This window comes from Grampus griseus, assembly GCF_964374135.1.
Source record: "Grampus griseus genome assembly, chromosome: 4".
Taxonomy (NCBI): domain Eukaryota; kingdom Metazoa; phylum Chordata; class Mammalia; order Artiodactyla; family Delphinidae; genus Grampus; species Grampus griseus.
This window is the reverse complement of record NC_138997.1, coordinates 106502808-106791165: the sequence shown is the minus strand read 5'-3', so window position 1 is coordinate 106791165 and position 288358 is coordinate 106502808. Positions and strand designations below refer to the sequence as shown.

Genomic DNA, 288358 nt, shown 5'->3' with positions numbered 1-288358 from the left:
GGGTCAACACATCCCTCTTACACTTTGAAATTCTCCTGCCTCTTCTTCCATTGCCACATTGCTCTGACCCACTCTTCTGCTGCCTCCTTCACTCCTAAGGATCTGTGTGAATACATTGGGCCCACCCACCTGGGCCACCCAACATCATCTCCGTGTTTTAAAATCCTTACTTCATTTCAGTGTTCCTTTTGCCAGGTAACAACATATTTATAGGTTCCAGGGAGTAGGGTGTGGACATCTTTGGGGCCATTACTCCACCTACCACGGTGTTCCTAGAGACAGGAAAAGGAAGCTACTGCTTAAAGTGTGGGCTCAGGAGCTGAGTGTCACTTCCATCCTATGCTACTGGTCAAGCAGTCACAGATCCCCTATTTAAGGGGAGGGGGACATGGCCTTGCCCCATCCTAAAGGAGGAGTACCAAAAAATTTGGAGGTCGTGTTTTAAAATTGCCATAGTCTAGCAGCCACTGTGGAGAGCAGTAGGGAGTTTCCTTAAAAAACTAAAAATAGAGTTGCCATATGATCCAGCAATCCCACTCCTGGGCATATATCCTGAGAAAACTTGAATTCTAAAAGGTACATGCACCCCAGTGCTCATAGCATCACTATTCACAACAGCCAAGTCATGGAAGCAACCTAAATGTCCATCAACAGACGAATGGATAAAGAAGATGTGTATAAATACAATGGAATACTGCTCAGCCATAAAAAAGAATGAGATAATGCCGTTTGCAGCAACATGGATGGACCTAGAGATTATCATACTAAGTGAAGTAAGTCAGAAAAAGACAAATATCAATGTCATATGATATCACTTATGTGTGGATCTAAAATATGATACAAATGAACTTATTTACAAAACAAAAACAGACAGACATAGAAAACAAATATACGGTTACCAAAGGGGAATGGGGATGGCGGAGGAATAAATTAGGAGTTTGGGATTAACAGGTACACACTACTCTATGTAAAATAGATAAACAACAAAGCCTACCGTATAGCACAAGGAGCTATATTCAATATCTTGTATAAACCCTAAGGAAAAGAATATGAAAAAGAATTATATATATATATGAGATTCACTTTGCTGTACAATAGAAACTAACATTGTAAATCAACTATACTTCAATAAAAAAAAAGAAAAGTGAAAATTGCCACAGTCTAATCTCTGTTCATAAATTCTCTAGATTCCTTCCACATGCAAAAGTCATTTATCTTCCAGGAATCACTGAAGTTTCATCCCATTACAGCATCAGGTTCAGGCTCGAGCTCCCGGATCTCATCATCTAAATCAATAAAAGGTGCCTCATCAGACAAAAAGCATAAAATACCTAAGAATAAACCTACCTAAGGAGACAAAAGACCTGTATGCAGAAAATTATAGGACACTGATGAAAGAAATTAAATATGATACAAATAGATGGAGAGATATACCATGTTCTTGGATTGGAAGAATCAACATTGTGAAAATGACTCTACTACCCAAAGCAATCTACAGATTCAATGCAATCCCTATCAAACTACCACTGGCATTTTTCACAGAACTAGAACAAAAAATTCACAATTTGTATGGAAACACAAAAGACCCCGAATAGCCAAAGCAATCTTGAGAACGAAAATCGGAGCTGGAGGAATCAGGCTCCCTGACTTCAGACTATACTACAAAGCTGCAGTAATCAAGACAGTATGGTACTGGCACAAAAACAGAAAGATAGATCAATGGAACAGGATAGAAAGCCCAGAGATAAACCCACGCACATATGGTCACCTTATCTTTGATAAAGGAGGCAGGAATGTACAGTGGAGAAAAGACAGCCTCTTCAATAAGTGGTGCTGGGAAAACTGGACAGGTACATTTAAAAGTATGAGATTAGATCACTCCCTAACACCATACACAAAAGTAAGCTCAAAATGGATTAAAGACCTAAATGTAAGGCCAGAAACTATCAAACTCTTAGAGGAAAACATAGGCAGAACACTCTATGACATAAATCACAGCAAGATCCTTTTTGACCCACCTCCTAGAGAAATGGAAATAAAAACAAAAATAAACAAATGGGACCTAACGAAACTTCACGGCTTTTGCACAGCAAAGGAAACCATAAACAAGATAAAAAGACAACCCTCAGAATGGGAGAAAATATTTGCAAATGAAGGAACTGACAAAGGATTAATCTCGAAAATTTATAAGCAGCTCATGCAGCTCAATAACAAAAAAACAACCCAATCCAAAAATGGGCAGAAGACCTAAATAGACATTTCTCCAAAGAAGATATACAGACTGCCAACAAACATGAAAGAATGCTCAACATCACTAATCATTAGAGAAATGCAAATCAAAACTACAATGAGGGCTTCCCTGGTGGCGCAGTGGTTGAGAGTCCGCCTGCTGATGCAGGGGGCATGGGTTCGTGCCCCGGTCTGGGAGGATCCCACATGCCGCGGAGCGGCTGGGCCCGTGAGCCATGGCCGCTGAACCTGCGCGTCCGGAGCCTGTGCTCCGCAATGGGAGAGGCCACAGCAGTGAGAGGCCCGCGTACCACAAAAAAAAAAAAAAAAAAGTGTACAGGTGGTGGGATAGGGAGGGTGGGAGGGAGACGCAAGAGGGAGGAGATATGGGGATATATGTACATGTATAGCTGATTCACTTTGTTATTAAGCAGAAACTAACACACCATTGTAAAGCAGTTACACTCCAATTAAGATGTTAAAAAAAAAACCCACAAAAGCAACTGTACAGTTGGTGCCTCCTCCGGGAACCTCTCACCCTTCTTGGCAGACTCAGGGCTTGCCCAACCCTCCCGCCCTAGGGCTCCTGGAAGGCAGGGCTGAGTCTCATGTTTGATACTCTATAGCTTCTCAGCGAGTTAAATAGTTATCCATTGAGTGTGTCTCCACCAGAATGTCAGCTCCGTGAGGGCAGTCTTTCATAACTGAATTCCTGGCACCTAGAACAGAGCCTGAAATGATTCAGTGTAGTATAAATGAGTGTTGACCACATAAATGAATGAACAAAGTGAATGATGGCAAGTCCTCAGGTTGACTCCCTCCCAGCCCAGGGCTCCCTCACAGCCAGGACCTTCTGGCAATCAGAACCAGCTAAGTAATTTGCTGGATCCACTGCAAAAATGAAAATGTGGGTCCCCCTGTTCAAAAATTAAGGATTTCAGAACGGCAACAGCAGGATGTTAAACCAAGGGGGAAAGGGTGTCTCCTGAATGCTGGGCCCTATGCTACTGCACAAGGGGCTCGCTGTGAGCCCTGCCTGCCCTTTCCTGGGCTCCATCCCCCGGCAGCTCCCTCCCAGCTTCCCGCTCCAGCCCTGATCTCAGCCACGCCAGCCCTTAAGACCTCCTGAGAGGGGCACTCTGGCGGACCAGGTCAGCTTGGGGGGCCTGGGGGAGCAGAGGGAGATGCTCCGGTTCCCCCGGCTCCAGGGAGGATTCTTGCCAGCCCCCAGCCCCAGCTCAGCTCAGTCTAGAAGTAGCTCCCCATTCCCTTGGAGGAGGGAGAGAGATGTTCTCTTTTCTTGGAAGGTGGCTTCTGTCTTGTCCGCATCTGGGCATCTCCTGGCAGACACCCAGGTACACCAGACGGACAGACAAACATAGACACAAACGAAAAGGACACCCTCTCCCCCTATTCATAGATCTAGGGACAGGGGCTGCCACCCCCTCCCATCCTCCCCGACCCAACCAGACACACCCAAAGACTGACCTCCAGAGAGACACAGCAACACGCAACAGAGAAAACAGACCGTAGAAATACGCAGAGACGAGGACAGGCAGACACTCATGCACACGGACGCGTTCGTCCGGGCTCACCTAGACCTCCGTGGTCCGCTACGGAGACGCTCCGGGGCACCAGAGGAGCGCACTCACCCGCGGGGCCCTAGACGCGCCGCTCCGCCGCGGCCACGCCTCCGCGCCCACACCCTCGGGCCGGCTCAGGGCGACACCTTGCCCGCCATCCCACCTCTGGGAGCCGGTGGGAGGCACCTGTCATCCGTCATCGGCTCAGGGGACAGAGCTGAGGATAGCGGGCGGGTCCGGGCGCGCGGGTCGGGGAGCGGGAGGACGCGCGGCCATCGGGGCAGGGTTGGCCCCAGGCCGAGGCACCAGGGGCGGGGAGCGGCCCGCGTGGGTCCAGAGTGGGCGGAAGTGTTGCCCCGGACATTGAGGAGGGAGAGAAGGTGGGCGGTGCGAATTGGGGAGCGCGAAGAAGCCGGGGTCAGCCCGGGTCGGCGAGGGGCGGGGGGGGGGGGTAGGTGGTAAGTGGATCGGGTGGGTACCTTGACCGAGGGTAGGGGGCAGAAGGCGGGAGATCAGGCGTCCGAGGGTGATCAGGACAGCGGGCTGTTTGGCAGAGGGCGTCGGGGCTAGGGCAGAAGACAGGGGCAGCGGGTGGGGCCCGGGTCGCAGCCGCCCCCGGGACTAGACTCAGTGCGGGTCCCTCAATGATGCCCGAGGGCCAGGGGGCGCCTGCCTCTCCCCAGGCGTTTCGGAGCAGCCCGGACAGGGGCTCGTCGGGACACGCAGCCTGCCCGCCGCCCCAGCTCCCGGCCCCGGGGCCCCCGGAGTCCCCGGAGTCCCCGGCCCCTCGTCGGGGCGCCATCCGCGCCAGCTTCCCGCAGAAGCTGGCGGAGGCGCTGAGCAGCCAGTATGGGCTGAACGTGTTCGTGGCGGGGCTGCTGTTCCTGCTGGCCTGGGCCGTGCACGCCTCGGGCGTGGGCAAGAGCGACCTGCTGTGCTTCCTCACGGCGCTCATGCTGCTGCAGCTGCTCTGGATGCTGTGGTACGTGGGCCGCAGCTCCGCGCACCGCCGCCTCAAGGACACGCACGCCGGCGCGCGCTGGCTCCGCGGTGAGTCCCCGAAGCAGCGAGCCGGCCGGCGGGTGAGTGCCCAGCGAACCCAGCCTGCTCGCCCGCTAGCCGCAGCCCGACAGCAGCTCTGTGCCCTTTCCTCCTCTGACTTCTCTCCTTTAGTCTTTTTCTGCCTCCATCTTCCTGCACATCTTTTCTGCCCGCCTCCGCCCACCTTCCCTTCTCTCTCTTTCTTAAGGCTGGATTATTGCCATAGTCTCCTCTCTCCGCCTTCAGGCTCTTGCCTTACATGCCATCGTTGGAACTACGGTTACACAAACCTATTCACATCTTTCCTTGTTTAAAGCCCTGCCATGGTTCCACGGACCCCATGATGGAGGCCACACGCCTTATCCTGGCATTCAAGGCCCGCTAAGATCTGAGCTCAGATGCCTCTTTAGTTTAATCCTCTCCTTGGCCTGCATTCTGTGCTCCAGTCTCAAAGACTTTTAGTTCCCATCACAATATTTCATGCTTATCTGCCTTTGCATATTCTGTTCCCTCTTCCTGGAATGCCTCCCACCTGCCTTGCTTTAGGAGATAGGGCTCAGGCCCCACCCCGTGCTCCCCAGTGATGCTTTTCAGACCCCCTCTCTCACCCTTTGGGGTTCTGACTGCACTCCTTCACCCCTCACTGCGCCCTGGGAAGGCACTGTGCTTCTTGTTGACACTTCTGTCCCCTCCACCACACTGGGGGAACTCTAAGATGCTCATCTCTTCGTCCTAGAGCCAACTCAGGGCCTGGCATAGAGTGGGTGCTAAGAAAATGCGGTTGAGATGAATGATGTAATCAATGAGTGGATAAATGTTCAGGCAGCGGGGCATAGAAGCACTTGCTAGGTACCCACAACACATTGATTGAAACGTTGTCAAGACAGGAACCCTTCTCTCCTCAAGGACCTTGCACTGTTGGAAGGGAGATAGACATGATGCAGGTCAAAGGGAAGAGGTGGTGGGGAGTCTGTGGAGAAAGCGGGTGCCTGAGAAATCTTCCTGGGAGGGGCCGGGTACATTTCACTCTGTGTGGTCCAGACACATCACACGTCTCTGCTTGAATTCTCATGCTCGATCTGAATTTAAATCTCAGAGTGTGGCTGTCATTTTCCTTGCATGCTCTTGGGCACGTTATTTAGTCTTCCCACTCCCCTAGTTTCAGCATGTGTAGAATGGGAATCACACGTGTAGACCAGTGACTGCTGGGTACAGGGTGGGCGCCCAGCACACAGTCACTCTCCCTCCCACCCACACTCCCTTCAAAGGTCTGCCCCAAGGACACCTTCTCTACACACCTGGCAGGAATTACTCCTCACTCCCATGGGCTGCCACAGCTCTCTCCGTGTAGAGATCTTTGGCACTTGTCAATTTCTGCCTTGTCTTATGACTAGTGGATATAAGCCTTGTCATCTGGATGAGATTTTAGGTTTCTTAGGCTCAGGGACTGCTCATCTTGCCTTTGGAAAAACTGCACACAACTGCAGCGTGGCCCAGATTCCTGCTCTGAAAGTAGTTGTTTCAGGGAGGTTCGTGGTTTTGTGACCCTATAAATGGCAGTGAATCCAGTGTCACAGCAAACAAGCAAACAAGAATAAAATGTTATTTTGAGGTTGTTGACTTAAACGGGCTAAAAAAATATTGCATACAGAGGCTTTTGACCTATGCTTTCCTGTAGTGGCAGGATCCTTCCTTGGTCTTTCCCTCACTTCCTTCCTACTCCATCCTTCTTTTCTTCTTTCTTCTCTTCTTCCCTTCTTCTTCTCTCCTCATCCATCCCTTCCTTTCTGTGTTACTCCTCCCTGTTCCATCCTCCCCCTCCTCCCTCCTTTCCTTTCTCTCGCCCTCCCTCCCTCTCTCCCTCCTTCCTCTTTTTCTCTCTCCTGCCCTCCCCTCATCCTTCCTTCCTCTCTCCCTCTCTCCTTTCTCCCTTCCTTCCTCTCTCCCTCCCCCACCCTGTTCTTCCTCACTCTTCCCTCCTCTCTCTCTCCCTCTTTCCAGGAAGACTCTAAGCCCTGGGACCCCAGTCAATGGGTGAACGGTCGTGCCATTTCCCAAGACTGGGAAGACAGGAGGAGGAGTAAGGGTGGGGATGCAGAACCAGGATTCCTCTTGTGGACGTGTTACAGCTGAGATGTCCATTAGACACCAGGTAGAGCTGGAGCAAATGAGGCAGTGTAGGGGAGCACATAGTAGGTGTTCAGTAAAGGGGGTGGCTGTTTAGACACTCAGCAAGTTACCCCATAATAACATAACTATTCAAGTGAGCTATGTGGATGACGGAAGTGGTGCTGACCCTGGAAGTCTTGGCTTGATGTCTCGGCTCTGTTACCTTCGCCTTTCTGAGTCCCGGTTTCCTCATCAGTAAAATAAGAATACTGGCCACCTCTCAGGGAGGAGCTGGGAGAGGTCGAGTGAAAGCTGTGTGCAAAGCACTGTCTATCCCTGTGAATGAGCTGCAGTTTATCAAAGAAGCAAGAGCCTAATTATCCCCAAAGTACCCCAGGAGGCCATAATGCCAAGGGAAGTACCTTCAGCCCCAGCAGGGACTGAGGATTTCCTTGGAATCCTAGCTGGAAAAACAGGTTTGACTTAGCTATGCCCTGGCTTCTGTGATGGTCTTAGAAGTCTGGGGCTCTGAGAAAGAGCCACCCTGTGGAATTCTGGGCACTGAGGTTTTCCAGAGAAAGTTTTTGGGTCTTGGTACGGGCTGTGAGGCATTTCTTTGAGCAGGAAAACATTCTGTCCCACCTACTGGGTGTGAGAAAGTGAAGACTTTCTTTGGAACAAAATATATAGACTAATTTTTAAAAATGAGTGGAAATGGTGGATTATTCATCCAGATCCTCTGTTTGCTAAGTAAAGAGATTGATTTCTTCTGGAGGAAGTGGCAGCAGCTGGGATATCTCATGCCAGTCCCGTGTGTCCAGTGACGTGAAAACCTAATGAATAGCCATTTCTTCCTGTTAATTACCAGGGTCCTGCTTCTGTTCTGTTTCTGGTCTCTTAAAAGACCGCAGTGGTGAAGGTAGTCCTTTTCCTTGTTTCTGGCCTGTCTCAAGCCCAGAGAAGTGTTATTAACACAAAATCATGGCAATGACGACAGTATGACTAATAGCCACAGTTATTGAGTGCGTTTGGAATGCTGGTACATTAGAAGCATTGTCCCAGTTGTTTGTCACAGTGAGGCTTTCTTTGTGCGTGTGAATAATCACTCCCAAATCTACTTTCATGAGATCAGATTTTTACAAAGTGCTTTTTACTTAAAATGAGGCACGTCCACGTATACGACACATTCCATCTCTGTCCAGTGCACCATCCTTGGAAAAGGGCTGCTCAGAGCACTGTGTTCCTTATCCCTAAGGGGCTGCAAGTAAAGGGGCAGACGTGAGTTGCTTTTGTAAGATCTGCCCAGGACAGGTGGCTGTACAGGCTGTAGAGATAAAGATTGGGACACAGTGATGGGTTTTAGAAACAGGCGGTCCAATGTGTGAGAAAGTGAAGGTTGCTAAAAGAAATGGTTCCAAGTGCACGTGTGAAGAGAGGTGGGCTGCCATGCAGAAGAGTGGCGGAGAGCAGAAAAGGAGGGAGAGGGGAAGGAGGAAGGCTGCAGGACACGAGGATGCAACCGCCCCTGCACCCAGGGGAGCCCACAGCCTAGGAGTGCCGCCAGGACTCACAGAAACCACTGGAGGATGACTGACAGGATTGCAAAACCTGGTGTGCAGTCCTGTGGCAGCGTCTGGTGTGGCCAAGGAGGGAGTGGTCAGGGTGGGCCACCGTGGTATTCCAGCCCACCCTGCTGACTTCGGGGCAGATGCAGCAAGTTCATGAACATGGGTCTGGGCTTCACCTTGTTTCCCTCCTCAGAATGCACGCTCATCTCAGTTTGATCACCTTACTCCTCTGCAGACACGGCCTCTCCAGATACTCCTCATTTCCTTGGGCTTCTGTCCCTGCTCTGGGTGTAGTGAGCCCATGTCAGTGTGCCTAGCAATTCTCCTCCTTTCCTTAAAACAATAGTTTTCTTGAGATGTAGTCCACATCGTCTACAGTTCACCCATTTAAGGTGCACAAGCCGATGGTTTGTAGGATATTCGCAGAGATGTGCAACCATCACCACAGTCAATTTTTAGAACATTTTCTCATCTCAAAAAGAAACACTGTGGGGCTTCCCTGGTGGCGCAGTGGTTGAGGGTCCGCCTGCCGATGCAGGGCACACGGGTTCGTGCCCCGGTCCGGGAGGATCCCACATGCGGCGGGGCGGCTGGGCCCGTGAGCCATGGCCGCTGAGCCTGCGCGTCCGGAGCCTGTGCTCCACAACGGGAGAGGCCACAGCAGTGAGAGGCCTGCGTACCGCAAAAACAAAACAAAACAAAACAAAAGAAACACTGTGCTCTTTAGCTATCACCCCCCAGACCATCCCCAGGAATAGACAACCGTGGATCTACTTTATGTCTCTAAGCTCGCCTGGTCTGGACATTTTTATAAATGGAATCACATAATATGTCATCTTGGCGACTGGCTTCATTCACTGAGCGTAACGTTTTCAGTCTCCCAGCGGTTCTTGGGGTGGGTGTTATCACCCTCATTTTCTAGACCAGGAAGCTGAAAGGGCATCAGGAGGAGGGTTGAGCCCCTGTCACCAGAAATATTCGGAGAGAGTGAGAAAGAGAAGAGAGATAAGTTCCTGGCTTCGGGACAGAGGGTGTGATATTAGCAGGTGACAGAGAAGGCAAAACCTTTAACTTCCATTTGGTTTCTGTCCTCTTCATCGAGCAGAGGGGCCTTTGGAACTTGCAGGGAACAACAGAGAAGGTGGCCAAGCACACTGCATGGGGATAACTTTTGTGACGTCGGGGCAGAAACTTTGGTCTGGTTTTGTTCAGCAGTCTGGACCGAGCTCCCATTCTGTGCCAGGCGCTGGCTGAGCCCTGGGGACAGCAGGATGCTTAGGTTTGGCCCTGCGTGGAGGGCTGCAGGAGGGGGCAAAGACGGTGCAGACAATGAGGGGCAGCAGAGCACGATGGCTAAGAGCTCCCCACCAAACCCCACTCCAACCCATGTAGCCTCACTTTTCTGCCCCGGTTTCCTCATCTGTAAAATGCGGAGGATGATACCCCCCAACCATCACATAGGGTTGTATGAGAATCAGTGAGTTTGTACATATAAAATGCTTAGAGAAACCTGTGGCATTTAGTAAGAGAAATACATTATTATTATTCACTAAATGATTCAGTGTTATGATGTGCAGGGGATGGGTGGATCGGCAGAAGGGTAGCCTGGGGCAAGGGGTTTGGGGGTTTAGGGAGAGGTCCCAGAGGAGGACCTTCTGCTTTTGCTGGAGTCTGGAAGTGAGTCCAGAGATGTCAGCAAGATCTGAGTTAGCTGGAACCCTATCTGCAGGCTTCAGATCTTGGATTTGTCCAGTGGATAGTGGGGAGCCATTGAAGGTTTTGAACAAAGGGAATGATGTGATCATACTTGTATTTCAGAATGATCACTCCATCTGCAGGGTGGGATCTGGTTTTCAGAGGAGTAAAACAGGAGGCTGAGAGGTCAGTTAGGAATTAAGTGGACTTAGGGAGAATATGTAGGGTCTCAGGAAGCTACCCTGAATTTTAAAAATTATAAAAGAATACACAGAATATAGAGAACTGAGCATAACAGCAACACCCCAGCAAAATTCTGGAGCAGGTCAAGATGCAGGGAGTTTTGAGCAATTCCCTCAGGAAAGGGAGCCGTGATCCAGCCTGGGGTCACCGTGAGAGAGTCTTGCCTAGCTGCATGCATTATCGTGCATGTTTGGGGTTTTGGGATGGGATTTCTGCTCTAGTAGAAAATGTAAACCTGATGTCAGGATTTCAGCCTCATGATGTAGCTGCCCAAAAAGCCGATGCTGGTCGGGCATTGATTGGAAAGGAGGTCAGGCTGCACATGGAGTGTCACGTCCCCCTTTGAGCATCACATGGGTGCCTGCAGGAGGGCGGCCCCAGGAGGAACGAAAGGATGTCCAGTCCAGGAGAGAGAGGATGTGGAGATGTGGGGTGGAAAATACTGCAGGCCCACCCCCTTCAGCTCCAGGTCAGCAAACGAGAGTCACTTCTTCAGGGAAGCCTTTCCCGATGCCTTCAGACCAGGTGTGGCTTCCGGGTTGTATGTTCTCATAACACCCTGTGTTCTTCCTAGCACTTCTCAAGCAGGAGATTGTGTCATTCAGTTTGTTTGTTGATCTGACCAGATGGTGAGCTCTTGAAGGCAAAGACCTTGTCTGAATGTAATTACCATTATAACCTGAGCTCCTGGCACTGTGCCTAACATGTAACAAGTTGATATTTACTGAATCATCAAATGGGTGACTGCATGGATGAATGGATGAAGGAATGAGTGAACCATGGCAGAATCTCCAGGGAAGGGGATGGCAGTTCTGGGAGGCTGACTGCAGTGCACTGTGGGGAAGAGCATTGTAATCTAAGCACCAGCTGGTGAGGGAAGGGTGAGCCTCCCAGCCCTGGGCATGTCCAGGTGGAGACCAGATGGCCGCTGGTCATGATGCACTGGGAAGCATCCTTGCATGAGATGGGAGATGTAAACTAACTTTGTGGAACCTTCCACCTCTAAGAGCTTATGGTTCAAGATTCTAGACTCCTAGAAGGGATCTGGGAGCCTAACACAGAGGAGGAGTCTCCCCTCTGCCAACACTAGACATTTTAGGATTATTCTCAAGGAATGTGGCTGGGGAACTTTCTAACTGGTTCTAATTCATTAAGTGTTTCTTTGTGGTTGAGTGATGATGATGATGATAACATCCCGTTTATAGAATTTTCTATTGGTGGGGCACTGTTCTAGGTGCTTTTCATGTTATGACTCATTTAATCTCCTCTACATCCCTAGGAGATAGTCAATCTTATTATCCACATTTTACAGATGAGGAAACTGAGGCACAGAGAAGTTAAGTAATTGCTCAAGGTCATCAACTACAATAAGTGGTAGAAAAAGGATTTGAAGCCAGGCAGTCAGTACCTACCTCTATACTCTGTGTACTGTGTTTTTATAGCATAATTGATTTTTATCAATATGCAAGGTGGTATTATAAAACCAAGTTTATCAATTGTGTGATTCAGTTCTTCTGTTTCTGTGTCATATCTTGTGTCTACTAGATCTGTCTAGTTCTGAAATCTTCTACTCTTTTTTTTTAAAGTAGCAGTTAAATATACAAAACAAAAATGATTTTATATGGGCTAGTTGATTATTGTATCTTCCTCATACATTATGGTTTTTCATGTGTAGTGATAAGGGTGGAAGGATTCTTTATCCTGTTTATTACAGTGAACCCTAAATCCCAAGTGGTCTGATATTAATATTGCTGTTCCCTCTTTCCATTCGTTTGCATTGCTACTTCCTCTTTGCCCACCCCTCTATTTTCCACTATTATCACTCAGTTAAAAGTGTGTTTCGTAAAAAGAACATATAGCTAGGTTTTGTTCTTAATTCAATATTCCCATCCCTTAATTAATGCGAGACTTAGATCATTCTAATTGTAATGACTTATATCCCAGACTTTATTATTTCTATTTTTCTTTATGTTGATTATAATGATTTATTTTACATTTTGTTGCCTCATGTGCCTTTTCCACGTTTGCTTTTTGGAGCACTTTGAACATTTTATTGTGTTTTTCTATTCCATTAATGGCTAGATTCCCTTTTCTCATTCTCATAACCAGATACATATTACTCCATTCTTACCTGAAAACAAAATACGCAACATTTCCCCCAGCAAGACACATTGCTTCCCACTCCAAGATCCTCCCACCCACTCTCTATTCCAGTGAGACAAGACCTTTAGAGTATACATTTGTTTCCCTCTTTTCCCCTAGTACCCATCTTTTTACCATGAGAACTTTGAAAGGTTTTTCATCTCTGCTCCCTACTCAGTCATCCCCAATTTTATTCTGTATCACAAGTCTTTATATAGCATGTAAATGACACATTTCCAGACAGTTTATCTTCATCCATTCAGATTTAACCTCTCTTATCTTGCTTTCTTTTCTATTAATCTGTTTATCTACTGGACTATTCACCCATTCACTCATTCATCCATCCATCATCCATCCATCATCCTTCCATCCATCATCCTTCCATCCATCATCCATCCATCTATCCATCCATCCATCATACATTCATTTACACCCTCCCTCCCTTCCTTCTCTCCTTCCTTCCCTTATATGTCCATCTACCTCTTCATTCTGTTGCAAAGTTTGTTGCTCACTATCGTTGCCTCTCCTCTTCGTCTTCTCTCATTGAGAGGACTCTCTCCTAATTCACTGGTTGTTTGGTTAAAGCCCTTTTTCAGGTGAGTTATGTGGATGATATTTTTCTCCCTGTCCTTTTTTGTCTGTTCAGCTGTCACCTTCTCAGAGAATCCTTTTCTGAACACCACCGTCAACCTCAGTCCTCTTCCCTGCTTTACTTTCCTTCATGCACTTAGCACTTCCTGACATTTCTTCTATGTTTATTATTTATTTGTTTATTTTTCTGCTTCCCCACTCCATGTTAAACTCATCAAGGACAGGTACTTTATTTTACTGGTATTTTAATATCCCAAGTACCTGGATCATAGTTGAACAACAAATAGTTGTCAAACAATTATATTTGGCATACCTTCAAATATCTTTCTGTCTTTTGCCCTGACAAGTGGGTACCATCTTGGCTGGGAATAGGGTTCTTGAGATGCAGTCCTTTCCTTGCAGTGGACTCTAGCTACTCTTCCACTGGCTTCTGGTTTCCCACGATGCAGATGAGAAGTCTGGTGCCAGCTCATCGCTCTATGTTTTGTGTACTCCACAATTTATGCAACACTATATGTGTGTATTTTTGTTTCTCCAGCAATCTTACTTGTTGACCTTTGAGCCCCTGGCAAAATGCCTCATGCACAGTATGAGTCCCTAAAATATTTGCTGTACAAATAAATGGATGGAAGGATGGATGAAGGAAGGAAGGGCTTTAAGAGCGTGAGAAGGCACGTGATGTGTTTGTTACAACTCTTGAAATGTCAGTGGCAAAGATCAGTGTTTCTCAAGGTGGGGTCCCAGATCACCAGCATCACCCCACCTGTGAACTTGTTAGAGATGCAAATTTGGGGGCCCCACCCCAGATCTATTGAATCAGAAACTCTGGGGGTGCGGCCCAGCACTCTGTGGTTTAACAAGCCCTCCAGGTGATTCTGTTGCAGTTTGTGAGCCACTGCTGTGGACCAATCTCATTTTATAGATGGGAAAACCGAGGCCGGGAGCATGGAAGTGACCTGTCTGAACTCCCGTGTTCCATTGGTGGCACAGCCAGGTTCCCAGAGTTACAGCCTGTGCCCTTGCCACCCAACCAGGCTGCCTCACCTCATCTTGCTATTTCTCTTTGTAATCAAAACGAACCATGCATTTATCAAACCATTTCAAAGCCCTGGGATTGATTCTCCACTCTTACGAAGTTTCTGATTTCACTGGGGCATTTCCAGGATTTAAGAAAATGTGACTTAGAGTTGTTTCTATAATGCTTTGAGCAATGGAAAGGAGCCAGGCGATTGCATTACTCTTCACTGGAGGCTTCTTAGGCCAGAGCTGTAATATTATAGCTCCCTGTTATGGCTCATGCCCTTCTCTCTTCTCTTGCCATAATTCATGTCAAACACGATCCAGTTTCCTCTGTTCGTGGGAGAGAATGTATGAATGGTGGTTAATGTTGGCCCAGAAGGGGGATTAGGGACTGTAACATCGATCAAGTCCCCACCATCATTATGGTTTTCTTGCTATTTTTTTTCATTTGGTTACGAGTTTCTTTTTAATGTATTTTGCATATTCCTTCCCAGTCTTATTCATATGCATATTTCTTGTTTGTTTAATTTGTTGTCAATTATGCTGGATGTACCATCAGAGAACTTGCCTTTCTTCACTTCACTAGCACAGCCCTTTTCATGCCACTGCTCTAGACCCCTCCCTATCATTTTGAAAAAATAAACTTTCTATTCTACAGACGAATTGCAAAGATAGTACAGAAAGTTCCTGTATACCTTATGCCCCTTACTTTTATTATTTAGAGCAGGAATTTAGGATCAGAGAACTGAGATTTTTGAGCAGAACAGTAACACTCTTAGATGGATCATTTTGGGGGGAAAACTTCTAGAGGACTTGTGTTGTTTTGGCCAAACTTTGTTGAATGTACGTCCCTTATCAGACCCTGGAATATGCATGAGGTCGGTCCAGTGATTAAACAAGACATAATATTGTCTTCTACTTTCAGCTTGTGAGGCCAATAGTAGAATTTGCTTTATATATATTTAAAACTTTTAAAATTGTGATAAAATAGACATAACGTACAATTTACCAACTTAATCATTTAAGTGTACAGTTCAGTGGTGTTAAGTACATTCATATTGTGAATTCATTACAATTGTAATGTCCAACACTCTTTCATCTTGTAAAACTAAAAGTCTGTATCAGTAAATAACTCCCCATTTCCCCCTCACCCCAGCCCCTGGTAGCCACCATGTTGCTTTTTCCCCCTATGAATTGAGCTATTCTAAGGCATCTTCTAGGAGCACAGTCATGCAGCATCTGTCCTTCTGTGACTGGCTTGTTTCACTTGGCATAATGTCCTCAAGGTTCATCCACGGTGTAGCAGGGGTCGGAATGCCTTTCCTTTTTAAAACGGAATCATATTCCATTGCACAGATATGCCACACTTTTTTTTAAAAAAAACAGGGCAATTAAAAAATAAATTTATTTATTTATTAAATATTTATTTATTTATTTTTGGCTGCATTGGGTCTTCGTTGCTGCGCGTGGGCTTTCTCTAGTTGCGGCGAGCAGGGGCTACCCTTTGTTGCAGTGCGCGGGCTTCTCATTGCGGTGGCTTCTGTTGTTGCAGAGCATGGGCTCTAGGTGTGCGGGCTTCAGTAGTTGTGGCACAAGGGCTCAGTAGTTGTGGCTCACGAAATTTGTTGCTCCGCGGCATGTGGGATCTTCCCTGACCAGGGCTTGAACCTCGTCCCCTGCGTTGGCAGGCGGATTCTCAACCACTGCACCACCAGGGAAGTCGCTGCCATGCTTTATCTGTTCATCCATTGATGGACACTTGGGTTGCTTTCACCTTTAGGCTATTGTGAATAATGCTGCCATGAACATGGGTGTACATGCTTTTGTACCTGCTTTTGATCCTCTTGGGTATATTGCTGGACCATGTGGAGTTACTGTTTTTAAATTTTTGAGAAACTGCCGTGCTGTTTTCCATAGCGGCTACACCATTTTACATTCCATCAACAGTGTATAAGGGTTCCAATTTCTCCACATCTTTGCCAGCACTTGTTATTATTTTACTTCTCTCCCCACGCCTTCTCTCCCTCCCTCCCTCTCTCCCTCCCTTCCTTCCTTCCTTTCCTGCCTCCCCTCGCTCCCCTCCTCCTCTCCTTCCCCCCTCCCCCCACCCTTTTTCTTTCTCTTTTTTGGGTAGCAGCCATGCTAATGCACGTGAAGCGGTATTTCTTTTCTTTTTTTTTGGCCATGGCACACAGCATGTGGGATCTTAGTTCCCTGACCAGGGATCGAGCTGCACCCCCTGCAGTGGAAGCATGGAGTCTTAACCACTGGACCACTGGGGAAGTCCCTGAGGTGGTATTTCATAGTGATTTTCATTTCCCTAATGATTAGTGATGTTGAGCATCTTTTCATGTATTAATTATCCATTTACATATGTTCTTTGGAGAAATGTCTGTTCAAATGCTTTGTTTATTTTTTATTTTTTTTATTAATGGTTAAATTGTAGTTCTGTATAGAGTCTGGACCCTCACACCTTATCAGATATACGATTTGTGAACATTTTCTCCATTCTGTGGGTTGATAGTGTCCTCTGATGCATAATTTCTTTTCATCTTGATGTAGCCCAAGTTACCTATTTCTTACTTTTGTGGCTTGTGCTTTTGGTGTCATATCCAATAAGTCACTGCCAAATCCAACATTATAAAGATTTCCCCCTATGTTTTCGTCTAAGATTTTTATAGATTTAGGTTTTACATTTAAGTCTTTGATTCATTTTGAGGTAATTTTTGATATACTGTAAGGTAAGCATCCAGCTTCATTCTTCTGCATGTGGATACCCAGTTTCCTAGCACTAGTTGTTGAAACAAATGTACTTTCCCCATTGAATTGTCTTGGCACTCTTGTCAAAAATCATTTGACCATTTATGTGAAGGTTTAATATAATTTATTTTGAAATGATATTAGTGCATATTAACACTTATATGTGTGTATTTCTACCCTTCCCCCTCCCCCAATTTAGGTAGTATCACGTTGTTTGCAGTCATTACCGTCATCCTGGGATGCCTTAAAATTGGGTACTTCGTTGGATTTTCTGAATGTTTATCAGCCACAGAAGGAGTTTTCCCTGTTACCCATGCGGTACATACTCTGTTGCAGGTAAACCACACGACACTTGTTGCTTGTTCCTTGTTGCCTGGATTCCTGTTAAGTGTATCCCAGGGTATATAAAACAGTCCTTCAGCTGCCTGCACTGTAAAGTGGGACTGTGTCCTCTTGGCCATTTTTGTGGGAATCTTAAGTGGCAGAACTTACACTGATGAAGAATCAGGAAACTCGGCCAAGTCAGAGTCCACCAGAAAAGGCTGTGGGGAATTTTAATGAACAGTTTTATTGAGATATAATTCACATACTCTACAATTCACTGATTTAAAGTGTACATGGTTTAGTATATTCATAGGGTTGTGCTACCATTACCACAGTCCATTTTAGAGCATTTTCATCACCACCAAAAGAAACTTTGTGCCATTACAGTCCCTCCTCTGAGTCACTGAGACCTTTTCTTTGTTCATTTGTTGTTTGCTTACTTGTGGATTAAATTCTTTAGAAATGAATGAGAGGTTCATTCTCAGCCTTGGTCAACTTGGTGTGGGTAAGAAATAAGGATTTGATATATAATTTAAACCTATAGCTTAGAATCAGAAAAATCTCATGTTTGAAAAAAACCTTAGATGGATCTCCAGTGTAGCTTCCATCCTTGGCAGAAATCCCTGGAAATGGCTATCAGAGTTGAGATAACAGTAAAAGTAATAAGTAGTATGTCTATAGGACTTTTGCAAAGTACTTTTCATTTTCACTTCGTGTAATGCTTTCAACAACTCCACGAGAACAACTGTCGGATTGTCACACTAAGGAAGGAGAGGGGACAAATGACTTGCCCTAAGTCACAGCCAAGACGCCATGATTCTTTTTTTTTAATTGAAGTATGGTTGATTTACAACGTTGTGTTAATTTCTGCTGTACCACAAAGTGATTCAGTTATACATATATATATATATATATACATTCTTTATATATATATATATACTCACATTCTTTTACAGACACATTGAATACATTCTTTATATATATATACACACACATAATCTTATGCATATATATATATATTACATTGTCCATGGTTCTTCTCCACAGAAGTCACCCAGAAAGACCATGAACTTGGTCCAGGCATACTGTTATTGCTCAAAATATTTCTGCATTCCCGATTTAGGAACATCCTTCAGGACCAATTTCTCACCTGCGAATGCCAAGGATGCCATTTTTAATCGCAGTCTTTTATAAGAAAGTGGTCTCCGCTCTGCACCCAGGTGACTGCCAGTCAGCTCTTGGTGACCTTACGGTGTTTCTTGAGATCAACACACTCTCACAAGTGAAGCTCTGTGAGAGACGAGACTGACAGCAGTTTGCCTCTGCGGGAGGAACAGGGTGGCAACATCAGTGGAACAGGGTGGCAGCTTCCAGAGAGACTTGTTTGAACGGGTCGCCTTGCGTTTTGAGAGTTGTTGAAGGCTGAATTGTGTGCCCTGCATTCAGATGTTGAAGTCCTAACCTCCAGGACCTCACAATGTGACTGTGTGCAGATAGGGTCTTGACGGCGGTAATTAAGGCTAAATAAGGTCATGAGGGTGGTCCCTAATCCAATAGGACTGGCATCTTTATGAGAAGAGGAGGGAAGGACCCAGACACACAGTGTGAGGATGCTGAAGGGAGGTGGCCATCTGCAGGGCAAGGAGAGGGGCCTCAGGAGGAACCAACCTGCCAATACCTTGATCTCGGACTTACGGCTTCTAGAACTATGGGAAAATTAATTTTGGTTGTTTTAAGCCATCCAGTCTGTGGTACTTTGTTCTGGAAATGCCGGTAAAGGAATATTTATTCCAGGGGCGTCCAATCCTATGATGAAAGTCTTATAGTGATGCCAGTGACAACATGGAAAGCCTTAGGGGACCAGAAAGAACTTCCTTCCTCCCTCCCTTCCCCCTTCCCTCCTTCCTCCCCCACCTTCCTCCCTCCTTCCACTCTACTCTCTCTCTCTCTCCCTCCCTCCCTTCCACAGGGGGCAAAACCCTGTGTTCAGTACTGTGAGTCCAGGGTTGAAAAGCTGTGGTCTGTGCCCTGTGGAGGTGTCAGAGCGGGAGACAATCACCAAAACAGACTCTGTCCGCACTGTCAATGCTTTGACATAATCGCCCAGAGCGGGTGCCAGGGAGGGCCTCTCACTGGCTTTGGGGTACGGGGTGGTTGTCAAGGAGAGAGGGGTGTGGTGTGTCAGACACCATTACAAAGGACATGTGGAGCTGTGAAGTCTCTCCACCAGATGGGGGGAAGATGTGTGGCCCGTGGGGGGTGGTGAGCAGGGGTGACGGGCCCGGACTGGAGCCATGGTTTAATGCAGGGCTTATAAGCATGGACTCTGGTCAGACTACCTGGCTTTGGCTCACACCAGCAGTGTGACCTCGGGCAAATATGTTAACCTCTCTAGGCCTCATGGGTCTCATCTGTAAAAATGCCTCCTTCACGGGGTCGTTGTGAGGATTAAGGTGCTGTGTGTAGAGCACTTTGCAGTGAGCGCTTGGTCAAGGCTGACAGCCACTTAGCAGCTTCGACTTTACCTTGAGGGCAATGGGGAGCCATTGAAGGTTCTGGGCAGAGGAAGGACCTGGACAGAAGTGAGTTTTCAAAAACTGTTACTTCGTGGGTTGGGGATCTCTTTCTTCCTTATTTAAGGCATTTGGTCAGTAGGTCAATTAATCAATCTTCCTATACCTATTGGACACTTACTACGTGCATTTGTGACATTAGATGATGGGAGAATACAAAACATTACTTTCTAAAACATACTATTTATTTTTAAATTGTGGTAGAGTACACATACCATAACATTTGTCACCTTAGCCATTTTTATGTGTATGGTTCAGCAGTGTTAAGTATATTCACATTGCTGTGCAACCAATCAGCAGAACTCTTTCATCTTGCAAAGGAAGTTCTGTCCTCTTTAAACGCTAACTCCTGATTCCCACTACCCTTAGCCCCTGGCAACTGCCATTCAACTTTCCATGTCTATGGATTTGACTACTTTCTGTCTCTTTGAATCAGACAAGTGGAATCCTACAGGATCTGTCCTTCTGTGACTGGCTTACTTCACTTAGCATAATGTCCTCAAGGTTCATCCGTGTCGTAATGTGTCAGAATTTTCTTCCTTGTTAAGGCTGAATACTATTCCGTTGTGTGGATGGACCACGTGTTGTGTGGACACTTGGGTTACTTCCATCTTTTGACCATTGTGAATAATGCTGCTGTGGATATGGGTGTACAAATATCTTTTTGAGACCCTGCTTTCAGTTCTTTTGGATTTGTACCCAGAAGTGGGATTGCTGGGTTGTATGGTAATTAAAAAAATATTTATTTAAAAAATATAGTATAGGGCTTCCCTAGTGGCGCAGTGGTTGAGAGTCCGCCTGCCGATGCAGGGGACACGGGTTCGTGCCCCGGTCCGGGAAGATCCCACATGCTGCGGAGCGGCTGGGCCCGTGAGCCACGGCCGCTGAGCCTGCGCGTCTGGAGCCTGTGCTCTGCAACGGGAGAGGCCACAACAGTGAGAGGCCCGCGTACCGCAAAAAAAAAAAAAAAAAAAAAAAGAAGTATAACATTACTGAAAAAATTGAAAAAGAGACTAAAAATGTGTCTGTAAGCCCATTAACTGAAATATTTGTTGCTGTTTTTATGTGTTCCCTCCATTCTTTGTACTCAGGTGTACATTCTTGGCAAAGTTCTACATGTAAGGTGCAGAATTTACTGTTTTGAGTGTTTCACTTAAAAAATCATAAACATTTTTTGTGTTGCTATGTAGTCTTTATCAAGGCATCAGTTAAGTGGTCCTCTAACTTAGAATTCATAGATAAAAGCTAATTTACTTCAGTGTTTCCCTATTGTTGGGTTGAATGTCCTCTTTACCAGGAGTCACTACTATCTGTTTTTTAAATTGTTAGGTGTTTCGAGAATCAGGCCTGAAAGTGTTTTCCAGAGCAGGATAGTAAATCTTAGGTGAAACGATGTGGAAGAGAGAGTATGTGTAAGTGTAATTTCTTGTGTGTTGTTTGATTTTCTTTTTTATGACACTCAATTGAAAATGAAGGCTAAATGAGACAAATTTATAAAGTGCCCAGCTGTGTTTGGCACGTAGTAGGTGCTCAACATGTGTTTATGTCTAAATAAGGCCCCACATGCTTCTAGAGCTCAGAAAGTGCCTGGGACAGAGGAGGGGCTCATTCAATGTCCACAAGTGAATGAGTTGAGAGCAGAGAGATTTTCCTGAAAAGGTACCTGCTCCAGGCACTGTTCTAAGTAGTTGACATGGATTATCCTATTTCACTGCTCACAACACCCTCCAAGGTAGGTTCCACTATCATACCCATTTCATAGATGGGAAAACAAACCTGCCCAAGGCCGAGAGAGCCAGGATTTGCACACGGGTCCGATACGGCCCCCATCCTGAGTTGCTTCTAGTGACTGCGTGGCCAGGGGCCTGGGCAGCGTATATAACAGAGTGAAATAAAAGACCAGCTTGAACTAATTCTGTTCCTCATTTAAAGCACTCAGAATCTGGTTTCCGGCCACTGACGTAGTAACAGTTCAGTGAATATTTCTCGAATGAAGCCTGATAAGGATGACATAAACACGTGAACAGGGGTTATGGTAGGCAGGCTGCCACTCCCCAAGCCCCACCCCACGGCAGACTCGTCACTATTTCCTCCTAAACCTGGAGGCCTCATCTGATTCTCACGGCAGTGCCCCTGCAACGCTGTTCCCCCCAACACCCCCGGGAATGGCACTGCCACCTGAGATGAGGATAGTGACTTGCCATTTTGGGGCGGGGGAGGTCACTGCACTGACTTTCCCAAAATTTTTCACACCTTTCCCTTAGGTTTTATAGCTTCTCAAGGGTGCAAATACAGTGATGGCTTTCCCATTGATGTATCTTTCTTTTCTTCCTTTATTTCCGTTTAGGTGTACTTTCTTTGGGGGCACGCAAAGGATATCATCCAATCTTTCAAAACACTGGAAAGGTAAAAATCATGGGTAATTGCTTACGTGTTGAATTTAATGTTCATTTGAAACAAACAAAACTCATCACTGCCATCTTGATTGGGGTTTTTTGGGGGTGGGGTTCGAACTGACTTTATTATTCTGTAAATGTGAATTTTACAAAGCGCTTTATAATGAGCGATCACATCTTCTTGTTTGTTTGTAACGGATTTCACCTCCTGAAACGGCTCTGAGCCCACTGCAAGCCCTCGGTTTCCTGGTCACTGGTGGACGTTGTGTCTTCTGAGTTATGATACGGTGTCGGCCGTGGCGAAAAAGCAACAGTCTGGACTCTGCCAACTAGCTTGCTTGGGTTTTAAATGAGACCGAATCTCCTCTCCATCCTGACAAGCAAAGCCTTCATTTGTGGCCTGGGAAGGGGACCCTCTGCTTTGCCCTCTCTGGGACAGCTCTGGAAGTAGGGTGTTGTGGGTTGGATTTCACTTCTGTTGTCTTAGAAACTTCCCCTTTATTTAGCTTCAGTTTTTCTCATCTGTAAAATGGAGATAATAGCATAGCCAACCTCTGGGGACTGGATGAAATAACTGATGTAAAGCTTGTTCCTGGCATAGAACAAGGACTCAGTAAGTGTTGGCTCTATTATTATCTCTGATCACCTCTCCCTCGAGATGATTGTGAAGATCAAGGCAGAGAATCTACAGGATAAGAGGGTGAATTACCTAAACGCATGGTATGATTATCATGTAAGAAAGCCTCTGTGCACACATACAGGGGAATCAAGGGATCACTATTTGGTTTCTAGAAAGATCCCTCATCATATAAACTGTCAGTGAGGAACAGAAAAGTCCCCCAGTACCTTTTGAAATGAAATCTGCTATTTAAGAGAGTGACTTATGAAAGACCACTGGTTGGAACTATTTTAACAGACTATTGAATTAGAAATAACTTTCACCAACCTCATTACGCAAAAAGGATCAGCTTCGACAAGGAGTGAGGCATCTATTGAGCTCCTACTGTGTGCAGAGCCTGCTGCCAGGCACTGGTGGTGATATGCAGAGGTAATGGGCTGAGATATCCAGGCATCTGAGCATCATTCCAGGAATGTGCAGCCTGTGCTCTCCCCTGTGCAGCCCCAAGCAGTGGCCTTGGCAGTGATCTTTAACTCCCATCTTAACACAAGAAGCCATGCCTCCTGGCAGAAGGCGCCACTGCTCTGCTTCCAGGGGAGGAGAATGGACAAATGGGGTCCAATGGATAAGTCAGGGACAAATGAAGTCCAGGCCCCGATGACCCAGCAAAGGCAGCTTTAATTGTGCTTTAGGGCAGGACAAAGACTTCCACATCCATCCTCACATTTAATCCAGGCTCTGCCAGGGTAACTATGGTAACTATTCTTCTCTGCATTAAATGGATGTGGCAGGTTAGGGGACTTAGCTGGGTCTCCAGAGTGCAAGTGGCCAGCTGGGGATTCCCATCCAGTTTCTCCCATTTTATGTGCTGGACCAGGTCACCTGGTCCTCCTTCCATCAGTGAGCCTGGGCTCCACTCGCAGCTTGAGGAGAACACTTGCTGATTTTGTTCTGGGGCATGGGTTTCATTTCATCTATTCCATAGACATTCTTTAAAAAAATGTCACTTTTTTTTTTTTCCTGATAAAACTTGTAAGGGTACAGTGTAATTAAAAATCATCATAATGCCACTGTTATGGACTGAATGTTTGTGTCCCCCCCCAAATGCATATGTTGAAGCCCTAACCCCCAATGTGATGGTATTAGGTGGTGCCTTTGGGAAGTAGTTAGGTCATTAGGTCCCACTAATTCCCCATGATGGAATTAGTGTTCTTATAGAAGAGGAAGAGACACCAGATCTCCCCCCTCCTCGACCCCTGCACAAAGCGCACCTAGAGGAAAGGCCACGTGAAGACACAGTGACAGGCAGCCATGTGCAAGCCAAGAAGAGAGGCATCACCAGAGACCAACTCTGCTGGCACCTTGCTCTTGGACTTTGAGCCTCTAGAACTGTGAGAAATAAATATCTGTTGCTTTGTTATAGCAACCACAGCTAAGACAGCCGCTACCCAGAGGTCACTACTATTCACACTTTGGTCTGTTTTCTTCCAGTCTTTTTTCAGTGAATAGATATATACATTTTTTTCTTTTTTCCTTTTTACAATTGTGGTCCTGGTGAGGCTCTCTTCCTGACTTTCAGGTGCTGCCTTCTTGCCGTGTCCTCACATGGCCTTTTCTCTGGGCAGGGAGAGAGAGACCTCTCTGGTGTCTCTTCCTCTTCTTATAAGGACACAAGTCCTATTGGATCAGGGCCCCACCCTTATGACCTCATTTAACCTTAATTACCTCCTTATACCCCATCTCCAAGTACAGTCACATTGGGGGTTAGGGCTTCAACATATACACTTTGAGGGGCCACAATCCAGTCCATAACACATCTTGTTGGACATCGAATTTTTCTGAAAGTTTTTGTTGTTATTATAAATAGTACTGTGATGAACATCTTTGGCTAAAAATATTTTTGAACATCTCTGATTCTTTTCTTTTTTTAAATTATTTTATTGCAGTATAGTTGATTTACAATGTTGTGTTAATTTCTGCTGTCTAGGAAAGTGATTCAGTTGTGTATATTCCTTTTCCATTACAATTTATTGCAGGATATTGAACGTAGTTCCCTATGCTATACAGTAGGACCTTGTTGTTTATCCTCTGGTTATTTTCTTGAGTTAAATTCCTAGAAGTAGGATTGTGGGGATAAAGGGTGAGATGTTTTCAACAAATGTATATTGGGTAGTTTGACCTACTGGGAACTCCTGGCTGAATGAAATGGGCTTTCCCATTCATAAAGCATTTTCTTTTACATGTGTTACTTATGAGAACCTCTCACAGTAGCCCTGTCAGGGACAGTAGGTATGATCATGATCCCACTTTGAGATGAGGAAACTGAGAAATGAAGTAAATGTCCAAGGTCAGGCAGCTCCCCTGTGCATAGCTGGGCAGGATCTGAATGCTGACTTTAAATCTACTGCTATTTCCATGGCATTGCAGTGGCTGCAGTGGCCAGCAGGGTTTGCTGGGTGAAATCTTTCTCTTTGATTAGTTGACATCACAGTATATTAGATATATTGGGATTAACAAAATATCATTAAAATTATTTTCACCTGTTCCTTTTTACTATTCTTTAAATGTGGCTACTAAGAAATTAAAAATTACATATGTGGCTCACATCAGTGCCTTGCATTACCTTTTGGGGGATAACGCTGTTCTAGGCCATGTACGCAGACATTTCCCAGCAGGATTTTTCATCTGAAAAAGTCCCTATAGGACTGGGGCCTAGTCCTGCCTTGGCCTTGCTTGTTGAGCAATTGGAGACAAGTCTCCTTCTGTCTCTGGGCATCTTTCCTAAACTGGATAGTGAGTGGTTTGAACCAGATATGCTTATAACTTGATTTAGCCTGTTTTTTTTTTTTTTTTTTAAATAGGGCAAAGTGTTAACCATTTTTGAGTTACTACCTTTCAGTTTTTTTTTTTTAATTTATTTTTCTCGTTGCACTGGGTCTTTGTTGTTGCGTGCAGGCTTTCTCTAGTTGTGGTGAGTGGGGTCTACTCTTCGTTGTGGTGCATGGGCTTCTCATCACGGTGGCTTCTCTTGTTGCGGAGCATGGGCTCTAGGCGCGTGGGCTTCAGTAGTTGTGGCACGCGGACTCAGTAGTTGTGGCTTGTGGGCTCTAGAGCGCAGGTTCAGCAGTTGTGGCTCATGGGCCTAGCCGCTCCGCGGCATGTGGGATCTTCCTTGACCAGGGCTCGCACCCGTGTCCCCTGCATTGGCAGGCGAATTCTTAACCACTGCGCCACCAGGGAAATCCCACCTTTCGGTTTTAGATTTAGATGTCTCTAGAAAAATTGGGAGGTTTGATAATCCAAAATGTGCATGACAACAAAGAGCTAGAGCCAAGGTGGGATTGTTCCCTCCAGATGGGGGTGTGTATGGCTGCTCAGTTAGCTACAGTCCCCAGCACTCCCTAATGTTATCCCAGGCCTGCTTTAGTCATTGACATTTCTTGCCATGCCCTGGAGTTTTCAAAACTTCCCTCTCCTGGACTTACCCTTTTTTCTGATCTTTCGAGCCAATATTCCACTATCCATGCTTTTAGTACATACAAGGACTTTTCTCCTGGTGTGAGAATTCCTCTTACTGGTTTGAGTCCTTTTCTTTTCTCAAGAGTGAAGTTTTGAGGAGCAGCAGTTCTGCAAAAAGACCTGGAAACATAAATTGAGATTAGAGAATGGCTCACAGAACCCTTCTTTATTGTGGTCTGGGGTTATTGGATCCAAGTGTGAGAAAGGCAGCTTGGCATGAGGAAACGCCTGCCTTTAGTTGGTAAGACAATTTCCAGATCAAATCAACAGGAGGCTGCCAGCTCGCAGGGAGCGTTTGTGGCAGAACAGCCAGCAGCTGTGGGCGGCATTAGTATTACCTGCTCAGGTTCAGTGGACCTGGGATGAGACAACGCCATTTGGACCAGGAAAGAGGAGAAGAAAGGGGAGCTGTGTGCATTATAAGTAAAAGAAAAGCCAGCCAGCCGGAGGCAAACAGCATTGTCTGCATTTGTCAAAGGCTCTACACAATGCCTCCCAGATGTCCCGGGGAAGGCTGGCCACAATCTATAGCAACTGGGCAAGCATGAGGGGCAAGCAGATGGGCAAACAGCTGACTCAGACACCCCCAGGCGGCTGTTTCCTTCCCCACTTGTGCCTCGACACTGGGAAGTTGCCAAAGGAAGCTGGAGTTCAAATGAGGAAAGACTTTGCTTGCGGTTGCTCGTGGGAACCCCAGGGGGTCATCTGGGGTTAAAACTCAGAGGAGAGGCAAGGTCAGGGTTGAGGACCCAACTGTACCATTCTTCCTGTAGGGAGATTATGGACAAGGGTGCTCTTGGTTACATGGGGAGGGGGCTCACATCCTCTGGGCCTCTGCCCTCCAACTGAGAAGTGATCAGTTACACACAGGTTTCAAGGAATTCCTCTCTCAAATCACCTGTACTTGCTGCACGTGCTCCATGCAAGGCCCATTGTTAAGCACCCTGGAAGCTACCAAAGTGAATACATCTTAAACTGGCAGCCATGGGGAATCTTTGGAGGTTTTGAAACAGACAGTGGCTCCATTGGCACCATATTGCCCCAGATCCCTCCTCTGTTCTCCAGAGTCCAGAGTCCACCCTCCATATCATTTCTTTTCTTCTTCTTTAGGAGGCACTGTGGTCAGAGGCAAGGACAGAACTCTGAGGTCAGACTAGAACAGCCTTGTCGCTTCCTAACTTTCAAACCCCAAATGCAGCTACGTATTCTATTTGTAAATAATATGGCCTAATTCCCGAACCTATCCGAGACTCCAGCAGCTCAACAGTGTCATCACAGAGCAGGATCTTTCTGTGTTTCCACTCTGCCACCCTCACTGGATGAGGGTTTCATCCCATGCTTGTTGCTTCATGGTCACAAGATAGCTGCCAAAACTCCAGCCTTCATGTCTGTATTGAAGCCTGGGAAAATGGGGGAGAAGAAGAAGAAGTAGGCTTTTCTCATTCTGATCTCTTCCATCAAGAAAGCAAAAGCTTTTCAGTAGTGCCCAGTAGACCTCGTCTCACATCCTACTGGCCACAGTGGCCATGCTTAACTTCAAGGGAGGCCAGATGGTGAGCTTCTGATTGGTTTTGGTGTCTTTAGAAGTAAGTGGTAAGACAGAGGGCGTGGATAATGATCATTGGGTCGGCAACCCAACAGTAAAGGCGTACCCAGTTCTCCAGATTTCCAAAGTAGCCCTTTCATCTTTCCTTCATTGTTCTATTCCCTTTTGGAAGAAAGGGTTTGGGGTATGGTGGGGTAGGTTGCCCGTTTTTAGTAAATTTCCATCCCTGTATCCCTGCTTCCAAGACCCAGATTTTTATTTGTTTTGTTTTGTCCCGTAGACAATGAGTTGAGTACTGGCAGGTTCAAGATTAAGGCAGGATGCCAAGGCTGTGGTTTTGGAAGGTCCCATGGAACTGCCAGACAGGGGACCCTCAGGCCCAGAGCCTGAGCTGCCAGATGAAATCACAATCACTGCTAAGAAGGAAGCTTGTGTGTGTGCCCGTGTCCATGTGTGCAATGTCTCCATCTCACCTCACGGGGCTAGGAGCTTCCCAGGGCTGCTCAGGAAGTGGGTCCTTGTGTTTTTCAGGTTTGGGGTGATCCACTCAGTGTTCACCAACCTGCTTCTTTGGGCGAACAGCATCCTGAATGAGTCAAAGCACCAACTTAACGAGCACAAGGAACGGCTCATCACCCTGGGCTTCGGGAACATAACAATAGGTGAGTGGTAAGAGTTGCCCAGCTGCCATCTTGGAACAGCTTGGAAACCTGCAGAGACCAGAATGTCCATAGATGGAGGTATGGGTTTCAAAGACCTGCAGGGTCCACCCAATTCAACATCGGCCAGACAATCCTCTGTTGTTGAAAATCTTTCAAAACCTCCTAAGTCTCTCATCCTGCTTCCATAAGTAGGGTGTGCTGAGCATAATTAAAGGTTTCTTCAGTGACTCAGGGACTTGTCAGATCCAGGGTCATCATTTTGATCACCATTTCTCATGGTCCAGTTTGGTATGGAAATGAATGTCTTTGTTTACAGCCTTGGAAGACTGGTGGTTGTTTCTGTTTGTGTTTTTAATTAAACCTCTATTACCAGTTCTTTCTACTAAAAGTATAGCTTTAAAAAATCCATAGAAGTCTAATGGTATGTTGTGGTTAATTGGTTTTCGTTCATTTGAAGTTTTTATTTAACTCAGTTTATAATTTTGGCCCATCTTTATTCCCCCCTTGTTCCTATTGGAGTGCCTGTCTCATGACTCTTCATTTTCTTCCAAAATTCTTTAGCATTTGTGACCTGTTGCTTCTATATTAGAGCACTGGGGTTGAGAAGAATATGGGGTAGAGGAAGGTGCAATGTACAGGGGACTGATGTCTCAGGTTTGGGTCTTGTTCCCATCACCTTCTAGCTGTGTGACCTTTGGAAAACATTCAACCACTCCGAGCCTCCCTTTTCTCTTTTATGAAGTGAAGGGACTTGAACCATGTACTTTCCATGAGTCCTTCCAGCTTTAATGTAATGCACATCTATCCTCTCTGCACAAACCCAGGTCAGTCCCAGAGAGCAACTTTAAACCCGTTTCCTCACCAGTGCGGTGGGAATGACAAAATTAGGGGGACACACTACATTTCTTCACCACCCCTCACAAGCAGCCCGCTCTTGGGAAGGCCATTCTCTTTGGGACCCGTCTCCTCACTGGTATCAATAACAGTAACAGCAGTGACAACAATATCAAAAAGTTTTGTTAAGCATTTTCTGAGTGGCTGGCACATTAAACTCTTGTCCCAACACTCTGAGGTAGGCAACAGTGACCTCATTATATGGGTGAAGCCATTGAGCCAGAGAGAAGTTAAGTGACTAACCCAAGATCACACAGCAGATGGACGATTGAGCTGGGATTTGAATTCCAGCAATCTGGCTCCAGAGACCTTGGTGAAGATGGGATTAGATTAATTTATAAAAAAGGACTCTGTCAGCTCTAACATTCTGTTAATCTGAACCTTTTCTCCTGAGTATTTCCCTTGTCTTTTGCATTGTATTGTATTGTGTTACAAGTGTTGGGGAAACTCCTTTTTAATTGAAAATTGCAGTATTCTGCAAAAGTGAGGGTAATTAATGCTAAGCTTTTTTGTCTGATTTTATAAGTAGTATCATATAAATTAAAACATATCATAAATTAAAACAATGACAAAACGTAAAGAAAAAATCCACAATAGCACCTATACAGAAGTGCACTTAAATGCTGTTAACATCTGGTTATTTTTTGGTCTTCGTGCTATGTATTTTTTTATAGTTGAGATCATACTGTACATATTCAATCATTTTTTTCTACAACATACAATAAGAAATAGATTTTACATTGCAACCCAAATGAACACATACCTGTATGTGTGTACACATGAAATCACAATCTTACTATATCAGAGACACTCAAATTTCTATTGTATTTGATTCCATTCATTCAATCCTGTTTTATTCCATTGCAATTCCATTAAAAAATATATTGGTTGCTACCCTCTACATTGATTTCACAACTGAGTTCTGTGTTGTGGTATGCATTTAAAAATACTGGATATACAATTTGTTCTTACTTTTTTCCCATTGTTATTGTAACAATTATTTTCTTGTATCATTAAAACACAATTATAATTTTTAATGGCTGCCTACTATTCTATTGTAAGGGTGTATCAAAATTCATTTAACACTTTCTAAATTGTTACACATTGAGGTGTTTCTCTTTCTTTCTCAAAAACTCACAACAAAATTTTACCTAATGCTTTGACTATATTTTTGACTTGTCCTTTAGAATAGATTGGAATTATAGGCCAGAGACTTTATATCATCTTTAAGGCTTTTGTTGCATATTTCATTAATTACTTACAGCTTTCCCCCTCCTTGTTATGAAATGGTCCTTTATACCATTGCCAAGTGTCTTTCAGAAGGTGGGGCCTGTCTCGTGCCACACTTGCTGGCTTCGGATATTCTCAAGAGGAAAATTTTTGCTGCTAAGGGGCATTTTCCCTCACAAAGTTGTTTTTAAAAAGTAATTTAAAAATCACACAGGTCAATCATATTCATATAGAAAGTTTAGAACATACAGCGAAGCAAAATCTAGAGGGAAACTTACATAAGGTCGTATGTCAATTATATCTCAATAGAAGTTTCTTTTGCTGAAAAAAAAAAAATTCACCTGCCATTTTCCCGCCCAGAGATAACCATTGTTAACATTTTAGTTTATGTCCTTCCAATTTTTTTCTATGTCTGTCTACCTCCCTATCTCTCTGTCTCTGTATGTATACATCACCAAGATATCTATAATTGATAAAAACGGAGCCGTACTCCAGCCTCTTTCGCAGCTGCTTTTGTTCAACAGTGTCTTCTGAACGTCTTTATATGCTGATGAGTAAATTTCTAAAATACCATTTGCAATGGCTGGACAATATTCTGGTGTATGGATAAGATCTAATTCGTGTAATTAGTACTCTTTGGGGAGTGTTCATGGCTGTCAATTTAGCCATGATATGAAACGTGACAAAAAGCCATGAAATAAAACTTTTAATTCAATGGCAAACCCAAGCATGAATCCACAGTGAGAGTATTTGTTTGTGGTTTTCTGCTTCGCCACTGAATGTTCTAATTGTCCTTCCCTGTGGTCTGTCTCCCCGCTAGTTTTAGATGACCACACGCCTCCATGTAACTGCACACCCCCGACCCTCTGCTCTGCCATCTCCCACGGGATCTACTACCTCTACCCTTTCAACATAGAATATCAGATACTGGCCTCCACGATGCTCTACGTCCTGTGGAAAAACATCGGGCGCAAAGTTGACAGTCATCAGCGTCAGAAGATGCAGTTCAGGTCTCACGGGGTCATGCTGGGCTCGGTACTGGGCCTGACCGCACTGGCTGCCACCATTGGGGTCGTGGTGGTGTATCTGATTTGGATCGGGCGTTCCAAAACCGGGAGCGAGTCAGCACTCATCATGTTCTACCTGTATGCCATCATCTTGCTCGTACTCATGGGGGCGGCAGGGCTGGCTGGGATCCGGATTTATAGGCTAGATGAGCAATCACTAGACGAGTCCAAAAATCCGGCCCGCAAACTGGACGCAGACCTGTTGGTGGGCACTGCCTCCGGCTCCTGGCTCATCTCCTGGGGCTCCATCCTGGCCATCCTCTGTGCCGAGTCCTGCCCCCTGTACACCTGGTACAACCTGCCCTACTCCATCCTGGTGGTTGTTGAGAAGTACATCCAGAACCTCTTCATCATTGAGTCCATTCACCGAGAGCCGGAGAAGCTCTCCAAGGACATCAGAACCCTGCAGGTGGTCACAGTCTGCAATGGCAATGCCACATCCCTCCCTTCTTCTTGCTTCGAGAGCAGACCTGCAGCCGGGGACATGGCTCCCCAGGACAGCGAGATGCCACATGCGGCCAATGGAAATATGTGTCTGAGAGAAGTTGGTAGCAAAGAGGAAGAGGAGAAGAGCTGGGAAGGGGCCCTGGGCCCAGCCTGCCACGCCCATTTCCTGCAGGGCAATGCCCAGAGAAGAGTCTTAAGGAATATTGCAGCCTTTTTGTTCCTCTGCAATATTTCGGTAATCTGCAAGTTATTTCTTTATTTAAAAATACTGATTAATCTATTTTCCTTGCCGTTTTCAAATAAGGAATAAAGGCAGCTTTTAATCAAAATAATTTAAACGTAAGGTTAAAATATTAGACTGGAACATAGGCTTATATTCTACAAATTTGCTGATTGAGTATCTGTATGCCATGGACTGGGGTGGGAACTAAGAATTAAAGGTGAGAAGACGTAATCTCTTTCCTCAAAAAGATCACAGTATTAGTGGGAGAGGGAGACAAGGAAAAAATATAATAGAGTGAATATGGCAAATGCTGGGACAGGGCTATCTGCAAGGTGGAATGGGAGCATGGAGTCAAAGAGGGACTTCAATAAGTAGGGGATGCTTGAGGTGAGACAGAGACTCAATTAGGAGTGATTTTGGCTGCAAATAACAGATAGCTTGATCAGCAGTATCTTCAGTCTTAAAGACAAGAATTCTGGAAGTTGGCTATTCAGGGTTGGCTTGGCCGCTGAACCCTATCATCAAGGATCCAGACACTGTTCACCTTTCTACTGAATGTGGTTGGCACATGGTCATAGGATGGCTGCAGCAGCACCAGGCATCACATCTGGGTTCAAGACAGGAAGACAGAGGGAAGGATTGGTGCCAGGCAATGTCTACAGTTGATGTGACCACCGCTAACTGCAAGGGAGGAGGGGGAAGTGGATGGTTTGCTTTCTAGCCTCTATAATGGACGGTAACAAGGTAGAAAAAGATGTACAATCAGCCACTCAATATTGTCTGCCTCAGCCTCAAGGAACAGTTGGAAGTTTACCAACTGTTGGAAGTTTACCAAGGCAAGAAAAAGAAAGGCTTGGGGCAGAGGGCACGTGTTGTGCAAAGACACAGAGGCAAAGGACACCATGGCCTATTTGAGTAGCACGAGCAGCTTGTCATGAATTCCATACACGTGAAGCAGGGCGGAAAGCAGGATGGAGGGTCTGGTTAGACGGGTCTGGCTTGAGCAGAGCTTCATAAGCCTGGCTGAGTCTGGTCTTCACGCTGAGGGCAGTAGAGGACCCTCTCAGATTTGTGTTTTAGAATGATCTTCTAGCAGCAACGTGCAGGAAGGATGGAGGGAGGTAAGATCAAAGTCAGGGAAACCGGAACACAAGCCCCACACAGCTGCCCAGATAGGAAATGATGGAAACTTGAACCAGGGCAGTGCTGGTGGGGATGGTGAGAAGGAAAAGGAATACAAAGCATTGTGTGTTGTTGGGATTTGTTCTAGAGGTACATAGAAGGGTGGCAGGTCTGGGTAAAAAGGAGGGAGAAGCAGCCTTTGGTGCACACAGGCATCGGCAGTGACTGTGGCTGGTGGAATGGTGACGATGCCCCAGCCCACGGGGCCCGCCCATCATCGCAGCCAACTCTCTGCTACCAGCCTCCGTATCATCAGGGCTGCTCTGTTTCCCCAGAAGCTTACTGATTTTTAGCTTCCTCTCCCTAATATCAGTTGGTGCATGTCCAGGGACTGCAACTTTTGATATTACCCTAAGGCCACAAAATTGGGGGTTCCATCTGAAGCTGAAAGGGCCATGTGTCTGCCAACCGAATCTGATTCTTGCTTTGGGTCACCTGGACCTTGGTCCCCCTCCAGGTTGGCAGACAGTTATGAGGAGTTGTGAAGGGAGAAGGGGTCCCAGAAGAGTGTGGCTCCAGGTGCGCCCTCTTCTTTCATCTTATAGACATTTATGGGGCACCTGCTCTGTGTCAGGAACTATGTGGGTACAGCAGTGAACAAAGGACTTAAAACAGGAAAACAAGAGAGAGAGATATTAATAACTACAATGGGGCTGCATTTTATATAAGGCTTACATTCCGGAGAGGGGTGTGTCAGCTTAGATTCTTATAAAGTCAGAGTTGGTTCTAGAAAGCCCCTAAAGCGTATTTTATTTTATGCACCCCAAAGTATGAAGATCTCTCTTTTCAGTGAGTTCAGAAAGACCACTTTCCCTGTGTTGGTTTTTGCTTGATCACCAGGTTGTATACTTGGCTTGCTTTTTTGGACCAGCCTGACCGAGAATAGCACTGCTATACTAGAATCGAGTGGCAACTGATGGGCTCTTGGGACCCGAAGGCCAGGTCCAGGGCTCTGGACCAGGAGAAGGACACGTTTTATCTCTTCATCTCTGTGCTCTGCCCCTCATGGCCCCAGGCACTGCCTCCGTTCCCTGGGGAGTGAGCCAGAGGACGGAAGTCATTGCAGGCTGATGTCTTAGGATGACCTGAGCCAACTCCACGGGCAGCACTGTGAAACCCTGCACTTCATCCCATGTTGTGCCAAAGGCATCTGGCAGAGGCAGGAACTGTTTCTGTCCGGGACCAGGAGCTGGCGCAGAGGCAGTGGCTGGAGGTGCTGGTGTGCACGACCACGTGGGGCAATTGGCAGCTGTGGGGTGGACAGTAAAGGGTGGTGGGTGTGATGATGGAAGACTTTGGGTGCTGTGGGAACACTGGGGTTCAGGGGAGGCCTCCTCTTGGTGGAGCGGGGCAGTCTGGGCGAAGCAGCAGGTACGGGGAAGGCACGGATGCAGAGCAAGGTAGGGCTTTCTGGATGCGCTCAAGAACTGGAAGGAAACCCATGTGGCTAGAACTCGGAGAGCAAGAAGAGAGAGGCGTGGCCTGGTAAGCCATGGCCACAAGCCAGGACTTAATCCTAAATGCAACAGAAAACCATCTAAGGGTTTTATGCTCTGAGTGACAAGATCTGATTCGTGTTTTTATTCTTTTAAATTAAATTAAATTTTAATGGTGGTAACGAACACATAACCTAAAATTTACCATTTTAACCATTTTCCAGTGTACGATTCTGTAGCATTTAGTGCATTCACACGATTGTGCTACCATCACCGCCACCCACCTCTAAAACTTTTTCACTTTGCAAAACTGAAATTTTGTACTCATGAAACAACTCTCCATTCCCTCCACCCCCATCCCCTGGCAACCACCGTTCTACTCTCTTTCTCTATGAGTTTGACTCTGGGTATCTCATATAAGTGGAATCATACGGGATTTATCTCACGTGGTGCAAGGACCTTCAGGTTCATCCATATTGTAGGCTGCGGAGGGAGAGGGATGCCAAGAGCGGCTCCCAGGTTCTGCCTTGAGTTCCTGACACATGGTGATGCTACTTATGGAGATTGGGGTCTCTGGAGGGGGAGCAGGCTTGGGAGGGGCTCAGGGGAAGGAAGCACGTGAGTTTAGTACTGGACACATTCAGTGGTAAGGACATCCAAGTGGACATAACCAACAGGCAGATATTTTGGTTTTCTATTGCTGTGTAACCAGTGACCCCAAATGCATGACAAAAACAACCACCATTTTACTATGTCTCAGGAACTTGTGGGTTAGGAATTCTGGCAGGGCTTGGCTGGACAATTCTGTTCCTAATGAAACTGACTGAAGCTACTGGATGGGCTGCGTGGGTTGGAAAGTCCACGATCTGGTGCCTTGGGTTGGGGAGGCTGAAAGGCTGGACTCAGTGGGGACTCTGGCTGCAATGTATTCATGGGGACTCTCCAGCACGGCGGTCTCAGGGGAGGTGGACTTCTTAGGTGATGGCTTAGGACCCAGAGCCAGGCTTCCAAAGGACTGGAAGTGCCAGTCTCTTAAGGTCTGGGCGTGGACATTGCACGGCACCATTTCTGCCATATTTTATGGGTCCAGCAGTGATAGCGTCCACCCAGATTCAAGGGAAGGGGGCATAGGTTGCCTTTCAAGGGGATGAGTAGCAAGAATTATAGCCAACTTCACAGCAGATGGAAAGATCTGGATTTCAGGAAAGAAGTCCATAAACTCTTCTTCTTTTATTCTCATTTTCTTTCTTTTTTTTTTTCTTTTTAACATATTTAATGGAGTATAATTTGCTTTACAATGTTGTGTTAGTTTCTGCTGCATAACAAAGTGAATCAGCTATACATATACATATATCCCCGTATCTCCTCACTCTTGTGTCTCCCTCCCACCATCCCTATCCCACCCCTCTAGGCGGTCACAAAGCACCGAGCTGATCTCCCTGTGCTATGCAGCTACTTCCCACTAGCTATCTGTTTTACATTTGGTAGTATATATATGCCAATGCTACTCTTTCACTTCATCCCAGCTTACCCTTTCACCTCCCCGTGTCCTCAAGTCCATTCTCTATGTCTGTGTCTTTATTCCTGTCCTGCCCTTAGGTTCATCAGAGCCATTTCTTTTTTTTTTTAGATTCCATACATATGTGTTAGCATATGATATTTGTTTTTCTCTTTCTGACTTACTTCACTCTGTATGACGGACTCTAGGTCCATCCACCTCACTACAAATAACTCAATTTCGTTTCTTTTTATGGCTGAGTAATATTCCATTGTATACATGTGCCACATCTTCTTTATCCATTCATCTGTCGATGGACACTTAGGTTGCTTCCATGTCCTGGCTATTGTAAATAGAGCTGCAATGAACATTGTGGTACATGACTCTTTTTGAATTATGGTATTCTCAGGGTGTATGCCCAGTAGTGGGATTGCTGTGTCATAAGGTAGTTCTATTTTTAGTTTTTTAAGGAACCTCCATACTGTTCTCCATAGTGGCTGTATCAACATTCCCACCAACAGTGCAAGAGGGTTCTGTTTTCTCCACACCCTCTCCAGCATTTATTGTTTGTAGATTTTTTGATGATGGGCATCCTGACTGGTGTGAGGTGATACCTCACTGTGGTTTTGATTTGCATTTCTCTAATGATTAGTGATGTTGAGCATCCTTTCATGTGTTTGTTGGCAATCTGTATATCTTCTTTGGAGAAATGTCTGTTTAGGTCTTCCACCCATTTTTGTATTGGGTTGTTTGTTTTTTTGATATTGAGCTGCATGAGCTGCTTGTATATTTTGGAGATTAATCCTTTGTCAGTTGCTTCATTTGCAACTATTTTCTCCCATTCTGAGGGTTGTCTTTTTGTCTTGTTTATGGTTTCCTTTGCTGTGCAAAAGCTTTTAAGTTTCATTAGGTCCCATTTGTTTATTTTTGTTTTTATTTCCATTTCTCTAGGAGGTGGGTCAGAAAGAATCTTGCTGTGATTTATGTCATAGAGTGTTCTGCCTATATTTTCCTCTAAGAGTTTTATAGTGTCTGGCCTTACATTTAGGTCTTTAATCCATTTTGAGTTTATTTTTGTGTGTGGTGTTAGGTAGTGTTCTAATTTCATTCTTTTACATGTAGCTGTCCAGTTATCCCAGCACCACTTATTGAAGAGACTGTCTTTTCTCTATTGTATATTCTTGCCTCCTTTGTCAGAGATAAGGTGACCATATTTGTGTGGGTTTATCTCTGAGCTTTCTATCCTGTTCCATTGATCTATATTTCTGTTTTTGTGCCAGTACCATACTGTCTTGATTACTGTAGGTTTGTAGTATAGTCTGAAGTCAGGGAGCCTGATTCCTCCGGCTCCGTTTTTCTTTCTCAGGATTGCTTTGGCTATTCGGGGTCTTTTGTATTTCCATACAAACTTTAAAATTTTTTATTCTAGTTCTGTGAAAAATGCCATTGGTAGCTTGATAGGGATTGCACTGAATCTGTAGATTGCTTTGGGTAGTATAGTCATTTCCACAATGTTGATTCTTTCAATCCAAGAACATGGTATATCTCTCCATCTGGTTGTATCACCTTTAATTGCTTTCATCAGTGTCTTACCTACATACAGGTCTTTTGTCTCCTTAGGTAGGTTTATTCCTAGGTATTTTATTATTTTTGTTGCAATGGTAAATGGGAGGGTTTCCTTAATTTATCTTTCAGATTTTTCATCATTAGTGTATAGGAATGCAAGAGATTTCTGTGCATTAATTTTGTATCCTGCTACTTTACCAAATTCATTGATTAGCTCTAGTAGTTTTCTGGTAGCATCTTTAGGATTCTCTATGTATAGTATCATGTCATCTGCAAACAGTGACAGCTTTACTTCTTCTTTTCCAATTTGGATTCCTTTTATTTCTTTTACTTCTCTGATTACTGTGGCTAAAACTTTCAAAACTATGTTGAATAATAGTGGTGAGAGTGGGCATCCTTGTCTTGTTCCTGATTTTAGAGGAAATGGTTTCAGTTTTTCACCATTGAGAACGATGTTGGCTGTGGGTTTGTCATATATGGCCTTCATTATGTTGAGGTAAGTTCCCTCTATGCCTACTTTCTGGAGAGTTTTTTTTTTTTTTTTTTTTTTTTTGTGGTACGCGGGCTTCTCACTGACGCGGCCCCTCCCGTTGCAGAGCACAGGCTCCGGACACGCAGGCCCAGCAGCCATGGCTCATGGGCACAGCCACTCCACGGCATGTGGGATCCTCCCAGCCCAGGGCACGAACCCGTGTCCCCTGCATTGGCAGGCGGACTCTCAACCACTGTGCCACCAGGGTGGAGAGTTTTTTTCATAAATGGGTGTTGAATTTTCTTGAAAGCTTTTTCTGCATCTATTGAGATGATCATATGGTTTTTAGCCTTCAGTTTGTTAATATAGTGTATCACATTGATTTGTGTGTATTGAAGAATCCTTGCATTCCTGGGATAAACCCCACTTGATCATGGTCTATGATCTTTTTAATGTGTTGTTGGTTTCTGTTTGCTAGTATTTTGTTGAGGATTTTTTCATGTATGTTCATCGGTGATAATGGCTTTCTTTTTTGTAGTTTTCTTTTTTTGTGATATCATTGTCTGGTTTTGGTATCAGCGTGATGGTGGCCTCATAGAATGAGTTTGGGAGTGTTCCTCCCTCTGCTATACTTTGGAAGAGTTTGAGAAGGATAGGAGTTAGCTCTTCTCTAAATGTTTGATAGAATTCACCTGTGAAGCCATCTGGTTCAGGGCTTTGGTTTGTTGGAAGATTTTTAATCACAGTTTCAATTTCAGTGCTTATGATTGGTCTGTTCATATTTTCTATTTCTTCCTGGTTTAGTCTTGGAAGTTTGCACTTTTCTAAGAATTTGTCCATTTCTTCCAGGTTGTCCATTTTATTGGCATATAGTTGCTTGTAGTTGTCTCTCATGATCCTTTGTATTTCTGCAGTATCAGTTGTTACTTCTCCTTTTTCATTTCTAATTCTGCTGATTTGAGTCCTCTCCCTTTTTTTTCCTTGATGATTATGGCTAATGGTTTATCAATTTTGTTTATCTTCAAAGACCCAGCTTTTAATTTTATTGATCTTTGCTATTATTTCCTTCATTTCTTTTTCATTTATTTCCGAGCTGATCTTTATGATTTCTTTCCTTCTGCTAACTTTGGGGTTTTCTTTGTCCTTCTTTCTCTAATTGTTTTAGGTGTAAGGTTAGGTTGTTTATTTGAGATTTTTCTTGTTTCTTGAGGTAGGATTGTATTGCTATAAACTTCCCTCTTAGAACTGCCTTTGCTGCATCCCATAGGTTTTGGTCATCGTGTTTTCATTGTCATTTGTTTCTAGGTATTTTTTGATTTCCTCTTTGATTTCTTCAGTGATCTCTTGGTTATTTAGGAGTGTAATGGTTAGCCTTCATGTGTTTGTTTTTTTTACAGTTTTTTTTTTCCTGTATTTGATATCTAGTCTCATACGTTGTGGTTGGAAAAGGTACTTGATACAATTTCAGTTTTCTTAAATTTATACCAAGGCTTGATTTGTGACCCAAGATATGATCTATCCTGGAGAATGTTCCATGAGCACTTGAGAAGAATGTGTATTCTGTTGTTTTTGGATGAAATGTCCTATAAATATCAATTAAGTCTGTCTGGTCTAATATGTCTTTTAAAGCTTGTGTTTCCTTATTTATTTTCATTTTGGATGATCTGTCCATTGGTGAAAGTGGGGTGTTAAAGTCCCCTACTATGATTGTGTTACTGTCGATTTCCCCGTTTATGGCTGTTAGCATTTGCCTTATGTATTGAGGTGCACCTATGTTGAGTGCAAAAATATTTACAATTGTTATGTCTTCTTCTTGGATTGATCCCTTGATCATTATGTAGTGTCCTTCTTTGTCTCTTGTAATAGTCTTTATTTTAAGGTCTATTTTGTCTGATATGAGTATAGCTACTCCAGCTTTCTTTTGATTTCCATTTGCATGGAATATCTTTTTCCATCCCCTCACTTTCAGTCTGTACGTGTCCCTAGGTCTGAAGTGGGTCTCTTGTAGACAGCATATATACAGGTCTTGTTTTTGTATCCATTCAGCCAGTGTATGTCTTTTGGTCGGAGCATTTAATCCATTTACATTTAAGGTAATTATTGATATGTATGTTCCTATTACCATTTTCCTAATTGTTTTGGGTTTGTTATTGTAGGTCTTTTCCTTCTCTTGTGTTTCCTGCCTAGAGAAGTTCCTTTAGAATTTGTGATAAAGCTGGTTTGGTGGTGCTGAATTCTCTTAACTTTTGCTTGTCTGTAAAAGTTTTAATTTCTCCATCAAATCTGAATGAGATCCTTGCTGGGTAGAGTAATCTTGGTTGTAGGTTGTTCCCTTTCATCACTTTAAATATGTCCTGCCACTCTCTTCTGGCTTGCAGAGTTTCTGCTTAAAGATCAGCTGTTAACCTTATTGGGTTTCCCTCTTATGTTATTTGTCACTTTCCCCTTGCTGCTTTTAATATTTTTTCTTTGAAGTTAATTTTTGATAGTTTGATTAATATGTGTCTTGGCATGTTTCTCCTTGGATTTATCCGGTATGGGACTCTCTGTGCTTCCTGGACTTGATTGACTATTTCCTTTCCCATATTAGGGAAATTTTCAACTCTAATCTCTTCAAATATTTTCTCAGTCCCTTTCTTTTTTCTCTTCTTCTTCTGGGACCCCTATAATTCGAATGTTGGTGCGTTTAATGTTGTCCCAGAGGTCTCTGAGACTGTCCTCAGTTCTTTTCATTCTTTTTTCTTTTTTCTGCTCTGCAGTAGTTATTTCCACTATTTTATCTTCCAGGCCACTTATCCATTCTTCTGCCTCCGTTATTCTGCTGTTGATTCCTTCTAGAGTATTTTTAATTTCATTTATTGTGTTGTTCATCATAGTTTGTTTGCTCTTTAGTGCTTCTAGGTCCTTGTTAAACATTTCTTGTATTTTCTCCATTCTAGTTCCGAGATTTTGGATCATCTTTACTATCATTATTCTGAATTCTTTTTCAGATAGACTGCCTATTTCCTCTTCATTTGTTAGGTCTGTTGGGTTTTTACCTTGCTCCTTCATCTGCTGCCTATTTCTCTGTTTTCTCATTTTGTTTAACTTACTGTGCTTGGAGTCTCCTTTTCGCAGGCCTCAGGTTCTTAGTTCCCATTATTTTTGGTGTCTCCCCCCAGTGGGTGAGGTTGGTTCAGTGGCTGTGTAGGCTTCCTGGTGGGGGGGACTGGTGCCTGTGTTCTGGTGGGTGGGACTGTATCTTGTCCTTCTGGTGGGGAGGGCCATGTCCAGTGCTGTGTTTTGGAGTGTCTTTGAACTTAATATGATTTTAGGCAGCCTCTCTGCTAATGGGTGGGGCTGTGTTCCTGTCTTCCTAGTTGTTTGGCATGGGGTGTCCAGCACTGGAATTTGCTGGCCGTTGGGTGGAGCTGGGTCTTAGTGTTGAGATGGAGATCTCTGGGAGAGCTCTTGCCAATTGATATTACGTGGGGCTGGGAGGTTTCTGGTGGTCCAATGTGCTGGACTAGGTCCTCCCACCTCAGAGGCTCAGGCCTGACACCTGGCCTGAGCACCAAGACCCTGCCAGTCACATGGCTCAGAAGAAAAGGAAGAGAGAAAAAAAACAAAAACAAACAAAAAATGAACAGACAGAACCCTCGGACAAATGGTAAACGCAAACCTGTACAGACAAAATCACACGAAGAAGCATACACACTCACAAAAAGAGAAAAAGGAAAAAATATATATATATTAAAAAAAAAGAAGAGAGCAACCAAACCAATATATTAAAAAAAAAAGGAAGAGAGCAACCAAACCAATAAACAAATCCACCAATGATAATAAGTACTAAATACTAAACTAAGATAAACGTAAAACCAGAAACAAATTAGATGTAGAAAGCAAACTCCAAGTCTACAGTTGCTCCCAAAATCCACTGCCTCAATTTTGGGAACACTCGTTGTCTATTCAGGTATTCTTCAGATGCAGGGTTTATCAAGTTGATTGTGGGGATTTAATTTGCTGCTCTGGGGCTGCATGGAGAAATTTTCCTTTCTCTTCTTTATTAGCACAGCTCCTGGGGTTCAGCTTTGGTTTAGGCCCTGCCTCTGTGTGTAGGCTGCCCTCAGGAGTCTGTTACCCACCCAGACAGGGGGAGGCAGGGGTACGGTAGTCATAATTGGGATGTGGGGCGAACCTGAGGCAGCAGAGACTGGTGTGATGTTACAATAGCCTGAGCTGTGCCATGCGTTCTCCCGGGGAACTTGTCCCTGGATCATGGGACCCTGGCAGTGGCGGGCTGCACAGGCTCCCAGGGTGGGTGGGTAGTGACCTGGGCTTACACACAGGATTCTTGGTGGCAGTAGCAGCAGCGTTAGTGGTTCATGCCTGTCTCTGGTGTCTGAGCTGTTAGCCGCGGATTGCGCCTGTATCTGGAGCTCATTTAGGTGGTGCTCTGCCCCATGTGTGCAGACAGGGGAGGAATCCCCTCTCCTTGTGCACCCTGAAACAATGGTCTCTTGCCTCTCCGGCAGGTCCAGACTTTTTCCTGGACTCTCTTCCAGCTAGCTCTGGCGCACTAGCCCCTTCAGGCTGTGTTCACGCCGCCAACCCCAGTCCTTTCCCTGGGGTCTGACCTTCGAAGCCCGAGCCTCAGCTCCCAGCCCCCGCCCGCCCCGGCGGGTGAGCAGACAAGCCTGTCGGGCTGGTGAGTGCTGGTCAGCACCGATCCTCTGTGCGGGAATCTCTCCACTCTGCCCTCTGCACCCCTGTTGCTGCGCTCTCCTCATGGCTCCGAAGCTCCCCACTCCGCTTCCCGCAGTCTCCGCCCGCGAAGGGGCTTCCTAGTGTGTGGAAACCTTTCCTCCTTCACAGCTCCCTCCCAGAGGGGCAGATCCCACCCCTATTCTTTTGTCTCTGTTTTTTCTTTTGCCCTACCAGGTACGTGGGGAGTTTCTTGCCTTTGGGGAAGTCTGAGGTCTTCTGTCAGCATTCAGTAGTTGTTCTGTAGGAGTTGTTCCACATGCAGCTGTGTTTTTGATGTATTTATGGGGAGGAAGTTGATCTCCATGTCTTACTCTTCTGCCATCTTGAAGGTCTCTTCCTTTTCTTCTAATTTTCCCTGTCTTCTTGATAATATATCCTCTGTGTGCCCACTGAGGGCCAGCAGTGCTGTGAGTGATGAGGGTGCAACATGCCCCAGAGCTCTGGTCTTCCTCCTATGGGGCCTATAAACCAGACGGCAGGACTAGCAACAAAAAATCAAACAGCAGAAATGCCTATAGTGCTGCGTGCCCTGCAGGGAAGTAAGAAAAGATGGGCATGAGGTGGTGATTGGGTGGCCATGGTAGATCACATGGCCAAGTTGGTGGGAAGGGCTTTCTCAGGCGGTGGGATTAGAGACCAGAGCTGGATGGCAGAAGGAGCCATGGGTGCTCCAGGCAGAGGAACCAGCCTGTGCAAAACCCTGGGTGGGAGGAGCTTTTCTCCTTTGAGAAGAGGAGGAAGGTCATGTGACTGGGGTGGGTGGGGGGGGACAATCTGGGGAGCTGGGCTTGGGGGTGGTAAGGGGCCATCTAACAGAGAGCTCTGCCATCCCATGTAGCAGGTAGATTTTATTTTAGATGTGCTGTGAAGCCCTTGGGTGTTTAACCAGGAAAGGGACACCATCTTACATAAATAGTTAATCTGGCGATGAGTGGTGAATAGACTGTAGGCTGAGAGCTTAAGCAGGGGCCACTGCAATGGTCCAGGTGAGAGATGGGGGTGGTGGCCTGGCAGGTGGAGTGGAGAGAAACGGGTGGATTGAGAATTGATGGATTGGGTGGCAGGCGGATTGTTATGAGAATGAGTGAGAAGGTGAAGATGATGCCTGAAAATTTGATTGAGCCTCTGGGAGGAAGATGTTGCTGAGGAGACGGGGAGAAATGGGAATGTAATGTTGAGTTTGAGATGCATTTTAGACAACCAAGTAGCCGGTGGGATATAAGAGCCTGCAATTCTCAAGGGTGGACCAGGATGGTGATTTAGATTGGGAAGTCGTAGGCCCATAGCTGGTATTTACAACCAGGACTGGGTGAGATCATCAGGGGTCATGGGTCTAGGGTAGAGAAGAGGACCCAGGAATGAATGAGCCCTGGGACCAGCCAACGTTAAGAGACTGAGCAAAGGAGGAGGAACCAGCTAAGGAGGGCGGGAAGAACCAGCTGGCGTGGGAGGATGATGCTTAAGGACCCAGAACACAGAGAACACAGTGGGCTAGAGATATAAGCCCACGAGTGTTCTATATGGAGATGTTAATGAAAGCCACGTGTATCAGATACCCATTGCTGCGTAAGAAATGAGCCCTAAACTCGGCAACTTAAAAAAACAGACATTTCTTATTTCACAGCTTCTCTGGGTCAGGAATCTGAGTGTGACTTGGCTGGGTGGCTCTGCTCAGGGTCCCTTACAGGCTGTGGTCAAAGTGCCCAGTGGGGCTGCAGTCATTTCATGGCTGGATTTTGGAGGGGAAGGGGGTCTGTTTCTAAACTCACTTATGTGGCTGTTGGAAGGATTCAGTTCCCAGTGGGCTGTTGGGCTGAGGGTTTGAGTTCCTTGCTGGCTGCGGGCCTGAGATCCCCCTCAGTTCCTGGCCATGGGGCCTCTCCATAGGCTGGCTCACATGGCAGCCAGCTTCCTCTCTTGCAAGAGGGGGTGAGCAAGATGGACTCCAGAGTCCTTTTGTAACCTAATCTCAGAAGTGACATCCCATGACTTGTGTCATATTCTGTTGGTTAGAAGAGAGTCACTAGATTCAGTCCAACTCAAGGGGACAGGGCTCCACAAGATTCCCAGGAGGTGGGACCATTGGGGGTCACCCGAGAGGCTGCCTGCCACAGTGTAGGGGTAGAGAAAGTTGTAGAAATGTCATTGTGAGAGGGAAGCAGGTCTAGGAGCCCAACAATTTAGGGGGAGGTAGAGGAGGAGGAACTGGGACAGGGAGGCTGAGAAGGGGGAACCAGTGTGTAGGTTCCATGAGCACCAAAAATAATAGGTTATTACTTTATGTTTTGCAGACTTAGTTGCCATTTTATTCTCACCTGAGCCCTCTGAGACAGGTGTTAGTATTCCCATCTTATAGGTGAGGAAACTGTGGCTTGGAGATGTTAAATTATAGTCTGTAAGTGGCAGGAACCCAGGGCTGGTTCCACGGCATGTGCTTCTCCTCCCGATCAGGGGGATGTGGGCAGGGCCTGGGCTGCCTCTCTAAGCCAAGAACAAGGCAGAAAAAGGACCACAGAACTCACCAGCCCAGACTCACGTGGCTGGGACCCCCGAGCACCAATGGTGAAATGTAAAGACGGGTGTGGGAAACAGGGAGCACCACTGTAGGAAAACACTGGGGGCTATGGGAACACACAGGGAGTTCCTGCCTGACTGGTTAGATCAAGGAGGACTTCCTGGAAGGGGAGGTGTCTCAGGACTTGGAAGAAGGTAGGACTTAGCAGAAGGAAGACAGGGAGTCCCTGATAGAGGAAGAGGCAGGAGCAAAACCCTGAAGGCTGGGGAAAGGCACATTTGGGGGCTGTGCACAGCCCGGGAGGGCCAGAGTGAAGGGCGTGACGAGAGATGTGGAGACGTGGATGTGTTCCCGATCACTGAGGGAATTTGGACTGTCTCCTGAAGGCATTTGGAGCCCTGGTGAGTGGTCAGCAGAGGAGGGACAAGGTCAGATGTGTGCTTTATAAAGATCACTCTGAAGCCACGTGATGTGCTGGAGCGGGAGTAGGAGGGGGGAATCGAAGGCACCCACCGTAGTCGGGGGGATCATGGGAGGCATTGCAGCAGTCTGGGGAAGAGGAGACGGAGGACCAGACCAAGGTGAGGGCTGTGGGGATGGAGAGAACCAGGTAGGTGTGAAGAGCATTCATGCAGGATCGGGGCTCAGTGGACTGGCTCAGTGGACTCCATAGAGATTGGAAACACGCAGGGGCTGCTTACCCCTGTGACAGGTGTGACTCGGTCTCCCTGAGTCCAAGTCAGCACCTGGGTTTGTGGGGGGCCCCCGGGCGGCTGCTAGGACTACCTCCTCTTCTCTTGCAGCTCTGGATCCCTCCCGCCTTCGGCTGCCGCCCCGAGTATGACAACGGATTGGAGGAAATTGTCTTTGGCTTTGAACCCTGGATAATAGTGGTCAACCTGGCCATGCCTTTTTCTATTTTCTACCGAATGCACGCAGCTGCCTCCCTCTTTGAGGTCTATTGTAAGATATAATCTGTATCCACATCAAAGACTGAGGAGAGAGCTAACAAGAGAATTCAGTGGAGCCACCTGGGAAAGGCGAGGTCGGGCAAATATTGCCTTACAAATGTGAGAAGGGCTGCCTTTTGTCTGCGATAATTGTTTTTCCCATGAGCTGGAATTGCCCATCACCCTGGATGAGTGTAAACCAGTTAGATCAAAATCTGAGATGGCTGAAGTCTGCCCTTGGTTAGTTAATTCTAATTGAACCTAAATTATTTGATCTCCTTCGAAATGAGATCCTCTGTTTTAGAATAATGTGATTTCAGGTTGGAAAAAAATATATCCAGTTTGTTTTTCATTAAAATATTTTCTGTTATCATGTTACTATATACAACCTTTTCCTGACCATCTGCATAGTCTAATCACCTTTAAATTTTATCTTTCCCAGAGCTGATGAATGTAGCTAAAATCACATTGAGTTTATATTGTACTTTCTGAATACGTTTCATTTTTTGAACAAAGTTATTTTTATCGTCTGGATGGAAATTTGTGTATAGATCAATATAAAGACATATTTCTCACCTGAAATTTTGATATATTTTCATTTGTAAAGTTTTTTTTAATACATTAGTATCTTTCACTATAAATATATGTATGCTTATTTTAGAAAATTAGGACATTTCAGAAGAGTAGAGAGAAAAATCCCCTAAGATGCCATTGTTCAATCGACAGTCATGTTTTTCTTCCAGTTTAATTGAGATGTAATTGACATATAGCACTGTATAAGTTTAAGGTGTACATTAATGATTTGGCTTACATCATGAAATGATTATCACAATAAGCTTCGTGAACACTCATCATCTCATATAGATGCAAAATTAAAGATAAGGATCTTGACAGTCCGTTTTTAAACATCTTGATGTGTTTCTTTTAACTGTGTTGGACTCACAGGATTCTTTTCATTGTTGTTTTGTTATACCTGCCAGAGATGATGAGACATATTCAATTTTGTATGCAGTTTCCCCTCAACAGTATGGCACAAACCTTCCCACCCGCATTGTTATAAACTCTTTGTAAATATAATTTTCATACTATATTCTATTCTATTGAGTACCGTAATTAACTTAGTTTCCTATTGTTGGTTTTAGAGTGTTTATAACTTTTTGTTTTTATTAGTGACTCTGCAAAAATCCACCATATATGTAAAACATTTTCTATATTTAGAATTCCTTCTTAAGATATATCCTTAAGGGCTTCCCTGGTGGCGCAGTGGTTGAGAGTCCGCCTGCTGATGCCGGGGACGCGGAAGATCCCACGTGCCGCAGAGCTGCTGGGCCCGTGAGCCATGGCCGCTGAGCCTGCGCGTCCGGAGCCTGTGCTCCTCAAAGGGAGAGGCCACAACCGTGAGAGGCCCGCGTACCGCAAAGAAAAAAAAAAAAAAGATATATCCTTAAAATCAGGATGCCATATCCAAAGGTTATAAATAGTTTAAAGCCTCTGAAGGAATATTGACATTTGGGATGGCTTTGTATATGCTTTTTCTTAATTCTTTTAAAATCATAATAAAATTAGTTAACTTACTGTAAGTACTAATGTGAACATCTTTTCATCTGAGTGTATATATATATATATTTTTCTTTTTTTTTTTTTGACAACACAGAGGGACATAAGAAACACCAAAATTTTTAAATAACTGAAATACTTTATATTCATTTTTGGAAAAAGTAGGAAATGGGCAGATAGACTAAAAGCAAAGTAAAACATTATCTATCATGCTTTCCATCTAGGGCAGTGGTTCTCAACCGTGGGTGATCTCGTCTTCCAGGGGACTTTCGACAATGTCTGGAGATATTTTTGTTACCGCTAGGGGGCGTTACTGGCATCTAATGGGTAGAGGCCAGGGAAGCTGTTAAACATCCTCCAGTACACAGGACGGGACTGTTTCCACCACAAAAAATTATTCTGATCCAAATGTTAACAGTGCCTAGGTTGAGAAATTACCATCTAGAGGTTACTGCTGTTAATTTTTGGTACCTATTAGTACACACACAGACACACACACACTCACACAGGCCCAAACGGGATTGCTTTTATATATATCGTATTTGCATGTAACTTGCTTTTGAAATCTTAATACACCAGCAAGCTTTGTAACTATTTTAGGGTCCCCCGGCATCAATTCTCACACTTCTGAATGCATTAGAATCATTTAGGGAGCCTGTTAGGATTCCTGCCTTCCCAGCTAGAAGGTCTACAGCGGGGTCCTGGATGCTTAAATAAGCATCTCAGGTGATGCCAACTCCCTTCCAGAAGCATCTCAGGAGTCCACGCACCTCAAGTTAAGACTCCTGAAGGACATTCCTCGACATTGTGTTCTCTTCTGCAATGTGACTTTGCACGGCTTCAAAGTACATTCCCTGGAGGGAGGTACCATTCCTCATGTAGTGAAACCCTGATGTTGGACATTTAGAGACATTTAAGTGGTTTGCTTCTTTGTTTGTTTGCTATTATAAATGACACCATGGCAAGCATCTTCTGCTGAGTTTTTGTGCACATTGGTAAACGACACTGTGTGAGATTACTACACGTGAATGCCAATTTCTCCAAAAGATCCCATTTAGGTCATTATTAATTTCCCCCTGTTCTAAGCACATCAGTACAGCCCTAGGGCCTCAGCCTGTGGGTTTTAGGCCCTGCCAAAGAGATATAGGGAATCACAGTAATGCTGGGAACAACTGGTCCAGGTGTGGTGGTTTTGGGGTGGGCATGGGGCACCATCAGAGCTCAGAAAAGTCAGCATAGCCTTGCTGGGCTCAGGGCTTTTGAGGAGGGATCTTAAAGATGTCCCTGAACAAGAAGAGCCCACAGCCTCAGGGGTGGCTATTCCAGCCAGGCAGCTTCTACCCACAAGTAGTTAAGCATCCCGACTCACCAGTTGAGGCACCAAGGAAAATTTATTACCTTAATGCAATTCACAGAAAAGGAACCAGAGTGTGCAATTAACAAGTGTCCAGATCTCAGGGCTAGAATAAGAGCAATGCAAATTAAAATAACAATGAGATATTATTTCCCATTCATCAGATTGGCAAGGGTTGGTTGGCAAGATGTGAAAGAAAGGGAATTCACATACACGGGTGGTAGGAGAGTATATTGATAAAGCCACGTGGAAGAACAATTGGCAATATTGACTAGGGCTACAGGTGCATATTCCTTAAGACCTAGCAATACCACTTGGTGTGTGTGTGCCCCAGAGGTACCCTCACTCACACGTGTTCGTCACACATAGGAGATGTGTTCAGAAATGTCTACAGCAATAGTGCTTGTCATTGGGAAAAACTGAAAACAGCCTAAATGTCCATCAGTTAGGAGTATGAATAGGTAAATTATGGACTAGTCCTACAATGGAATATTTTTTCACAGGAGTGAAAAAAATGAATGGGCCAGAAAAACATGTATCAACCTGGGTAATCCCTCAAGGCAATGCTGAATTAAGAATGAAGTAGCATGAAGGTATAATTAGTATGATACCCTTAATATAATGTTTCAAAACAGACAAAACAATTCCTGGTATTTAGGGGATACATCCGTACACAGTAAAATTATAAACACACATGAAGATAGGATGCATCCCAAGTTCAGTGTGGTGGTTACCTGTGGGCTGGGAGGGAGGTCTGCAGTGGAGACAAACGGCTGAGTGCATGCAGTGCCTGAAATGTTTGATGTCTTAGACAAAGTGATCGGTATAAAAGTATTCATTATAGTTTCGTCTGTGCTTTTTGATATGCACAAGATATTTCATAATAAAAACATTTGAAAGAAAGAGAAAAGAAAGTCAACCTAAGGAAGATGAACTCAGAGTCATCAGAGAAGGTGAACTTGCAATATTCATCCACCATTGCTGGGAAGAGGGTGTCAAGGCTACTGCTGTGTGGTCTCCTGGGCAGGTAGATCCCAGGGGTGGAGTAACTCAATGCCATTAGCTGTAAACATCACCCGACTCGCTCCCCAGGGATGATTCCCTGCTCGTCAGGAAACCCGACATGGATTTGTTTTCCCATGTGGTTCTCTACTGTGGGAACCGATGCCCTTGGCGCTCAAGTTACCAGGATAATCTCTTTCTCATCTGTTCCCACCTGTGGCAACCTGATCAGGGAAGAGCCTATGCATTTGGTAGCTTGAGCTCATTCATCCCTGACCCTGGTCAAGGCAGGATTTGAACTCATGAGTTTTGGGTACCATGGCTCTTGGTGAGGCTGAATGGAAGGGCAAAAACTTTGGAGCTGGACACCCAGGGTCACAACTAGCCCCATGGAACCTGGGTGTGCCTTAGAAAAGATTTCCCTTCCACAAGACCTTTTATGAACTGCTGGACTAAACTGCACCAGCATCTGCCTACTCGTCCTTGCCTGGAAGTCAAATTAGCCTCCTTTGTCTCCCCACAGGGAACATGAAGCCCAGTTGGAGTAATTACTACTCTTGCCTGCTCACTGCATAACCCTTCAAATTCACCAAGCTCCTCATGTCTGTCTCTGTCTATGAAGTCTCAGCTCCCAGCTGACCTCACTGGATAAGCATTACTACTCTATTAGAATGGGGGGTAGGACTTCCCTGGCAATCCAGTGATTAAGAATCTGTGCTTCCACTGCAGGGGACATGGGGTTCGATCCCCGGTCGTGGAACTAAGATCCCGCATGCTACGCGGTGCGGCCAAAAAAAATGCAGGGAACCTTTGACCATGCCTACATCACGAGGAAGTTGTAGCATTTGGACCACTGAGCCTTTTAAAAACCCATTGCCTTTCCTCTCTATTAGACATATCGTCTTAAAAAGAAAGCCAATTCGGTAAAAATATCATTCAAACAGTTGCTTGAGGATGTGTGTACAGGTCAATGCATCCACGGACAGAACATCTCCCTTTTCTCCCAGCTGTAAATTGCTACACTTAGCTTCACAGGGTGAAGAGTGAGCGGAAGCTGCTGCAAACAGCTGGTTCTTCCCTGGGATTACAAGCGTTGCTATGGAAGAGGTGACCAGCAGGGGGCGCTGGTGCCTTTCCTTCTGAGCCCACTTCACTTGCACTTTCAGGCCAAAGTGAGGGGAGGTGTTGTGGTAGCAGCCTAAGGGTAAAAATGCCCCGATTGTACTCTATCCATAGCTCTGGGTTCCTGCGATGTGTCAGAGATGGCTGTCACCATCCCAGCGGAGGGCTGGGAAAATTCTGAGTTCTCACAGGGAAGTTGAGAACTAGTTAGTTTCAACAAGGATGCTCCTTCCACGTTCCCTCACCACCTCCCACTTCCTGGGGGAGGTTTGGAGGAACAGGGTGTATGCAGGGTGTTATGAGGCTGGGGTGCAACTTGGTCAGGGCAGCTGGCGGGAGGGCACTCTGTGGGGTCTGATGGGGAATGACCGAGACATTAGCTTGTCCTAAAAGCAGAGCCGAGGGGACCGTGGTGAGGAGACAGGAGAATGATGAGTGTAGTGTTTTAATGCTCAAAAGGGATGGTAGTTCTGGTGTGGTGTTTCAGCTGCATTAATAACATAGGAAACACCACAGTGATGACGGTATGTTAATTGTCTAAAAAAAGTAAATCAAATCAAGTCACCTGCTAAAAACCCTTCAACGGCTTCCCGTTGCTTTTAGAAGAATGTACAAACTCCTAACCGTGGTCTGTTGGGATCTTCAGGAGCTGGCCTCTGCAGCTCCATCTTCTTCTCAAGCCAGGCCCTCCCTCTGCCTCCCCCTCCCCCAGCCACCCCCGCCTGCCTGCACTGCTCCAGCCACAGCCGTCTCCCAGGGCACGTCCTTGAATATTCCAAGCTCTTCTGCTCCTCAGGACTTTTGCAGTGCTTCCCACCCCTCCTTGATCATCTGTCTAAACAGACCCTCTGTTGTGCTTCACCTCGGTGCCCTTTACGGTTACTTGCATAGTTAGTTACTTGTTTTTTTGTGCTTTTCTCTTGGGAGGGTGGGGCTTTGCCTCTTTCTCTCCCAGGGCCTCACCACGTGGGTTGCATGACCACATGTGCTGCTCTCTCGACCCCAGACTATCGCAGGGCGTGGGGAGACCCCGGGAAGGCTTGTGATTGGCCTGTTTCAGACCTGGCAGAACTTCTCTGCCCGATTCTAGTCCACATCTGCGGACCCTCGTTCGCCTTTAAGGCACAAGAGGGCGCTTTAAGCCTGGTGCTTAATAAAGGGTCCAGACAAGACCGTGCATTAGGATGTGCTCACCTCTCCCTGCTCTGCATCAGGAGCTAAGCAGGGGCACCCAGTTCTACGGAGGCCTGTAGGTGGGGTCTGTTCTCCTCCGTAGGGAGGAACCAGCGGCCAATCGCTTCTTCCCGCCGGGACAGGAAGTGATCCGACCGTCTCCCCGACAGACTGACAGCAGCAAGGGCTGCCTACATGTCTTGGCAGATGTTTCTAGAACACCCGTCTTGGGTGATTGGTCTAAACCAAGCATAGTGACAACCTCCTCCCCTTCGCTGGGCATCGGTATGGCCGGTATGGAGGTGGGCATGTGAATAGCTCTAGACCAGTTGGGGGTAACCTATGCCTGCGAGCTAAGAATGGTTTTTACATTTTTGAAAGTTTTTTTTTTTTTTTTTTTGCGGTACGCGGGCCTCTCACTGTTGTGGCCTCTCCCGTTGCGGGGCACAGGCTCCGGACGCGCAGTCTCAGCGGCCATGGCTCACGGGCCCAGCCGCTCCGCGGCATGTGGAATCTTCCCGTACCGGGGCCCCGTATCCCCTGCATTGGCAGGCGGATTCTCAACCACTGCGCCACCAGGGAAACCCTGGCAGCAAGTTATTATTATGGCTACACGGACAATTTCAGGTCTCTGCCTCCAGGGATGCTGCCGAGTGTGGACCAGATGTCTCTCTTTGCACACAAGCGCTGCTCTGAGAATTCTCAGATTGCTGGTCCTCAACATGGCCCAGAGAGCCCGTAGGAGGAAAGACAATGCCCCCTAAAGATGTCCACACGTCCTAATCCCTGGAACCTGTGAATAGGTCACCTTAGAAGGCAAAAGGGACTTTGCAGATGTGATTAAGTCAAGGATATTAAGGTGGGAGATTCTCGTGGAATATCAGGGCAGGCCCTCAATGTAATCACAAATGTCCTTATAAAAGGAAGATTTGACTATGGAAGAGGAGGAGGCAATGTGATCACAGAGGCAGAGATTGAACTGATGTGGCCACAAGCCAAGGAGTGCCAGCAGCCACCAGAAGCTGGAAGAGGCAGGGATGGGATTCTCCTTCAGGCCTCTGTTGATGGCTCTGCCAACGCCTTCATTTCAGTCCAGTAAGACTCATTTTGATCTTTTGATGTCCAGAACGGTAAGATAATAAATTTATGTTTTAAGCCACAAAGTTTGTGGCAGTTTGTTATAGCATGCATAGGAAATGCTTTTTCCCTTTGCACCGGAAAAAGCTGGATGGTCCAGGGCACTACCGAGCCGTCTGTGTCTTGGTTTCGCTGCCTGCAGATGGAGTGGGTGAGCAGCATGAATCGGGTCTTGGCTTCAATGACACACCTCCTCTGGGTTGGTTCTATTTCTCTGGGCTCCCTTCTCAGAACTGTTTGCAGGCTCATGGCCCTCTTCTTGGCCATTTGGTGTTGGAATTTCTGCGGGGCTATACTGGGTCCTCTTGGCTTCTCACTGCTCTTCTTGGTGGTCTAGTTCATGGCCAAGGGCTTGCCTACTGTACAGATACTGTTGGCTCTGAAATTCACATTTTCAGCCTGACCTCTCAACTGCAGGCTGGTTATTTCTAGCAGCATACTTGGATGTCTCAAAGGTATTTTATACTGAATGTGTCCAACACCAAACGCAAGATATCCCACTCCTCTGACTACTTCTCCCTTCATATTTTCCATCCCCATGGATTGTTCCAGCCTCTGTCTGTTATTCAAGTCAGACATACAAGGGCTGTCTTTACACCACCGTTATGCCTCATTTCCAATCAATCGTTATGCCTCATTTCCAATCAGTGACAGGCCACACCTGTCACTTCTACCCCCAAATACCTTGGTTGCATCCACTTCTCCCCCCTTCCAACCCCACCACCTACTCCAAGCCACCATCATCTCCATCTTGGTCTTCTGAAGTAGCTTCCTCACTCCTTTCTCCAGTGCATCCCTTGCCTCTACCAGTCTGTCCTTCATGCTATGGCTGGAGTGGTGTTTGAGAAAGGCCAAGATGCTCCTGTCCCTCCCCCGCCCAACATCCTCCGGTGGCCTCCCCTCACTGCTGAGACAGAGAAATTTACCTTGGCCCCGGGTCCCGCATGGTCTTTCTTGACCACCTCTCCAGCCTGATCTCATATCACGTTCCTTGTGCTTCACTTTTCCTCTGTGCTCCATCACACTGCCTAGCTTCTTTAGTTTTTTGAATGTGTTATGTTCCCCCCTGCCCCAGGACCTTTGCACTTGCCGCTTCCTCTTCCTTTCAGTTAGTTAATTCCTACTCATCTTTCAGATCTCCATCCAAACAATGGTTTCTCAGGGAAGTCTTCACTCATCCCTAGACCAGGTCTGGTGTCCCTATGAACTTTTGCAACACCATTTAGCTTTCCTTCACTGTGTCTATTGTACCTTTTAATCATACAATTATGTGTCCGATTGTTTGAATAGTGGTCCTTTTTTTTAAAACCACTTAACTGTAAGCCTCAAGAGGGAGAGACAGTGTCTGTTTTTTTTTCCTGAGGACTGTGTCCTCAGTCCAGGAGAGGAGGAGCTCTATAATCATTGTCAAATGAAAAAATAAATGAATGAGTGCTTAAAGATCTTTTAAGACAAAAATGGGGAACTGGAAGATAGTTTCAATACTGTGGAAAACTCAGTAAGAAAACATGTATTTGTTTGATATTTGGCTAGGACAGTTAAAAAGTTATTTATTTATTTGCTGTGGAAAAACTCAGATAAACTTTGTGAGGTCACCTTTTCCTGGTACCACTTCCTAACTGAACTGTGAAGGGGCTTCCACACTCCAGATGGAGGGCTGTGATGGGGGAATTACAGACTGTGAGCTCCAGGGATGGGGACTGAGTCTTCATCTCTTTAATTCATCTCTAATGTTCAGTACAATGCCGACCGAGCAGGTATTTAGCAAATATAAATGATGACACACACTGCTAATTGCTTTCCGAGAACAATTCCTTTGCTTGCTAAGAAAACCCTGACTTTGGTTGGGGACTCAAAGTGCCCGGTCTCAGGTGATGACTCACGGTCTGTTGAAGCCTAGCACGGGCAGTTTTTTCCCTTTTCCCTGATACTGGAAACATTTTGCAGTCTGCCTTGTAGCTAGGGGTGGCCACGTGGTTCCCTTCTGGCTAAGGAGACATAAGGTCCTTCTAAGAAGATTTTCTTCACTGGTGACAGGTGAGAGACACATCAAGAAAAGTCCTGCTGACATAGTCTCCCCCCATTTTTCTCCTGGAGTTTGAACTTGGTCATGATGGTTAAAGCTGTAACAGCCATCCTGTGACCATGAGCCTCCAAGGGCACAAAGCCACAGTCTTGAGAAGGTGGAGCATTTGGATAAAAAGATTCTGGGTCCTCAGTTGTATCACTGAGCTTTTGCACCAGCCTTTGCTGGCTCCCTCTGAATTTCCTGTTATGTATGTCTTGAGTGCATAAACCACGAATAGTCAGGCTTTCCGTTATGCACAGCTGATAGCACCCTTAATCAATATATTTATTTAAAATTTCTTTTTAAAACAATTAATTAATTAAAAATTTAATTGAAGTATAGTTGATTTACAGTGTTTCAGATATACAGCAAAATGTTTCAGTTATACATACATACATACATATATATATTTTTTCGGATTCGTTTCCATTATAGGTTATTATAAAATATCGAATACAGTTCCTTGTGCTATACAGTAGGTCCTTGTTGTTTATCTATTTTATATATAGTAGTGTGTATCTGTTAAACCCCAATTCCCAATTTATCCCTCCCCCACCCCCTTTCCCCTTTGGTAATAAGTTTGTTTTCTATGTGGGTTTATTTCTGTTTTGTAAATAAGTTCATTTGTATCATTTTTTTTAGATTCCACATATAAGTGATATCATATGATATTTGTCTTTCTCTGTCTGATTTACTTCACTTAGTATGATAATCTCTAGGTCCCTCCATGTTGCTACAAATGGCATAATTTCATTCTTTTTTATGGCTGAGTAATATTCCATTGTGGATATGTACCACATCTGCTTTATCCATTCATCTGTTGATGGATGTTTAGGTTGCTTCCGTAAAATTTTTTTTATTTTGAAATCATTTCAAGCTTACAGAAGAGTAGTAAGACAAAGAACTTTCATTAACCCTTTACCCAGATGCACCAGTTGTTCTTGACCATGTCTCTACTGCATATATGGCCTGATCTGATGTGATCTGTTATAGATCCTCTCCTGGAGCATGTGAAGTTTAGTTTAGGCATCTGGCTCCTTTTCCCTTAACCATTTCAGCAGGTATTCTTTAAGAACAAGGGAGGTCCAATGATCAAATTCAGGAAATTTAAGGTTGCTGCCATACAACTGTCTTAATTGTCAATAATTGTTGATTGTCAATGGTCTACTTGTCAATGATTGTCTAATGTAGTGTCCACATGAACATTTTGCCAACTGTCGCAATAACATCTTTTAAAGGGTCTCCCCTGATCCCTGGCATGCTTCCACGGTCTTCTTTAATCTGGAACCGTCCCTTGGCCCTTCTTTGTCTGTTGTGACATTGATACTTCTGAAGAGTTCAGGTCAGTTGTTCAAGGTCCGCAGTGTGGGTTTGTCTGATGTTTCCTCGGGGAGCAGGGATGCTACATAAAGATGCTGTGTCCTTGGTGCCTCACATCGAGGGCCACTTGGTGTCTGTTTGTCCCACTCCTGGGGGTGTTAACTTTGTTCACCTCATTAAGGTTTCTCAACAGTGAAGTTACCATTTTTTCTCTTTGTAATTAATAAATAATATGAGTGGAGGTGCTTTGAGACAATGCAAATATCCTGTTCCTCTCCAAACTTTTACTTAGTGATGATTCTTGTCTAAATCAATTATTACTATTATGGTTATAATATATGATTTTATTTTCTTCTTTTTTAAATTTTTTATTGAAGTATAGTTGATTTACAATATTGTGTTAATTTCTGCTGTACAGTAAAGTGACTCAGTTATACACATATATACATTCTTTTTCATATTCTTTTCCATTATGGTTTATCCCAGGAGATTGAATTTGGTTTCCTGTGCTATAGAGCAGGATCTTGTTTATCCATTCTACGTGTAATAGTTTGCATCTACTAACCTCAAACTCCCAGTGCATCCCTCCCTCCCCTCCACTCCCCCTTGGCAACCACAAGTCTGTTCTCTATGTCTGTGAGCCTAATTCTGTTTCGTAGATAAGTTCATTTGTGCCATATTTTAGATTCCACATATAAGTGATATCATATGATATTTGTCTTTCTCTGTCTGACTTACTTCACTTAGTATGATAATCTGTTGCATCCATGTTGCTGCAAATGACATTATTTTATTCTTTTTTATGGCTGAGTAGTATTCCATTGTATATATATGTACCATATCTTCTTTATCCATTCAAAAGATGTGATTTTCTAATTCTCTTATTCCTTTGATGTTTATTTATTTTATTTTTTCTTAGCCAATGGCTTGTTTCCTAAAAAATTTTCTTTCCTTTCTTTATTTTTTAACATCTTTATTAGAGTATAATTGCTTCACAATGGTATATTAGTTTCTACTTTATAACAAAGTGAATCAGCTATACATATACCTACATCCCCATATCTCCTCCCTCTTGTGTCTCCCTCCCACCCTCCCTATCCCTCCCCTCTAGGTGGTCACAAAGCACCGAGCTGATCACCCTGTGCTATGTGGCTGCTTCCCACTAGCTATTTTACATTTAGTAGTTTAGTAGTGTATATATGTCCATGCCACTCTCTCACTTTGTCCCAGCTTACCCATCCCCCTCCCTGTGTCCTCAAGTCCATTCTCTATGTCTGTGTCTATTTTCCTATCCTGCCCCTAGGTTCTTCAGAACCATTTTTTTTTTTAGATTCCATATATATGTGTTAGCATACAGTATTTGTTTTTCTCTTTCTGACTTCACTCTGTATGACAGACTCTATGTCCATCCACCTCACTACAAATAACTCAGTTTCGTTTTTTTTATGGCTAATATTCCATTGTATATACGTGCCACATCTTCTTTATCCATTCATCTGTCGATAGACACTTAGGTTACTTCCATGTCCTGGCTATTGTAAATAGAGCTGCAATGAACGTTGTGGTACATGACTCTTTTTGAATTATGGTTTTCTTGGAGTATGTACCCAGTAGTGGGATTGCTGGATCATGTGGTAGTTCTATTTTTAGTTTTTAAAGGAACCTCCATACTGTTCTCCACTTTTCATGTTTATTAATTGTCATTCTACTGTAAGGAAGCCTCCTTTCCCTTCCCTCCCTCCCTCCCTCCCTTCCTTCTTTCCTTCCTTCCTTCCTTCCTTCCATCCTTCCTTCGTTCCTTCCTTCTTCCCTCTCTCCCCCTCTTCTTCCTTCCCTCCTTTTTATTCTTATCACTATGGATTCATGGATTTTCATTTTATTCAATAGGTTATAATCCATTATTATTATCAATTCTGATGCTCACATTGTCCCAGGTTTAGCAAGTGGGAGCCCCTTCAACTTGGTTGCTGTGCCCTTTTCACATGTCTCCATCATTCTTTGAGCACTCTCTTGTTTTCTGGCACCACAAGATGTCCCAGGCTTGTGTGGTACCTTCTCTGCCCAGCTCTGGCATCAGCCGTTTCTCTGAGACACTCTGAGTCCTTTTGGTGAAGGCTGGTATTTATAAACCAAGATCTGGGTACCCTGTGGGTACTGAGCAACATTTAGTCTGAAGCCATGAGAAATGGAGCAACACTTACTCATCTGTGTATTAGTCATGCTAACTAGCGTGACCTGGAGAAAGAAGCATATGTGTCACTCATGGAGAGTCTGATGCAGATTAGTGGATCCTGGGAGATTCCATCTTTGCAGCCCTGACGTCCCTGCACGAGGTCATTGCTGAAGAGAAGGCCGAGGAGTCATGCCCGTTCCTAAGATACTTCCAGGAAGGAAGTCTGCATCACTTTTGCTCGCGCTGCCATTTGCCAGAAGTCCAAGGGAGTCTGGGCAGCACAGGGAACACACAGTTAGTTGGTGCGCCCTTACCCCTTCCAACCACAGTATGTTCATTCATGCAACAAATGTCAACTCGGTTCCTCGTAGCCAAGCTGACTCCAAGAGGCTGAGATGACTTCACCTCAGGTGGTTTACAGCAGGGGGAGAAAGGTAAGTAAACAGTAAGTGAACAGACCATCACGTGACAGTGGGCTTGCGCACTGTAGCAGGGGTAGGTGCTGTGCGCTGCGCCGACACTGAATGGTTACCTCCCTGGAGACTTGAGGAAGACCCATCTGGGTGGTCCATTGGCACTGGGTTTGAAACGTGAATGGGAGTTCGCTCCCACTCAGAAAAGGGTGGGGACATCTCAGGCAGAGGAGAGAGCCAGGGCAAGGGCAGAAGACCTGAAAGAACTAGGCATGCCGGGAGAAGAGGGAACAATTTGAGGTGGGTAGAAGGTGGGGTCTACTGGGAAAGGCTTGGGAGGCAAGGGATGAGGCTGATAACCAGGTGGGAAGGGCTGTGCTAAGAAGTTTGGAATTAACAGATTAACTTTTGCTAGTTGGGTGAATAATTAATAGTGTGGGTCACAGGGTATCGTGGGATGTGTTTAAGCTGATGAAAGACACCTCATCTGTGTTTTAGGAGGATCATCTTGACGGTAGAGCACCGGATGGAGGGGAGAGAAGACATCAAGACACACGGACCTGTTGGGAGGCTCTGGCAACCATGTAGGCATGAAGCAATGAGGACCTGAACTGGGGGTAGCAGAGGGGACAGATAGAAGGGGTTGGCTGTTGGAGCCATTTGAGAACAATGAAACCATAGTGGTTTCCTTTATTGCAGACGGTGTGGTTGATATTATTTGCTCACAATTGTTCCTGGCCTCCTCACATTGCCGTGGCTTCCCTGTGGACAGGGCGTCGTTCTTGCTCGTCCACTGACCTGCTTTGGTCCTGGGTGCATGAGTCGAGTTAACATATGCACCATCCAACCAGAAGCTCCAAGTATGTGCATGGCTGGGGCAACCCTCTTGGCTCCCACCCTGCATCCCGAGAAGGCAAGCCCCAGGGGTATCAGTGGCCTGGGAATGAGGGAGTGGAGGAGCAAACTGAACCTGACCCACAGTTCGGGGCAAAGCTTCCCCAGCTGACCACAGACCATTAGCGACAAATAAAAGTTCGTTATTTTAAGCCACTGAGATCCTGGGGCTGTTTGTTACACAGCATTATGGTAACAAAACCTGACTAATATAAGGAATTACCATTTCCTAAGTACAGCATGTTGTTTATTGGTAATATCTCTGCACAGTAGGTATTAGTGTTACCATTTTAAAGATGAGGAAACTGAGGCTCAGAGAAGTTAAGTAACTTGCTCAAGGTCCCACAGCTAGTAAGTCAGAGAAGAGGGATTTGAACATGGGACTGTCTGACTTGCAAACCCCTCTTCCATCCTCTATCTACGTGAATATACTAACTTCTGGGATAGCTATTTTTTCCTGCCAGAAATGGCTGCTTTCAGCTTCCTGTGTTTCTGAGTTGGGAGAGGGGTGGGGGCCTGGGGACCAGCCTTTGGGTTTGAAGAGGCCTCCAGGTCACCATCAGTGGATGTGTGCTTGAGGGGGCTTCTCCAGCCTCAGGGATGGAGGCTGATGTTTCATCTCTACCTTTCTGCCTGGGCTCCGCTGAGCCAAGCTGAGTACATTGACAGCCTGGATGTATCCTATAGCCAAGGAACTAAGCCTGTCTCGGTGTAAAACAGAGTTGACTCTTTTGATATCATCAACGGTGGCGGTGGGCGGCAGCGGCAGCAGCAGCAGCAAAATCCTGGCTGTTGGCCCACTGATTTAGCCATTTGTCTCAGCAAGCGAATCCAATTTAAAATATATCTTCAGAAAAAGAAGGATCAATGAGTTTAAATAGAGGACTATTTGCTAACCAGATTAGGAAAACCCCCTTTGTGCTAAAATGTTCTAAGTAAATCCTCTTAGTACAATTTTGCAGGAGCCAAAAGTGTGAGAGGATCACTTACTTCCTGTCATCCTCTGAGGGCAGGGCTCTAGCTGGGATAAAATAAGAGAAGGAATTTATTAGCTCCTTAGTTGGCTAGAGTCTGTGCAGACGTGGCTGGGTTCGGAGGCTGACCCAAGAGACTCCTTGGTTTTCGGTTGTTAACCAGCTCTTTTGAAGAATGTGGGAAAGAGCTTGGGTGAGAGAGGGCAGCCACTGCTTACACAAAACCATCATCCCTACCAGGCAGACTGCTCCCTGTGAAGATGGAAGACACAAGGGCTGTAGCACCCTGGCAGCATATTAATTTACTTTGCTTGCCCAAGGTCTTATGGATAGAGAGAAAACTCTCAGTTTCCAAAAATGATGAGAAACCTGATATTTTGGATAACAGAGGAAAGTGTTGGGAGTTCTGAAATCTGTCCTTTCACACACGAAGCTTCATGCCTCTGAGCCTTTGCACATGCTGTTCCCTCTGCAAGGAATGCCCTTCCGATCCCAGAATGCTGGTGGACTCCGTTCAACACTCCAGCTTGAGTGTCCTCTCTTCTGTGCTGCCCTTCCCCGTGCTGCCCACCCAAATGGGCAGTTCATTCCCCTGTTCTCAGGTCACCACTGAACTTGTTTATTCCCTGCTCTGGGCAGGGCTTTTTCAGTCGTAGGTGACAACTGAAACTCAACTCAGATACGTGTTAGCAAAAGGCTTTTGTAACTGCAAAGAGCAGGGTAGAGGCTCAAAGGTGTCATTCTCTCTCACGCACTCTCTCTCTTTTCTCTTCCTTTTCCCCTTCCCCTCCTTCTTCCTCCTCCACCACCTCCTCCTTCTTCAGGAATGTAAGCCCCAGGAGGACAGGAATGTATATTTGATTCTTCTTCTTCTTCTTTTTTTTTTTTTTCGGTACGCGGGCCTCTCACTGTTGTGGCCTCTCCCATTGCGGAGCACAGGCTCCGGAGGCGCAGGCTCAGCGGCCATGGCTCACGGGCCTAGCAGCTCCGCGGCACGTGGGATCTTCCTGGACAGGGGCACGAACCCGTGTTCCCAGCATCGGCAGGTGGCCTCTCAACCACTGCGCCACCAGGGAAGCCCTTGATTCTTCTTGTATCCCCCAGCTTAGGGCAGAGCCTGGGACGTAGTAACGTTTGAGCCTGGCTCAAACATCAATTTTGTGTTAATTAGAAAAAGATGCCCCTTTCTCAATATAGTTTACTGCCTTTTGCTGGAAGTTTTAAATAATCACTATACAAACCTACCCTGGCTATGACGTGTATACCCCAAACAGCCTCCCCTCCATCTCCCACATAGTAGGTCCTTAATAAATGCTTGCTGGATGAATGAATGGATGAAATTCAGGGAGTCAGAACTATCTAAAAAACCAATGCAAAACAGTGTGGTGAGCTTGTGTGTACCTTTGCTGATTGAATTGTCCATTAGTGTCAGAGTGTTGGGCACAGAGCCCCCCCTTTTATTATTCCTCCATCAATGAAGATTTGTCAAGCACCCACTCATTGTGTTGGTTTGGGGAATTCAGACACAAATAAGATGCAGTTTGTTGATTTAAGAAGTTCAGAGGCTAGAGGGTCAGATAGCCATGTAAATGAATGGTGACAATATAGTGTCACGATTGCTGCCTTATGAGCCAACCCAGGGCTCCACTGGAGCTCAGGATACTGACTCAGTCCAGAAGAGCCAGGAAGGCTTCCTGGAGGGGTGCAGTTTAAGTCAGATCTAGAAGGAGGGAAAAGTACTAACACTGGTAAGTGCTGCATACAGCATATAAAGCCATGATCCGTGTGTTTCAGTCTCCAAGCAGTGTTATGTTCAAGAAGATAATTTCTTAACTCAAACTTTTCTTGCATTTCTTAAGTTCTGGGAAGGCAGCAGGTAATACTTGTCTAAAATTCCCTGTCCCTTCCTACCCACTTTCCTACAGACCCCAGTTCCCTCACCTCATTCACATCAAACTTCCCTGGGAAACCCCACCTTGAGCTTTCAATCCCTCTTCCCACTTTTCTCCTTCTGCTCTTTATTATGAAGACAAACATAATCTCTTCCTCTGGGACCATTCCTTCTTCCTCCAGCCTCTCAGGTCCAATAATGCATCCACTTTCTGACTCTCTTTCACAAAACTCAGGGCAGAAATATCCTTGGAGAGCAGCCCAGGGTAAGGAACTGCCCCGGTACAGCCAGAGGAAAAAGGGAGGCTCAGAGTCACTCATACAGGAATGATTTTGGTATTATCACATTTATCTTTTAAACTACTATGATCAACCCATTTTGAAGATGAGAAAACTGAGGCTCAGAGAGATCAAATAACTTGCCCAAGATCCCACAGCTAGTAAATACCTGCTCCTGCCTGCCATGCTTTCCTTCTCTTATCTTCTCTTTTGCCTTCTTAACTGTGATTTCAACCCAAAGAGAGATTTCCCCAGGGAAGGCTTCTCTAGACATTTTGTCTTGGTCAAACCAACCTATTGTACACTTTCATAAGGCTGTGTACTTTTCCTTCATAGCACTTGTCACAGTTGTAATCGTACATTTTCTGGGTGATTCTTGGATTAAAGCCTCTCTCCAACACTAGACTATAACCTTGTGGAGAGAAAGGGCAATATATATATATTTATATACCCTTGTATTCCCAGCAAACAAAACAGCATCTGGGACATAATAGGTGCTCAATAAATATTTGCTGAATAAGTGAATAAGTAGCTGAAATTCAAACCCCTGTCTCTAAAACCCAAGTTCTTTGCTAACATCATGTGTTGGTGTTCCCCAGGAGGACAAAGTGGGAGGGAGGTCATTTCAGGGTGAAGAATTACCATATGACTCATTAGGGAAATTACAATTTGTGTGTGTGTGTGTGTGTGTGTGTGTGTGTGTGTGTGTTGATAGTGGTTTGAATCCAGGCTGCATATAGAGGAGCAGCAGTAGAAGCTGGGGCACTGAGCAAGGGCACAATGATTAAAAGACTTAAAAGACCTCGCTTACCTCAGGATCAAGGATCACAGGGAGCTACTGAGAGTTTTTCATCTGGGGAGAGGCATGATCATAGTTAGATTTGAGAAAGTTCACTCTGCCTGCCACTGAGTGGAGGGTGGACAGAACCTGGAGGCTAGGGTAGCGTCACTATAAAACAGCTTGGAGAAGGAAAAGTCCTGGACAGGGACATCAGTGGAGAGAGGGGTGGTCCAGCTCCTAGGAGATGGGGAGAGACAGGTGTGTGACTCCCCTGTTTTAGGCATAGACACCTGGACAGGTGGTCTTGTCATCTCTGGCAGCATAAAGCACTGAAGGGGGAGATGGTTTGCGGTGGGAGAGGCTGTGTAGGGCTGAGCAGGCTGGGTCTGAGAAGTTGCTTCACTTGCAGCTGTTGGACCAGGGTACAGGGGGGGCTCAGGGCGAATGGGGCAGGTGGGTCAGAGTGCAGTGAGAGACTAGGGAGGAGTTGAGAGTCCAGCCCCCATTTCTAGACCCCAACACAGGGTGGGTGTATAGGTCAGCGGGTCTCAGATAAGCCTGAGCAGCGTGCTGCCGCCTCCTCCATTTCTCGCCAGCTGCCTTCCACTGAGCTTAACACCGCAGAGAGACCCGGGGACTCACAAGCGCAGCTGTCAGCTGGGAGGGAGGTAAGATCCAGGAACACTGCCCTCCCTCTCCAGTGTCTCCCCACCGTTCTTTTTTAAGAATTTGGGCTTTGGGCCACCTATTCAAGCCTCAGATTCCTCATCTGTTAAGCATGAGATAGGAATCCATCCCTGTAAAAAGAAAGACTGAATGCACCCTGCAGGGAGAAGGCACCTGGCTGGGGCTCTTCCTCACCTGCTGGGTTCATCCAAAATTATTCCCCAAAGGAAAAGCCATGTAAGGATTGGGGGTGGGGAATAGGCTTTCCCAAGAGGTCAGGTTAAGTCCCAATCTTAGGATGGATGTTCCGGGGAAGGCTGGGAGAAGATGTTCCCAGGAGACACCACTTCCTGGCTTCACTGAACCCTTACACCACCCGATGGAGAAGGAAGGAATCGTTTACCCCATTTTGTGGACGAGGAAACCAAGGCCCAAGGAAGTTAAGGAGGACTCTTAAGGTCACACAGCCAGTCCGGAGTGGGACTTAGGTCTATGAGAAATCCAAGGCCATCCTCTTGACCCTACAAACGCCCTTTCCCAGTCTAGAAGCCAGTGATTCTCCCCATTCCTACTCCACCGCCCTGCTCCCCAAAAGTGCCCAGGGCACCAGGGCTGGGCCAGGCACCTCTTCGGCTTCCCGGGGCGCGGGTCTGGGTCTTCAGAGGGCCGGGGTCTGGTACTAGAACGCCTCTCAAACCTGCGGGTTTGCCCCCAAACTCCGGCGGACGCAGCTTGAAGAGTGAGGGCGCCAAGGCATAGGTGGGGCGGGTACGCAGGAGATTGGGGAGTGCGGTGGCGGGGGGCGGGTGCGGGAGTGCGGGCCCCGGGAGCACCGAGGAACGGAGGAGGCCGCGCAGCAGCGCTAGCCCGGCGCCGGCCGCTCCTGGCCCCCGCCCCCTCGGTGGTGGCTCGCTCTTCGCTTATCCGGCTCCGAAGCAGACCCAGCCGCCGTCGCCGGCTGGCGCACTGCCGGCTCCCGGGAACAGCCCCTCCGGCACCGGCCGCTTCCCGGCACTGGAGCGGCGCAACGCGGCCACAGACCCGGTGGAGGTCGAGGAGGCAAGAGGGGTGCCGGCGCGCCCCAGGGCCCCGGCGCAGCGCACGGTGAGCGCCCCCCGAGACTCGGGGATCCCTTAGCCGCGGGTCCCGGGGTACCACCCCCCGGGTACCCGATGGGGCCGCCCGGTGAACGCAGGGCAGAAGTTGGGACCGCGCGCAGCCAGCCTGTGCCACCGAACTCGATATGCTGCCGCCTGGGCGAAACGGCACCGCCTACCGGGCGCGGTCCCGGCAGCAGCAGCTGGCGCAGGGGGGCGCCGTGGGGGCCTCGGAGGGGGCGACGCTGCTGGGGCCAGCGCAAGTGGTCACGGCCTGCCTCCTGACCCTGTTCATCGTCTGGACCCTGCTGGGCAATGTGCTGGTGTGCGCGTCCATCGTGCGCAGTCGCCACCTGCGCGCCAGGATGACCTACGTCTTCATTGTGTCTCTGGCTGTGTCTGACCTCTTCGTGGCGCTGCTGGTCATGCCCTGGAAGGCGGTCGCCGAGGTGGCCGGTTACTGGCCTTTTGGGGCCTTCTGCGACATCTGGGTGGCCTTCGACATCACGTGCTCCACCGCCTCCATCCTGAACCTGTGCATCATCAGCGTGGACCGCTACTGGGCCATCTCCAGGCCCTTCTGCTACAAGTGCAAGATGACGCAGCGTGTGGCCTTGGTCATGGTCGGCCTGGCGTGGACCTTGTCCATCCTCATCTCCTTCATCCCAGTCCAGCTCCACTGGCACAGGGACAAGATGGGCTCCTGGGGTGGGGTGGACCCACCATCTAACCTGGTCAACGGGACGCCATGGGAGGAAGCCGGGGAGCCAGACTTGAGGGCGGAAAACTGTGACTCCAGCCTGAACCGAGCTTACGCAGTCTCCTCCTCACTCATCAGCTTCTACATCCCGGTGGCCATCATGATCGTGACCTACACGCGCATCTACCGCATCGCCCAGGTGCAAATCCGCAGGATTACCTCCCTGGAGAGGGCCGCGGAGCACGCGCAGAGCTGCCGGAGCCGTGAGGCCTGTGCGCCCGACACCGGCCTGCGGGCATCTATCAAGAAGGAGACCAAGGTCCTCAAGACCCTATCGGTGATCATGGGGGTCTTCGTGTGCTGCTGGCTGCCGTTCTTCATCCTTAACTGCATGGTCCCTTTCTGCAGCGGACACCCCGAGGGCTTCCCCTGCGTCAGCGAGACCACCTTCGAAGTCTTCATCTGGTTTGGCTGGGCCAACTCCTCCCTCAACCCCATCATCTACGCCTTCAACGCTGACTTCCGGAAGGTGTTTGCCCAGCTGCTGGGGTGCAGCCACCTCTGCTCCCGCACTCAGGTGGAGACAGTGAACATCAGCAATGAGCTCATCTCCTGCAACCAGGACACCGCCTTCCACAAGGAGATCGCAGCTGCCTACATCCATACAATCCCCAACGCGGTGACCCCGGGTGACGCGGAGGTGGACAAAGGAGGAAGAGGAGAGCCCTTTCAGTCGCACGTCCCAGATCTCTCAGACGTCCCCAGATGGTGACCCTGCTGCCCAGCCTGTCTGGGAGCTGGACTGTGAGGGGGAGATTTCATTAGGCAAAATAACGCCTTTCACCCCAAATGGATTCCATTTAACTGCCTAAGAACTGCTCTTTGTGGATCTATATAACCGCGTAGACATTAGCCAGCATGCAGAATACACACTGGACACACACAGACATCTCCACTGCTGCTCAGTTTATCATGCCTTCTGTGTCGGTGTAGTAGTCCATGTGCTTAGAAACCTCGCCAGACTGATTTGTTGAGGAAAGATTCGGCAGAAGCAGTTGGAAAAAACTCAGTCAAATATACCCTAGCCTAGCAGAGATGGGTCAACGGTTCTGTTAGAGAAGATAAGATGGTGATTGATTCTAAAAAAAAAAAAAAGTGGTATTTTTCTTTAAAAAATATACTCTCCCCTCCCCTTTTAAATGAATAGATTGTCCAGTGACTTATTTGTGTTTGGGCTGATTTTTAAGCAATAAGGTTCAATGTGTGTAGCGCTGATGGAAGTGTGTGTGGCTTTCCTGTATCTTGCTTCCTGTGGCCTGTGTTTCTGCAGTTTCTCCTTGCTGTGTGTCTTTGCTACCGCTGAGGAATTCTTCCTGATTTGTTCTGGTGTCGAAGAGACACAAATTATGTATTCTATGGGGTGATTATCGTTGCTTTGCCAGATTGGTTTTCAGGATGGCTCCTAGAGAAGCCATGAGAGCATCCTTAAAAGCAGGAAAGATTTTGGCTGGGTCTGGAAGCACCCATTTATTTTCTTTACAGTCAGTTTGGCCTTAAAGGTACACACAGGGGCAAGAGAACTTGAAGAGTTTCTGATATCTCCGAATTTTAAAAAATTAGATACACACATCTTGAGTCTGTGCTGAAAGCTGGCTTCATGCCACAACATCAAATATGGACTTCTCAAGCCTGGAATTCCATTTTTTTTTCTCATTTGGAATCTTCTTTTTCTAATTACATAACATAAAACAATTCTCCTGGTTCCTAGAGAGATGCTATCAGTTCATTGAAAAGATCATATAGAATAATCACCTGGTCCTTCTCAACCTCATATCTATAATGTTTTAAAGCTACATGGCTTTTGATCTACCGTGTTTTCTGAAGGGCTTTGAAATGTGTGAGTTGATATGCTTTCAAAAAACAAAACCAGTTTTTAAATAGGCATTTTCATTTGTAGACAATAGGAAGTGAGGGAATGCATTTTAACTAAAATGTAGGAACCAGAGATGATATTTGAATGAACTTGAAATTGGAAAATCGACGAAAAAGCCCAATGAATTCCAGTCTTTTTGTTTTTCTTCTGTGCAGTCTGCGCAGCAAAGGGGAGCATTTAGTTCCAGAGCCACTCCAGACCAGAGCATATTATTACCATTAGATCTAAACGTGAGCGTTGCTAATGGAAGCAAATGAAATGTGAACATGTAATTTCGTACAGGTCCCTACTTTGAAGCAGGCTTCTCAAGGATGGTTCAATCAGTTTTGGTCTCTTTAGGGAGAATTTTATTGTCAGTCTCCTGAACAACCAGGTCTTACTCACTGCAAAATGTGCAGTGCCTGTTACGTAATGCTTAATAAACAGCTGCTGAATGCATAACTGACTTTCTGGTATGGTGAGATTGAAAGCGAATCCTATTTGATACATTAGTTTTCATATATGATTTAGTCAGATTGATATGGGAATCTGAAGTCTAGTGTTCCATTTTTACCTCTTGTGAGCTGATTGCTAAGTGGACCATTAGGGAAACATCAGGGGCAGTGAAAAGCGCCCTACTCTGAGATTCAGGAGATAGCTGTGTGACCTCGAATGAGTCAACTCACCTCTCTGGGTCTCAGTTTCTGTCTGCCTCTGTAAATTGAAAGACTTATACTAGAGCACAGTTTTCCAAATCGTGTTTCATGATGCAAATATTAGTGGATAGGGTCTAGGGTGAAATAAATTCAGCAAACCGAGGTACAATATCTGTTTTCTACAGGGCTTTTTAGAACTTTTCCTGTGTATCGTGACTCCCCAAGCAGGAGAGAATTCTGCATTGTTCTCCAATGTCTTTGACCTTGTGAATACCTGTTTGGTACAATTCCTTATTACTCTCTCTTTGGAGATCACAGTTTCAGGGAACATAGTTTCAGAAACTCTAATTGATTTGAAAAATCTCTAAAATGCAACTCTTCTATTCTAAAAGACAGGTTGTTACAAGAAAAGTTTTTTGGTGGCAAACGTTCTCGGCCCCAGTTCAAATAATTTCTGTGTCAGGAAACATGGGTTATGTGAGGATTTGGGGAATGCCTTCTGCACAATAGCACTCATCATTCATTACAATTATTTATACCTACTACGTGCTAGGCACTCTTCTAGGAATATAGTTGCCAATTAATTACTCTGAGGTCTGGGAACTTATATTTCAGTGGGAGAGAGACAGCAAACCAACACTATGATACTGTACTGTACTGCAGTGTATCATGCTGTCCAGACTCTGAAATGTCATGTCACTCAGTGATACTGATGTGACGCAAAATAAAACAGAGTGAGTGGAGTGATGTGGCTGCCATTTGATTTAGGGAAGTCAAGCAAGAGGCATGAAGAAGAGAGACGCAGATGGAGAAGGAAGGCTCAGGGCGACACCAGTGTCCAGGGGGAGGAGTGCTCTGGGCAGAGGGAGTGGCCAGTGCAGAGGCCTGGACACGGGACTGTGTGGGGGCACGCTGGGAGAGAGAAGGGTGGCCGGTGTGGGTGCAGGGCTGTGGAGGGTTAATGCTAACAGCAAAGGCAGGCACTGTAGAGACTCATTCTGTGCCCGGGCTGTGCATGTACGGATTCATTTAATCCTTGCAACCCTGCAAGGCAGGCACTTTTGTTACCCCCATTTTACAGATGGGGGAGTGAAGGCATTGGGAAGCTAAGTAACTAGCCCTGGGTCACATAGCTCGTGAGTGGCCAAGCTGGACTTGAACCAGAGAGTCTGCCCATTGCGTCTTCCTTATCTGCCCTGAGGTGGTGAGAGGGGCTGCTGAGGCAGGCATGGCACTCAGCAAACGCACTGATGCCTGTATCAGAATACTCCTCGTTCATCTGTTCATTAGCTGGTTAACTGATGCATTCCTATATGCTTGGGTAAGCTGATGTTCATTGTGTCCCTGCCCTGGTGCTCCTTTGTGTTTGGAGGGGAGGCAGCAGTGAAAAAAGGAGCCCATATTTTGGCCAGGTACTTTCCTAATCCCTATTTGATCCTTACATTAACCGCACGTACTACTATTTTTCCATTTTACGGATGAGAACACTGAGGCACAGAGAGGTTAAGTTGGTTTTCCAAGGTTAGATGACTGGTAAGTGGTGGAACCAGGGTTTTTACCTAGGCCTGTGGTTCTCAATGGAGACAATTTTCTCTCCCAGGGGACATTTGGCCGTGTCTGGAGACATTTTTTGGTTGCCACAATTGCGTGTGAGGTGCTCCCGCTGAGGCAGGAGATAGATGGGCCCCAGGCTGAGCAGCTGGAGTCGGTCCCCTGTGGACAGATACTCCAAGATGAAGATAATAGCTGGAGCAAGAGGTGCTGAGCCCTGCCCAGATAAGAGATAAAGAGACCACAGATTTCTCATTCTCGAGGCCAAGGAGACCCTCAGGGTTACACATGCACAGAAAGGCTCCTCGGGGGCCAAAATGTGGGGGTGTCATCCCATAGTAGGTGATGTCAACTTAACCATAGGCCTCTTCGCTAGAATCCATCTTGGCTAAGAGATGCGCGTGCACATGGGGAGGACCCTGAGTTATACCAAATACGGACTCAGAGCCAGGCAAAGCAAGATGACCAGGCAGAGGAAACCTGGAAGAAATGCCCCACAGAAGTGATTCAAACTACCACAAGGGGGAGACACTGAGCCTGACTGTGTGTCTACGCACGTGTATCCTTTTTCCTCCTAATAAACACTTTACTTGTTTCACTGCTTTCTGTCTCTTTGTGGAAATTCATTTCTACAGAGCCGACAGGCCGGGGCCTTGTCACTGGCCACTGGTCTAGTGGCTAGCATTCAGCGTTCTTGCTGCCGCAGCCTGACTTCAATTTCTGGCCGGGAACTGAAATCATGTTTCAAGCCACTGCAGGCTGAGGCCACCTGAGATCACTGCCATCTAACGGCTGAGGCCAGGGATGCCGCTAAACTTCCTACTGTGCGCAGGACAGCCTCCCACCACAAAGAATTATTTGGCCCTGAGAGGCCCTAACTCCACATCCCAGCTGCCTGTCGCCAAGCCACACTACCTAGGCTTTGAAGCGCCACAGCCTTGAGTTCAGCTTTTAGCTTCCCCTTTCTTAATTGTCTGAATTTGAGCACCTCTCCTAGCTTCAGTTTCTTTGCCTGAGAAATGGGTAACTTAACCCCAACGTTCTGGGTGAGGATTAAATGAGTTCGCGTAACACTGAGATTATTTTCGTGTCGTTCTTTTTCCTTTCCTTTTCTCCTTTTTTTTTTTTTTTTCGGTACGTGGGCCTCTCACTGTTGTGGCCTCTCCCGTTGCGGAGCACAGGCTCCGGACGCGCATGCTCAGTGGCCATGGCTCACGGGCCCAGCCGCTCCGTGGCATGTGGGATCCTCCCGGACCGGGGCACGAATCCGTGTCCCCTGCATCGGCAGGCGGACTCTCAACCACTGCGCCACCAGGGAAGCCCCCTTTTCTCCTTTTTAAAAGAACTCTGCAGTTTGATAAATTTTAAGAAGACTTTGAGGTTCCTAGCTTAGGTAGAACTACATCGTCCTGAAAGCCAACAGCGACGAGAGCTGAGACTCCTCTGGTCTTGTTCCCACAAGGCTTGGTCTCCTTCTCAGCCTAGACCAGTGCTGGGCACGAAGTAGGTGTTCAATAAATGTCGATGTCTCTCCCGACCTCGGTCTCCTACACACACACACACACACACACACACACACACTCACACACACACACACACACACATGTCAGGCTCAGGTGATGCCACTGAGTAACTAGGTGTTTACACAGCGAGTCCAGGGGTGGTGTTTTCTGTCGGGGGTGGTGGCAGTTCTCACACTTAGGACTGATCAAGGGCCTGCAGGGCTGAAAGCCCCACAAGAAGTGTTTTCATCATGCAACACACTTGAATGCTCTTTGTAACTAGCAAAGTGCCTTCAGAGGTTTACCTTGACAATACCCCTGTGAGGTCCTTCCAGCCTGCCCATTAAAAAGATGAGGCAGTTGAACTGGGGAGGGGTCCAGAGACTCACCCACGATCACCTAGCCAGAGGGACCCACGTGGAATTTGAAGGTGGCCTTAATTCCTGTGCTCTCTCCACCCACTGCACGGAAGGAGCATGTGACAACAGGCGAGCAGTGAGCACTTCCTTAAACTTTGCACCTCACTCTCCTTACCCTATTCCTGTCTCTGGGTAATGGCAGGAATGCTCTGTCCCCCACTTTGGGGAAGTTTCATGGCCTGGTTGGTGAGACAGGACATGGCAACCTATGGAATAGCAGGGGCACCTCGGGCATTGCCCTCTCTAGGGGGTCTCCCACATGGTCTGTCTAGCATGACGAACAATGCCAAAACTTGGCAGTTTGAAGCAATGATAATTTATTTCTGGTCATTTTGGTTGGGTGGTTCTTCTGCTATTTTTTCTTGGACTCACTCATACAGCCACATTCAGCTGGAGGGTCACCGGATCTGGGCTTAGCTGGAACAGTGGATACAGCTGGGCCTCTCCCTTTATATGGCCTTTCATCCTCAAGGAGGCTAGATTGGGCTTCCACACACGATGATATTAGCACTCTAAGAGGGAGAGAGCTGGAGCAAAAGTGCTCATCAAGCTTCTGCTCATATCACATTTTCTGATGTCTCAGTGGCCAAAGAAAGTTGCGTGGCCAAGTCCAGACTCAAAGCAGTAGGGGATTACACAAGGGGATTACATAACCATGCACACCAGGAAGCATGATTCATCGGAGCTGTTAATGCTACAATCTACCACAGATCAGTATGTGTCAGGCAGTCAGAGCAGAAGGGATGAATATACATGTATGGTACACAGAGGGAGGGATGCATGTCAGAGTCATGCTCCCAGCCATGTCTCCTGGAGACAAGGGGCTGGGGCCACATTTCTGAGATCCTGTAGTGCAGTGACAGGAGAACTAAACTTGGCTGGGCTTGGAGCTGGAAGAACAGGGTTTGGATGAAATGAAATGAATCCATTAAAATTTACTTCACAAGTTACCACCAGCATTATAAGCAATAATGTGAAAGTATTTTGCAAACTTGTAAAGAAGAGAAATTAGTATTCTTAGGCAGAAAACCCAGGTCAGCACCACAGACAGCTCCAAGACTACAGAGAAGCTGCAGTAACTACACAACATGAATATAAATTCATGCTCCTTTAACCCGGAGGCACCTGTGCCCTAGAGAAACACCTTGCTGAGTGTCTAAATGATTAGATTTGCTTCATGTATTCTCATTTGCCTTGGGCTATTTCCTGTCATGACCCGTATGAATTGAGTTTAGGTTTAGTCCTGAGGAAGAGAAACCCCAAATAAGAGTAGCTTAAACAAGAAAGAAGTTTTGACTCTCACCAGCAAAGGTTATTGCTAGACAGTTCAGGGCTGTTATAGCAGCTCTGCTCCATGAAGTCCAGACCTGGGATTCTTACTGCTCACTGCCCTTTATCCTTCGGGTGTGACCTTCAACATCATGGTCTAGGTGGGTGGCCGGTGCTCCTGTCACTACATTTACACTCTTTCATTTGCTCCTCCCTCCAATAAACACAACTTTTCTGGGGCCTACTATGTAACAGAAATAGAAGGGTTACATGTGCTACATTAAAAATTAGGAATCTTGAAATTCTGAGAAGAGGAAGAGAGAAGTTCTTCAAAACATCTGTGAGGGGCTTCCCTGGTGGCGCAGTGGTTGAGAGTCCGCCTGCCGATGCAGGGGACACGGGTTCGTGCCCCGGTCTGGGAAGATCCCACATGCCGCGGAGCGGCTGGGTCCGTGAGCCATGGCCGCTGAGCCTGCGCGTCTGGAGACTGTGCTCCACAATGGGAGAGGCCACAACAGTGAGAGGCCTGCGTACCGCAAAAAACAAAAACAAAAACAAAAAACATCTGCGAGGAGAAGTAGCCAAGACATGTAATCTAACTAATGGCCAGTCTGGGTTAGGGATGGTGTTTGAACCATGTAAAATAAGTCCAATAATATTTACTTCAAGAAGAAAGATGAATATAAATCCTTTATCATATTTTCTCCTTAGATCCCAATGAATTGTCTTGTGCTCTGCTTACCCATATCTCACTGTGGAGACAGCTGCTCTGGGCTAACTGTATTAGTTTCCTCTTGCTGCTGTAACAAATCACTGCAAACTTAGTGCCCTAGCACAACACATATTTATTCTCTTATCGTTCTGGAGGTCAGAAATGATAAAATCAGTATGTTGGCAAGGCTGAACTCCTTTTGGAGTCTGTAGGGGTGAATCATTTTTCTTTCCTTTTCTAGCGTCTAGAGGTACCTGCATTCCTTGGCTCAGGAGTCCTTCCTCCATCTCCAAGGCCACCAGTGTAGCATCTTCAAATCTCTCTCCCCTCCCCTCTCTTTCTATGTCTTTCTCTATCTCTCTTTCTCCACTCTCTGCTTCCACCATCACATCTCCTTCTCTGACTCTGACCCTCCTGCCTCCCTCTTATATGGACCATTGTGATCACATTGGATTTGCCTAATTCCCCCATCTCAAGCTCTGTAACTTATTCACATCAGCAAAGTCTCTTTTGCCATGCAAGGTAACATATTCACAGGTTCTGGGGATTAGGCCCTGGGTATCTCTGGGGGCTATTTTTCTGTCTACTACACTACCCATTCATTCATTTATTCGTTCAACCAATATTTATTGTGCACCTGCTATGTGCCAGATGCTATGCTATCTGGCTACAGTGTACAGTCAAACAGACATGGCCCCCTCTCTCTTGGAGCAGTTCTTCATTTTTCTAGATAAGCGCCAGTTGATAATGCCCAGAGCAGGTGAACATATGCAATAACATAAGAGGAATGTTTCATGTGTTTAAAACAGACACAGACACATTCACTCACTTACATAATCCCTTCAAGTACACGCACCCTTGTGACTATAAATGTTTAGGATGGAACGCCCACCCTGTGACCTGTTTCTAAATGAGTGAACCTTCATTATAAGGAAAACATCCCTAATGCTCTGTGCAAACACCTCTACCTCAGTCTCACTGGAAAATAAAAACTGGGGAGATATTTTTCCACTGAGTCCTGTGCTTCTTGATAATTTCAGCTTCCTAATCTCTCAAGGGCCCATAGGTGACTAGCCAGTGCTGGGAGAGCAGAGTCAATTCCTGCTGAGGGAACCCAAGCCTGGCCAATCACTGACTTTGTCTCACCTTCCTTGCTTGCTGGTGATTGGCTGGTGGATTGACCAATGAATACCTGGCTAGGAATTTTTTTGCAGGGCAGCCTTCCAGGGCTGAATTACTTATAAAGTTTCCCAAACTGCCTGTCCATTTGGAGTTGAGAATTATAGATCCACTTGCCACCTCATTGTCAGAGGCCCAGAACCTTGAGTTCCCTTTCCTGTCTTCACGCCAAAGATGGAAGCTGTATCTTGAATGACTCCAGCTGTACTGAGAAGTTATCCTCTGTAAGACTTTCATCTCCATCTGGCCTTGTGTATGGGCCAGCCACTATCTTAAACAGGAACTTCTCTGCCCTTTTTACTCACTCTTCCCCCAAGTGAGGAGAACTGGTTTTCTTGGGGAAATGGAGAATCTGGCATTCACTGGTTCAACTTTTCTTTTTTTTTTAAATTAATTAATTAATTTTTGGCTGCATTGGGTCTTCATTGCTGACGTGGGCTTTCTCTAGTTGCAGCAAGCAGGGGCTACTCTTTGTTACCATGCATGGGCTTCTCATTGTGGTGGCTTTTCTTGTTGCGGAGCACAGGATCTAGGTGCGTGGACTTCAGTAGTTGTGGCAGGCAGGCTCAGTAGTTGTGGCTCACGGGCTCTAGAGCGCAGGCTTCAGTAGTTGTGGTGCAAGGGCTTAGTTGTTCTGCAGCATGTGGGATCTTCCAGGGCCAGGACTTGAACATGTGTCAGGCAGGCAGGCAGATTCTTAACCACTGAGCCAACAGGGAAGTCTGGTTCAACTTTTCTGATTGGATTAAATATATGAGTTTAAAGCTGTGAGGATTGCCAAAGGAAAATTGCACCAGATGGAGTTAAGCAGGCAAGGAAAACATTATTCAAGACTATCGCAATAGTGGTTAAGACTATTGAATAGGGGAGAGAGATTGAGCTCAACTTAAATAAAATGGGGGCAGCTAGGGATTTATAGCCAATGGGCAGGGTGAGGGAGTCAGTGGATGGAAATTACTAAGATGGACTTGGTTAGATAACAAGAGCAGGGAAAAGAGGAGCTTGATTGGATATGAAAGATGGGGGAAGAGGACCCTGATTAGATATCAAAGGTTGGGGTATTCTCATTAAACTGGCTTAGCAGGATTCTTGCCAAAACTGGGATCTGCAGGCCAAGGACAAGGTCTAGTCAAGAAGAGTGCTCAGAGGAGACTGACTAAAGTTTGGTCAAGGAGGGGATCTTTATCAGTGTCACTGTTTTCTCTGTATCAGGAATTGACTTGCCACACGACCTACACACTCTCTGTCCCTCCATGCAGGAATGCCCTGGCCCCATGAGTAGGTGGGAGAGAGAATGTGTCAGTGTGTGGGGGGTGGGGGGTGATGAGAAGCTTGGGCTTGGTGCACACGTTCAGCTCACGAGCTCAATATTAGGAAACATGCTTTAGATGTTTTCTTTGATCACCATTCTAGAGAGGCTGCTCCTGTTTATAGTTCCCACCAGTGATGTAGGGGAGTTCCAAATGCCCCACATACTTGCCATTACTTGGCATTGCTCATTCTTTCACTCTTTTCCCCCTCGTTGTTCAGATTGAGTAATTTCTATTGATCTGTTTTCAAGTTCACTGATCTTTTCCCCTGTCATCTCCATTCTGCTACTAATGCTCTAAAGTTAATTTTACATTCCAGTTATTGCGTTTTTCAGTTCTATATTTTCAATTTTTAGAAATAGTTTTAATTTCTTTTATGAGAACTATCTTTCCATTGATTTCAAGAGTGTTTTCCCTTATTTCACAGAGCAGGACTATAATAGTTACTTTAAAGGAGCCATAAAATTGGGGTCATTTTACCTAGAGGGATGGGATAGGGAGGGTAGGAGGGAGACACAAGAGGGAGGGGATATGGGGATATATGTATGCATATAGCTGATTCACTTTGTTATACAGCAGAAATTAACACACCATTGTAAAGCAATTATACTCCAATAAAGATGTAAAACAAAAATCGGGGTCATTTGGGGTTGGCATCTGTTGATTGTTATTTCCCTTGAGTGTTGCTGAGGTTTTCCTAGCTCTTCATATGTCAAGTGATTTTAAATTATATCTTGGGCATTTTGAATATTATACTATGAAGCTCTGTGTCCTATTAAAGCTTTCTGGACAATTTTTTAAAAGCAGGCAATCAACCTAGTTACGTTCAGACCGCAAGTCCTGACCCACATTCTGTGGACAGTATTTCCATTTTCAGTTTAATTTTCAAAGCTTTTGCAGTGCTATCTGGGTCTGCCCTGTGTGTGTACCACCCAGGGGCTGGTCTGGGCCCATGTGGTGGTCTAACTTGTAGTTCACTTCTCAAAGTTTTTTCTACATTGCTTCTGGTCAGTTCTCTGATGTGGTGCTCAGGGGTGAGCCCAGGACTTCATACCTAGATTCAGAGCATCCCTTTCTTCAGCTGGCTCCTCACTGTGATTTACCCAATAATCTCCAGTTTCCAGTTGTCACTTCTGGTATTTTGGCTAGAAATGCAAGGATATAGCCTCCCCATTGTGTTAAGCTTCACAAATAGGTTTGCACCTGGGGCAAAACATTGATAGAAAAAAAAATAAAGAAAACATAACTGGCATTCCTCCACAATCTTCAGACCACAAAGGGCCATTTTGCCTGTTCCTGTTATCAGAGAGAAGATTACTTTTCTTAGATTTTTGGTGTCTATGTGGCTACCAGTGCTGCCACAATCCTAGGAGTTCAGCTTCACGGCTGATGTCTCAGGGCCAAAAAAAAAGGGAGAGATTTTTACACTTTTAAAGGTGACTCTTTCACACCTACTGTATTCTTTTCCCCACGTGGCCAGTTACCACTTCTGTCCCTCTGGCCAGATAGGGAGGATTTCTCTTAGAGCTTTTTCTGCCAGTGCTTATTGGGCAGTTCTGGGAATTGTCTGTTCAGGAGTATAGAGATATGGGAGGAAAAAATGCAAAATTCTCGCTGCCATATTGGTTGTTCTTCAAGTTTTGATTTCCCTTGTCGATTTGCCTGCTATAATTTATTTTGAGAGTTCTTGTATACTTGTATTACATATTATATCCAGGGCTTTTAGCTATAATCAGTGAAAGGGGTGGAATGTGCTTATTTCACCTTAACCAGAGCCAGAAGCTGGATGAGTTACTTTTCTTTCAGTGAACTTGAAAAGAAAAAATGTCAACCTCCATGGCTTGGAGATGAAAGAATAGATAAAATAGTAAGACCAGGACCTAATCTCTAAGACCTCAGCAAGAATTAGGACAGGAGGTCTGTTAATTTGAGTAGATTACTTTAGGGACCATGAATGGATACAGGGTGCTGTAAATGGTTAGTACCTTTCAGCAAAGCACTAGAGCCTGTATCCCCGGGCTCATGGAAATGCTCATCTCTCTGACTCACCATTCCCCATTATCTTTCAGTATCTAAAAAACAACTCTGCACATGAAGAGTTCACTGCCGTGGATAGTAGAATACAAGCAAAAGGCCTGAAAATTGAGATGATGCATTTGATTTAATATAAAATGGAAAAAACAGAAGATAGATAAGAGTTGTAAATTGTGCTTTATGTATTCTGTGATTATAACAAGATAAATAATAGACCAGAAAAGGACAGAGACATATAAAAATTAAAATGACAGTATTGGGAAGCATGAAACATGAGATTTTGGGTGTCTTATTGTTTTCTTTTTCAAAAAATTTCTTAATGTTGTTCTACTAACTTTTCAACTGTAAAATGTAAAAATGATTCCTGGTCTGTTGCCTGGTAGTCTTCTTTCTCTTTCCACTTCTATCATTATTTTGCGAAGCCTTTCTGATTCTCATCTCTCACTCCAACCCCAGATAAGGTGGTCCTGTTGCATGTTCCCATATCACTGTGTCCCTCCTCCCCCAAGTGCTGATGACACTTTCCTGTTAACACTTCTATGATTTTCCATCTCCTGTGGAGACATGAGCTAATGCAGGCAAAGGCAGTGTGTTTTCTTGCTCACTGACGTATCCTCAGTGCCTGGTATATGGCAGGTACGTAATACACACGGAGTGACTAAATACTCAAGTCTAAAAATGAAAGAGAACACCCAAAAGCTAATATTTCTTTTTAAACCAAATTTGGCTTTTTTTGGGTTTCAGCCACTTTTTGTACCCACATGTCATTTTCTCTCCATATTGACAAACACTGTCCAGAATTTCCGGCCGAACCAAAGCTAGATGGTATGGTGCATTGAGTTAGCAATCAACCAAAGGAGAGGCCCAGTGATGAAAGAATATTCTGTAGGAAAGGAAAATCAGAACTCAAGTTTTGGCTAAGGCCTATTTTGTCAAGGATGATCAGAAATACGGAAGGGATTATGGCTGAACGGATTCCAATGGTGTTGCTAGGTCCAGGGCTTTTTCCCCTCTGGCCAAACTCTTTCTACTGTGACATACTAAATTCAAGTACTTTGCATTTGTTTCACTCTGGAGGCAAGTATAGGGAAGCACCCAAACCATAAGGCATACACTATAATGTTAGGTTGCAAGTGTTTCCACCCAAACAATGCTAGCTAGCATAGAAGGGTTGGAAGAGCCCTTAAGTATACTGCCAACATCTACTCCTAACAACTTCCTCCCAAATTGACACTTAGATTTCCTCAACTGTCAAAGCAAGTAATCAACTGAAGTTTGCTTGTGACTTTGAGTAATGGTGAACTCACTACCTGTGACAGTTAATTTTGTGTGTCAAAAATTATTGGTCTTGGGGTGCCCAGATATTTGTTTAAACATCGTTTCTGTGAGGGTGTTTCTGGATGAGATTAGCATGTGAATCTGTAGACTGTGATGAAGATTGCCCTCCTCAATGTGGGTGGGCATCATCCAGTCTGTTGAAGGCTTGAATAGAACAAAAGGGCAAAAGAGGGGAGGATTCATTCAACCTGATTGATTGAACTGGGGCATAGGTCTTCTTCTGCCCTCAGACTGGAACTTATGTCATCGATATTCCTGGCTCTCAGTTCTTTGGACTCTGACTGGAATTACACCACTAGCTTTCCTAGGTCTCTAGCTTGCAGATAGCAGACTGTGGGACTTCTCAGCCTCTATAATCATGTGAGGCAATTCCTCTTAATAAATCTCTATATTTATGCTATTGGTTCTCTTCTTCCAGGGAACCCTGATGAATATAGGTTTTGGTACCGGGAGAGAAGTTCTCAATAAACAGAATTTTAAGGATGAGTTGTTTGAATTGGTTCTGGGGTTTCTGGAATTGGCCCTTGGATCTGATTAGATTTAAAGATGCTAATGACTCTATCTCCAGTAGTAAAGAGAGCACTGGTTGTCCATGCATGATCTGGCAATAGAGATATGTCAGATATTTCCATTGGATTCTCCTCATCAACCACTTACAACAAGCAACGAGTGGGGTGACTGTATATGATTCTTTTGAACATGTTTTGAAAATGATTATAATGAGGTAGGCTGGCATGAAAGAAAAGGATGAGTTTAGGGATTTGAATTCCCAGCTCAAGCACTATATAAATGACCTGAAAGCTTCTATGTGTGCCCTGAAGGAGACCCTTATCTCCTGTAGCTGCAGGACTGAGATTGCTGAAAACCAAACACGAAATCTCATCCTGTGGCCAGCTGGATTATAATGCACATTGAACTCCCAGCCTCACAGGGTGTCTACTGTTAAAGTGAGGGCATTGACTCTGATCCTGTAAGTTGGGATGAGGACAGGTGGGAAGATCTTGATGAAGCTAGGGACATCAAGCCCCTAAATTCTGATGAGTCTCCTGTGCCAGTGGAAGAGGTCACCCTATCCCCAGCAGAAGTGACCTTCCCACCTCCAGTAGAAGCAGCCTCCCCATCCCCAATGGGTAGTGTCTTCTGCACCCACAGTGGTATTGGCCTTTGCATTTCTGTCCAAGGGGGTTAACCTTGCATTGCCTGGGAAACTGTAATGGCCTCTCACCACCCCTCTTTCTTCTAGACTCAAGTCCCAGCAGGCCCCTAAAGGTGAGGTACAAGTGTGGCCCATGGAGGTGTGCCACACTCCTAAAGAACAGCTTGAGTTTTCTAATTCAACAGACATAAATATGGGGACCATGTGTCGGAATGGATGTCAAAGGTGTGGGATAATGGTAGGAGGACCATAAAGTTGGATCAGGCTGAACTTACTGATATGGACCCAGCAGAGATCTGCAATTAATGTTGTAGCTAAGGGAGTTAGAAAGAGCTCCAACGGTTAGTTTGGTTGGTTGGCTGAAATACGGGTACGAAAAAGGTGGCCCACAGTGGGCAAATTAGAAATGCTGGACCTTCCTTTGTTCAGTGTAGGGATTCAAGGTTTTAGGGAGATTGGCAAGTTAGAGTGGATTTGTCATTTAAGACCTCTTCACCCATACTGGGAGGGTCCAGAAAACATACAGTTGACCAATACTTTGAAAAATATAGTATTCTTGAAGAGCTCAATGATTATTCTCTATAGACAAGACCTTACAATGGGAACTGCAGTCAATGAATTGGAAACCTAAATGCAATGGGAGTAATTGGATCCCAGGGTGACCATGGCCAAGTACTGGTACTTAGTTGCCAAAGTCAAGGTGGGCTGGGTTACCATAATTGGCAGTAGAATCAAAGCCGCAGTCAGAATAGTCTGACTAGCATAGACCTTATAGCATTGGCTAGTTGACCATGGTGTTCCTGGAAGTGAAATAGATAGAAAGCCTAGTAAATTCTTACTTGATCTGTGTTAGCAGAAAAGTTCTAGACCAAGTGAACAAAAGTCTAAAAACAGAGACACATCCTCTCATTCTATTCTCAGAATTCCTTGAATGAAGGGGACGCTGGTTCCCCTTGAAGAAAGATCCTGGTACAATACCAAAAACTTATCCTGTTCATCTTTCTCCCAGCCTATCCTTCAGTGACCTACAAGTTTACCAAGGTAATTGTAAATTAGGAAAGAGAATAATAAGCCTTTGGGGACTACTGGATGGGCTCTGCCCTGATATTAAGTCGAGGAGACCCAAAACATCACTCTGGTCCACCAGTCAGGGTAGGAGCTTATGGAGGCCAGGTGATCAATGGAGTTTTAGCTCAGGTCCATCTCACAGCTGGGTCCGGTGGGTCTCCCTACGATTATCTTCCTACTTCTCAGCACAAAATTGGGATAGATATACATCAGCAGATCCCCACATTGATTCCATGACCTGTGGAATGAAGACTATTATGGTGCAAAGAGGAAACCATTAGAACTGCCTCTACCTAGGAAAACAGTGAACCAAAAGCGATACCAAATTCCTGGAGGGACTGCAGAGATTACTGTCCCCAAGAAGGACTTGAAAAATGCAGGGGTGGTGATTCCCACCACACCCCTATTCAACTTCCTTATTCTGTCTGTGCAGAAGACAGATGGAGCTTGGAGAATAACAGTGGATTATTATAAGCTTAATCAGGCGGTGACTCCAGTTGCAGCTGCTGTACTAGATGTGGGTTCATTGCTTGAGCGATGAACACATCCACTGGTACCTGGTATGCAGCTATTGATCTGGAAAATGCTTTTTTGTTGACACCTGTTAGTTAGGACCATCGGAAGCAGTTTGCTTTCAGCTGGCAAGGCCATCAATACAACTTCATTATACTTCCTCAGGGGTTTATCATTTCTCCAGCCCTTTGTCACAACTTAGTTCACAGGGACCTTGGTTGTCTTTTCCTTCCACAAGATATCACACTGGTCCATTACATGGATGACATTGTGCTTATTGGACCCAGTGAGCAAGAAGTAGCAAGGACTCTAGACTTGTTGGTAAGGCATTTGCATGTCAGGGGGTGGGAAATAAATCTGAGAAAAATTCAGGTGCCTTTTGCCTCAGTAAAACTTCTAGGAGTCCAGTGGTGTGGGGCATGTCAAATGTTGCTTCTAAAGTGAAGGATAAGTTGTTACATCTGGTTCCTCCTACAACCAAAAAAGAGGCACAATGCCTAGTGTGCCTCTTGGGATTTTGGAGACAACATATTCTACATTTGGGTGTATTACTCTGGCCCACCTACTGAAAAGCTGCTAGTTTTGAATGGGGCCCAAGATAAGGCTCTGCACCAGCTCCAGGCTGCTGTGCTCTGCTACTTGGGCCACCAGATCCAATGATACTTGAAGTCTCAATGGCAGAGAAGGATGCTATTTGGAGTCTTTGGCAGCCCCTATAAGTGAATCCCAGCATAGGACCTTAGGAATTTGGTGTAGAACCTTGCCATCCTCTGTGGATAACTTGTCTCCTTTTGTGAAACAGCTCTTGGTCTGCTACTGGCCTTAGTAGAAACTGAACACTAGACCATGGGCTACCAAGTTACAACTTGACCTGAGTTGCCAATCATGAACTGGGTGTTATCTGACCCACTAAGCCATAAGTTCTATTATCCAGTGGAAATGGTGTATATGCGATCAGGCCTGAGCAGGCCCTGAAGACACAAGTTACATGAAGAAGTAGCCCAGATGCCCACGGTCCCCACTCTGACTGCGCTGCCTCCTCTCTCCCAGTCTGCACCAGTGGCCCCACGAGGAGTTCCCTACAGTCAGTTGACAGAGGAAGAGAAGAGTCTTCTCTTCCTGGTTTACAGACGGTTCTGCGTGATATGCAGGCAACACCCCAAAGTGGACAGCTGCAGCACGACAACCCCTCTCTAGGATATCGCTGAAGGACAGTGGTGAAGTGAAACCCTACTGCTGGGCAGAATTTGGGCAGTGCACTTGGTTGTTCACTTTACTTGGAAAGAGAAATGGCCAGTCATGTTCTTATGTAGCAATTCATGGGCTGTCGTCAATGGTCTAGCTGCGTGGCCAGGGATTTGGAAGGAACGTGATTGGAAGATCAGTGACAAGCAAATTTGGGGAAGAGGTATGTGGATAGACCTCTCTGAATGGGCAAAAAGTGTGAAGATATTTGTATCCCATGTGAATGATCTTCAAAGGGTGATCTCATCAGAGGAAACCTTTAATAATCAAATGGATAGAATGGCCCATTTGGTGGATTCCGGTCAGTCTCTCTCCCCAGCCACCCTCGTCATCTCCCAGTGGGCTCATCAACAAAGAGGCCATGGTGGCAGGAGCCGAGGTACACACGGGCTCAGCCACATGGACATCCACTAACCAAGGCTGGCCTGGCTACGGCCAAGGCTGAGTGCCCCACCAGGCAGCAGCAAAGACTGACAGAGTCCCCAGTACGGCACCATTCCCCTAGGTGATCAGCCAGCTACCTGGGGTGGGTTGATTACATTGTACCACTTTCATCGTGGAAGGGGCAGTGTTTTGTCCTTACTGGAATAGAAAATTACTCTGGACACAGATTTGTTTACTCTGCACATGGTGTTTCTTATACACCCATGGAATTATGGAATCTTTTTCCACCATGATGATATCCATATAGAATTACTTCTGATCAAGGAACTCACTTCACAGCGAAAGAAGTACAGCAATGGGCTCATGCTCGTGGAATTCACTGGTCCTACCATGTTCTTACCATCCTGAAGCAGCTGGCTCCATAGGCTGCTGGAATGGACTTTTGAAGACTTAACAGTGCCAGCTAGGTGGCAATACCTTGCAGAACTGGGGCAAAGTTCCCTATAAGGCTGTGTAAGCTCTGAATCAGTGTCCAGTATGGTGCTGTTTCTCCCATAGCACAGATTCACGGGTCCAGGAATTAAGGGGTGGAAATGAGAGTGGTATCATTCACTATTACCCCTAGTGACCCCCTAGCAAATTGTTTGTTTCCTGTTCCTGCAGTCTTATGCTCTGCTGGCTTAGGAGTCTGAGTTCCAGGAGGAGGAATCCTTCCACCAGGATGTACAATAATGATTCCACTGAGACTGTCACCCAGTCACTTTGGGCTCCTCGTGCCTCTGAATCAACAAGCAAACAGTAAAAGGGACATACTGAGCTGTCTCGTGTGATTGATCCAGACCACCAAGGGGAAATTGGATGACTGTTCCACAGTGGAGGTAAGGGAGAGCGTCTGGAAACAGGAGATCCCTTAGGGCATCATTAGTATTACCAAGCCCTGTGATTAAGGGTCATGAAAAACTATAACAACCCAATTGTCACTGGATTAATAATGGCCCAGATCCTTCAGGAAAGAAGGTTTGGGTCACCCTACCAGATAAAGAACCAGGACCAGCTGAGGTGTTTGCTGAAGGCCAAGGGAATACAAAAAGTGGAAGGAGGTAGTGATAATACCAACTATGACCATATGACCAGTTACAGAATGAAGATTGTAATTATCACGAGTATTTCCTCACTTTATGAACAGGTTTATATTTCTCTCTATAGATCTAACAATATCTTCGTTTTCTTTCTTTTATTTCCTCACCATGTAACATAAGATGTATTGACTTTATATCACAGTCCTTAAGTATTGTTAATTTTACCTCATAGCATTTCAGTTATGAAGAATCAAGGAGAAGAGCAAACATCACTCAAGGCCTTTACCTCCTCTTCTGGAGAAGGGGTTAGTGAACTTTTGGTTGAATATAGGATAGTTCTATCATGTTAGGCAGATTTATGACCTCGTTATGGTCTTTGTTTGGAGTCTGATTTAAAGAGATGCATATAGGTGCCAAGTTGACAAGCGGTGGACTTGTGATGTTTAATTTTGTGTGTCAACTTGACAGGATCATGGCGTGCCCAGATATTTGGTTAAACATTATTTCTGGGTGTGTCTGCAAGGGTAATTTGGATGGAATTAGTATTTGAATTGGTAGACTGAGTAAAGCAGATTGCCCTTCCCAATGTGGGTGGGAATCCAATCTACTGAGGGCCTGAATAGAGCTAAAAGGTGGAGAAAGGGAGGATTTGCTCCCACCCCGATGGCTGAGCTAGGACACTGATCTCCAGCCCTTGGGCTGGAACTTACACCATCAGCACTTCTCTTCTCAGGCCTTCAGACCTGGAGTAGAACTCACACCACTGGTTACCCTGGTTCTCAGGCCTTTGGCTTTCTTGGGTCTCTAGCTTGCATGTGGCAGATTGTGGGACTTCTCAACCTCTGTAATTGTGTGAACCAGTTCCTCATAATAAATTACATATATACATATATATATATATATATATATATTTTCCTGTTCTTCCAAATAACCCTGACTAATACATCGTCTTTCAGGTAAAGCTCTTCTAAGATTGGCAAACATAAAGCATGTGTGATACTCTCACTCTATACCTGTGGCAGACATCACTAATCAATCACAGTGTTCCTTTCCTCCAAGCTTAGGTTTAACTTCAGAATCATTCTTAACATTGTTTTTTTCAACTGAACAGTGTTAAATTTGCAGTCCCTGCCTCAGCTTCTGGGAAGTTACTTCTTATGTCTGCGTCTCTAGGTCTTCTACATATTGATCCCCTTTATGCCCTCTGTGAGCACATCTGATACTCAGAGGTGAAGATATTTCTGGAGCCCCACGGGACAGTCTTGGAGAGACGGGACCTGGAGGGTGGTGGGTTGGTATCAGCCTCTCCTGAGTCTGAGATCCACAAGGTACAGCTAAAGATTGGAAACAGGCATTTATTAGGAGGTATGAAAACCTTCATCCAGGATCAAAGCCAAGGGTCCTTGGATGCTTCAGGATCCAGGCTGAGGGTGGCTCAAGGCTATTTCTGGCAGAGCTGGGACTGGAAACTCAGTCTGGATTTCTAGTCCATCGAGTTCTCTGTCGGACTACATTGTTATTCTTTGAGAAACCATTCAAGTGCTATTTCCCCAATTTCATTTTGAAACCATGGGGCAAGTCATGAAGAAGGCAGGCCATGGATGTCTAGAGAAGAACGCTGGGTCCACTGAAACATAGGGTGATTCTTTCCAGCTGCCAGAAGAGTTTGGGGAATTCAGCTGTGAATAAACCCCAAATGGCTGCGATGTTAGGTTAGCAAAGGTTTATTTTTAAATACTTAGTAAGGTTGAACTTGCAGGGGGACTCTTCCGTTTCCAAAAATGGTGAGATCATCCATTCAGACAATCCTCTTTTTGACACAATTCTCCAGTGTGGAGGAGGAGTCTGGTTCAGGCCTTCCATTTGTTTATCATCAGGTTCAGCTGTCAATTTTCTTCTCTGGTGGGTAGGCCTTGTTCCCTTTGGCAAATGCCTGGCTGATTTCTGCATGGGTTTTGTTTTTGGTCTCAGGCAGGACAAAATACAAATAGAGAGCACCTGCGAGGCAGATTGCGGCAAAGACCAGGAAACAGTAGGTGTCCAGACTTTTCTGTGGGAAGGCAGAGACAAAAAACATCAGAAAAGACAATTGCTAAATTGGCTGTGATTTTTTTTTTTTTTTTTTTTTTTTTTTTTGCGGTACGCGGGCCTGTCACCGCCGCGGCCTCTCCCGCCGCGGAGCACAGGCTCCAGACGCGCAGGCTCAGCGGCCATGGCTCACGGGCCCAGCCGCTCCGTGGCACGTGGGATCCCCCAGGACTGGGGCACGAACCCGCGTCCCCTGCACCGGCAGGCGGACTCTCAACCACTGCGCCACCAGGGAAGCCCTGATTTTTTTAAAATAGTTTCCCATTCATGTATCAATGTTCCTGGATAAAACACTGCAGGTGTGAGGCTGGCTCTATGGGTAAATGTGCCTTATAAATGTCTACATGAGACGTTCTCACATGAGACACAAATGAATCAGCTTCAAACCCTGGTAAAGATGAGGAAATGGCAGTCTTTATTTATTTATTTTGAAAACAAGGCATATAAAAATTACTCATCATGAAAGCAAAATGTGATACTTGCTGAATCTTATCCTAAGTTCATATTTACCATTAACCACATTCTTCCTCCCTCCAATATACACATGAGAAAAGTGCAATGTCAAAAGGGAAGTGAAATTCCCCAGTTCATAAAAAAATTCCAGAGCATAGGCTAGGCCTATTTTTTCTAATTATTTTTTCTAATATGCAAAAGATTTAACTCACTGCTGCTCTGAGACATATGGCTTCTTACAAATAAGAGAGACTAGAAAAAAAGAGAAATGTTGAATGCAATCACTTTATGTATCCTGATTATAGCACTGGAATGACCCTGCCCACTGCACTAGACCTTGAGCTTGCAGGGGGACTCAGTCACCTCTGTAGCTCCTGTTCCTATCCAGTGCCTGGCTCATAGTAGTTGATCAATAAATGTTTGTTAAATAAAAGGCTTTCTAGGTTCCAGCTGTCAGGGCTGTGCCTTTTTCATTTAACAAACGTCTACTGATTCAAAGATAAGGTGACACTGTCTTTGAATGATACTTCACAGCAAGCGATATCTTGATTTTAGTCAATTACATGCTATTCTTTGATTTGACAAACATTTAATTTTGGAATATGACATAGTGTTGAAGAACTTGATCTCTGGATCACATCCTAGATGCACCATGTACTGAACCTGAGGCTCTTTGTGCCTCAGTTTCCACCGTTGTAAAATGAGGATAATAATGGTAGTTATAGGTTGTTGTGAGAATTAAATGAGGCATTGCCCTGTGGAGGCCATAGAGCGGTCCTGGATGGAGTAAAGAGTCCACACCTGGGAGCACTTGGCTGGGCGTGCATGTGCCTTCCCACTTGTCCACAGAGATTCCATGAGTGGAACAGAGAAGGGAGGGGGTGGGCTCTATAGTCAGTTGGGTAGAATTCAAATCCTGGCTCCATCATTTACATGATGTGTCAACACTTAAGATGTGTCATTTAGGATAGAACTTCAATGCACTGATTGAAGTTTCCTCATTTCTAACATGGTGATCTATACCACATATTCTTTTAAAGATGAAATGAGATATATTCAATATGGCTTTCAACATCCTCACGTGTATGCTGAATGTGCATCTTGACTTACCAAGTCCCAACGGAGCCTTTAAACCTGTTCCTGCTCTGGTCTTCCTGGCCTCGGTTGATGGCCCCTCCATCCTGTCATTTGCTTAAGCCAACCAAACACTTATCTTTATCTCTCACACCCACATCTGATACATCAGGAAATCATGTCAGCTCTACCTTGACATATATTCTGAATCCGAGCACTTGTTACCACTTCTCCTGTTACCATTTTGGTGCAAGCTATCATCATCTCTGCGTTGGATTGTTAGTACAGCTTCCCAACAGATTCCCCTGCTTCTCCTGTGTCCCAGCTTAAGATTATTCTCAAGAGAGAAGCCACAGTGATTCTGTTGAGCAAAGGACAGAGCGTGTCACTCCTCTGCTCCAAATGCACCATGACATCCCAAGGCAGGTGAGCAAAGCCCAAGTCCCTACCATGGCCTCTAAGCCCAGTACCCACACGGCCCCCTTACTTCTCTGCCCTCCCTGTCCCACTCTCTTTCTCTGCTCCCACAACACTGCCTTTCTGACACTCCTCCAATATGCTCAGGATCTTTGCACATGCTCTTCCCTTTTCCTGGAATAATCTTCTCCTACATGTCTGCACATCCTGCTTTCCCACTCCCCTTCATCTCGGCTTTCTTTCTCAGAGAAGTTCTCTCTGGCCTCTGTTTCTAAGGGCTCCCCCAGCTCTCCACTTACTCTGCTTCATTGTTCTTTAAACCATCCACCGCTACCCAGCAGGATCGTCTCTTGTTTATTAACCCTCTCCCCGACCAGGTGGTAAGCTGCCCGAGGACAGGAGTTGTTATTTTTCTTGTATTTCCAGAACCTGGGAGACTCCTTGACACATAGTAGGAGATTCACAAATGTTCACTGAATACGTAAATGTGCTGAGGCTCAGAGAGCTCCCCTGCTTACCCCGGGCCACACGTGGCGCTGCCTGGGACCCCTCTGTCACCTGCAGAGCTGACACCGGCGGAGCAGCCACCTGCTTCACTTCCTTTCCCAAGAGACCCAATGTGCGGCAACAGGATTTTTCTCACCACTTCACAGAATTGAGCCAAGAACCGTGCGGTACTGCAGGCATCCTGGGAAAGGACACTGCCCACCTCAGGACCCTCAGGGGCCAAGTTATTGGAATATATATCGTGCCAGCAGTCATGTGGCAACCTGGCAATCAACTGCAAGCTGTGATTGCACTTAATCTGGGAAGAGAAATGCACTTATTAAGCACCTCCTGGGTACCAGCAATATTATAGACATTATCTCATCCGATTCCCATAGCCCACACTATGATGATACAGCCACTTTCCTTTTTACAAGAGATGAAATTGAGGATTAGAGAGCTTCTGAAACATGTCCAAAGCCACGTAGGGATCGATGAGAGTCAGGACTTACACCGAAGTGGGCCCGGCTGGGAGCTTACACTGTCTCCATTGTTTACCAGGACTCCCTATCTGGGGGGTGTGTGCGTGTGCGTGGGCAGATAAATGTTACTGGGATCCTTCAGTTTTCCCCAATAGCAGTTGCAAAGCAGATCTTCCTAACCTCTTACAGGTGAGAAAGTGAAGATCAGAAAGGGCAAGTGATTTGCCTGCAGTTACCCAGCTGGTAAGGGCCGTGTCTGGCATTTGAACCCAGGTTGGCCTGATATGGAGGCCATTGTATCACTTCCATACCTGCCTCTCTTGGGCAAATTCATTCACTGCAGTTCATCTGGCAAAGTGCCTGGCACAGAGGATATACATGTCACTTTTTCCCTGTCTCCTCTCTTACTTCAAAACAGCTCAGAAATTCTCTTTCTGCCCAACTGCTCCTGAGAAGTTACTCAACCCCTCCGAAGTATGGTTGATATGGGAGGGTAAGTCCAGTGTCCCCCGAGCGAGATTTTAGGCAGCACATCTGTTGCAGGAAGGACCTTACCTAAGAAGCAATAGACCTTGACTCCAGATTTGACTCTGTCAAACACTCAACTCATCATGGCACCCTGGGAAGCACCCACGACTGGTGTGGGCCTTGTTTTCCCCATTAGTAAAATGGACAAAATCATATTAGAGGTTTTCTGTAAAACACTCACATTCATAAAGCTTAGTTCATAAATTAAAAAAAATAAATCTGGCAACTTTAAAATTAAGAGCATCTGTTCATCAAAAGGTACCATACATAGATGGTTCTTTGGGACACTAGTCCACCACCTTCTTGATCTGCTGGCTTTCCGAATAAAGTCACAATTTCTTGCCCTAACAAAACAAACAAACAAAATAGGGTACCATACAAAGAGTACAAGAGGCACAAATGGAAGTATTGTGATACATAGCAAACAAAGAATTTGTACCCCAAATTTAAAACAACAACTCTTATGAATCAATAAGAAAAAGATGACCTAACAGAGAAAATGGCAGAATGTATGAATGAGCGTTTCACAAAAGAGGAACTACAAATGGCAAATAAGCTTGTGAAAAGGTGCTCATTCTCCTTTAGTAATTTGGGATAATAGGAATTAGAGCCATAATTTTATACCATTTCACACTATCGGATTGGCAAAAACGTGAAAAACCTGACAATGACAGTACCAAGTGTTGATGAGCAACACGCGTTTTCATACCTATGGATAGAGTTGAGACTGTAAATAGCCACGACCACTTTGGAGCATCCCTGGGCCTGACCGAGTCAAGGCGAGCTGTGCGTGTCCTATGACCCAGCAATGACACTCAGCGTGGATCTGTTCTGGAGTGGTGCTGTTTGAATTTAAATTAATTAAAAGTTCAGTTCTTCGGTTGCACTAGCCACGTGCAAGTGTTCAACAGTCGCATGGCTGGTGGCTCCCGCTTTGCATAGCAGACGGCCAACGTTCCCGTCAGCACGGAAGCTCCTGTGCATTGTAGTAGCACTACGTACGTAGTAGCACTACGAAGTGGTTTTTTTTTTTTTTTTTTTTTTTTTTTGAGGTACGTGGGCCTCTCACTGTTGTGGCCTCTCCTGTTGTGGAGCACAGGCTCCGGACGCGCAGGCTCAGCGGCCATGGCTCACAGGCCTAGCTGCTCCGCGGCATGTGGGATCTTCCTGGACCGGGGCACGAACCCGCGTCCCCTGCATCAGCAGGCGGACTCTCAACCACTGCGCCACCAGGGAAGCCCGGTTTTTTTTTTTTTTTAATTTATTTTTTTGAAGTATAGTATAGATTTACAATGTTGTATAACAGCACTATTTCTAGAGCAAGGAAATGGGAGACGACACCAATGCTCATGGAAAAGGGAAGGAATAAATAAATTGGGTACATTCGTACAAAAGATTCTACGGAGTAGTAAAAAACAACGGCCTGTAGCCGGGCATATGACACAGATGGTGCTCAACAGTATATGTTGAGTAAAAGAACAAGGCACAGAAAATACCTTCAGGATGATATTCTTTGTATAAATATAAAAACCAGGAAAAGCAAAACACTAGATTGTTAAGGGACACATTCATACAGGGGTCAAATCCTAAAGAAAACCTAGAGAATAATTAGCACAAAATCCCTGCTAAGGGATTAGGGAGAGGCACCCAGGGCATTGCAATAGCTTAAGTTGGCTAACTACATTGATTTTCCCTACTACTTCTAAATATAATGCATTCTATAATTACAATAATAACAATTTTTCTCTTTGTATATATGAAAGAAAAATATTGCCTGTCATATCAGTAAACAAAAGATGTTGCGACCATCAAGCCATCACATGACAGCCACTCTGAAGGTGAGCCCTGAGGGAACTCAGGATAGAAACAGAATGCCCGCCATCAAAGCATCAGACATTGTAGCCCTCCCCAACTTTGCATGCTGAAGAAACTCAGGATGAGAAAACACAGGATGCTGGCCCCAGATAGCTGAGGTGCATATCAAAGGAATGATTTCAGTAAGCCCAGACTCTTGCATCATCTCATACATAGAAAAGCGCTAAATTTCCTAATTTGAGATAATCTGGTTTTTTTTAATTAACAGCAATCTTCTGATGTTCCGACTACCTGGTCTTGGTTGCAAAAACCCCTATATATCCTGGGTCCCCCCATTGCCTCTTCAGAGCAGTCTGTCAGAGCTATGTGAGATGCTGTGTCCCGGGCTTAAGTCCTCAGTTTTGTCCACCGAATAAAACATAACTCTCAACTTTCAGGTTGTGCCTTTTTTTCAGTCGATATGTATATGATGCAGTTCATACTCTTTTGCATATAATGTGTTTCATAACATAATTAAAATATACATATATAAATATACATTTAATAGTGTAAATGAAAGAGCCTAAACCCAAGCAGTAATTCACTCATGGTGAACAGGTATCAAAAGGAAACTTACCAAAAGAAAGCTCTAAAGCTGGAGTCAGATGTAAGCACTTTCGTTAAAGAAAAAAAAAAAAAAATCCTCCAGGATGCAGGGCTCACCTTCCCAGGTGGTTCAGCTGAGGACCAGTCTGGAAGTAGAGGCAGGACCCTGAGGACCTGAGGATCCCCTGGGAGCCTCAGAGGAAATAGAAGTAGTAGAAACAGGAGAACTTCATCAGTTGTAGGTGTCTGGCCCTCTCACCTGGGTAAACTTCCTTCTCCAACTTATGAAAGTGTTATAAGCTATAGTTACATCCTTTCTCTGAATACACCCATTGGGTTATTACAAATGATCATGAAAGTGTTCCATATTCTTTACTATGGAGAAACAAATTTTCTTTTGAGAATGCTCTATACCACCAAATTATGCTAAAAATATTAGGCAATTGTGGCAAAGTGCAACTTTTAGGAAAAGATCCTTGAGAATAAAGAGAAATCTCAGCTTTCTTCTACTCCAGTTTATCAGAACGATGTGAAAACACAGCCGCTCTTTAGAGCTGCCAGCTTCCCTGAACAAGGAAAGTAGATGCGAAGTACAGTGCTGGGAACAAAGTCATGAGCTCTGACAAATTAGTCCTGGATTCCTTTGCATATCAGCCTTGTTGGGTGTGGACAGGGGGAGAGGCATGGGCACTGCCTAGAAATCTAGTCACCAAAAGCCATGAGCTCTAGAGGTAACAAAATGATAACCTGGTGTAATTCTGGGTTCAGTTTAGAAGTAGCCATCAAACAGATAATCAAAAGCAAAACGCATTCTGAGTTAGAATGAATAATTCCTGCAATAGCAGCTCCATCCCCCAGAACTGACCAGAAGGACTCTTTCTGACTTAGAAGCCTTCTCTTCATCTTTCACACTGGGTCCAAGCATGTCCACAAACCTCTACAGGGCATGTCCCACTCTTTGCGAGTTGGCGGCATCCCAATTGCTGTCTCCCTGGGGACAGAGGCACATGTCACCCCTCTCTGGGTCCCAAGAACTCATCATAGTGTCTTGTGTGGACTCTTTTCCTAAGTAAGTTAATCACAGGGTGTTTAGAACAGTGCCGAGCATCCAGTATGATGTGAATGTTGGCTTTCCTCCCTCTCTGTGGGGCTCTGCACAATGTAGAGGGGGATGTTTGAGGCTGGACCACACAGGCTAGAACTCTGAAAGTCATTCGTCACACCTCCTGTCCTCTCAGCAGATCCTCCCAAAAGTCCTGGTGTGTTTCCTTCCTTCAGTAGCCTCCAATCTAGCCTCCCCTTGGCATCTCCAGGCTGGAAGTCTAGCCCAGGGGTTGGCAAACATTTCCTATAAAGGGCCATCCAGTCTGTCAGGACGTCTCAACTCTGCTTTTGTCGGAAGGCGACCAGAGACAATGAAACACACCTGAATGTGCTTGGCTGCATTCCAATAAAACTTTATTTACAAAAACCCCCTGTGCTTCCTTCACATTGGTTCTTGGTCACTCCTGCCTCCCATCATGATTCCTGCTGACTCTGGGCCTCTGTGCTTGCTGTTCCCTCTCCCCCCAACTTTTCATCTCCTCGCCTGGTGCCCAAGCCCAGCTTGGGTTGTAAATTCCATGATGGCAGAATCCATGTCCCCTGCTCTCTGTTGTACCCTCAGCCTAAGACAGTGCCTGGCTCACTGTAAGCATTTTCTTAATATAAATACGTCCAATGAGGGGATAAATGAATGAAATGGGAGGACTCTTATGGAGATGCACGAAGGTGCAAAACGTGGTCCAAGTTAGATTTTCACGATGAGACAAAAACAGAATTCTTCTGCTGAGTTTCCACTCCCGCCTGTGGAGCTGGAACATTGGTTCGTTGGTGATTCAAACGAGCTCGCGGATGAGTCAGGGCCCAGACCACCACTTAAGAACTGATGGGAAGCCAGGCGCCTTACACTTGTACCAATTCTGCAAAGAGCTTTGAAAGGCCGGGCTGTTCTACTTTAAGAGCAGAGTGGACCTGAAACATTAGGATGCTTCTGGGGGAAGTTAGAATGGGGCAGGGATCTTAGGGATGACTTACGGCTCTGGCATGCGTTGTGGCTTCCACGTCATTGTCACGTGTACCATTAAGGTCTTGTTGGTGCTGCCCAGGAGCCTTTGAGTAGACACAGCCCTGGCATTTCAGCTCACTGGAAGCCACATTAACTACCCTGCCGACGCTTCCCACTCGCAGCCTCCCGGTCCCGGGCAAGCCTGCTTCTCTTCCACTGCTCTCAGAACTGGCACTGCCATCCTCCCGCCTGCCCGAGACGGATGTCCGAAATCACCTTTGACTATTTCCTCCCTCTCTGCCTGTTTTTGTTACTAAGTCCTGATGACGTTACCCTGAAACATCTTTTTCCTTTCTTAAAAAACATACAACTTTCTATCAAGAAAGAATTTACATACGGTAACTTACCCAGATCTTAATTGTACATATAGGTCAATGCATTTGGAGAAAAGTATACCCCTGTGTAACCAACACCTTTATTAAGATGTGGAACATTCCCACCTCCCCAGAAAGTTCCTTGTGCCATTTTCTAGTCCATTCCCCCCGCCCCACTCCCCCACAGAGTTAACCACTGTTCTGGTTTCTATCACCTTAGCAACCATTTTTTCTGCCCCTGACCTCAATCTAGTTCCCAGCAGACAGCTAAAGAAGTCTTTTAAAAGTACAAAATGAATCGTGTCTTAAAATCATGCAGTGGCTTCCCAGAGTCCTTCGGATAAACCCCAAATCCCTATCATACCTTCAGCGCCTCGAGGGATTTGGCAGGCATCCTTGGATGCCTGCTCTGTACCTGCTCAGGGCTTCGGCCAGCATCTTCCGTCTCTCTGCCAGGCATCGCCTCCCTCCCCCACTCCGCACACACACTTCCTCAATCTCAGCTTGAAAGGTCCCTGCACTGGTCAGCCCACTTAAGCCCCCCACCTTACTTCCTCCCGTGAAACTACACCCGCTCCGTGAGAGTCGTGTCGGTTCTTCCCGAAATGTTAGGCGGTTTGCGCCCTCCTGTTCAGTGCCCGCCTGCAGGGCGCAGCACGATGCTGACGCCCACAGGCACTGAGCGCATGAAAGACGCTCTCTCCTCAGAGGATCCCCTGGCCCATCCAGAGAGGCCGCGGGCGGTTTTGCTTGCCGTTAGAGCCCACCATCTCAGATTGGCATCAGCTTTCCCCCTCACTTTGCACAGGCATTTGGGATATTTTTCAAGTTGAAAAGAATCGTTTTCTTGCTTCCAGATTTTGTTGAACTCGAAAGGAATTTTAGAACTCCAGTGGAATCAAGCAGGCATACATTTGCATGCCATTTTCTCCCAACCAGAAAATATTGATGCTAACGGCAGAAGCCCAGTTATCTGGAGGCTTTTACAACCAACGACCCAAGGGACCCAGTGATGCTGTCCACAGCAAAGGCGAAGGCAGAGGAGAAGAACTCCGCTTCTCAGAGGAGAAGGCAGCCTGTGGCTGAGGGCAGAGAAACAGAGAGTGATAGTAATCTCCCCAGGGGTCAAGGCAGCCCAGCCCAGCCCATCAAGAACATTTTGCAGGAAGGGGGCAGGATGGGTGGGAGAGAAGGAGGAAGGAGGGGGAGAAGGCAAGCTTTGAGAGGCCACTTGTCCTGATGGCTCAGCCAGTAAGGGGTGGTGCAAGTTTCCAGCGTTTACCATGATTGCTTTTTCTGTCCTGTCTCCTCTTTCCAGGTGACCCTAAGATCGCACGGCAGGAAACAGCCTTCCCAGTACTAATAGTGATCATGACAGCAACCGATCCTGAGTGTCTGTGGGTAGACCCTGCACTGAAGTCTTGACTGTGTCTCTCATTCTTTGGGGAGCCCTGCTGCAAAAGTGGGGCAATTCTCTTGTTTTATAGAAATGAAAATTATGGCTAAGAGGGCAACCAAAGGTGGGCAAAGTTTGACCAGCCTTCCCTTCACCTAATTGCTGAGCTGCAAAGCCAGGGTTCAAGGTCAGGCTGTCTGACCCCAAAGTCTGTGCAGTTTCTTCTTGTGTCTCATTTTTACCTGGAGAGTGGCCAAGATGTCAGAGTAGAAAGACCCTGAGCTCACCTCCTCCGAGAAGCACACCAAAGTCACAATTATCTGCAGGGCAACCGTCCATGAAAAAGACTCCTGAGCCCAACTTTCCTCCTCAAGAAGTGGGCTCCCTAGCTCCCTAGTCCCTCATCAGGGAAGGACACAAACTTTCTGGCTCTTCCCCTTTGGGACACAAGGCAGAGTGCATTTCCCCTTAAGTAAGGTGTGGTCGTGTGATTTTCAATCACGGAAAGTTGCACAGAACACACGTCACTGCCATGCTAAGGTCTTACCTGGCAGGTGTGAGACCTGCCACATTCCCTCCACCTGGCATGGGGGCAGTTATTTCAGAGAGAAGGGTCCTGCCAGCCAACATCCCTGAGTCGGGAAGCTGTGGGGCAGAATCTCTAGTCTCCCCTGCAGTGAACATTACCACTATCCCAGGTGGTTTAACACCACTGAGGCTTGGGGGCTGTTTCTTCCTGCAGCAAACCCCAGCCCATCCTGACTGATACATGGGGCTGATAAGACTTTCCATGCAGTGGCGTGACTGCACATGTGACCTGGTACATAGTAAATGCCCAGTTGTGGTCACTGTCCTCTCCTCTACCCTTTCCTTGCCATGTAAGCCAGCTGCGTATGTTGAGCTAGCATGCACTGAGCATGAATCTGGGCCAGACTCACTGGACTAAGAAAATATCTCAAGATAAATGCAGTACCGCATTTCTACTTGGGAGACACTGTGGATGGGCTACGATTTGCCAAATAACAACGTGAAATAAAAGTCACAGAAATCCAATTTCAGCTGGAGACCTCTCTGAGCGGTTTGTGTGGTATGTGTGTGTGTGTGTGTGTGTGTGACTGTGTGCTTAAAGATAAATTAACTACTCAACCCCAGGTCAAATGGGCTTTTAAAAGAGTCATCTGCTTATAACCAAAGGTTTTTTCTCCCGTGTTGTACCGATGAGGGTGAGAGAAGGGGTTCAAACCTGGCTCTGTCATTTCTCTGAGCATCTCTCTGAGGCTCCTGGTCTGTAAAGGGAGAAATACAGACCCTACCTCCCAACACTGACAGGGCTGAATAGCACCTGGCACTCAGCAAGCGCTCAGTAAACACTAGCATTAGTGGCATGTCAGTGCTGTTAACTCCCAAACTGCAGCAGGAAAGTGAGATGCCCTTTTTTGGTCTGGGGGTCCAGAGGTCTTTCATGCCCCCCCAAAATCGCTCAGAAGATGTGGCCTACTTCCAGGACACATAAAGCTTAGTTGTGGGTTGTGTGAAGGCTCTAGAATATCTCACTTAACTTGTAAGGGTGGTGGGGAGATGTGCGTTGGCAAGGAAGCGATTTAAAGTGAATTTTCCCCACAATAATGAATATTGTACTGACCCCCTGGCTCTGCTGGCTTTGAACCAAAGCGGAAAAAGCCATTTAAGGTTTGAAGTCAATTGAAAAGACAACTTGTGTTCTGGGCCCAGCCGTGCGAAGGCGCCCTGAGGATGGAGTAAATGAACGAGGAGCCGTCTCTAATTCTCTGGTCCATGGCCTCCCCGTGGCACTTACGTTTCAGAGATGCAACGGCTGTAGCTGAGTCAGGATGCTTTAAAGGTTGCAAAGTGCGTCAGCCCCTAACTCTGAGGCTGAGACAGAGTGGCACATGGAGAATGTTGACGAGGAAGAGGGGGCAGGGCAGAGCCACCGGGTTGGACAGTGACTCAGGACCGGGGGCTGACCCCATCTACTCCCTGAGCCTCAGTTTCTCTGCAGGATGGAGAGGATGAGAAACCGCAGCTCAGGGCTGCATGAGGGTGACGTGAATTCATAATTCACGTGCAGGGGGGCTGGTGCAGAGTAACTGCGCTACAGTCGGGGATGCAGGAGTACCCATCACGTGGCCTGCAGCTGGACCACTGACCTTCACTCAGCCCAGCCTGCAGCAGAGGCTCTGGAATGTGCTGGGCTTGGCACTAGTTAATGAAAAGAGGAGGGTTGAATTAGGCCCTGAAAATGGATGGTGGGTTCCTTCTCAGAGGTTTCTGATGGATTCTCACCTTCACCAGTGGTGTCACCTGCTCTCTGGGCAGCAGGGAACCCTGGTGGGAATTAGGGCAGAGAAGCTTGACCCTCCCTCCTGGAATGTAGCTGGGCCCCTTGCTCTGTGCGGAACACTTGTAAAGTCCTCGTCTTTGTGTTCCTGGCCCTGGAGAACTCTCAGATGTTATTTCTTGCCTCTCCTGTCTTTTTTGTTCCTTCTGTTCCAGTCACACTGGCCCCTTTGCTGTTCCTTACACGGTTCAAGCATGGCCCTGCTTCAGGGCCTTTGTACTTGCTGTTTCTCTGCTTGGACATCTCCATTCCCAGGCTGCTCTCTCACTTCACTCAGGTCTCTGCTCTGAGGTCACCTCCTTTGAGAGGCCATCCCTGATTGCCCCACCTAAAATAGCATGTCCACCTCTGTTGTTGCTTCCCGTTTCAGCTCCAAGACCATGGAACACAGGCTTTAGTTCCCCTCTATCCTCATTGCCTGAAACAGTGCTGGGCACAAGGTAGGGACTCAGTAAATATGTGTGGAATGGATGAGTGAGTGAATGAATAGATTCTTTATGCAAAAAGAACTTGTATCTGTTTCCTGAGTTATCATTCTCCTGTCAAGGGTGGTAACCCTTGGGATAATGACCCCATTAGCTGTGGTGATGCTGGCGACAATGAGGATGCTACGTGCATGGCATGGTGGCAGCGTGCCCTGGAGATAGGACACGGACCTTGTCTCACACCAGGACGAGTGCACTGTAAAAATGCAGGTTTGAGATTCTCCCCGAGGTTTCCCTGCAGACCCTCAGCGACGGGAAGCCCGCTTCTTTTGAGACGGCCCTTTTAGGAGCAGCTCCCGGACCACGCAGAAGGGAGAGAAAGGATTAAGGATTTAGGCCAAACTACATTTTTGCCATCCTTGGGCCAATAGAGTTTCCACTTGAGAGAGGCTCAGCGTCTGTGTTATGAGTCATCCATCACTCGGAGGGGATCTCACGAGCAAGAGCCCCCTTGTTGGTCATACCTGAATGAACGGGAAGAGGAGTCCGACGGCAAAGTTGGAGAGCCAATTGACGGTTCCCGCCACGGTGTAGGCAGCTGGCCGCTGCGACTGCTGGAAGAACTCGCCGGTCAGGATGAAGGGGATGCCGCCTGCAACCAGAGCCAGGGCGCAGATTAATCTCCCTGGGAAGGTCAGGCCGCCAGCACCCATCTCCATGTGGCAGGGGACCGCCACCCGGTAAGAGCCGGCTCTACCTGGGAGAGTGATGCCTTTGGGAGTGGGTGCTGGAGTTACAGCCTGTAACCCCTAAAGGTAACATAAACCATTCCTCTGAGCTGGCCCACCCAAATGAGAGACGATTCGTCCTCTTGGCTTTCCAAATGGCCTCTGAATCAAGCTGTGCTCCTCCAGACTGAGTACGATGGTATCAACATGATGTACCAGGCGACTGACACTGAATATATTGTGCTAGGAATGCTTATAATTTATCTTCAGAACAACTGAGTCAGCCAGGTATTGACTACCATATTCCCTGGATGAGAAAACGGAAGCGCAGAGAGGTTACTTGACTTAGCCAAGGTCACTCAGCTCCTGAGTAGCAGAGCCGAGATTCAGGTTTGGGACTCGACCTCCAAATCTCAAGGTTTTTCTGCTAATCGTTGCTTGAGAGGAGTCCTTACCTCCTCTCGATTGGATGCCTGGTGGGCCCCAGTCCCTGAGTCGCCCCAGCAGTGGAGCAATAGCAGAAACATCATTGTCACTGGGGCAGGACAATGCTTTATTTTGAGAGACTGTCCTGCGTGACTGCAGAATGTTTCTCACCCCTTGCCTCCAGAAGCCGGGAGTGCCCCTCGTCACCATGGCAACCCAAACTACTTGGTCACATTTCCCAGTGCCCTCTGGGCACCACACCTGGCTGAGATTCTCTGAGTCTGCACCCTCAGACTGTGACCCTGAGTGGGCCCTGTGACCACGTGCAGGACCTGGGGTTCAGGATGACACCCCCATTCCCCGCCGTCCTCAACAGGAGTCTCCACTCGAATCAGACCTACACCTTGGAGGTCCACAGAAAAGACAGGATGGGTAGTAGAAGAGGAAACCCTGAGGGCCTTTGCCCATCTCAGTTTGGGAACCACCAGGCTCATTCCATCAAGATTCGGTGATTATTGGCTGTGCTGGGGCTGGCCCCACAGTCTTGGAGGAGAGCGGCAATGCCCCTGCCCTGCTGAGACTCCCTCATCTGGTGAGAGAGACAAGGTGACTTGTTTCTTGCAAAGGAAGTGAAGGAGCAATAGATAATCGCAGCATGTGGTAAGCACTGGAGGAAATGCTCAGGGCAGTGGAGGGGGTGGGGATCTAGGTTAACAGTTGTGGGGAGGGCCCTCCGGGCAGGTGACGGTGGAGATGTGGCTTGAAGGAAGAGATGCAGCTTGTGAAGATTTGGGGAAGATCATGCCCGTGGAGGGATGGGAGGGCTGACACCCTTAGGGGTGAAAAGGACTGGGTCAAGGTCCAGAACACAGGCCAGTCTGTCTGGACACCTGAGGGAGGGTAGAGAGGCATGGAATGAGGTGGCAATGGTGAGCAGGGCCAATTAAGCAGCCTCTGGAGATCAAGGAGAGGGGTTGCCATTGAAGAAAACCAATGAGGGGGTTGAAGTAGGGGTTGATGTGATCAGTTTGCATTTTGTAGAGATCACTGCTGCTTGACCGGAGGATGCAGGGCTGGGTGCAGGAGGAGGTGATGGTTGTCTAGAGCGTTCAGATGGTGGCGGTGGGGATGGAAGGAAGGGGCCGAATTTGGGAATTCTCCATCCCATGAACGCAAAGCTTTTAGAGAGAGCGCTGCATACAACTGCAGCACTCAACATCAAGTTCAACCCAAGGTCACAGAGAGGACCACCTCAAGTTTGTGTCTCTCCAGAGTTTTCACAACAATCACCCAGCATGCTGCCAGCAAGCCTTGGACTCCACACCTCAAAAATGACTCAGAATGGACCACCCCCGACCCCTCGCTAGACTGTGAGGCCTCCAGGGCAGGCAGCATCTCCATTTGCCTGACAGAGAGTAGACAGGCGATTGGTATTTACTTACTTGAATTTAATGCTCAACATTTAATTTTGAAAAGCTTTGATATGCAGTTTATTACAAAAGGGGGAGTCTCTTTATCTTAAAGGTATCTATCAAAATGTGCAGGAACAATGATTGCACGTTGAAATGCGCTAAAACCAACCTTAGGTCTGTAGAGCATGTGATATTGCGTTGTTGGAAAGCGTATGTGTCACACACCCAGTTGGTCCTGCAGATAACACTGCCATGAGCCTTGCTGCATATCCCAGGGGGCAGTTCACAGCTATTCTGAAGCCTGAAGAGGATTGAGGGCTGGTGTTTCACCTTCCCTGACTTTCCTAGGTGTGTTTTGGAAGCATCTGTGGATAACTCAGTTAACATTGGTGCACCAGCTTCCAACGGAGCAGAACATTGACGAACCTGCCTCCCTGTACTTTCTTTGTGGCTTCAGGGCTGAGGCCATGACTTGTTTATTGGTTATGGCCCTCCTCCCAGCACAGCACCTAGGACACACATACCAGGTGCTCTGTAAAGGTTTTCAGGATCAGTGGAGGAATGATTAAGATACCCTGGGGTTCACAGGACATCTACATCAGGTCTCTGTTTCCTTCATCAGGCCTTCAGACCACCCCCAGAGAACAATTATAAGCAACCATGAGGATCCTACACAGCTCACTGTGCTGATGGGTTTTCATTTCCATTATTTCCTTTGAACCTCACAACCAAAGAAGGTGGTGAGGCATAGTGGGCTTGGGCTCTGTCGTCAGAACAGGGTGAAGTCCTGGCTCCACCAGATCCCTCTAGAATTCAGGTCTCTCACATGTGAAGTATGATAGCAGGGACTTACTGCTGAGGGTACTTGTGAGGATTAAATGAACAATGGTGTGCAAGTACAATCGTGTGCAAGTCTGCCCCATGAGAGGTACTCAATAAGTGTTACCTACTTAATAATTGTTAGCTACTATAATAGTTTAAAACTCCTCTGAATTATTTCCCCCCTTTTTATGAGTTAGCTGAAGCTCAGAGAAGGGGAGTGACAAGCCCAAAGTCTCTTAACAAGGAGTGATGGTGGTAATGATGATGGTGATGGTAATGATGATGATGATGGTGGTGGTGATGATGGCGGTGATGGTGATGATGGGGTGGTGATGATGATAATGATGATGCTAGTGATAATGATGGTGATGATGGTAATGATGATGATGATGATGATGATGGCAATGATGATGATGGGGATGGTCTTGGTGATGATGCTAGTGACGATGGTGATAATGATAATGATGCTGATAGAAATGAAGATGATGGTGGTAATGATGATAATAGAGATAATGGTGCTGCTGCAGCTGCTGAATGATGGTGGTGGTAACTATGTGACAGGCATTGGGAAAAGCATTTGACATACATTATTTCATTTAATTATCACTGCTATGTGGTAGTTACTACTATCATTTGTTTCCCATTTAACATATAAAGTAACCTAGGCCTAAGAAAGTTAAGTAATTTCCTCAAATTACATCACTAGTGGGACTCAAACTCAAGGCTGGGTGACTTCCAAATTTGAGTCTTAATTACTCCATTGTGAAGGAAGCAAGTGTAAGACACTAACAATCTTTAAAATATGTGAAAGGAACTTAGCAGTCTTCATGGTTTTATTTGAATGCTCTTCCAAGTCCTGGAATTCACTTGTTTCTCTTGTGCCTAAAGGCATGGGTGGCCTGATTTCCTGAGTCTCTCATGGTCTGATTCTTTGAATTCAAGGTAAAATGAGAAGGAATGGGGTTTGATATGGAAACAGAACAGGTTTCTTGCAGGTCCTCTATCTTTGTTTTGCTTTTCAAAATGAAAATAATTTTATCATTTTTTTCTGATTATCATGAGTAATATTTGCTCCTTTTAAACAATTAAGGAAAGCATGCAATATAGAAAGGCATAAAAAGAAAACAAAAGTCATCCCTAAACCTTCCACCCAGGATTGATCCCCATTTGTATTTCGGTACTTGGCAAATTGAATGTTGCTATTAAAAAGCCTAGAGCGAGTCTGATATTTCTGCTTTAGTGATTGGCTTTTTCTGCTTGAAGCCCCGAAGGCATCTTTCCTTATCCTTGAAGTTTATTAACTTAACTATGGTGGGTCTTGTGTTGATCTTCCCATAACCATCTTTCTTAGAACATGGTGTGTCCCTTTGACTACAGATTCACTCTTTATTCATTTCTTAGGTTATACTTTTGAAAACTTCTGTTCTACATGTTGGATTCTTTATTCTGAGACAATTGTTATCCTCATGTTGGATCAACTTTGTCTCTCTTCTGCACCTACAGTCTCTCAAATGACTTTATTCTCTTGTTTTCTGCATACATTCCTCACGCCCTGGGCAATCTCTTCCCTCTTTCTCTTCTCCCTTCTTCCTTCTTCCATGTGCCATGTTGGTGCTTGCCCTGTGCTCCTGTTCTCCTTTCCTCCTTTTGTCTTCTGGGTTGTCTTGTCTTTCAAGCCACAGTTTGAGGTGTGAGTACGATCTTCCACTAACTTCTATAAAAGGTGGGAATGGGGTTGTAGGCGGAAGGTGGTGAGGGCTGCCGGAAGCCCCTTCTGGGAGGTCTGGGCTCTGCTTTTTCTTTCCTCTGAGATTTTGTGACCTGACCTACAGAACCCATTCCACAGGGTCAGGGGGATTTTCTACTTCTGTGGGCTTCCACTGGTCTTCTCAAATTAGGACAAAGTCTTGGAAATTGAGAAGCCCCAGGGCCTTTGAGGTTTGCTGTGGGGGAAGTCATCTTTTTATCTTTCCCCAGGATTGCTGACTCACTTCCTTACTCTATTTCCCTCACAGATTAGGATGTTAGTGTGAGAGTTCTTAACCGTTTTTGAATCCCCTTCTCTGGTTAGTGATGTTTCTAAGGAGTGGAGACCGAATTCTAGCCCCACACTAGAATTACCCTTAATTGGTGCAAATTTTCAAAGTCTATGGTATAATTTTATTGTTTGGTTGATGGCCAGTTTTTTTCGGTGTAAAGATTTGTTTGGTTGTTATTACTGTTGTTTTTCAAAACAAAATTTTTTTTTCTGCTCATTTCATTAGATATTTGGGGGAGGGAGATCCTATAACCAGGCTATACATGACCATATTTACCTGAAATCTCTTTATGATTAGGTTTTTAAAACCAAGGTATTGGTGTTCCTTTTGGTAGGTGTGTAGATGCTGCTTATCTTAAAATTATATGCTTCAAAATAAAAGGGCAGTTGAAGACAATACTTTTGTGTAAAGGATTGTGACAAGGGGACGCCTTGTTTAAAATGATCTGTTTGGGGGCCTTTTATTTTGTGGACATTATTATATGAGAAAAGATTTTACATGCCTGATCTCATTGACTCTTTCTTCATGACCAAACTATGAGTTATGAATTATTATTACAGATTAGGAAACTAAGACTCTAGAAGATGAAGGGCCTTACCTAAGTTACTAGTCCCACTTGTAAGTGTTAGAGTTGGATCTTTTGACTGCAAACCCTGCTTTCTTTTGACTGCAACTTTCAGCTAAAAAGGATAGAAAGATGACAATGAATTTGTACTGTTGTTTCCCCGTATGCCTGGATACAGGATGGAAACAAGACATATTACAGCACTCAATACCTATTGCCTAATCATACAATACAACTTAAACGCTGAAGATAAGCCCCAATGATGACATCTCTTGGTCAACATATCTTGTTATCTTATTTGGCAATTATTTGTTATTTTATTTGGCTATCTTATTCTGGATTCCCCCAGAAGCAAACCCTGACAGTAGTTTATGTGTGAGTTGATCCTAGGAAATACTAGTAAAAGTGTGGGTAACTGAAGGAAGTGAATAAAAGATATGTCATCAACAAGTTACCACTGTGGGCAACCAGAGCTTACTCCGATTGGAGACCCTTGGGAAACTGTGGAAAACACATCTCAGAGCTGTCCCATCTGAGAGGCAAGGGAGCTGGGTATGGATCCACCAAGCCTGTCAGTCATCGACTGAGGGCTGCTCTTCAGGCAGCGCTTTTGGCGGCCATAAGATTGGGCTAAGTAACGTCTGTAGGCCCTCAGGGTAAAGGTGCATGTGGTGGTAGCTGCAGGTCCTATTGGGATGCCCTGAAAGGGTTCGGGTTAGGGTTAGAGGGGATTTGAGGAGGGACACCAATCATCTTTGCTACTGACATCTATTCTCCAGGCATTAGACTTCACGATGGCCACTGCAATATGTATGTCTGAGTAGTTAAGTGTTTCTATCTTAGACATCTTAGTATTTGCTTCAGGAATGGGAGTAGAACACCATGATTAAGAGCATGGGTGGGATGTAACACTGTGGTTAAGAGCATGGGGTAGGGTATCACACTATGGTTAAGAGCATGGAGTAGGGTATCACACTGTGGTTAGAGCATGGGTGGGGGGTCACACTATGGTTAAGCTCATGGATGGTGGTACCACACTATGGTTAAGAGCGTGGGGTAGGGTATCACACTGTGGTTACAGCATGGGGTGGGATGTAACACTATGGTTAGAGCATGGTTGGGGATATCACACTAAGGTTAAGAGCATGGGGTGGGGTATCACACTATGGTTAAGAGCATGGGGTGGGATGTAACACTATGGTTAGAGCATGGGGTGGAGTATCACACTATGGTTAGAGCATGGAGCAGGGTGTGGCACAAAGCTCCTGTCTCCGGCTCACTGTTGTAACAACCAAGCTGTACTGGATAACTGCGCCCCCTGGTGTCCACAACGAGCAGCCATCTGACACCAGGTCTATTCTCACAACTGTTCTTTCTCCTCTGGAGACAAACCTGATTGAAATTCCCACATTTCTACCTACTGGCTATGTGACCATGGGAAAGGACATCTATGGCTCTCAGTTTTTGCATCTATGAAATGAAGATAACACTGCTTCCTACCTCTTAGTATTGTTTTGAGGATCAAATGCAGCCTGCTTAGCAATGCGTGTATGTCACGTTCCAGCAAACACAGCCCTTGTTATTTATGCCCGCGGCAAGCTTCCCTGCACATTTTCTTTAGCTCCCTTTCTCTTCCTCTGCTGTTTTCTAGCTCTTGCCATGTACCTGAGAAAAATCTCAATTTGTATAGAAAAGAAATAAAGGGCAACTGTCCAAACTTTCCTATAATTCATATTTATTAAAATTCTTCAATGGAACCACTATCATCAATTTCAAAAGCCCTTTAAAATGCCTAGAAATCCCTTTAAAAATCTCTATATGTGTGTCCATAAGTCACATAAGCCTTTACATACATTTTCCCCTTAAGTACCAGCTTTGAAAAAGTGGCTTACTAAATTTTTTTAAATCAAATATAATCAGTTTGAAAATTCTTTATGGTTAGTTTGCTGTGTTTCTTTCCCTAGACTTAATCTTGTTTGTCCCTTCACTCACTCATTTTCACCCAACATTTATGTACCAAGTCCTGTGCTGAGCATTTTCAGAATCTACTAGCCCACATTCTAATCCTCACTGGACAGATGAGGAAATCAAGGCACCGAGTAGCAGAGTGGCTTGCCCAAGGTGGAACAAGCTATAAATGATAGGCGTTGTCCCCAAACCAAGAGCTTCTGGTTGGGGGAAAAGACTCTCTCCCCTGCCCTTTCCCCAGGAGACATAAAGGCAGGATTTCCAAACAGGTTTGTTTTATGATGGCAGGCGGGAGCTTCTCAGCAATCAGTGAGCACAGCCTGCAGCCTTGGGGGGAGCTGGCACCGGAACCCAGCCGGTGCAGGAAGCTGAGCAGTGCCCAAAGGGGCTACCCGCTCTGGAAGCTCCTTACCTCGGAGGATGCCTGTTCAGCCCAACAGGAGAGGCAAGGCTGTCCCCTTTTCTCTGGGGAGCTCGGATGCCCACCTCCTTGGAGCCCTTCCAGAGGTTCGTCCCATCCTGACTCTCAGTGGGCACCTCTGGCTCCACAGACCACATGTGGGAGGCTGTGGTCCTTCTCTAAGCCTCAGTTTCCCCACCTATAACCTGAGCACTGGATGAGCTATTTGAAAACTTAGTAAAGCCTGTCTACTCAGCACATGTAAATTATGACCATGCTGAGGCGCCCAGGCTAGTGGCTAAGAGCACTGGCTTTGGAGTCAGATAAACTCTCCACTTACAGTCTGTGTGACCACAGCAAGTCATATGGCTCTCAATTTTCTCATCTATAAAATGATGATAGAGCTGCAGTTCCTACCTCTTAGCATGGTTTGGGGATTAAATGAGACAGTGCTTAGCAATGTGTCCAACATGTAGCAAAGGCTCAATCATAACAACTGCTACCATCTTCTCATCATTCATTCACTTAATACATGTTCTTTGTGTATCAACTATGAGCCAGATGCTGGGACATCCATGGTGAGCAAGAAGCAGACTCAACTTCCGCTTTCAATGAGCCTCCAGCATCTGGGGATCCACTAAGTCAAGAAGGCCATGGGCTTCCCTGGTGGCGCATTGGTTGAGACTTCGCCTGCCGATGCAGGGGACGCGGGTTCGTGCCCCGGTCCGGGAGGATCCCACATGCCGTGGAGCGGCTGGGCCCGTGAGCCATGGACGCTGAGCCTGCGTGTCCGGAGCCTGTGCTCCACAACGGGAGAGGCCACAACAGTGAGAGGCCCGCGTACCGCAAAAAAAAAAAAAAAAAGAAGGCCAAACCCATCACAAGATTAACGTTCTCCTGGACCACACCTCTTCAGAGCAATTTTAACGATAAAAATAGTTCATGCATTGAGTACTTCCTATGTGTTAGACTCTGGAAAAGCTTCCCCTTTGTGGAGTTTTAAATTATTTCAGAAAGGGGGTGATAAACTCCATAGGGATACAGCATCAGACATTGCCAGTCATAGACAAGGAGGAATTACAAGTCAGCAGGAGTCCTTGGCCTGAACTGAAAGAGCAAAGACAGTTTGCTCCTTTTGTATCCAGAGATGCTGCAAAATCAGACACCACATGTCCAGCCCCATCCCCATCTTCCAGGTGTGGAGACTGAGGCCAGATTGATGAAGTGAGATTCCCTATGTCTCAGGGTTTCCAAGGTAGTCTGTCTGCTCTAGTCACTGTCCTTGGGAATCTGTAGCTCCTGCCTATGCTGACTATTCCCACTGCTGGGAATGTCCCCAGCTCTGGACATACTTCAGGGCACAAGGGATGTGGGCAATTTACTTATCATGGGCTTGGGCTCCCAGAAGGTGATAATATATTTGTGATGGCATCTTTCTCGCCTTCCTCCCAGCCTAATCCCAGCCCAAGCAGCTAAGTAGCAGAGGTCCTGACCCCAGCCGGTGGTCTCACCCGCATGGAGCATGTCTCCTAAGGAAAGGGAAGGGAGGTTCCTCCAGGAGGGGAATTGAGACTTGGCGTGAATTTAATTAGACAGAAGGAGGAGGTGCCGTCACCACCACCTAGTCCTTCCACGGATGGTGTCACTATCTTTTAATTGCTTTATTCTCTGCTTGTTTGTTGCGTTCTTTGAGGGCAGGTATCTTGTTTCTTTTGCTCACCATTGCCTTCCCCATAGCAACTGTGTTCCTTAATAGACATTTACGCTCAATAGATGATTGTGGAATGGATGAATGAACAGGAAAGGATGACAGACAGTTAAGCCTTTTAAGTGTGAGGTGGAAATTCACTCTGTGGCTGGTGGATGGAGGGCTAGCTGGGCCCCGGGGGCCAGCATGGGGCAGAGCACGGGGGTGGGTCTAGAGGGTGCTGTTTGGTGGGAACCCAGCTTGGACAGGGGAGATAGGACAGCAGAGGCATCGTCTGGAGGGTCCGCTTGGGTGGATCCTGGAGTCTAGGTTGCTACGCTAGGGGGTTTGGAGTTTGCAGGTGGGAGATGCGGTGGCCAGCTGAAAGGCTTTAGCAGGAGAGAGCCACGATGAGATTTGTGATGGGAAAGCAGTCCTGGATGCAGAGTGGAGCCTGTGTCTGTGGAGGGAGAGTGTGGAGGCGGACAGAGGTGCTGGTTAGGACACGATCATTGGGAACTTGAGAAAAAAGTTGGAAAAATGTTTGCGTAAAAGTATTTTGTGCCCTTCAGCATCATTAACAACCATCTTCTGATTCTAACCTGAATTTGCATAAGATCCATCATGAGACTTAGACTCTTTTCGGAACTGCGCTCCACTGAAACACAAAGTGAGTCCCCTCTTGACCACCAATTAGTATGTTTTGATGAAGACTGTAGTCTAGTGGTATTTCTTTAATCTGGACTTTTAAGTCAAATTCTTAGGTCTGAAAGTCTCTGTACTGGAGTTTCTGGGGGAGGGGATGTTTTCGAAGCAGCTCAGGAGCAAATGGGCCACATAAGGCCAAACGGACTCTGCTAATTCTAATTAAAATGAGGAGCTGCCCCACTCTAATGAGTGCAGGTAGGAAAACACATTCAAATCTATCAGGACGTGTTCTGTTTGGTAGGTTCAGCACACTCAGAGGATGTGACAAAGCTTGATCAAGAGTTTACATTTCAATAAAGCCAGAGGTCAGAGGTCTCAGGAGTCAGTTCTCAGGGGCACAATTTAACGTCCTTCCTTATTTGGATGAGCACTAGAGGGGCTGTCGAAACAGACAAGCGAGGGCGACGGGAGAAGGAAGGGTCTTTAGGACGGATGCTGAGTTATAAGGCAGCCTGGAATAGAGTCAAGGACCCTGGGGACAGAGCCTGGCGCCTGCAAGTCCAGGCAGTCACACCCTCAGCCTGGGTCTCGGCAGAGTGGACCTGTATATGCGTTCAGTGAACACAAATGACTGAGTTCCTGCTCTGAGTTGAGGCTGTGCCGGGCACTGGGGATACAGCTCTGGTGGAGTCGTGGTCCCTGGGCTAGAGGGCATCTCAGACCCTGTGGGCTCATGGTGCTGTCTGGCTCAAGATCCCAGAATGCTGAAGCAGATGTGGCTGGTGACCCCCCTTTGTTCCAGGTGCCCCCTCCCACCTCAGTGCAGCTGGCCCCTCACCCACCTCCCGGCCACATCCCAGGCACAAGACTTTGTCTGGCTTTCCATCACCAGAGGGCTGGGGAGCTGACACCAGTTTTTCCCCAGACTGCCTGCAGGGAGATGCTATAAATACTTCGCAGGGAATGACTCTGAGATGTGTATTTCCTACAGCTTTTCAGACTTTCCCAGCACGATTCTGCTCTGGTTGCCCGTGGCAGTAATTTACTGCACAATGCACCTCCCTTCTGCTGCCTTCCTTTCCCCACCTCAGGTGCCCATTTCCAGGTGTTTCCTGGGATCATCTCCTAAATAAACGGGTTCCTTGAGTCCTTGTCTTAGTCTCTTTCTGGGGAAACCCATCCTGGTTTTTCAAAATCATGTGTTGTCCAAGACTGAAGCCGACACCAATTTGCCCTTTTCTAAACAAAAATTCATTTATAGTCTAGACTCCTGGGGCATCTGGGGTGACCAGCTTGTCCCAGCTTTACATACAGAACATCCTGTATCTCAGAAACCCTGGAGTGGTTGGTCACCCCAGTGGTATCTCAACCTATTTCCTGATCGCTTAGCAGCGTTTATTGTGTTTATGAGATGCGGGGAAAGAGAAAATTCAAGTTGTAAATATTTTTGGACAGGCCGAATTGATCTACATAAGGAAGAACTGAGAAGAATGAGAAGAGACAATGGAAAGGGTTTCAAATGTGAGCCTAGAGCGGGCAGGAGCTGGGCTTCGTGGCAACTCAATACATGAGCGATGCTGAGACCAAGAAAGGTGGAGAATGAAGTTTTCAACAAATCCTGCCGCCTGCTGAGAATGGTGCCCTAGTGCCTGGCTGTAGTAGAATTTAAATTGTTGCTTGTTTTTGGCTCTCAGTCTGATGTTTCTGTAAATGTGAGTCTGGCATATGGCGGGTGGGCCTTTTTGGTTCATCAGGAGTTTTCCTTTGCTTCTTCTTTGTTCATCCTCCCAGGAGTCCTTGAGGGTGGCTGTGTCATACCCAACTGACTGATGGGTGAAGAGACTGTATGATGTGTTTTCAGAGACACAGGGGCTGCTCTTGATAATGACGTCAGGATATCCGGGGCAAGCTGAGACTGGCCCAGGCAAACTACTGATGAGGGAATCGGGCCCAAGGTAAAAATTCTCAGCTGAGGTCCCACAGCTGGTAAGGCAGTGGCAGAAGTGAGATTCTAACCCAGGTCTACTGGACCTTCCATGGAATCCTCTCAGTCAAGGTGAACAGCTTAAATAATAATACCTACCCTGTGTTGCCCACCCACGGTGTGGCTGCCTGTGCAGTCATAGTAATTAATTCTAATTGCCTAAGACTCTTACTAGGTCAGCAGTATTATCCCCAACTTACAGATGAGGAAACTGAGGCATGAAAAGGGGAGGTGACTTGCCCAAGGTCATTTACCTAATACGTGGCAGAGGTAGGATTTGACACGTGGTCTTCCTGACACACCAGCTATGAGGCTGAGTCGGGGAGCACAGAGAAGGGAGCCCACGTTCAGATGATTAAAACAGGAGACCCGGGGATGCTGCGATAGATCCCGTGAGGCCAAGTTGAAGTGCTCCGGGTGCGTGTGACCTAGGAAGGCCTTGGGGTTTTTCCTGATTTTCCTTGGGAGTTTCCCTCAGTGGAGAGGTGAGCTTATTCTTTTTTTCTAGGTGTCTTCCTCAAATCTTCGCAGCCCACAGCTCCTACGGCTGCAGCAGATGTTAAGGCTGAGAAAAAAGCTATCCCTGGAAGTCGGGGAGCGCTGCCTTTGCAGGTAGCCGCCCCAGCTGCGTTTTCATCCTGGGTTGGCTGTGACATGCCAGCCTCAGCACAGCTGAACCATTTCCAGATCAAAAGCCTAAACCCAATAGGGGTCTGCTCAGCCCTGGCTCCTGGGGGAGCAGAAACCTTCCTGCTGGGCGGGACCACAGCTGATCAGTTGGCTTGAATCCACAGCCTGGGTTCTCCTGCCGGTGAAGCTGCTGCCTTGTTGGAAAGGGCAAAGCCAGTAAGACAGCAGCCAAGGAGGACAACCTGCAGTGCCCGAACGCACCTGGCCTGCATCTGGTGGTTCCTTGTGGGGATCCCCTTCCCCTTCCTTTTCCCAACTGTCTGCCTGAAAACTCTTTCTCACCTTTTAAAATTCACCGCTGGCACCTTCCTCTGTGTGCCCAGAGACCCCTGCACACTGGGGGACACCACCTGTCGCCCCCATGGACCCATGAGGGATGAAGGGACAGGCCTGGCCTAGACGGGGGCGAGGAGGGGGTGTTGGGGGAAGGTGGGGACAATGGATGAATCAGTGCCCTTCTCAGCCAGCGCTGGACTCCAGGTCAGACTCCAGCTCCTTTCTATGGAGTCCCATCAACACTGTTCCTTGTATACCTCAAGTGATGGGGAGCTCACTCCTTGTGAAAGTAAGAGTCCAGCTGTTCGATAGAGCCCAGATCTGAGTCTTGATCACCTCTCAGGCCCCAGCTTTGGCATTACATCTTCCTCAGGAGGTCCTCCCTGAGGCTGGCATGTGCAAAGACCATGTCTCTGTGTCACTCACTGGTGCATCTCGGTACCTGGATCAGCACCTTGGGAGCGTCCCTCTCGAGCACGGAATTACATGCAGGGCCTGTGCACCGGCTGTTCCCTCTACCTGGACTGCTTGTTTCCAGATACCCGTACGGCGGCCTCCCTCCCGTCTCTCAGATCTTTGCTCTGTTATCACCTCCCCAGGGAGGACTTCTGTGCCCCGTCCCCATCTCAGCACTCCCTCCACCATTCTCCTTCCTCTCATCACTATCTTATATTTTTATATGATATTTATGTTTTTTAAATTTAATTTATTTATATTTTTATGTTTTCACTATAACCCTCCTCCAACAGAACGTCAACTCCTTGAGGGCAGATATATTGTCTGTTTTGCTCCATGCTCTGCCCTAATTTCTAGAACAGTGTTAGGCTCAGGGTATGAGAGCTCAGTAAACATTGGTAAATGGATGAATGAATGAATGAAACTGGCTGTTTCTCTACTAGGTGAGTCTTACTCATCTTTGCATCCCCTGGGCCTAGGGTAGAGGCAGACACACAGTAGGTAATTAATAATGATTTGCTGAATGAAGGATTGAAATATAGCCACATCTCTTGCATTCTGAGGCTGGATCAAATTCCTCCTCTGCTTCCAACTTCCAATAGCTTCCCATTGCATTAAAAATAAAATCCTAACTCCTTACCAAAGAGTTATGAGCTGCTCCATCACCTGGTCCTTGCTATTCTTCCAACTTCACCTCTAACTTCACCTCTTTCCCTTCCTAACAACACTCTAGCCTTCCTTGAACCTTTCAAGCAAGCTTCTGCCACAGGACCTTTGCACGTCCTTTCCCTAGATCCTCACAGGGCTGATTCCTTCTTAGCATCCAAGTCTTGCCTTCAAGCTCACAGAGGCCCTTCCTGTCTGCCCTCACTAAAGCAGCCCTTCTCTTACTCTATTTATTCCTTCTTAGTTCATGTCACTCATTATAAAGTATTCATTAGTTTACTGGTCAGGGTTCTATAAATATGCATTTGTTGGGGGGGGCAGCTTGGGGTCTGAACACTCCCCCTCCCCTCCCTCCTCTCCAAGACGGAAGGTCCAAGAGCAAGGACCACGTCCCTGTGTCATTCACTGGTGTGTCTTGGGTGCTGGGTCACCATAAGGAGTGCTTGATAAATACTTTTAAATTAACAAATGCACTTTCCTACCAACCCTACTCATCCCACTCCCCCTATTGTTCGTGACAGCCGAGCCCACGGAATTTGCACTTCCCAGGTTATGTTTTCAGTTTTTTAGGTTATACTTATTTACAACCTAATTTATAATTATTTATAATTAATTTATAATTATGTATAATTATTTTAGGCTAGAATTATTTGATTGTCTATCTTAATTAGACGATGAACTCCACAGAGACGGAAAATATCTCCGTTTCTGCATCCTCAGTATGGAACACAGTATCCGGTACATCGTATGTGTTCAAAATATTTTGTTGAATGAATTAATTGGGAACATAACTGAGAACAGATAAAAGAACAAAAAATGTACTGTAAGCCACCAACATAGGTTTCAGAAAATCCATGCACTAAAGCGCATGCATGAGTTTCCTTATAAAGAAAGCCCCTGCAGGCCCTTTTTTTTTTTTTTTTTTTTTTTTTTTGCGGTACGCGGGCCTCTCACTGTTGTGACCTCTCCCGCTGCGGAGCACAGGCTCCGGACGCACAGACTCAGCGATCATGGCTCACGGGCCCAGCCGTTCCGCGGCATGTGGGATCTTCCCGGACCGGGGCATGAACCCGTGTCCCCTGCATCGGCAGGCGGACTCTCAACCACTGCGCCACCAGGGAAGCCCTGTGAGTTGGAATTTTATTAGGCACTTAGCAGAGATTTCTTTTACACTCAGACCATAGCTTTCTTGTATGCATTATCCTCATATTACATATACATATCCTCATATTACAAACAGGACCGAATCAGAGAGCTGAGCTAACCTGACCAAGGTCACACAGCTGGTAAGTGGGGTCCCGGCCTTCAGGCCCAAGGCTGGAAGAGGATGAAGCCCATAGTTTTCCGACTACATGAAGCTGCCCGTGGGAAACATAATATAGAGGAAATGCCATTTCATGTTCCTGTTGTTTTCTCCCCCTCATGCAAACTTGGAGCATAAAGGATGCTGTGATAGGGGGAATGATATCCCCCCAAAGAAGCCCACATCCTAATCCCCGGAACCTGTGAAAATGGTACCTTAAATGGCCAAGGGACTTTGCAGATGGAATTAAGAATCTTGAGATGGGGAAATTATCCTGCCTGGTCAAGGTGAGCTCAATGTCCTTAAAATAAGAGTCCTTAAAAGAGGGAGGCAAGAGGGTCAAAGTCAGAAAAAGAGATGTTATGAGAAGAAGCAGAGGTTTGAAGATGGAGGAAGAGACTGTGAGGAAAGGGATGCAGGCGGCCTTGAGAGGCTGGAAAAGGCAAGAAATAAATTCTCCCCCAGAGCTTCCAGAAGGAAAGGTGCTCTGCAGACTCATTTTAGACTTTGGGGCTCAGACTTGTAAGATAATAAACTAGTGTTGTTTTCATTCACTGAGATTGTGATAATTTATTACAACAACAGCAATAGGAAACAAATGCAGACTCTAAAAGATACTCTATTCATGCAGACACTGGTGCCTTAGAAAGATCTCGACTTAAAGCCAAGAGACGGTTTGAAGACCCACTGCTCCTGCCTGTTCTGAGTATGTGGGCATCAGCATTTGAGTCGTCCCTTGCTGTTTCAGGGTTCCTTCCATTAATACTGAGTCAAACACCTCCAGGTGTAATATCTTAACATAAGAAAACAATTGCCAGGAGATTTTAAGCTTTTTCCTATTTCAGTGCAAACACTTTGAGATGCAACCATGGCATGTGGAACCCTAAGGATCTTCTTGATTGAAATCAGTTTAGTGAGGAGGCAGCTAGTGCTTATTGAGCATTGACTGTGTGCCAGGCCCGGTTCAGACATGGTAGGTGGTACGTCTCACTGAAATCTCCTAGCTCACCGTCTCGTGTGCATTTCAGAGGCAGGGAGCACAGTGTGGTGAAGAGTGTGGGTTAGGAAGCTGAACTGCCCTGATTTGAAACCTGGCTTGCCTGTTACTGGCTACAAGCCCTGGGTGAGCCCCTTGTCTCTCTCTGTGCCTCAGAGTCTTCATCTGTAAAATGGTTAATAATCACATAGGCTTTTGGTGAGAATCGGAGGTGGGTAAATGAGGAAGGGAACGGGTGGGGTGCGAGCGGGAGGTTGAGACTGAGAGAGAGAAAGAGAGAGTGAGAGAGAGAGAGTGAGAGAGGCTTGCCCCAAATGACACAGCAAGTAAGAGATGGAGCTAAGTGGATTTGAATCTTGAGCCAGCGCTTATTCCAAAACACCCAGTTATGGCGGTGGTTCTCAACCAGGGGTGATTCTGCCCAGGGGACATTTTTGCGCCACTTTCAATTATCACAATGGAAAAGAGATGCTACTGGCCGTTGTAAGTAGACGTCAGGGACCCTGCTCAACATCGTACAGTGCACAGGATCACCCCCAGAACACAGGATCATCTGGCCCCAAATACCAGTAGTGCTGAGATTGAGAAACCTGCCTAGAATTTTCTCCAGCAAGTCACATAATGGCCTTAAGTTACCATGTGTTTATCACCTGGGGCGGGGTGGGGGGGGGGCTTGTGAAGGAACCAAATTTCTATCAAACCATTTATCATCTTTCTAGAACTCAATTTATAATTTGTGTTGTTACAGAATGTATTGAAATCTGCCTTCATAAAGGGAGGGAGGCAAGGAAGGAAATTACAGCTCACCAAGCACCTTCTGTGTGCCCGGCCCTGTGCGCATTACTAAGCTATCCTTCTTGCAGAGCAAGGTGAAGGTTACTTGTTTTATTTTGCAAATGAGGAAACGCAGTTTAGGGAAGCTAAGTGACTTTCCAAGGATGTCACAGTAGTCAAAGGGGTGATCTGACCTCAAGCCCGTGCGTGACTCTCCCTTTGTGCCATGTGCCCAGGGTGAGTTTCCTACGCTTTTCTGGACAGAAGAGAGAAGAATATGTGGGAGCTGTTTCCATGCTTGATGGTGTTTGAAGATCTGCCACCCCTGGATTGATGAGACAGCCCAAGGTCCCTGCAGTAGTGCTGGTTTGCAGAGATCTGGTTCCAGGGCCCATGATTGGCCATCTTAGCAAACAGAGCATTTCAAAGCTTATGGCTCCCGGATGAAAGGATGCAATGCAGACAAATGAGGCATGGCCATTGCCTCACCTGGGGCCCCTCTGCCTCCAGCTAGGGATTCAGGAGGGGGTGAGGGGGAATTGTGGTACAAAGGAACAGAGCTAGACCTTGTTCTGACACTAACTGTGGTATATGGGGCCAATTACTGCCTCTCTGAGCCCCAGATTTTTTATCTGGAAGATGGGGACATTGACCCAATAGGGTGATGAGTGTGAAAGTGGCCGGTAACCTCTAAAACCTTAATTATTATTATTGGTGCTGTGTTACTACAACAACCACTACTGTTGCTACTCTTATTAGTGAAAGACTCACCTCAGAGTGGCTCTCTGAGGATGCCTGGGACACCTCCTTCAATCTGTTATCCACACAGCAGCCGAATTGAGCATTGGAAGTAGAAATCGAATCGTCAACCCTCTGAGTAGACCCTACGATAGTTCCCCACTGACTGCGCTGGGAATCCAACAGCTAAACTAACCCCCACTGTGGGCCAGGCTCCTTCCTACTCCTGACTTCATGTCTCTCACCTCTACCCTGTTTGTTCACGCCAGGCACACACGCCTCCTTGCTCTTTCTAGAACTGCACTGTCTGACATGGTAGCCCCTAGCCTCATGCAGTTATAGAGCCCTTGAAACGTAGCCAGTCTGAACTGAGATGTGCTGTAAGTGTACAATACACACTGACAACTTCAAAGACTTACTGTGAAAAGAAAGAAATTGAAAATACCCCATCAACGCGTTTTATATAGTGATTACATGCTGGAATGATAATGCTTTGAGTATATGGAGCCGAACACGATATATTAATAAGAGTAACTTTACTTGTTTCCTTTTTACTCTTTCAGCGTGGCTACTAGAAAATTTCAAATTGCATAGGTGGCTTGAATTGTATGTCTTTGGGCAGCACTGTTCTAGAACATGCCAGGCGGGCTCTTGCCTCAGTTATTGCCTCTGCCTGGGGGAGTTTCCCTTTAGGTGTCTGCAAGGCTCAATTACTAACTTTGAGGAGATCTCTGTTCATACTTGACCTGCTCAGAGAGGCCTTTCCTGATGACCTTAGTTAAACTGCACCCCCTTACTGTCTGTCACCCTTTATTCACTTATATTGCTCCCCCCTCCCCATGGGACTTAGGATTACCAGAAAAACAGCAGACAGTGTGTGAATGTGTTGGGCTGCCTTTCCATTTTAGCTGTTATTTTCGATACTTCAGAGAAGTGATCACTATCATGTAATTGTATTTCATTTGGAAACATACAAATTAAAACAAGGTTAATGCCAATCCTCTTGACCCCCACGAGAGTTTGGTCATTAAAACTGTGAGAGAGGAAATGAAGGTGGATGTGGTATTTCTTTCATGACCTGTTTCCACTCCCCATCCCAGCCTGCAGTCTCCGCATCCACCTGGGTTTCTGATGTGAGCAGAGGCAAAGGAAGGAGAAGCCCTCTTTCTTTCTCAATTAACTCTTGAGTTTCTTATTAAAGGAGATAACGTGGGCAATGTAGTTAGCACTGTGCCTGGCCTATAATAGGTGCTCAGTAAATGGTATTGGTGATGATGACGATGATGTTGTTGATGATGGTGGTGGTAATGGTGATGATGATGGCAGTGGTGGTCATAGTGGTGATGGTGATGGTGGTGGTGGCGGTCATGGTGATGATGACGGTGTTGGGAAAGGTGGTCCCTTGCATGGAACCTTTCAACCTCCACTAGGCTGCACAGAGTGAGCCTTGGGCTTGGAACGCTTCCTTACCAAGAGACAAAGAGTCCACACAGCGTGTGCATGACTGTAAAAACCTCCCAACTAGTGTCCCAGCTCCTACCTTGACCTCCTACAGGCTGTTTTAACACAGCAGTCAAATGACCCTTTTAAAATGGAGCTCAGACACTGTTTCTCTTCGATCCCCAATCCCCAGAGGGTTGTCATCTCCCCCAAAGAAAAAGCCCGAGGCCCTTAGAATGGCCTATGGAGCTGTCCATGATCTGCTGTTTCCTCGCCCTCCATCCTCAACCCTTCAATCCCAGCTCCTGCCATTCTTCATTCACTTATTCCTCTGGCCTCATTGGCCTACTTGCTGTTCCTCAAACAGATCAAACATACTCCTACCCCAGGGCCTTTGCACTGGCTGTTCCATCTGCTCAGTGTGCTCTTCCTCCAGCTCTCTGGATGTCTCTTTCCCTCATGGTTTCACATTTTTGCTCAGCTATCACCTTACCACCAGGGCCTTCCCTGACAACACTGTATCAAGTTGCAGTACCTTCCCATAGATGTTTCCTGGCCACCTCTCCTGCTCGAATTTTCTCCATAGTGCTTATTCCAGTCCAATATACTTTATAAGTGAATTTTCACGTTGTTTTATATTGTTTACCAATACAGCATACAACGTCTCACTATAATAAACATTCCATGGTGACAGGTGTTTTGTCTCTTCACTACTGTATCCCCAGCACCTACAGAAATGCCTGGAACATGGCTACCATCAGTAATTATCCACTTAATAAATGGATGGATTTAATCCTTACAGCGGCCCAGTGAGGTGGATACTACTGTTATCTCTAGTTTTCAGATGAGGCCCAGAGAGGTTAAGCAACTTGCCCCAAGCCACACCATTAGTAAGAGGAAGAATTAGTACCTGAACCATGGATGTTTCTTGTTCTAGGACCTTCATTTTAAATTACTGTTATGGGCTGAATTGTGTCCCCTCCAAAATTCATGTATCGAAATCCTAACCTCCAATACCTCAGAATGTGACTGCATTTGGAAATGGGGCCTTTAAGATTAAATGAGGTCATGTGGGTGAGTCCTAACCCAATCTTATAAGAAGAGATTAAGGCACAGACACACACAGAAGAAAGGCCACGTGAGGTCACAGTGAGAAGAGGGCCCTCCACAAGCCAATGAGAGAGGCCACAGAAGAAACCAACTCTGTTGACACCTTGATCTTGGACTTCCTACTTCTAGAATTGTGAGACAACACATTTCTGTTGTTTATGCTGCCTGGTTTGTAGGACTTTGTCATGGCGGCCCAAGCAAAACTAATACACTCATTATAGAAGTTGAGTATACGAGGCAGAGTCTGATCTGGTCCTGCCTACCTCTTAGCCCCTCTGCCAATACTCATGCTCCCCCATGATGCCACCAGCCACCTGGACTACTTACCATTTTCCAAATATATCCCACTTTCTTATGCATTTTAGTCTTAGGAAATGCTATTACTACCTGGAATGTCCCTAACCAGCACCCTGCCCTCACAAAGATGTCTATGTCCTAATCCCCAGAACCTGTGAATGTTACCTGTAGGACAGAAGAGATGTTGCAGGTGTGATTAAGTTAGGATCTTGAGATGGGGAGATTATTCTGAATTACCCTACCCAATCCAGATGGGCCCAATGGAATTGCAGGGTCCTTATAAAAGAGACGCAGGAGTTCAGAGAGTTCAGAGAGGAGAGAAGGTTCTACCCTGTTGGCTTTGAAGATTGAGGAAGGGGCCACAAGCCAAGGCATGTGGGCGGCCTCTAAGTGGGAAAAGACCAGAAAACATATGCCCCCAGAGCAGAAGGAACCAGCCCAGCAGATACGTTGACTCTGTCCCAGTGAAAGTGGTTTCAGATTTCTGGGCCCCAGAACCATGGAGAATAAAGGTATGTTACTCTAAGCCACCAGGTTAGTGGTGGTTGTGAATGGCAGCCACAGGACACTGACACAGCCCCTGCCCCACCCCACCTTGCCCCCAAGAACTACTTCCTATTAACTCAAGATCCAGACACTGCATGTGTTCCTTTTTATGCCTCCCTGACCCTCTTTAACGGAGGTGACCACTCCTTGCCTTGTAACCACATTGTCTCTGCTTAACATTTACGTTACGTGGGTAACAGGAGGTTAACACAGAAGCTTCATTTGGACTCAGAACCAAGACCAAACAGAGGTGGAAATTCCATAGGCAGCTGCCAGGTCACTGCCTGTGCAAGGAAGGCCAACAAGCGTTGGGTCACAGCTGTTGAGCCCCTTCACCCACTGTGAGGTTAGAAATGGGTGAGACAGAAGAGAAGGAGGGTGGAGCTGCGTGGCGGTGGGAGGGGGGCGCTGTTGCAGAGCAGTGAACCGAGGAGTGGGGAGAGGTCTTCCATGTATATACCCCATCTCCTAATCCCCGGAGTGTGTGAATACTACTTTATCCGGCAAAAAGGATGATTAAGTTAAGGGTCTGGAGACGAGGCACTTATCCTGGATTATCGCCGTGGGTTCTAAATGCAATCACACGTATCTTTTGTAAGAGAAAGGTGGAAGGATTTGGGGGCAGACACAGAGAAGGAGGCAACATGAAGATGGGGCAGAGATTGGAGTGATGTGGCTAAAAGTCAAGGAATGCTGGCAGCCACCAGGAGCTAGGAGAGAGGCGTGGACAGATTCTCCCCTGAGCCTTTAGAGGAGCTCAGCTCTCCTGACACCTTGGTTCTGGACATCTGGCCTCCAGACTGTGACTTTCTGTTGTTAAAGCCATCAGTTTGTGGCACTTTGGTACAGCAGCCATGGGACACTAATAACCCGGACAGAGAATCATGCTCTCACCATCTTAGCGGCTGCAAGGAACAACTAAGTGACAGGTTCCCTTGCCCGGTCCCAGGATTGCTCCATCCCAGCCAGGAGGAAGATGGTTGCTGGGGGAACCACAGGGAAGCCTAGAAGCCTGGCGAGTGTCACTGACTTCAGGGCTGCAGAACCAGAGTTTTCAAAACTTTCCACACTTTGGTTGCAAATCCAGGCTTCTGCCCTAAACCTTGGAAGGCTCAAATTCACTCTCAAAACAGCGTTTGCTTGTGATTGCTTCTGAGTAACCATCCTTTCCAGGAAGGACTTGGCAGACAGTCATACAGAGCACTGTCATAATTCCAAATTAACACTGCAGGAGATAAGCTCACTAATTAACTCTGCCTTAGGCTGTGGGAAAGAGATAAAGAAGAAAACTAAGTGTTTGGAAAAACAGGAGAGAGTATGGCAGGAAAGGTGACGCCAGAGTCAGGTAGACGTGGGTTCAAATCCTGCACCGCCTATGCCCACATGATGTGGACAGTGTGGGCTCCAGGAGCCCAGGTATGTCTGTCAGGAATAGGGTGTTTCCTTGGCAGGATGCTCTGAGGATCAGGTGAATGTGGTACCTAGCTCTGAACAGGTGCTCCCCTTAAGGAAGATGATACTAATTTTAAAAGTTCCCCTTGGTCTTCTTGAATAAGCAGAATGCCCACTGTAAGCTTGGCGAGCAGCTTACCAGCCATCTGTTTGGTATTAATGATGATGGGAATGATGATGGTTAGATGATGGAAATCTGTCATTTCCAAAGCCCATTGGCCCAACATCAACAGCTCTCTGGGGATAAGGAAATGTTTTCCTGCCAACCTCTTGGCTAGTTTCCTAGGGCTGCTTTAACAAATAACCACAAACTTGGTGACTAAAACCAGCAGGTATTTATTTCTTCTCTTCTGGAGGCTAGAAGTCTGAAATCGAGGTGTTGGCAGGGTTGGTTTTCTCTGGAGGCTGCAAGGGAGGAAGCGTCCATGCCTTTCTCTTAACTTCTGGTGTGGCTGACACGCCTTGGTGCTCCTTGGCCTGTGGCCACATCACTCCAATCTCTGTTTCCATCTTCACATCACCCTCTGTGTCTCTCTGTGTTCTCTCCTTGTCTTATAAGGCCACTCGTCATTGGATTTAAGGCCCACCCTGAGTCCAGGATGATTTTATCTTGAGATCCTTAACTAATTACATCTGCAAAGACCTTATTTCTAAACAAGGACACATTCTGAGGTTCCGAATGGACATGAATCTTCGGGGGGGTCAATATTCGCTGAACTACCGTAGAAAAGAGCAGAAACATTGCCACCCGCTGACGGCAGGAGCATCTGCACGTATGACCTATAAGAGTCATAACCTCCTGGAGGCCCAGCCTCCTCATGGTCAAAATGGGAATAAGATGCTCTGCCCCATAGGGCTGGTGTGAGAGCTGGGTGAGATCACTTGAGTGAAATACTCAGCACAGAAGCTAAAATGCTGGCTAAATACTTGATTGTTCACACTGTCATCATGGTCATATGACTTTTCCCATTGCCCAGGGGGTCTGTGCAGGAGAAGTGGGGCAAGTGGTCAGTATGGCCAGCCACCTGGGTGTAGGTCTTTGGGCAGCCCTGGAGTTGGTCACTAAGCCTGAAAGCTTCCACAAGCAGGGAAGTGGTTTGGGCTGGACTGGCTACTCAGGAATCTTCCAGAAAATGTGTTAAAATGCCAATCCTGTTGCCTACCCAGCGGCCTGGACAGCGGATGGGGAGGAACATTTGACCTTAGCAGGGGGTTCTGAAACACAGCCACCCAGCTGGAGAGCCCCTAATCTGGCTCAGCCCCACATTTCATTGATGGGGAAACTGAGACCCGAACAAGGACTTGCCGAAATCGATGCAGATTTTTTTTTTTTTTTTTTTGCGGTACGCGGGCCTCTCACTCTTGCGGCCTCTCCCGTTGCGGAGCACAGGCTCCGGACGCGCAGGCTCAGCAGCCATGGCTCACGGGCCCAGCCGCTCCGCGGCACGTGGGATCTTCCCGGACCGGGGCACGAACCCGTGTCCCCTGCATCGGCAGGCGGACTCTCAACCACTGTGCCACCAGGGAAGCCCCTCGATGCAGATTTTGACAAAGTTGTAGTGAGATCCCAAGAGCATCCACAGAGCATCTTTCTTGAGTCCCACAGCTTCCCTGGGGCTTCCCTGGGGCTCTGGGGCAGTGGAGTGCGGTATCTCCTTGTCCTGGCCAGAAATTAGGCTTGGAGAAGTGACTGATGAAGGGCACATGGTCGGCTCAAGGTCAAGTCACCAAAAGACAATGATGTAAAAATCCATTCGTGAATAAGAATACGTGAAAAAGAGAAACCTCATCTACCGATGTGCAGGTATCCCTTGCTCTCTGTACCTTTGCTACCCAAACTCTTGTTTTCCAAACACAGGAATCAAATAAATTAAGATAAATGTGTTGACACATCTCTTGCTATCCAAATCCTGTTACTTGTTGTGTGTATGAGTCTTTGGAATAAAATGGATTTGAAGAGGGAGGAAGATATATATTCTTACTGTGGATACAAATATATTTTATGCTGCTCAACTGTGCCTTCTCTTGCCCAGTAGCCTTCAGCTACAACAACAGGGAACTAAAAAAAAAGGGGGCTTCCCTGGTGGCGCAGTGGTTGAGAGTCCGCCTGCCGATGCAGGGGACACGGGTTCGTGCCCCGGTCCGGGAAGATCCCACATGCCGTGGAGCAGCTGGGCCTGTGAGCCATGGCCGCTGAGCCTGTGCGTCCGGAGCCTGTGCTCCGCAACAGGAGAGGCCACAACAGTGAGAGGCCCGCGTACCACAAAAAAAATTAAAAAGGGAAAATTTTTCTAAATTCACTTATGCAGCCTAATGAAGAACAACACAGAAATCGATGAAAGGTGTTAAAATTGTTGCGTCCATACAAAATTCCCTACATTCTTGAGAGATAGTTTAAAAAATATGATAAAGTCATTAAAAAAAGATAAATTCAGCAAATTGTTTTTCTCTATGATATGGCTTTCAGCAATTTAACCATTCAGTGAGTTGACTTGTGATGAATTAACTTTCAGTAAATTGCTTCCTACATGGCCAGTAATAGGTGGAGGGGTGGACGCTCATGTCATATGCTGAGACCTTAAAAATAATTAGGGTCTTTGACATTTCCCTGTAGCCTGCCATCACCACTGCAATTTGTCTTTTCAAATTATCCCAGTGGACTGTGTCATACATTTCCAGCGGGGACCCTGACGTCTGACTGTTGCTTAAGTAAGCTCCCCAAAGGCAGGGACTGTGTGTGTGTGTGTGTGTGTGTGTGTGTGTGTGTGTGTGTGTGTGTGTGTGTGTGGTTCACCACTGTATCTCCAGGATTTGAAGGATGGCTTTTCCACAGTTTGCACTCAATAATTACTCATAAAATGGGTAAATGAATGAATGACTTATATTTCTTCCTAAAATGAGAGTCCATAATTGCCATCCCTTTCCTATTCTATGGTTACAACTTCTGGGGAGATTGCAGAATGGCCCCAGTACTTTGTAGACTGTCCCAGGAGAGGTAAAGGCTTTTTCTCCACCCGTTGGTTCTGGGATGGCTTTGTGACTTATTTTGGCCAAGAGAATGCAGCAGAAGTGAGGTCAAGCCTTGGGAGGTTTTGGACCTTGGGAGGTTTTGCACGTTTCTTCTCTTGCAATTTTGCTACCATCATGTAAAATGCTGGACTATCCTCTTGGATGGTGACAGATATCAAGTGACCCCTCTTGATTACAAACAGTGGTTGAGGCCACCTCAGACTAACTGGAATCCAGCCAATCTGCCAGCCAAAGGCAGACATGCATGGATATCAGCAAAGCCTGGGCCAGTGTAGCAAACTATCATGGCAACCCATAGACTTGGGTGCAACAATAGATGGTTATTGTTTAATGCACTAGGTTTTGGGGTTATTTGTTACACAGTGATAGCTCACTGATACAAATTCTTTAATGACCCCTAAATTCATTTCTACTAAGCCTCTCCCATCTTCCATATTTTACTTCCAATTAGTCCCCACACTATAGACTTTTTAAACACCAGTCTGATAATGTCACAGTTTAGCCTGAAGGTCTTCAGTGGTTGCCTACTGCAGGGAGGACAAAATATAGTATTTCAGCCTGCGAAGGCCGTGACAGTCTGACATTGCTTTCCTTGTGTCTGGACCTTCCCTGCAGCACCCCCACTCCGTTCGACTCTCTCCTCCTGGACACTCTGTGTCCTTTGAGTCCATCAGCACACCCTGCTCTCTGAACTTCTGTCCTCTGCCCAGAAGTTCTTCCTTTTCTTTTCAGCCAGCCAACTGCAGGGCCACTGCTAGCCCAAATGACACTGTTGTAAACCAGAAAATGTGGCCCTTCCTCAAAAAAAAAAAAGAGTTTCGCAAATTAGTATGTTTCTGTATGACCTGAAAAATCACACACTGTGGCCCAGCTCGCCTTAGTCGGGGAAGCTCTCCAGACACCTGGCAGGCAACAACTCTGTCTGGTGCCCGTGCATGTCACATTGTCTGCTCACCCCACCCAGGAGGCCAGGACCCACCCATGCTCCCCCCCCACCCCCTTCCCTGAAGTTGGAAATCTAGGCCAGATTTGGAATCGGGCAAGGGATAGGAGTCAGGCCTCTGAGAGTGAGTAAGAAAGGAGCCTCGGGGGACATCTGCAGAGAGGGGTACACACACGTGTGTATATGTATGTATATGTGTGAACCAGTGTGTGGGCATGCTTTCCCGAGTATGTGTATGACTGTGTTTGCCTGTGGGCTGATGTCAGAGACAGCATATGTTCTCTGTCTAACATGGGGATGATGCATCTTTAGGCATGGCACTGTGGGGAGTGCACACTCTGAAAACCCATGCTTGATAACTCTGCTCCCTTCAGCTCAACATTCAGGAAGCAGTTTAACTTTCCTCCCGCCAGGTAACCTGACCCCCCACTTGTCCAGGTAACTATCTCCACATGCTTACACAGTGCCCGGGTCCTATGTTATCTTGGTAGTCTACTGTAGAGCTTAAGAACTCAGGCTCTGCAGTCACACTAACCTGAACTGGAATCCTGGCTCCCCTGCTCATTAGTTGTGTGACTTTTGGTAAAGCACTTATCCTCTCTGAGCCTCAACTGTCAATCCAGTCCCCTTCCCCAATGATAGTCAGATAGTCAGCTGGACACCCAGCTGGTGTTAGAGAATTGGAGGATGGGTGTGGGGAACATGACACATTTGGTGCCAGAAGTGGTGTTGGGGTCTCCATGCGTGAGTGCTAAACGAATGCATGAGAAATACAATCGTACATTGAGCGCTGACCCGTTGCCAGGCTCTGTGTTTGGTGCCTGGAATACAGAAGTGATGGAAACAAGTTCTCTGCTTTTGAAACATTCCCAGATATTACAGGAAACGGAGCAGCCTCAGCCATTGTAATACGGGGTGGAGAGGGTGAAACCAGCAGCAATTCTGGGGGCTGAACGAGCACAGAGGAGGGGCTGTCTAGTTCTAAGAAAGGTTCAAGGGACAGTGTGAGCTGACTTGTTAAAGATGAGAAGCCATTCCTCAAATGGGGGGGGAGCCATCTACCTCTACAAGGATCAAATCATGAGCCGCTGCAGCCGCTGACCTTCAACACCCCCTAAAAGGAGTTCAGGGTGGAGATCAGGAATGAGGCCCTCTGTGCTCTGGGAAGGACTGGCAGAACAGGTCTTCAGATAGTTAGATATTTTCAGAAGATTTTATGAGCCCAATTCTTGCATCTCCTCGTATCTAGAAAAGCACTAAAAATGTTCACGGTGACGTCTGCCCCTCGAGACTAGCAGCAACGTTCTGCAAACATATGTGCTTGATTGTACGTACTCCCCCTTCACCAAAATCGCATATATACTGACCTTCCCCCCACCTCTTCGGAGTGGTCACTCAGAGCTATCTTAAATGCTGTCTCCCGGGCTATAGTCCTCATTTTGCCCCAAATAAAACTTAACTCACAACTCTCACGTGCATTTTTTTTTTTTTTTAGTTGACAATGTGTAAGGGTGGAGTTCTAGGTGGGGGGACAGGTTTGTAAAATCATGTAAGCGTGGGTGACAGTGGGGCAGCTGCACACAGCTCTGTGTAGCTGTAAAGCAGGGACAGTGGGATGGGGCAGGGGGAGAGGGATGGGCAGGGCAGAGATCCTGATGGCCCCTGCAAAGGTTAGTACACGCGGGCAGTCTTTCCAGATTACATCAGTGTGATAGATAGAGGTGTCCCCTTTTCAAGCCAGGCATGTGCTCCCTGGGCACTTGGCATCTCTCCCATCAGGACTGCTCCAGCCTTCTGGAAGGCTCAGATCATAATGTGCTCCTTTGTCAAAGCGGTGATCAAACTCCATCTTGTTGTGTAGACCAGGGTGTGTCTGTCCTCTGCACCCGCTCATAAACTGCCCTTAAAGGGCGGAACTTGGTGCCAGGTACAGAGTCAGTGGGTAATAAGAGTTTTCAAACTGTAATTTACATGCTTTGGGGATGATCTCCTTTTTCTCGAAGATAAAGCTCTTCTATCCTGTGCCTCATTTATTAGGCTTCTCTGCCACTGCCTTGGGGTCACACGAACAAATAAAATATGTAGCAGGAAACTGCCTTTCTTGTTTTCTTTCTTTCTCTTCACCTAATTTCAACTCCCTGTCAAGTCTCCTTCATTTGATCTGCTAACCACAGAAGCTGCCTCAGGCAAACCTACAGCTTCTCTCCTGGGAAGAAGATTCTCTTCATTCAATCGTGGAGGGGCAGCCTCCCCGGGGAGGCCCTTGGCCGTTTAGCTCTTATCGCTCCGAACCTCGCTTTCCCAGGGTGGCTCCTCCTGGGATCTGTTCCTTCATGTACACTTAGAAGGATGCAGGATGATCTCACAACTCAAATGGCAGTTCCCCTTGGACAGGTAATTTCCCCAGGGGCTGAAGCTGTGTGCTGCCAGTGTGAATCCACGTGAAGTTTCTAAGCCCTGGTCAGTCTCCGGGTACAGTAGCTGGAGTGGGTGAGGCCCAGCAGCTCGGTGAACATGGGGGGTTTGGGGAGCAGAGGGTAGGGACCAGCAGCTGATCCGAGATTAGGGGGGCAGAGGGACCTTCCTCAGGGAGCCTCCCTGACACTGATGGAGAGCTCAGAATCTAAAATGCTGGAAACTCAGCATGCAATACGGTCGCACTCACAGAAAAGCAGTGTTTGCAAACACTGCAAGGGGAGCCAACATCATCGCAAGAAGGGAGAGGGTTTGGGAAAAAGCACAGAAGCCAAAGCTTTGTGATTTGGGTCAGGTAACCACTTCAGGCAGGTTTGTGGATGAGTTCAATTTAGTATCTTTGTGTAAGAGGACAGAGAAAAAGGCCAACCCGTCCACTGAGAGACCATGTCAGCACTCACTATTCTTCCTGGGAGAAGAGCTGTTATCAGAAAAACCCGAAAAGTGCTCAAATCCCACCCTGAAATGTGGAGCTTTCTCTCAGCAGCCTGCACTCAGCACAGGGCCCCCGTCCATGGGGTCCCTGCCGGCTGGCGCTGCCCAGGCCCACTGCCCTCGTCTGGCCCTCATTTCCTGCCGCCTGCGTTTCCCACCTGGCCCCTGGCTTGCGGCTTCGCTTCTGCTTTGTTTCCATCCATCCGCCTCCCAGATCCACTCTTCTCACTGCAAATCTTAAAAATCCCCCCAACGGACCTCTCTGGAGCTCAGGATAAAATGGCAAATCTTAACACACTGCCCCGGCTTCCGTGGACCTGCTTCCAACACATCTCTGACTTGTCCTGTGCTGTACACCCCGCTCCAACGCTCCCCCCACCCCCCAATGCTGGGACAGCGGTTCTTGCCTGGCTCTACCCCGGAGGTCCGACTGAGCCAGTGTCAGGTGAGGCCTGAGTCAGAGTTCACTGTAATTCTCAAGCCACCCAGGTAATTGTAATGCTTTCAGATGAGGTTGGAAAAGGCGTCTCTAGCCCAGGGATTTCCAAGTTTGGCCTAGGTCCCACCTCCAGATTAGGGTTTGGCTGGCCGTGGATGCAGCCTGGCCATCAGGACTTTTAGAAGCTTGCCAGGTGATTTAGCAATGTTTGAGGACCACTGCTCTGGCCCTGCTGGATTATTTGTTGTTCCTTTGCCATTAACTTCCTTTTACACTCTGGCATTTTCGCTGGCTGTTCCTGCTGTATGGAAATTCGTCTTTCCCTCCCTCATAAGCTACCTCATTCTCCCTTCTTCCAAATGTCAGAATTGAGGGATGCTAGAGGGAGCAGCAAACTTTTTCTGAAAAAGGTCAGATAGGAAATATATTAGGCTTTTTGGGCCACTGCATGTGGTCTCTGTCACGCATTCTTTTTGTTTTCCTTTTAAAATGTAGAAGCCATTCTTTGCTTATGGGTCATACAAAACAGGTCATGGGCCAGATTTGGCTCACAGGCCATAGCTCCCTGACCCCGGACCACAGCATTGTTTGTTTTGTAAGGTAGTGAGTTCCCCATCAATGGGAGCAATCAACTCATGGTTGGAGGACTTCCTGGCAGGGAAACCATAGATGGGACTTGAACTTCCAATGAATAACTGGACTGAAAAACCTTTCTGTTCTTTCATGAACTTGGGATGCCTTAGTTCTAATTCATCCCAGCTCCTGGACACAGCCCCTCATCTGCCAAAAGACCTCTGAGGTCCCCTGCCAGCTCTGAAATCATCCCAATCCTCTGTTCTGCCTCAGTTCATTGTGAAGCTCTGCGTGTGTCAGCACGGCCTTTGTTTCAACACGAAGAGCTGTGATTTCCATATCTGAGTTTAAGAGACAAAGAAGAAAGACTGCTCCTGACCTCTGTGTACAGATGATATTTGAAGCAAGAACAGCTGGAAACCATGAAAATCAAAATGCTCTGATTTCATCTTCAGCCACAGACATCTGACAACTAGATATGAATGGCAAAATTATACCTTTCTGTGTAGACAAAAACAGGACTGATTCACAATGATCTAGAGTAGACCCATCTGAAGAAGATAAAAACAGAAGCTTCCCCTTTTATCCCAAATTCTTTGTGTCAGTCTTGCAAGTCAATCTCAAAATGGGCCTAACTCCACGCACCTTTTAGCAAACAGCCAATGAGTACTGACCACACGCATAGATCAGAGTTCAGACTGCAGTTCCTAGAACAAGATGGTATAGATTCCAATCTAGCACTTGTCTCTTAGCTGTGTGACTTGGGGAAAATGACTTAATCAATATGATCTTTGTTTTTTTTTTTTCATCTATACAATGAGAATAAAATTAGTTTGGGAAGGAAAGGTTTTGCAGCTTACCTTGTAATTCATCTTCTATCAACTGGGATAGGAAGAGAGGAAAGAAAGAAAAAGAAATGACCTGGTCCATTCTGTTTGTAAACTTGCTAAGCCAACCTCATAATGGTATTTTCTAGCAGAAAGATAAGAGAGTCCTTATGTACCAAATGCCTTTAGGGGGCTACACCTGGCCTATTTAGAATGGAATGTATAGCTATGGGTATAGTCCACTGGAAAATGTCAGTGTCAGCTGTGTAATTATCAAAGTATAAAATGAAGATGCTTCATGAATAAAATACTTCCTGTATGTAAGTGTTGCCCTGCATGTTTTATTTAGACACCTCACAAGTTTAATCTGGGCCAGAGTGCACTCTAACATGCAAGGAAGAATCTGGGGAGCTGTGTTGATGACTTCAGACTTCACCTAGGTCTTAACGATGACCTGAGAATTATTAGTAAAGTTTGATTCTGAGTAAAATCTCTGATTGTGATTTTCTTTTGACAGTCTGACTCTGTGTTATCTTATATTCACAGAGTATGTTTATGAGAAAGCATTAGAACAGGGCCTGGAGCATAGTAAGTGCTCAATAAATGTTATTATTATCAGACAACTGGTGTGAGGACTAGATCAGGGGACAGAGGGAATGGGCTGGAAAAGCTCAGAGCAGTGCATGGATGTGAATTCTTATTCTTTGCAATGGGGTAGAGAGAGTACAGGTTTTTAAAGACCTGGTTCAGATCTCGACTCCAGCACTCACCAGCTGGTTCATGTTAGGGGACATTGTAACCTCTCTGGGTTTCAGTTTCCTCATTTGTAAATGGGAGCAATTAATCCTAATATCAAGACTACTGTGCAGAGTAGGGATGATGTGTATTCAGACATCCAGCGCACAAAGATTGCCAATCCCTGTATTAAACAGATGAGGATACAGTATGGAGATGAGCCAGTAAACGATGCTGTGAAGGAAGTAAACCAGGATGATGTGATCGAGAGTATGTGTGTGTATGTGTGTGACTATGGCATGTGTGTGTACATGTGTGCATGTGTGTATGTGTATACTTGTGTGTGTTGTGTGTATGTGTTTGTGTATACTTGTATGTGTATGTGTGTGTATACACATGTGGGCACGTGTGTGTGTACGTGTGTGTGTATATGTGTGTGTGTTTGTGTTTGTGCATGTATACTAGGTGGTCAGGACAGGCCTCACTGGGTGGATGACATCCCCGGTAACATGGCCACACCAGCCTATGAGCTCCGTGAGAGCAGAGACTGTCCCCCTGGGTTTCCTCCCCAGTGTCCCCAGGCCTTGCATGGAGCCACTGGCTACCCACCTCCAGGGGTACCAATGTGACTACTGCCCGTGGAGCTGGTAGTGCAGAGGCCCCATGGGACTGAGCACATCCCTCCTTGAATCTCCTTTAACTGCAACGTGGGCTCGCTGTTTGTCCTCCTGTCATTAGCTGCTCCCCTGGAAGGTGCCTTCTTCCTCTGGCCATCTCATCATCACAGCACACTGTGTGTATATGTGTGTGCATGCACGTGTATGCGTGTGCACACAGGTGTGCGTGCCTGACGCCCTCCCCTAGTCATTCCACAGCCCTCTCCACCATCTCATTATGGCCTTCTGTTGTCGTGGCTGGGGACAAATGTGACAGGGCTCGGAACATGATGGCCCATGAAAATCAGCAGTGCAAAGGGACAGAGAGAAATTTGGGTCCATTTGTTCTGATAGAAACTTGTTTTCATCAACACAAAAACCAAAACAAATCAGAACCACAGCAGTGCTTCCGGGAGAGATCTGTACAGTCATCAGACCTTCCCCACACCATCTTCCCAGCCCCAGCGTGGCCTCTGACTGGGCTCCTGTGGGACACAGACCCCCAGCTGGGGGTGGCAGGGCCCTCAGTCTCGCCTCCCCTGGCCATTTGAAAGATGAGGAAACTGAGGCCCTAGGAGAGCAGAGGACTTGCTCACTAGGGAAATGGCAGAGCTGGGGCTGAAGGTGGGTCCTGGGTAAACTGAGGCTCAGAGTACTCCAGACTCCACACTCAGGCAGGTACAGTGTAAGGTGGTGGTTAGGGCCTGGGGGGTGGGCAATTCCATCGCCGCTTGCTCTGTGCAAGAAGCTTCCCATCTCTGGCTTCTCTAGAGCGGCCACGAGCCTTAAATGAGTTAACACACATCAAGTGCGTGGCCAAGTATAGTACATAATCAGTGATGAATAAATCTTAGACATTACCATTATTATTATAACTATCATTATACCTTCCATACTAAACTGTAGCTTCTCTGTGGGCACGGGCTGTAACTGGAGTATCTTCGATTCATCCCAAACTAGTGAATCTGGCTCCCAGCTCTCGCAGCTGTTAATGGTTGCGGTGTTGTTGTATGTTACCATCTATGCATCTTTGAGTGAGCCTGTTACCTACCATCGGTTGGATGGAAACCAAGGCGGTCACTGCATTTAAATCGATGGGGACCCTCCCCTCTCCCTCCACTCCCAGTGGCCCTTGCCCCTCCCCAGACCCCGAGCTCTCTATCCGTACAATAAGAACGCCCCACCCTGATGGTGCCATGAGTGCCTGGGCTGGCATGTGAGGAAGGAGGGGTGCCTTACCTGGCCCGCTGCAGAAGGCGGCGATAATGGCCAGAACGCACACGACGCTCAGGTAAGGGATCCAGGCTGCGTGGTCCTGCAAGAGAGCAGCCGTTGGGCAGGTGAGGAGGCAGCTGTGCTGGAGGACCTGGTACCCAGCCCAGCTCCTCCTTAGTCCACCTGCATGACCTGAGGCAGCTCACTTTACACCTCTGAACCCCAGTTTCAGCGTCCATAAAATGGGGATGATGATAACCCTTAAGCCATCCCATCCGCCTATGTTACAGATGTCAGAGTGAGATGAGATGATGCCTGTGAAGCAGTTAGCATCGTCTCAGCCTCCTCCAGTCAGTAACTCTTCTTGCCTGTTCACTGGATGCCAGCCCCTGGACGCCAGCTGTTGTACTGTACTACTGTACTTTTCAAGGTACTGTACCATAAGATTAAAAATGTTTTCTTTATTTTTTGTGTTTCATGTATTATTTGTGTGCAAAGTATTATAAATATGTTACAGTACAGTACTCTATAGCCGATTGTGTTAGTTGGGTACGTAGGCTCACTTTGTTGGACTTACGAACAAACGGTACTTACAAACGTGCTCTCGGAACAGAACTTGTTCATATGTAGGGGAATTACTGTAATGTTGCCTTTTTCTAAAGATGTGGGGGACATTGAGACCTTTGGCAGATGACCAACACGTGCAACTCTCCATTTAGGGGTTTGTTTTTGAAAAATGCAAAGTTTTATTGACCACTGTGACCTTGCATCATGCTTCCCATAGGGCCTAGATGGACTCGAGGCACCGAGTAAGTGCTCAATTAATGCAGGCTGCCTTGAGCATTGAGGGGGGCAGAGGAAACCCCAAGATCCTGGGGTCTGATCCCAGCTCTGCCATTCACCAGCTGTGAAACCTTGGGCAGCTTATTCATTTAGATATATGCCTCGGTTTCCTCATCACCATGAAAGGAAAAAAAATACCACTTTCATAAGAATTAGCTATGGCTCTATCCATCCCCACAAATATACATTCACTGAGCACTTATTATGCTCCAGGCACTGTTCCAAGTCCTTTCAGTGCATTTCCCATTTAATCCTCACGATACCCCTGGATATAGGGATAACTGTCCCAGTTTAGACATGGGGCCCCGAGGAGCAGAGAGGTTAAGTGACTTGCCAAAAGTTTCATGGAGAGTAAGTGGGAAAGCCAGGATTCCCACCCAGCGGTCTGGCTCCAGAGCCCCTCTTGGTACCCACAGGCATTGATATGAGGCGTGAAGGTGCCTCATACAGCAGCGCCAGCCACCCTGAGCTGGAATGCGAGAGTTGCAAGAGGCATCTCAGGACTCATCTCGTGCTATCTCTTCTATTCCACAGATGGGTAGACTGAGGCTCAGGAGGGGACATATCTTGCCCGAGGCCACACAGCTCACTAGTGGCAGCGACAGGACCAGAAGTCATGTCTCTTTTCCCCCCAGTTCAAGGACCCATTACTAAACCCCCTCCCCAAGGGTGCCCAGCAGCTTCAGAGCCGAGATGCCCTTGGGAACTCTGCATTACAAGAGTCGTCTGTAGACTGTATGGACCTCCCAAGCTGAAGGTCCCAGAGCACGAAGCCAGAAGCCATGCCCATGCTGTGCTCCCTTGGGGAGCGACAGACACATCCTCTCACCTGCAGCGTCAGCGTGACGGTGAGGATCCCAAAGAAGAGGGTCATCAGCCCAAAGCCACCAATGAGGAGGGGTCTCCGTCCCATGCGCTCGATGACCAAGCCCTAGGTCAGGGTCAGAGAGAGACGGTTATTACTCCCCTTCTAGCAGCGAGCGAAGGGGACCATGATGCTTGGAACTGCAATGGGGTCGTTGTTAAAGCATGGCTCTGACCTGGAGGCGCCTGGCCAGTTTCTACCCTGCCACAGTCAGAGGAATGATCTTCACGAGAGCGGAAGAAAGGGAGGGAGAAGAAAGTCACAGCTGCACATCCTGGGGGCCAGAGAGTGGGGTGCAGGGAATGCCCTTGGCCAAACTCAGAAACAGAACCACCCGATAAAAGGTATTATCAGAGTCGGGAGTGGATGGGAGGGGTACTTCAGGGAAATGGGCTCCCAGCGCAAAACTGCTTGTCTGCTTGGGGACACGGGGCCCTGGCTCTGGATTCCCCCTTACTGGCTCCCCTTCTGACGCCCCTCCCATGAGGATGAGCCCTCAGAACCAGGAGAATCCCCACATCCACATGCAGACTTCCCACCAGGCAACAGGTTAACGTAAGCGCTTCTCAAATGATGAGGTAAGCGCAGGATATGAAAGGCTGCTTAGCCTGAATTTTAATTTCTCAGCTCTGGTGGGCGCTGCCCACTTGGATGGAGCCCAGGGCACCCACTCACGCCTTCCAGAGAGTTTGGGGGCCAAATGAGAAATCCAGTTTTGCTTTTGTTTGATATGGCCCCTTCCCTCTGCTAAGTTCCTAGAACCGTTGTTAGATAAATTCGGGACTTAATCTTTTAGTAGGTGGGGGGCGATGCAGAATCGTTATTATCAATGGAAGAGTTCCCTACGTAGAGGAGGATTAACTGAACTCAGGTTTGAGGCCAGCTTTAGTGCACATTCATTCTGACGATTCACGGGGCAAAGCAGCCTCTTCGAGCATCCTCACTCTCTCCCTGCTTCTGCCCTCACCACCCCTGCCCACATCGATTTTCTTTACAGTGGCCAAAGAGATTCTTTTATTTTTTTAACATCTTTATTGGAGTATAATTGCTTTACAATGGTGTGTTAGTTTCTGCTTTATAACAAAGTGAATCAGTTATACGTACACATATGTTCCCAAACGCAACATGGCATCTGCTTTCAACACCCGCTCCCCTCCAGCCCCACCAGCGCCCCCTGCTGTCCCTCTAATTGCAGACACATCCCTGCTCCCGTGCAAAGCCTGCTCTAGACATCCTCCATCGGCCTCTCCAGATCCACTGTGTCCTGGAGGACGACCCATAATACCAGATCAACAGGTGTCCTCGCCCCCTGCCCCTAGGGGGTATCAGCAAACATGGCGCCCGTAAGAAATCAGAAGGAGGGAAGGAAGGGAATGGGACCAGGTGATGGTCCCCCGGATCCCTTCTTACAGGCACATTGTGGCTGGCTGTGTCCCTCTACTGAAGGTCCCTGCTCCCGATGGATGGAGCCCCCCACCCTACAGACCTGCCCACCCCGAGTTAATCCGCCCTCCAACCTCTCCTCTTCACCAGGCCGGCTCTGCGCTGCTGGGGTCTGGCTGAGGCAGGCCTTCCTTCTGGCAGCTCGCTCCACCTGGAATGTTCTTCCCCAAGTATCTGGGTGACAGACAACTCGCTTGTCCCTCGAGCCCGACCACAGTGTTTAACAGGGCAACCATCCCACCTCTCAATCCGGATTCTCTGCTCTGCTGTTCCTCACCGCATCTTCCACCTTCTAACCACCATGCAGGTGACCACCGATGCCTTTGTTACTGTTGGTCCTCCCCACTGGGCGCTTGCCTTCTCCTGGGCAAGGACCTGTGTGTCTCTTTTGGTCACTGATGCCTCCCACACACCAGGACCCAGGCCTGGCACAGAGTAAGGGCTCAACCGGCACCTGCTGAATATTGAAGGAATGGACAGTCTGGCCAGTTTCATCTTCCAGGTTTGTAGGCGGTAGCAGGGCATGATCAGATTTACCTATAACACGTGTTTGGTTCTCTTCAGGAATATTAATCACCAACAATGATTGTACTAGTTTTCTCGGGCTGCCGTCATAAAGTACCACAAACTGGGTGGCTTGAACAATGGAAATGTCTTTTCCCACAGGCCCGGAGGCTGGAAGTCCGAGACCAAGGCGCTGGCAGGGCCAGCCTCCCTCTGAAGATGTGGTGGAGGGTCTGTCCCAGGCCCCTCTCCCACCTTCTGGCAGCTCCTTGGGTTTTGTGATATAACTTCAGTCTTCACATGGTATGTCCTGTGTCTGTGTCAGATTTCCCCCTTTTTATAAGGACACCAGTCATATTGGATGAGGGGTCCACCCTACTCCAGTATGATCTCAACTAATTACATCTGCAATGACCCTCTTTCCAAATCAGGTCACATATGAAGGTACTGGGGGTTAGAATTTCAACATGTGAATTTTCAGGGGACACAATTCAGCCCATGAAAATAATGAACACTTATTAAGTGTCTGCTCCATGCCAAGCACTGGGAATTACTATATAATTCTCATGATAATACCTGTTGGAGTATGGATTTGTTCTTACCCACACTTTCCCTAAGAGAAAACTGGGGCCCAGAGAGGCTAAGTAACGGGCCCACAGTCACCCAGCTAATAAGCGCAGGGCCAGGGGACCACGCCATTCTGCGTCATCGCCTCCACCCGCTCTCTCCTCTAGCATGTACTGGATCTGGGGCTCGAGATGCAGCAGAGAATACTAAAGGTTTTGACGGTGAAATTGTGGCATGTGTTGGGAAGCAGAGCGGACGGTGGAAACCAGTAGATTTTTTTTTTTAACTTCAGCTTGATGGCACAGTCCATTCCTGACAACTGCAAAAACTTCCTGTTATGAGTAAGGGGTCAAGAGTGGCTTATGTTAATTCTATTTCCCCTGATTGAAAAAAGCCCAGGGAATTCCCTGGCAGTCCAGTGGTTAGGACACTGCGCTTCCACTGAAGGGGGTGCGTGTTCGATCCCTGGTTGGGGGACTAATATCCCACATGCCACGTGGTGTGGCCAAAATATTAAAAAAAGAAGAGAGAAAAAAGAAAAAGAAAAGCCCAGTGTCCCAGCTACTCAGCGGAATGAGCCTCGTGCTCCACAAGCCGCCGCCCCGCGTGGCAGCCGACCCTCAGGCTCGTGTGGCCTGAACGACACTCCGTGGACCTTCACTCATCAGAGAGTTGAGGCTGCGGCGAGAACATCGATTTGGAAAACCAGCTGCTTCTGCAAGATGGCAATCATTTACAGCTGCCCAAGCTGACAAGCAATGCTAGGAGGTGAAATTAATTGCAGATCAAATGACCAAAAATCTTTCTCAATGTTATTAAGGCCCAAAGCCATTTTAATAGACCGTCAAAAATCTCAGTAAGAAGAAAGAAAAAAAAACCCAAAAAACTTGGCAAGTCCTTTTGATAGGCAATTACCTCACAGGGTTGGATGAAATAGTATACGTATATTTGGAAACAAGGTAATAACAGCTTTGGAATGGGCAAGGGATGTACTGAATATTGACTCTGTCAGGACCGTCCAGTGGGCCTTCATACACTTTGAGTTTTGTTTCCATGAGAAATTCTGTAAGGTGGTGCATGAGTTTCCTCTGGCTGCTGTAACAAATTACCACAAATTTAGTGGCTTAAAGAAACACATATTTATTATCTCCCAGGTCTGGAGGCCACAATCTAAAATAGGTCTTAGGGAGCAAAACTCAGTTGTTGGCAGGGCTGCCTCCCTTCTGGAGGCTCTAGGGGAGGATCTGTTCCGTGCCTTTCCCAGCTTCTCAAGGCCGCCTGCACTCCTTGGCTTGGGGACCCTCCCTCCACCTTCAAAGTCAACAATTACACCACCTCCGCTTTTGTCATCACATCTCCTTGTCTGACTACAGCTCTCCTGCCTCTTTTCAGACCCTTGTGATTACACTGGATCCACCGGATAATCCAGGGTAACCTCCCCATCCCCCCAACCATTGATTTCATCACATCTGTAAAGCCTCTTTTGCCGCATAAAATAACATATTCGTGTTTCCAGGAATTAGGACGTGGACACTTGGGGAGCCAGTATTTTGCCTCCCACAGGTGGGTATGGTTATGTACCCATTTTAAAGATGAGCAAATACGTTCAGAGATGTTGGTGATTTTCCCCAAACCACTCAGCTGGGAAAAGGCTGATTAGGATTTGAATTCAGAGCCGCCAGGCCCTAGAGCCCAGACGCTTTCTCCCCGAGCACATTGTTCCATCCCAGACTCCCAGCTTCACGTTGACTTTAATCTCATGAATTTCCAGCAGCTCGTTTTCCAAATTGATGTTCTTGCTGCAGCATCAACTCAACTAAGGGGTTAGAGTAAATGCTACCATTTTTTTTTTTTACCACTTTTTTCCAATGGACGATTCTGCATCTTCAGCTCCTTTAGAAAATAAACTAGGAGGGAGTGCAGACTGGGGCCTTGCACACAGGGCCACGGAACAGGCTTTCCTTTACCTGGCTAACTTCTGCCGGCCCTTCAACTCTCAGCCTCCTGAGTCCCTCCTCCAGGAAGCCCTCCTGGACCCCCTCACAGGAGAGCTCATCCCAGCATTGCACGTGGCATGTGTCTGTTTCTGGGTCTTTCTCCTTAGATCATGATAACATCACTGGTGACCTCCAAGCACAAGCAAGATATAGGTGCCCTGCAGCTGCCTGTGGCATGGATGAACGCATGGAGGAATGAATCCACCACCAACACTATGAAGCCGCCATCCCTGCTCTGGGCCCGCCGAAGGTGCCCATGCCTCTAGAATGCACAAGATCCAAATGACCACGGCCCATCATGATCCAGACTTGAAGGCAGCAGCGGGCAGACTCTTCAGAGGCTGTGACCTCCAGTTCTGATCTTAGAAAGGTCCTCTCTTTCTCTCCCAGTCATTTACCTCCTTCCTGGGATTAGTCCTTGAAAGAAGTACTTCATCGAAGACTATCATCTTTACTGAGGATGATCTACCAGCCAGAGAGTGGGGACCAGAAGCAGGGGTTTCTGGAGTCAGAGAGACCGAGGGTGGAAGCATCCCCACTCCCTCTGTTTGCTCCTCTTTCAAATGGGGGCAATCACCTGACTTCCAGGACTGATGTGCACGTTCCTGAGATCTCAGGTAGAGCACAAAGGGTCTTGGGGAGCAGAGGGGCCCTGATGTGAGCGCTCCCCACGCCCTCAGGTTCTGACCTACTGCTGTGTGATCCTGGGTAAGTCACTGCTTCTGGTCTTGGTTTCCTCAACTACGGAAAGATCGAGAGAGACTCTGCAAAGTCCTGCTCTCTGTGAGAACGTCCATCACAGCCTTATTTAAGATGACAAATAATGGGAACCTACCTAAATAGAACAAGAACAGTTAACACTCACTGAGTCATATGTCAGTGTCAGGCATTGCTTGCATCACTGTGTCTACTTGCTTAGTCCTCACTCCTTCCCTGTGAGGCAGGGATGGCGTCCTTATTATAGAAATGCGGAAATCGAGTCACAGAGCTGTTGAATAACTTATCGGAGTTATACAGCTTAAAAGGGACACAGCTGGGAACCGATTCCAGGCAGCGTGGCTCTGCCATCCAGGTTCTGAGCAGAGACACTCAACAACCCTACCCCGCAAACAATGGTTAAGGAAATTGCTGTATAGCCAATTTCTGAAGAACGATACAGCTTTCACAACTAGTGCTAATTCAGAGGGGGTGACGATCTACATATGTTTCTGTACATATGTGATACTTCAATAAAAATTTACTCAAACAAATAATAAGATGGAAAATCATTTGGACATAAGTTTATGTGAACAAAAGCGGAGTTAAAATTAGTCTATACATAGGATTACACTGAGTAAGATTTATACAGCCATCGATGTATAGAAAACACAAGGGGCGGGACTTCTCTGGTGGCGCAGTGGTTAAGAATCCACCTGCCAATGCAGGAGACACAGGTTCGATCCCTGGTCTGGGAAGATCCTGCATGCTGCAGAGCAACTAAGCCCGTGTACCACAACTACCGAGCCTGAGCTCTAGAGCCCGTGAGGCACAACTACTGAAGCACGCATGCCTAGAGCCCGTGCTCTGCAACAAGAGAAGCCACTGCAATAAGAAGCCCACGCATCACAATGAAGAGTAGCCCCTGCTCGCCGCAGGTAGAGAAAGCCTGCGTGCAGCAACGAAGACCCAATGCAGCCAAAAATAAATACATAAATTTATGTAAAAATAAAAAGAAAACACAAGGAGAGATTTTGCCAAACTTATGTGGATAGTATAATTGTAGGTGATTTCTTCTTTGTTTCTATTTTCTGTATTTTTCAAATTTACCCTAATGAGCTCATGCTGATTTCTCATAACAAAATACTTTACCAAGAAAAAAAACCAAACAAACAAAAAAGGGAAAATCCAAAAAACAAACACTGTAATTTCCCCATGACTTTCGTTCCAGACTGACTGTGATTTCCTGATGATCAATGTAAAAATTAATAATAACAGTTGGGTAGAGTCTATAACTCAAGACAAGAATTTTGAGAAACTTCCAGATTGTGAAACATCAAGATATTGTCCCTCTAACAAAAGACTGTGAGTGGAAGAGGGAGGCAGAACATCAGGTCTCTATGCTCTTATGACATCCGTTTTTAAAAGCATCTTGTAAGAATGCCCCATTAACAGCAGGGAACAAAATAAAGTGTTCTTTCAGAAATGAGTCAGAAATACAATTGGAAGCCTCTGCCTGTTTGCACTGACGTCAATCTTGTCAGTGCAAATCAGTGAGCAAGAGTGGAAATAAAAGATCAAGGTAGGGGCTTCCCTGGTGGTGCAGTGGTTGAGAGTCCGCCTGCTGATGCAGGGGACGCGGGTTTGTGCCCCGGTCCGGGAAGATCCCACATGCTGCGGAGCGGCTGGGCCCGTGAGCCATGGCCGCTGAGCCTGCGCGTCCGGAGCTTGTGCTCCGCAACGGGAGAGGCCACAACAGTGAGAGGCCCAAATACAGCCAAAAAAAAAAAAAAAAAAAAAAGATCAAGGTAGAAGACATGGGAATAGCTCATAAAGGGCGAAACCAAGGACCAGAGAGGTTGAGTGCATTGTCCAACATCACACAGCCAAGAATTTCCAGAGCCAGGATTCAACTCCAGTTAGGTCTGTTCGCAAAACCTCTGCAATTTCTGCTAGATTCTGAAATTCCCTAATGTTTTATCCACCATCCCATGCCCCCCGTATGTTTATTTTACATATCAAAGGTTGAGAAAAAGTGACAAGCTCTACGTCTCTCTTCTTTTGGACACTGTTGCTTATTAATAAGTTACCCTCTTGATGGACTGATGGACTGGAGTGTACTTTCTCCTTTTCTTTGCCTTGCAAACTCCTACATGTTTGGGGTGGTGATGACAGCTAATGGTTTTAAAGTGATGGCAACAGAACTTAGGCTCATGTGGACTCTGAGCTGGACTCGCAGGGAGATATGGCCCTCTCTACAGGGTGCTCACCACAATGTGTCATTTGGGACTAAGTGAGAGTTCAAAGAAAAGAACTACTTATTGAAAAGAAGACAGTAGGGAAACAAGATGTAGATAAGAATATTCTCTAGATGGGTGAAACGTCAGTGATAAACTGCATTATAAACTCCCCAAATTCAGACACTTCGGAGTGACAAAGGGCATGTTTCTTTAAATTCATGCGCTTGTTACCTGGGGGTCCCTGCAGCTCTGTTTAACCCCCCATGATGTTCTCAGGAATAACCCTCAGTTTACTCACAGAGAAGATGGCAGCCAAAGTCTCGATGCCGCCTGTGCTCAAGGTGATGTATGGGATCTTTTCCGGAGGGATTCCAGCTTTTCCAAAGATACTGTTGGTGTAGAACCAAATCTATAAAGCAGGAGAGAAAAAGAAGGCAGGAGGGTCAGTGAGAGGCATCTATTTTCTAAATTAAATTCAGGTACAAGGTGGTCTCTGAGATTTGCTGCTCAATCCAGAGGCATAAGGTGGAGCTATGTGGCTTGGCCGACCGCTTATTTTCTCCTTTCTCCCACATTTTCCCTTTCTCCAATACTAACAGAATGTCTACATTACTGGGAGCAACATGTGCTCAGCTAAGTGTGGCAATGAGATATGAACAGAACTATTGGTAAGGCTTCCAGGAATTCTCCTTAAAAGGAGATTTTCATGAAAGAGCTGTGATCTCTTCTTTGCCCTTCCTCCTTTCTGCTCTCACGATGGTGAATGTGATGGCTAGAGCTTCAGCAGCCCTCTTGGGACACTAGGTGACCTCAGGACAGCACTGCTTTTAGCCCCCATGGTAACTTTGTGAGAATTAGATAAGGTCCCTGATCCACAAGACATTTTACTGTCATCCACTGGAAACTGTCATAATAAATCTATAATGGGTACAACATGAATGAAGCTCTGGAGAGTTCTGCAACTCACAAGCTGCATAACTATACATAGAACCCTTATGGTATGAAAGCCCCAGTTGAGATGCTGGAGCAGGAAGTTAGAAGGAGACTGTGTGAAATCTCTTGCATTACTATACACTAATGATGAAAAATATGACAGAGAAATTAAGGAAACACTCCCATTTACCATTGCAATAAAAAGAGAAAAATACCTAGGAATAAACCTACCTCGGTAGACAAAAGACCTGTATGCAGAAAACTATAAGACAGTGATGAAAGAAATTAAAGATGATACAAACAGATGGAGAGATATACCATGTTCTTGGATTAGAAGAATCAACATTGTGAAAATGACTACACTACCCAAAGCAATCTACAGATTCAATGCAATCCCTATCAAACTACCAATGGCATTTTTCACAGAACTAGAACAAAAAATTTCACAATGTGTATGGAAACACAAAAGACCCTGAGTAGCCAAAGCAATCTTGAGAAAGAAAAATGGACCTGGAGGAATCAGGCTCCCTGACTTCAGACTATACTACAAAGCTACAGTAATCAAGACAGTATGGTACTGGCACAAAAACAGAAATATAGATCAATGGAACAGGATAGAAAGCCCAGAGATAAACCCACGCACATATGGTCACCTTCTCTTTGACAAAGGAGACAAGAATATACAATGGAGAAAAGACAGCCTCTTCAATAAGTGGTGCTGGGAAAACTGGACAGCTACATGTAAAAGAGTGAAATTAGAACACTCCCTAACACCATACACAAAAATAAACTCAAAATAGATTAAAGCCCTAATTGTAAGGCCAGACACTATAAAACTCTTAGAGGAAAACATAGGCAGAACACTCCATGACATAAATCACAGCAAGATCCTTTTTGACCCACCTCCTAGAGAAATGGAAATAAAAACAAAAATAAACAAATGGGACCTAATAAAACTTAAAAGCTTTTGCACAGTAAAAGAAAACCATACACAAGACAAAAAGACAACCCTCAGAATGGGAGAAAATATTTGCAAATGAAGCAACTGACAAAGGATTAATCTCCAAAATATACAAGCAGCTCATGCAGCTCAATATCAAAAAACAGAAAACCCAATCCAAAAATGGGCAGAAGACCTAAACAGACATTTCTCCAAAGAAGATACACAGATTGCCAGCAAACACATGAAAGGATGCTCAACATCACTAATCATCCGAGAAATGCAAGTCAAAACTACAATGAGATATCACCTCACACCAGTCAGGATGGCCATCATCAAAAAATCTACAAAGAATAAATGCTGGAGAGGGTGTGGAGAAAAGGGAACCCTCTTGCACTGTTGGTGGGAATGTAAATTGATACAGCCACTATGGAGAACAGTATGGAAGTTCCTTAAAAAACTGAAAATAGAACTACCATATGACCCAGCAGTCCCACTACTGGGCATATACCCTGAGAAAACCATAATTCAAAAAGAGTCATATACCAAAATGTTCATTGCAGCTCTATTTACAATAGCCAGGACATGGAAGCAACCTAAGTGTCCGACAGATGAATGGATAAAGAAGATGTGGCACATATATACAATGGAATATTACTCAGCCATAAAAAGAAATGAAATTGAGTTATTTGTAGTGAGGTGGATGGACCTAGAGTCTGTCATAGAGAGTGAAGTAAGTCAGGAAGAGAAAAACAAATACCGTATGCTAACACATATATATGGAATCTAAAAAAAAATGTTTCTGAAGAACCTAGGGGCAGGACAGGAATAAAGACACAGACATAGAGAATGCACTTGAGGACACAGGGTGGGGGAAGGGTAAGCTGGGATGAAGTGAGAGAGTGGCATGGACATATATACACTATCATATGTAAAATAGATAGCTAGTGGGAAGCAGCCGCATAGCCCAGGGAGATCAGCTCGGTGCTTTGTGTCCAGCTAGAGGGGTGGGATAGGGAGGGTGGGAGCGAGATGCAAGAGGGAGGAGATATGGGGATGTATGTATATGTATAGCTGAATCGCTTTGTTATGCAGCAGAAACTAACACACCATTGTAAAGCAATTATACTCCAATAAAGATGTTAAAAAAAAAAAGAAAAAGGAGGAGACTGTGTCCATACTCACTAGCGTAATTCAAACCTGGGCATTCTGAAGTGTGTTAATAATGATTCCAGGATAACAGGCATAAATAAAGACTGCCCTCTGCAAACCACTGTGTGTGGTCCTGGATCTGCTGTACCAGCCCTACTAATTTCCTTCATGTGAGAGAGAAGACCTGTATTGTTTAGATCACTGTTGAGGCTTCTGCCACATGAGGCCAAACCTAACCCTAACAGATACTCACAGGGCATCCGACAATGACTGATTTGGAGTTTGGAGACCTGGCTGCATCTTGAACTACCTGCGTGACCTCAGGCAATTCCCTCTGCCTTGCTGAGATTCCTTCTCCTCCTTGGTCAAAAGAGGATAACCACGCCCTTCCTGGGAGATGTCAGGAACTGGGTAAGTCACTATTCATTGATCTAAAGTTTTGGATCGATAGGCTGAACATAAATCATTTGTGTCCTCCCAATCCTAGCCATTTCCTTGAAAAGCAAGAGTTTGCTGAATGATAGAAAACCATGCAGTCTTGATACATGAAATCTGACAAGAAAACGTGCTGCCTTGAAGGGCTTTGGGAACATTTATAAACTGATCATTGTTAAGCAGAAACATTAGGGCTTGTTGCTTATAACTTGTCAGGCTCGACTGTAGCTGGGTGTGTTCTCTGCATTTGGTTCTTTGTTTCTGGAGAAAGGTCTTGTTTCTACAGATTTGTCTTTTTACCAGCATTGGTTGGAAAAAAACCTTTCACACATTGGGGGAGAAGTTATAATTTAGGACCTACTCATATCTACAGATGGTTTTGCCAGCTAAAGAATGTCTCTCGCCACCTGGCTCTACAAGGGTTACGTCATTAGCCACTGCAGTCATTGACCTTCAACATACCCTGAAAGCAGTTCAGGGTGGAGGTCAGGAATGAGACACTCTGTGCGCTGGGAAAACTGGCAGAACAGGCCTTCAGATAGATGTTTTTGAGAGAAAATTTTATGAACCCAATTTCTTGCATTTTCTCATACTTAGAAAAGCACTAAAATCATTGATGAGACATATGCTCCTTGTGGCTAGCAGCAACCTTCTACTGAGATGTGTGCTTGACTGCACGTACCCCCTTCACCAAAATCATATATATACTGATCTCCCCCGCTACCTCTTTGGAGCAGTTCTTCAGAGCTATCTGAGAGGCTGTTTCTTGGGCTATAGCCCTCAGTAAGCCCCCAGTAAAGCTGAACTCACAGCTCTCACTTCGCATTTTTTTAAATTCAAAAGTTTATTTTTTAGTAAATAAGTAATTCTTCATAAAGTTATAGGCACACCCAGAGACTCCAGTAAAAACTACTGCATGAATTTTTCTGGGCTTGTGGGCATTGATGCATTTGGTGGCAAAAATTGGTTTTAATACTCACGTAAAACAGGGACTTCCCTGGTGGCGCAGTGGTTAAGAATCCGCCAGCCAATGCAGGGGACACGGGTTTGAGCCCCGGTCCGGGAAGATCCCACACACTGCAGAGCAACTAAGACCATGCGCCACAACTACTGAGCCTGCGCTCTAGCTCCTGCGAGCCACAACTACTGAGCCTGTGAGTCACAATTACTGAAGCCTGCGCACCTAGAGCCCGTGCTCTGCAACAAGAGAAGCCACCGCAATGAGAGGCCTGCGCACCACAATGAATAGTAGTCCCCGCTCGCCACAACTAGAGAAAGCCCGTGCGCAGCAATGGCTTGCAGCAACGAAGATGTAACGCAGCCAGAAATAAATAAGATAAAATTAAATATTATTTAAAAAATATTCACGTAAAACAAAGACTCTCCTGCTTGTGTCTGCCTCTCATTTGAATGAGCTGATAAATTAGAATTTTAGACTCTATCTTTGCTGTCATGTCCATAGAGTACAGAAGTAGCTCCTGATAATTCATTAGTTCCTAAAGCTCTTAGGGCTCTGACAGAAGCTAAAATAATTCCAAAATGCCTTAGTCTCCACTGGATCTGTTTATATGATCTCTTCTCCTTTTGAAGGTAACTGATTCCCCAGCACACCTTCAGGGTTGGATCAGAAGAGTTTAGCTGCCTTTCTTACTCTTTGCCCAAATTCATGGATTTTCAACAGTCAGCGATCTCTCTGGGCCCTTTCCACCCCCAGCTGCCCTGCTGCAAAGGTGGATCTGACATTTGTATCATTCTCAGCCTCAGCTCTGAACCCCACACCCTGACCTGCTCACATTCCAGAAGCTTCCAGCCTCTGATCCCATGTGATATGTGTTCTCCATGGAAGCTATGTTCCGGCCTCCTGCGTGGTGCTCCTTCCTGGCCTCGCACACCCCTTCCAACCCCCTTTCTTCCCTGCTTCCAGCTCTCCCTTGTAGCAACACTGCCAGGAGCATCCCTGACAGGTTTAAACGTTAGTGAAGAGAGTCACGGTGAAGACAGCCCACATTATGGGCTCACAGGGACAGTTATAAGTGGCCCTCCAGTCATCTTATACTTAAATGCATTTCTGCAATGACAGGCAGAAATCGGCCCTTTGGACCCTCTCCCCATCCAGGGCCTGCAGGGAGGACGTGCTGGGCTGGTCCTGTTGCCATGGGGACGGCCTGTACATCACACAAGCCGTCGGCCTCATTTTGCTGGCTTCACGAAGCCATCTCCCTCTCTCTGCCTCACCTTACAGAGCCGGAAGGTAACTCTCTGCATCTGCTCCCACTGAGTTTTATTTGATCTGGCAGTCTGAGGGCGTTGAACAACACGGAGGCACGAGGAATTTGGAGCGTGTCCCCCAGAGGACCCTCCTGTGGACTGTGATTTGCATTGACCTCATCCCGACACAGTCGTGCTTTTTCTGGTTGCCTGGTGGTCTTCAGCCACTGATGCAGATGGTGGGGTGGAAGGGGCAGCAATTCTGAGAGGCCCACAAGCCGGGGTTTCAATCCCAGCGCTGCTTCTGGTGACCTGTGGGTCTGGAGGCAAATGATTTCACGTCTCGAAATCTCCGTTCTCTGAAAGAAGGTAATCATACCCTGTCTTTCAAGGTTGTTGTGAAAGTTTTTTAAATGATGAAGTAAAGCATCTTTTCTCTAATTGGTGCATAACAAATAATGGGTATCATTTTGGAAGATTTCCATCTCTCTATGGAGATGTGACTGCTCCTTGGTAAAGGAGAACATGGGACAGTTGTGTGAGAGGCCCGCGTACCGCAAAAAAAAAAAAAAAAAGATAGGAATCCAGAAGAAAGAAGGGCAACCCAAGATAGATAAGAGTACCATCATCATCATCCTTGACCTTCCAGAAGATTCCAGAAGGTTCAAGAAAACTATGGCTTCCTTGCACCAGGTTTGGCAGTCGGTCCAATTTTCATCAACCCAAGGACTTGGTAGAAACAGTGCCCTCCTTGCCCTTGTTCTTCTCACCCCATACTCTTTGCCTTCCTAAACACTCAGCTGCCTCCCATATGCCACGGGCTGCTGGAGACACAGGCACCGTGGGAAGGGTCTCCATCCTCGAGGATGGTTGGGGGGAGGGGAGCAGTGTCAGAGAGACTAAATATTTGCACAAAAGCCTGTTTTTTGTGCAAACGACAAATTGCTCAGGAGGAAGGCAGCTGCATAAAATAAGTAATTTTAAGTGACAAGTCTAATTTTAGAGAAAAGAACTTGAAAGCTATTGTGAGAAGGAGGGGAGAAAAACCAATATGACACTGAAAAGGAATTTAGAAATAACTAAATGTTAAATTCAACTTTCACTTGATTTTCTAGTATGTGAAAACCGTTCATTGATTCTTCAGCCAAAAAGTACTGAACAATACGTAATGCTTGTTTAGGACAGTGGTTCTCAACTGGGGGCAATTTTGTCCCCAGCAGATGTCAGGCAACGTCTGGAGAAATTTTTTATTGTTATATCTGCTGTCATCTAGTGGGTAGAGGCCGGGTAAGCTGCAAAACATCCTGCAGTGGACAGGGCAGTCCTCGTGGCAATGAATTTTCCAGCCCCAAATGTGCACAGTGCTGAGAAAGGCTGGTTTAGTGCAAGGTCTTAGAGATGGGCTGGCCAAACTGGCAGGGCCCCTGGTGCCAGGACATGTGAGTTTGACAGCACAGGCGTCACCCACTGTGACCTTGAGCAAGTCCTTGACCCTCTGTAAGCCTCAGTTTCTTCATCTAGAAAATGGGGACGGTGCCACCTACCCCGAAGGACCTTTGGAGCCAGAATAAAGCGATGAATGGAGATGTCTAGCAGTATTTACAACTGTCTTAACGTATGGACCATGTCCTCCCACCACCAAATAATTTCTGGTAAAACTAAGGGGACAGAGCAAGTCTTAAAGGACATTTAAAGTTTTTCATCTGTGTTAGACAGCTCTCTTCCTTGGTGTCATGATTTATTTGGATTAAAAGGTAGCAGGTGCAGGGAGAGAGACTGGACTGAAGCACAGGACAGCTGGGCTCTGAGGCTGGGATTTGCTGCTAACGAGTGTTTATCCTTTTGTATGTAAGATGGAAGTAAGACTTGGCTTCCTAGGGATGACCTGGGGACACAGCCCAGTGACACATATGGGGATGCTCTGAGGGGGCCTTGGGGATCCTTCCTGCTCGGGGTTTAAGCACCCAGACCTTGTAGCGAAACGGCTGGGGCTCAAATCCCCTTTCCACCATTCCTAGCTGTGTGACCTAGGGAAAGTATCTCAATGTTTCTGTGCCTAACAGTCATGCCTAGCTCACAGGGCTGCCATGGAGACAGCTCTTGGCTCATATTAAGTGCTAAGTAAGTGTGTGCTTGATTATTATTACAGCTGAGCAGACAGAGGCTGGGCAAGGGAAAGCAACTGGCCTGGTTTAAAACTGCAGGTTTTGTGGTCACAGTGAGACAGAAAGCCAGGCCTCTGGATCTTGGCCTAGAGCTCTTTAATCTAGGCCATGTCAGGTTCCATGCCAAGCCGGAAGTATTACTCCTGATTTAAAGATTAAAAATAATCCTCGGGGCTTCCCTGGTGGCGCAGTGGTTGAGTGTCCGCCTGCCGATGCCGGGGACACGGGTTCGTGCCCCGTCTGGGAAGATCCCACATGCCGCGGAGCGGCTGGGCCCGTGAGCCATGGCCGCTGAGCTTGCGCGTCCGGAGCCTGTGCTCCGCAGCCGGAGAGGCCACAGCAGTGAGAGGCCCGCGTACCGCAAAAAAAAAAAAAAAAAATCCTCAACAAACTAAGAATAGAAGGAAATTACCTCAATGTAATAAAGGGCATATAGTTGTTTTATATTATTTTAGACACACCAGAATTCTCATGTTTACTGTTTGCATGGTGTATCTTTTCTCCATTTTTTACTTTCAAATTGTATCTTTATGTTTAAATGTTTTTCTCTTGTAAATAGGATACACTTGAGTTTTGCTTTCGGATGCATGCCAATAATCTCTTTTACTTGGAGTATTATTTCCCATTTACATTTCATATAATTATTGATATAGTTGGGTTTAATATACCCTTTTTGTTAAAAAACACACAAAACAACAAAAAAACCCCAAAACAAACAACCCCCCCCAAAACAAAACAAAAAAATAAAGGGCACACACATGATAAGCCCACAGCTACCATCATACTCAACGATGAAAAACTGAAAGCTTTTCTTCTAAGGTCAGGAAGGTCTTAGAAGGATGCCCACTCTTGCCACTTTTATTCAACATAGTACTGGAGGTCCTAGCCAGAGAAATTAGGCAAGAAAAAGACACAAAATGCATCCAAGTCAGAAAGGAAGAAGAAAATTATCACTGTTTGCAAATGACATGTTCTTATATGTAAAAAACCCTAAGATACCACACACACACATGCACATACAGAATGTTAGAACTAATAAACAAATTCGGTAAAGTTTTAGGATACAAAATCAACATACAAAAATCAGTTGCATTTCTATACACTAACAAGGAACTATCCAAAAAGGAAATTAAGAATACAATCCCATTTTCAACAACATCAAAAATAATAAAATACTTGAGAATAAAGTTAACTATGAAGGTGAAAGACTTTTACATTGAAAACTACAAAACACTGATGAGAGAAATGAAAGAAGACACAAATAAATGGAAAGATCTTCCATGTTCACGTATCAGAAGACTTAATATGTATTAGTTAAAATGGCCATACTACCCAAAGCAATCTACAGATTCAATGTGATCCCCATCAAAATCCCAATGGCATATTTTACAGAAATAGAAAAAAATAATCCTATAGTTTATATGGAACCTCAGAAGACCATGAATAACCAAAACAATTTTGAGAAAACACAGAACTAGAGGCACCACACTTCCTTATTTCAAAATATGTTATAAAGCCACAGTAATTAAGACAGTATGGTACTGGCATAAAGACAGACATACAGACTAATGAAACAGAAGAGAGAACCCAGAAATGAACCTATGCATATACAGTCAACTGATTGACAAGGGTGCCGAGAATATTCAGTGGGGAAAGGATAATCTTTTTGACAAATGGTGTTGGAAAAACTGGATATCCACACACAAAAGAATGAAATTGGACCCTTATCTTCACTCAAAATGGATTAAAGACTTAAACATAAGACCTGGAACTGTAAAATTTCTAGAAGAAAACATAGGGGGAAAACTTCCTAACATTGATCTTGGCAATGATTTTTTGAGTATGACACCCAAAGCAAAATTAGACAAGTGGGACTACATCAAACTAAAAAGCTTCTGCACAGCAAAGGAATTCATCAACAGCACACAAAGGCAACCAACAGAATGGGAGAAAATACTAGCAAACCATATATACCCGATAAGGGGCTAATATCCAAAATATATAAGGAACTCCTACATTTCGATAGGAAAAAAATAAAAATAAAGCAAAATGACAATAATAAATCCCCCCCCTACCCACAAAGCTTCTAAAAAACCCTGTTAACAAGTGGGCAAAGGACTTGAATAGACATTTCTCCAAAGAAAACATACAAATAGCCAACAGGCATACGAAAAGAGTCTCAACATCATTAATCACCAGAGAAATGCAAATCAAAACAGCAAGAGATCACCTCACGCCTGTTAGGATGGCTGCTACTACTACTACCACCAAGTGCTGGTGAAGATGTGGAGAACTTGGGAGCCTAGTCTAGTGCACTCTTGGTGGGAATGTCAACGGGTGCAGCCACAATGGAAAACAGTATGGTGGTTCCTCAAAAAGCTAAAAATAGAGTTACCATATGATCCAGCAACTCCACTCTTGGGTTTTTATCCCAAAGAGTTGAAAGCAGGATCTTGAAGAGATGTTAGCACTCCTACATTCAATGCAGCAATAGTCACAGTAGCCAAGATATGGAAATAACCTAAATGTTTGTTGATGGATGGGTGGATATAGAAAGTGTAGTATATACATTTAATGCAATATTAACCAGCCTTAAAAAAAAAGAAAGAAATCTTGCATTTTGTGACACTGTGGCTGAATCTGGAGGACATTATGCTAAGTGAAATGAGCCAGTCGCAGAGGACAAATACTGCACGATTTCACTGATATGAGGTATCTAAAATAGTCAAACTCATAGAAGCAGAGAGTCGAATTGCGGTTGCCAGCGGCTGGTAGAGGGAAAACTCGGTGTTGCTAATCAACAGGTGTAAGGTTTCAGCAAAGCAAGATGAACAAGCTCTAGAGATCTGCGCAATATGGTGCCTAGAGTTAACAGTACTGTGTTGTGCACTTGGACATTTGTTAAGAGGGAAGATCTCATGCTAAGTGTTCTCACAACGATAAGAAAAGAGATGGAACACAGTCAACGCGAGGCGGGTGGCTGAGATCTCAGCACTGCTGGCTCTGGGAGCGGAGAGACTTTTTTTTCCATCTATGCTTATGCAGTGGGGCTTATAGATGCACCCGAGGGGAATTTATAAAGTTATACAGGGTATGCAAATTGGAAAATTATGTCCCAGCGGAGGAGAGAATTCTGTTTAGAAATGTCACGGTTCTCAATCTAAATGCCTCGTTAAATACAGATTCCATATGTGGTTTTATGACTCCACATGCTAACTTTAAAGAGTGGATACATTCTCTCTCTGCTTTCTCAGAACAGGCAGGGTGCATTTGAGACTGTCTAGCATGACCTTGGTCTTACAAAGAGAGGAAACGACAGGACTAATCCAAGGTCACGCTGTTAACCCAGGTGCTTCCTCATTCTGCTGACCAGACCAAGGTTAAACAAATAAGTAGGGAGATGATTTCATTTCATCCCACTGTTTCCAAAAAAAGAATTAAGAGTTGATGAAATGAGGCAGAGCATTGTGGTTGTAACTTCCTGTGCTGTCATCTTCCCTCTCCGGACAGGAATTACTCCCCTTTCAGGTCACCTCCCCTACATACCCAGAAACACCCTCCCTGCTGACTTTTGTATGCCAGGCTCATACACACAGGGCAGTTATTTTACCTAGACCTCTTCAGAAGTTCCCTTCTCCCTCCCTCTAGGCCTAGCCACACTTGTCCTGAGCTACGTGAGTGACCTCAGAGGTAGTTTGGATGCTTCGGTACAAGAATCTCCCCTATGCATCCCTGCCAAGTGGCTGGCCAGCTGGCTTGCACACTTTAATGAATGGGGAACTCACCACCCCTGGAGGCAACCCACTCTTTTCCAGAAGGGACAATAATAATAATAATCCTAAGTGTGCCTCCTAGGCCTCAAATTCCTGAATTCTACCTTCTGGAGCCCCCAAGACAGAAGGGGCGGCTTTGTCCATCAGAGGGTTAGGGAACCCCATGCAAGACTCCCTCCTCCGGTTTCCCTGCCCACGTCAACTCAGGCCCTAAGAAACTTTCTCTTTAAAGCCTTGAGGTTTTCTCAGGCCAAGTTGGGCACTGAAGCCAGCCCAGCCAAGGGTACTTTTATTTAAATCATCTCAGTGTTGCTCACTTATGACTTCCTAATACCCATTTTATTAAGAAATACGACTTTTAAGTATTTCTAAGGATAAGTAATTATACTGATAGGCAGCCTTTATTAAGGGGTAATTCTGGGCTAGCTGCTTTATTGAACACCTTGCATGGATTATTTCTTTCAGTATTACGTTATCCCATTTTACAGATGCAGAAACTAAAGATCAGGTTATGTGGTTGCCCAATGGCACAGAGCTGGGGCTGGGACTTGGGCGTCCAGGCCCTGAACTGCCCCTCTCCCATGCCTCCCTCTGGTTCCTCCATTTGGGCAGGAGCGCTCACCGCATTGAGGCCACAGAGCTGGTAACAGGCCATGGTGATGACCACAGTGATGACCTGCCAGTGGACAGAGGGACTCCTGAGCAGCTCCAGCACGGACACCAGACGGCTGTTCCTCTGCTCGCGGCTCTCCGCCAGGACCTCCTCCACCTCTCGGGAGACGTCCTCTTTGCCCAGGAATGTCTGGAAGGCTGCCAACAGGGACAAGCACAGATTTCAGTGGGATTAGGATGTCCGTTGTGTCTGATGCTGGGTCCCACAGGGATGGTTGGTCCATCCAAGACACACTCCTTGTCAGGGATGCAGCTGGCAGGGCTCTTTGAAACCATGGAGTGCCAAGCCTTTGTCTAAAAGTTGGAAAACAGAGGCCCTGAGAGATGCAATGACTTGCCCAAGGTCACTGAGCTGGCCAGGAGAAGAGCCAAGAGAGAACCAGGCTCTCCTGATCGATCCCACAGCAAAGCCCGTCTCTACCACTGGGTAGATGAGCAGTGCCCCGTGCCTCACATGGCTCCTGTAATGATTGGGTGATGTAACACATGCTAAACCCTGGCTTCATGAATAAAACTGAGCCCCTCCTGTTTGCCCGGCCCTGTGTGCTCATCCTCATAGGAGACATCCAGACAGAGGTCTGATTGCCACTTGCTCAGGATGCCCAGGAGTCGATTCTATCTTCAGAAGGAGGATTGAACTAAATGACCTCCAGGGTCCTTTCCACAAGCCCCTCTGAAACACAGAAACCTGGGTTGGAATATTCTCAAAGAGCTAACCTTCCCAGGATTCAAGCTCACCCATGTGACTCAGGCCTTTCCCAGGCTGAACACTGCAAATTTCCAGCTTCAGCGAACCTGTCATTTTCTTTTTTTTACCAAGCCCTTAATTGAGTAAACCTCCACGGATATATGCACAAATGTGGGCTGTCTGATGAGACCCCTGAGATCACAATAATCAGATCAGGGGGGACGCATTTAGAACATGGATTTAAATATTCAGCACTTATATATTCATCCTCCTACAGGGATGGTGGCTATGGTGACGGCTCCTGTGGACATTCCATTCCAGACACAATGGGCATCATCTCTAAAAACACTGCTCTGCATCACAGGCCATGTGAAATTGCTCTTCTTAGGTAGGGAAAAAAAAAAGACAAAACTGTTAAATTTCTCCAGATTCTCCAAGAAGCAAGCCCAGGAGTATATTGAAAACTGTCTCAGAATGTCTCTTTTGTAAGCTGTAATTTAATATTTTTCCTAGCATTTATTAAGGGTAAGTGGAAGAAACAGCTGAATGAGTAATGTTTCTGCAGCATGCACTAAACCATAGTATTTCTCAAAGTTCAAAAATGCAACATTCATGTGACAAAGTAATCCTAGAGTATTAGGGCAAGAAAATATTTATCTCTCCTCCCTGACATACATGCTTTCCATATAAAATAAGGAGAACTTTAGAACTTCTTTTTTTTTTCCTTTTCACCTTGGCTGCCAGGAAGCTCAGCTAAATTCAGTGTTCAACTTTTAGAGTTTCCTGGAGCAAAAATCTCTCTTCTTCCTCTTAAAAGTTCTGTTCTCCTTCTTTTAAATCATCCACTTAACTTCCCTGTTGTATTTATGTTCATAAAAAGTTTGCTTCTACTTGTCCCACACCCCTCCTTCTGTGGTTCCCCTGAATGGGTGACGAAGAGTATCTCATGCGACTGGCCTGGCAGACGTGAAGATGCGCCACTCAGGCTCCCTTCAGGAAAGGACTTGGCTTCTGGGCTGTGAGGAGGTTGGTTAGTCAACAGCCTCCAGCTCTTAGCTTCAGGGGCATGCATCTCATCTTTGAAGCCCAGGAAATGCTATTCTCATAGTGGTCCCAGCCCACGACTGAGCATGGCTGTGGTGCAAGGGCCCAGCCATCCTTGCCCAGTAGGGACTCATGTAATGCACAAGTGTTGTTCTGGGGCTCCCTCCAGGGCTGGCAGAGACCTTGCCAGGTGGCCTTGTGGTCTGAGGCTTCCTCTGCTCAATCCTGCTGCGCCCTTTCCCTGCCCAGCTGTTACTCCCCAGGGAAACATCTGTACTCCTAACTCCTTCTCAGCCTCTGTTTCCTGGAGAAGCCAACCTGCAACAACTAATTACTTGACAGGAAAAAATCATCAGTCAGCGTCACTCTGTTTCCAACTTTGGAAGTGCCAAGCTGCTTTGGTTCTCACACCTTATCCTGAACTATCCCAGTAGTCCATAACTGCTCTCCTGGGTCCAGTCTTCTCGTGCCCTGTGGAGCTCCGACCATAACCCCCTCTGCACACTGCAGCATCAGCACCCATCTCACCAGTGCACTTGATTCTAAAAGGCCCCTTGGCCTCTACACTCTGCAGAGTGAAGGTCAGGCTCCATGGCCCAGTCCATGGCTCTCCTTCAGCTTCTCTCCTGCTGCCCCCATCTTTGCATGCATCTCTCTTGGATGTGCAAACATGCATCTCAGCTTTCCTACACACGCTGTGCTTTCTTGGTTCTCTGCACTTGGCCGTGCCCTTCCCTCTGCCGGAAATGTCCTTCCTGCCATTCCTTGCCTGGCTAACTTCTCCTCCCTCCGGATGCCAGAGCCTAGGCTCTCACAGCCCTCTGTGCTTTCCCACCTCGGTGCTTTCTCTCCACACTGTCATCGGCACCTCCTTTCCACCTGCTGTGAGCACTTTGAAGCCCACTTCCTGGTGCCCGGTTGGAGGGCAGATGCCAAGTTCGTGTTTGTTGATCTGAGCTGAACCAACCCAGCTGGCAAACCCACTGCCTTCCCTGAAAGCAGCATTTCTCCATCTTGGCACTTCTGACGTCTGGGGCCGGAGAACTCTTTGTGATGGGAGCAGTCCTGTGCATTGTAAGGAGTTTAGCAGCAACCCCTGCCCTCTTACCCACTAGATGCCAGAAGCACCCCCTCAGTTGTGTCAATCAAAAATGTCTCCAGGCATTATTGAAAACAGCCAAGACATCAAACAACCCAAGTGTCCATTGATGGATGAATGGATACAGAAGATATGGTATATATATATATATACACACACACACACACACACACACACACACACAATGGAATATTATTCAGCCTTAAAAAAGAAGGAGGGCTTTCCTGGTGTCTCAGTGGTTGAGGGTCCGCCTGCTGATGCAGGGGACGTGGGTTCATTCCCCAGTCTGGGAGGATCCCACATGCCGCAGAGCGGCTGGGCCCGTGAGCCATGGCCGCTGACCCTGCGCATCTGGAGCCTGTGCTCTGTAACGGGAGAGGACACAGCAGTGAGAGGCCCGCGTACTGCAAAAAAAAAAAAAAAAAAGAAAGAAAAGAAAAGAAGGAAATCCTGCCACTTGCAACAACATGGATGGGCCTTGAGGGCATTATGCTGAGTGAAATAAGTCAGACGGAGATCTGACTTATTAGCTCAGTTATATGTGGACTCTAGCTCTCCCCACCCCAAACCAAGCTCATAGACACAGACAACAGATTGGTGGTCGTCAGAGGAAGGAGGTGGTAGGTGAGTGAAAAGGGGGAAGGTGGTCAAAAGGTGCAAACTTCCAGTTAGAAAATACGTAAGTCCTGGGGATGCCACGGACAGTAGGGTGACTATAATTAATAATACTGTATTGAAAAAAAAATAATACTGTATTGGATATTTGAAAGTTGCTAAAAGAGTGTGTCAAGCGGGGGCCTCAGAGAGCCTTGTGGCCTGGCACAGGGGCTCAGAGGCCCCTCCCAGGTGGGAGACCCCCATAGATGTCCACCAATACTAAGAAAAGCTTGCTTTGCTCAAAACCTGCCCATGGCGCCTGGCTGGACACAGAGTCCTTTGGGGCAGGAAGGGGGTGAGTGGCTTCCTTAGGTAAATTCTAATGTCCTCTTTTCCCTGGAGGCCATGGGCCTGTGGTCAAGGGGGGACATGGCTTTGAATTCTCCTCTGCCTCAGCCTCAAGGCCAGCAGGTCTATGGCTGGGCCAGTGACCGCAGTCCAGGATGTCTTGGGGGGGGGGTGGTTTGGCTTTGCCTGGCTCTGCTGATTGGCGGACAATTGAGTTTCAGGTATCCCAGGCATATCATCAACTCTGATCAGTTCTACAGAACACAGAGCCCTTGCGGGGGACAGCACTGGCCTTTTAAAGGGAGGGTCTCAGGCCTGGTTGATGGAAGTCACAGGCCATTCAGAGCCAATGCTCAGCACGAGCTTACTGAGCATCTACTAGGCCTCAGGCACTGTGCTAAACAAAAGCCGCAGACCCTGCACCGGCGAGGTGGTGTCCCCATCACATCACATTTCCTAACAAGCTTTTGTAGAATTCTCATCCCAAGAGAGGCTCCATGGAAACCAGATTCCTTGATCAGAGAAGTTTAGTGTCATTGCATGAGCACTCTGTCTCTTGGTGGTTCAAACTTCACATTAGAATAGTAAAGGTCCTGATAAGTCCTGCAGGAAAGACACCCATTTAGTTTTGTTTGGCTTCACTTTTCCCAAATGTATTTGCTGGGGTACCTACTAACAACCTGCAGAAGTACATCAAGAAGTGTGATTCTAACTTTATATGGCACATATCACAGAGGCACTGAATCCAGGACATCCTGGGAGCCTGGAGGGGGAATCTCATGGACGGCATTGAGCGGAGAGAGGAGGCAAACATCACCAGACAAAAGGCTATTTTGTCTTTTAGGAGGCACTTTGAAGAGCAGAAAAAATCTGAGGTAGGCAGAATAATGACCCCCCAAATCAGTCCATGTTCTAATCCCCAGGACCTGTGAATATGTTAGCTTTCATGGCCAAAGGGACTTTGCAGATGTGATTAGGTTAAGGACCTTGAGATGGGGAGGTTACCCTGGATTATCGGGGTGGGTCTAATGTCATCACAAGGGTCCTTATAAGAGGGAGGCAGGAGGGTCAGAGTGAGAGAGAAAGAGAGGTGACCATGGAAACAGAGGTTGGAGGAGAGACACACTTTGACGAAGGAGGAAGGGGCTGTGAGCCAAGGAATGCAGGTGGCCTCTACAAGTTGCAAAAGAACAGGAATGATTCTCCCCAGAGCCTCCAGAAAGGAACACAGCCCTGCTGGCACCTTGATTTTAGCCCATTGAGTCCTATTTTGGAGTTTTGACTTCCAGAACGGTAGGATAATAAATTTATGTTTTAAGTCACTAAGTTTGCGGTCATTTTTTACAGCAGCAAAGGGAAACAAATGCAGAGCCATTGAAATTCGATAGCTGTAGGTTCTACCCCACCACGACCACTCACTTTCTGTATGACATGGGAAAAGCATCTGACCTCTCAAGCCTTAGGTCTCATCTGTAAGGTAGGGCTGAGGCCACCTATGTCTCCAGGTCACTAGGACATCCACCTGGGGGAGCGTAGGCAGGGCACCAGCCTGGAGCCTGGTTCACTGCAGATGCCCTTCGGTGCCCCCTTTCAGGGACAAGTAACCCACTGGGAGGCTAGTAGGCACGAGTGAAACCAGCATCATGCAAAACCTAATAAGGGCAAATGTGGGGTATATCTGTCCAGTGCTGTCTGGGGTCTAGGAGGGAGGGTTTGGAAGGGAGGGGGGCTGCAAACTCAGGCTGTGCAGCTGCCAGCCTGGTATTTAAGCACACAGCCCTAGATGTCAGGCCCTGGCTTGGGTACCCATGGAAGAATTGCTCAGCCTCTCTGGGTCCCGTTCTTACCTCTAACACAGTGATGACACTCGTGCCAGCCTCTCAGGCTGTGAGGACTGGGTAGTGGGCACACATCTGGGGGGGTGTTTGGTTCATGTGTCACGTGTTAGCTGGACCCACGTGGACAATACAGGCCAGGAGCCTCCAAGGGACGGGTCTGGGAGACATTTTGTGGCTGGAGCCTGGATGGGCTCAGGGGTTTGGAAGTGGGCAGCATGGCGACGGGGAATGGGGACGATGAGCTGGAGGCTAAGGGACCCTGCGAGCTCCTGTCTGCACTGTCGCAGAGGGTGGAGCCCACATTCTGCCCGCCCACGCTTCACACCGCAACACGAAATAAAGAAAAACAGGTGTTCTTGACCAGGTCCAACTCACAGCCCTGAAGTTTCCCAGATCAATGTTGCGCTGTCTGGAAGTGGTGCCCGAGCCTGGCAAACTCGGAGAAAGAGCTGAAGGTTAAGGGCAGCGTGATTCAGGCCCTGAAATACCCGCAAAATGTCGCACCCTGAGTAAAAATGGGAAGAGGTGTGTGACGAAGAGGAAAGGGACAGGCCCTGCAGATGGGCTGAACTGGGCCCCACCCCGGATCTGCCGCCCATCAGCTGTGGAGCCTGCAGGCCTCCGGAGCCTCACGCTCCCGCTCCCTGGGGTTCCAGAGGGGTCAGTGTGATGATCTGGTGCAGTGACACCTGCCAGGTCACCACACCTGTGATGGGTTGTGTAACAGTGGGGAGGTGATTAAGAGCCCCAGCTCTGGGGCCACGCTGCGTGGGTCTCCATCCCGACGTCACCACTTTTCACCTAGTCTGATGCCAAGCCAGTTACTTAATGCTTCCGTGCCTCAGTTTTCTCATCTGTAAAATGAGCATAACAGCATTGGGGCTGCCAGTAGTATTAAACACCAGCAGTCACGAAGTCCTTAGAACAGGGCTGACTCTTTTTTTTTTTTTTTTTTTGCGGTATGTGGGCCTTTCACTGCTGTGGCCTCTCCCGTCGCGGAGCACAGGCTCCGGACGCGCAGGCTCAGTGGCCATGGCTCACGGGCCCAGCCGACCCGCGGCACGTGGGACCCTCCCGGACCGGGGCACGAACCCCCGTCCCCTGCATCGGCAGGCAGACTCCCAACCACTGCGCCACCAGGGAAGCCCAGGGCTGACTCTTAATGAGCTGTAAGTACTAGAAGTCCGTCAACTATTACAGAAGGTGCTTGGTACAGTACCTCCCGGCCCTTCCTTCTTTTATCTTCCTTTTACCTTAACCTGACAATGGGTACAAAACACTATAATCTATCGTGACCCCATAAACATGTGTTTAAGTCCTAACCTGTACCTGGGAATGTGAATTTATTTGGAAATGGGGTCTTTGCAGGTGTCATTTCGATGTCAGTTAAGATGAGGTCATCCTGGAAGAGGGCGGACCCTTTATCCAGTATGATTCTTTTCCTTATAAGAAGAGGAGAAGAGACAGAGAGACAGACACGCACAGGGAAGACGGCCACGTGATGACAGAGGCAGGGACTGCAGTGACGCGGCTTTCAAGCCAAGGATTGCCGGCAACGCCAGAAGCTGGGAGAGAAAGCAGGTCCTGCCACCTTGATTTCTGGCCTCCAGCTCTTAGAGAATAAGTTTCTGCTGTCCTAAAGCCACCCGATTTGTGGTACTTTGTTCCAGCAGCTACCACATGTGATCACCTCCATTAGCATTTACCACCTCGTGCTAGAGCAAAGCACAGAGCAACCTGGAGACTTGTTCTCGTGACCCGGAGGGGCCCTGGGACAAGGCAGGCCGAGGGATTTCGGTGGGAGCCTAGGGTGCCTTTGCAGTCACGTGTTGGGGACAGCACTGAACTCAGCATGGGGCAGGCCTCGGTGTTTCTAAAAATAGGAGGTTTCATCGAAGCACTGATTTTCAACTGCTATTGTTATTTAAGAGGAGGAAATCATTGGGTTTTTAACTCAGGTTTGGTTTCTTTTTATTACTGACAGCAGTAGGATCCACAGGGAGGGATGTCAGAAGGGGGGAGTAAAAGATATTGGAACTCATGTTTATACTACAACATTTCATTATGGACCAACCCTGGAGTCTTCACATGGCCCACATGAGGCGGGTATGGGGGTTCCACCGTGCACAGGAGCTGCCAGCCCTTTTTCTTTGCTTTCAGCGTAGAGTGATATATTGAAGTTACGTATGCAATTTACTGGTTAGTGGATTTGAGAATGATAGTTTTCAGGGGTTTTTTCTACATCTTTATTGGAGTATAATTGCTTTACAATGGTGTGTTAGTTTCTGCTTTATAACAAAGTGAATCAGTTATACATATACATATGTTCCCATATCTCTTCCCTCTGCGTCTCCCTCCCTCCCACCCTCCCTATCCCACCCCTCTAGGTGGTCACAAAACACCGAGCTCATCTCCCTGTGCTATGTGGCTGCTTCCCCCTAGCTATCTATTTTACATTTGGTAGTGTATATATGTCCATGCCACTCTCTCACTTTGTCACAGCTCACCCTTCCCCCTCCCCATATCCTCAAGTCCATTCTCTAGTAGGTCTGTGTCTTTATTTCTGTCTTACCCCTAGGTTCTTCATGACATTTTTTTTTCTTAAATTCCATATATTTGTGTTAGCATACGGTATTTGTCTTTCTCTTTCTGACTTACTTCACTCTGTATGACAGACTCTAGGTCCATCCACCTCATTACAAATAGCTCAATATAGTTTCTTTTTATGGCTGAGTAATATTCCATTGTATGTATGTGCCACATCTTCTTTATCTATTCATCCAATGACGGACACTTAGGTTGTTTCCATGTCCTGGCTATTGTAAATAGAGCTGCAATGAACATTTTGGTATATGACTCTTTTTGAATTATTGTTTTCTCAGGGTATATGCCCAGTAGTGGGATTGCTGGGTCATATGGTAGTTCTATCTGTAGTTTTTTATTTTTTTTCTATTTGTATTTTTTTAAGGAAACTCCATACTGTTCTCCATAGTGGCTGTACCAATTCACATTCCCACCAGCAGTGCAAGAGTGTTCCTTTTTCTCCACACCCTCTCCAGCATTTATTGCTTCTAGATTTTTTGATGATGGCCATTCTGACTGGTGTGAGGTGATATCTCATTGTAGTTTTGATTTGCAATTCTCTAATGATTAATGATGTTGAGCAGTCTTTCACGTGTTTGTTGGCAGTCTGTATATCTTCTTTGGAGAAATGTCTATTTAGGTCTTCTGTCCACTTTTGGATTGGGTTGTTTGTTTTTTTGTTATTGAGCTGCCTGAGCTGCTTGTAAATTTTGGAGATTAATCCTTTGTCACTTGCTTCATTGGCAAATATTTTCTCCCATTCTGAGGGTTGTCTTTTTGTCTTGTTTATGGTTCCCTTTGCAGTGCAAAAGCTTTGAAATTTCATTAGGTTGCATTTGTTCATTTTTGTTTTTATTTCCATTTCTCTAGGAGGTGGGTCAAAAAGGATCTTGCTGTGATTTATGTCATAGAGTGTTCTGCCTATGTTCTCCTCTAAGAGTTTGATAGTTTCTGGCCTTACATTTAGGTCTTTAATCCATTTTTAGCTTATTTTTGTGTATGGTGTTAGGGAGTAATCTAGTCTCATACTTTTACATGTACCTGTCCAGTTTTCCCAGCAACACTTATTGAAGAGGCTGTCCTTTCTCCACTGTACATTCTTGCCTCCTTTATAAAAAAATAAGGTGACCATATGTGCGTGGGTTTATCTCTGGGCTTTCTGTCCTGTTCCATTGATCTATATTTCTGTTTTTGTGCCGGTACCATACTGTCTTGATTACTGTAGCTTTGTAGTATAGTCTGAATTCAGGGAGCCTGATTCCTCCAGCTGTGTTTTTCGTTCTCAAGACTGCTTTGGCTATTCGGGGTCTTTTGTGTTTCCATACAAATTGTGAAATTTTTTGTTCTAGTTCTGTGAAAAATGCCATTGGTAGTTTGATATGAATCTGTAGATTGCTTTGGGTAGTATAGTCATTTTCACAATGTTGATTCTTCCAATCCAAGAACATGGTATATCTCTCCATCTATTTGTATCATATTTAATTTCTTTCATCAGTGTCTTATAATTTTCTGCATACAGGTCTTTTGTCTCCTTAGGTAGGTTTATTCCTAGATATTTTATTCTTTCTGTTGCAGTGGTAAATGGGAGTGTTTTCTTGATTTCACTTTCAGATTTTTCATCATAAGTGTATAGGAATGCCAGAGATTTTTGTACATTAATTTTGTATCCTGCTACTTTACCAAATTCATTGATTAGCTCTAGTAGTTTTCTGGTAGCATCTTTAGGATTCTCTATGTATAGTATCATGTCATCTGCAAACAGTGACAGCTTTACTTCTTCTTTCCGATTTGGATTCCTTTTATTTCCTTTTCTTTTCTGATTGCTGTGGCTAAAACTTCCAAAACTATGTTGAAGAAGAGTGGTGAGAGTGGGCAACCTTGTCTTGTTCCTGATCTTAGTGGAAATGCTTTCAGTTTTTCACCATCGAAGACGATGTTGGCTGTGGCTTTGTCATATATGGCCTTTATTATGTTGAGGAAAGTTCCCTCTATGCCTACTTTCTGGAGGGTTTTTATCATAAATCGGTGTTGAATTTTGTTGAAAACTTTCTCTGCATCTATTGAGATGATCACATGGTTTTTCTCCTTCAATTTGTTAATATGGTGTATCACATTGATTGATTTGTGTGTATTGAAGAATCCTTGCATTCTTGGAATGAACCCCTGTTGGATTCTGTTTGCTAGTATTTTGCTGAGGATTTTTGCATCTATGTTCATCAGTGATTTTGGCCTGTAGTTTTCTTTCTTTGTGACATCCTTGTCTGGTTTTGGTATCAGGGTGGTGGTGGCCTCGTAGAATGAGCTTGAGAGTGTTCCTCCCTCTGCTATATTTTGGAAGTTTGAGAAGGATAGGTGTTAGCTCTTCTCTAAATGTTTGATAGAATTCACCTGTGAAGCCATCTGGTCCTGGGCTTTTCTTTGTTGGAAGATTTTTAATCACAGTTTCAATTTCAGTGCTTGTGATTGGTCTGTTCATATTTTCTATTTCTTCCTGATTCAGTCTTGGCAGGTTGTGCATTTCTAGGAATTTGGCCATTTCTTCCAGGTTGTCTATTTTATTGGCATAGAGTTGCTTGTAGTAATCTCTCATGATCTTTTGTATTTCTGCAGTGTCAGTTGTTACTTCTCCTTTTTCATTTCTAATTCTATTAAGTCTTCTCCCTTTTTTTCTTGATGAGTCTGGCTAATGGTTTATCAATTTTGTTTATCTTCTCAAAGAATCATCTTTTAGTTTTATTGATCTTTGCTATCGTTTCCTTCATTTCTTTTTCATTTATTTCTGATCTTATCATTATGATTTCTTTCCTTCTGCTAACCTTCGGTTTTTTTTGTTCTTCTTTCTCTAATTGCTTTAGGTGCAAGGTTAGGTTGTTTATTCGAGATGTTTCCTGTTTCTTAAGGTAGGATTGTATTGCTATAAACTTCCCTCTTAGAACTTCTTTTGCTTCATCCCATAGGTTTTGGGTTGTCGTGTCTCCATTGTCATTTGTTTCTAGGTATTTTTTAATTTCCTCTTTGATTTCTTCAGTGGTCACTTGATTATTAAGTAGTGTATTGTTTAGCCTCCATGTGTTTGTATTTTTTACAGATCTTTTCCTGTAATTGATATCTAGTCTCATAGCGTTGTGGTCGGAAAAGATACTTGATACAATTTCAATTTTCTTAAATTTACCAAGGCTTGATTTGTGACCCAAGATATGATCTATCCTGGAGAATGTTCCATGAGCACTTGAGGAAAATGTGTATTCTGTTGTTTTTGGATGGAATGTCCTATAAATATCAATTAAGTCCATCTTGTTTAATGTGTCATTTAAAGCTTGTGTTTCCTTATTTATTTTCATTTTGGATGATCTGTCCATTGGTGAAAGTGGGGTGTTAAATCCCCCTACTATGAATGTGTTACTGTTGATTTCCCCTTTTATGGCTGTTAGTATTTGCCTTATGTATTGAGGTACTCCTATGTTGGGTGCATAAATATTTAAAACTGTTATATCTTCTTCTTGGATCGATCCCTTGATCATTATGTAGTGTCCTTCTTTGTCTCTTCGAATATTCTTTATTTTAAAGTCTATTTTGTCTAATATGAGAATTGCTACTCCAGCTTTCTTTTGGTTTCCATTTGCATGGAATATCTTTTTCCATCCCCTCACTTTCAGTCTGTATGTGTCTCTAGGTCTGAAGTCGGTCTCTTGTAGACAGCATATATACAGGTCTTGTTTTTGTATCCATTCAGCCAGTCTGTGTCTTTTGGTGGGAGTATTTAATCCATTTACATTTAAGGTAATTATTGATATGTATGTTCCTATAACCATTTTCTAAATTGTTTTGGGTTTGTTATTATAGCTCTTTTCCTTCTCTTGTGTTTCTTGCCTAGAGAAGATCCTTTAGCATTTGTTGTAAAGCTGGTTTGGTGGTGCTGAACTCTCTCAGCTTTTGCTTGTCTGTGAAGGTTTTAATTTCTCCATCAAATCTGAATGAGATTCTTGCTGGGTAGAGTAATCTTGGTTGTAGGTTTTTCTCCTTCATCACTTTAGATATGTCCTGCCAGTCCCTTCTTGCTTGCAGAGTTTCTGCTGAAAGATCAGCTGTTAACCTTATGGGGATTCCCTTGTGTGTTATTTGTTGTGTTTCCCTTGCTGCTTTTAATATGTTTTCTTTGTATTTAATTTTTGACAGTTTGATTAATATGTGTCTTGGTGTGTTTCTCCTTGGATTTATCCTGTATGGGACTCTCTGTGCTTCCTGGACTTGATTAACTATTTCCTTTCCCATATTAGGGAAGTTTTCAACTATAATCTCTTCAAATATTTTCTCAGTCCCTTTCTTTTTCTCTTCTTCTTCTGGAACCCCTATAATTTGAATGTTGGTGTGTTTAATATTTTCCCAGAGTTCTCTGAGACTGTCCTCAGTTCTTTTCATTCTTTTTTCTTTTTTCTGCTCTGCAGTAGTTATTTCCACTATTTTATCTTCCAGGCCACTTATCCATTCTTCTGCCTCAGCTAGTCTGCTATTGATCCCTTCTAGTATTTTTAATTTCATTTATTGTGTTATTCATTGTTGCTTGTTTCATCTTTAGTTCTTTTGGACCTTGTTAAATGTTTCTTGCATTTTCTCTATTCTCTATCCAAGATTTTGGATCATCTTTACTATCATTATTCTGAATTCTTTTTCAGGTAGACTGCCTATTTCCTCTTTATTTGTTAGGTCTGGTGGGTTTTTATCTTGCTCCTTCAACTGCTGTGTGTTTTTCTGTCTTCTCAGTTTTCTTATCTTACTGTGTTTGGGGTCTCCTTTTGGCAGGCTGCAGGTTCTTAGTTCCCGTTGTTTTTGGTGTCTGTCCCCAGTGGCTAAAGTTGGTTCAGTTGGTTGTGTAGGCTTCCTGGTGGAGGGGACTAGTGCCTGTGTTCTGGTGGATGAGGCTGGATCTTGTCTTTCTGGTGGGCAGGGCCACGTCTGGTGGTGTGTTTTGGGGTGTCTGTGGACTTATTATGATTTTAGGCAGCCTCTCTGCTAATGGGTGGGGCTGTGTTCCTGTCTTGCTAGTTGTTTGGCATAGGGTGTCCAGCACTGTAGCTTGCTGGTCGTTGAGTGAAGCTAGGTGTTGGTGTTGAGATGGAGATCTCTGGGAGATTTTTGCCATTTGATATTATGTGGAGCTGGGAGGTCTCTTGTGGACCAGTGTCCTGACGTTGGCTGTCCCACCTCAGAGGGGCAGGAAACCATGCTGGGGGAACAGAGCATGTGGCATGGTGTTGAGGTTGTCCTGCAGCCAGTGAATGGCCGCCACCACTGCCCTGTCATCACCGGAGTCCTACCAGCTGTGGGCAGGTGCTTATGCTGGTGTGAGGCTTATGACCTGTCATACCAGAGGCTGGGTCTTATTCAGGTCCTGGTATGCAGCAGGTGCTCAAACTACGTTGGATAAATGTAACTGGACCCTACTCGTATTTGCTAATGTTTAGTCCAGAGGAGAGGGTGCTCTGGGCGGAGAGGCCTGGATGTGGGTGGGGTTGGTCTTGTTCTCCTTGGCCCTGAGCCAGACAAGGACCCAGGGCAGCAGCTGTGATGCATCGGATGTCAGGTCGTCACAAGAAAGAACTGTCTGATTGATGTGTTCAGGGGTGGGCTGGGTGCTCTCTTGAGCTGTGAGTTCCCCATCCCTGGAGGTGAGCAAGGAGAGGCCTGATGACCACCTGTCAGAGATGTTGTGAGAGGAACCCGGGCATTAAACAGGAAGATGGACAAGGTCTCTAAAGCAACTGTAGAACCTCAGAATCGCGCAGGTTCTGTGGGAGACTGGGCCGCGGCATCTGTGGGGTGGAGGGGGAAGCAGTGGGACCGACACATGCAGTCATAACTAGCTGCCTGTCGAGAGAGAGGAAAGGGCTTTAGAAACTGGTCGTCTACGAGCCATTTCAAAAAGTCATTTTCTATGGAACACAACCCTCCCAGAAGAGTCCATCGGCTTGAATCTCCAAGCCATTGCAATAGTTCATCCCATCTACCCCAGAACCTCCCCTCCGGCTCAGCCTCCCACCCTCACCCTGGCTTCCTAACTCACACCTTATTCATATTCCGGGCCGTGTTCTAATCCCTAGCTCCAGAGAACTTGAAAAAAGAATGAGAATTTGCATTTCCCAACTGGAAAGAAACCCCTCTGGGAGGCATGGTCAACTCCCGGGCTGGGAAAGGGACCCGTTATGTAACCAGATCTTGTACCAGTTAAAGACTCGCCTTTAAGGGGACTCAGGACACCTGGCAGGTGTGAGGAGTCTAACATTTATCGCGTGCCTAATGTGTGCCAGACCCTGGGCTGGGTGTCTTACAGACTTCGCTGCGATTCCTAGTGTGGTTTGGTCCCCTGAGCCTCAGGAAATTAGGAAATACGCCGGAGATCCCAGGTCGAAAGGGAGACAGTCAACGTTCCAACCTGCATCTGTCTGACCTTTCTTTCCGCACACCTCAAAGGATGACGAAAAGAAACTGAGGAGCTGAGAAGCTACCGGAAGCAAATTCAGTTCATTTCAATTAACCTGCGGCTTCCGAGAGCTTGTGATATGCAGCGGGTGCAGAGGTCTACTGCGTTAAGGAAAGAAAAAGGCACGGTTTCTGCTCGAAGGAGTTCTCTCAAGTGGGAGCCAGAATGCAACTCACTGCCACTCCAGGCGAACAGTGATGGATGCGGGGTCTGCAGGAGCCTCAGCAAACCCCTGCCATTTAACAGATGGAGAAACCAAGGCTCAGTGGGATGACGTGATGTGCCTGTGTCACACAGGAGAGCTGGCGTTTCTACTGCTGCACTGCCTCTGCCCACAGGGGTGATGCAAGCCTAGCTCAGAGGATGGTGATGGGAGGCAGTTACAGACAGCAGGCCTCCTGGTATCACCCAAGCTTGTTAATCTTGCATAACTGAAACTTTGTGCTCATTGATAGCAACTTCCCACCCCCCTTCCCGGCACCCCAGTCCCCGGCAATCACTATTCCACAGTTGGATTCTATGAATTTGACTCCTTTAGATCCCTCATGTAAGTGAGATCATGCAGTATCTGTCCTTCTGTGACTGGCCGATTTCTCTTAGCCTAATGTCCTCCAGGTTCATCCATGTTGTCACATATTACAGGATTTCCTTCTTTTGTAACACTGAATAATATTCCATTGTGTGTATACACCACATTTTCCTGACCCATCCATCCAACAATGAACATTTAGGTTGTTTCCACGTCTCGGTTATTGTAAAGAGTGCTGCGGTGCTAATAAGAATAGGAGTGCTAATACCCCTTTGAGATCTTGATTTCGATTCTTTTGGATGAAATTCCAGAAGTGAAATTGCTGGATCATACGGTAGTTCTAGTTTTCATTTTTTGAGCAACCTCCAAACTGTCTTCTGCAGCAACTGCCCCATTTTGCATGCCAACCAACTGTGTGTGAGGGTGCAAGGTTTCCAATTTCTCCACTTCCTCACCAATACTTGTTGTCTTTTGTTAATAGCCATCCTGACAGGTGTAAGGTGATGTCTCATTGTGGTTCTGATCTGCGTTTTCCTGATGATTAGTGACATTGAACTACATATATATACATACGCCATTTGCATGTCTTCTTTGGAGAAATATCTATTCATGTCCTTTTCCCCTTTGAAAAATCAGATTACTCATTTTCTTGGTTTGTTTGTTTTTGCTATCGAGATGTAGAAGTTCCTTATTTATTTTGGAGATTAACCCCTTATCAGATATATGGTTTGCTAATCTTTTCTCTCATTCATGTAGGCTGCCTTTCACTCTCCTGATTATTACCTTTGCATTGAGGAAGCTTTTTAGTTTAATATAGTTCCACTTGTCTATTTTTGCTTTTGTTTCCTGTGTTTTGGGTGTCAAATTCAAGAAAATCATTATCAAGACCAATGTTGTGAAAATTTCCCCCCATTTTCTTCTAGGAGTTTTATATTTTCAGGCCTTACGTTTAAGTGTTTGCTTCGTCTGGAGTTGATTTTTGTGTATGTTGTACAGTAAGGGTCTAACATTCTTTTGCATATAGTGATCCAGTTTTCCCAACACTATTTGTTGAAGATACTTTAGCCCATAGCTAACATCATACTCAATGGTGAAAAACTGAAAGCTTTCCCTCTAAGAATTGGAAGAAGGAAAGGATGTGACTCTCAACCACTTCTATTCAGAAGCCCTCACCAGAGCAGTTAAGTGAGAAAAAGAAATACAAGTCATTGAAATCAGAAAGGAAGAAGTAAAATTGTCCTTGTTTGCAGACAACATGACCTTATATATAGAAAATCCTAAAGACTTCACCAAAAACTGTCAGAACTAAAAAGTCGATTCAGTAAAGTTGTAGGATACAAAATCAACATACAACAATCAGCTGTGCTTCGACACCCTGACAATGAACTACTTAAAAAGGAAATTAGGAAAACAATCCTATTTTCAAGTATCAAAAAGAGTAAAATACTTAGGAATAAACTTAACAAAGGAGGTGAAAGGCTTTTACACTGAAAAAACATTGATGAAAGACACAAATGAATGGAAAGATATTCCATGATCATGGATTAGAAGACTTGATGTTGTTAAAATGTCCATACTACCCAAAGGGATCTACAGATTCAATGAAATCCCTATCAAAATTCCATTGGCATATTTTACAGAGATAGAAAAAAATAATCCTATAATTCATATGTAACCACCAAAGACCAAGAATAGCCAAAACAATCCTGAGGAAAAAAACAAAACTGGAGGCATCACACTTCCTGATTTCAAAATATATTACAAAGCTAAAGTAATTAAAACAGTATTGTACTGACACAAAGATAGACAATAGACTAATGAAACAGAATAAAGAGCCCAGAAATAAACCGCTGCATATATGGCCAACCGATCTTCACTCAAAATGGAATAAAGATATAAACATAAGACCTGGAACTGTAAATACTTCTAAAAGAAAATGGAGGGAAAAAACTACATAACATTGGTTTTGGCAAGGATATTTTTGGATATGACACCAAAAGCAAAATTAGACAAGTGGGATTATATCAAACTAAAAAGCTATAGTAATCTAAATAGTATGGTACTGGCATAAAGACAGACATACAGACCAATGGAATAGAACAAAGAGCCTAGAAATAAACCCATGCATATAGGATCAACTGGTCGAAACAAGCTGTGGCTTTGAAATGGGCAAAATGGCAATGGGACCAAAGGCTCACATTGGAGTGAGAGAGAGCTGGGCTACAGCAGATTCCCTCCCTATATAACCTGGAAAGTCACTTGGCAGCTAAAACATCAGTTGCCTTCTGTAAGGAACTGGAGTTAATATCAACACCAACAAGACTAGCCAACATTCATGGAAGGCTGCTCTGTGTCTGAAGGTACTTGTAAGAATCAACTGACACAGTGTATAATAGGTGAATTATCCCTGGTGAACGATAGCTATTAGAAGTAGCTTTTGGAGGTAGAAATAGTGGAAATACTTATTAAAAACAAACAAACAAGAAAGCAAATGACAACAAAAATGGACTTCCTCCCAGGTCAGTGTCCGTCTCACCCAGCCACAGGTATTCACTGGTTTATGACCAACCCTCTGACTGTGGATGGATTCCTGCCCTGTCTCCCTTCACCTAGTTAATGTCAACACATCTTTTCACCCCAGCTCAATTGCCACCTCTTCCAGGAATCTCTCCCTGATCTCCCTCTAATCATCCCAAAGGAGTTCCACACTCCTCCCTTTGTAGCTCCTGGCCTGGGGCAATCTCACACTAGTCCTGAGGTTTGCCTGGCTCCTGTCGGGCTCTCACTGACTGCTTGCTTCAGGACAGGGGTCCTGTCTGGTTTTGCTCCATATTTTATCCTTCAGGCTTAGCACTGTACCTGATACACAGGTAAATGGTAAATCTCCATAAATAAGTGGGCATCGAATGAGTGGTGACCTAGTTTACTCACAATGCAGACTCTATTACAATGGCCTTCTCTAAACTGCACTTCAGACTTGCACCTTCAGCTCCTACAGAGGGTCTGTATAAAAAAAGAAAGCATAGAAAAATATCATTTTCAATTGCTTTAACTTTAGTTCAAGGCTCTATTATGAGTCCCAAGACTCGCCTCTGGAGAGTCCCTTGTAATAAACGGTTTTTCGAGTCGTGTGTAAGTAAAGTCTCTCTCTCCTGAGAAACTGATCTGCTTCTCCTAAAGAGAGAGCCTGTGGACACCCCAGTGCCTTTCTTGCCCTGGCTGCCAGGACGCTCAGAGACTAATTTGGTTCCTCCTCCTAGAAAAACAACAGAAATGCTTCCCACGATGTAGGTGATTTCCAGGCACTGTTCTAAGCCTTTTGTGTGAACCAAATCATTTCAAGGTTCAAAACAATCCAGTGAGGTTAGTGCCACAGAGAAAGGCTCCAAGATAAAGGCTGCACATAACCAGGAAATGGCAATGAAGGAGTATGAACCCCAGCAGCTTGGCTCAGAAAATCTGAGCTCTTAACCTCCATGGTGTGCTACCTCACCATAGCTCTGTGCAACCTGGTAGGGGTTCTTCCTTCTCCTTCCAGGGCCCTGAGTTTCATCTGTAACACACACACACACACACACACACACACACACACACACGTGCACACACACACATGCACGCACATGTGCTCACTTGCTTATAAGCTGCCTCAATTTTTTCCTTGACTCCTATAAAGTAGAAGATGGAGTGGCTAACACGTAATAAAAAGAGAAAAAAAGAAGCCTATAGGGTGTGGTGTGGCAAGGCCACTTGACCTTTAACCTCCAGCTTCTTCATCCTTACGATAAGGACCATGTGTCCAGGTTCCCTCACAGCTTTGTGGTACTTACTCTCCCATATGCCAAATACAAGGGACTGTAAAAGTTATGGCCACTCTTGCTCCAATAAACCACTGATATGGGAGCAAAAAGCTAGTGGCAGGGTGATCATGGTTGTCTAGCAGGTTAGAACCACTGGGGCCACCGTCAAATGCAGGCTGGTCCTCCCCTGAACTTGGCCCGAAGCTCATCTCCTGCGCCTTTGGGGATGGGAGCGGGCGATGAGAGCACAGTGGACGTGGGCCAGGAGAAAGGGCCCGGACGCTGCTCAGCCACTGACTTGCCTGGGGCCTCAGGCAAGGCGCTCACCCCTGTGGGTCTCAGTCTGCAAACTGAAGGCGGTGCGTCAGCTTTGGCTTGTTTCTATTTCCTGAGGCTGGAGGAAGGTCTAAGCTGCGCTCAGCTACTCTCCTCCAGACGCGTTCCATTCGAGCCAAACTTTGTCCTCATGCTTTTTGGTCAACAATGTATGACCCAGATTCTGTGGTTTTATAAACAAAGAGTCAGGCAAGCTTGGGTTCAAGAACCAGCCCCACCACTTCCCAACTGAGTGACCCTTAGCAGGTTGTACCAACCTCCCTGAGCCTCTATGTTCTCACCTGTAAAGTGGGGGTGAGAACGCAGATCTCTTAGTTGAGGAACGGTGTAACGGGCGAGCCACTGGGATGGGCCCGGGTGCCGCAGGTCCTTAGCACGTGACGGGCCCCCTCCTCCCTTCTCTCGGGCCACCGCACAGAGTTAGGACGCCTTCCACCTGTGCACCTGTGTTTTAAGCAGGCCTCGTGTATTTGTTCATTTATTCAACACACGTTTATTGAGCACCTACAATACACCAAAAGCTAGCTCTCTGTGAGCCCTGATCTCAAGTGCTTGAGATCTGACCTCAGGGAAGGGCAGCCTTCAGGTCGTGCATCAGTCTCCACGTCTGACAACAATCACTTTGAACTGGAGCCTATCCCGAACACGTCCACGATATTCCACGTCCGGTTCCTTCCCTCTCGGCACACGTTCAGACATCCCTGCCTGCACAGCCTTCCCTGCCACCGCGAGTGACAGCAAGGAGTCTCGAAATGGGGTGACTTCGTATATATACACGTGCTTTGCTTTAACCTGGAAAACGTCTACCCTGAGGAAGACCTCTCCAGGGCAGAGGTAGAAACTATCAAGGCAAAAACATCAGAAAGTCCAAATTCTCTGAAACATCTCCCTGCTAAAAATGGCTCGTCTGCATCCTACAGGTCCCTCACTCCTGTCTCCCCCTCTTAGCCTTCTTCTCTTCCATGTTCCCAGGGCAACTCAGCCTCCTGTCCAATTGCCATGAACAACTCCAAGTGTGAAGCACAGAGCTTCGAGAAGCAGCGTGCTCTGGAGACCAGAGGACGCACTGTGCTGTGAGGTATACTCTACTCTGGTTTCGTTCATTCTTTCAACAACTGTTTAATGAGCACTTACTACGTGCCAGGCTCTGCTCTAAGTGCTGGTGTTCTCTGCAAAGAATAAAACAGGAAAAGTCTCTGCCCTCAGGGAGCTTTCACTGGAGTGGAGGAGACAGATACTAAACAAATAAACATAGAACTATGTAAGTTCCGCTAGCTGATAAAGTTCCAGTAAAAGAAGAAAACTAAATCAGGGTGAGTGACAGTGAAGAGGGGAGGATGCTGTTTGAGCTACTGTAACTGGGAAGATGTTTCTGAAGAGATGCCACTGCAGCAGAGAACTCAGCGAAGTGAGGGCGCGGGGCCAGGCAGATACCTGGGGGAAGAGCCTTCCAGGCAGAGCAGCAGGTGCAAAGGCCCGAGGGTGACATGTGCCGGGAGCATCCCACCATTTACTAGTTGAGTCAGATCCTGCCCACTGGGACTCAGTCCCAAATCACCCTTTTAGAATCTCTCCTGGGTCCCTGGGGCTAGAAGCCCGCAGACCACATTCCCAGGACTCCGTGCTAGCCCACTCCTGTTAGAGTCCACCCATAAGAGGCACTGATGTGCACCGAAGGTAGGAGGAAAAAGACTTTCTTCTGCATCTGGTTGAACCTCTGGCGCCGTGAGCGGCGGCAGCTCCTGCTCAGTCTCAGAGACAGAGGCTCTTGCGTCCCCACTGGCGATGACACCCGCCACATTCGTGCCAGCAGCTCTAGCATCTGCTCTGCAGCGGAGATGGGCTGCCTGTGGATTCAGCGAGGAGGGAGGACTCGGGGCTCGAGCCTGAGTGGTGACCCTGGGGGACCCAGCCTGCTCCTCTGCCCCCAGCACCTTGGCAACCATGTCCTGCATTCCACGCCTCTCTGTCTGAAATGTTATTCCTATTTATTTCTGTGTCCTGAGGGTGACATTGACGAGTGTATCAACCTGCTCAGAGACCATGACGTCATCTCCCTGAATCTCTCTGAGTCTTAGTCTCCTCGTCTGTATAATAAGGAGTAGAAACTTTGTAGGCCTTTTTTTGGGTGAGGCTTAAGGCAATGGCTGCAGTATACATACCTCTGTTAGTTTCCCATGGCTGCTGTAACAAATTACCACAAATTTAAAACTTGGCGGCTTAACACAATGCAAAGTATCATCTTACAGTTCTAGGGGTCAGAATCTGAAAAGGGTCTCACTAGACCGCAAGCAAGGTGTTGTCAGGGCTGAGTTCCTTCTGGAGGCTCTAGGGGAGCCTTGCCTTTTCTGGCTGAGGCTGCCTGCTTTCCTTGACTCATGGCCCCTTCCTCCATCTTCAAAGCCAGCAACCTTGTGCCAAAACCTTCCCATACAGCTGTCCGCAGGCTCTCTCTCTTCTGCCTTCCTTTTCCACTTAGAAGCATCCTTGCGATTACTCTGGGCCCACGTGGATAACCAAGGATAATCTCTGCATCTCCAAGTCAGTCGACGAGCAACCTTCATTCCACCTGCATTCTTAATTCCTTTGCCACGTAACTTAACCTGTTCAAAGGTTCTAGGAAGTAGGATGTGGACACCTTCTGGAGGTGGGGGCATCCTTATTCTCCCTCCCACACTAGCACATGATAGAAACCATTTTGAGCCCATTTTATTTAGTGCCATCTCACTGCCCCTTGGTGGGAGCAGGACACTCCAGCAATGGCATCTGTGACCACCCTGTAGTGTGATCCCATGAGTGGTAGCAGACCCTGGGTGCCTGTTTTCCAGGAGCCCTGGGCGCAACCCGAGATCCTGCCCCAATGTGCCAGCTCCTGACCACGGAGCCTGCAGCTGGACCAGCCTATAGAAATTAACTCGTCCATCCTGACTACACAGGTGGGGAAACCACAGCCCAGAGAAGCAGCACAGCAGGACCAGGGCTCCTGATGCCAGCAAGGGTGTGACACCGGATTCTGGGGGCTCTCTTGGTGCCTGCTGTCTATAAGGGCTTGACAAGACTGATACCCAAGAAATAATTAGCAAGGATGTTCAGAGGATGCACCTGCGGTTCCAGGAGTCACACAGCCCATCATTCCTAGCTGCATCTCCCTGGCAGACCGCCCAGGCAAAGCTGATGAGTCCCGGAGGCCAGGTCTGGGACTTGAAAGTCTCTATTCCACTGCTTCCGGCAGGGAGCTCCGTGGCTCATAAAATATTTAAAAGGACATTGTTGCTATTTCATTAAACACCCAGTGTACGAAGAACGAGTTTTGGGATATCTGGGGATCTGTCTGGGGATGTGTTCTGTGCCCACCAAGCACATTCATGAATTCTTCATCTCTGAGTCCTGAGAGTGGGTAAATGTCTTCTGCTGCCCCCTCCTAGAAAATGGGGTGATTCTTGTAGAACCCTCAGCATTAGGGCCCCGAGAGGCGTGAGGTGACAGGTAACTGGCAAGAATCTCCCTCTGGGAGTCAGGGGCCCTGGCATTTGAGCCCCTGCTCCGTGGATGGTCAGGTGCGGGGGACGGTGAATCCCAAACCCCTCTGGGTTGAGTTGCTCGGCTGTGGGAAGGAGAGGCCAAGCTGCCTTCTCCCTGCCCAGGAATTTGGTGAGACTCACTATTTTTAATGCCTTTCACAGGTGCATGCTTTTCAACAGTTTGGACCACGCATTCAAGTCCTTGATTTTTTTTTCTTATCTATTCGGCACGCAGCCAAGTGGAAGTCTATGTTGGATGCCTGGGAAGGGGGAAGGTGGGGGGTGTGGAGCTCAGCACTCAAGGAGATGCGGTCCCTGCCAGGGAGAGTGACATACACGGCAGGTGACTCCACCGTGTCACCAGTACCAGGGTGAGGTGACTAGGGGAGTGAGGGACGGGGTAGGGCTGAGACGCTCAGTGTTGTGTGTCAACTTGGCTGGGCCACAGAAAGCAGGTATTTGGTCAAACACCAGTTTAGCGGAGGGTGACATTACATCAGTAGACTTTGAGTAAAGCAGATGGTTCTCTGGAATGTGGGTGGGCCTCACCCAATCAGGTGAAGGCCTTAAGAAGTAATGACTAAGGTCCCTGAGGAAGAGGGAACACCGCCACCAGATGGCCTCCAGACTCAAGATGCAGCATCAGGTCTTCCCTGGGTCTCCAGCGCCCACAATCACATGTGCCAATTTCTCAAACTAAATCTCTCTCTCTCCCTCTCTACACACACACACATACACACACACACACACACACACACACACACACACACACACACACACCATATTGGCTCCGTTTCTCTGGAGAGCCCTGACTAGTACAGGGGCCACCCTGACCACCTTGGGACCCCAGGGAAGACGTCACTCTGTCTCACTCCTCCTCTGAGTGCACTGTTCTAGAGGTGCGTGGCCTACCACACAGTGGCGGCAGGAGGACATGCTCACAGACCCCCGACTACAGGGCTGGACCTGACCAAGGGCCACAGCCCCTGGGCTCTGTAATCCCTCATCCTGGGTGTCCAGGCCAGGCTTTGGGGGTCAGCTCACAGCCACTGGTGGAATACAGCCAGGCAACTAAGGCAGCCTTGCTCCTGGGACACACACAGGGCTCCTCTGGGGCTGACCTTGGCTGGAGGACGTGTCAGGGCCTTGCTGAACCTTCCCTGTCCTGTGCAGCACCTAGACGCTTCTGCCCAAGCCCTGTCCCTCTCTTCTCCACCGGGGGTTGGGCTGGTCCCATGTCTGTGATCTCTCCACCTCCCCCGGTCCCTCCACATTCCCTTCACATGCACTTATGCCAATAAGTTCCCGACCACTGGTCCACCTGCTGTCTGCTTCTTAGAGGACCCCGACTGACAGTTGGCAGCCCAGACACTGAATTCGGAACCCCTCAGTGGGCTGCGCTGAGCCTCCCGGCATAAGTAAGAATAAGCTGGGCAAGAAGGAAGGACAAGCATCTTCAACAAGGCGGCCATCTCCTGGCCTCTCCAAAGCCCTTTGAGACAGGTCTGGTATGACAAGATGACATGGAAGGTCTTCCCAAGGCCCAGGACCTCTCTGCATGACCCCAAGTTCTCGGCTGTGTCCAGGATGCGCATGGCCTGTATGGGCAGTTGTTTCCTTCCCTTCCTGGACAAGAACCTACCTGATAAAAAACAAGTGTTTGTTGACTGACTATTTTGGCCACATGATTACCATGACCACAGCCGATGTTGCTACAGTGTTTTTGCACACTGCAAATTATTCTCACATCCATGATCTTATTTCCTCATCCTTCCGGTCCCTGGAGATAGGCATTTGTGCTATTCCCATTTCACAGATAAGAAAACTGAGCCTCATCTGAGACGATGGGCAACTTGCCTGGGCTCACAGGGCTATCATGTGGAGAAGCAGAGACTGGAACCCCAGAGGCTGGGCTCCTTCTTTGGAGCCTACATACCATGGCTTCCACATACCCGGGAGCATCAAATAGAAGCAGTGATGTTACCGGTATAAAGAAGGAAAGAAAAGTGTTTAAACTTAACGGCTGACACCAGAATGTCTTTCAAGGAAAAAACTGTCTTCACTGAGAAAAATATTTTGATAGGTGCCTAGAGGAGGAGGGTTTGCTGAACGTTTGCATGGCAGCTGGCTCCAGCTTCAGAAGGGAGGGAAGCTGTTCCAGACACCAGAAGAAGAAGAAATTGGAGCTCAGGGGCCCTCTGAGCAGGCAGAGCGGACGAGCAGAGATAAGAGGGGAAAACAGAGGCTGGTGAGAGGCAGGAAGTCAGGCACCTTGGGTAGCGCGCTCCTCCGGAAACCCTCCAGTGATCCTGTGGGATGACTGCTGCTATGCCGTTTGAGGAAACCAAGGTAGGTGGTGAAGTTCAAGTTGGGGTTATTAGGCTGTGAGACAGGGCAGCATGCAAGAATGCTGGTGCCCAAGACAGCTCGAAGCCCAGAAATGCTCAGGACTTCAGAGACATTTGAAGATGCCTTTGAACATCCTCATGCTGTGGAATTGAGGGGACAGGCAATTCCTCCCAGCACTGAGGGGCACGGGGACCCCAGCAGACCCGGGGGCTGCACAAGGATGGCACCGACCACAGGCACAGTGTAGAAGACATCCTTTGCTTTGCTGGAACCCTCTGTGATTCTCTAAATTTAAAGTGAGTGGAAAATAACAAACGTTGGCAAGGGTGTGGAAAAAAGGGCACCCTCGTACGCTGTTGGTGGGAATGTAAATTGGCGAAGCCATTGTGGAAAATCATATGGAGGTTTCTCAAACAACTAAAACTACCATATGACCCAGCAATCCCACTCCTGGGTATATATCCGAAGAAAAACAAAAACCCTAATTCGGAAAGACACATGCACCCCAATGTCCCTAGCAGCATTATTTACGATAGTCAAGGTATGGGAGCAACCTACGTGTCCATCGACAGATGAATAGATAAGGAAGATGTGCTTTATACTTACAATGGAATACTACTCAGCCATAGAAAAGACTGAAATTTTGCCATTTGCAGAAACACGGATGGACTTGGCGGGTACTATGCTAAGTGAAATAAGTCAGACAAATACTGTATGATCTCACTTATATGTGGAATCTAAAAAGTACAACAGACTAGTGAATAAAACACAAAAAGAAGCAGATTCACAGATATAGACAACAAGCTAGTGGTTACCAGTGGGGGAGGGGCCTTAAAGGGGTGGGAGAGGGTGAGTACTAACTATCAGGTGTAAGATAGGCTACAGGGATGTACTGTACAACACAGGGAATAGAGCCAATGTTTTGTAATAATTTTTAATGGAGTGTAACCTTTAAAAAATTGCATGAAAAATTTAAAAAGTAATCTATGCAAGAAATTAAAAAACAAAAAAATAAAGTGAGTGCAAGCGGCTCTCAGTCTCTCGCTCTTTGGAATAAAGATGCGCCTTTGTGCTTTGGGAGCCTGGGGCTTTGACACGGTGATTTCTGAGCTGTGTTTTGCTGCTACTGTGGACCCCTGGGTGTTTTGTAGGAAGGTGCCTGTCTCCCTGGACTGCTGGTCCTTTGCTCTGTAGCCTGTCCCATCAGCGGGCTCTCCATCCCAGGGAATGCAGAGCCCTGGGAGACAACTCGTCCAGGGGCAAAGCGGGGAGATGCTCAGAGGTCACTCATCGCTACACCGTAAAAGTGAAGGCAGAGTGACAACAGGGGTGGGCACTGGTTTTCCAGGAGCAGGTGACTGTGCTGGTGGGGGCAGAGATAAGACCTCAGAGGGACTGCATCTCCTTCTTCTGCCACGTCCCTCGGCTGGGTCCAGGAGATGGTGCCACCTTTCTAGCTGGCAAGTGTGAGCCCAGGGCACTAAACGGCCCCCTTCTCTCTTTGGTGTCTCCAGGTGGACACAGTGTGGCTGTAAGCCTCTAGGCAAGAGCAGGGCCTGGGAGGGGCTGACCACCCCAGGGCTTCCTTCGGTTGGTACCTTGGTACCTTGGGTGACCACCTGGGTACTTGGCTTGGGTTTTGGTGGATGCATCTGGGGGGCAGGAAGCTTCAAGAGGACCAGCTCACCTTGCACATCCTCCCTTATCAAGAGCCCACCCAGCACAGAGCACAGCAGAAATCTCTATCCAGGCCAGCCTTCTTCCCTTCCCGTCCTACTTATCTCTATTTTTTCCACACTTTTGTGATCACATGGATTTATTTTATGTTCTATTTTTTCCCCACTGAGCATTATGTACTAAGCATGCTTTCACCATGCTACAATCATCTTATAACTCTTTGTTACATAAGTGAATCAAGTTGGCTTGGGGATAGGATTTTTAGTTTCGAATACAGATGTGCAATGACTGACTTAACTGTTCTCTGATGCAATCAGCGCATATCTGGAGTTCAACCCTGGCTCAAATATAGAAAATCACAATATGGCAGTGGACATTTTTCTGACCCTTAAACCTAGCAACCAATGGATCAATTATTTTTTGCTTATTTTATTTGTCTCTATGTACATGCTGCTAATTGTGTCTCACAATTAGCAATACACTTAAACATACACCAAAGGCATCATACTGCCCTCTAGTGAATTCGGGACTGGAGTGAGGCAAACTGAGTTTGAACCTCATTTCTGTCTCTACTGGCCGTGGGACTGCAGGCAAGGGGCTCAACTTCTGAGTGTGGGTTTCCTCTCTGCAGTCTCTAAGTTTCTGGAGACTTGTGATACTGGAGACAATGAAAGCAAGGCACTGGACTTGGAGCAAGCGCTCGATAAATTATAGCAAGAAAGTGGTGCATGGGAAAGAAAAAGCTTTAAAAGCTTCAGGCAGGGCTTCCCTGGTGGCACAGTGGTTGAGAGTCCGCCTGCCGATGCAGGGGACACGGGTTCGTGCCCTGGTCCGGGAAGATCCCACATGCCGCGGAGCGGCTGGGCCCGTGAGCCATGGCCGCTGAGCCTGCACGTCCGGAGCCTGTGCTCCGCAACGGGAGAGGCCACAGCGGTGAGAGGCCCGCGTACCGCAAAGAAAAAAAAAAAAAAGCTTCCTGCACACAGCCCTTTCACTCAGTTATTTGTTATAAATGAAAATCAGAATGCCCCCAAATTTTGAGAATTCAAGTAATAAAATGTTTAAACTACATTTAAAATGAAGGTAAAGTCATAGTTCAACCGGAACTGATTTTCCTTGCTTAACGTGATGTCTGAATTCCCTGTGCTGCTCTAGTAAATCACCACTAGGCTTAAATCGGTACAAACTTATTTGACAGTTCTGGAGGTCAGAGGTCCAAAATGGGTCTCACTGGGCCAAAATCACGGTGTCATCAGGGCTCTGCTCCTCCTGGGGGCTCTAGAGGATGGTCTGTTCCCTGGCCTTTTCCAGCTGCTAGATGCTTCCTGCATTTCCTTGGCTCCTGGCCCCTTCCTCCACCTTCAAAGCCAGCAGCACAGTATCTTCAACCTGTCTCTGGCTCTTAACACCTGCTTCTGTTCTCACATCTCCTTCTCTGACCCTGACTCTCCTCCTCCCTCTTTCACTTATAAGAAGACTTGTGATTACATTGGGTTCTTTCAGATAATCCAGGATAATGTTCCCTACCTCAAGACTCTTAAATTAATCACATCTGCAAAGTCCCTCATGCCATGCAAGGTGACATTCACAGGTTCTGAAAATTAGGATGTGGACATACTTGGAGGCCATTATTCTTCTGCCTATCCATGATAATATAAAAACAATAATAAGGAAACATGTTTAAGGCACAAACATGGGGGGGGGGTAAAAGCAGCCTCACAGATAAATCCACATGACTGTCCCCCCCTGTAAACATGATGGAAATGTCATGGAAAAACACAGGAAAAGCTCAGGTATAAATGACGATTGACTTTTTAGAAAGTTGTGGGTGGTTTTTCCCCAACATTAAACACATTCTCCATTCCCAGAGCAAAAGATTTCAGATCACTTTATCCATAGAACCCCTTTCTTCAAATGCAAGGTCATGCAGAAATTCACATGGCAAAAGCAAACAATCTCCTTTTGATGTGCACCATCCTTTACAGTTTGCAAAGCCCTCCTCCCACAAACACCACTGTACTTGAACTTGTCTACCTTACCCAGGGGCAGGACAGTTGTGATGTTTCCCTTCTTAGGAATCAGGAAACCAAGGCCTAGAGGACATTGGTGGGCCTAGAGGGTCTTGATTAAGCTGGACCTTCTGTCTACTTCCATTGGCTTTTCCCATTCCTGCCTAGTGCTCAGACACCTCCAGAAATGAGAACTCCCTGCCTCCATAAGTGGCCTATTCCATTCTTGCATCTCCTGTCTCATGGTGAATCAAGTCCTTCCTCGCTGTGGCTTCTCCCATTTGGTTCTCAATCTATCATCCGAAATATGGCTGCTCTCTGTTCTGCTTGACAGCTTGTCAATGGTTGGTCATGCCCCTGGGTCTTTTCTTCCTTAGATGGAACTTGGAGAAGGTGGAGGCAGCTATGATGGCAGCCCTCTTGAGCCGTGAGTGGGAAGGAGATTGGGGGGTGGAGGAGACTCACATCACAGTGCGTCCTTTAGGGCAGAGACCTGAGACCTCTAGTTTGTACCTGCTCTTGGTCTGCTACCCCGTGGAGGGTCCATGCAGGTCCAAGGGCCTGGACCTCCAACTTGGCCAGCCTGAGGAATCTCTGTTCTTTTTGAAGACAGGTGTTGCAATGGTTTGGAAAAAGCTTGTATTTTCAATGCACCTCTAGCATGAATCCACTTGAATATACTTTATTCTTGCCTTAATAAAAACCAGACTCCTTGTGACCAAGGTAATGTACTTTAGCCCCTAGCACAAAAGGAAATGAAGTCAGCTGTCTGTCATAAGGGCCATTGTTGGGGCTCACTTCTGTCCATCCGGCATGGGACCTTGCCTCCTGAATGTTTCTGGCCATCTCTGGACTGCAGAGAAGTCCCTTAATCCAGCTCAGGCCACCGAGGCAGTTGCCCAGAGCATCCATGGACAAGGGGCACGATGGCATCCCCTAAGGCGCAAAGGCTGCACTGGAAATGTAATGATACGCAGACCAGAATGGGGTTGACAGTCCTTGTGGGGTGTTCAGGAGTGACAAATGAAGGCAGCTCCCACTAAATTCGGGGCTTTGACTTGGCTCACTGGGTGCAGGCAGCTCATGACCAGAGCTCACGCGGCCTCATCTATAAATACGCATCAAACAGCTGTTTAAGCAGCGCCGTCTCGAAGGAGTTGTGAGTCAGCCTCCAGAGTGCACGAAACGCCTCCGTCTGGCTGATCCCAGCCAATGGGTACTTGAGTTGCTTTCTTTCCAGACAGTGGCAGAGCCTGCTGGTGGTCAGAGGCTATTACTCATTCTCCCCTCCTCCTTAGGAGCAGGGCCCGACGTTCTGTGACAACAGTGCACTAAAGGACTACATTTTCCAGCCTCCTTGGCAGTTAAGAGCGGAAACATGATCACATTCTGACCAAAGGGACCTAGCAGACGCGTGTGAGCCTTCAAGGAGACTTATTAAAATAGAAGGGCAAGTAATCCCTCCTTCTCACCCTGCTCCTCTTGGCTGGAAAGCAGATATGATGGCAGCCACTTTGGACCACGAGGCAACCTGGGAATCTAGAGATGAAGGGCCCGAGGCAGATGGAGAGATGAAAGGAACAAGGTCCCTGACACCATGAAGAATTGTAACAGCCTTAGTCTGCCTACCTTCAACCTTTTCTTATGTGTGAGAGAGAAATAAACTTTTATTTTGTTTAAGACACTATCGTTTGGGTTTTCTATCATAAGGTGGCTGACCTTAATCCTGATATGTACACCTTTCTCTCAAAAAAACCAAACCAAGGGCTTCCCTGGTGGCGCAGTGGTTGGGAGTCCACCTGCCGATGCAGGGGACACGGGTTCGTGCCCCGGTCCGGGAAGATCCCACGTGCCGCAGAGCGGCTGGGCCCGTGAGCCATGGCCGCCGAGCCTGCGTGTCCGGAGCCTGTGCTCCGCAACGGGAGAGGCCACAACAGTGAGAGGCCCGCGTACCACAAAAAAAAAAAAAAAAATAGCAGCCAATAACGGACAGTCTTCTTTTTCTATTCAAGTCTAGCCAGTAACTGGCTTCTAAATGCCATAGAAACACACTCCCTCCCATCCACAAAACAACAGCAATAAAAAGCACTGCTTTTTTATTTATCTGGGGATTGAGGTCTGAGCTCTCTGCCAAGTCTATATGCCTGATCAGGGTCTGGTGACAAAAATACAGACCATGGGGGCTGGGATGACAAAGCATTACCGGGAAGGAGCATCCAGAGGTATCGTTCCTTCACGGTGATGAGCATATATTACTTTTTTCTCTTGCCTGGATCTTTCTTGAAGCCCTCCTCCTGGACTCTCTATAATTCTACTAGAGATGTCAATCTAACCTTGCAGCCCTCCATCCCCCAATCACCAGACTGGATAGTAACCTAGACTGGTCAATTCTGGGAATTCCCATCAGGGAATTCTAACTCCTGGGGCAGTGATTGGTTCAAGCATGGCCATGTGACCCAGGAAGGGCCAATTAGAATTATTTCCTTCAGGGATTGAGATGTGTGCTATGTGAAAGGGAATCTCTCTCCTTCTAAAACAGTGTTTAAAAGTTGGAACTCCTCAAGACTGTCTTGATGCCAAATGGAGAAAACCCGTCTAAGAATGAAGCCAATGAAATCCTAAGAATGTCTAGGAGTTGTTGAGAGAGGGACAGTACCTTGGTGACTTAGTTTAATCTCCTGGATCCCACCATGCTTAAGGAAATCCAGCCTTCTCTATCCCTATTATAAGGCAGAACACATATGGCTCACTTCTGATAATACTTTCCTCCTGGAGGGGCATTTCCTTAAGGTACCATTCTTTCCGCCCTCTCTGCCCATCCCTCACTCACTGGTCCCCAGGAAACGAGAAGGGACTTAGCTCATTGGTAAGTTGGGGAGAGAAATGGCCCACACAGCTTAGTTCCTCCCTTTAATTTTGAGATCTCTCTGGTTGGAGGAGAACACAGTCTTTTCTTCCGTGTTCTGCATTTTTCAGGGGTGGGCCCTGTTGGGAGCCCATGAGTACTGTCTTATGAGGCTCTCCTGGCCATCAGACCAAAAGCCAATTTGCCAAGTGGCCTTTCTTTATCCAAACTAAAAGTGACATTTTTATTGCATCTCCTCCACTTCTGCATCCATCTCTATATTGGTGTCAAACTTGAGCCAGAAAGAAGAGTGGTAATTATTGGTGCCCTCAAATCCCATTCCTAGGGACATGTGTTAAAAGTTTCCCTCTTGCTTATGCTGTTTTTTTTTAATAGTATTTTTAAAAATCATTTATTTATTTATTTATTTTTGGCTGTGTTGGGTCTTCGTTGCTGCACGAGGGCTTTCTCTAGTTGCGTTCAGCGGGGCCGACTCTTTGCGGTCCACGGGCTTCTCATTGCAGTGGCTTCTCTTGTTGCAGAGCACGGGCTCTAGGCATACGGGCTTCAGTAGCTGTGGCACGTGGGCTCAGCAGTTGTGGCTCAAGGGCTCTAGAGCGCAGGCTCAGTAGTTGCAGCGCACCGGCTTAGTTGCTCCGTGGCATGTGGGATCTTCCTGGACCGGGGCTCAAACCTGTGTCCGCTGCATTGGCAGGCAGATTCTTAACCACAGCGCCACCCGGGAAGCCTGCTTATGCTGTTTTGAGTTTCTGTCTCCTATAACCCAAAAGGTCCTGATAGATGCGACTTCCCTGACTCCAGTGTCTGAAGCACTGCCCTATCACATTCCCTATGCTCATATTTCATTTCTATTCAATTAAATAAACACCGTTTCTCACAGTGGAAGTTTGGGCTCTTTCCCCCATTTTTAGGTGCTGGGGACTTCTCCTCAACTGGCAAGAGGGCACAAAGAAATCAGACTCAGGGCTGGAACTTAACCCCTTGCCACTCTGAACTGGGGGTGGGGAGGATGGAAAAGCCGGAAAGGGGAGTGTGGTATGGACTGTATGCATTGATGGCCTCCATTCATTGCTTCTCTACATGTATGTCCTTTGCGCCGTAATTGTGTAGCCCCTCCCTCTCTGACTCTGGGGCTTGATCATGTGACTTTGTCCAATAGTATTTTAGCTGATTCAAAGCTTGAAAAATTGCTTGTGTTTTTCGCTTCCTCTCTGGGACCTCTGTGTTTGCTGTGAGAATATGCCTGAGCTAAGCCTCCTGGAGGATGAGGTACATGGAACAGAGCTGAGCCATCCTGGATCAGCTGGCTGACCACCAGATATGTGAGAGAGCTTCTGCTGAGACAAGAAGAGTTGCAAGGGCAAGCCCTATCAAGATTAACAGAGTAACTGCCATTGTCTTCAGCCAGTGAGTTCCGAGGTGGTTTGTTATGCAGCATTATTATGGTAATAGCTAACTGCTACAGGGTCCTTTCTACCAAATTACCAACAGACTGGGCAAGGTGTATCTCCCATGGTGCCAAACAAGGTGGTAGGTAATAGAGTGTGTTTTATTTATGCTCATAGGTTCCAGAGCAAGACTTTCAGAGTTCAAATTCCAGCACTGCCATTTGCTAGCTTTGTGTCTTTGGTTAAGTTATCTTGTCCTCAGTTTTGTTTCGTTTTTGTCTTAAAATGGAACTAATAATGCGATCTACTTTCCATGGTTGTTGTGAGGGTTTAACAATCTAACAAATGTGAAATGCTTAGAATGAAATGTTCTCAATGCAGATGAGCATTGAGGAGTGTGTCTGCCTCCCGTAACTAGATGCCCCCTTCACCTCCTGGAAGGCTGGAAGACCACCTTATACTCTCCTCTCCCCACCACCTGGCAGAGCACCCAGCACAGCAAATATCCATTGTTTGCTGAATGCCTGGAGTGAACTTAGCACTTTTATTAGTATAGATGCAGGTTTCAATGTTCTATTTCAACCTAAGGCCAACATCTTTGTTCTTTTTATAAAGCGTACATGTAATATTTATCATTTTTTACAACTGGCCTTCTCTCTCACTCCCTGTTGTGCTATGAAATAAATCTTTTAAACCTTCTGTGCTGTCTGGCATTTGGATGCACTGCCCATTCTGACTGTACTTAATTGGAGCGTTTCCCAGGATTTCCTCCCCAGTGGAGCCAGATGGGCATCCTCACATGCCAGGAGATCAAGCTGGAGGAATTGCTGTCTTCTAACAACCTATAACCTAGCTGCTTTTGGAAATCAGATCCCATTGGCTCCTTCTCAGCTGCCTTCGTTTTACTCCAGAGCCTCCAACCATCTGACCATCAGCCTTCTTCCCTGAAGCCTGACTTTTGGATAGGTTGCCTCCCCAAGGGCCCCATGGGAAGCCCCGTAGACCACTACCCACTTGTGTCCCTCTGTGCGTGAGGGTGGTGGGAGGGAAATCACCCCTGGGTTCCAGTCCTTCTTTTGTCACTTACTGGCTGTGAGATGGGGGAAGAGCTATTAACCAGGGTCCCCTGTGGGCTTCTGGGGGAGGGGGCTCAGGTCCCATCCCCACCACCATGCTCCACAAATTTTGTGTATTTGGGCGTCTACCGAAGAAAGATCTGTCCTTTCCATCAATTTTTAAAGGCCTCTAGAAACCAGAAACGATATAACCACAGCCCTGGACAAGTCATTTCACCCCAGTAAGCCTCTGTTTCTTCATCCAAAAAATAAAAGTAATGATAATGTTCTCTGATTTCATGTTATAGAAATGTCGTAAATGAGGAAATAAATCTGAACTACAAACTGCTGGACAGACGTAGGCAATTATTAATATTTCATTATGACACATCAATTCAGAAAATACTTAGGTTCTTTGGATTTTAAAAGATGTGGCACAAATTATAGTGAGCTAAGGACTACATATAATTCTCAGTTTTTTCTTGGATGTGGACATTTGGGAAATTTAGATTAGAGGACAGGATATGGATAATAAGAACCTGGACAGAGTCCTCAGTAATAATGACAGCAGGTAATACTGTGGACCATATAGATATAGATATCATCTAATTTAATCCTTACAACAAGCCCATGGGGGAGGCTTATATCATTTCCTTTTTACAGATGAGGATTCTGAGAATCACAACGGTGAAAAGAATTGGTCAAGGTCAGACTGCAGAGCTGGGATGTGAAGGCAGCACTAGTTATTCCCAGCCCTCATGCTGAACCTCGGTGCTGCCGACCAAGTCTTGTTTTATAAAACTAAAAGAATGGGTATGCTATTGTTCATTCTACATTGTCTGTCTCCAGGCAAAATGATTTTGCCTTTTCCGGGCTGTAGAAATGTCTCTGATTCTGAAAGCTCTACTTTGAATCTGGCCCAGAAAGCTACACAAGATGACTGCCAAGCCCCACGTGGGCCTCAAGCTTCCCTCCTGTAAAATGGGTATATTTCTGTTCCCTTGCAGGGCTAATGGGAATGGTCCAGTGGGTCTTGTTGCAGAGGCCCCATGCTGGTGTGATGTGAGGGCTCATTCTGTGCTTGTATGTTCCCTTTCCTTGCATGTGAATGTTAAGATGGGAAATCTGATCAGTGAGGACGAGAGGAGCAGAGGGAGGGCCGGGATAGACTTAAACCACTAAGAAAGATGCAGCATCTCTGGGGTTGGGACAACCCGAGAGGTGACCACGGAGAGACACTGAGCAGAGGTGAGCAGACCTGGGCCTTATCCTACTCTGTCCTGGCTTTTCCAGGCTCCCTGTTGCTAACCGTAAAATTGTCACTTGCTATCTGGTTCTACAAGGATTAAGTCACTAGCCACTGCAGTCGCTGACCTTCAACAGCCCCTGAAAGGAGTTCCGGGCAAGGATCAGGAATGAGGCGCTCTGTGCTCTGGGAAAAACTGGTAGAACAGGGCTTCAGAGAGATATTTTCAGGAGAAGATTTTATGAGCTGAAATTTCTTGCATATCCTCACATCTAGAAAAGCACTAAAATCATTAATGGTGACATCTGCTCGTGACCAGCAGCAGCCTTCTGCCAAAATGTGTGCTTGACTGTACGTACCCCTTTCACTGAAATCATATACTGACACTCCCACACCTCTTCGGGCGGTCTCTCAGAGCTGTCTGAGGTGCTGTCTCCCAGGCTATAGTCCTCATTTTGCCCCAAATAAAACTTAACTCACAACTCTCATGCTGTGCATTTTTTTCAGTTGACACTTTGATCTGTGTCCCCACTCTGGGCCACCCATAGCAGGCTGTTGGGGAGATGAACAGGATAGGGTGTCCTAGGGCACCCAGCATGCCCTGCAGCGCTGACCCCTGTGAAGAGGCCAGAGCCACATGGACCAGACAAAGTGGCTCCTACCTTTCTCAGCTCCAGCCTGGTCGTGCTTCTCAAAGATCAGGTAGCGTGGGCTCTCAGGGAGAAAGGGCAGGCTCACCAGCTGGACCAAGACGGGGACAGCAATCACCCCAAACAGGTACGGCCAGGTGCTCTCCTGAAGGGAGAAGAGGGGGCTGGTGAATGATGAGGATTTCAGTCATTATTTGGGGGCTAGGCCCCTGGGCCAGGCAGCTTCTGCTGTCTGCACAGGGTCCCTCTGCACAGTGTGAGCCCCAGGAACAAAGGCTGGGGAGCGATTGGACACTGGTTTTGTTAGGGAACCATTGACTGAAACCGCCCGCCTTGGCCAAGCATGATAATGACCGCTTGCATGAGTTGTCTCACACAGGAGGTCCTAAAACTAAATGGGCGAATTCGGGAGGGGCCAAAAGGAGGGAGGAGATGCCAGCCCATAATAAGTCCTGTCAACCTTCCAGAAACCCTCACGCTGTAATCCATCTTGGCTGAGAGATGCACACTCCGCCAGGAAGGACCCTGAGTCAGACCAAGTATGGGCACAAGCAAGATGGTGATTGGCCAGAGACAACCCGGAAACCAACCCCATTGCCCTAAACCCTGAGACTGCAACACAGGTGGCAGAGCAGTTCTCCTGGGCTCCCTTACCCTGCTGCTCTCTGCCCGGGCGCCCCTTCCCAATAAAGTCTTTTGCTTTGTCAGCACGTGTGTCTCCTTGGACAATTCATTTCCGAGTATCAGACAAGAGTCCACTTTCGGGCCCTGGAAAGGGTCCCCCTTCTGGGAACAGTTTAGCACCAGGCCCACGTGTTTGGTATCTCCATGCAGGGGGTTGGTGAATCCTCAGAGCCACCTGACGGGCGGTTACATGAAGGGTGACTCCGAGAAGGTGCAGTTTGGGGAAGCCAAGAGCTGGCCAACTCAGAGGCCCTGGGGCATCAAGTCTGGCCTGAAGCGGCTCAGCTGTTTCCTGGCTGTGTGGCCTTGGAAACATCCTCACGGCCCCTTGGAATCCCCTTCTCCTCACCTGGGGAATGGGGACAGCCACAGGCACCCCTCAGGCAGGCGTGAGAGTGGGATCAGATGATGCCTTCACTGTGAGGCCTGGCACCCAGTAGGTACACAGAGGAAACTACTACCATGCGGGTGGTACCACCCAGACGCCTCCGAGGCCCAGGATATCCGACCCATCTTGCTCCTGTCAGTGAAGGGCAGCTGGAGCTTTTCCACGTCCCCAGGGAAGTGAGGGTGGGCCTTTGGGCACAGCTCGCCCCTGAGGTGGGGGAACTTGTCACTTCCCACCGGCTGTGAAAGGCAAGCAGGCAACACCCACCACCCACCATTCAAGAGGCATTTTGAGTCCCTTCAAGCAGCACCATTCGCCTATTAGGTAGCTTAAATGCTGCACGGGGGGCCCATATTATTATGCTGATTAAGGCAGCATTCTTCCTGATTTTTTTTTAAAACCCAGGTTTACAAATAAACTCTCATTGTTTCTCTGAAAGGAGAGAACATCAATAGACAGCAGTTCTGATGGGGAGAAAGAGGAAAAAAACCCAAAGTTCTCGCTGTGGAATTCTTGAATGTTTCATTTCCTAAGAAAGTACAAGGAGAAAAGAAGACACATCCAGACCTAGAAAGGCTTCGCACAGGGAGAAGGTTCAGATGCCCTCGTTCCCGGTGAATTTAAGGTTCTTGTCTCGTTGCAGAAGAATTCGGAGACAAGGCAGGGAGGTTAAGAAAGTAACGTGAGAATTTATTTAAGCAACAATACGCTCTCAGAGAGGGGCAGACAGGTGAGCTGCTGTGCTGGGCTTCTTTGGCAAGCCAGGGTATACAAATGAAGGCGTAGAATATTCCCTGGGGAAGGAGGAGTTTGGGGGTTGTATTCCTTGATTTTCATCCCAGCTCCATCTTCCCAAGGGGAGGAGGGGTGTTTGTCCTTATTTAGCTTAGATCAGAAGTGTCACGGTGTCGGTGCATGATGGGTACTTATCTGCAAGGCTAATTTTATTGTAATGAGAGCGTAATGAACAACAGGTTACATTTGGACACAAGAGATTCCCGAATTGCCTCATCTTTCTTTGTCTGCTTCCAGGACACTTATCACCCCAAAGGTGTGGTTTCCTGTCAGTCTGGAGCTTCCTGCTTTTCTTTGTCTGCCCATGGACCCCCACTGTTTACAAGATGCGTGGTTTCCTGCCACCATAGGATATGACAAAAACTAGTTAGAACCAACTAGGTCCAAGATGGCGGAAGATGCAACTTCCGGTGTACCTTAAGCCTCATTATACACTCATTGTAATATATTAGCTTGCTAAATGACACACCCATGACGCCATGACAGTTCTGAGGCCAACCATAAAAGGCCAAAAAGTGGGCGGTGGCCCAGTTCCTGGAAAGCCCCGCCCCTTCCCCTAAAATAGTTGGAATAATCCTCCCAGTCATTAGCCTATGAAATTACCCAGTCCATAAAAACTAACCATGCCATATTTTGAGGCTTCCCGCCTTCTGAGATGGCCCACATTCTGTCTGTGGAGTGTGCTTCTCTCTAAATAAATCCACTTCTTACAGATCACTTTGTCTCTCACTGAATTCCGTCTGCAATGAAACATCAAGAACCTGAGCTTCATTAAGTCCTGAGGCCAGGTGCGTGATCTCAATTAAAAGACCGTGGGTTCAAGTCCCAATCTGAGGTACACGGTTTCACCACTAGACGGAAACTGCTGACCATCAGCAGGCAGACCCCAGAGTGACCATCAACTGATAGACCCCCAGGCTGGTTGGAGCCAGAAGACCGACATCTAGATTCCTGAACCATCATCCTGTTGCCTCACCATCAGCCAATCAGAGAATTGCATACAAGCTGATTGGGCACCCTGCGACCCCCTCCCTCACAATGTCTTTAAAAACCCTTCCCTGAAAGCCATCTGGGAGTTCGGGTCTTTTGAGCAGGAAGTGCCTGTTGTCCTTGCTTGGTGCCCTGCAATAAATGCTGTACTTTCCTTCACCACAACCCGGTGCAGTACACTGGCTTTGCTGCGTATCAGGCAAGTGGCCCTGAGGGGCTGGGAGCGGAGAGGGAATGCTGACGGGTGTGGGGTTACCTTTTGGGGTGTGAAATAAAATTCATATTTTATGTCAAGACAAGAAAAATTTTAAATAAAAAATTGTCCCTGCCCTTTGGCTCCTCTGCCCTCTACTGTGCACTGTGTATCTGCATTATGCATCCACCAAACCTCCCCCATCAGCAGCAACACCTGCTCAGCCATAAAGAGGAACAGTCTCCTTGCATCAACAAGACAGCTCCTTAAAGATAACATTCCTTCTTGACCTTGGAAGGGGCCACGATGACACTTGGATCTGGATTGTGTAAATGGTCAATAATACGTCATTTAATGTACACTCCTCTGTCTCAAAAAACTTATATAACTCTGCCTTCATTTCTAACAGGTGCAACAGTTCTTGGAGCTTTCTGAGGTGCTCTTCCTGGGTTATAATCCTCAAATTTGGCTCAAATAAAATTTTCCATTTCTTTCTTAGATCGACTGATTAATTTTTCATCAACAGGGGTAATGAAAATATTCTAGAATTAGAAAGAAGTGATGGTTGCACAACTTTGCAAATATACTAAAAACCACTTTTAAATGATGAATTTTATGGTATGTGAGTTGTATCTTAATTTTTAAAAAGAATCATGGAATAAAAAATGACATACATATAAGTAGAATTTTCACTACACCTTTTTTGTGTGTGTGTGTTTATTTTGTTTTCTCTTAGAGTTTGGCTACTGTCTCAGTAAGAGCAAAACCAGAAAGCTGGGGGAAAAAGACAAGGGGACCAACCCAATTAAGCTCCTACTATGTGCCAGGCATGGTGTGAGCTCATCACATGATTGTGTCTTTTGACCTTCCAGCAGCTGGTGCTATTTGCACGGGAGAGATGTGGAGACAATGTAATATCTGTGCCGAGGCCTCCAGCCAGCAACTGCACAGGTGGGAATCAAGCCCAAACTTTTCCCACAGCATCAAATTAGAGAGGCCCCTCCCAGAGGTGGCAGCCTTGGAGCAGCCACGGGGTGGAAGGAGGAGGGGAGCTGGAAGGGTACTCTTGGAATAGGAACAGCAAGTACGGATGTGCCGAGGCATGATCCACCCAGGATCATTGGGAACAACAACTGTAGAGGAAATGTAGGACCAGGGGGTGCTGGAGACGTGGGAGCTTGGGTGGAGGCTGGGTCATGGGTGGCTTTGCTGCTATTCCATGGCACTTGGACCTGGCTCTGAGAACAACCAGGAGCCTTTGAACTGAGATGGACACCCCCTATTTCCCCGAATCTACAATTCAGTATTTCTGGAATCATGCAGTCTGTGAGTACATTGAATGGATTCCCAGTATTACTGAGAAGCCCAGTACAGCCTGTGATCCACAGCGTCTTAAATGCAATCTTTCCTAACGGTGATCACTTTGGGAGCTGTGATCTGGGCTCCATCTCTGGAGAAAAACTGATGCTACTGACCCCAGGGTGAGTGAGCCCCAGCTTGGGGTGCTGATGGTGTCTGGACCGGGGAGGAAGAACAGCGGGAATGTTTGGAGTGGAGCTCGGGCAACAGCTTACTCCCGAGGCCCCGAGCTTAGCCAACAGCGGAGTACGTGAACTTGGCTCTTTCCAGTGAGTGTTTAGAGGTTTCCCAGAAACGTTAGGCAGTCATAGGGAGAGATGTTGTATTTAGGAGTAATCATTGCCCATCTTCTACCAAGAAAAGTACGAGTGGGTATGTGGGTCGTTGATCATTTTAAGTAGACTGTTTCAGCCATATTATGCCATGCGACCCACCCAAATAATAATACAAATAGCCACAATGCCTCGCTTCTATGGATGGCTGCACCAAGTGCTTTATCTAAGCATTTATAACAATGAATGAATACGTCTGATCTGCCAACGACGTAATAACTATCGTGAACACTTATGAGCAGTGACCTGCAGCCTGGGCACAGATCCTGAGCAGGCTGTCTGGATTTGAATGCTGCCTCTCTCCCACTCTCTGTGGCCTTGGGAAAGTGACCTAACTGCTCATGCCTCAGTTTTCTCATCTGTAAAATGAGGATAATGCTTATGTCTATACAATGGTCATTGTGGGGGGGTTTAAATGATTTAATAGATGTATAAAGTGTTCGGCCTAGGAATCCACACACTAGCATTCCACAGGAAAGAGCAGTTTTTACTACCAAACACCGTGAAAAGTTCATCACATAGACTATCTCTTTGCATCTTCACAGCTGTCCACCGAGATGGAGCCCATGAGGATGCCCAGTTTACAGAAATAGTCACCACAGCATAGAGAGGTTAAATGACTCATCAGGGCCCCAATTTGGTCACAGAGCCCCGACTGAACGCCAGGTCTCAGACCCCAGAACCTGAGTTCTGATCCATGAAGCCTGGTCACAGGTGCCTCAGTGACCAAGGAGGGACCATGAAGCCACCAGACCCAGGGGATCTGACCTCTTCCATCAGCCTCCAGTGGTCCTCAAAGATGCTCCTGGGTACCTGGTCCTAGCACCGAGCCGAGGTCTCAGCATTTCCCATTACAGTTTAGACTTCTTGCTGCCTGAGGGCAGAGAGCATGCCTGGCACATAGTAGTTGTTCAATAAATACCTACTGGAGAAACACAGGAGCGTGGGAAGGGGCTTCTTACATATCATCGCTGTTGCAAAGAGCCCTGCCATTTGCATTTCTTTCTTTTTTTTTTTTTTTGCCGTACGCGGGCCTCTCACTGTTGTGGCCTCTCCCGTTGCAGAGCACAGGCTCCCGACGCGCAGGCTCAGCGGCCATGGCTCACGGGCCCAGCCGCTCCGCGGCATGTGGGATCTTCCCGGACCGGGGCACAAACCCGTGTCCCCTGCATCGGCAGGTGGACTCCCAACCATTGCGCCACCAGGGAAGCCCTGCATTTCTTTCTCAGGAGCTATTCAAACAAAAAGTCATGTTTTAAAAAATCATGTATTGAAATGGAGAAGGACCCTATGGTCCTTGACCCAGCACTATGTTCTCCACCTGCCTTTTGTCTGTGGAAAAACTTTAGTCAAAGAATAAGTTTAATCAGAGAAGTGAGAAAATGCAGAAACAAAGGAAAACTGTCCAACAGGACTAAATAATAATAGTTTAGTCATTAGGCATAGTCAGGGTCCTTTAGTTTCTATTCAAGGGCTATAAATAATACTCTGAGCCATATCCTGTGAGCTGTCTTATAGATACTAAAACCCTCACCAGGTGGAAGAAGTTAACTACATGATGACCAGACTGTAGCCATGACATAAATTGCCACAATTCCAAGAACTGGACTCAAAGAAATGGGAACAAACCAGCCCTGGAACTGAAGATTAACTGTAGTAAAACAGTCAAGATGACGCTGATCAGACCACCATGTGACCAATTTCAAGATGACCGTCGGAGCTGACTGTGCTGCTTCTGCATGTAGCCCCCTTCCGCCACCTATAAGAGCTCTTGCCCCCTGATTGTGGAGGGGGGCGGTGAGTCAGCTTTTGGACAGGAGTCCGCCCTCCCCCCGCCAACCCCCGGTTGCCATCAGCTGAAATAAAGCAAACTTTCCTTTCCACCAACTTGCCTCTTTATTGGCTTTTGAGGGGCGAGCAGCCAGACCCCACTTTTGGTAACAGTATGACCCACCTAACATGGGACCACTAAGTGCTACGGAGAGTGACTCTCAGATGAGTCCCTGTGGTGCCAGTTAGAGCCTGTTGTGTTCAGTAAAGCATGAGGTCAGAGCCCTCACACTTGCTTATTTTATTTACGAGGGAAGAAAAATGGAGTCTTGTCTGCCAAGATGATTTTCACTCTCTCTCAGGTAAGGTGAGTGGGTCTTGCGATAACTCAGGTATCTTCCTCTTTCATCTGCAAGGCTCCCTTTTTTAAAATAGACTTCTAGGTCCTATTTCCCCCAAGCTATTGATGACCTCAGGCCTTTCCATACATAAAACCCTCCTGGACCATGATGAGATAGCAAAAACTTTTAAGTAGAGTCGGAATCATTGATCTTATCCCAAGTCAGGTTCTAATTTAAGGACATCACATCGTGCCATCGCCCCCCAGTCAAGTGGAGCCGGGAAGGTGATGCTGGTGGCCACTCCTGTCACTGCCAGGACAGGCTCCCAAGGCCGCCGAGCTCCATGCTACTGGAGGTGAGAAGGGGAGGAAGGAGATCTCCCTCACAAGGCTATTAGAGGGATGAAATGGGCTATTTTTCTTTATATGTCTTCATATTTAAGATCTCATTCATTAGACTCAAGGCTAACATTCATCCAGCTCTCCAAGTGTCAAGCTCCATGCTGGGTACTTTACAAATGTAACTGCAACAAAGTTTAAAAACATAGAGTTCATGGTGTCTTCGAATCACAACCTTGGTTTTTGTCTCCTACATTCATTCAAAATGTAATCACTGAGGGTGCCCTTCCCCACCCCACCTCAGGGATCTTAGATGGTTCCCAGAGTCACAGTTTCAAAATCAACCTGACTGAATGACGAATTTTCCACCCCCCTCCCCCTGCCAGTCCAAGCTTGCATCGAGCTGGAGTCTGCAGTGGAAAGAGGTGGGCGTGGGAGGTAGATGTTTGAGGTTCATTTTTCTTCCTCCCCCTGCCCTCCCCCAGCTTCTACCCAGCGTCTGACCACCCCCCTCCCCACAACGATGGAAGAGGTAAAGAACTAGGTCAGCTCCCTGGGGCTGGCAGGACGTTTATAGCTGATATTCCTTCCTTGTGAGCATTTTCACAGGAATTCTGGAGAGTTCCATCCCTGGGATCAAGCCCCCTCCCACCGCAGTTTCCCTGACCTGGGAGTTTGCATCTCGTTCTCTCTCTCTTCTGAAGAGTCATCTCCTCTGCAGCCCCAAGGAATCCAAGGTCAAGGCTACTGTGTACTGTGAAAGTTGTGCCCAGTGCCCCCAGGGGGTGAGTTGAGGCTGAAATCCAGCCCACTCTGACCTCCAAACTGAGGGCCCTCGGGGCTGGTTATTAACCTTGCTTTTTACTTCCTGTGTTTTATGATGATTGGATATCTTGGAGCCTTACTGATCCTGGAGAGACTCCCCCTCCCAGGCTAGCTAATTCCTAGCAAACAACTTGCCTGGGAGCATGCCTTTAACATACAAACCAACCAATCCAGAGCCCACACCAACCACTTCCTCTGTTTAACTCTGACACACCAAGTCAATATGCCCCCTGCCCTAAATCGCCCCAGGGCCAGGTACCAGACAAGTAGAGACAGCCTCTGTAGCCCTGGGACCACCTGAAATTATTCAAACTATGTCATCCTGAGCTTTCCCAAGCTTGCCTCCCCCATTCCTTCCCACAGAAGCCACAATAAAGGCTCTGGGCCGCGCCCTGTCCTCTCTCCTTCTGCCTCCTGACACACCCTGGTGCTTCCTCGTGTGGCCCTGCATGGGGTGGTGTGCACCTTCACAAGGGGACTGTGAATAATCAACTCTTCTTTCAAAGGCAGTGTCTCTGTGTCTGCCACCTTACAATGCCCAATGAAAGCCAAATCCCAGGTGTATTTTAGAGCAGCTGGGTCACCCTCTCCCTCAGGCATGGTGCCACATGGGTTCCTGCTGCAGGGGAGCACTTCTTTCTGGAATCCACTGCCTGTTACCTTCCAGGACACCTCTCGCCTGGTTCTTCTCCAGTTTCTTTGAGCACCTTCCCAGGGGTCTGAGCCCAGCCCTCTTTTCTGTTCATCTCCATCACTTCCCCCAGGGCAGTGGTTCTTAGACGTGGCTGCACGTTGGAATCACCTGGGGGATTTTGAAAACTACTGATGCCCATGGTCTCCCACACTTGGAGATCTGGGGTTAATGGGCCTGGGGGTGTGGCCTGGGCGCTGGGCTGTTCAAGCTGTCCAGGTGGCTCCAGTGGCAACCAGTTGAGAACCTAGGGCCTCACCTCCACCTGCGGCAGACAGTGGTGTGTGGCGCAGAACTGAGGGGCTCATCCCCCAGCTGCCAGGAGTGTTGTTGGCTACGCGAGAGCAGGGGGGTCCCCGCCCTCCCTCACACGCATGCCCTTGAAGGATGCTTCCTCCACAAGGCAACTCACGCCTCCTTAGCAGCAAGGTTCACCCAGCGGCTGGCTGATGTGGAGGCACAAAGGCCTCTCCTCCCCTGCCTGAAAGTGGTGCGTCTCTGACGGGTCCTCCCAGGTCCAAAGCTCCCTGAGGGCTGAGACCTCTGTGGCGACTGAGGGCAGCTCGCCCTCTCCCTCTGCTGAGTCCTGCTTCCTTTACTGCCTGACAGGGGTTGATCTGAGAACACTCCCCAATCAACTTCCTGCTCACAGATCTCCATCTCAGTGTCTCTTCCCTGGGGAACCCAACCTAAGACACATGTATGGGGCCATGACTCCCAACCTCTACATCCGGGCCACACCTCTCACTGGGGCCCCTAACTCACATTTCCGGTTGCCTAGGGGACAGCTCCACTGATAACCCTTGGGTTCCATAATCGCTGCATGGTGTCCCCCACCTCCCAGCCCACGCATGCCTGTCCCTGGACCACAGTTGGGGCTATCACCACCTGTCCAGAAATTCAAGTAAGAAACCCGACATCACCTCCATTCCTGCCTTTATCTCACAGGCCTCCCACCGCCATCCGATCTGCTGCCTATCCGCATATAATCCTATTGGCTCTGTTTCTGAAATCTCTGTCTTGTGCATCTCCTCCTTTTCTACCTTGCTAGCATCTGCCTTAGGGGAGTTTCTTACAACGTTTTGCCTGGATTCTGACAACGGCATCTTAACTGTCCCGAAATCCTACTGCATTCTTTGCTTTCCCCTCACAGCCTCAGAGTGATCCTTCTAAAATGTGAATCTGACGTTCTAAGCTACTTCTCTGTCTAAAACGTTCAGCAGTTCCCTACTGCCCTCACGATCAAGTTCAAATCTCTTCACCTGGAATACAAAGCCCTGTTTTATGACCACCCTTCCAGGATTCCAGCCTTGCCACTGGCTAGACAGAGGAGCCCTCTGCTCTGGTCCTGCCAACCCGAGGGCGCCCCTGAGCCTAACAAGCTGACTTCATGATGCTGTGCCTTTGCACCTGCTGCTTCCTCTCCCAGGAACGCCTGCCCTCATCCACAGAACATCTACGTATCCTCACAGTTTTGGCATTTCCTCCTCTGGATGACATCTCTTGCTGGTACAGAATCCCGTGAAAGCACTTGTTACCTGTATAGCACGTATTTCTTTATGGGTATGTCTCTCCGACTAGACTGAGCTTCTCAGGGCCGCCCCCTGCCATGTTCTTTTATGTTTCTTCCCAATGCCTGGCACTTGGCAGGTGTTCAGTAAATGCTTCTTGACTGAATACGTGTTGAGTAAGATGAATGGCATAGGTAAGCGATGCTGCAGGTAAGATAGAGACCCCTGAAATAACACACACCCCTGCTTTTAAAGTACTAAATACACACACACACACACACACACACACACGCACACGCACACCACATATAAAACTTCCCTACATGGTATCCTATTAAAGGGCTAAAGTAGCATCAATAATAGCCCCCTATGAGGTATGATTATAATTTGCAGTCTGTAGAAGAGAAAAATGAGACCCACAAAGGTTAAGTAGCTGAGGCAAGCTCACGTGAGAAATTGGGGGACAGAGTTGAATAAGAGCGTGGCCCTTCTGAACTGTGCACGGGGCTCTTTTTGTGACATTATTCCTGATACCACGTGGTTCTCAGTGCGAGGCAATACCGATCGCCTTCCCTCGCGGCAGCTGCTAGCTAAATAGTGAATTTATATGCAGATGATATTAGGCTGAACCAATCCTGCTCCTCTGTAGAAAGTTCTGTACAGAACTCATCAGAGATCACTCGAGCTCAGCTCCAGTGGCTCACGCGGTTACCAAAACGGATTCCACCAGGGTGAGGGGCAGGTCCGTGCATCAGCCATTCAGCGAGGGAGAAACAGTCACCTTCCGAAGGGATGCTCTGTAAAAGGGTTGAATGCACCTTGCTTGTTACTTGTCACAAGCTGGGTCTCACAGCACCGGTCAATGAAAGTCCATGGAACCCATGACCTCGATGTCCCCACAACCATCTTCCAGAGGGGGGACCCTGCTGGCTGCAGCTAACAGAGCCCTGGGGTGGGGACCATGTCCCCAGCTGTGTCTGCACCACACTACACCACCTTAGGATGGGTCAGTCTCTCACCATCTCCACTCCAGATCTTGCAGAAGTCAACACAACCTGACCCCACAGGGTACAATCCAGACGCTAAGATGCTCAGGTCATTGCAGCAAACGTGTTGTTCTAGAATTGCTGATTCAGGTACAGTAAGTCCCCTACATACGAACCTTCAAGTTGCGAACTTCCAAAGATGCGAACATGTGTTTGCATGTCCTATCACGTAAGTTAGTTCCCGTGTCTGGTGTACATTGTCACCTGTGTGCATCCTCTACAAGTGGTTGTGCTTCTGTGTACTTTACTGTCCAGTACTGTATAGAGTACAGTAGTACAGTATCTTTATTTCAAGCCCAGGATGTCTGGAAGCAAGCGTAAAATCAGCGGTGATATAGCTGGTACAGTGTAGCCAATTGTGTTAGTTGGGTCCCTAGGCTAACTTTGTTGGACTTATGAACAAATTGGACTTATGAACACGCTCTCGGAATGGAACTCGTTCGTAGGTAGGGGACTTACTGTACGTATTCATGGTCTGACTCTGACTTCAACAACAAAAGACACCTCAAGAACATCGCTGTATGATTACCCTCGCATTTTCCTGTCTTCGAAATAATACTGAAATTACCCTCCCAGGGCGTAACACTCACCTCTCAGAAAGTTGTCCCAAGTGCCACACGTGAGTGAAGCGACCTGCGCAGGGTCACCTTTCAAGAAACGCCAGCTCCCTACCCGCTTCCTACAACATGTTTCTGCTTTTCAAAGGGTTTGAGTGCCTTCTGCTTCACTTGGTTCTCGAGCAATCATATGGGAAAGTAAGGTCAGTAGCTATTATTCCCATTTGACAGATAAGGAAACCGAGGCTGCAGAGGTGGAGAGAGGGGTTAAAAGTCCTGCAGCAAAATTTTCCATGAAATCAACTTTGTCCCTTCCTCATTTTAGAGAGAGAAATCCATGCAATGTTTAAAGGTTGTTGACCTGCAGAGTGCCTCCCCAAGCCAACCTACAGTGACAGGCTGACACTGAGCACGTGGAATTTGCTGAGTGCTTCATACAGAGTAACTCGATTTCACCCTCACAACACCCCTGCCTTCATTCCCAGTTGACAGATGAGAAAACAAAGGCACCAAGAAGTTAAGTAATGAATGCATTCATAGTCATGCGTCTTATAAATGGCAGAGTGGTCCACCCACCCCAGGCAGTGTGGTACCCAGCTCTGTGCTCTTAACCTGAGCAGTCCAATTTCTCTGACAATACGTTTATAGAGATCACTGTTCTCTTTCCCGAGGGAATTAGGTAACCAGCATTCTTTTCTAAATAATGCTGCCTGAACTTGAAGCTCATTATGAACCCCTTCGTCAGGCTCCTGTGTTCTAGCTGAATCATCCTGGTTTCTGGGTCTCATTGTTCAGATCCAGTCATACCAGGGCTTCGTCTGTCACCTCCTGCTACAAATCCTCACTGTGGCTCATCTGTGATCAGATCAGTTGTCCTCCAAATGGAGCTCAAGAAAGGAAGACAAAGAAATGTGGTTTGGGGCTTCCCTGGTGGCGCAGTAGTTGAGAGTCCGCCTGCCGATGCAGGGGACACAGGTTCGTGCCCCGGTCTGGGAAGATCCCACATGCCGCGGAGCGGCTGGGCCCATGAGCCATGGCCGCTGAGTCTGCGCGTCCGGAGCCTGTGCTCCGCAACGGGAGAGGCCGCAGCAGTGAGAGGCCCGCGTACCACAAAAAAAAAAAAAAAGAAATGTGGTTTGTTCTGGGGCTCACAGAAGCACAAGGACGGCCTGTGATTTGGACTTTCCAATGGATGACCTGGATTCTGGGGATATGGAAGGTGTGACTGCCAGGGGTCAGGTACCAGCCTAGTTACCAATGAGCTCCAAGACTTTGGGTCACAAATTTGGGCCATAACCTTGGGCCTTTCACAGTCCCACTCAGCTTCAGAATTAGACCCAAGTTCAGTTCTGGTTCTTCTACTTACTAGCTCTGGGGCCTTAAGCAATTACTTGTCCTCTCTGGAATCGCATGAGAAGAGTAATTAACACTTATTTTGCAGGGTTGCTGTGAGGTTGACAGCTGTGATATCCTAGCGTGGGCCTGGTACGTGGCTGGGAGCCAAGAGATGTTGCTTCTTTTTTCCCTTTGCTGTGGTCCTGAGCCAACACAAGTTGCCCATCCTAATTGAAGAGTGTGTCTGCGATTAGATCTGCTACGCTGAGCCTGTGACTTCGTGTCTGGGATGAGTGTACGAAACCCATCTTTCAGACATGAGCGGGAAGTCTAGGAGTTAAAGGCCAGCTTACCCACAATCCGGGGCTCCATCTAATTTCATCAGCCACTGTCCCTGCTCCTTGGGTGCTCTGTTCCTCTTGGAGTCTCTGTCAGCTATCTGGTGCCCCTTCCCTGGACACGGACACCCCTGGCGGCTCTTTGCTGAACCCACCAATGAACAAGCATGGCACCCCTCCCCCTCGGGTGCTGCTTCCGCATCTATAAGAAGCTAGGCTGCACCTATGTGCATGCTCCCATCCCCTCTGCCTCTGAGTACCCTCCATTCTCTGCACACCAAGGATATGGGGCTGGATTTTTAAAGCAATGCTAATATCTCAGTGCCTTAACTCATTCATGTTGTCATTCATTCAATCTGTGGCACTCTTATCGAGCCACTCTGCTTCCAAATGTGCCTAGCTCTCTCTCAATCTTCTTATTTTTATTTTTGTTTTTCCACTGGCCATTTGCTCTACCTGGAATGGTGTCTCCCTTCCCTACCACCTGGCTACCTAATTGTCCCCTTATCCTTAAGGTGGATACTACCCTCTCCAGAAAGGCTTCCCTGGGCGTCCCCTGCTGCCTTAGGGCTGCTCTGGTGATCTATCCACCCTTGGGCTTTCTGCACGGAACGCCACTGTCTGTGGTCCTTTCCATCTGCCCTTCTAGTAGCGAGTTCCTTGCAGGCAGGGACTTTGCCTTTCTCATCTCTGTGAGGTCTGGTGCATTGTGTCTCCTCAATAAATACTGGTTGATTTGAGTTAGTCAGAATTATATGGTTATATGAGGTAGAAATTACAGATGCAAGTCTCCTGGAGTGGTCCAGCGGAGAAGTGAGGAGCGCCTGAATTTAGGGGCAGTGGTGGGGGAGGGAGAGGCGCTGCATCAGTTGGAGACTTGGTGGGAGATGGACAGGACCAGCAGGGGGTGGGAAGAAGCCAGGTTGGGTGAGGGTTACCGGAGAGGCATCTCTGGGAAAGCGCTAGGACTCTTCCCCCAGCAATCCGCCTCTGCTGCTGCTCCCATGCTTCACATGCATCTCAGCCCCAGAGGCCTCTCCCCCCGACCCTGCCTGTCTAGAACCTGTCTAAAATAGCCTCCCTCGCCACCCTCTCCCTCCTTCCTGCTTTGTTCTGCTTCACAGCATTCATTACTGACAGACTTCAAATATGTATCTGCCTCTGATCTATGTCCTCCACCAAAATGCAAGGTTCGTGAGGTCAGAGGTCCTTGTCTGTTTTGTTCACTGCTGTATAGAGCCTAGAACAGTGCCAGGCACACAGTAGGTGCTCAATAAATGTCTGTTGAATGAATGAATACATCACCAATAGACAAAGTCCAAATGGGGGCCTGGGCTCCTGCAGGCTGCAGACACTAGAGGGCACCCGACCACAGTCTGGATCTGGGCGAAGTGCCACGGAGTGCCCCAGACTTTGTGCTCGGGTCTTGGGCAGTAGCTCCCTGTCAAGTGAGAGTCCTGGGCTGCACTGCTTTGGTTACAGACGTACAGGGCGATATGAGCAAGGGTCTGGGCCAGACTCCCTGGCTAGTGGGTGGCCATGGGCAAGTTCTCCAACTTCCTGTGGGACTCGGTTTGCTCATCTGCAAAACGGGTATAATAATAGCAGTCAGGTCCTAGAGGATTGTTGTGTGTTGTGGGGATCACATCAGACAGTGAAGAGCTCAGCACGGTTCCTGAAACAGGACAGCTCCTTCGGAAATGGGGCTGGAGTTTTTACCCATGTATTCAATAACATCTTCTGCGAGTCTTCTGGGTAAAGGGTACGTGCTCCAAGGATGACAGGTGAATTGGACACACCTGTCCTCACAGAGATGAAGGGAAGGACTGAGCAGTGTGCTTGAGGGTCTCACATACGATAACACATTCGTAATGCCTCCCCAAGTTTAAATCATGTCCAAGATCACTGGCCAGATAGCTCTGGGCAAGGTTTCCCCTGAGTCTCCATTTTCCAACCTGTAAAATGGGATGATGACAGAACCTATTTCCCAGGTTGAGATGAAATTTAAGTGAGATGATGTGGATTTGCACTGCTTGCAAATTCTAGGTCTCCTGCTCCACCCTTTCATCTCCTCCTTTGCTGTGTGAATGAAGGATCATCCCTGCCTCCCTGGTCTCCAAATGGGGGGACTGGGGCTCAGAGGCACTGAGTGACTTGCACTAGACAGTCGGGCAAATCAAAGATCAGGATGGGATTGAGCTGCCATCTTGGAGGCTCAGCCTCCTGGCGTCACTTCAGATCTTACCTGTAAGGTTCCCCCCATCCCAGGGTGGTGAGGGGCCTGCATGAGGTGGCTCAGGACCTATTTCCAAGAGAGAGTGGCCGCTACAGGGTGCACTGGATGGGGCTGGGCCGGGGGGCCAGGGGCTGAGGGTACCGTCCTCCTCTGCAGCCATGCAGCCCAGAATCAGGCACTGAATATCCCTGAGACTTGCTCTCCTCATCTGAGAAATGGGTCTAATGATGACAGTGCCCCCAGGGAGAATGAGCCATTGCACAAAGAGCGCTGGAGGCTGCAGGTGATGTAATCTCTTTGGACTCCTGTCCAGCAATATGTAGATCACAAGGCATTTTAGATCCATCTTGTCTTCCCAACAGCCTCATGAGATGGGGATGATGATAAAACGGCCAAACTTCTGGAGGTGATAAGGGTGTACCTTTGCTGTTCAGAAGCATTTGTGTGAAGAGAACGTGTTATACTGGACCACAGACAGTAAGACCTGGCTGTGGGCAGGGAGCATTTTGTCATAAGCACTTCTATTGAGCTGGGTTCTGCCCGAGAAAGGCCAAGGCCAAAACAGCAGGGATTCTAGCACCCTGCATTCAAACCCCAGCTTTGCAGCTCGCTACCTGTGTGACCTTGAGCACATTCGTAAATCTCTCTCTGCCTCAGTGTCCTCATCTGTGAAATGGGGATGATAGCGACGGTACCTAATCCATAGGGTGGTTGCATGGATTCCATGAGTTAACGTGTGGAAGAGGCCCACAGCAAATGTGAACTTTCGGAGCTCAGGGCCCAGGTCTGAGGATGCAATGACCCTGCTCTCTGCCTGACATTTGCTGAACTGTTCTGCCTTCAAGGTTTCCCTCTGAGGCATACAAGTCTGGCTGCTGGGGCCATGTGAGTCACAGGGCAGCACACTTAGGACCAAGCAAACCTCCAGAGCCACCCATCTCTTCCTTCTTGGGGCTCAGGAAACTCTCTCTTTCCAACACCCACGCCAGGTCACCTACTCAGAGGGCAGCTGGGTTAACCGTTTTCCCCTGAAGCTGTCTCAAAGACAGGACGGCAAAGTTCAGGCAAGCTTCAGAGACTGTCTTTAAAATTCCAGATGGCATGACTTCAAGATCAATTAAATGTACCTTTGTATCCCTTCAACCTTCCTTGCCTGCAAACTGAGATACGGGCCGAGCTGAAGCATCCCCAGCCCAGGGGCACGCGCCACCCACGGCATTAGCCATCACACAGCAGCTAGAGCAGACAGGAGCCTTGGAGGGACTCCATGTAGGCCCCTCCTTTTAGGAATGAGGAGCTCGAGGTCAGGAGAGGGGACAGCCCAGAGCCACAGCACAGCACTCGGTGGCCTTATGCCTGCCCACACACATCACAGCTGATGAGCACGGGGCTTCGCCTGTGCTCTCAGGAGCAAAACAACATTAGAAAATTCATGAATTGGGGTTTTCTTCATCATTCCAAGGTCAGGGAAAGTTTGTGCATTCCCTCCACACCTAGGGAGCATCTCAGTGTCACAGACCCCACTGCCAGATCTATGATGATACAAAGAACTGAGACCTCTGACCTCTGTGCTTGGGAAAGATCATCACGTGGATGAGCACTTGACTCCGTAGCAGAGCAAAGCAAGTCTCTTAAGAGAGGATTGTCATTTGAGGAAGACTGAGGTGGGAACAGCTAACTCTGATGGTTCACAGGAAAGAGGTGAGGCGGTGAGGGGTCCAGCATATGCCTTATATGGAGTGAAGCCAAATGGAGCTAATATTTAGGGAGTGAGTCGTAAGAACTGTAAGTGTATCGTTGCATCTAATTCTCACAAGAACTCAGTGAGCTGTGCACACTTATTGCCATTTTACTAACAAAGATGCACAGAGGTTAGCTGTGTCTAAAGCCACATAGCTAGTAGGTAGTAGAGCCAGGATCCTACCCCAGGCATTGGTCCCAGGGTCCTCGCTCTGAATCACTCTCCCTGGAGTTCTCAAAACTGAGTAGGCATCAGATTCCCCGGTGGGGGAGCCTCTTAAGACACAGATTGCTAAGTCGCACCCCCAGAGTTTCAGATTCAGCAGGAATCGGTGGGGGGCACAGATCACACTTTAAGGATATCTGCACGGCAGCCCTCTGACTACAGCTGGAAGTGGTCACTAAATCAACCTTAAAAATTGCAATTTTCAGACATGAGCTCTAACACTTGATAGATGCCAGAGCCCTTCCCACACAGAAAAGAATTCTTTTTCCTACTGTTGGAGAGGAAGACTCAATTATAGCCGACACAGGGAGCTAACAGGACTCACACTGCCCCATTAGAAAGGCTGAATTACCTAAAAGAGAAAATTCAGAGCTCAGAAGGTCGTCTGAAGGAGATTGGACATCACCCTGTGAGGACCTCTGAAGTGGCAGCAAGGATGCGGAGGGGACAGTCTCTAATTTTTTTGTTTTGTTTTGGGTTTTTTGCGGTACGCGGGCCTCTCACTGTTGTGGCCTCTCCCGTTGCGGAGCACAGGCTCCAGACGCGCAGGCTCAGCGGCCATGGCTCACGGGCCCAGCCACTCCGCGGCATGTGGGATCTTCCCGGACCGGGGCATGAATCCAGGTCCCCCACATCGGCAGGCGGACTCCCAACCACTGCGCCACCAGGGAAGCCCCTCTAATTTTTTTGTTTTTTTCCTATTTTCTATCAAAGGAGAGTCATCGTGTGGCTGCTCCCGACCCACCAGCATGTTTTCTCCGGCTGTAGAAAACATCTGAGGCGTGCCCCAAATGAGATCCTTCATTTCAAAGGGAAAAGATGTGATTTCTAAGTCACTGGAGAAATAAAGAAGATTCTCACCAGGTGAAAGTGGTGTTGGGCTGTCTGGATCCACTTTAACGTGGATGAATACGTGTCTTATATTTTTATAAAAATCAAATGGATTTTTCTTCCTGGGCTTGAACGAAGGACAGAGTTCAAGATGAAAAGCTCACGGAAAAGAAGTGTTCTCACGAGCTCAGGGGCTGGGGCCACATGAGAAACATATGAGACCGAAGAGGACTGGCCTGCCTGACTTCCTGTGCCAGGACTCTAAACTTTGGGGATGCCTCCCTGTGCTCTCCATCTGCAAGTCCCGCTCTGCACGTCCTACACCACAGAGGTCATGGCTTCAAAGCCAGGAAGCTCAGGCTCCAACCAGGCTCCACTGCCTTCTTGCTGTAGCCATTTGGGGTAATTATTAAACCTCTCTGAGCCTGAACCTTTAATCTCTAACATAGAAAGTAATAATATTTATTTCCAAGGGCTGCTACATGAATTAAATGAGATATTGGCTGACATCTATTTACCACCAGCTCCAGGTACTGTTCCGAATGCTTGACATCTGTTTCCTTCTTCAAGCCTTACAAGAAACCTCCATGAGAGAGATGCCGTTGTAATCTCATTGGTAAGTAAGGAAACGGCTAAGAGAGGTTCAGAAACTTTACTCAATGTCCCACAGCGCGTGGTGGTGGGGCTGGAAGGCAGACCCAGGCAGTCTGGCACCAGAACCCGCATGCCCGTGACTCGATGCTGCAGCTGCAACTGGGCTGCTGTGTGCCCTGCCCTTTGGAGTTCATTTGTCTATGATAGAATCACATTTTCTCACCTCTTTTTAATCTCGTGTGAAATTTTTCCTTAGCATTTTGTAGATTAACAATAATTGTTGTGATGACATCATAGTCATTTTGTATTACCAATTCTCTGTGTTACAATGTGCCAAGAAAAAGCTACCGTCCTTGAGCAAACATGGGATACTTCTAAAAGGGGACTGCAAACTGGCCAGAGTAACCTTAACGTGTTCCCCAAGGGAGGAATTTATGGATTACTTTCTCTTTACACAACAAAATAAACTGGCAGTGAGTGACAAGAACAAAGTCACGTCTGTTTGGGAATTGAAAACATTATTCTAATTAATTGTTCCCAATATGGAATCAAAATGACAAATTATTTAGAAAAATAACATTGAGAAAGTGGCACACTAAAATTTTGGGAATGTTGGCAAATCTACGTTCAAGGAAAAAAATGTATGAATAATAATGAAAAGGCAGAAATTAAAATTGGAAAGCAATAAAATGGATAACAGAGTTTAGTCTTTCAAATAGCAAAATTAGAGGCAACCCTTTGGACATGTTATTTAAAAAGGGAGAGAGCAGGGGGTTCCCTGGTGACCTAGTGGTTAGGATTCAGCGCTTTCACTTCCGTGGCCTGGGTTCAATCCCTGGTCGGGGAAATGAGATCCCACAAGCCCTGCAGTGTGGTCAAAAAAACAAAAAAACAGAAAAAAAAAAAAGAGAGAGAGAGAGAGAAAGCAAAATCAAATTAAGTCAAGAGAGAAGATATAAAGAACAGACATGAGGATGTTAAAACTTATATAGTTATATGTATATTTGTGTGTATATCTGAATGTTTCAATGAAATGAGTGATTTTATTGAAAAGGCAGCAATTTTTAAAACTGATTTTACGTGGGTGAGGTGTTCCTCCTTGCCAAGGCCACACAGCAAGTACATGCCTGTACTGGGATTTAAAGTCAGGCCTTCCTGTTTCCAAAACAGAAAGCCAATAACAGAAGACTGTGCGATTACATATTAATGTGGGAAAGAAAGGCTCAAGAGTGAGGTAGAGCGAAGCCAAACATCTTGGAAAGATGCCCAAAATATATTAAATGAAGACGGCAAGTAACAGAACAATGTATATGGCATGATTCCATTAAAAAACAAAATAAAACTACGTACATATAAGTTTAGATAAGCAAAGAAAAAAGCCTAAATGAAAATTATTGAGCTGTTAACAATAGCTATTGGCTGGGTGGATTCGAACATTCTGTAAGGTTTGAATTTTTTGTATATTTTTTATTTTCTAAAAAAAAAAATCAAACCCAATCAAAGAAACTCAACAACAACTCTTGTCCAATAATAAGCAAAAGGCTTGAATGCCCAAGAATTCTAGGACATAGGGACAAGCTTTTGGAGGAAGGGCTCACCTCTGACTACCCTTCGTCTGGCAAGGGACATGGGGAGCAGAGATGGTGACATGAAGTGAGAACGGACGTGGTTGGCTGGGGAGCCACACTTACCTTTCCCAGCAGCTCAGGAAGGCCCAGCAGCTGCCCCGTGAACACGCCAATGCAGATGAAGATGGCGGTCACCTGCCCCAGAGAGCCGCGGATCTCCTTGGGTGAGATCTCGCTCAGGTACATGGGGAGCACACTGAGGGCGATGCCTGTGAAGGAAGCATGGCAGCAGTGAGAGAGCTGTCTTCTTCAAGGAAGACTCTGGTCATAGCACCTCCCTCTGTTCTGTGCTTGACAAAAATAGTGCTGTAGCCACAACACCATTCCCAGCACTCTGCACAAATTGTCAACATTTTAACATGCACTTTATTATTTACTCCATAGAGTATGGCTGGGAGGCGGATTTCACAGGAGGGGAAATGGTGGTAGCTGATGGCAGTGATGCTGGTGGTGATGGTGACGGTGGTGATAATAATAACCAAGGCACATAGTGCCTACCAAGTAGCAGGGATCTTCCTTCTCTCTTTACATATATTAACTTACCTATTTTAAATAACAACCCTCTGAAGTAAATGTACTATCATTATCCCCATTCTAAATATGAGAAAACTGAGGCACAGAGAGGTTGAGTAACTTTCCCAAATCACCAAGGGACATCCAAAAATGCTCCAAGAGATTATTTGCCCAGCAGATCAGGTCTCTGATTCTAGAACTCGAACTTTCCCGCCAGCTAACGGCACCTCCTTAGGTAAATCATGGAACTCAGTTATGACAGATACTGTTAAACCCATTGTACAGCATTTTATAGACGACGTCACTCACATAGGGTCTCATAACCTTTGAGATAAATTTATGTGTTCAAAGGCTTATGACTGATATTTCTATTTAAAAAGTAATAGTTATAAATATGTCTCATAAAACATAATACTCTGCACTCATAGAGGTTCTGTTAGTAAAAATATCATGAGGCCTTGTCAGGTTCAAGAAACTTTGTTTTCTACTCATTTCGGGGCAGGGTTATTCTTAAGACCCTTTATAGACCCATGAAGGTCTACAAATGCACTTATCCCAGGCAGATTCGTGGCTTGCTTATTACACTCTGAGTCACACTGCTTCCTGGGTCAAATCCCTGCAACTTACAAAAGTTGAGGACTTGGGCTGAGAGAGTTAGCCTCTCTCAGCCTCAGTTTCTCTATCTACAAGTTGGGGATGAGAACTGAGTCTGACTTCATAGATTGCTGTGAGAGTTAATTGAGATTTGCTCAGCGTTTCACTCAGCGTACAAGTCAGCATTACTAGCACTAACTACTATTGTCTTCTAATTTTTCACCAGATTGTTTGGGCAATCAAAAATTTCTTTCCTGCCCTGGCCTCCTGATGCCTAGAGGTTAGAGTACCGTTCCCGACACACTTTAGGCACCAATCGATGTGTTTCATCTTAAGCTGGATTCACCCCCAGTTTCTAGCATTCAGGGAAGCCCTTCCTAAAAAGAAATAGTGAAGGGAACGTGCTGCCCAATTTATAAGCTGAGCATCTCATTCATTGCATCTCAGCCCAGGATAACTTTTTCTGGTTCAGCACACAAGGGAAACACGCTTAAGGTGCAAAGAGACAGGAATTATCTCCAAAGCTGCAACACAAACCAGATGCTATCTGAATTTCTATCCCAAACACACATATTGAGAGCATCTGGCCTCATGGAAAAATCAAGTGGCCACGGATCAATGTGGCACCTTGTTGCTTAGGGGGCAGTGGAATAGAGAGGAAGGTGCAGGATTCAAGTCCCACAGCCCTGCTTTCCTCACTAGGTGACCTTGATCAAGTTAGTTAGCTTCTCCTAGCCTCCGCCTACCCATCTATGAAAGAAAGGTCATAATTGCTGTCTATTCCTGTTGCGGTGGGAATAAAATTACTACATATAAAGCACCTGGCTCACTTTTGGTCACTTGATGGACACTTGGAAAACTGTTAGGTCCTCACCCTGACACTCCCCCTACCCTCTGGGGATAATTATCATCATCATCTCACGAAAAGCTATTAAGGAAATGATACGGCTGGTAGGAAAGAGGAGGCATGGTCGTGGTAATGGACGTGGCATACGGTTGGCACAGGAAGAACGCCTCCTTCACAGGGCGCCTGCGCAGACTGAATCCCTGGAGAACGCTTAGCAGAGTGAAAGGCACACAGGACACTGTCAATTAATGGAGACTCTTCTTCCTTGCCCATTGTGAAATTTCGGGCAAAAATGAGATGCTGCTGGCTAAACCAGTGGTGAGCCATGAGGAGGTAGCCGGCTGTAGGAGGACCAACTCATCCCAGTTTGCCAGGGACCATCCTGGCTTTAGCACTGAAAATTCTGTGTCCCGGGAAGCCCCTGAGTTCTGGGCAAATGAGGATGGTTGATTACCCTGGGCTCGTGTTGCTGCATCAAGCATCCCACACACCTGAGTGGCCCCTCTTGACCTGTGACCCTGTATCCTGCCATTCTTCCCCCCCAGGTGCCCCAGCCTTACGATTTACCAGACACTCCAGGCTCATTCTGATCGTGGGATATCAGCCTTTGTCGTTCTGTTTATCCCGAGTCCTCTGTTCTCGCAGCTCCACAGGCTGACGTCCCACTGTCCTTCCCGTCTCAGCTCAGCCTCACTACCTCCCGCTAACGGGAACGAATGTGACCCAACGGGTCCTTTGCAGATGGAATCAGGTTAAGGTGAGGTCACACTGGATTAGAGTGGGCCCTAAACCCAATGACTGGTGTCCTTATAAGATGATAAGACACAGGGAGACACAGAGGGAAGAGGGGCGCGTGAAGATGGAGACAGAAATTGGAGTGATGCTGCCACAAGCCAGGGAATGCCAAGGCTTCCCGGCAGCACCAGAAGCCAGGAGAGGCATGAAACAGATTCTCCTTCAGAGCCTCCAGAAGGGACCAACCCTGCAGATACCTTGATTTGGGACTTCTGGCCTCCAGAACCCTGAGAGCATAATTTCTGTTGTTTTCAGCCCCCCCAGTTGTGGTTTTTGGTGACAGCAGCCATAGGAAACTGCCCTACCTCCTCATGGAGGCCTTCACCCGTCGAAATCAATCCCTCCCTGTCACTCCTTATCTCTCCATCCTGTCTTACGTTCCTCATGGCACTCAGTGCTTTTTGAAAGTATCTCGTTCGGTATTTACAGGGGACCCTTGAACAGCATGGCTTTGAACCATGCAGGTCCACTTATACTCACATTTTTTTTCACTAAATACGTACGACAGTGCCACACAATCCGATGTTGAATTCGCAGATGCAGAACCACATGTATGGAGGGTCGACTGTAAAGTTGCGCGTGAATTTTCGACTGCACTGAGGGTCGGCACCACTAACCACCGCGTTGTTCAAGGGTCACCTGTACTTGTATATTGTCTGTTTCCCCACTTCCAGCCACAGAAAATTTCCTTCGGAGAACAGCACCAGACCGTGCACACGTGCTTGATCAAAGTCTATTGGGTCCCCAAGGCACTTTCACTCTACCGTTTTTTATTTAACCAAGGCTGCGGTAAAGGTGAGGTTGCTGGGGTCGCCAGTGGTTGGGAGTTGCAGACCGGCAGGCTGGTGCGGTTATAATTGTGGTCTATGGGAACAGGCCTCAAAGGCCAGTCCTACAGGGGCTGCAGACTCCAAGTGCACAGAGGGCAGAGTGCCTCTCATCTAAAACATCAACAACAGTTCCAATCTACCGAGCAGTTCACAACTTCCAGAACCACTTTACAGTCTTCCGCTTCCTCAGGGTACGTGGCCTGATGCAATGAAAGGAGCAACTGGGGATAGGCTCCCTCACACAGAGCTAGCCTAACTTCCAGATTCCTCCTAGAGTCCAGTTCCAGAAGTAGCATTTTAGCCCATACAAAGCAGAAGGGATTGAGGGAAAATATTGTCTAAGGGCACTCAAAGATGTTGCAGGAAATACTCTAGGGACAACTGGATAATTGCATTTTTCTATGGGGTTGCAGAAAAATTTGAGTCCAGTCCAAAACTAAGCGTTTCACTGAATATAAACTTAAATTTGAAGATTAAAGTATGACACACATTTTTAAATTGCACAAATAATATGTGTGCAGTTTGATGAATCATCACAAAATGTATACACCTGTGTAACCTCCACCCGGGTCAAGAATCAACTTACGGGCTTCCCTGGTAGCCCAGTGGTTGAGAGTCCTCCTGCTGATGCAGGGGACACGGGTTCGTGCCCCGGTCCAGGAAGATTCCACATGCTGCAGAGCGGCTGGGCCCATGAGCCATGGCCGCTGAGCCTGCACGTCCGGAGGCTGTGCTCCGCAACGGGAGAGGCCACAACAGTGAGAGGCCCGCGTACCGCAAAAAAAAAAAAAAAGAATCAACTTACAAGACCAACACCCCAGAAAGCCCCCATGCCGTGCTCCCTCAGAATCACTATCCTTCCCCTCCTTCCCAAAGATCACCACCAGCCTAACTGCAATCACCAAAGATTAGCATATGGAATCAGAGAATATGTACTTCTTTTATTTCTTGCCTCTTTTGCTGATATTATGTTTGTGAAATGCATCAGTGTTGTAGCATGTAGCTCTAATCTGTCTGTTTTCATTGCTGTGTAGTATTCCAACGTGTAAGTATTCCACAATTTATCCACCCTACTATTGATGGACAGTTTGGGGTTAACACTAATAGTGACCCTATTTACAACAGCCAAGACATGGAAGCAACCTAAATGTCCATCGACAGATGAATGGATAAAGAAGATGTGGTACATATATACAGTGGAATATTACTCAGCCATAAAAAAGAACAAAATAATGCCATTTGCAGCAACATGGATGCAACTAGAGATTATCATACTAAGTGAAGTCAGAAAGAGAAAGACAAATACCAAATGATATCACTTACTTATGGAATCTAAGATATGACACAAATGAACTTGTTTATCAAACAGAAATTGACTCATAGACAATCTCTTTAGAACAAACTTGTGGTTGCCAAAGCAGGGTTGGGGAGGGATGGATTGTTAGTTTGGGATTAGCAGATACAAACTATTAGATATATGCATAACTGAGTTGCTTTGCTGTACACTGGAAACTAATATAACACTGGAAATCAACTACGCTTCAATAAAATAAAGTTTAAAAATACTAATAGTGCCCCATAAATATTCTTGTACAAGTCTTTTGGTGCACATGTATGGATAACCGAAAATGTATACATATATGACTGCAAAAATCATTGTTTTGTAATGATATTGGCCTGTAATTTTCCTTTCTTGTAAAGCTCCTACTAGGATATACAATCAAGGATACATTCATTTTATAAAATGAGTTGGGGAGTGTCCCCTCTGGAAATGATTGTATGGTGTTAGTGTTATTCTTTCTTAAAGAAGCCATATGGGCCTTGCATTTCCTTTGTTAAAAGGTTTTAAATTACATGTTCAACTTATTTAATAGAATAGGACTATACAGAAATTCTATTTTTTCTTAAGTCAGTATTGGTAAGTTTTTTCTTTCTTGGCATTTGTACATTTATCTAAAGTTTTCAAATATATTTTATAAACATGTTCATGATATATTCTTATGTTTTTAATGCTTCAGGATCTATCCATTCTGATCTTACGGAAAAACACAAACGAACTTTTTGGCCAACCCAATAGCATTAGTTATCAATTCCTTTTCTCTCTTTTTATAAACAGTCTTGCAAGGGGTTTATCAATTTTATTAATCTTTTCTAGAACTCACTTGTCTTTGCTGATGTTCTCTAATGAAAATTCTTTTTCTAACTTCTTTGAGATGGAATATTAGATCATTGATTTTCAGCCTTTCATGTTTTAGACTATATGCATTTGAGGTTATAAATTTTACTCTAAACACGGCTTTAGCTGTATCTGACAAAATTTGATATGCCTTATGTGGTATTTTCATAATCATTTAATTCAAACTACTTTAAAATTTCCATTGTGATTTCTTTTTTGTCCCCTGGTTACTGAGAAATACACCTCACTTACATCTTAATTTCCAAACATATGAGGATTTTCTACTTATATTTCCGTAATTAGTTTCTTTCGTGCAAGTGTGCTAGGGATAAATTTTATTAGCTTTTGTTTGACTGAAAAGGTGTTTTCATTTCACCTTTATTTTTGAAAGATATTTTCACTGGTTGGAGAATTCTAGGTTGGCAGTTATTTTCTTTCGGCTCTTTGAAAATATCATTTTGCTGTTTTTTTGTCTTCCATTGTTTTTGTTGAAAAGCCAGCTTTCCATTTTATTCTTATTTATTTGAAGGTAACATATCTTTTTATCCTGATTGTTTTTCAGAATAACTTTCTGTTTGCCCTTGGTTGTCAGAAGTTTTACTAAGCTGTGCAAAGTTGTGGTTTTCTTTGTTTTTATCCTACTAGGGATCCATAGTGTTTCTTGGACTTGTGGCTTTTCATCAGGAAAAAGAAAAAAAGTTGGCCATTATCTTCAAAAAATTGTTTTTTCTCCATCCTCTGTCTACTCTCTTTCTGATTTTCCAATTAATGTATGTTAGACATCTTTACAATTTCCCAGACATTTCTTACCCTCTTTTCTGTGTTTTCATGCTTCAACCTGGATGCTTTCTTCTGATCTTTGATGCTTTAGTTCCCTGATTCTTGCTTTGGGTGCATGCTATCTGCTGGTAAAAGCATTCATTAAGTTCTTGCATTTTTTGCATTTTTCAGTTTTTGTATTTTTTAGTCCCAGAATTTCGATTTGGTAAGTCAAAACATAGCTACCATTTCTATGCCAAAATTCTTGACGTTATCTCTTGATTATCTGAACATATTAAGCATAATTATTTTAATGGCTGTGTCTAATACTGCTATTTTCAGAATCACTATCAGTTTATTTTTGATGTTATTTCTCTTGGTTTTCTCCTTGTATGTCTGGCTACTTTGGATTGAATATCAGAGTGTATATGAAAACTGCAAAAATAATTTGAGGTTCTGGATGTATGCATCTGGCAGGGTGAGAGGCTAGAGGCATGAGCAATCCCAGCTTACCACAAATCTGTTGGTGACTGAAGTGATTTGAAGATCTGGTCTATTTATGATTCACTCTTGCTCCTATGGTGTAGCTCTGTGGTGACTAGCGACCTTCCTACCTGTCAGGAGTTCAACTCCAATTCCTCCTCCTCCGCCCCATGAATCTGTTGAAAGGTCTACTAAGCATCTCAGATTCTCAGCCATCATTCTGGAATTGGGAGATACCTCTAGAGGAAAAGTTGTCCCAAATGCAGGGCTTACCTCTCTGGGTTTCACTCCTTTCCCAGATTGTGGTCCTATAAGTCCCCCCATGCCTCGGTAGCTGTCTGATACCTTTAAACAGATGCTTTTTCTAACCATTTTATTCTAAAAGCAGAACTCTCTCTTCCTCCCTCCCTCCCTCCCTCCCTCCCTCCTTCTCTCTCTCTCTCTCTCTCTCTCTCTCTATATATATATATATATATATATATATATAAAATATATATATATATGGCAAAGAAATGGTTTGTTCTCCATTCAACAAATATTTACTGAGTGAGTGTATACTGAGAGGTCGTCATTGTTAGAAGCCAAGGCAATGGCAATGAATGAAACAGGTAGAAAAGCCTTGCTGTCGTGTAGTTGCATCTTGGGGAGGGAGGTACTGGAGGGAGGCTGAGCATAAGCATGAAGAGTGTGCTGCCTGCTAGATGGTGATAAGAGCTCTAGGGAAACATCAAGCGGGGAGGGAGGACAGGGATGCCCGGGGTGGGGAGAGTTGCAGTTTCACATAGGGTGGTCCCTGAGGCCACATGGTGGTGGTTCAGAGAGGGAATGGGGCAGCGGGGGGGGGGGGGGGGGAGACCATTTAGGGCCTGGCTTACAGGCCAGGATGTGTTTTATTTCCTTCTCAAATCTATTTATTTAACTTAAAAAAAATGAGTCCATTTAAATATAAATAATGTAATCATTGCACAGGAAAAACAGAAAGAGAAAAGTCCTGACCCACATTATCCCTCCGGTTCCTCTAAGTCGAGCAATTTAGGAAAAGTGTGGAGTCAGGCACACCTGGCTCCCATCTTGGCCCAGACACATCTGAACTGTGAGACCTTGGCAAGGTACCCCCTGAGGCTCCATCTCCTCACATGCAAATGCAGGTAGAGCTCTGAGTCCAAGAGAGTTGTGCTTTTGAAGGGAAACACACACACACGGACACAGAGACACACAGAGACAGTCATACATAGAGACACACAGACACACAAACACACAGACACAAACACAGACACACACACAGACACAGACACACACACCTGTTTAGTACCTGGATATTGTTAGGTAGATGTCATTATCTCTACTTTATGTGCAAAAGAGGCTTTTCTCAGGCCACCGGGCTAGTCAGTAGAAAGGCTAGGACTAGAATCCATTTCTTCTGAGCACCTTACCCTCTCTTTGTCATGTTAAAATCTGACTCAAGTCATAATAATAAATTAATAATATTATTAGTGTTTTTGTTGGTTTCCTATTGCTGCCATAGCAAATTGCCATGAACTTAGTGACTTACATTTATTTTCAGACAGTTCTGCAGGGCATGAGTCCAAAATGGGACTCATGGGTCCAACATGGGCTAAAATCAACATGTTGGCAGGGCTGTGGTCTTTCTGGAGGCTCTAGGGAATAGTCCATTTTCTTGCCTTTTCCACCTTCTAGTGACACCTACACTCCTTGGCTCATGGCCCCTTCCATCCTCAGTGCCAGCAACTGCATCACTCCAGTCTCTGCTTTCATCATCTCGCCTCCTTCCCTGACTCTGGCTCCCCTCCTCCGTCTTTCACTTACAAGGACTCCTGTGATTACACTGGACCTGCCTGGAGAATCCAGGATAACCTATTCATCTCAAGGTCCTGAATTTAATCACATCTGCAAAGTCCCTTTTGCCATGTAAGCTAACATATTCATGGGTTCCAGGGAATAAGATGTGAACACCTTTGGGAGCAGTAGGCAGAATAATGATAAATAATAAATCATTTGCTTGTCAGAGTGGTGCACACCATTGCTGGGAGCTTGCGGCAGAGGTAGCTGGGTAAGTCCACACATGATATACATGGGCTGACCCCACCAGCCAGGAGGGCCAGTGTTTCTGCCCTATGCCTTTATTTCTCAGTCTCCTATACTGTGGTGTTGTTTAATTAGTAGACGATAGAGCTACATGTGGCATGTGAGGTCTGGAAGCCTAAAGAGGACATTCATGGTAGTAGCTCTAAGGGGAGAACAAAAAGGAGCCAGAGCAGATTTTTAGAGCTGGTGGAAACCTCAGCTACCAGAGTTCATTCTCCCTATTTTCTAGATTACATCACTGAGGCCCAGAGAGGGGAACTGATGGCCCCAAGGTCACCTGGCAAGTCAGTGGTAGAGCCAGAACTTGAAGTCAAGTCCTTGACCCTGATTTCATGTCCATGCCATATGATTCTCTAAACGCTGCTGCTTGAACTTGTCCACTAGAGAGCACTTAATGCAGCAGATATGAACTTGTCACTGGAGAGTTCTTAATGCAGCAGACTTGGGCTTGTCCACTGCAGAGGTGCTAATGCAGGAGATGTGGGCTTGCACCCCTGGGAGTGTGGACAGCTCTGGGAACGCTGTGGCAGGAGCCTGTCCAACACAATCATCCACAAACACAAAACACCTCTGCACTCTTTTACCTTGACTTTACAATCAGCAAGGATTTGCCCTCCAACGCCATGCTTCATCATGTTTGTTTCAATGTAAAAATAGTGTGTTTATTTTTGCTCCAAGCCTTTTGGAAATAGGACACTTCAGTCCGATGTTTTCTGCAATGGTTCCAAGTATTCCCCCCAAGAACCTGGTTTGAGCAGCACAACCACCTGAAAATCCTCCAGGCTTCTCATTTGGTTTTAAATTATTTATTTCAAGAAGGGCAGCAATTCACCTCATAACCAGCAATTTTCTTTCTTTCTGACCAGTTGCCTCACCTTAAATGCCCTCACATCTGTCTCTCTGCTTTGAGAGGGTTTGGTGAGAATAGATGACACAAAGCTTCCACATCTTGGCTCAACTCCAAGAGGCCACATTCCAGAAATCAGGAGTGCATTTTATCCCCACCTGTTGATTTTACTTTTTTTTTTTTTTGATTTTACTTTTTTTTTGTTTCTTTTTGAAAAGCTCATAGGACAAATGGTCTAAAAGACGTTTGTCTTGAATATGCGGTTTTGTAAAAATGGCATCTCTCTTTGAATCAGCTTATTTTTTTTGACATCTTTATTGAGGTATAATTGCTATACATTGTTGTGTTAGTTGCTGCTGTATGACAAAGTGAATCAGCTATACATATACATATATCCCCATATCCCCTCCCTCTTGCGTCTCCCTCCCACCCTCCTTATCCCACCCCTCTACGTGGTCACAAAGCTCCGAGCTGATCTCCCTGTGCTATGCGGCGGCTTCCCACTATCTATTTTACATTTGGTAGTGTATATATGTCAATGCCCCTCTCTCACTTCGTCTCAGCCTACCCTTCGCCATCCCCGTGTCCTCAAGTCCATTCTCTATGTCTGCGTCTTTATTCCTGTCCTACCCCTAGGTTCTTCAGAACTCTTTTTTTTAGATTCCATATATATGTGTTAGCATACGGTATTTGTTTTTCTCTTTCCAACTTACTTCACTCTGTATGACCGTCTCTAGGTCCATCCACCTCACTACAAATAACTCAATTGTTTCTTTTTATGGCTGAGTAATATTCCATTGTATATATGTGCCACATCTTCTTTATCCATTCATCTGTCAATGGACACTTAGGTTGCTTCCATGTCCTGGCTATTGTAAACAGTGCTACAATGAGCATTGTGGTACATGACTCTTTTTGAATTATGGTTTTCTCAGGGTGTATGCCCAGTAGTGGGATTGCTGGGTCATATGGTAGTTCTATTTTTAGTTTTTGGAGGAACCTACATACTGTTCTCCATAGTGGCTGTACCAATTCACATTCCCACCAACAGTGCAAGAGGTTCCCTTTTCTCCACACCCTCTCCAGCATTTATTCTTTGTAGATTTTTTGATTATGGCCATTCTGACTGGTGTGAGGTGACACCTCATTGTAGTTTTGATTTGCATTTCTCTAATGATTAGTGATGTTGAGCATCCTTTCATGTGTTTGCTGGCAATCTGTGTATCTTCTTTGGAGAAATGTCTGTTTAGGTCTTCTGCCCATTTTTGGATTGGGTTGTTTGTTTTTTTTTTGATATTGAGCTGCATGAGCTGCTTGTAAATTTTGGAGATAAATCCTTTGTCAGTTGCTTCCTTTGCAAATATTTTCTCCCATTCTGAGGGTTGTCTTTTTGTCTTGTTTATGGTTTCTTTTACTGTGCAAAAGCTTTTAAGTTTCATTAGGTCCCATTTGTTTATTTTTTATTTCCATTTCTCTAGGAAGTGGGTCAAAAAGGATCTTGCTGTGATTTATGTCATAGAGTGTTCTGCCTATGATTTCCTCTAAGAGTTTTATAGTTTCTGGCCTTACGTTTAGGTCTTTAATCCATTATGAGTTTATTTTTGTGTATGGTGTTAGGGATTGTTCTAATTTCACTCTTTTACATGTAGCTGTCCAGTTTTCCCAGCACCACTTTTTGAAGATGCTGTCTTTTCTCCACTGTATATTCTTGCCTCCTTTGTCATAAATTAGATGACCATATGTGCATGGATTTATCTCTGGGCTTTCTGTCCTGTTCCATTGATCTATATTTCTGTTTTTGTGCCAGTACCATACTGTCTTGATTACTGTAGGTCTGTAGTATGGTCTGAATTCAGGGAGCCTGATTCCTCCAGCTCCGTTTTTCTTTCTCAAGATCATTTTGGCTACTCAGGGTCTTTTGTGTTTCCATACAAATTGTGAAATTTTTTGTTCTAGTTCTGTGATAAATACCATTGGTAGTTTGACAGGGATTGCACTGAATCTGTAGATTGCTTTGGGTAGGATAGTCATTTTCACAGTGTTGATTCTTCCAATCCAAGAACATGGTATATTTCTCCATCTGTTCGTATCATGTTTAATTGCTTTCATCAGTGGTTTATAGTTTTCTGCATACACGTCTTTTGTCTCCTTAGGTAGGTTTACTCCTAGGTATTTTATTCTTTTCATTGCAATGGTAAATGGGAGTGTTTCTTTAATTTCTCTTTCAGATTTTTTGTCGTTAATGTATAGGAATGCAAGAGATTTCTGTGCATTAATTTTGTATCCTGCTACTTTACCAAATTCATTGATTAGCTCTAGTAGTTTTCTGGTAGCATCTTTAGGATTCTCTATGTATAGTATCATGTCATCTGAAAACAGTGACAGTTTTATTTCTTCTTTTCCAATTTGGATTCCTTTTATTTCTTTTTCTTCTTTGATTGCTGTGGCTAAAACTTCCAAAACTATGTTAAATAATACTGGTGAGAGTAGGTAACCTTGTCTTGTCCCTGATCTTAGAGGAAATGGTTTCGGTTTTTCACCATTGAGAATGATGTTGGCTCTGGGATTGTCATATATGGCCTTTATTATGTTGAGGTAAGTTCCCTCTATGCCTTCTTTCTGGAGAGTTTTTATAATAAATCGGTGTTGAATCTTGTAGAAAGTTTTGTCTGCGTCTATGGAAATGATCATATGGTTTTTCTCCTTCAATTTGTTAATATGGTGTATCATCTTGACTGATTTGCATATTTTAAAGAATCCTTGCATTCCTGGGATAAACCCCACTTGATCATGGTGTATGACCCTTTTAATGTGCTGCTGGCCTCTGTTTGCTAGTATTTTGTTGAGGATTTTTACATCTATGTTCATCAGTGATATTGGCCTGTAATTTTCTTTTTTTTGACATCTTTTTCTGGTTTTGGTATCAAGGTGATGGTGGCCTCATAGAATGAGTTTGGGAGTGTTCCTCCCTCTGCTATATTTTGGAAGAGTTTGAGAAGGATGGGTTTTAGCTATTCTCTAAATGTTTGATAGAATTCACCTGTGAAGCCATCTGCTCCTGCGTTTTTGTTTGTTGGAAGATTTTTAGTCACAGTTTCAGTTTCAGTGCTTGTGATTCGTCTGTTTATATTTTCTATTTTTTCCTGGTTCAGTCTCAGAACGTTTTGCTTTTCTCAGAATTTGTCCATTTCTTCAAGGTTTTCTATTTTATTGGCATATAGTTGCTTGTAGTAATCTCCCATGATCCTTTGTATTTCTGCATTGTTAGTTGTTACTTCTCCTTTTTCATTTCTAATTCTGTTGATTTGAGTCTTCTTCCTTTTTTTCTTGATGAGTCTGGCTAATGGTTTATCAATTTTGTTTATCTTCTCAAAGAACTAGCTTTTAGTTTTACTGATCTTTGCTATCATTTCCTTCATTTCTTTTTCATTTATTTCTGATCTGATCTTTATGATTTCTTTCCTTCTGCTAACTTTGGGGTTTTTTTGTTCTTCTTTCTCTAATTGCTTTAGGTGTAAGGTTAGGTTGTTCATCTGAGATTTTTCTTGTTTCTTGAGGTAGGATTGTGTTGCTGTAAACCTCCCTCTTGGAACTGCTTTTGCTGCATCCCATAGGTTTTGGGCCATGGTGTTTTCATTGTCATTTGTTTCTAGGTATATTTTGATTTCCTCTTTGATTTCTGCAGTGATCTCTTGGTTATTTAGTAGCATATTGTTTAGCCTCCATGTGTTTGTATTTTTTACAGTTTTTTTCCTGTAACTGATATCTAGTCTCATAGCATTGTGGTTGGAAAAGATACTCAGCTTATTTTTAATTAAGGAAATTCAGAGAGCAACCAGTTATGTGTAACTAGTAAGTGTCACCTCCCCCAGAATAGCTAGACAAGCAAAGCAGCAGGAAAGAGGCTAAATGGGTAAAATACAAAGCTGCCAGAAAGACAGACTTCAGTGGCCTCCATTAGAAAAGGACTTTTAGATGCTCCCATCTCGCCACCCTTTCTCCTGAGCAGGCAGGGTCTTTGAAACCCGACCATCGGTCCAAATCCTGGATCTGCATCGTATTAACTAAGAATAAATTGATAACAACAACAATAATGGCAACGATACCATTATTGGTGTTGGGGGAAGGTAATGGGGGCTGGAATGTACTTGTTTTGCACACACAGCATACCATTAAGTTTTACATTCCCTAACAAGGGAAGCTTAGGAGTATTCCCCTTCCCCAGATGAGAGAAAGGGGCTGAGACAGGGAGGCAGACTGCTGCTGTGTGGTCTCCACTTTGTCCATGCTCCCTGAGTCCACATCTTTGGGTGGTTAGATGCCTCTGACCCTGACTCTGCATCCGGTCATGGGACTCACCTTGGCCAGTGGGACTCTGGCAGATGTGTCCAAGCAGACTTGATAAGCGCTTGCACACTGGGACTTGTTCCTCTTGCTGCTCATTGGAACCCTGAAAACCCCATGGAAGAAGCTGGGTCACCCCATCTGGGGGTGAGAGACCACGTGGAACAGAGATGAGCCAGCCCTCGGGATCCCAAGACCAGCTCACCTGCTGGCAACCAAACATGAGCCTGAGAACATCCAAGGTCATTCAGCCGCTGACTGGCCCGCAGCCAACCTCAGCCACGGGAGAGAGAGCCCAGCAGAGCCCAGCAGGGCTGGCCCTGGTTAGAACTGCCCCACCAACCCTCAGAACTGTAAGCTCAGCAAAAGGATTATTGCCTTAAGCCATTATGTTTTTGTTTTGTTTTTTAATGCAGCAAAACCTAACTGATGAAGTTAACCTTGGTAAGTGTCAGAACCCAGGCCGGCTTGATCCATAGCCCTCACCCTTAACCACTTTACTGTCTCGTGTTTCTGAGCCTCAGGGCCCTCATATGTAAAATGACAACAAAACAGCGTTTCACTGAAGTACAGGTGGCTTATAATATTATATTAGCTTCAGGTGTACAATGTAGTGATTCAGTATTTTTATACATTACAAAATGATCACCACTAAGTCTATTTATGATCTGTCGTTATACGAAGTTATTGCAATAGCACTGACTATACCCTCTATGCTTTACATTCCATCCCATGATTTATTTATTTTATAACTGGAAGTTTGTACCTCTTAATCTCTGTCATCTATTTTGCCCAATGCCCCACCCCCTTCCCCTTTGACAGCCACCCATTTTTCTCTATATCTATGAGTCTATTTCTGTTTTGCTATGTTTGTTCATTTGCTTGTTTTTTGCTAGATTCCATGTATAAGTGAAAAAATACAGTATTTGTCTTTCTCTGTCTGACTTAATTCACTTAGCATGCAACCCTCTGGCTCACAGGCCATAAAAAAACTGTTTACAGGCCAAATTTGTCCCAAGGGACGTAGTTTACCAAATCCTGTTCTTTTCTAATATAAGCATGAAAATTCATAGCTTTTCCTCTAACTGCATCCAACAAATTTTGATATGCTGTATTTTCATTATCGTTCCGTTAAAATATATTTTTTAATTTTTAATTTATTTTTATTTTTGGCTGCGTTGGGTCCTCGCCGCTACACGCGGGCTCTCTCTAGCTGGGGCGAGCGGGGGCCACTCCCCGTTGCGGCGCACGGGCTTCTCACTGCGGTGGCCTCTCTTGTTGCACAGCATGGGCTCTAGGTGCTCGGGCTTCAATAGTTGCAGCACGCGGGCTCAGTAGCTGTGGCTCCCGGGCTCTAGAGCATAAAATATTTGTAATTTCCCTTGTAACTTCCTCTTTGACTCATGTAATACTTAGAGGTGTGTTTTTATTATTTTCCAAATTTAGGGGGGGTTCGTAGATATTGTTCGTGATTTCTAATTCAATTACACTGTGGTCAGAGAATATATTTATATGATTTCAATAAAAGATTTCAATCTTTTCAAACTTATCGAGGCTTGTTCTATGCCCAGCTTTTGGTCCATCGTGGTGAATAAACCATGGCCGTTGAAAAAAATATATATAGCAGCCTTTCAGCGTTAGTGGGAGATCAAAGGTGATGAAGTTCATGAACATGATTGGTCAATTAGAAAATTCTACATGAACACCAGCCAGTATTCTCTCCAGTTAATGTTCTTTCTACAGGCTTCTCCCTTCTACTTGAATAGTGAGAGTTTGAGGTATTACAAAATCCTGAATTATTTCCTGCCAGCAAAGCAATGAAAATAAATGAAGTCTCTTCCTCCCTGACCTCCTATACGGCCTCTTACTCTCATGCTCTCCCTTGTCATTCCCGTCACTCACAACGCCTGGTGCCCTCAGCTTATAAAAGATGGAGAAGGAAGGGAACTAGCCCTTAACAACTTCATACAGGGTTCCAGCAGCATTAGGCAGTGTATGTACACACACACACACACACACACGTCTTCATGTCAGCCTTTTAACAGCCCTCCAAGGTAGCTATTGTTATCTCTATTTTACAGATGAGGAAACTGAGGCTCAGAACCATTCAGTAACTTATCAAAAGTCAGTAATTGGCAAATAGCAGAGGTGGGATCCAGTCCCAGGGGTTTCTAATCCTAAAGCTTGTGATCTTTCCACAAAGGGCTGAAAGTAACATTCTACGGATTTGTGTATTTAGAAAGAAAGCAGGGTTGGCTTGTTGGTTTTGACAATGTATTTTGAGTCTCCTACTCTCACAGGCCATGGCCAGAATCAGGCCATGTCTCACCCCTTCCACCACCGCCATCCTGTCCTACTCATAGCTATCATCCCCGGGGCGGATGGCCTTCCCACCCCACTCCTGCCCTCCCCCTACCTTCTCTCTACACAGAAGTGGGAGGAATCTTATTGAATCATAAACCAACTCTTGTCACATTTCTCTCAACCCTACCCCGGCTCCCCATCACACTCAGCACAAATCCGCAGTCCTCACTGTGACCTACAAGGTCCTGTGGGATCTGACTGGCCCCTCTTCAACTCATCTGCATCCACTCCCCCCCTGGCTCACCAGGCTCCACCACACTGGCCTCCTGACTCTTCTTTGAACTTGCCAAGCATGCTTCCACTTCAGGGACACTGTCCTCTTCTCTCCGCCAGGTACACAATTCCCACAATATTCATTTGTTTCTTGCCCTTGGTTCATTCCCGTCTCTGCTCCTTTGTTTCCTCCTCCGAGCAGCCTTCCCTGAGTCCTATTTAAAATAGCCCTTGCTATCTTCCTGTGCTGCTTCTTTTCCTCCTAGGGCTTACCATTATCTACCTCATATATCTAATTACATATCTGTCCACCCACTAGAACGTAAGCTCCAGGTGTAGGGACTGGGGGGTCCTGTTCACCACTGTGTCCCCAGTGTAGACCACAAGGCACAGCATGTACTCCGTAAATGCTGCTTGGTGAATAAATGAAAGAATGAATGAGGGACTTCCTTGGCGGTCCAGTGGTTAAGACTGCATCTTTCAATGCAGGGGTGTGGGTTCGATCCCTGGTAGGGGAGCTAAAATCCCACATGCCTCAAGGCCGAAAAACCAAACCATAAAACAGAAGCAATATTGTAACAAATTCAATAAAGACTTTAAAAATGGTACAAATCAAAAAACATCGTTAAAAAAAAAAAAAGAATGAATGAGTCAGAGGCCCAGACAGGAAACATAATCCTCATAAAAACTCCCTGGAAACCACAGACAACTTGGAATATGAATTTTATGGTGAAGATGATAAATAGAATGCGTGATGTGCCGAAGACCATGCAGGTCTTTGGAGCTGGTTTGGGTCCGTCCCAGTCAGTGCTTCTCCATTAGAGGAGCGTCGTGGGTGGGTGGTCCATCCCATGGGACTGCCCCACTTTATGCAGGGTTCTTGTGTTCTTGGTCTCTGCCAATTCAATATCAGTAGGGATGCATGTGACAGCCACAAGTACCCCTCACATTTTGAAACACGCCCCAGGAATGTGTTACTGCCCCCTCTCCTGCCACGGTGAAGGCTCACCTCCATCCACGCCCATGATGAAGCGTCCCAGGATGAGCATTTCAAAGGCTCCTGCTTGGAGAGAACAAGCCATCAGCAACAGGGCGGAAATTGCAAACCCATTGTTGACCAGCAAAGTGAATTTCCTGGAAGAAAAGGAGGGGTTTGATGAGGCTGCCACTGGCCTGTGTATCCCCAGAACAGGATCCAGACCCCCCCCACCCCCATTGCCACCTTTGGCCATATGACCCTGAGCAAGGAACTTCCTTCCTCTGGGTTCATTACCACGGTTGATTAGGTCACCTCCGAAGGCACTGAGAGCCCTGATATTCTATGAGTCTCTCTGTTGCAATATTTTATCTCATTGGTTCTAAGACCTTCATTTAACACTACAAAGTCAAAATGCGTCTTACAATCCATGAGTCAGATGTCAGGCAGGGAAATGAAAACTACTCTAGTTAGTTTCACAGAGAGAATTAACACAGGGAACTGGTTAAGGTCACTGCTGGGGCTGGCAGGAAATTCAGGCAAACTAAAGGGAGCAAGTCCCCCCTCTTCTAGTGCCCCTGTGGCAAAGGGCAGGTGAGGCTTGCAGGTCTCAGCCCCTGCATCACAGAGCAGAGCACAGAAGGGTACTTTGGGAGCTGGGAGCAATAGCTTGTTAATTAGCACACCTACAGCATCCTATGACTTCAGCTGGCATAGTTTTTCTCCCTCCCTCCCTCCCTTCTTCCTTCCTTCCTTCCTTCCCTCCCTCCCTCTCTTCCTCTCTCTCTTTTTCTCTTTCTTTCTTTCTTTCTCTCTCTCTCTCTCTCTGCAGTTCATGTAACAATGCTTCTTATACCTAATGGCACCTGCAATTTGATGAACTATAGCATGAAGCATGAGGCTGAGCTAATCCCCTCAAACGAGGTCAGCCAAATTCCTTTGGCAAGTCTTACTATTCATTGCTCCTTGTTAGGACCACTACCACTGTTTTATATGAATATATAACATATTCCTAAGACCTCACAGTTGAGAAGCATAACTTATTTGGAGGCCTGGGGACCTGGGTTCCTGCACCAGCTGTCTCTTTTATGACCTAGGGGACTTCGTACTTCATTGCTCTGTGGTTTCCTTGCCTCATCTGCAAAATGATCTTAATAGCTCACACTGATTGAACTTTTGCTATATGACAGACCCCATTCTAAGCATTTTACATGAGTAGCTCATTTACTGCTCAAAAGGACCCTATGAAGTAGGTACTATTCTTATCTCTGCTCTATAGATAAGTTAACTAGGACACATAAATTAGTCACTTGTTTTAGGTCATACAACTAATGAATCAAGTAGCTGGGGAAACAGCCTCTCACAGGATACTTTTTCCCTAAAGACTCAATGATTTAACAGTATTAAACTGTTTTAGAAATTGTAAGAAGCTAGGGCTTGAAAGGGAACTTCGTTATTACTTGTAGGAGTTAGCTCTCTTAACTTCCGGGCCAAAGTTCTTTCTACTATTTTTGATTTATCTCAAGCTGTTCATTAAATTTTTTTCCCTTTCCTACAACTTCTTGGAGAACCCCAAACTTAGTGAATTTTGCAGCTCAATTCAGATGGTATAAAGCCTGCTCATTGCAACATCTTCTATAACAGCAAATGATTGAAACAACCCAAATGTCCATTAATAAGGGGCTATTTAAATAAATTATGATACATATATAATGTGGCATATTATGCAGACATTAAAATAGAGGTAGCATTCTATATTTTGATATGGAAAAATCTCAAAGATGTATTGTTAAGTGCAAAGAATAAGATACAGAACTTTATGTAGACTATGCAACAACTTATGTGATAAAATGTGTGTTTGTGTGTGTGTGTAGAGATAGGCACAAATCTTGGAAAAGATACACAAAAAGCTGGTAACACTGATTGTCTCCAAGGAGGAGACAGAAGACAGAAACAAAAACGAAACTTTTGACTTTAATTGGTCCTTTTGAAAGTTAAGTCACATGAATGTATTAATTATTAAAAAATAAATATGATTTCAAATTAGTCTTTCAAAAGATTAATTTAACTGGACCTTATCATGGTGAAAAAATGTGATTTAGCAGAGACTTAAAACAAAAATTCCAATCTAGAGTAACCTCCCTTATTCTGATGCCGAAGGTCACAGCCTCAGGATTCAATAAAGATAAGTCTGAAGGCACTAATTTCTGTTATTGGTGAAAGCTCAAAGCAGGATGCGAATACCCTGCACCCCACGGCACTGCTCCATGTTCAGGGCCCTTCCCCTCAGTCGTCTGAGGAACTACTGTGTCAGCCCTGCGAGGAAAGCGGCACAATGGTTGGAGGGAGTGGCAGGAAGACCTGGACCCTCCTCACAGACGCTTTCACTTGGGTTCCACTCATCATGTATTTAGTGAGTGCTAGACACTGGGTCTACCCCAGGAATATGGGAGTCATCTCCGTCCTCCCCATCATGGGCTTTAGAGCCTAGTGAGGAACACAGACAGCAAATAAATCACACAAGTCAATTAGTGACCATCTGTGACTTCTATAAGTAAAGATATAGAAAATATGAGATTGTATAACTCAGAACTGTGCCCACCATTTGCCTGTTTGTGCTCAGCTCCCTTCTTTCTCTGCCTGACTCTGTTTCAGGGGGAACTACCTTTCCCAGGCTCCCTTGCTTCTGGCTTCCTGGGAGGATTGGCCAATGAGAGGCCAGATGTCCATCTAGAGGGCGGGGAAGGGGAGAAGCAGGGTATTTCCCCCTCTCTGTGATCCATTCCAGCAGCTCTGTGTCTTCTCCTCTGCCCTAGCCATCTCTCTGTAGTCCCAGCAACCTGCTCACTAAAGTGTGGCCCTGGCTTTTAAACCCAGGAATGCTGCTTCTCCCTTTTGGACCTTCCATCTCATGGGTGGTAGCAGCTTGTCTGTAAAAAAAAAAAAAAAGATTTCTACAACATGCCCAAATATTCTTCGTGTAGCTCCACCTCTGGGTCTCAGTTCCCGCCTTGAGGCCACATAGGATAAACCCCTGTTGCTGCAGAGGCTAGTGTAAGGTAAGTTTGTGAAGAGATTGTTGAGGGAGGAGAGGCAGGAGGGGGTTGCTGTGGCCAGATTTGGAGGGTTCTTGGATGTTGGACAAAACAATACATTCTATAATCTGTAGACAATGAGAAATAAAGGGCTTGATTAGGAATCAATACCTCAATTCCTATCCCCAGACAATTTGTCCACTGACCTACTTCAGTTAAACTGGACATTTGATACTAGGATGATATTAATGATATCCATAAAAATAATGCTAGCATTATTTAGTGGTTCTCCAGTCTGGTTGCGCATCAAATTTCCCAATAGCACATACAAATATGAGACCCTTGGGTCCACCTCTAGAGAATTTTCATCCTTGGGGGAGACTCAGTGTGATGCCTTTAGTATAGTACTAAGAAAGAGCATGGCTCTTCTGTAAATGATTTCATCTCATTTCGTCTTTAACACTTGTAGTTATCAGTGTTAACGAAATCATCAGTTCACAGAGGAGGAGGTAAGGATTACTTCATCCCCCACCACCAAATTCACCCACCTACCTGCATTGGATGAAACTGCCCCAGTGATGTAAGGTCTATCAGTGTCATTGTGCATCCCTACCCCAGTGAAGGATTTGTTCCCTCTCTACTCAATCATTCCCATATAAACACATCTAAATATTGTCTCTCTTGGTCCTCATCCCTCTGCTCCTCATGTTGGCTCCCTTTTAGAGTGAAACTCCTTCATGAATGTTGTCTGCTCATCTTCTAGTCTTTCCTCACCCACACTCTGATTAGATCATTTCTACCACTCCATGGAGATTGCCTTTGTGAAGGTCATCAACAACCTCTACCTTGACAAACAACTGCCAATTCTCTGCCTTCCCCTGGTACAACATCTCAGCAGCATTTGATGTGGTTGACCACACCCTCTTTCTTGAAACACAATCTTCTCTGCATATCTGGGATTGCACCCTCTCCCATTTTTCTCCCCGCCAGCCTCACCTTCTCAGTCTCTAGGCTGGTTTATCCTCACCTCCCTGAGCCTTGAAAGTTGGGGTGCCCAGAGCTCCGGCTCATCTCTCTCCTAGTCTCACCTCTCTCTATACTCCCTCCCTGGGTGATCCCATCCAGTTCATCCCTCTAACCGATGACAATTCCCAACTGTATCTCTGGATGCAGCCTCTCCTCTCAACTCTAGACTTACATATCCAACTGCCTCCTGGACACTTCCACTAGCATATTTAGTAGGTATCTCAAACCAAGCATATTTAAAATAGAATTCTTGAATTCCCACTACTAAATCCCTCCCTGCTCCAAAATGCATGTCAAATCCCTCTTCCCATAGACTTTTTCATAAAAAAAAAAACCACTACCTTCCTAGTGGCTTAGGCAAATATCTGGGAATACTACTTACATCTTTTATTTTCTTCACGACCCATATGCAATCCATCACTGAGTCCTATCTATACTACTTCCAAGATGTATCCCAAATCAAACCACGTCTCCCATTTACAGCCCCACAATATGGCAGTGGTCCAGGCCACCATCATCCTACACTCATAGAAGTGCAATAGGCTCACACACACTCTTGCCCTGCTGGAGTTCAGGGTCCACAGAGTAGCCAAAGTTATCCTCTCATAGCACACACGGACGTACTTTTTCTTTCTTAAAACCTGCTAGTGGCTTCCCACTGCACTTAGAATAAACTCTTCACCAGGGCCTATAGAGCCCTGCATGAGATGGCTTTTGCCACATCATCTCATACTCTCACCTTCACGCTCATGAGCCTTCCCACGGTCCCTCAGGTGTGCCAGGCTCCTTCCTAACTCATGGCCCTCATCCTTGGTGCCCCTCTATTCATTGCATGAGTCTTATCTCACTAAAGTGTCAACTCAAATGCAACCTCCTGACACTCTTTGACATGGCTGCTTCCCCCAAATGCAGAGCTCATTCCCCTCCATCCTCTCACCCTGTTCTATTTTCTTCACAGTCCCAACACTGTAGAAAATTATCCTCTGTATTTATTTGCTTTATGCTAGTTGTCTGTCTTCCCCTATTAGAATGTAAGTGCTATGGGGTCAGCGACTTTGTCTTGCCACTGTAGCCCCAGCAGCTACACCAGATCCCGGCATATGCAAGTGTCCCAGATATATTTGCTGCATAAATGAAGGGAATGAATCTAGGAGCCAAGTCATGTGGACCCCAACCTACTCCACGTGGCCCAGCTCTGATCTGCCCTGAATCTCACTTTAGCTTCTACGTCTATGGGCTGGAGAGCTGCTGTTCACCCGAATCCATGTCCAATAATGTTCCTGCTTGGACAGCCCAGCCACATACTAATTGAACAACTCTGGGCAGGTTTCTTACTCTCTCTCAGCCTTGATTTACCCCCCTGTAAAATGGGTATAATAATGTCTATCTTGTAAGGCTTCTATGAGAATGATTTATGTAAAGTGCTTAGGATGGCACCTGGAACATATTTAGAGCTTCAATTAATTTAAAAAGAAATAAAATAAACCCATGGTGATAGCTAACATTCAGGGAGTTCTTATGAGGTGCCAGGAATTGTTTTAAGTGTTTTATACTCACTGAAGACCCTAGAAGTCAAGTAATCTTGTTACCCTATTTCTCACATAAAGAAACAGATCTAGAAGTTAAGTACTTGGCCAAGGTCACGTGCTATTCAATGGGAGATCTGGCATTCCAGGAACCAGGATACTAAGGCCGCTCACAATGGTGGCGGCCACATTTATTCACAGCCATTCATCTTTCAACAATCATTTATTCATTCAACTGGCATTCATTCACTCGACACATGTTTGAGGGTACACTGGGTGCTGAGTGTCATTCTACGTTCTGGCACATAGCCATGAACATGGCCAAGCCCCCGCTTCTACGCTCTTCTTGATAAACAAGTAAAAATAAAACATATGTAGCATATCAGATGGTGATAAACGCTGCACAGAAGACGAAAGCAGGGAAGGCAGTGTATTTTACACAGAGTGGCCAGGGAGGGCTTCCCCAAGAAGGTAACACCTGACCGCAGACTTAAAGACAGTGCAGTGCGTGATTTGAAGAGAGAGCAGACGTGAGCCATATGGACACTGGGGTACAGCAATCCTGGCAGAGAAGAGCCAGACGTGGGCTATTTCAGGAACATCAGTGAGGCCAGCATGGCTAGAAGCATCGAAGAACCAGAGAGCAAGCAGTAGAAGGTGAAGGTGGAGGGGAGTGGCAGAGAGCTCATAAGGGGTGTGTATGCCACCAAGAGAGCTTGGGTTTCTACCCTGAGTGAGACAGGCAACCACTAGAAGATTCTAAGGAGAGAAGTGTCACGGCCTGACCACTTAGCCTTCTGTGTCAACCCTGGGCTGTAGGGGTAAGTGTGGGAGCAGGGAGACCAACTGGGAATATTGCAATAGATCAGGCAAGTGCTAATAGGAATTTGCACCGGGATGGTAGCAGTGGAGGGAGTGAGCCAGTATCGGTGGAGGGAGTGCCAGATCTTGGCATGTTTTGAAGACTGGGCTGGTGGAATTTGTTGATTGTGATATATAATAACAAAAATATACACAATCTTTGTCCCTGGTTTCCAGCTCACAGTTCCTGAAACCCGTGGAAACTCCCAAGTGATAAGAGCAATGAGGGCATCTTTTGTTATAATATTTAGTCTCTTGTACTCAGTTCCTGAAATTGCTTCAGAGCCATAAAGATGAAATAGATATCCTGTTATTCATAACAAGCCCCTTTTCACCACAACTGGGTTTATGTCAATGAGGTGACTTTTGGAAAGGAGCTAAGGGTGGGGGATTGTTGCCAGTGGAGCCAACCTTGTGATCAGAAGGTTGAGACTTTCAATGCCATCCCCAACCTCCAGAGGCAGGAGAGGGGTTGGAGATTGAGTCCAATCACCAACGGCCAATGACCTGAGCAACTGTGCCTATGTAATAAAGCTTCCATAAAAACACAAAAGGACAGAGTTTGAAGAGCTTCCAGGTTGATGAACATGTACAGATTTGGAGAGAGTGGTGCACTCAGAGAGAGCATGGAAGCTCCGAGCCCTTTAGCAAATTAATCAAACTGGAAGAGGGGGGTCATTGGAACCTCTGACTTACAGCCATTGGGTCAGAAGCACAGCGGACAACCTGGACTTGCAATTAGCATCTGAAGTTGGGGCGGGGGCAGTCTTGTGAGACTGAACCCTTAACCTGAAACGCGAGGCAGGGGGTCGTTGGAACATCTAACCTATAGCCAGTTCGTCAGAAACACAGGTGACAACCAGGGCTTGTGACTGGCGGATGAACTGGTGGAGGCGGCAGTCTTGTAGGACTGAGCTCTCAGTCTTGTAATCTGATGCCATCTCTAGGTAGATGGTGTCAGAATGGAGGTGAATTATAGGACACCCAGCTGGTGTCCGGAGAATTGCTTGATGGTGTGTGGGAACTCCCTCCCCGCCACACATGTTGGAAATTGGGGTTCAGAACCCAAAATACTGATGAATTGGATAGAGGTGGAGAGAAAGAGAGGAGCCAATGATGACTCCCAGGGCTTTGGTCTGAGCTCCTGCACTAGATGTGATGATGTATTTTGTGCTATGCAGGGGATGTTAAAATCACATTCAAGTCTGATCTGAAACATTTGCAGATTGGGCTGCACACCCTCTAAGCAAGTTCATCATATTAGTATATTCCTTCCCAAAATAACCCCCAGCATGACAGTGTCCCAGTGAGGATAGAAACCTTATTTGCAGATAATTCACAAAGCTGACTCACTCAGGTTCAGAGAAGGGGATTTTAATCAATTGTGTTTCCATATTTTTCCCAGGCATGACATGCAGCAGAACAAGGGGGGCCAGCACCATGCCGTTTCTGAGAGCAGAACTCCAGCGCCCCCTGGGAACCCCACCGCGGACACCGGCTTCACTGTTTTGAGCTTCTCCAGTGGTGAAGAATCTCCCCAGTGCAGCCCAGATCATCAGCTCTTGGCAGAAGAGGTCAAATTCAAGGAAGAGCAATAGGATAATGAGGAGATTGAAGCCCATATCCTTGAGAAATGGCCAAAGGGACTGGGGACATTTAGCGTAGACAAGAGAAAGCTCAGGGAAAGTGTGAGAGCTGCCTTCCACTATGTTATGCTTTAAGAGGATAGAAAGCCCAGAGATAAACCCACGCACATATGGTCACCTTCTCTTTGACAAAGGAGACAAGAATATACAATGGAGAAAAGACAGCCTCTTCAATAAGTGGTGCTGGGAAAACTGGACAGCTACATGTAAAAGAATGAAATTAGAAGACTCCCTAACACCATACACAAAAATAAACTCAAAATGGATTAAAGACCTAAATGTAAGGCCAGACACTATAAAACTCTTAGAGGAAAACATAGGCAGAACACTACATGACATAAATCACAGCAAGATCCTTTTTGATCTACTTCCTAGAGAAATGGAAATAAAAACAAAAATAAACAAATGGGACCTAAGGAAACTTAAAAGCTTTTGCACAGCAAAGAAAACCATAAACAAGACAAAAAGACAACCCTCAGAATGGGAAAAAATATTTGCAAATGAAGCAACTGACAAAGGATTAATCTCCAAAATATACAAGCAGCTCGTGCAGCTGAATATCAAAAAAAAAAAAAAAAACAACCCAATCCAAAAATGGGCAGAAAACCTAAATAGACATTTCTCCAAAGAAGATACACAGATTGCCAGCAAACACATGAAAGAATGCTCAACATCACTAATCATTAGAGAAATGCAAATCAAAACTACAATGAGATATCATCTCACACGGGTCAGAATGGCCATCATCAAAACATCTACAAACAATAAATGCCGGAGAGGGTGTGGAGAAAAGGGAACCCTCTTGCACTGTTGGTGGGAATGTAAATTCATACAGCCACTATGGAGAACAGTATGGAGGTTCCTTAAAAAACTAAAAATAGAACTACCATACGACCCAGCAATCCCACTACTGGGCATATACCCTGAGAAAACCGTAATTCAAAAAGAGTCATGTACCAAAATGATCATTGCAGCTCTATTTACAATAGCCAGGACACGGAAGCAACCTAAGTGTCCATCAACAGATGAATGGATAAAGAAGATGTGGCACATATATACAATAGAATATTACTCAGCCATAAAAAGAAACGAAATTGAGTTATTTGTAGTGAGGTGGATGGACCTAAAATCTGTCATACAAAGTCAAGTAAGTCAAAAAGAGAAAAACAAATTCCGTATGCTAACACATATATATGGAATCTAAAAAAAAAGAAAACTGGTCACGAAGAACCTAGGGCAAGACGGGAATAAAGACACAGACCTACTAGAGAATGGACTTGAGGATATGGGGAGGGGGAAGGGTAAGCTGTGACAAAGTGAGAGAGTGGCATGGACATATATACACTACCAAACGTAAAATAGATAGCTAGTGGGAAGCAGCCGCGTAGCACAGGGAGATCAGCTCGGTGCTTTGTGACCATCTAGAGGGGTGGGATAGGGAGGGTGGGAGGGAGGGAGAAACAAGAGGGAGGAGATATGGGGACACATGTATATGTATAACTGATTCACTTTGTTATAGAGCAGAAACTAACACACCATTGTAAAGGAGCAATTATACTCCAATAAAGATGTTAAAAAAAAAAAAAGAGAAGGAACAAACCATGGCTTGCTGGAGAATCTGACTGAGGATCTGATTTCAAAGTCCGTGTGAGTTTCCCTATGGGTTCCCACATATTTTCTGTGCTCCACTCTGGAGGGAAGACCTAGATCCAATGATATGTGAAAGAGGCCAATGTGAGTGCATCTGAAGGGACATTTGCATCATCGGCTCTGTCAGGTGATGGACCGACGCCTCTCAGGAAGCACTGATGATGAGGACGATGGGATGATGAAGATGCTAGTGAACCTAAGTTGGATGCCGGCTCTACGTCAGTGGCTGAGATGAATGCTCTACATCCGTCATCCCATTTAACGTTCACTACCATCCTCCAACGTGGCTATGACTTTATCTTCACTTTACTGTGAACTAAGTGAAGCCCAGAGAGTTCAAGGAACTCATCCAGGGCCCCACGAGCTGTGAGCATCAGAGCCCAGGTCTACAGCCGGGCCTGTATCCAGGGTCTGTGCACCCACATGGTCACCGTCCAGTCTCACGAGGGAGGAGGGTTCTGTCACTAAAGCCGGGTAAGCAGAGGATAGATGACCCCAAATGAGGGGCAGGGACTCAATCAGAATTCTTTTTGGCTCAGAATTTTCCAGGCTAGAGACTCCAGGAGACAAGGAACCTGCATCCTTGAGACCACATAACGGGGGTGGCTCAGCTCCAGAGACGGTTTCAGGTCCCTTATGCTCCCCTGTCCTCATTCCTCTCCTAAATCACAGATGAGCCATATGCCTCAGCCAGGATCAATCCCATTGCTGGACCTGCTGGTGACCAGGACCACCTGACTCCAAGGACCCCCAGCTCCACCCAAACTTCCCTCCAAGTCACCCATCTGGGCCCCTTTCTTTGGATCCGATCCTAGCCTTAGACATTGAGTCAGCCTCCTCTTCCTCTGGGACAGCCACCAACAGAGACAAAAAACGAGGCATCAGGATGCAGTTTCCATCCACACCACATCATGGGAAGAGTGCAGCCTTGTGGTCTAACAGACCTGTGTCTGAATCAGGTCAACCCCATTCTTTGTCACCATGGGCAAGTTGCTGGGCCTCTGGTTTACAATAATACAGAGAGTTGTAAGAAGTAAATGATGTACCATATGTCAAGGACTGGTCTATAGCTGGAGGTGAATACATGGTAGCCAACTTCTTTAATTTTTGCTCCTTTTCTCCCCTACAGAGTTACTATTCAAGCTGAGACTCAATTCAACTTTTATACTTATAATGATGAAAAAAGGAACTGGCACCTGCTTGGGGTATGACAACCAAAGCCCTTTGATCAATCTCTGTCTTCATCCTAGGACTCCTCCATCACTTAGAAATTTAGTACTTTTCAAATACATTTTCTCTTTTGCTTTCCCTCTGTTTTGTTTTGCCGCCATGTTATTGAGGATGGTAAAGCCACCTTGATCACCTTCATTTCACACGCAGGAAAAGCGCTGGCTGAGAGGTGAGAGGTGGCAAAGTCCCATGTCACACACTTGGCAAGTTGGGCAGTCAGGACTTGCTGGTCCACGACATCCAAAGGACATCCAGTGTTCCTTTTCCTGTACCAGCTGCTTGGCTTCAGAGTTTTCTTCTGGGGCAGGCTTGGGGCATAAGTGCCCACGGCCAGATATAAGGTAGGAATGTGTCACAGGCAATAGTGTCTGGGGCCAGGGGTCACTCCATCTACTGGAACAGGCAAGAGGAGTTGGGGCCACAGGCTTAGCGACAGTGCCTTGGAGACCCTGGCCAGTGGTGCCAGTCTGGGGCCAGCTGGTCACTTATCTGTTGTCAAGTAGTCAAGGATGTTCCAAGACCAGTGCCAGCAGGACACTATGATCTCCTTGGCAAGTGGAAAGATCATGGTGCGTGGCCGACGTGTGTTGGGTCCTACCTGAGCTCAGGCACTGTGTGAGCTGGCTGAGTTTGGCCAGATGCTCTGACCTTGCTCAGTTCCCATTCTCCATCGATAGACCCCACGGAGTCGAATGAATTAAACAAGAGGGTGTGTGTGAGTGCCTGAAACATTGGGGGACCTCAGAAAACGGCAGCCCTGACTCTACTCCACGACCGTTGTACCTCCTGTGTACTGAGTTCTCATTAGCTACTGCCCTGGAAGCGCGCCTGGGGACACAGAGAATGTCGGCACCTCCTCTACCTCACTGGGGTACCACAGGCCTTTATGAGCATCACATGTTTTCAGACGGCCTCCTGCCCCAGCCTATGGAAAGGCTGCTCTGAACATCATCGGTTCTAATCTGGGGATGTGAGGCTGAGTGTAAAGGAGTGGGCAGCACCATTATTAACACTGTTTTTGAAGCCCCAGGGCCGGGGGGGATTTCCTGGGGTCTGATGAATCTCTTTGCTAATTCAGGTCAGTGCAATATGGAGATCTGTGGAGTCCCTACTGTGTATGGTGTCAAGGTGATGATGAGTAAATAATATGGTAGATAATAATAGCTTCTCTTTATTGAGCTACTGCTAATGGACCATTCCCCCTCCATTAATTTTCTTTAGCCCTTATAGCATCCCCTGCAGGGTAGCAACTACTGACTCCATTCTATAGATGACGGAACTGAGATTCAAATACATTAAATGACTTGGCCAAGCCCACACAGCCAGGATGTAGAGGACTCATGATTCAAGTTCACACACGGTTGCTCTAGAGACTACTCTTTCCATTAACACCTCAATGTCCCCCAGGAAGTTGCTATGAGAAAGGACGTAGAGAAAATGTTTTGGGGGAATTTATTGATAACTCAGTCTTATACGAGAGAAGATTAGCCAGGGTCTGTGCACCCACATGGTCACCGTCCAGTCTCACGAGGGAGGAGGGTTCTGTCACTAAAGCCGGGTAATAAAAATGAGGAATAAAAATAAATTTAAAAATAAATGAGGAAAGAAGCTCAGAGGTAAATTGGATCTGAGTAGAGGGGGCGAGGATTGGGAATTTCAAAATGAAATTGATACTCACCGCAGCCCTGTTTGTAATGCAAAGGATTTGAAACAACCTGAATGTCTCTCAATAGGGAACTGGTTAAATAAGTTATCATCCAGTCATACAACGGAAGACTGTCTAAGCAACTGATTTTTAAAAAGCAGATCTATCGGTACTTATGTGGAACAATCTCTAAGACACTGTGCTGACTCTTCTCCATTTGCTCCTGTAAATGGATCCCTCCCCTCTCTCCCCGCTCTGCTCTGTGCCCTGGGAGCTGGTCCTCCTGAACCGCACCAACAAGACTCCTGAGTTTTCAGGCTTCCACTTGGGTTTGACCAATGAGAGGTACCAGCAGCAGACTGGAGGGCAGGAGGAGAAAGGAGCCAGGGTATTTCTTCCTAGCTCCTCCCTGTTTGGACAGTAGGGTTCTGACATAGCCTGGTGCCTCTACAATCTCAGCAGCTGCCTGTCAGCCCATCACCCATGGATTCACCTCTCCTTGGCCTCCGGTACCCTACTTCCGCTCCTTGCCCTTCTGGCGTTAAAATTTCTCCGGTTGGACTGAATGGAACTCTGTTGCCTGCTGGGATCCTGACTCTGATACAGACATATTTATGAACATTACAGAAGGGATCCCCAAACAGAGATGGCCCCCACTGACCTCCCAAGAACCTTTCCGATCAACTTCACCAGGAACGTCCCCACAAGTCCACCAATGGCGAATATGGACACGGTCACAGACCAGAGCAGAGTCAGAGTATCCAGGTCTATCCGATGTCCATGTCTTCTCTCCCACGACTCATTGTAAAAGGTCTTGATGTACTGAAAACAGACAACAAACCAAGTTATTCCTCCGTCCCATTCTGCTGTCCTCGAAGCCAGCCAGTTTATAAACAAAACAGCTTTTATGGAACATTGTCTTCATGCCAGGCACTTTGCTAAGCTCTCTTTGAGCTTTATTTCGTTGAATCCTTCTAACACATTTTGTGGATGGGCCCTATATTTACATCCTTTTGCAGATAGGGAAACTGAGGCTCAGAGAGACAAGGTGACTTGCTCAGCTAAGTGGTAAATCTGGGAGTCAAACTCAGATCTGACTCTGAACTTAAGGGAACCGCACAGCAGAATCACCTCAGAAATGTGTTTAAAATGTACGTACTTAACATAAGAGAAAATATTTACCACCTAGATAGGTAAAGATTCAAGACACACAAAAACACGAACCATAAAAGAAAAACAAAATGCTCATTTGGATTTCATCAAAATTAAATTGCTGTGCTCTTTAGAAAACATCATGAAAAATGAAAAGACAAGCCACAGACTAAGCTAACATATTTGCAACCCATATAACTACAAAGGAATTGTAGTCACAATATGTAAAGAGTTCTAATAAGTTAATAAGAAGACAACCCAATCAGAAATGAGTGAAAAACTTGAACAGACTCCAAAAAAAAAAAAAAAATTCAAATGACCAGGAAGCTAATGACATGATGCTCAACATCATTAGTGAAAAGGGAAAAGCAAATTACAACCACAATGAGATGCCCACTTCACACTTATTAGACCCCCACTGCTGTCAATTCTGATTCAGTGGGTTTGGGGTGGGACTGAGTGATTCTAATGTGCACCAAAGACTGAGGTCACAGCACTACACTCCCCAAAAGAGTTCCATGCTCAAGATGCTCATAGTTACCCATAGCTACCCAATAAGGACCCACAGACTTCTCCAATAAGTATGTATGGAGTATGACGTGGCAGAAGAAGCATAGGGTCCGGTCACACAGACCTGGGCCTGAATCCCAGCACCATGATTTGCTAATGATTTAAACCAATGCTGGACCGGCTTCTTCATCTGCAAGATGGGAAAGACGACACTGATGTCTCAGGGCTGTTGTGAAGGTCATATGAGAACCTGGAGCAGTGCCCAGTACTTGTGTGGAGCTCACACAATCCCCAGGTCAGTTAACAGGTCTGGTAAGAGTAAGTAGTGACCAGCAGTGTGTACTTTCGTACATTGATGGTGGGAGTTTAATTTGTACAGTCATCTTGGAAAACAGTTTGGCGTTATCTAGTAAAGTTGAAGATGATCCTAACCTACAACCCAGCAAATCCATTTCTAGAAAATTCCCCTTAGTTACCGAAGGGGATATTGGGGAGAGTGGGAGAGATAAATTAGGAGTTTGGGATTAACATTTACACAATACTATATATATAAAATAGATAAACAACAAGGACCTACTGTATAGCACAGGGAACTATACTCAGTGTCTTGTAATAACCTATAATGGAAAAGAATCTGAAGAAGAAAATATATATATATATATATATATATATATATGCATAACTGAATCACTTTGCTATACACCTGACACTAGGACAACATAGTAAATTAACTTTTACTATAGTAAAAAATGGTAAAAACCAAACCAAAACAAAACAAAAAAACCTGGCACTCTCATAACTGGAAAAAAAAAAAACAACAACCCTCCTCTTTCCCATCTGCCCTAGGATACATCTATCCAAACATCCATGGTAGCATCGCTTATAACAATCCCACACAGAAAACAATCCAGATGCCCACTGACAGCAGAAGAGATAAACAGATTGTGGAATAGTTATAATATGAAACACTACAGCCACAAGCATGAATGAATTATAGCTACGTGCAAACATGCAAAATAAAGTCTCACAAAAAATAAGATTGAGTGAAAGAAGCCAGAAACAAAAGAATGCATACAGTGTGATTCCATACCTAACCTTCAAAAGTATGCAAAATTAAAAGGATCTGGGGGAATTATACAGAGATTATAAAACTACAAAGAGAAGCAGACAAATAATTATTTCAAATGTCAGGTCAGTGGTCACCTCTGGGTGACGGTGGAAGAAATGATTGGAGAGGGGCATTTGCAGGACCTTCTATTCTCTATCTTTTACTCTTCTTCTTACGTAGGTGCTAGGTTTACAATCATTCTTTAAACTGTGTGTGTGTGTGTGTGTGTGTGTGTGCATTTTCTATATTCTTTAAGGATAATATGTTTCACCATTTAAAAACTTTGTTTAAATGGTGGAAGTGTTCCGGGCAGAGGGAAAAGCATGTACCAAGGCGGCTGAGGAAAGCTTGGGGTGTCCGTGAACAGAGAAGAGGCCAGTGGGGGTGAAGTGGGACAGTAAAGGAAGGAAGGGGCTGCATGGAGTTGAAGGGGCTGGAAAGGACAGGTTATGTGGGACCATAAGGTCCTGGTAATAAGTTTGCTTGTTATTTAGATTTTTGGGGAGGGGATAGAGTGGGAAACTATTGTAGGGTTTTAAGCAAGGGGAGGACATGGCATGGCTTTTATTTTCAGGAAGCCCGTCTGGCTTCAGAGTGCCAAGTGGATTAAAGGGGGGGGCTAGAGAGGAAGCCGGCACCCTGTTGGGAGGTTTTGCAGTCATCTAATGTCATGGTGGCCTGGACCAAGTGATGGAGATGAAAGAAGGGGATGAATTTGAAGTATGTTCTTTTCTTTTGCGGTACGCGGGCCTCTCACTGTTGTGACCTCTCCCGTTGCGGAGCACAGGCTCCAGAGGCACAGGCTCACCGGCCCAGCCGCTCCGCGGCATGTGGGATCTTCCCGGACCGGGGCACGAACCCATGTCCACTGCATCGGCAGGCGGACTCCCAACCACTGCGCCACCAGGGAAGCCCTGAAGTATGTTTTGAATGTAGAATGGACGGGACTAACTGAGTGATTGGCTTCAAGTCTGGGGAGAGAGGGTGTTGGTGATGGCAAAGGAGGAACGCAGCAGACTACCAAGTGTTTGGCTTAAGCAAATGGGCGGATGACAGGAGATGAAGAAGTGAGGGGTAGCACCCTCTCCCTGTGAGATATCTATTCTCCTCCCATTTTCTCTCTCCTTCTGATCCCATAACCACCTTGCTTGTAGTATGGAGTGAGGATAGGATATATTATCAACAACTAGAGCTTTTCCCAATGATGATGAAGTTTCCATGTGTTAATACACAAGACACTCTGATCTGCGGTCGCCCATTGATTCATTCAACAAACCTGTGCTGAGTACTGGGAACTGCGCTGCACACAGACGTAAACCAAACCCCGGATCTCAAAGAGCTCTAGTCCACTGGAGCTGGTAATGCATCGCATAATTTAAGGATGCTCTTGGCTGCGAGAAACAGGATATCCCAACTTGAAACAGCTAAGCAACATGGATATTCATTAGGACTATTTGTCTGGTGGCTCCGTGATGTGGTAAAGAATCCAGGTGCTTCCTTTTGCTTCCGTCTGCTAACCATAGTTTTGACCTTATCCTAAGGCTGCACCCACTCATAATGATAGGATGACTCCTAGTAGCAGTTTTGACCACATGCTTTCCCATTCATGTTTGACTAGAGAGAGTACTCCTGACCTCTCAGAGACCTCTTGATGCTAAGAAGAACTTTCCCAGAAGCCTCTAGTAAACCTCTCTTTAAATCTTGTCCACCCTGGTTGGGGCACAGGCTAACTACTAAGCCAATCGTTGGAGAGTGGGATGGGAACCATGAACTGGATCTCTGGTCCCGAATTCCATTTCTTTATCTTCTCCTCCTCACCTTATTAAATAGCACACCATTCTCCAATTGCTCAGCTAAAAGTCATAACTTCATCCTTAACGCTGGCCCTTGATCCACACCCCTCAGCTAAGCCATCTGGACTCATCTCTGTCTGTTATGAGTTGAATTGTATCACCCCCAACAATTCATATGTTGAAGTCCTAGCCTCCAGCACCTCAGAAGGTGACCTGTTTGGAGACAGGGTCTTACAGAGGTAATCAAGTTAAAATGTACTTACAAAAATGATATGTTTGGACACAGAGACGTGCATAGAGGGAAGAAGACTCTCCTTGTGAAGAGACACAAGGAGAAGATGACCATCTACAAGCCAAGGAGAGAGGCCTGGAACGGTCCTTCTTTCACAGGTCTTAGAAGGAACTGACCCTGCTGAAACCTCAATCTTGGACTTCTAGACTCCAGGACCGTGAGAGAATAAATTCCTGGTGTTTAAGCCCCCAAGTCTGTGGTACTTTGTTTTGGCCTCCCTTGCAAATTAATACACTGCCTTACCTTCAAAATACTTCTCACGTCTTTCATCACTGAACCCAGCCCAAGCCATCATCCCTCTCCCTGGGGCTCCCATAACAGCCCACCATCGGGGACCCTCATCAAGTTGCCACGCCCAGCTTCTCTGAGTGGCTACTGTGCTCCCTGTCAGTGCCTGGACATGAACATTGAACCTTAGTTTTCAAGTACTCCAGTGGCCATCCGTCATCCTTCTGGCTGCCCAGCATCAGAAGCCCCCTTCTAATTTGGGAGAACTTGCTTCCTTTTCTGAGCCCTGCGGGAAACAGAGCCTGCTCATCGCTAGAGGTTGAAATTGTCAGACACATGCTCTTCCCGGCATCCCCTGCAGCTAGGGAGTGGTCATGTGACTAAGGTTTGGCCAATCAGAGGCCTGGCTTCGCATGAAGCGCGGGAGGCCAAGAACCGGGACTGAGAACTCTTTGGCAGCAAGGGCCTACCAGGAGGATTGGGTTTGGGGCAGCAGCGGCGGCAGTGTCCTTTGCTGGCTGTGCAGGAGTGGCAGTGATGGCCACAGCACACCCCCCCAGGACCAGCTCTGGGATCCGGCTGCAGAGCTTTTAGGCCTGTCTCGCCAGTCCTCCCACCAATCTTGGGAGCCGCTCACTATTTTTTCAACAACGTCTTTTTTAGCTTCAATCAGACAAACGTTGTTGCGTCCAACTCCTGAAACTCTACCAAAACACATAAATAATCCCATTTCATCCTCACAACCCTAGCGGTAGACACCCCGTTTACAGAGGAGGGAGCCAAGAGTAAGGTAACTTACCCACGGCCACGGGGCCAGTAAGTGGTAGAGGAGGATTTATGCAAAATCTGCCTGGCTTCAGAGCCTGAACACGGCAACCTACCAGTGACAACCCATTTCATGACAAAGGTGTGAAAACAGGGCAGCTAAATCCAACAGGACATTTATTGACTTAAAGATCCGTATCGGTTAGGGCCCTGTTATGGGCTAGACTCCCTGTCAGGTCCCGGAGAGTGTAAGGAGGACACCCCTCAAGGAGCATACAATAGGGCGGGAAACAGCATGGTTAGCGCTAAGCCAGAGGGATAGATGAGCCACAGGTAGGCAGGCGGGTACAGGATGCCCCGAGGGCTACTTACAGGGTCCAGACCCTCCAGAGAATCTGGAGTGAGTATCCTGGACTTCCCAGGCCTCCTGCCCAATAATCAGCAGACCCCCATGCGTTGAAGTTCATTCTTGGATGTCACTTGGTCCCTACTGCCATCCCGCACGGATTCAAGCAACTGCAGCTTCATTGGGAGCAGTCTTGCTGATACCTGCTCTAGAGAGCCTTTTATTCCCACGCCTGCAGCAATGACCAGTTTCCTGAGTTAATGTACAGAAACTAAAAGGACGCTGTTTGGGAGGAAATGTTCTCTTTTCCTTTCCAGTCATTCAGGAGCCTGGTGGGGAAGGAGGCAGCTTTCATATCACATGCTGCTAGGCGCTGCTTTGGGAGTCTCTGCAGAGACTTCTTATTTCAATTTGGGGAAACTGGACAACACAAGCATCTGCAGAGGGCTGGAGAAGCCTGGAAGAGTAGCCCCCTGAGGAAACACGTCTCCAACAGTCCCCAAAAGCTGGTTTCAGAGCGATGGCTTTAGTGATGAAATGTTTGTCTTTGGGTGTGAATTTAGCAAAGGCCTAGATGAAAGGCAGCCCAAAAGTATATCTGAGAGCAGAAGCCGGGTGTTGGGGGTTGGTAAGCTAATTCACTGCAGGATTCATTCACTGGGTTGGAGATTCACGGAGCTGGTATATGTCAGCACTGACTTGTAGTGCCTTGTACAGAGTGGAGGCTGAAAGAAATGTTTGTGTCTTAAATTGAATTTCTTCTATGGGCCGGTCACCATATAATAATAAAAATAGGTAACCCATACATCATATTCACCACGTGTCACACACTATTTTAAGAACTGGACACATGTGAACTCATTCCCTCTGCAACCCTATGAGCCAGGCAGTGTGTTCTGAGTTCTCTCTCGGGCAGCTGAGGAATCTGAAGCCACAGGGCTTTCCCAAGGTCCCACCATGGGCACGAGGCAGGGTCAGGACTCAAACTCAGGCAGCTGGACTCCAGAACCCATCTCTTAACCACGATTCTATTCCCATTCTTAGTATGGAAAACATAAAGATGATCACATCAATACCCCAGCCGCATGTGGAGAGACTGAATTAGGGGAGAAGCGGGGACGTGGAATCAACATTGGTTGACTGCTAAGTATGTACTGGACATCTGCATACTTCCCTCGGCTCAGCCTTGCAGACATCCTGTGACGTTTCATGAGAGCCAAGAACTCTGGAGTTGAGCCATGCATCTGAAAGCTACACAGAAATCCAGTGGGACTGCACACCCCACTCACGCTCACAGCGTCTGTGCCCTGGCTTCGGAGCCTCCTCTTCCTGGCCGCACTGCCATGTCACACTCCTCAGTCCCTTGCATCTGGGGGGAAGGGAGGGTCATAGGACTACTGCTCACCAAAAGTGTGTGAGTAGGTGTGTCACCTCCATCGAGGATTAAGGGTTCGTGTGCCTTCTCCTCACCCACTCCCTTTCCCTGCAGGCTAGTCGTTCACAGAGAGCCCAGCAGAAACCTCTGAAGCCCTGAGGAATGGGGGAAGGCACTCAGCAGAAGAAGCCTGGGCCCCTGTGTGGCTGCATGGAGCAGAGCGGCCCTGCTCACCTGCTTTGGGTGGTGACGTGGATGAGAAATAAACCCTCATTGTGTTCGGCCACTGAGATTTAGGGGCTGCTTGTTATAGCAGCTGGTTTACTCAAACACAATGACCCCCAAGCCCATGACAATGACCATGACATGAGGCTTTAGGAAAGAGGGAAGATTTAGGGCAAAGTCATGAAGGGTGGGTAGGTTTGGAGCTAGGGGCCTTCGACTAGAAGTTTCCTTTTATATTTGGGGGAAATTGTAAGTCTCCATTTGAAACAAATGTTCTGCAATAAAATATAGTTTGAAGATCAGTGTGCTAGCTAATCTCTAGGCCCACTTTGGGCCATCTCGTTCATGGAGTCCACATTTTACACTTCCATTGGGCCTACTTCCGAGACACCCATTCTTGTGTCTTTCTATCTGGATTTACATACCTACTTCCTTACCACCAGGGGCCTGGGTTCCCACCCTGTCTTCTAGAGACGAGTTCTGCAGTCCCTGCCTTCAAGAAGCTCAATGACAAGAGCCGAATAAGCATGCACTTACAACATGGAGTGGAAAGAGCTGGGGCGTTGGGAAGCTGAGAAGGGCTGCAGCCACTCAGCCAGGCCACGCAGATCAGGTACGCAAGAAAGGCGGGGTCAGGGGGGTGGTGGGTAGGCTTGGGTCAGATGACGGTAGACAAAAATTCTCAAAGGTGGAGAAGCTGATGGCATAGATGATGACATAGAGAAGCGATAAATGAGTCAGTGGGGTTGGAGGGTGGCCCAGCAGCTGGAGAAAGTTTGGAGAACAAGGCAGGGGCTGGTCGGAACTTGACTGCCAGGCTAAGGAGTCCGCACTTCATCCTGTGGCCGTTGAGGAGTGATTGGAGGATTTGTTCATGGAATCGAGATTCTGCTTTGTGTGTTAGAACATTCACTGTAGGTGCAGTGTGAGGCTATTTCAGAAAGTTTCTCCTGGAGGCGGCTGGGCCAGGCAGGAGGCTCCTGGATTGATAAGACGTGATGAGTCTAATAGAAATGTTTGATGAACTCATCAAGGAGAATTTATATTATGACTAGTAGTGATTAGAGTCCAAACTGCAAAGAAAGTCATAGAGGCCACGTGATTAAAGGAAAGGAGACCCAACAAAGAGCTGAGAATCTTGGGGTCAAGACTTGCTTGCACTGCTGAGTCCTGTGACCTCCAGCAAGTGGCTCTGCCTCTGAGGGCCGGGTTTCCAGTGGTTAAGGACCCTGGAATCCACTTTATTCAACTCTTAGCTCGGCTTCTTTTCTGCTGGGTGACCTTGAGTAAGTTACTCAACCTCTCTGTGCTTCAGGCCCCTCCGCTGTGAAATCATTTTCCTCCCTAAAGAGTTACCGTGAGGATTTAATGTGAGGATGAACACAAAGGACGGCGCTGGGTCCACAAGAAGCACACAATACAAATCAGAAGCTGGGGTGGCTGGTGGTGATGTTCATATCATTATTTCTATCTCGTGACATAAGAGTCCTAGTCTTGTTAGACTTGTTTATTTCTCAGGTCTATGAAGCCATGAGTAATTGACCACTATCTCCCCAGCCAACAACACGGGGGCCAAGCTTCTGGCACCAAATTGAACCATGCAATTCCCAGCCAGGAGGACTGAACACCTCCAAAGGATGACAGGAAATTGCCAGACAATGGGAGGCACATTACCTTGTAGGCTGTTTTACAATGTTAATGTTCCTTACTGATTCGCAGAGCCTGTCAAGAACCCATCTCAAGTTTTTCTCAGGAGTGCTATAATAATACGCATAAATAGAACCCTTCTGTGGATGGACCAGAGTGTACACAGCATTGCATAAAAGAACAGGTCATGCCCGTAACTCCTTAGGGATTTGGAGAGACAGTCCGCACCACTGAACACACTGGCACAGGGAGGAAAACAGTACAGAAGTCCTTACAAAAGTGCCCACCACCAGACCAGGCTCTTTGAAGTAAGGACCACACAAGACAAAATTCCATAAGCCCAGCAGTGGCACCTAATGTCACCCGAGTAGCACAGCTGAGGCCTCCTATGCAGAAAAAGTGAATGTGTCTGGCCAGAGACTTCTAGCCTCTGAAAGGTCTGCTTGCAAGATGGGCCCCGGGCTGGCAGCAGGGACCTTGGATTTGGGGAGGGACCCCACCATTCCCAGAACTGAGAAGAGGAGTTTGTAGGGCCTAAGCTGTGCCAACAGTGTGGTTTGCGCTTCTTTTCCGGAGTCAGGAATTGTACACATGCCAAGAGGAGGTGCCTCTGTGACCGACCTCCTATAAAAACCCTGAACCTAGGGCTTCCCTGGTGGCGCAGTGGTGGAGAGTCCGCCTGCCGATGCAGGGGACACGGGTTCATGCCCCGGTCCGGGAAGATCCCACATGCCGCGGAGTGGCTGGGCCCGTGAGCCATGGCCGCTGAGCCTGCGCGTCTGGAGCCTGTGCTCCGCAACGGGAGAGGCCACAACAGTGAGAGGCCCGCGTACCGCAAAAAAATAAATAAATAAATAAAATAAAACCCTGAACCTTGCGCCTCTGATGAGTTTCCCTGGAGGAGGACCGCTCACGTTGCCATCACAGATTGCTGCTGGGGAAATTACGTGCGTCCTGCGCACTGCCACGGGGAGAGGACCCTGGTCTCCTCTGCACTTTGCCCCAGGCACCTTTTCCCTTGACTGATTTTGCTTTGTATCCTTTCCCTGTAATAAATCACAGTCACGAGTAAGCCTCCATGCTGAGTCTTATGGGTCCTCCTAGCGAATGATCAAACCTGGGGTGGTCTTGGCAACGCCGACCCACCTCCCAGGTCCTTAGGAAAATATCCAGCTACATCTCGACTTAATATTCAGTTTGCAGGTTTGTGGTGGCTTATTTCCTTCCTACTGTGTGATTCCCCTGGAGGAGTTTGGGTAACTGAGGAGAAAGAGGCTTCTGTACTTCCAGACACCTGAGAATATTTCACTCCTGCAGCTGGCTTTCAGAATGAAAAAGGAACACAGTGAAAGGGGATACATCAGCTGCAAATGATCATTGGAGAGTAAGATTTCCAGAGTTTTCTGGGTTCCCCCCTCAACCACCTTTGCAATGAGGAAGGCTGGCCCGACACTTGGGTTTAATTAAATAGAGCACGAAGAAAGGAAGTTTCATTTTCTATGTGGCCCCAGGCAGGAGCAGAGAGAAGTGTGTGTGCTCCCAAATATCCTTCTTATAAAAAAAAAAAAATTGACCTGGAGCCTCTCTCCTGCTGGAATGTGCTTTTGAGAGATCACATAGCTGTGTTTGCAGGACAGTGCATCCACACAGACCTGTTCTTACTCTGAGATAACATTTCCCACTCCTTTCTGCATGTCCTCTGGTGGTCTGGAGTGAAAAGGTGGGTTTTTTCATTACTGTTCAAATTGCTTATGGCTGCTACGAATCAGTCTTGAGGCAGTAGGGACTCTCGAGGAGTCTTCAAATCCAAGTTCAGGGTGATGGTTTTGAGCACCAATTATGGAATAACTTATTTGCAGAACAGGAATAACAACCCTAGCTTGCGGATGGGGCTGCAGGAAGAATCAGATGGGGGTGAGGGGTCTCTAGCATGATGTCCAGCATATAGTAGGTGCTCAATAAATCTCAGTGTTTTTCTCCCATGGGTCAGAAAGAGAATGTTTCCAGTTTTATTTGTCTGGGTTTGTTCATACCAGCAGTGCCATCCAACCTCCTCCATCCAGGTTTTCCCAACTGCTTGCCTTGCTGGGTTGGCCGTTCCCCTGTTCCTCTGTCTGGCTACACCTCCCCCACACCTCTAAGCAGAGCTGCCCTGAGCATGGATGGAAATGTGGTCCTTTCCCCTTTATGTTCAACGAAGGCATTTTCCCCAGAGGAACTTTATGAAATGGGAAAATTCTGAATCAAAGAGGCAGGCATCTCAGCTCCAATAATCTGGGGACCCCAGAAGTAGGCAGGGGTGGCACCCACAGTCTGGAACACCCAGACACCAGCACCCCAGGCCTGGAAAGGCCCCCCTCCTCCTGTCAGCCAGCAGCTCTGCCAGCTCTGATTAAAACCAAACCAAACAATGACTCACAGATCCCAATGTAAACAATGCCGCAGCAACTTATACTAGAGAAAAACTGAGAACAATCTTAGAGGTCCACATTAGGAAGACGGGACATCTGTGTGACGTGGCAATACACAGCTGTTAGAAATCCTGGTGATGGGGAATATTCAGTAACATGGAAAAATGCTTACAATGTAAATATTGAGCCCAAAAACAAGAATATAAAATGGCATATATGACGAGCTCTGCAGAAAAAAAAGTAGATTTAGATAAAGCCTTAAAAGTGGCCTCTGAGTGAGGCCGAGGTTGTGACTATCCATTGGCTGAGTGGCCTTGAGTCAGTTACCCCATCTCTCTCCTCTCGGTAAAATGGGATTATTGTCACAATAGCTGCCTTGCGGGCCGGTATCCCAATGAGAGATACAGTCCGTGTTTCGTAGAAGGGGAATCATAGCAGTAGTTTTATCATTACATTATTAAAGTTGTACTGTTTGCTTTTGCTAATAGCAGCCTGTTTTGCTTTTATAACTAGTGAGACAGGGTGAGGCAAAAGGAAGAGAGAAGAAAGGAAAAAGCAAGAACTGAGATTCCCAAATCAGAGGCAGTTCTGTTCCACACTGAAATTAACCAGAGATGCCCGTCTCATCAAATAACGGCTAGTTGTTTCTGTAATAATAAGATGCGCTGGTTTCTCCTGTAATCTCAGTCCCCTCCCACCGAGATGCGGAGCCCCACACACTACTCCCCACCCCCCTCTGTGCCGGTGTCTGCAACAAGCTCCACACTCATCATCCCTCCTCCTTTTCCCTGTTAAAGGCCTTGGAGCACAAAGACGTGCCCCGCCATGTGCCCTGCTTTTCTGAGAGCACAGGGTCTCCCAGAACAGTGGCTAAAACGGCAGCACGGAGTGGGATTAATTGGAAGGACCAGACCTCGCTTCTGGTTCTCTGTCTGCTGGTTCACTGGCATCTTTTCTTTGGCCAGCATCTAACATCTGCTGCTAATTGGGATGGCTCTACTCTTGCCGAGAGAGAAGATGATTTTACTCCCTATCACCACTTGTTTACCTGCCCTTAGGGAAGGATTAGGGAGAAGAAAATGATAAAATATACCATTTCTGCTGGGAAATGTATGACAAGTCAGAGTCAAATTAATTGTTCTGCTGAAGCCCTGGGCTTACATACTAACACGGGGGTGGGGGCAGGAAGGGGGCCAGGGAGGTGAGCTTCTGTCTCCATCCCAAGAAAAGAACAAATGTCAGAAATCATTGGAAAGGTGAGTCATTCATTATATTCAAGAAAAGCCAAACCACTCACTGTTATTTTTGTGGAGGCTGGCATTGTTTCAAGTAAGTCCTAGTTTATACGCCTTGGGAGCGGGGGCAATAAATTAGACCCCCCCAAAGCAAAGTTCTCATTTATTTTTTCTTTCTCACTTCTTCCTTCTCTTATTCACTAATTCATTTAACAAACTTTTTTCAGTATTTTTATGTTTAGAACATACTTTTGTAAGATATACCTCGTATATATACAATGTACAGTTGTGTAATTAAGAATCTGGCTCGCCTTTCTGGAACCCAGCAGGACCCTATGGGACCTTCCCGGGACAGACCCCTCCCCCAGAGCTTCTGCTGTAGCTCCTCTCTGAAGGACCTAGATAACAGTGTCGGATGCACATTTCTTGAGCTGTTTTACAGATGCTAAAACCCCTACCAAATGGAAGATATTAACGACTTGATGACCATGAGCACATAGCCCCAAACCTACAGGTGTCTAAGAATTGATGTTAACCCCTGTGACTCCGCCCTGTTACCTCACCATCAACCAATCAGAGAACTGTGCACGAGCTGATCACATCCCCTGATCACATCCCCTCACATGGCCTTTAAAAATGCTTTCCTGGGCTTCCCTGGTGGCGCAGTGGTTGAGAGTCCGCCTGCCGATGCAGGGGACGCGGGTTCGTGCCCCGGTCCGGGAGGATCCCATGTGCCGCGGAGCGGCTGGGCCCGTGGGCCATGGCCGCTGAGCCTGCGCGTCCGGAGCCTCTGCTCCGCAACGGGAGAGGCCACAGCGCTAAGAGACCCGCGTACCGCAAAAAAAAAAAAAAAAAAATGCTTTCCTGAAATCCATCGGGGAGTTCCAGTGTTTTGAGCACTAGTTTCCCGGGACTCTTTGCTGGGCGCCCTGCAATAAATGCTACAGTTTCCTTCCTCACAACCCAGTGTCAGTAGATTGGCTTTACTGTGTGCAGGTGAGCAGACCCGAGTCTGGTTCTGTAACATTTCTTCCTGGTTCTTGAATAGTAGCCTCTAAACCCTTGGGATTTCCTGGATAGGAAATGTTGATGATACGAGTGTCTTTGTTATCCACAGGGGGGCTCTCGGACCTGATGGTTTATGCAAGTGAGATAACCCAGTTTGGGGGCTGGCCATGCTGGAGATAGCAACCATGTGGTTGGCAGTGCGGGGGAGAGCTTCAAGCCAGGTGGTACCAGCCCTACCTCCAAGGAGGGGAGGGGGCTGGAGATCGATTTGATCAGTCATGCCTGGGTAATGAAGCGTCAACAAAAACTCCAGACATGGAAGCATGGCGAGCTTCCCTGGTGGACAGTACTCTGTGTGTTGTTATACATCGAGGTGCTGGGAGGGTGATGTGTCTGGATGTCAAGGGGAGAGAACTCCAGAAGTTTCATGTTTGGAATGCCCTCACTCTAAGTGTCTCTTCTTTTGTCTGCTTCTGATTTGTATCCTTTTGGCAATAATAAAACTGTAATTGTTAGCGTAGTGCTTTCCTGAGATTTTTGAGTTTTTCTAGCGAATTATCGAGCCTGAGGGGCTAGTGGGTGCTCCCCAAATCTGTAACCAGCTGGTCAGAGTTGTGGGCAGCCCTGGGATCCCCGAGCTTGCAGCTGCTGTCTGAAGTGAGAGCAGTCCTTAGAAGACTGTGCCCTTAGCCCGTGAACTTGGCCTACCTCTGGGCAGTCAGCATCTGAAGGCATCACAAACCTTTGTTCCAGGCAGTCTGCTGGGTGCCAGGGAAGCAATGACCAGCATTGTCTGCAAGGACACTTTGACCTATAGAATCCCATCCGCTGTCCTTTTGCTAAACCTCAAAGCACTTGCCTGAACTGTGGGCCAGGACTGGGCAAACGGGCTCTAGGTGTTCCCTCTCTATTTTTGGAATCAGCTGTAAACTCTCCCTCCCAGCTACCTTCCTGTCTGTCCTCCCAGCCATAGCATTGCCTGTTTACTAGCTAATTTCTGTTTTCACTTAGGCCTCCTATTCAACACACTCATTTAGCTCAACTTTGGTCCTTCTGGGTGACTCTTCTTTTTTTTTTTTTTTGTGGTACGCGGGCCTCTCACTGTTGTGGCCTCTCCCGTTGCGGAGCACAGGCTCCGGAAGCGCAGGCTCAGCGGCCATGGCTCACGGGCCCAGCCACTCCGCGGCATGTGGGATCCTCCCGGACCGGGGCACGAACCCGCGTCTCCTGCATCGGCAGGTGGACTCTCAACCACTGCGCCACCAGGGAAGCCCCATGGGTGGCTCTTCTTAATGTCTGCCCCAGTGGTCACCCTGCTTGAGGCTGGCGGCTGCCTCAGGCCCTGGCTATGTGGCCGTGGCTCATCCTGCAGCCCCAAGCACTGCACAGGTCTCAGCAGGAATGCATCCAGGCCCACCACTCCCCACACACACTCCTCATGATTGATTCCACCCGAGCCCCATCCCGTTTGGGCCCATCCTTGTCTCTGTGGGACCCCTTTGGACGGGAGTCTGGGCTCCATAGCTTCCACTCAGGCTTGGACCTTTCATTTCTTTAGAATACTGCTTCCAGAATCTTCCTGTAGGCTCTCCAGACATCACTCATGAGCAAGAGGAATTTTGATTCGTGCTCTAGGCTGACACATCACCTCACCCAAGCCACATCAGCCCTGCCTGCCCGAGGACGGGCACCCACCTTGGCTCCCAGACAACAGCCCTGGGAATAAGACTCTGATGTCTCCTTCCAGCCCTCATCGGCCTCTCAGGTGAGATCCAGACCCAGGGAGCCCTCAGGCAGCTCTGGATTATCGTAGCAGCGCTGATGGAACAGATCCCAGGCAAGAAGCATTCTCCTACTAAAAGTCAAGGCTTCAAATGGCTTAAATGTGAGGCCATTTGACAGGTTTCAGAGGAGCCCCTTTAGCCTGCATACATGACTGCTTGAAAATTCAGCAATTATCACGTTTCATTTGATGGGTATGTAGATTAGCTCTAGATTTTTCATAGCCTTTACAAGGGCTCAGAATGCTTTAAATAGATAGGTAAATAGATAAATAAGATAGGTAAGTAGATAGAAGATGATAGATAAGTAGATAGATGGATAGATTGATAGAATCTAAAAAAAAACGGTACCGATGAACCCAGGGGCAGGGCAGGAATAAAGACGCAGATGTAGAGAACGGACTTGAGGACACAGGAGGGGAAGGTAAGCTGGGACGAAGTGAGAGAGTGGCACTGACATATATACACTACCAAATGTAAAATAGATAGCTAGTGGGAAGCAGCTGCATCCCACAGGGAGATCAGCTCAGTGCTTTGTGACCACCTAGAGGGGTGGGATAGGGAGGGTGGGAGGGAGGCTCAAGAGGGAGGGGATATGGGGATATATGTATACATACAGCTGATTCACTTTATTGTACAACAGAAACTAACACAACATTGTAAAGCAATTATACTCCAATAAAGATATAAAAAAAGAGCTGGATAAATTGATAAATAGAGAAGTAAGTAGATGGACAGATTAGATAGATAGATGATAGATCGATAGATAGAACTATGCCAATTAGAATTAGTCATTGGAAACAGAAAAGATAAAGATTTAGACATGCAGCAATAAATGGACAAAAGAGAGAAAAATATTAGGAATATAACATCTGTAGGAAAATTCACCACTCATGGATTGATTGTTCAGAAAGCCAGCCTCTCTGCCAGGAGGTCCTAATGACGGCAGGCGTCCACAGGGGCCTCACCACTTTCATGGAACCTTCAGCACAGAAATTAGCAAACATGGATCACTGGGCTAAATCTGGCCCACTGCCTGTCTTTGTAAATAAAGTTTTATTGGAACACAGCCTTGCCCATTCATTTACATATCGCCTATGGCAGCTTTCTCACTACAGAGATAGACTTGAGTAGTTGGGACAAAGGTCTTATGGCCTGCAAAGCCAAAAACCTGCAAAAGCTCTAGCAGATCAACTTAGTAGAGCAGAAAAAGGGTACACCTTCGAGTTCAGCAGACCTGGGTCAGGTCCCTGTCCGTGTGAATGCGGCAGAGGCATCACTAGAATTTTCACGAAGGGCAGACTCACATCTGGCAGTTTGGCTGGGGGGTGAGGAAGCCTAGGGCACTTGCCTTGGAACTGAATTTTCACACAAAGAACTTTAAAAAAATCTTAAATTTATCCATTTACTCACTCAGCAAATATTTATTATAAATGCTTACTGTGTGCCAGACCCCGTTCTAGGTGCTGGCACTAGAGAAGCAAGAAAACCATGAAGTCCATGTCTTCATGGGGCTTACTTTCGAAAATGGGGGAAGAATGGACAAGAATCAAATAAATATATAGTATCTCAGGTGGTGTTATATTCTGTAAAGAGAAGTAAATTAGGGGGAGGGGCTAGAGAGTGATAGAGAGGTGCTGCTGGGATAGGCTGGTCGGGGGAGACATCTCTGAGGAAGGGACATTTGAGGAGGAACCAGAGGTAATTGAAGGAGAGAGCATAGGACTATCTGGGCACATCTGGGAAAGAGCGCTCCAGGCAGAGGGAAAAGCAAGTGCAAAGGCCCTGGGGTGCCCAAGTGTGGGTATTTTTGAGGAGCATCAGTGGGGGAGGGGCGTCTTATGGGGGCAAAAGAAGGAGCAAGGGGGAAAGTGCTGGTGATGAGAGCAGAGTGGTCACCAGGCGCCAGGCCCCCTGGGCTTGGGGCCACAGCGGTCTTCTGGGCTGTTTTCCAGGTGTGATGGGCAGCCATGGAGGTTTTGAACAGAAGCACAATTTGATCTGCCTTAATTTGTAAAGGGTCCCTCTGGCCCTGGGTGGAGAATAAGCTAGAGGAGCCAGAGTGGAAACAGGAAAACCAGGTAGAGGACTCAACGGCAGGCCAGGCTGGAGACCTGGAATGTCCTCACGGGTCAGGCCTCCAGTGTCTTATACTCACTTCTGCTCACATCCCATTGGCCAAAGTTGGGGAAGGGCCATGTGTGGATGCCCGAGGTACCTGGGTGTCCTCTTCCAAATGGGGCATGATAGGTAGTCAGACTCGGGGGGGGCTCTCTGAAAGCAGGGTGGACAGGACCTACAGTCATTTAGGGTAACTGTGTTGAAGAGAAACAAGTGAGTATATTAAGAGTGAGGGCTAAGGGCTCCCCCCCCACACACCAGGAATGCAGACACATTAACCTCCATGGGCCTCAGTTTCCTCATCTATAACGGGGGTTAGTCCTGGCTCCCTTGGGGACTGTAATGAGGATGAAATCTGATACCGTCCCTCATGGGGCAGCACGGTCGGTGCCACAGTGGGCATTATTTTCATCATCAGCTTTCCAGAAAGTTTCCAAATATCTGAGCCGAGAGAAACACGGAATGCTTGTGAGATGCAGCCGGGTGGCGGCCAGGTGGCGCCAGCTACTGCCTGGATTGTTCACGTGGTGAAATTCCTTCTCGCCTGAGGGTGGATGGCCTTGGCCTGCAGTCCCTCTGCTCCTCTGACCCCCACCTTGGACCCGGTTATCCCACTACTCAAGAGGCGAAGCTGGTGGGCAGGGGCCTCCGGACCCAGTGTCATCGCTAAACCAGCATCCCTTCTGCTGGGTAGGTGTCCTCGCTGTGACTTATTGTCATCAGCACCTCCAGCGGCAGCCTCTGCTCACCATGTCTGTGGACCGTCACCCCCAGACCCCAGCATCTGCATCTCCTGGGTCTGAGAGTTTCTTTCTCCTTCCGAGAGGCCAGAGCCCCGGTGAAGTCTGACGCCGACACAGAAACCCACCACCAGGCGTGGGCCCTTCCCACCTGCGTTAGACCCAGCTCCCTGGGCTCTCTGCTCCCATACTGGTCTCCTGGACCCTGGGGCTGCCTCGCTTGCCCACACCTAGGCCCACAGCAAAGGGAAGAGGTTTCTGAGTGATCGCTGGCCACAAGCTGAGCCCCTCCAGCCTCGGGCCCCCTTCCATCCTCCTGGCCACTCTGCCAGGGGATTGTCACCACCTGTCAGGATCTGGGGCTCCCAGGGGAGCTGGGGTCCCCGTGCAGGCCTGCCCGGCTCCAGCTCTTCCAGCTCCTCCAGCTCTAGGCAGCTTCCGCCCTGGGAGGGGCTCCCAGGCTGAGCCATGGCCCCCAGCCTGCCTCCAGTGCTCGCAGGCTGGGTGGCGCTGACTCAGGCTCCTGTTCCGGCGCCTGTGATCCTCCTTGAGCTGGCCCTGGCCTCCTTCCCAGCCTCCTCCTCCTCCTCCAGCCCTTTGGACCCCACAATCGGGCCGCTCCCTCTCTGCACCATTCCCAGGAAGCCTGCCGTTCTCTCTCAAGCCCGGGATAACACAAAGCCCTTCCACCGGCCTGTGTTCCCATCTCTACCCCGCGCATCTCTCACTGCTGGGCATCTTCCCAAACTGGAGAGACAGGTAGATACAGAGAATCACAACTTAACCAGAGCAAAAATGCACAGCAGCACACCAGTGCCAGGGCAGGAAAACCTGAACTGTAATCAATGAATTGCTGAAGGCTCAGCGTGGACAAGTCTGAGAGTATCTCTCGGCACCCAGTCATATCCGTCCCCCTTTTGTGAGTTTCACCTCCAGGGGCTCTACCAGATTCTCACAGGGACTGTCAGAAAAGTCCCCTTATGCTTCCAGCAGGGGAGGGGAACAGGAACCATTCTGAACTATATCAGAGCATTCTGTTCTTCTTCACGAGGTCTGTCCTTGGGAGAAAATATTTCACTGAGTACATGGAGAGATATTCCATGTTCTTAGACAGGAAGACTCAATATCGTCAAGATATCAGTTTCCCAACTTGATCTATTCAACATGATACAAGTCAAAAGCCCAGCAAGTTATTTTGCGGATACCGACAAACTGATTTTAAAGTTTATATGGAGACACAAAAGACCCAGAATGGCCAACTCAACATTGAAGGAGAACAAAGTAGGGTCTGATGTTACGCTACTTCAAGACTTACTATAAAGTACGGTAACCGAGACAGTGCGGTATTGGTAAAAGAAGAGTGGCAGATCCGTGGAACAGAAGAGAGTTCAGAAATGGACCCACATATAGTCAACTGATCGTTAACAAAGGAGCAAAGGCAATATAATGGAGCAAAGATAGTCTTCATCAAATGGCACTGGAACAATAGACATCCACATGCAAAAAAGGGGAAAAAGAAAGAAGCTAGACATAGATCCTACACCCTTCATAAAAGTTAACTCAAAATGGATCAAAGGCCTAAATGTAAAATGCAAAACTATAAAACTCCTAAAATTTTTAACATAGGAGAAAAATCTAGATGACCTTGGGTATGGTGATGACTTTTTAGATAAAACACTAAATGTGTGATTCATGAAAGTAATAATTTATAATCTGGACTTCATTACAAGTTAATGCTCTGCAAAAGATGTCAAGAGAATGAGAAAAAAAGCCACAGACTGGGAGAAAATATTTGCAAAAGACACACCTGATAAAGATCTATTACCCAAAATATATAAAGAACTCTTAAAACTCAAGAATAACACAAACAAATCTGATTTAAAAATGGGCCAAGGACCCAAACAGACACCTCACCAAAGAAGATATACAAATGGCAAAGAAGGATATGACAAGACATTCTACATCATATATCATTGAGGAAATGCAAATTAAACAATGAGATACCACTACAAACCTATTAGAATATCCAATCCAAAACACTAACAACAGTAAATATTGGCGAGAATGTGGAGCAACAGGAACTCTCATTCACTGCTGGTGGGAATGCAAGACGGCACAGCCACTTTAGGAAGACATTTTGTCAATTTCTTATGAAACTAAACATACTTTCCCCATACAATCCAGAAATCATGCTTCTTGGTATTTACCCAAATGAATTCAACACTTACGTCCATACAAAAAACTGTACATGGATGTTTATAGCAGCTTTATTCATAATTGCCAAAACTTGGATACAATTAAGATGTCCTTCAGTAGGTGAATGGATAAATAAACTGAGGTACAGCCAGACCATGGAATATTATTCAGAATCAAAAACAAATGAGCGGGCTTCCCTGGTGGCGCAGTGGTTGGGAGTCCGCCTGCTGATGCAGGGGACATGGGTTCGTGCCCCGGTCCGGGAGGATTCCACATGCCGCGGAGCGGCTGGGCCCGTGAGCCATGGCCGCTGAGCCTGCGCGTCTGGAGCCTGTGCTCCGCAACGGGAGCGGCCACAACAGTGAGAGGCCCGCGTACCGCAAAACAAACAAACAAACAAACAAACAAAAAAACAAATGAGCTTTCAAGCCATGAAAAGACACGGAGGAATTTTAAATACATATTACTACGTGGAAGAAGCCAACCTGAAAAATTATACACTGTATGAGTCCAACGATATGACACTCTAGAAAGGGAAACCTTCAATCTGTAAAATATACAATATCTGCAATACAGCAAAGGGAATAAAGCAAGATGTGCCTGTACAGAGACAGTAAAAGGATCAGTGGTTGCCAGGGTGAGGATGGGAGGAATGAACAGGCAGAGCACAGAGAATGTTTAGAGCAGTGAAGATATTTTGTAAGATACTATAGTGGTGGGTACAAGTCATCACACGTGTGTCAAAATGTATAGAAAGTACAGCACAAGGAGTGAACCTTAATATAAACTGTGGGCGTTGGGTGATAATGATGTGTCAAGGTGGGTTCATCAGTTATAACAAAGGTACTGCTCTGGTGCAGGATGTTAACAGTGGGGGAGTGGAGGCAGGGGGTATATGGGAATTCTGTGCTTTCCACTCAATTTTGCTGAGAACCTAAAACTGCTCTGAAGTATAAAGTTTATTAATTAAAAACATTTTTTGAATGAGTGAATGACAGGATTTCTCCTTCCTCGTGTTCCCACAGTCATTGCTTGAACTACTACTTTTCTACTCATATCATTCTATTCCAGGTTCAAGTTTTACACGTCTCCTTGCATTATAAGCCATGAGTGTAAAGGTTCTCCACCCTCTGCCGGAGGCTCTGCTGGATTACCAAGATGAAGCAAGAGTGCATATTCCCAATCCTCTTAAAGACAAATATGGACAAATTGGATCCCATCTCAGGATGACATCACAATGACAAAATCAAAGCCATTGATTAATGCAAGCGTTCGGAGAGGCCATCTAGACCTGCTTGTTTTCAAACTGTTTTTAGTATCAGAATCAATTTTTCAAATGAATTTACAGAGCCCCTAAAATGTAAAAGAGTTAACAGAATAAAAAAAGTGCTGTTCTGGTACAGATGGAGTCTGGATCCCTGAGGCACTTCTGCAAAGTCCAGGGCTCCTGGGGCCCCTTTGTGACCCACTGGTCCAGCTTCCCCCTATGTTTTGCACACAGCATGCTGGGCCCCCAAACAAGGAAAAGCCTTAAAAGCACCCACAAAGGTCCACAGCCTGGCTTCTGTCTGCCTCTGTAGCTCATGCCCTTATGCTGTCCAAAATACATCCTGGGCTCCAACAGCATCAGACCTGCATTTCTGCAAATGTTTCATATCTCAGGCTTCAGTGCTTTTGCTCAAGATGCAGCTCTGGCATCACCTCCTCCAGGAAGACTTCCTGTATACCACCATCGACCCATCCACTTTACCCCAGGGATGGAGGTAGGTCAAGCAGAAGCCAGCACCCCCAGGAATGGGTAGCATCTAAACCTAACAGCCTAGGTGGGTGAGAACCAAAGCTTCATCGGCAAACCAGCAGAGTGGTGTTAGGAGGGCCTGGGGAACTGCACCTAATGACCTGATTTCAGAAGAAAACAAAAGCCAGCAATGGATCTTAAACCAACAGATATTCAAGTGATCTCCAGCTGTGATTAAAAGCCATAAACAAAGAAAAAGCAGATCAGGGAAATGTTTCTGTGCCTAAGATCCCTCCGTAAGCCTCAGATTTCGTGTTCCTTGCCCTGGAATAAGACCCTTAGGATCTGGCCCCTGGGACCTCCGAAGATCCCTCTCCTCTCTACACTCTCCCAGGACCCTGCATGAGCAGGGAACTGACCTCACGAATTGTCATCATCCTCTATTTCTGTATCTCCCACCTCCCCCTCGAGGGCAGGGGCTGGTCTCACTCTCTTTGGCCCTCCCTTCACCCCAGTGTCCAGCAAGGGTCTGGCACAGAACCGGTCTGCAAATGTTTGCAGAATGGGGTACCACCCCGGGCTGGGCGGTAACACCCGGCTTTCCGCGTTGCCGCAGCGCCCTCTGCTGGGCACATCCCGCTGCCGCGGGCACTCACCGGAGTGGGGGCGTTCACCGCTGAGAGGTTGTACCCATAGAGGAAGGAGGAGCCGAAGGCGCCCACGAGAGAGGCCACGACCAGCGAGCAGGACCAGTCCTGGGAAAGGAGAGCAAAGCACGTCAGACCTGGCACTCGGGCGCACAGCCAGGGGCCCGCAGGACGCAGCTGGACCGTCCTCTGCTGGGGAGGATTTCCAGATCAAGGATGCAGATTCCTCAGAGCCAGCCGGCAGGAGGGGCTCCCATCCAGGTCCGGTCCAGGGGGGTGTGGCCAGACCAGGGAGCTCAGTTTGCCTCTGTGCACACCATTGCCCTCCTTGTCCGGCTGCAAGAGGATCTGTGAAACTCAGACCTACTGTCCTTCACAGGTGCTGTTAGCAGCTACGACACCATTATTTTAGCTGAATTCGGCCAGTCTCTGACTCACATAGGAGCAAAAAGCAAAGGCAGACTCAGCTGCCAGCAGCAGCAGCAGCTGGTTCTTATTAAGCACTATGGCCCAGGCGTCTGTTCTAAGCACTTTCCGGGTATTCTCCCATAGAATCCTTGGATCAGTACTGTTTTATCTTGATTTTACAGGTGAGAAAACAGAGGCATGGGGCAGTCCCTGGTGCTGTCTGGGTTGGGGACCAGAGCCCAGATGGTCCGGCTCCAGCCCCCATGCAGCCACCCACCGTACCACACTGCCTCTACCCCCCCCCCCCCCGCCTCTTCCCCCCTGACGCTGCTGGCGGCCACACAGATGCGCACACAGCCACGCACACTCTGTTCCAGGCTGGAGCTGTCCATCTACAGGCCAGTGTGAGCACCTTGGGACAAGGACCTGCAGACAGATACAGGGCTTGACCCGGAGAACCAAGCATCTGCCTCCAAGTAATCCTGCCCTATGGACCCATCCATGGACAGCCACAGGCATGACAGGACCAGGAGTAGAAACATCTGGGCCCCTTGGCAAAGGCTGGGCCCCTTGGCAAAGGGGCTGCCATTCTAAGCTGGCCAGAAAAGTGTGGGCCACTTGTCAGGGGGACCCAGGTGCTCTTGGAAGGCACTTTCTCTCCATGATTTATCATGTGTCGTGTGTGTGTGTGTGTGGTGATTGGGGGTGCGGGGGGAGAGCCGTGAGTTCTAGGCGCCAAGCCCTGACAAGCTCCTGGGATACAGCAGGTAAACGTGACAGATGAGGTCCAAGGTTTAGGGATCTGAAGGGATCAAACACCGTTTGAAAGGGAAAGCCAGACCTCGGTAGCCGACTTCCTGCTCTGCCCGCCTAGACAGCCTCCTATAGCACAGGCTCCATGCTTGATGGCTCCACCACTCAGCTGTGGGGTCTCTCCAGGGTCTTGACCTTTCTGAGCCTCAGCTTACCCAGCTGTAAAATGGGATCTAAATTGTAGCACCGGCTGCATAGGCTGTTGTGGATGTGTTGCTGGCTGAGAACGTTGAGGGGCTTGTGCACGTAGCCAGCGTTCAGAAAGGCTGTTCACTCACTTTGTTCTCTCCCTCTACTCCCTCTGACCCAGCCGTGCAGAATGGCCGTTGCCCAAGCTACGTGCCAAGGTCTCTCTTGCCCTGGCCCATATAGCCATGCCCTGCTGAAACCTTCCTTTCTGGAGACTTTCATATCTAAGACCCACTGAAAGCCACCCTGAAAGTTCCACCTCCTCATTTTTACTTTTCTATCTTTGATTCAACGTTGTCTGACCCCCAGGTCTGCCTCTTATGACTGCGTAACCTCAGACCAGTTACATAGCTGCTCTCTGATGCGGTGTCCTCATCTGTGAAATGGCGATGATAATACAGCCACTTCATAGGATAGTCTGCCGAAGAAAGGAGTTAGAGCAGGTAAGGTCCTCACCTGTCCAGGGGTAGGTGCCCCTGGGGGTCAGCAGCAGAGGCTGGACAGTGGGCGTGGGTCTTACTTTTTGAGGGCAGGGGTCTTGCTTCCAGGCACCAAGCCTGCTACAGAGGAGGTGCTTGGTAAATGCTGGTGATTGGATTGAGTCCAGAGGGAGGGTTCATAGGCCACAGAGAGGGACGCTGGCAAGTGTGGAGCCAGAATATTTTTCTGCAGTAAGAGGAGCTTGAACTGAACGGGATTCATTGACGGAACAGAATCACATGTTGGACAAAAGGCCCATTCTCCATTGCCTTTCATCTTTCAACTCATCTTCTGGGTCTCAGCTCAGATGTTATTCCTGCTGACTTCCGGGCTGTGCTGGTCCCCTGGGCTTCCCTCACTCCCAGCCCTGGTCATTATTCCCCTGTCTGCACCCATCAGAGGGCAGAGAAGAGCAGGTGGGAGCCATCTGCCCCAAGCCCCCCACCCCTGTGTGGCCCACCTGTGCCCACCACCTCTCACCACCTGCCCCAAGCTGGGGACACCACCCAGCACGTGAGAGCAGTTCGCTGCCTTGGCCTCATTGCATAAGCATGGCCGCGCTGCCAGAAGGTACTGTGGGTCCCAGGAAGCTGTGACTTACGAGTTGGAGCACCATGGCCAAGGTCACAGGGACTGAGGCCAGGACTCAAGGCCAGAGGCCTTTCAAGCAGTCAGAGTGCCTCTGTGGCCCAGACAGCGGCCAGTTTCTGTGTTTACCTTTCTTCTCCTCCCACGCGGCGTCCCGCTCGTCAGATGGGCACACTCGGGAGGCGCCGGGCGGCCCGGGTCACGGGCAACGGGAGCTGAGTGCGCTTCCTCAGAGTCCATGTTTCCCGACAACCCACCTGCCAGCCCTCCCTGAAGCTGGCTCGGCCCCCAGTGCCTTCCAGCCCGGCTCTGCTGCGGCATCTCCCTAAATGAGGAGGCAGAGTCCACGGAGGGAGGGTGGGCGGGAGCATTGAACAGGAAATGTGGCAATTGTATTTTGCTGAACAGGAAATGGGCAGTGAATGTTTTTCCCCTTTCCAAATCATCACAGCGTCTGGAGAGCCCTAAAAGGGAAACTTGTCTTCCCAGGAATCACCACCCTGAGTTTGGATTCTTTCTTTGGCATGTTTTTATAGTCCCTCTTAAGGCCAGTGTGCTGGGAGGGGAGCAAGGCATGAGCCCAGGGCAAGTTTCCCTAAGGACTGGGACAAATGGAAAGGTCACTGACCACAGGAGAAGGCTGGTGCAGTTCCAACCCTGACTCCACTGCTTTTTAGCTGTGTGTCCTTAGGCAAGTCGCTTTGCCTCTCTGAGCTACCACGTTTACAAGTGCGAAATGGGCGATTGATCCCGCCCTGATTATCCTGCAGAGTTATTCTGAGGCTGGAATAGAAAACACACAACCCCGAGCAGCGTGTTGGAGATGGACCTGGGCTGCCCTGCAGCTCTAGAACAAGGCGAGGCTGTGGGTTTGGAAGAAAAAGAATTTGCCACTGGTCATTATTCTGCCCTGCTCATTCAGCCAGGCTGGCTCAGTGAAAGCATTAAGGAGGCAAGACCCTCATGCACACCAAGACGTCATGGGAATTAACTCATTGCGTGGCCGAATTGCCCAGATGTCAGAGAAGCGCCTTAAATCATGTGTAGGACAGGTTGCCTTGACTGTTTGCTCCCAGAGGCAGAGAACAGGTGCAGAGGCCGGCAGAATGATGGTGTGCCTGGGGTATGCAGAACCCCTAGAAGGCCAGGGCGGCCTCAAGTCCACACACAAAAAAAGACCAGAAGCCGGCAACCTGGGTTTAATGGAAAGCGCATGTTGAAATAAAAGCTGTGGATCATGGCGGAAGCACTGGGAGTGTGGATTGTCAAATGCTCAGGAAAACATCCAGCCCGGAATGCACAACAGTGGGAAGGGATCTGCTCAACGGGGAACTGAAACTTGCAAAAGAAAAAGCCAACCCTGAATAATTAGGCTATTTACTGAGTGCATGAATCAGTCAGCCAATACTCCTTCTGCATATCAATCATGCCGGGTTGCGGCTTGGAGAATTGGCTGTTTCTGGAAACAGTTTTTGGCCAGCTGGCCAGCTCCCTTCACAGAGCTGGGTCCAGAGCAGGACTCTAACATGGAAGTTCTCGATCATGACATCACGTGCAATGGCTGAGGATTCCTGGGGAAACACAGAGGAGGCACCGAGCCAACCAGGGGGGCTGATCTTGGAAGACTTCCTGGAAGAGGTGATTGGAGAGCAGACTCTTACAGGATGAGTAAGCCGGGGGAATATGCAGACAGAGAAGGGAGCGGGGTGGGAGGGCACTGAGCCAGGCCTGCAGACATGGATGCCCTGGGACGTGGGGAGAAGCAAAATAATTGAGCTAATTGGGGCCTAAAGTGTGGGAGGGGCAGCATGGCTGCATTGCTGTGCAGTGAGGAATCCCCTGTGCCATCCTGTGAGGTGTCATATTCATCATCTCATTTCCTCCTCCACCCCCTCCTTGACTCAGGCCCTTCCATGTATCCACCCTGGTCTCCTCATCTGTAGCAAGGGTCTCCCTGATCTTGCTAAAACTCACAGTGGATCAGGTGATCTACCCCCTTCATTTAAAATGGTTCCATGTTCCCCATGGGGGCCGAAAACTCAAAAGGCCCCAGGACCCAGGTGGTCCACACAAATGTGCAACTACAACTGGGAGGGTCCTTGGTGTCTGGGGAGTACCTGAGCTGCAAAGGCATCCTAGTCCAAAAGCACTAAAGGCTCTGCCACCCAGAGGGGGTGCAGACTGGCCAGGCGTGGAGGGTGGGGACAAACTGCCCACAGCTGCCCTGGCCCTGCCCCGCACCAGGGGCTCTCCCAGTCAGAGGAGGGAGAGAAACTTGCAGGACATCACTTTCCCTTTTTGCCCTGCAGCCGGGAGGCAGTGCTTGGCATGAAGACCTCCTCTTATTGGTGGAGCTGGCTGTCTGTGAGTCCTCCCCCCAACCTGCCCACAAGCTGGCCCAGAGGTGAGCAGCGAAGTTCCACTTCGCTGAGATCAGAGCCCAGGTGTCCTGGCTCAAGTTCCAGGGTGGCCTTGGCTATTTAAGAAGCCTGGCCTTCGGGTGAACCACGCTTTCCTCCTTCAGGCAGGTGGGGGATCTCAGATTCCCAGCGGGCGTCCCCAGAGCATCCCAGGGTGAGAAAACAAACAGCTCCACTCTTTGGAAAGCCTTGGTGAGGGTGATGGGAGCTGTCCCCTCACTTTGCCACAGCTCAGAGGGTTAAAACCCAGACAGTAGCGCCGGACAGACAGCCTGGGTTTGGGTCTCGGCTAAGCCACCTACAACCTGTGAGCTCTTGGGCAAGTGACTAGGCTTCCCTGTGACACAGTGTCCTCATCTGTAAAACGGGTGTGATAATGGTGCCACCACGTCTTACACTTAAGATTTGATGAACTTGTACACGGAACGCACTAAACCACGGAACCTAAAACAGCGCCCGGCGTATATCAATTGCACAGTGAATACTCATTATTCTTCTTCAAATCCCCTGTCCCCAGAAAATGAGCCATTTCTTGACCCAAATGCTCTCATCCTTTGCTAAACAAACGCCATGGTAAGTACGCCACGTAGGAAGATTCGCCCCCCACCCCCGGGATATAAGTGTCCACAGCTGTAAAGAAGAGGTCTGGGGCCAACTTGATGTTGCTGGACCACTGCTAAGGCTGTTTTCTGGGCTTGGGTTCCTGCCTCCAATAATGTAACGAGCATGACTGGGTACAGCTTTGTGAACCAGATGGCAGCTAACCGGCTTCCCGGTTACCCATCTCACAGCACACGTCTACACTGCTCTGCCTTTGGCCAAGTGTGTTCACACCCGTGATATCACCAACCCTCCCAGCAGGCTCAGGAGGAGCCACTAGCCTGACGTTACAGAAAAGAATGGAAGTTCAGGGCTTCCCTGGTGGTGTAGTGGTTGAGAGTCCGCCTGCCGATGCAGGGGACGCGGGTTTGTGCCCTGGTCCGGGAAGATCCCACATGCTGCGGAGCGGCTGGGCCCATGAGCCATGGCCGCTGAACCTGCGCGTCCAGAGCCTGTGCTCCGCAACGGGAGAGGCCACAACAGTGAGAGGCCTGTGCACCGCAAAAAAAAAAAAAAAGGAAGTTCAGGGAGAGCCTGGATTCATCCGTCTCCAAATCCAGTGCCAGCCCCCCATACACACAGTCTGTGGTCCATGCTCTCAGTAGATCCTAAGAAAATAAACTCTATCAAGGATGTGGTCATATACAAATGAACCTATCTATGAAACAGAACAGACAGAAATAGACTCATGGACATAGAGAACAGACTGGTGGTTGCCAAGGGGGAGGGGGTTGGGGGAGGGATGCAGTGGGAGGTTGGGGTCAGCAGATGGAAGCTATTATATAGAGAATGGATAGACAACAAGGTCCTACTGCATAGCACAGGGAACTATGTTCTGTATCCTATGATAAACCATCATGGAAAAGAATATGAAAAAAAGAATGTATATATATATATATAAAACTGAATGCTGTACAGCAGAGATTAACACAACATTGTAAATCAACTATACTTCAATTTTTAAAAAGTTAATTTAAAAAAAAGGATGTGGTCATAAACCAGCATTCCTGGGTGTGCTGGGCCTGTCCTGACACTCACTCACTCCTCTCTGCACACACCCATTTACTGGTGCCCGTAACTTTGCTCATCCTTCAGTGCTCAGTGCCTTTGCCACCTCCCCCCAGAAGCCTCCCTGGGTGTCTCTATGCCGCCCCTGTGTTCCATGTGCTGCTAACAGCTGTGCTGGCTGTGACCTTTCTCCCAAGTGTTATCCTCACGTGTGTCTTCCCCTCTGGATAGGAGCTCAGCAAGGACAGGGACTGTGTATGTTAAGGGGTAAACTGTGCCCCCCAACATTCATATATTGAAGTCCTAACTTCACTACCTCAGAATGTGATGGTTTGGAGACAGGGCTTTTAAAGAGGACATTAAGGTAAAATAAGGTCATATGGGTGGGCCCTAATCCAACCTGACTGGTGTCCGAGAAGAGATTAGGACACAGACAAGCACAGCAGGACAACCATGTAAGGACAAAGGGAGAAGATGGCCACCTACAAGCTAAGGAGAGAGGCCTCAGAAGAAACCAAGCTGCCCACACCTTGATCTTGGACTTCCAGACTCCAGACTGTGAGGAAATATATTTCTGTTGTTTAAGCCACCCAGTCTGTTGAGCTCTGTCATGGCAACCCTAAAAAACTCACATGGTAGATAGCCTCATCCACCAGAGGGCAGACAGCAGAAGCAAGAAGAACTACAATCCTGCAGCCTGTGGAACGAAAACCACACTCACAGAAAGATAGACAAGATGAAAAGGCAGAGAGCTATGTACCAGATATAGGAACAAGATAAACCCCCAGAAAAACAACTAAATGAGTTGGAGATATGCAACCTTCCAGAAAAAGAATTCAGAATAATGATAGTGAAGATGATCCAGGACCTCAGAAAAAAATGGAGGCAAAGATTAAGAAGATGCAAGAAGTGTTCAACAAAGACCTAGAAGAATGAAACAAACACCTAGAAGAATTAAAGAACAAACAGAGATGAACAATACAATAACTGAAATGAAAAATACACTAGAAGGAATCAATAGCAGAATAACTGAGGCAGAAGAATGGATAAGTGACCTGGAAGACAGAACGGTGGAATTCACTGCTGCAGAACAGAATAAAGAAAACAGAATGAAAATAAATGAAGACAGCCTAAGAGACCTCTGGGACAACATTAAACGCAACAACATTCACATTATAGGGGTCCCAGAAGGAGAAGAGAGAGAGAAAGGACACAAGAAAATATTTGAAGAGATTATAGTCAAAAACTTCCCTAACATGGGAAAGGAAATAGACACCCAAGTCCAGGAAGGGCAGAGAGTCCCAGGTAGGATAAACCCAAGGAGAAACATGCCAAGACACATAGTAATCAAACTGACAAAAATTAAAGACAAAGAAAAATTATTGAAAGCAACAAGGGAAAAACGACAAATAACATACAAGGGAACTCCCATAAGGTTAAGAGCTCACTTTTCAGCAGAAACTCTACAAGCCAGAAGGGAGTGGCATGTTGTATTTAAAGTGATGAAAGGGAAGAACCTACAACCAAGATTACTCTACCCAGTAAGGATCTCATTCAGATTCAACAGAGAAATCAAAAGCTTTACAGACAAGCAAAAGCTAAGACTTCAGCACCACCAAACCAGCTCTACAACAAATGCTAAAGGAATTTCTCTAAGTGGGAAACACAAGAGAAGTAAAGGACCTACAAAAACGAACCCATAACAGTTAAGAAAATGGTAATAGGAACACACATATCGATAATTACCTTAAATGTGAACGGATTAAATGCTCCAACCAAAAGACACAGGCTCACTGAATGGATACAAAAACAAGACCCATATATATGCTGTCTACAAGAGACCCACTTCAGACCTAGGGACACATACAGACTGAAAGTGATGGGATGGAAAAAGATATTCCATGCAAATGGAAATCAAAAGAAAGCTGGAGTAGCAATACTCATATCAGATAAAGTAGACTTTAAAATGAAGAATGTTGCAAGAGACAAGCAAGGATACTACATAATGATCAAGGGATCAATCCAAAAAGAAGATATAACAATTATAAATATATGTGCACCCAACATAGGAGCACCTCAATACATAAGGCAACTGCTAACAGCTTTAAAGAGGAAATCGACAGTAACACAATAATCGTGGGGGACTTTAACACCTCACTTACACCAATGGACAGATCATCCAGACAGAAAAATAATAAGGAATCACAAGCTTTAAATGACATAATAGACCAGGTAGATTTAATTGATATTTATAGGACAGTCCATCCAAAAACAGCAGATTACCCTTTCTTCTCAAGTGCACACGGAACATTCTCCACGACAGATCACATCTTGGGTCAACAAATCAAGCCTCAGTAAATTTAAGAAAATTGAAATCATATCAAGCGTCTTATCTGACCACAGTGCTATGAGATTAGAAATCAATTACAGGGGGAAAAAAGTATAAAACACAACACATGGAGGCTAAACAATATGTTACTAAATAACCAAGAGATCACTGAAGAAATCAGAGGAAATCAAAAAATACCTAGAGACAAATGACAACGAAAACATGATGATCCAAAACCTATGGGATGCAGCAAAAGCAGTTCTAAGAGTGAAGTTTATAGCAATACAAGCCTACCTCAAGAAACAAGAAAAGTCTCAAATAAACAATCTAACCTTACACGTAAAGGAACTAGAGGAAGAAGAACAAACAAAATCCAAAGTTAGTAAAAGGAAAGAAATTATAAAGACCAGAGCAGAAATAAATGAAATAGAAACAAAGAAAACAATAGCAAAGATCAATAAAACAAAAAGCTGGTTCTTTGAGAAGATAAACAAATTGATAAACCATTAGCCAGCCTCCTTAAGAAAAAGAGGGAGAGGACTCAAATCAATAAAATTAGAAATGAAAAGGGAGAAGTTACAACAGACAGCACAGAAATACAAAGCATCCTAAGAGACTACTACAAGCAACTCTATGCCAATAAAATGGACAACCTGGACGAAAAAGACAAATTCTTAGAAACGTATAACCTTCCAAGACTGAACCAGGAAGAAATACAAAATATGAACAAACCAATCACAAGTAATTCAATTGAAACTGTGATTAAAAATCTTCCAACAAACAAAAGTCCAGGACCAGATGGCTTCACAGGTGAATTCTATCAAACATTTAGAGAAGAGCTAACAACCATCCTTCTCAAACTCTTCCAAAAAATTGCAGAGGAAGGAACACTCCCAAACTCATTCTATGAGGCCACCATCACCCTGATACCAAAACCAGGCAGAGATACTACAAGAAAAGAAAATTACAGACTAATATCACTGATAAATATAGATGCAAAAATCCTCAACAAAATACTAGCAAACAGAATCCAACAACACATTAAAAGGATCATACACCATGACCAAGTGGGATTTATCCCAGGGATGCATACTGAATTCTTCAATATACGCAAATCAATCAATGTGATATACCATATTAACAAATTGAAGAATAAAAACCATATGATCATCTCAATAGACGCAGAGAAAGCTTTTGACAAAATTCAACACTGATTTATGATAAAAACTCTCCAGAAAGTGGGCATAGAAGGAAACTACCTCAACATAATAAAGGCCATATATGACAAACTCACAGTCAACATCGTTCTCAATGCTGAAAAACTGAAAGCATTTCCTCTAAGATCAGGAACATAACAAGGATGTCCACTCTCGCCACTATTATAGTTTTGGAAGTCCTAGCCATGGCAATCAGAGAAGAAAAAGAAATAAAAGGAATACAAATTGGAAAAGAAGAAATAAAATTGTCAGTGTTTGCAGATGACATGATACTATACATAGAGAATCCTAAAGATGCTACCAGAAAACTACTAGAGCTAATCAATGAATATGGTAAAGCTGCAGGATACAAAATTAATGCACAGAAATCTCTTGCATTCCTGTACACTAATGCTGAAAAATCTGAAAGAGACATTAAGGAAACACTCCCATTCACCATTGCAACAAAAAGAATAAAATAGCTAGGAATAAATCTACCTAAGGAGAAAAAAGACTTGTATGCAGAAAACTATAAGACACTGATGAAAGAAATTAAAGACGATACAAACAGATGGAGAGATATACCATATCATTGGATTGGAAGAATCAACATTGTGAAAATGACTATACTACCCAAAGCAATCTACAGATTCAATGCAATCCCTATCATACTGCAAATGGCATTTTTCACAGAACTAGAACAAAAAATTTCCCAATTTGTATGGAAACACAAAAGACCCCGAATAGCCAAAGCAATCTTGAGAACGAAAATCGGAGCTGGAGGAATCAGGCTCCCCGACTTCAGGCTCCCCAACTACAAAGCTACAACTATCAAGACAATATGGTACTGGCACAAAACCAGAAATATAGATCAATGGAACAGGACAGAAAGCCCAGAGATAAACCCACACACCTATGGTCAACTAATCTATGACAAAGGAGGCAAGGATATACAATGGAGAAAAGACAGCGTCTTCAAAAAATGGTGCTGGGAAAACTGGACAGCTACATGTAAAAGAATGAAATTAGAACACTCCCTAACACCATATACAAAAATAAACTCAAAATGGATTAGAGACCTAAATGTAAGACCGGACAGTATAAAACTCTTAGATAAAAACATAGGAAGAACACTCTGACATAAATCACAGCAAGATCTTTTTTGATCTGCCTCCTAGAGTAATGGAAATAAAAACAAAAATAAACAAATGGAATCTAACGAAACTTAAAAGCTTTTGCAAAGCAAAGGAAACTACAAACAAGGCGAAAAGACAACCCTCAGAACGGGAGAAAATATTTGCAGATGAAGCAACGGACAAAGGATTAATCTCCAAAATGTATAAACAGCTCTTGCAGCTCAATATTAAAGAAACAAACAACCCAATCAAAAAATGGGCAGAAGACCTAAATAGATATTTTCCAAAGAAGACATACAGATGGCCAAGAAGCACATGAAAAGCTGCCCAACATCACTAATTATTAGAGAAATGCAAATCAAAACTACAACGAGGTATCACCTCACACCAGTTAGAATGGGCATCATCAGAAAATCTACAAACAACAAATGCTGGAGAGGGTGTGGAGAAAAGGGAACCCTCTTGCACTGTTGTTGGGAATGTAAATTGATACAGGACTATGGAGAGCAGTATGGAGGTTCCTTAAAAAACTAAAAATAGAACTACCATATGACCCAGTAATCCCACTACTGGACATATATCCTGAGAAAACCATAATTCCAAACGAGTCATGTACCACAATGTTCATTGCAGCTCTATTTACAATAGCCAGGTCATGGAAGCAATCAAAATGCCCATCGACAGACGAATGGATAAAGAAGATGTGGTACATATATACAATGGAATATTACTCAGCCATAAAAAGGAACAAAATTGGGTCATTTGTAGAGACGTGGATGGATTCAGAGACTGTCATACAGAGTGAAGTAAGTCAGAAAGAGCAAAAGAAATATCTTATATTAACGCATATATGTGGAACCTAGAAAAATGGTACAGATGAACTGGTTTTCAGGGCAGAAATAGAGACACAGATGTAGAGAACAAACGTATGGACACCAAGGGGGGAAAGTGGAGGGTGGTGGTGGTGGTGGTGGGATGAATTGGGAGAGTGGGATTGACATGTATACACTAATATGTATATAATGGATAACTAATAAGAACCTGCTGTATAAAAAAATAAAATAAAATAAAATTCAAAAAAAAATCTGGATTTAAGTCGAATAAAAATGCCAATTTTCACTGAAGAATAAAATAAATCGTTTTGTTAGGTTTGTGAAATTTACCTCGCAAATAAAAGAAACCAGTCTAGCTACTACTCTTGGCATGATTAGCAATTAAATTATGAATTTATTTGGAATCAAGAATAAAGAGAATATAGGCTGAGATTTTTAGTACAAATAAAACTTTTGTCCTTGCAAAAAAAAAAAAAAAAATTCATGTGGTGTCCTAAGCCTTTTTTGAATTCCCAGGGCCTTCTTCCCACCCGGCTCAGGGAAGGGGCCCAGTAGATACTTCTGGAACTGAACTCAAACTCTCCCCTGGGTGAAGTCCTGAGACTATTAAGTCGGCTTGGATAACATGAAAACTTTCTACCAAAGAGAGAGTAGGAAAAAAGGGGAATTTTCTACTGAATATCATTCGAGCAGAATGTTTGCAATGACTTCACCCCTTCCTTCCTCACACCCAATGCCTAGACAGTGGAGCCTTGGCTCAACCTAATATGAGCACCAAGAAAAAGATACTGTGTCCACTTGGAGGGAATCTCTGTCTGCTTAGCCTGGGTCTTCAGGGTCCCTGGGGCCCCTGAGACAGGTGGTCTGGACTCCCTGGACCTCCAGTTCACACCTATGTGATAGGGGATGCTTAGCTGCCATTTCACACTCCCCAGGGAATTTGGTCCGTACACTTGTATTGATCTTTGTCCTGCTAAATACAGGTTTATTACAAATATGGACACAACTTCTTCTGAGTCCTGGTTGCCTCCACACCCATCACGGGACACGAGGCCCAGATGGGCCAGTGTTTGAGATCAGCTGCACCTTAAACTAGCTACGTAGCCTTGGACACGTGGCTTCAGCCTTTTCTGAGCCTCAGTTTCTCGCCTGTAAAATGGGGCTAGTGATGCCTCCACTACAGTGTAGCCAGGAGAACGGAACGAGAGACCTATGTGAGGTCTGGCACAGAGCAGGCACTGTCTGGCTGCTGGTTTTGAATCTGGTTTAAAGAGAGGATCCAAGGAGTCCTGAGGAAGGAGAGGGACTTTCTAAGTGCCGAGGACTTCCTGGAGGAGGGGGCATATGGACTGGGCCTTGCAGAGGGTTGGGTTTCAGTGTTTCCTTAAGGATGATGACATTATCACCTTCAACATCAATGTCCTCTTGCTGAGGAATGACGTTTGGAACGGAGACCCCCACACACACAGTCTGGAAGGTCACCACAGATAGTACATCACCATCAACCAGCATACATCACCATCAACAGCCTGTGCCTCACCGTATACAATTTACAGTTCACATGGGTCCTTCCTGCATAACTTTGCTTCCAGCCTCTGCTCCTTCTCTGCCTGACCTCCCCTCAACATCCCTTCCCCTGGGAGAAGGTAGGGTGCCAGGAGGGACTGCCCCAGGGTCACCTGAACACTCCTACAAGGGAGACACAGGGAGACCAGGACTGACCAATGTCTTTTTCTCCAAGTTGCTTTCTTTGTTATCTGCTGGGTCCTTTTCCTTGAGCTTCATGGTTAGTTTTCAGCTTTTGGGCTGGGCTTTTTTGTTCCTGAAAAAGAAAAAAAAAGGAAGAAGCCATTAGACAGATGCTTGCTGTCACAGTTAAGGAACCCAGGGGAGAGTCCCTGGCAAGGACACCAGGATGGGGGGCCCAGCTCCCCCAGAGACCTGGGTACCCCCTCTGCTCCTCTCTGGCCTTGGTTTCTCCACTTGCGAGATGGTCAGGTTGGACCACTTCTCTGTGTTCCTACATACGCCACATCACTTATCAAGTACAGGCCCTTCCCCGGAACATCCTCATTCAGAAGGATATCCCTCTTACAGTGGGACATGCTTTGGAAATCTTAGACTTTCTGTCCCAAAGATGTGAAAATAAAAGCAGTGCAAATTCAAACGAAGTGCCAATCTCCCCTGTCAAATTGGAGACAGTTGCCGAAATTGTAACCCAAATCACTGGCACAACAGAAGTGGAAAACTGTACAGCTTCTCTGGAGTTTGGAAATATATTTCTAGAGCCATAAAAATATTTAGGTCCTTTGGCCCAATGACTCCATTTATAAATAATTAGCCTAAAGCCGTAATAACAATGTGTGAAGATTTAAGCCTGAGATGGTCATTGCAGCATTTTTCATGGTAGAAAAATGGTCTTCACAATAGGACAAAACATCTAAGAGAAAGGTTTAAAGTGATGAAACTCATGCAGCACTTTGAAACTAATGTTAAAGAAGAATATTTAATGTCATTGGAAACTGCTCATAATACATTCTTACTTGATAAGAGGAAGATATATAAAAGAACATAACATTAGTCAACATTTAAAATAGGTATACTGGGCTTCCCTGGTGGCGCAGTGGTTAAGAATCCTCCTGCCAGTGCAGGGGACACGGGTTCAAGCCCTGGTCCGGGAAGATCCCACATGCCACGGAGCAACTAAGCCCGTGCGCCACAACTACTGAGCCTGCGCTCTAGAGCCCACAAGCCACAGCTACTGAAGCCCACGTGCCTAGAGCCCGTGCTCTGCAACAAGAGAAGGCACTGCAATGAGAAGCCCACACACCACAACGAAGAGCAGCCCCCGCTCGCCACAACTATAGAAAGCCCGTGCGCACCAACGAAGACCCAGTGCAGCAAAATAAATAAATAAATAAATAAAATAGGTGTACTTATTAATAGTCATACTATTAAACAATATATGTACTTAAACTATGTCCATGTGTTTTTTAATTTAAAATTAAAAGTGAACTAAAATGTTCATGCATTAAATTATTTATTAAGCCCCTGGTATCTAGGTTATGGGGATGCAATCTTGAGCAACAAACTTTGCCCTCCCCTTATGGAGCACACATTCTGGGAGAGGAGACAGTTTAGGAAGAGCATATGGGCTGCTCGTGGGGCATATGGAAGATAAGTGGCCTGGCCCAGCACGGGATGGGGGAGTAGTGGGAGATGGGCTGCAGAGATAAGCAGGGGACAGATCACATATTTCTGTGCATAGAGAACACACTTCCTAGAAGCAGTACAGCATAATTAGAGTTACCACTTGGCCGTCGTTATCTTAGCCAATGTTTTAATCTGATTTGTTTTCCTACAGTTTTGCAAGTTTCTACGCTGAAACGATCCAACAAAAATCAACCACTTCTACAACTGGAAAAACAAGCTTTTGGAATTTCTTCAAATTAAAAAGAAAGGTTTTTTTTGAAGAATTAAGCCCTTAAGATCTCAAGGAGCCAAGTAGACTTAAAAACTACAATTGTGGAAGAACACACAGTTCTTATAGGATGACGGGCTGTGAGGTCCGAAGTCATGTGAGCTGGCCTGACAGAATGTCAGTTGGTCACACGTGAGCGTGACATTCGAGGCCCTCCACCGAGGGACCCGCCTCTCTCCCTCCAGCATACGCCCAGGGACACGCCCCACGCACTGGACCTCTGTGTTCAGACCACTCTGGCTGTTTCCCAGGCTGGCCCCTGGCCTGGAGTGCCTCTCCTCCTGTTCTTGTCTCACCTTCAAGGCTCACCTACTCTGCTTGTCCATCTATTCCTTCTAGAAAATCTGAATCACTTTGTCCTGTGCATCTCCTAGCTCATCACATTAGTCTCGCAGGAGCCAGACTGTACCGGCTGACTGTTCTCTTGTCTGTGTCCTCGCCAGTGACCGTGACCTCCTCCTGAGCGTTCATTTTATGTAGCAGCTCATCAAAGCCACGGTGCCCAGTTGTGTGGTCGGACACTTAGAGAACGGGTGAGATGTTGCTGGTAGTTTTTAGGTATGACTCACACTTACAATCAGTTGACTCTAAGTTGATGACCCTCCATAATGTGGGTGAGCCTCATCCAATTAACTGAAGGCCTTAAGAGCAAAGACTAAGGTGCCTGAAGAGGAAGGAACTCAGTATCAAGATGGCAACATAGAAATCCTGCCTGAGTTTCCAGACTCGAGACCAAGGCTGCAACGTCAACTCTTGCCAGAATTTCTAGCCTGTGGGCTTGCCAACCCCACGATCACGCAAGTCAATTCCTTAAAAGCTGTCTCTCTTTATTCTTCTATCAATATCTCTATCTATCTATCTATCTATCTAGACATACATCCTGTCAGTTCTGTTTCTCTGGAGAACCCTGCCTGATACACTCCTCACACTACAGGATCACAGCTGATCCATCTCTGTGCCCAGAGAGTCTGACAGTGCCTGGCTTGAGACGAGCATAGTGAACAGAATGGGTGGCTGGGGTGGAAGAGAGGAGCCAGAATGGGATCAGATGATATGGGATGGGACCAAGGGAGCCAGAATGATGGTACCCATGGCCACCACCTGTGGAGTTCCAGAGACTGCATTCCCATTCTAGTTTATGTCAATGGCTGTCAGGGAGCACCAATTACACAGGTGACATTGTCAGAGTCCCGCCTGGAGTTATGCAACACGGCGGTCCTGCAGGTACCCAAGGATGAAGATGGTCTCCGAACGATCAAGCAAGAGTCCGATTTGAAAAGGCACAAGCCGAGTGGAAAGAGCAAAGCTATACTGGGGTCAGAAACCTGCCAATCTTGGTTTTGCCATCGTGACCCAGGACAAGTTACTTAACTTCTGGGTCTGTTTCTTTATCAGCCGATGGGTGACTGTTATCATTCTCTCATGTCACGATTGTTAGATGAGGGAATGTACATAGAAGGCCTGGGGAGATGCCTGGCAAACCTGTGGTGGCTAAGTAATGGCAACCATCATTCATGGAGCTGGAGAAGACTCAGAAAGCAACAGATCTGGGGATGGGAGGAAATAAAGAATTCTCTTTAGGAAGCGTGTGGCTGAGATACTTGTGGGACATCCAAGTACAAATATCACTCTGACAGTTGGAAATAATAGCGGTGCTCAAGAAGTGGTCTGGGCTGGAGATAAATTAATGACAGTTAACCATGCAATTAGATAAATCACCCAGGGACAGATTGTAGAAAAAGATTCCTAAGGAACTCCGACCAGGAAAGAGCAGATGGAGGACAGAAGACAGCAAAGGGGACTGAGTCGGAGGAAGCAGGGAGAGTGAACTCTGGCAGGAGAACTTTAAGAGGATGTGAGTGGTCAGCTGCGTGAATATGGCTCAGGGGTCAAGAAAGAAGAGCTGAGTGTCCAGGGCATGTGGCCACATGGAGGCCATAGGGAAGTATAAGTCGGGGGGTTGAGGAGAGCCTGGACCATCTGGAGGAGGAGATGGATCTTCCTAGAACCTTGGCCTCGAGAAGGAGCAGAGAAGGGGGTGGGCAGTGGGTGTGGAATCAGAGGACGGAACATGGGTGAAGCACGGGAAGGATGCAGGTTTGGAAGTGGGGAGATGGGAGACTTCTGTCCAATGGTGTCCATATTCTCAGGGAAGCACAAGGCCAAGCAACCAACTGAAGGGGCAGGAAGGTTTGTGAAACTGAGAAATTGCCACCGGGGTCCTCTGGGGAGCAGCCTTAAAAACCCAGCCTGGTCGGGCTGTAGGAGGGTGTGGACGGTCCATTCCCGGCTTGGTCCTGGGGAAGGAGGATGTGGGTCTCGGAGCACTGGGGGTTCATGAGGGAGGGACAGAGGGTGAGTGGTAGGCATGATGAGGCAGTTAAGGGAGGAGGGAAGCTTCCCCTGGGGGCTTAGATTGTAGAACAACTGAGAGAAGATGGGACCCAAGCTGTGATCAGAGGGTGGCTTTTGTGAGGATGTGTCCAAAGCCAGAACCACCTAGAACTGATGGTCAGAGCTGATGAATGGTCCCAGGTGAGGAGGAAGGAGTGAAAACGGACGTGGGTGGGAGAAGAGAAGGCAGCAAGTGGGCACTAACTTATCACAGCCTGTGTTAAATCCTCCCGTGGGTACAACTAGGGCGAGGGGGCACGGGCGCAGGATGGGGGAAGGGGTGCGCTCAGAACACCCAACACGAGAGGTTGAATAAATCTTCTACACTGAGAGAGGTGAGTTGTGCCTGAGGCCAAGGATGCAGAGGTATTTGTTCATTCTTCCCAGAAAACATGTTGCAAAGGAGAAATGTTGCTGGTACCGGGAGGATGTGTGTGGGGGGTCTGGGTTGTGCTTCCTTTGGGGTCAAAGCCAGCTCTGACCTTCTACTCCCTGGTCAGAGAGGGCTGTTAAGCCCATAAGGACCCACTGCCCAGGGTTTCTGTCTGCAGCAGAAGCCTGAGACTGTGTGCCTCCCATGCAGAGGCCACCACGGAGCTGAGAATGACGCCACGTCCCCAGGACGTGATCACGTCACAGGGGCAAGCTGCCGCCTGTGCAGTGCAAGGCCAAGTGCAGATAGCTCGTACCCGAGGCAGCATGGAGTCATGGGTTCAAATCCCAGCTCTAGAGCTCGCTAGCTATGTGCCTTGGGGAAAGTTGCTTAACCCCTCTGTACCTCTGTTTCTTTATGTCAAGTAGGGAATAATAATAGGACCTGCTTCATAGGGCTCTCGTGAGGATTAAATGAGTCAGTGTGTGAACCACGTAGTAAATGCTAAAGGGTCACAAGCCGTCGGCTTCCCCACAGGCTCCTGGGAGACCTCATGGAACGAACGGTGTCTTAGAACGGGTTCAGAGGAGAAAGGGGGGGGACCCACTTGGTGTTTGACTAGAGAACCTTAAACCGCCTCAAAATAATCCTCTAGGCTTAAATAGAATAATATTGATAACATAGTATAACATAAATATAAGCCCAGTGCATGGGGTTCCAAAAAATGCTAGCTCCTGTCTTTTGAATCTGCGGTAACAATACTAATATTGCTGCTGCTCAAGTCTAACACCCTGCCGGTGACCATCACTGTGGCCTAAAAGGTCGGACTGCTGCTGTTCCCACTGGTGAAGAGCCATGTGCTGAGGCCCCGGGGACCCACCTGCCACAATCCAGCAGCTACAGGCAACAGGACTCTGATCCTGACAATTTGACTGGGCCCACTTAGGCTGTACCTAGGGTTAAATGTTTAGAAAATCACCTCTCCTGTACTACTGCTGCTCCTTATAATAAAACCTTCAGGGGCACCGTGTGTGGGATGCTTTAACTGGCCACGTTAGAGGCAAAGCAAGCTGGGCTTGGAGAAGAATCTTCTCCCACCCAACCCACCACAGAGGTGGGATCTGAGCCCAGACCCCTTGAAGTCAGTCCCGTGCTCATGAGCCTGCGTTGAGAGTACGGGTGCAAGTGAAGAAAAGGCACCCACCTGCATCAGTGCAGCACAAAATGTCAGAAGACGGCGAAGGCGGATGTCTTCTCCCAAAGCGGCTCCTGCAGACGGCAGCCACCTCCCTGAACTGTCTGGAGTCGTGGCCTTCTGTCCTGTCCACCCCAAGATGTGGCCCTGCTGACAAAGCCCTGTGGGCCCAGCAAGTCACTGGCTGACAGCTCTGAGCAGAAAATGCCACACATGCCCTGGCCCCAGTTCTCTGCCCAACACTTCGCAGTGACTTTATTCTTAATGTTCAGGGTTAATTCTCTGCTGACTTTGGCATGGAGCTAAAGCTAACCTAAAGGAATGTGGAAAACAGGGCAGCTAGGAAGAAGGGAGAGGCGGGAAAGAAGAAGGGGAAGGGAGGAGGGAGTATTAGCTGCCTTTGGAATAATGACCACACCATAATCAAGTTCGTTTTTTCCATTTTCTTTTTTTTTTTTTTTTTTTTTTGCGGTACGCGGGCCTCTCACCGTTGTGGCCTCTCCCGCCGCAGAGCACAGGCTCCGGACGCGCAGGCTCAGCGGCCACGGCTCACAGGCCCAGCCGCTCTGCAGCATGTGGGATCCTCCCGGACCAGGGCACGAACCCGCGTCCCCTGCATCGGCAGGCGGACCCTCAACCACTGTGCCACCAGGGAAGCCCTCAATTTCGTTTTTATATAAACATGTGTCAGACACCACGCTAAGCACTTCAAGTGCATTTCTCACTTCATCTTCGCCTAGTTGATTTTCATATCCCTCAATTTTTAAATCTCTTGCCCAAGCTGCTCTGTAAGTCTTG

General features: G+C 46.5%; 3 protein-coding genes across 3 annotated transcripts; 2 read left to right on the top strand and 1 right to left on the bottom strand.

The window, feature by feature from the left end:
* Positions 1 to 4459: 4459 nt before the first annotated feature.
* OTOP1 (otopetrin 1) lies at positions 4460 to 47284 on the top strand (the record flags this gene model as incomplete). The annotated part of the gene is made up of 6 exons (XM_082653664.1): positions 4460 to 4862; positions 17181 to 17317; positions 22226 to 22284; positions 28490 to 28620; positions 31565 to 32493; positions 46700 to 47284. The coding sequence occupies 6 exons, from the start codon at positions 4460 to 4462 to the stop codon at positions 46868 to 46870; spliced, it is 1830 nt and encodes a 609-aa protein (XP_082509790.1). The 3' UTR covers positions 46871 to 47284.
* A 19608-nt stretch (positions 47285 to 66892) lies between these two features.
* On the top strand, positions 66893 to 68318 carry DRD5 (dopamine receptor D5; the record flags this gene model as incomplete). Its single annotated transcript, XM_082653850.1, is given in 2 exon segments — positions 66893 to 68152; positions 68154 to 68318. Coding segments are annotated over 2 exon segments (1425 nt in total).
* Positions 68319 to 88129: 19811 nt separating this feature from the next.
* On the bottom strand, positions 88130 to 270923 carry SLC2A9 (solute carrier family 2 member 9). The gene is given in 14 exon segments (XM_082652658.1): positions 88130 to 88636; positions 88639 to 88658; positions 88660 to 88823; positions 101827 to 101954; positions 136079 to 136154; positions 137727 to 137828; positions 145508 to 145618; positions 157438 to 157625; positions 193598 to 193730; positions 214397 to 214542; positions 232214 to 232338; positions 245461 to 245621; positions 268127 to 268225; positions 270725 to 270923. Coding segments are annotated over 14 exon segments (1710 nt in total). The 5' UTR covers positions 270917 to 270923; the 3' UTR covers positions 88130 to 88571.
* Between the last annotated feature and the right edge of the window lie 17435 nt (positions 270924 to 288358).